Source organism: Phacochoerus africanus, chromosome 12, assembly GCF_016906955.1.
Source record: "Phacochoerus africanus isolate WHEZ1 chromosome 12, ROS_Pafr_v1, whole genome shotgun sequence".
Taxonomy (NCBI): Eukaryota; Metazoa; Chordata; class Mammalia; order Artiodactyla; family Suidae; genus Phacochoerus; species Phacochoerus africanus.
In genome coordinates, this window is record NC_062555.1 from 73,761,960 (window position 1) to 74,039,830 (window position 277,871).

Sequence of the window (277,871 nt, forward strand, 5' to 3'; positions counted from 1 at the left end):
TGCAGGGACACGCACGTCACTGCTGCTGGGCGTGTCTCAGAAACCTCAGCCCTTCATTCCCACACACAAACACTTCTCGGTGCTCATAACGGAGCCGTTTACGGAGCGCTCATGCTGTTCCAGAGCCCGGGCTTTGCGCGCCAGCGAACCCCTACCTTTCCCAGAAGCTGCAGGCAGGGCCCGTCCCCAGCTCTGCCTGGGACCGGCCGCGGGCGCCTGGCCCTGGGCGCAGACCCGGGTTTACAGGCGAAGGCTTCTCATAGGAGCTGCCCTCGCGTGGAGCCGGCTGGTTCCGGCCAACGCAGTAGTACTGAGTTAGAAGCCACCAGCAAAGACCCCCGGCTCTGGGGCTCTCTCCCTCCTCCATCGCACAGCAAATTCCCTTCCAGCCCGTGTTTCATGACTCGGGGGAGCGTAGTAAACCGACAGATAGTCCGAAATCTCATTTCACAGAGAAGGAACTGAGGCCCGGGGCATAACTTGCTCCAACTAGACAACTGGGTCCCATCTGGAGAGAAGAGAGACCCCAGGCAGGCCCCAGCCCTGCTCCTCCCAGAGGCCGCCGGGGAACCAGGCACCCGCTTCCCAGAGGCGGCGGCGGCGGCGGCGGCGGCGGCGGAAACGCCCCGACGGGCGCCTGCGGCCGGGCCTCGCCACCCCCGCCTGCGCACAGCAGCCTGCCGCGCCCGGGCACCAAGGGCCCCGGCGTCTGCAACTCCCGCTCGGCCGCCAGCGGGGCCTGAAAACCGCTCTCCTGGAGCCAAGAACGACCTGCAACAAGGACAGTCAAACCGCCGATATGAGCGGTCGGGACAGCGGCGGTCTCGTCGCTGCAACACCACTAAGACCCAACATGACCCGTCGCAGATGTGACACCGTAACGGGAATGAAACACTGCAGGCTGAGCGAAGCGAAAGCTCAGATGACACGACCCCTGAACCAGCAGCTACCAGAGCTGAGCCAAGCAGAGACCGGCCGCCCAACACAACCTCACATCTACCGAATAAACTGGGTTTATGCTTAAAAGCCTTCCCACGGAGAAAACTCCAGGCCCAGGGGACCCCACAGGTGATCGCGGGTGAGCTGTGCCGGACGTGAGGAGAAACGACAGCAATTCTGCACAGAGAAGCGGTGCCCAGGCTCTCCCGCCGGGCCTGCCCTACACACGCCGGCACGAAAAGCAGACAGACAGCACTGGACACCACGGACGACCACGTCCCATACCCACAGACACCAACACCCTTAACGGCAGTAACATCCAGCGAACTAACAAATGGTACCTTGTGACAAACGCGGTTTATTCCCAAATGCATGGCTGGCTTGTCATTCACAAACCCATTAGTGTAAATCATCGTATTACAGGCTGCAGAAGAAAAACTATCTCAATAAATACCAAAAAAAAAAAGCACATGAAAAAATTCCCACAGCCATTCCTGATGAAGACTCTTCAGCGGAGTTCCCACTATGGTGCAGTGGGTTAAGGATCAATTTGGGTCACTGTGGAGGGATGGGTTGGACCCCAGCCCAGCACAGTGGGTTAAAGGAGGTTGCAGCTGTGGCTCAGATTCAATCCCTGGCCCGGGAACTTCCACATGCCGCGCATGTGGCCATTTACAAAAAACAAAAGCCAAAAACAAAAGACTCGTCAGTGTGCAAAGAATAGAGGCCAACTTCCCACGTGGACAAGAGCATCTCTGCACACCTCACCAACGCCACAGTTCACAGAGAAACCCCGACGGCTCGCTCCCCGTCGGGAAGAAGACCGGGCGGGCGGGCCACCGTCATGGCTCCCCTGACAGTGTGCTCCCGCCAGTGCAGTGAGACCAGACCAACAGTAACGGGAAGTGATGGGGCCGCCGACGTGGGAGACGGGACAGAACCTGTGGGCCGCCCCACAGCATACGGACTTCCTGGGCCAGGATCGGATCCCAGCTGCAGCTGCAGCAGATCCTTAACCCACCGTGCGGACCGGGGATCGAACCTGCACCCCAGCAGCGCTCCCAACGTCGCTGATTCCATCGCACCACAGCAGGCACTCCCTGACAGAATCTACTTAAAAAGCTGTTCCAACAGGTGAATTCAGAAAACCTTAAGGATGCAAGATAACAGTACAAATTCCCGCAGTTTCTCTCTCAGAAAGTCTTTCTCCTTCACGTTTGAAGGATAATTTCCCCAGATAACAAATTCTAGAGTGACTGTCCTTTCAACACTAAACACTCCTGAGGCCAAAATGAGATGAGAATTTCGGAGGACTTTGGAAAGAAGTGGGGGGCACATCGCACATCTGGATGGAAAAGACAAACCTTGCTGCAGGAGGGTCGGTCGTGGCCGTTTTCTAAAGCAGGTGCACGTTCTGCGGCGCCCTCTTCCGCGAAGCGGGGTGTCCATCAGATCCCTGGAATCTGACCAGGCGGGGTCTGCTTCCGCCAGTGCAGCACTATTGGCCAGGCTCACAGCCAATTCCTGCTTCTGCCTCATGGGCTGGAATGCTCACTTGGGACACCTAAGGCCGCAGCTTAAGAAATCTGATTTCCCAGAGGCCGTCAGGCTATGAGGAGATCCACTCTGCATGGACAGTAGGTTAGTGAGCTGAGCCACACTTTTTTTTCTTTTTTTGTCTTTTTAGGGCCACACCAGTGGCACATGGAAGTTCCCGGGCTAAGGGTTCAATCAGAGCTGCAGCCGCCAGCCCACACCACAGCCACCGCAATGCGGGATCCCTAACCCACTGAGCAAGGCCAGGGATCGAACCTGCGTCCTCATGGATGCTAGTCAGATTTGTTCATTGTTGAGCCATGATGGGAACGCCTGAGCTGAGCCACACTTTAATGTCAATCCAGCTCAGGGGCCAGACACACTTGAGAAAACACCTGCAGATAATTCCAGAACTCAGGGACTGCTCTGCTCCCCAGTGCTGTGTCTCCCCGATGCCGTGGGGGAGCATCTCGACAGCGTCATCTCTGACAGGCCCTTCCTGAACCCCAGACCACAGAATCAATGAGCATGATCAGATGACTGCTTTCTGCTAAAGAAAAACCCAGCACTAACTATTCCACTCGACTCTCTTCCTGACAGTAAGTCTGGTTCCATTCTTATCACTGTTCTCTGTAGGGACGTGCATACCCTCTGGGGCCTTTCAAGAGCTTCTCTGTCTCTGCTGTTCCGCAGGTTGAATACAATGTACCAGATACATCATCCGCATGTACCTTCAGTTGCTCTGATTTGTGGTTTCATGTCATTAATTTTGGAAAACTCTCAACTATTATTATTTCGAGTCTTTTCCTGCTTTTTTTTTTTTTTTGCTTTTTAGGGCTGCACGCACAGCATATGGAGATTCCCAGACTAGGGGTCGAATCAGAGCTGCAGCTGCTGGCCTACCCCACAGCCACAGCAATGGGGGGATCCAAGCCATGTCTGCAACCTACACCACAGCTCACAGCAAAGCCAGATCCTCAACCCACTGAGCAACGCCAGGGATCGAACCCAGAACCTCATGGTTCCCAGTCGGATTCATTTCCGCTGCCACGATGGGAAGTCCTTTTCTCTTTTTTCCTGGAGTTCCCTCGTGTGGATGTTAGCACTTGCTGTAACTCTCCCACCATCCCTGGATACTCTGCCCTTCCTTTCCCATTTTTCCTCTTGGCCATTCCACTTAAGACATTGCTACGGACGCATCTTGAAGCTTTCTACGCGTCCTGACGTTTTCAGCCCAGTCCACTGAAAGGCTCATCAAAGCCATTCTTCATCTCTGTGCCAGCGTTTTCCAGGGGTTTCCACAGCTCCGCTCACACCCCATCGGCCCTGCACACCGTCCACTATTTCCGCTGGAGCCCTCGGCATGTTCATCCTAGTCGTCTTAAAATCTGGGTGCAGAGGAGTTCCCGTCGTGGCGCAGTGGTTAACGAATCTGACTAGGAACCATGAGGTTGCGGGTTCGGTCCCTGCCCTTGCTCAGTGGGTTAAGGATCCGGCGTTGCCGTGAGCTGTGGTGTAGGTCGTAGACGCGGCTCAGATCCGGCGTTGCTGTGGCTCTGGCGTAGGCCGGTGGCTACAGCTCCGATTCGACCCCTAGCCTGGGAACCTCCATATGCCGCGGGAGCGGCCCAAGAAATAGCAACAACAACAACAACAAAAAGACAAAAAATCTGGGTGCAGAAACTGCAGCGTCTGCGCCAGGTCCGGGTCCACCAGTATTTTGCAGGAGTCCCGGTGGTGTGGTGGTCGGGCGGGGATACAGGAAGCATTCTGAAGGCCTGTGCCTACGTCTGTCTCAGTGCCTAGGGGCCTGGGCTGCGACCTGCACAAGTTATTTCTCTCCCTTATGTGAGACAAGAAGGCTACAGGGAGCTAAGCCACTCCTGCCCAAGTCAGACACGGCTCCGGTGAAGCCTCTCCCTCGGCCAGCAGGTGGACTCTGAGGTGAGGCAGCTCTGGGCCTACCACCAAAGGTGAGATAGCTCTGCTCCTCACGATGGGAACCTGGAGCTTCCGGAGACAAAAGCAGTGACGTGTGCTGGCCCCTGGGGGCCTCTAACTCAGGTCAGCCCACACTCACCTCCAGCAATTCGTCCAGTCACCTTTTAAGTGCCTGACCAGTTCATGCTTCAGCAGCTTCTGCTTCCAGAAAGCTGTGATTTCTCTGGATCGCCCGTCCGTCTCTCCAGTTTTCAGAGCAGGGGTGTGCTCTCTGACCCCAATAGTCTAACAGACCGAAGAAAAAGCACTGATCTATTCACTTTTTTTCTTGCCATGACAGAAGGAGAGAGAATTTCCAAGCACTTTCTACCCATCGGACCAGAAGCAGAGTCTGCAGGACAACCATGTTGGAAAAAGGCATGGCCGTTTCTTTAGAAGTTGCAAACATTCAAACCACACGGTCCAGCCATTCCATTCCTGGGGACGTACCCAAGACAAGTAGAAGCATGTGTGAATGTAAACACTCGTCACAGATGCTCACACCAGCTTTATCTGTAATAGACAAAACCGTCAACAGTCAAAACCTCCAACAACAGGCGAACAGACAAGGCGCTCCATCCGGCCATGAGATACTACTCAGCGGTAAAAAAGGAGCGACTTGCTGAGACAGGCAGTGACACGAACCAAGCTCAAAAAACAGGTTTTCTGACTGAAGGACAAAATAAGCGCATCCTGTGTAACTGCTTTCGTATAAAATTCTAGAAAATGCAACCTGCCCGTTAGTGACAGCAGACCTGCGGCTACAGGGTGTGAGGGCCACGGAAGGGGCGGCAGGGCGGGACCTGAGGACACTTTTTTGGGTGATAAGTGCACTGTCTTGATTGTGGCGGTGATTTTGTGGGAGGATGTCAAAACTTCCAAATTTCACACTTTACGTATGTTCAGTATATTTCACAGGTTCAAGTAGATCACAATAAAATCCTTCCTTTAAAAAAAGAAAACTCAAGTTCCTCTAACACTAGAGAAGGGTTGGTTATAGAAAGGAAACACAATAAATGTTTTCACTGAAAAAGAAAAATACAGTTTACCAGTAGGATATTTTTATATCATCTACTGAGAATCAATTCAGAGCTGGAAGACATCAGCAATGCCTATCATTGTAGAAAACGATTTTACTTCTAGCAAGTGAACCAGAACATATCTCCCTGGCCGAAGAAATGCTTCTTTCCCCAAAGCAGGCCCTGCGGGTAAAAAGTCTGGCTCTGATACGCGCCGCGGCTCATCACAAGGTCTGGACTGCCGCCTGCATCTGAGATCCTCTTCGGATCCCATTTCCGAGCAACGTAAGAAAACGCCTTGTATTGTTTTACGATCACACCTGGTAAATGAAATCCGCATTACGTTTCCCACTTTAAAGCCAGGATTTCCAAAACGTGCTTGACAACAAGCCAATCTCGACACTGCCCGTCGACACGTTCCTCGGCGACTACTTTGTTCACGAACGTTATCTTGGAGCAAAACTGGCTTTGCATTTCCTCCCATGGACCCAAGACACTGACTGAAAACCAGACGTCTGGCAGTAACTTGCAGGTTTGCGGTGGAGTAAGAACGAGACGCCGAAGAGAATAAAACTCGCCCGCGCGGTGATTCACCTGGAACCGCACTGTCAGCAACGCCACTGCAAACGCCTCCTCGAGCCGCCTCTGGACCAGCACGTGCTTTCTTTTTGGAATTTATATTACTCTTTTGATTGCATGATACTAGGCACGTGAAAGGAATACCGGTCGATGCTTAAGGGACAGCGTGGGAACACCGCAGCTCGCACTTGCTGTCGGCCACTCAGAGCAGGGCCTGCGCTCTGCCGGCGCTGGGCTCTTCCACCCCACCCCACCCCGGGCCCGGGGACAACCGGGCCACGAACGCGTGGCCGTGGTCGCAGGCACACCGCTGAGCTGGCTCCTGTCTTAGAAGGGTTCCTGCTGTGCGCTCACCGTGGCTCAGGTTTCCGCTCAACCCTAAGCTCAAGAGCTGCACGTAGCTGCCTGTGGTTCCCTCATTTTCTGTAAGATACCTCACTGTGTAGACAGGCCAGGATTGGTTTGCCGGTCCCTGTTGGTGTGTGGGGGTTGTCCCGTTTGGTGCTACGACCCTGCACGCATCCCCTGGTGCACACGCGCAAAAGGCTCTCCAGGACGGCAGCTCTCAAAACGGCACTGGAGCTCAAACTTTTTTCTTTTTCTTTTTTGTCTCTATAGGAGGTTCGCAGGCCAGGGGTCAAATCGGAGCTGTAGCCACCAACCTAGCCAGGGCTGCAGCAACAAGGGATCCAAGCCGCGTCCGTGACCTACACCACAGCTCACAGCATTGCCAGATGCCCAACCCACTGAGTGAGGCCAGGGATCGAACCTGCGTCCCCATGGATGCTAGCCGGGTTCGTTAAGCGCTGAGCCACGACAGGAACACCGCAAGTGCAGATTCTTGAATCCTATCCCGAAACTGAGTTAGAGCTCTGGGGTTGGACCCAGGGGTCTTCATTTCCACAGACGTGCGAGGTCTCCAGACGTCCCACTTTAATAAACCACGTTCCTACCACACCCCAGTGACGGCAGGAGCAGGGAGGCAGGCACACAGCCAGATGACAAGGCAAGGCTGTGTTTTCCAATGTGCAGCATCATGTCACATCCAAACCAACTGGATTTACGCCTTCCCTTGCCACAAGCCTATTCACGTCTGCGGCCCAGTCTGCAACACCCCCACCACATGTAGGACCTTGTCCTGCGCGGTCCTGGAGGTGACTCTTGTGAACTGTGTGTTGCCACCACCTCCTGGTCTACGGTGCCGCCCTCGTAAGGAGCCCTTTGGGCTCCCGTCCCGTCCTCTCCGTGGGGTTTTTCATAACCGTCTTCTCTCGTGTGGTTAATACATTTTGGGGTAGTTGTGATTATTCAAACGCAAAGTCATAAAACTGTTCTTATTTTTAAATGTCCATGTTTTCCCTTTAACATGTCGTGCTGGAATTGATTTTCCTCTGGCGTGAGGCTGGGATCCAAACGCACTATCTTTTTCCACATGAATCACCAGCAGTCCTGAACGACACAGCCACCTTCTCCCGCGCATCTGGGACTGCGTGCGCTGCGGGGCTTCAAGCCTTCCCATGCACATGAATGGACCTGGATCTCTCCCGAGGGTCAATTCCCACCCGTGCGAACCCCACGCTGTTCACCCAGCCCGTCTCCCTCCTTCTCCTCTCTTCCTGGGCATCTTACGAAGCCCGGCCTTTGCACTGACAAGCTGAGCAAACAGATGGTCCAACTCCTTAAACACTCTAAGGTGACCTGGACTGAAACTGCCGACTCCACTTGCCAATGTGGGGGTCACCGACGTTTCAACAGTACTGACTCCTCCTACGCATGAACACGATGCTGGCGTCGTGTTTCTTTTTAACGTCTGTGCTGATGGTTTTAAACACTCCCATGCAGGACCGCAAGCCTCTCTTCATCACACGCGTCCCATTAGGAACCTCATGTTTTGCTGCATAAACCAGGAAACTCTCAGACACGGGGCAATACATCTCAATGGCTCTCAAGCTTACCAACTACAGGAGTGCCCTAAACGTCCCTTCTGCTCGGTTATTCGCCACATTTCCCACACCCTCACAGTAACCACCTCTAACCACTTATTTTTTTATCTTTCAGAGGGTTTTTTTTTTTTCCTTTGTGGTTATCCTTGAAATTTCTCTATAAACATTGAATAACTTAAAGACTTAATATTTCAAACATGCAGCCAAACAAAAGTAGCCATTTAAACCCCCAGCTCCACGCGCACGCGCGCACACACACACACACACACACACACACAGAGCCACCCCAATCGGACCTAAGCTGGCACAGATGTCTGCTCTGTACGGTCCACTTGGAGAGAACGCCCGCGTGGCTCCTTTTTCTTGCCGTGCCTGCTCCAGAAGCCCCTCGGGAGGGAGCACTGGCAAAAACTGCTTTTGTTTCTCCCCAAGCCACCATTCCTTCACACTCATGCATAGAATTCTAGTTATTTTCTCTTCACACCCCAAGCACTTGGCATTAATTTCACCTACAGGAACTACAGGAGAGAGAGAGATTTTCTGAGTTCTGGTTCCAGAATTTTCCAGGCAGGCTCTGAGGCCATTTGGGTGAGTGGAGCACAGAACGATGGCCCTCGAGCCCTCAGGTGGAAGCACACACGAGCTCCAGGGGCAGTGGTGACGGTGACAGGAGGCCCAGCAGCACAGGGAGCAGATAAACTTGGCCCAGGCAGCCAGGCGCACCGCGACCCTGGGGCTGGGGGCCTTCCCACTCTGCTCAGGTCGTGTTCGCAGCGTCTTCAGAGGAGCCAGGTGGCGCTGAGCCCTTGCCCCAACCTCCACCCGCTCTCCACGCCGCGTCTCCCCACCCGCCACCCTGCTCTCGTCCCCCTTCGTTTCCCGACACCTGTCAACCTTCCAGCTGCAGTTTGAATCTCATCTCTCAGACCAGCTGCCTATGGCAGCCCCTGTGCCTCTGTCCCCACCCCGCCCCTACCCCGGGCCCCTCACAGCAGCCAAAGAGCCCTAACACTTTCGTTGTTCTGTAACAAGTGCTGTGTATTGTATTTTATTTTACATATGTTTATTTGACTTTTATCAGAGTTCTGGTGATTTACAGTTGTGCCTGTTTCTGCCGCACAGCAAAGTGACCCAGTCGGACACAGGCATACGTCTGTTCTCAGGGGATCTTCCACCACGTTCTACCCACAACACTGGCTCGAGTTCCCTGCGCCGCAGAGCGGACCTCACTGCTCCTCCAGGCTACGCGCCAGTCGGCAACACCTTCATTCTGACCAGAGGCTGCTTAACGGCGTTTCAGGAAACTGAAACTCACGGCACCTTTACGACTCCATTTTCAGCTTCTTGGAACAATAGGAGCTGCACATGAAAACTGAGGGGGGAGTTCCCGTTGTGGCGCAGAGGAAACACATCCAACTAGGAGCGACGAGGACGCGGGTTCGGTCCCTGGCCTTGCTCAGTGGGTTGAGGATCCGGCGTTGCCGTGAGCTGTGGTGCAGGTCACAGACGCGGCTTGGATCTGGCGTGGCTGTGGCTGGCAGCTGTAGCTCTGATTCAACCCCAAGCCTGGGAACCTCCACCTGCTATGGGTACAGCCCTAAAATACAAAAAAAAAAAAAAGCTTGTAAAAACTGAGGGATTCCCAGTTTTTGAAATGATTTCCCTGACTTTGACTCTGTTAAGGGAAGAAGGCAGAAAACCTACAGACAGCAAGGGAGCCAGATCTTCACAGCACATCGATGGAACGAATCGAAGCAACCCAGTCTCACCTTCTGCACTCTCTATGCTAACAGGTCAACTTTTTTTTTTTTTGTCTTTTCTACCCGCAGCATACGGAGGTTCCCAGGCTAGGGGTCCAACTGGAGCTGTTGGACCACAGCCACAGCCGCGCCAGATCCGAGCCGCGTCTGCGACCGACACCACAGCTCACGGCAACGCCAGCTCCTTAACCCACTGAGCAAGGCCAGGGATTGAACCCTCAACCTCATGATTCCCAGTCAGATTCGTTAACCACTGCACCACGACAGGCACTCCTGTCAACTTTTAAATGTAACTGCAGACGTCACAACGGAACGCGGCCGAGAATCCAGAGAATCCTGCCTGCGAAGAACGAGGGAGGGAGCAAGTCCCTGGGGGGGTCCCCGCCCTCAGGGACCACCCCCCCCCCCGAGGCTGGCGCACAGGCAGGAGGCCGGGCTGCAGCCACATGGTGAGAACGAACCAGCCGTAGGCCGCAACCGACCCCAGTCCGCACTGGCCCACTTTCTGAAACTGCAGCATCTTCCACTTCCAAACAGGCCTGACTGCAGTGAGAAGAGGCCAAGCGTCTTCAGCTCGGAGGAACTTCAACAGACGCCTGTATTTTGTCAGCCTGTTAACTCCCTTCAGAAACGGTGGGGTGGTGATGCAGGAATGGAGAGGTGTAACGTGGATCATTTAATTTTAGCATAACAGAGAGAAAATACAACACAACTGACCTTTTAAGTCTAAAATTAAATTTTTTCAAGTGAGCAAAGCTGTAATTTACCTGTTCAATGTCCATATCATTGGGCTGTTTCATAGCCATTAACATGCTTCACCAGCGCAAAAACATGAAAGAAAGCGAAACAATAAAATAGAGACACTCCTTAAACACAACACTTTTACAACAGTTATTACAGAACACGGATTTTTAATGAACTTCATATTGCAACAAAGACACCAAACACTTAAAAACAATTACATCAATACAATAAAAACACCGCTTCTACACACTTATAAATGCATACTTTCCCCCCAAAGAAACTTGTTTTTCCCAGATTTAAGCAACAGATGACTGACACAGGATTCTTCAGATTCCAAAAGAGGCACAGAACTTTTGACTCCACAGAAACAGATGTGCAGTGGCTGAGAAAGAGGGTTGCTTTGTCCAACAACGTACCTCTCCCGAAATCATCAATACACAGTTCTCAGTAAGCACACGAAATTCTGGACACGTCGTCGGCATAGAGGACAAACCATTCCCACTTCCAAACACGACTGCAGGTGAGATCAAGGCGGCTGGTCACACCACCTAATTTTAACCGCACGCACGCACGCACACGCGCGCACACACATACATACACACACACACACACACACACACCTCCTACGGCAGCTGGGTGGGGGTCCTGCTCCTGCTCCTGGGAGGGGCTGGCACCGGGAGGGAGGGAGGGAGGGAGGAGGCCCAGTGGCCGCGAGAGACAAGTCAGAACTCTCGGCAGCACAAATGCCTATTTCAAAGCTTCCAATGTTTGAACCAGGGGAGATGTGGCTCCTAGGTCTCCACTTAGAACTCAGGCCGGAGCACTGGCCTCTCCTGCCATGGAGGCCAAACGCCCGTCCCCAAAACCCCCCCCCCCGCCCCCGACACCGTTGCCAGGAGACGGCAGACTCGAACCCATGGTGCTGCCCGGAACGCCAGCCGGCCACCCGCCCTTCGCCCCTTCCTGCCTCTCCTTCCCTGCCAGGCCAGGTCATCTCAGAGCCACTCTCTGAGCCTCGGGCCGTGTCACCAGAACAGGCCACCCAGTATCACTTCCCAGGTCACCTCCCTGCCCCTCCCAGGCCAGCCTCCAGGGCCAAGAGCGGGAGGGGCAGGACACTGAGATGCCTCGTCATCAGACTGTAACTCAAGAGGAGACACGAACATCAGGTAGAGAAAAAGCCCTAAGGAGGGAGGGACAGGCTGCCGGGGGAGGTGGAGGACCCACCCCCACCCCGGGCGCTGCCGTCCAGGGCCGCCCCGCAGCCACCGGGACCTCGGCCTTGACCGCTGCTCCTGCCTCCAATGACTCTGCATTCCAGCTCCAATCAGGTGCGTCTACCAGGAAACGGGCCCCCAAGACTTCCAAACGCTTTGTTTTGAGGTAGTGCTCATTTGCCTGCATTGTTGGCTCTCAAATACCACTGAGGAAGCGAACCCACCTGAAACGTGCAAACCCAAGGTGTCAGAAAATAAATAAGGTTTGTTTTCAGGCAGCTAGGCCTTCCAGAAAGGCCAAGTCACATTCAATGGATAAGTCATTGGAAACGTCTAAAAACTGTTTATAACCACAGCTATAAACTAAAGTGCTTTAACTCTTGCTTGATATCTGAAATCAGTGATTAGAATCATCGCATTTTAGAATTTGCCAGCATGAGACCTCAGGAGATGGAAATGATTTTCTATAAAAAGAGCAGAAACTTTTTCTCTGCAAAAGGAACTGTCCCAGTGTTGCAAGTTCAACGTTCTATGCTTTTTGAAAACTTCTAAAATCCAGGTTGCTGTCACAGGCCCGTCACAGCACACGAGGCGCAGCCGAGTCACAGACGCAACGCGCTCAACTGTGGACGCAGGCATGAGGCCTCTGCTGGCTCCCGCCCTCGTCAGCCACCTTCCAGGACAAGGCAGGCGGTCGTGCGTCCCGGTTCCAGGAGCGCAGAGAACACGCACGCCCCGCGAAGACACGGTCACATTTCACTCACGCAGATGCAACGCCCTCCTGACACACCCAGGGACTCACAACGCGCGCAGAGCTCCGGAGCGGCCCCGCCTCTGCCCACCAGTGATGCCAACACACACAGACGAAAATAAAACACGGGAGCACACGTTCTGGACATTTCATGCAAGCCGGGCGCACAGCGTGGGGACAGCATGTACATCACCCGCCCCGGGGCCGCCTCCCACGGACACGCTCCTCACACGGGACGGGCGGGCGCCGCGCGGTCCTGGGCCCCGTCGGGGCCCTCACTTCTCCTGCAGCAGCGCCGGGATGTTGATGCTCCAGCCAATGGCCTGGCGGTCGAAGCCGCAGGTGAACAGGTTGCACACGGGGTGGTCCTCGCTCCAGGCCGAGCCGCACACCATCCGCCGGTGGCCCTGTCGCCGAGCGCACACCAGTGAGTGCAGGAGCCCAGCACGGACCCCCACGGAAACAAGCAGAGGCCGAGCGCACACCAGTGAGTGCAGGAGCCCGGCACGGACCCCCCACGGAAACAAGCAGAGGCCGCGGGGTCGGCCTCAGCGAGACAGGCCCCGGTGCCGCGGGGGGAGGGCAGGAGGCCAGGGTCAGACCCAGACGGGCCCCGAGAGGCTCAGGCCAAGCGCCTCAGGAGTCCTGCTTTGGGACAGAAAGATCACTTTGGACTCCATTAAGGAATTCACGAGGATGGCTGACCTTTGGGGAAAAATTAAATGAAATTCGCTCCAAGACTTCGAAGACCACTTTAACAGAGAATTGGCTCAGGTAATAAAGGAGCAAGAAAAAGACTTTTGGTGCCCAACAAAACTAGGATAAAATTAAGAGCCTTCCAAGTCAATTCCTGCCATCTTCAAGAATTCCAATGAAACATCAGAATGTTGGGGAAAATACTGCAGGGTATTTGCAAAGTTTGCAGTTACTGTAATTAATAGGTGCAAGAAGTAGGAATCAGGAAAGCTGACAGAAATTTAACAAAAGAAACCCTCAGAAAAAGAGCCTAGAGCTCCCTCTGCAGAACCTTCCCACAGGAGGAGCGCTATCAGCAGACCCGAGAGCCCCACAGGACACAAACCAAGTGCCACAAAAGCAAATCCGGCCGCCGAAGGGCACTGGGGCGGGATAACGAGGGACTTCCAGCTGCGCTTCTGTGACACTGGAAACCACGCACTCGGAGTTTTTTTGGGGTTTGTTTGTTTGTTTGTTTTCTTTTTGGCTGTGCCAGCAGCATACACAAGCTCCCAGGCCAGGGATCAAACCTCTGCCACAGCAGTGACAATGCTGGATCCTTAACCCACTCGGCCACCAGGGAACTCCTCAAAACTCACTGTAAACACAGATCAAGCACTTCCAGTGACAAGCCAGGAGCCAAAGACTCAGTGAGGAAACAAGCGTGAAACCTCTATCCCTTCCCCGTGACAGGTGCTGAGACCACGAGCTCGACCCCCCTGGCTGAATACAGCAGTGACCTTGGTCAAGGGTGACCCTCTCCTCCCAGAATGGCTCCTGGGGCAGGGCCCACGCCCAGCGCTGGCAGCAGCTGCTGCCTTCAGTGCAGACATGCCCCCCAGCCCCGAAGACACCCCCACCAGCACGTACCTGCCGGCTGCTGCGAGGGAGCCTCGCCAGCCGCACGCCCGACATGTCAAACAACCTCACCTGGCGGTTGTCGTGCGGGAGAGCAATGATTCTCTGGCCAACACACACAGTGATCCTGCAAAGCAGAGGAAAGCAGGTGCTGAAGGGGACAGAGACAGCACAGCTGTCACCCTAGTCATGTGTCAGGCAAGACACAGCAGCAGCCGCAGGTGTTACCTGCCCGCGGCATCAGAAAACAGAGGCCGGGAGTTCCCGTCGCAGCACGGCAAAAAAGAACCCGACTAGGAACCATGAGGCTGCGGGTTTGATCCCTGCCTCTCTCAGAGGGTCGAGAACCGGCGTTGCCGTGAACTGTGGTGTGGTCGCAGATGCGGCTCAGATCGGACGTTGCTGTGGCTGTGGTGCAGGCCGGCAGCTGCCTCTCCAATTCAACCCCTAGCCTGGGAACCTCCAAATGGCACGGGAGCAGCTCTAAAAAAGCAAAAACAAATAGACAAACGAATAACAAGAAAACAGAGACCGAATTACCTAGGGTACCACACAGCCCCCCTCGGCCATAAATGGCCCTTCTCTCTCTTACACAGCTCACCACGCCACCCTGATCCTCCAGCTCGGATTCAGCATTTACAGAACACGACGTGCCAGAGCATCAGTGAAAGCCACTCCCCAGGCGCCTGAACCGCCGCAGCCCAGGCTCTACCCCGTCCAGGCTGACGCGAGCCGGTGAGGGCAGCGGCCTTCACCTGTTGATGGCGGAGTCCGTGCGAATGGTGGCGATGGGGGACCTCATGTTCTTCAGGTCCCAGACCTTCACGGTGCGGTCGTCACTGCCGGAGACGACGTTGTCGCCCACGGTGAACACGGCCGAGGTCACGGTGCTGCGGGCAAAGGGCACAGGGTCAGACCCTCCCCGGCAGGCCCCGTCCACACTGCAGAACAAGCACGTGGTCTTGCTGCCACAGGCCCTGGCGGGCGGGTGGAGACAGCATGTCGTCAGCTCTGCCCCCGTCCTCCTGCCCAAACCTCTGCCGGGGGTGGCAACGAGCACACCTGCACCCCCCGCCCCCCCGCCCCGAGGCAACTGGCCCAAGAGGAGTCAGCGGAAGAGGTGGCCTAGAGGTCACAGCCGCAGCCAAAACCAGCTGCTGTGCCCACAGAAGGCAATTAAACCCCCAGCCCAACCGCAACTTCCAGTCGGCTTCATAAAGATCGGAGCAAATTTCATCCCAACAACAGCAGCCGTTTTTTAAAGGCCTGGAACAGACTCTCCTCCAAGGATGACTGACGAATGCCCAGGAAATCGTGCTCCACGCCACGGATGACCAGGGAGGCGCACACCCCGCGCCTGTCGAGCGGCCGTCCTCAGACAGACAAGACGCAACAGGCGCCGGGCAGGACGCGGGACAGGGAGCCCTCGGGCACGGCCGCTGTGGAGAGCAGCGTGCAGGTGCCCCCGCAATAAAAACAGAACCACCGACAGCCCAGCAACTCTGCTCCTGGTGTTGATCTGAAGAAAAAAACGCCAACTTGGAAAGCCACAGGCGCCTCAAAGCTCATGAGCACAAGCGTGGGCGTGCCCGTGCCACCGACGGGGACAGATGAAGGTGTGGGACCTACACAGCAGACCCCGACCGAGCTGTAAAAAAGGAAGCCCTCCCGTAGTGACAGTATGGACGAACCTGGGGACGCTACGCGAGAACCAAAGGCCACGTGCGCCGCAGGGCGAAAAGCAGAGATGGGGGTGAAGCTGACCCCCCGACCCCAGGACCCTTGAAGCCCTGCCCCGAGGGCTCAAAGGAGGCGCTGTGCCCCCAGCACGGGGCCCTGGGGGTGCAGGGGACTGGGAGGGGGCTTCCCTGTGGACTCCAGGTGGCAGGAAGTCTGGCCAAGTTCGATTCCAACTAACGGTCCGCTAAGTCACAAAGGCAACGTCTCCACGAGAGCCCGTCTCCACGAGAGCCCGTCTAAGCCTGTGTGAGTCACACGCTGAGACACCGGCTGCCAATACAACACCGCCTGACGGGCCTCATGGGGCCAGAGAGAGGCGCCCGCGGCCTCGCCAGGCTCCCGCCTCATCTGTCCTGTCGCCGCCGAGGGGCCCCGCTGTCCCCACAGCCGTGAGACAGGCTGCTCCACATAAGGCCCTGCCAGCCCCACTGTCCCCTAGCCGTGAGACGCCTTGCCCACGTTTCTCGGCTGAGGGAAAGCAGGGCTGCCAGGTGCCCGTGGTGTCACTTCGAGAGCCAGCACCTGGCAGCTTGAGTCGGTTGCCCGACGGCTGACGCTCTGGGCCCAGGGCTGCCCTCAGGCCCCTGGTGTTGTGCACAGGGTGTGGGTTCGATCCCTGGCCATGGAACTTCTGCATGCCATGGGCCCAGACAAAAAATAAAATAAAATAAAATAAAATAAAATAAAATTAAATTAAATTAAATTAAATTAAATTAAAAAATAAAATAAAATAAAATATAAAATAAAATAAAATAAAAATCCAGCATAAAGAAAACTGTCAACAGCACAACAAATTTCAAGCTACTTTCACTTGAGTGCGTCCCTACAAGATCTAGAATTTAATCCTGGGTATCTGGCAATAAAAGCAAAGGAAAATGTCCTAACTTTAAAGCAATCCATTATCATCTCTCAACTCTGCTGCTGCTGTTGGATGTGGTGTCTTGTTTTCTTAAGAAAGCGCCTAAGTTTGCCCTTGGAGAAGAGAGTTACAATTATATGAAAAGACTTAAGGCAAAAAAGAAAGAAAACCTTTGCCTTCTCAGATATTTTCTTTTTTTTTGGTCTTTTTGCTATTTCTTGGGCCGCTCCCGAGGCATATGGAGGTTCCCAGGCTAGGGGTCGAATCGGAGCTGTAGCCACCGGCCTACACCACAGCCACAGCAACGCAGGATCCGAGCCACGTCTGCAACCTACACCACAGCTCACGGCAACGCCAGATCGTTCACCCACTGAGCAAGGGCAGGGACCGAACCCGCAACCTCATGGTTCCTAGTCGGATTCGTTAAGCACTGCGCCACGACGGGAACTCCTCAGATATTTTCTACGTGTTGAGCTGATTTCAGAGGTTTCCAATGCCAGCGTTTGTCTGCACCGTCACTACTCTTGCCTGGCACAGGGTACAGACGGGCGTGTCGGCCACCCACAGGCACTTAATGCCCAGGTGCTCTGCCTCGACTGCCAGGCCCTTTGCAGAGCAGCTGAAACGAAATAAGGGGGACTAAAACCAAGGGGTGACTGTACAGAGCTCCCCGGGAGGGGGCGCTGGGCGGGGTCTTCATGGACACCTCAAAGGGCAGTGGCGGCGTGGGGTCTTTCTTGGGGGGTGGGGGTGGGGTCTCAGTTTGCAGACCAGGGACTGAACCCGGGCTGCGACAGTGACAGCGCCAAATCCTAGCATCAGACCACAGGGAACTCAGGGCAGCAGCAGGTTTAACCTAGGAGTAAACTCGATTATAATGAGGGCCGCTGGCCCCCAGCCCACGGCCAGGGCACAGCCCCCGCCCCCCGCCCCCCGCGTGAGCACAGGGGAGAGGAAGATGGAGCCACTGTCCCATCAGGATGCCCTGAAGCCCCACTCCCTGGCGTCCACTGTCAGGTGGAAAACACTCGAATCCGCACGGATTTAGCTCATTTCCGATTTCAGCTCCAGCTCCTGGTGAGGACAGAAGTGTGTGAGAAATAAACTGGCAAATCCCTGTGACTTTCCAAATCTTCCCAATTAAACAGTCCTCTTATTTCCGAGAACAGGACCCACACAACCCCCACTATGAGGAAACCAGTCTGTCACACGAGACGTCGAAGACGACTTCCCGTGAACACCGGTTCTCCTTGGGCCACTAAACAGCTGGTCAAGTAAGACAGCCCCCAGTTCACTAAACTCTGCTACCGTTAAAATTCCTAACAGGAGCAAGGAATTTCATAATACAGCACGAAAGTAAACACAACACACCACAAAAGAAAAGGGCTGTCTGGCGTCCCGTCATGGTGCAGCACACACGATTCCGATTAGGAACCAGAGGCTGCAGGTTTGACCCCTGGTCTCACTCAGTGAGGGGGGCATGCGGTGTTGTCACGAGCTGTGGTGTAGGTCGCAGATGCAGCCCAGATCCTGCGTTGCTGTGGCTGCGGTGTAGGCCGGCACCGACAGCTCTGACTGGACCCCCAGCCAGGGAACCTCCATGTGCCGTGGGTGCGACCCTTAAAAAAAAAAAAAAAGAAGAGAAAAGAAAAAGAAAGTGTTATTTGTCTCTTCTCAAAATCGATGACGACAACCTTAAACAATTTCCCTCAAGGAGAGCTCTCTCCAGCCAGCAGAAATAAACCAGCACAGGGAGTCCCACCATGGCTCAGAGGTTAAACAACCTGACTAGTATCCATGAGGTTGGATCCCTGGCCCCACTCAGTGGGTGAAGGATCTGGCGTTGCCATGAGCTTGGTGTAGGTGGCAGATGCAGCTCAGATCCCTCGTTGCTGTAGCTGTGGTGTAAGCTGCAGCTGCAACTCCAACCCCCAGCCTGGGAACTTCCATATGCTGCACCTGCAGCCCTAAAAGGCAGGAAATAATAACAATGATAATGATAAAATAAAGCAGCACAGTCTCAAAAGGACTCACCGGGCTGCAGATTTTTATCTGATAGAGAAGTGTTATATCTCGAACTTTACTTTTCCAAAAAGTCACAGAATCCATGTAAAAATACAGGGGTAACAGGAAGAAAAAATGAAATGAGAAAAATAATCCCCCAGCTCCTGAGACACTGGACTCTAGAACTGAGCCGATACCGAAACCTACACTCACCCTAAGAACACCAGCACGCAGAAGCCTCAGACTGCCTGGACAGTGCAGTGACTCCCTCCCACTGGAAGACTCTGGAGTCAGGCAGACATTTCTGCGGAGCTGGTGCTGAGCTCCTACAGACGAAAACAGGCCCCAGACAAGCTTTTCCAAAGTGTTCTGCGCCACACGGTGCCAACACGAAACACGTGGTCACACACGTCTAAGAAGTTCCGCCTGTTTAAGCAACGGTCCGGGTGGACTTTTCAGGCGACACAGTAAGGACGGGCCAGCAAATGCACTGAACAGAATGTCTGAGGGCTGCTTTTCATGTTCAGGGAAGAATCGGGTTAAAAGAATCAAGAAAACGACCCTGGGCCTCCCAGCCAGTCAGCTCCCCGCCCAGATCGAGGGCTGCAGGCACGGAAGGGAGCTCCCAGAGGCTGTCTGACCCTGCGTCCTGGGGCACCAGAAAGGACGGGGCCAGGGGCTGGAGGACTGAGCACAGGGCCCAGGGGCGCCCCTCGGTCTAAGGGGAAGCCAGCCATGGGGCCCTTCTGAGCAGCCACACAGGGCGTGGTAGGCGAGCGACCATGTGAGCAGCCCTCCTGGCTCTCCGCCGATGGGGAGAGAGGCTGCAGTGGTGTCTTGATGGGGTGTCTTCGTGGGCAAAGGTTGGGTGCCACGTGCCTGTGGGCGACCCCAGGGCCCAGGTGGGCAGTGGCCAGCAAGGGTCCTCCACTGACGTCTGTGAACCATCTCACCCCCTGCTTTTCCGAACTGTAGCCCTTCCCACAGGCTGATGCAGACGGCAGGCGGGAAGTTGGGTCAGGAAGGGGGGCTTGGCCTGCAGCCCTGACTGTGAGGCAGACAGCACACGGAAGCAGCCGGCCCCTCCCCCCCCTCCCCACCCCGGCCATTCCCAAAGGCTTAAAAAAAAGAGCTAGCTTCCTCTTTTCCTGCCCTCAGTGCAGGAAATCAGCAAAGTGACTTGTGGAGTTCCCGTCGTGGTGCAGTGGAAACAAATCCGACTAGGAACCACGAGGTTGCAGGCTTGATCCTTGGCCTTGCTCAGTGGGTTAAGGATCCGGCGTTGCCATGAGCTGTGGTGTAGCTCACAAATGAGGCTCAGATCCCACGTTGCTCTGTTGCCGTGGCTGTGGTGTATGCCAGTAGCTGCGGCTCCGATTGGGCCCCTAGCCTGGGAACCACCACATGCCACGAGTGTGGCCCTAAAAAGCAAAAAAAAAAAGTGACTTGTGTCATCAGTGAGATACACTAGTTTATCCTAACAAAACTAAGAGAAAATGTATAGAGTTCCCATGATGGTTCCGGGGGTTAAGAACCCAACTAGTATCCATGAGGACGAAGGATCCATCCCTGGCCTTGCTCAGTGGGTTAAGGATCCGGCGATGCAGTCAGCTGTGGCATAGGTCACGACGCGGCTCGGATCCTGCATGGCTGTGGCTGTGGTGTAGGCCGGCGGCTGTAGCTCAGATTCGACCTCTAGCCTGGGAACTTCCACACGCCACAGGTGCGGCCCTGAAAAACAAAATAAAATTTAAAAAGAGAAAACGTAAATCCTGAGTGAGAGCGTTACTTCGCTCACGTACTATTTCACCTGCGCGTCGTGTCCTCCCGAGCATGCCGTGGCCGTGGGGGGAGCGGCCCCAGGGACAGACCCAGTGCCCCATCCACACTGAAACACGCCCAATCCCAGCACACAACGCACACCTAAGGAACTGGGCCACGGCTGGGAAGAGCCACTTGGTACCAAGCCGCGCTCCTGCTGCCAATCTCTGTCCGCAGCCACCAGTTCTTAGGTCCACCAGCCGCAAAAATACGCCGCACATTAAACAGGGATTTGAAGCGTGGCCCAGGCTTCCCACCCTCCAGTCAGAGACGGCGACAGCGAGACGAGCCCACAGTTAAGGTGCTCGCTCTCAAAGCCACGAACCGAGGTTCTTCCACTGACTCCCCGCAAGCAAATTAAGCTCCTGGCTCTTGGACAAAAACAAGAACAAAAACTTTCAGACAATCCAATACAGCAACTGAAAACAGAATGTGACCAAAAGGCGCTAAATAAGGCGGAGAGACGTCTCCGGAACCACACTCGGAGCCCAGCAGCCTTCGGGAAAGCTCGGTTCACCTGACACACCGGGAGGCCCGTCCAAGCCTGACCACACCTCGGGGACAGCAGCTCCGGGACCCGAGCGTGCTGCGGGGAAGGCTCCAGGGGGCCCAGCAGAGCCCCCCTTGTCACCCACAGGCACAACGCGGAACCCGCAACGGCCACAGTGGCTCATGAGCAGCGGCGTGTCCACGCCGATCCCCAGCCACGCGCGAAGCGCCAGCGGACGAGGCAGACGGGACGGGAGCCCCATGCGGTGGAGGAACTCCTCCGGCAGAGACCCCTGACGACATGAGGCCCTTCCTGGGAAGGAAGGTCACTGGGGACCACGGACGGCCCCACCTCAACATGTCACCTCCCTGCTACGCAGTGGGGACACCTGCAGACACTGCCGGTGGCCCAACCGTGCAGTGACGGCGGGACGCAGCGCATGCGGCTCTGAGACACGCGGCCCAAAGGAAGCTGTGCGCGAAATGCCGTGTCCACACCACAAGCCCGTGTCCCGGGCCCTTCGTGCTCCGCCCGCCCATCTGGCCTCCAGAGAGAAAGTCAAGAACTCCTCTTAGTCCCTAAAATCTCTGCGATCTTCTAAACGCAGCGAAACGTTTCAGAAAAGAGCAGCCACTCGGAAAGACAGAGGAGTCGAAATTCAACACTGAACAATTACAGCAGGAACTAAGTTTTAACACCATCTGCAAAACTTTCGCACAGGGGGTCATTAGCAAGAGGCATGTGAGCAACCGCGACTCACTCCGTGTGGCCCTGGAAGACATTCACGGAGTGGATGGACGGGTCCCTGAAGTCCCACAGGCGGAAGGTCGTGTCGCGGGAGGAGGTCACCACCAGCCGCTGGGTAGGGTGCGTGCAGCAGTGCGTCAGCTCCTGGTCGTGGCCTGCGACGAGACGAAGGGCAGAGGGCACGGTGAGCCTCTTGCCCGGTGAGAGCAGCCCCGCGGGGCCACAAGAAAGGTGTGGGGTTGAGGTGGGTCCTTCCCCTGGGGCCTCTGCAAGGGCAGGCCAACTATGGGGACCCTCAGAGGGGGAGGGCCTCGCCGAGCCCTACAGGCCAGAGGGAGCCGGGCCCTCCTGAACCTACACTGCCACCAGGACCGCCTGTGGCCCACATGCAGCGCAGGGAACAGCGTCGCTCAGGGAGGAAGCACTCCTATGGACAAACCCGCTCTGACGCCTGTGGGGGCAGAACTCTGCCCACCCGGAGATGTCCGGCCCTGGCACACGCGGGCCCTGGCACACACGGGCCCTGGCACACGCCCTGTATGACACCATCCTTGTGCCTGGGCAGATCCTGCGAACGTGCTGAGAGAGCATGCTCGGTACCATAAGGTTCCCCAAAGCCCAAGGCTATGAACTCATCAGAAGGGTCATCTTGGGTGGCCTGTGAAAGGGTCAAGGTGGGCCTGGGAGAGGGTCCAGGCAGAGGCTCTCCTGCTGAAGGAGGCCACACGTGTGGTCAGTCAAACGCCTCCAGAGGGGCTGCCCCTCAGTCAGGGGCCACAGGAAAGGATGTCACACAGCAGAGCCCCAGGCCCCGGGTGGGGGCAGCCCTGCCAACCCCTCATCCCCCGCGAGACCCAGGAAGAGCCCGCGCACACGAGCCGAGGATGCCCGACCCAGGGAGGCCGTGACCCATCAGTCGCGGTTACTGGAGGACTTGAAGTCACCACACACCAACCACGTTGCAAACTTCTAGATGCCACACGTGTCCGGATGCAACACCACCCCCTAAACAGGATCTCTGAGAGTCATGGCTGCACCGAGAACTAACCCTAATCCTAGAAGTGGGGACGTCTGCACGGTGAGACACACACGCACACCCGCGCTCACGCTCGCTCTCTCTCACGCACGCACGCACGCGCACGCCCCAAACGCCGCCGCCGCCGCCTGGGCACCTGTCAAGCAGTGGACGAGCTCCGAAGTCTCCACGTCGTACAGGTTCGCCGTCCTGTCCCAGGAGGCCGTCACCGCCTGCTTCCCCCCGACCAGCCAGTCGGCTGCGATGACCACGCCCTGGTGGCTCTTAAGAGACGTCAGCGGCGCCCGGATGGTGGGACAGTCGCTGGGCGCATCCGCGTCTGCGTCGGGCTCGTCCTTATCGGAGCACTCCACCTCGTCCTCGCCACACAGCTGCTGCTGAGGGGAGAGCAGAGAAGCGGCTCCTGGAACCCGTGTCTGCAGCTCCCAGACCCGGCCGCACGCTTGGGCGGCATCGATCGCCGGTCAACTGGCGCTCGGTGAGCGCGCGTCAGCTCCCCGCCACCGCCGCCGGCTCGGCCAGAACCCAGGGCCAAGTGAAAGGAGGAGAAATGAAGGTGGCTGTGACATCTCACGAGCCACGGTTCAGTTCCACGAACCAACGGCGCGGGAAAGTAAAGTGAAGTTCAACATTTTAGGTTTTGACCACAGATGTGAGCAAAACCAAATGAGCACCACTGAGAATCAGTCTCTCATCACAGCATAAAAAGGAGTGTTTCACTCCTCAGGAGCCAGTCAAAAACACATTTAGAATCCTCACTAAAAAAAAAAAGAATATGAAGGAGTTCCCGTTGTGGTGCAGCGGAAACGAATCCGACTAGGAACCATGAGGTTGTGGGTTCGATCCCTGGCCTCGCTCAGTAGGTTAAGGACCCTGCATTGCCGTGAGCCTTGGTGTAGGTCACAGGTGCGTTGCTGTGGCTGTGGTGGAGGCCTGAGGCTACAGCTCTGATTCGACCCCTAGCCTGGGAACCTCCATGTGCCACGGGTGCAGCCCTAAAAAGACAAAAAAAAAAGGATGGAAATGTAGGAAGTCACATTAAAAAAACAATGATGAGATCTCTTAAGCCCAATCTGACAGACGCAGGGGAGGGACGGGTAAGAACTGTTTGTCTTTTTCCCCAGTCTCAGAGAAAATCTATTTAACTTCAGTCACTTTTATTGCCACCAGCAACATCTGAATAGAAAGCCTAAGAATTGCCCGTTACACCCAAGGTCTGTGTGCAAAGCTGCTCACAGAGGCAGTCACTGAAGCCCAGCGTCTTGTGCAGAAGGGGCCTCTGTAGCACAGGTGAGTGGTTCAGAGTTTCCCGTTCAGCGGGAAAAATGAGCCCCCTCCCCACGTCGAATGAGCTACTCAGCGCCACACGGTTAGTGCGACCCACTGATTCAGCAGGTGATCTGAGACCACTCACACCACAGCCTCGAATACCGAACTGCCAACACGGTGGACACCCAGGGACTCGTGCTCACCCAAGCATAAGAAAACGTCTGTCTGGGAGTTCCCCTCGGGGCTCATCGGAAACAAATCTGACTGGGAACCATGAGCTTGCGGGTTCAATCCCTGGCCTCGCTCAGTGGGTTAAGGACCAGGTGTTGCCTTGAGCTGCGGTGTAGGTCGCAGACGTGGCTCGGATCCTGCGTTGCTGCGGCTGTGGTGCAGGCTGGCAGCTGTCGCTCCAATTCGACCCCTAGCCTGGGAACTTTCCATATGCTGCAGGTGCAGCCCTAAAAAAAGAAAGAGAGAGAGAGAGAGTAGAGGAAAAGGCAAACGCAGGAACGTCAGACCTGCAGGATGACCATCACCCGCTACCAACTGTGGCGGCAACTGAACCCTAACCTTTGCTTGACCCAGAGAACGCTCTGGGCCTCCGCCCGGCAACCACTCCTAACTCTGAAGCGGCACAGGGAGGGCTGACCGCAAGTCCAGACCCCACCACAGATACCCGGCAGATGGAGTCACTCAAAAGGGTAATTAAGGCCCTGTGTTATCACCGACAGATGCTGGGCGGACACAGCGCAGCTGAAGCCAGGAGGCACGTTCGGCTCTGAAGGACACGTGGATTCAACGCGTGAATTCACTCTTCTTCTCAACACGCAACCTCTTCTGTGACCCACATGAAAACTTTACCCACATAAGTCATGTGGCGGGAGCCGCGGGCTTACGGGGCGCTCTCACACGAAGTCAAGCTGTCTAAGATCGGGTATGAGAGAGTAAGCAAGGTAATCGGAGCACACAGAGAGGAGAAGCGATGCCCGCGCCTGCCTGCCGTCTGCGGAGAGGGAGGTGCAGGCGGGCCCTGCAGCTGCACAGACACGGCCCCGCCCTCTGGCCGGGGGAGGCCTCCAACCAGCCTCTGGGCCCGGGCCGGGCCCAGGCGGCCTCGCCCAGATGCGCAAGGGAGACGGCGCCACTTCTGCTCCAGACACTAAGCCCCACCCTGTGACCTCACGTGACCCAAGGATTTCGCGTCCACCTTCAAAGACAGCCACCCTGGGGGTCAGGACGCCAACCTACGAATTCTGGGGACACGCAGTCAGTCCACGAGAGGCGCACGCATCCAAGGACCCACCCACACGCCCCATGTTGCGCTTTCAGGGTAGGTAGGGATGCTGCTTACACTCGTGTCGGCCACGGGCTGAGGCGTGGGCAGCTGGACCGCGTACCTCCAGACGTGAGCAGTCTGATCCCCAGACGCTGAAGAGAGAAAGCGGGGGTTACTCGACGTGCACGCGCGAGGCTTTGGCTAGGCCTGCCCCTCAGTGATGAACTTCACCGCGGCCGCTGCAGGGAGCGCAGTGCAGAACGCCGACTCCCAGCCCACAGCGGGTCAAAGCTCCCTCAGTGCCGCTTCCACCACGCTCCTCACGAGCTGCGGAGGCGTCTAAGGACTGGCTGGCATGAAAGGGGAGGAAGATCCTGACGCTACTGACGACCAGGACATTTGTTCTCAAGTCAGCAATGACCGTGCAACGAAGAAAAGAAATCAACATACCAGTGAGAGCCAGCTGCTCAGATGGATGAAATTTTACGGAATTCACTGCAAAATAAAAATGTTACAAAAATAGTTTAAAATAAGAACACAGTACTTTTTATTGCGATAGCATGTACTGCAGAGTTAAACTTAAAGACTAAAAACCATGACTAGTTCAGTGTGAAATCTTCTCATTCAGCTGAACTATGAATAAGTGTCTAGAGAACAGAGGTACAATATGAAGTAACTAAATCTGAACCGTCAAAGAGCTCAAGAAAAGGACACACAGAAAAAGAGCATTAATAATTTACTTCTGGGAGTTCCCATCATGGCATAGCGGAAATGAATCCGACTAGGAACCATGACATTTCAGGTTCGATCCCTGGCCTTGCTCAGTGGGTAAAGGATCTGGCGTTGCCGTGAGCTGTGGTGTAGGTTGCAGACACGGCTCAGATCCCACCTTGCTGTGGCTCTGGCGTAGGCCGGTGGCTGCAGCTCTGATTAGACCCCTAGCCTTGGAACCTCCATATGAAACAGGCGCAGCCCTAAAAGACAAAAAAAAAATCTACTTCTGTAGTTCTCGTCGTGGCTCAGCAGTTAACGAATCCTACTAACATCCATGAGGACATGGGTTCGATCCCTGGCCTTGCTCAGTGGATTAAGGATCCGACGTTGCCATGAGCTGTGGTGTAGGTACAGACTCGGCTCGGATCCAGCACTGCTGTGGCTCTGGCGTAGGCCAGTGGCGACAGCTCTGAAGGGACCCCTAGCCTGGGAACGTCCATATGCCGCGGGTGTGGCCCTAAAAAAGACAAAAAAAAAAACCTTCTTTTTACATAGGGAGGTCCCCCAGGGTTAAGAATAAACCAGGATAAAAAGACAACTACATGGAGTTCCCGTCGTGGCGCTGTGGTTAACGAATCTGACTAGGAACCATGAGGTTGCGGGTTCGGTCCCTGCCCTTGCTCAGTGGGTTAAGGATCCGGTGTTGCCGTGAGCTGTGGTGCAGGTTGCAGACGCGGCTCGGATCCCGCGTTGCTGTGGCTCTGGCGTAGGCCGGTGGCTACAGCTCCGACTCGACCCCTAGCCTGGGAACCTCCATATGCCGCGGGAGCGGCCCAAAGAAATAGCAAAAAATAAATAAATAAATAAATAAAGCTTAATGAGTTTTTTAAAAAAAGAAGACAACTACAACAAGCAGAGGCAGACTACAACGGGAACACTGCCCAGGCACCTCCTTTGCAGCTTCCAGGAGCCCAGGCTGACCCAGGAGACCTGGGAACATACAGAAGGCAGGCCCCAGCCAGCCTAGGGACAGAGGCCTGGGGGTGGGTCAGCCATGACCCCCACCTCCCCGCAGACGCAGGAATCCGTGCAAGGCCTCGGGGAGTCTCTGCTTCTTGGGATAAACCAGAAGCAACAAGAAAGACAGCGCAAGCTCCCCCCGTGCCCCCGGAGGATGGGGAGATGAGTCTAAGGACTGGGACCCTGGCCCCCAGAGGGTGCTGTCCGGGGACTGGCCAGTCCTGTGCCCTCCTGCCTGTGCAGCTCTCTGCAGGAGACCACAGGGAGGAGCCGCCACAGCCCAGGCACAGCTCCCGGACACCCGACTCAGGGCTGACCCGGCACAGGGGAAGCCCGCCCCCAGCCACCACGCCCAGATCCCGAACACACAGGAAGCTTCAGCAAACCTCGCCGACCCCTCTCTCGTGAACATCCGTCATCTACGCCATTCAACCAACACTCTCCCAGGAAACCGACAAACGCCAGAAGATGTTCTCTTACTACTAACACAACAGGTAACTGTGGGGAGAGCTGGGAGAGCTGTGATGGCCTTAAAAAGCTAAACAATACGGGCGTCCCCCCCAAAAAAAAATCCATTTTGGAGCTCCCATCGTGGCGCAGCGGAAACGAATCCGACTAGGAACCATGAGGTTGTGGGTTCCATGCCTGGCCTCGATCAGTGGCTTAAGGATCCCACATTGCCGTGAGCTGTGGTGTAGGTCACAGACACGGCTCGGATTTGGCATTGCTGTGGCCATGGCGCAGGCTGGCGGCTGTAGCTCCGATTCAACCCCTAGCCATATGCCATGGGTGTGGCCCTAAAAAGCAAAAAATAAAGAAGCTAAACAATAAAAAAAATGCTCCAAGTGAACACTACTAGAAAACAGTACCGATGCTTATCAACCTTTACTTTCTGGTGTCTCTACTCTGGCAAATCAGCAACAGAAGTGGAAGCGTTAGCTGCACTCACTCATCAGCGGGTGCTTGCTTAGCCACAAGTCTGGCAAACAGTGGGCGCATACGGACTGCTAGTTTTCGGGCCAGTCAATGCCTAGTACAGTTGACACAGAGGGAACAGCGCAAACCGATGCCCGGCCTCGCCCAACAGGCACCATCCCTACAGGTGGGAGCCCAGGAGGCGGGGCTGCAAGGCCTGAGAGTCGGCGCCAAAGACCCCAACACCAGTGGCACCCACTTATAGACACAGCGGCCCCCCGAGAAGAGGGGCCAGGGACCACAGCTCTTCACGGGCAGCTCAGAGGTGGGGGTGTCCAGCCACAAAGGTGCGAAGTGATCTGACCAGAAGACAAACAGGAGACACGCCTGCGCGCATCCGGAAGGGGAGCTGCGCCCCGCGCTCCTCGACGGCCTCGAGACCAGCCCACAGGGGGGCACTCTGTTCTCAGGACCCAAGAGGCACAAGGCAGGCAGCAGCCAAGTCACGCCGTGTGCAGGGAGCTACCCTGGTTAAAGCTCCCCTTCTCCAGGGCAGCCTCCATCCCAGAGGCAGACGGCAGATGCCACTCGGGGAAGGGCAGCAGCAGGCCGTCAAACGGTGAACGCCGAGTCCAAGAAGCATGCACTCACTCCGAGCTCCAACACCCTCCACCACAGGCCAAGGCCAAAGAGAAGGAGGGGCCCAGCCCAGTGAGACAGACAGGGCAGTGAGGGGGCCGCCGGGAACCAGAGGAGCGGGAGGCCCCAGGCTCACCTGACCCCACGTGGCCCGTGTACCTGGCGAGGCTCCGCCCGGTCTCGATGCTCCACAGCAGAGCCGTGTGATCTGCAAAATCGAAACAAATGTGCTTGGTGGCTGCCGCTTTTGTGGTGCTTTTAACAAAAGGACAAGATAAAAATTCTAAAGCTGAAAAGTTACACTCCACCACTAATACCCTGTGCACGTCTGCTCCTATCATTGTGTAACTCCGCGGATGGAAGGAAACGTTTCCAGGGTGATGGGAGAGCGGGGGCCTCCGGCGGGCACGTAACCAGCAAGCGGCCATCTGGGGACCTGAACGCCCAGGCTCTGCGGCACCAACTGCACCAGGCTTTGGACTCAGATGCAGGAGTCATCATTTTGTTGAAATATTAAGACTTTTCAGAACATCAAGCAATATTCAGATGCAAGTAGCATCCAAATCCAGCTATGAATTATTTGAGGTACTGTAGTTCCTGTGGCCCTTTCCTCTCAGAACACTGTATTAAAAAGTTGAGGAGGAGGCCTAACAAGGAAACCTGGAAAAAAAGCCAATTATCCAAATGAGATTTCAAAAATATCGGAAACGGGTCTTTGTGGGTTTTTTAACTGCAGTAACCCAAACAATGGGCTGCTCACATAAGAACATGGTTTTAAACAAGAACCGGAGGTCCCGTCGCAGCTCAGTGGTTAACGAATCCAACTAGGAACCAGGAGGTTGCAGATTCGATCCCTGGCCAAGGATCCGGCATTGCCGTGAGCTGCGGTGTGGGTCACAGACATGGCTCGGATCTGGCATTGCTGTGGCTCTGGCGTAGGCCGGGCAGCTGTAGCTCCGATTAGACCCCCAGCTTGGGAACCTCCATATGCCGCGGGAACGACCCTAGAAAAGACAAAAAGACAAATAAATAAATAAACGAACAAGAACTTTCCACATCACGCTAACTACTTCAACATTTCTCGTTCCCGTTGTAAAAGGCAGACTCCAGTAACGTCTCACAAGCTGGCAAAGTTATTTCCAACAGGTAAGCACCATTTTCCATTTTAGAATTTTTTTTCCGAAAGACTATCAGATTATGCACCTGCAGTCGCTTTCAACAAGAAGAGAGCTGGCTCTCTCCCACGGCCCAGGGTCTCCTGACAGTGAACTCGGGTGGCCTGCTGCCCGCGTCCCCTAATCCTGGGCCTGAGTGCCCCTTCCAGACCACCCAGCACACCCCGTGGCGGGACCTCCCCAGCAGGAAAACACATGCCATGTGCTTTCAGAGCACAGACGCACCTGACTACAAGCAACAAGAAAGCCAATCAAGAAACACCCAGAACGTTTCAGAGGTGCTGCATCTGCTGCTGCATCGGTGAGTGGCTCCAAGCCCAGGGCACGCGCTCAGGCAACACGCGATGGCCAGGCTGCACCAGGCCGGAAAGGGAAGCAGGCAAGGGCCCCAGGGCAGGCGGAGGCAGCCGCTGGGCCCGCTCCCACACACTCCCTTGCAGCGGGCCGGGACAGGTCGTGCGCTCACCAGCAGATGCGGTCCCCAGCACCACGGGCGGTGTCCTTGCCACGCTGACGTCCCAGATGCCATCCCTGTGGCCAATGTACTCCTTCACGAGCTGGCACACGGCCCGTGATGTGGTGGTCTTAAAGCTGGAGACGATCTGAAATTGGGGCAGGAAGAAGTTCTGCAGGTAATTTACTGAGCAAATGTTTTTAAGTTTAAAAAAAAACAGACAAGCTGTCTTGAAAATGCATAAATCATTGAATAGGATATTTAAAATGTTAAAGCAGGAGCTCCTGTCACAGGCAGCAGAAAAGAATCCAACTAGGAACAGTGAGGTTGGCCTTGGTTCGATCCCTGGCCTTACTCGGGGGTTAAGGATCCGGCGGTGCCGTGAGCTGTGGTGTAGGCTGCGTCTAGACTCGGCTCGGATCCAGCGTTGCTGTGGCTGTGGTGTAGGCCGGCCACCCCTGTGATTTGACCACTAGCCTGGGAACCTCCATATGCCGCAGGCGTGGCCCTAAAAAGGACAAAAGACAAAGTCAAAACTAAAACTAAATAAAATGTGAAAGCAACCAAACAAGTGCAGCTGGATCCCAAAAAGCAGAAATGAAGTCTTTACAAAGGCCTCGGGAGAGCCCACAGGCCCAGCTCCATGCAGAAACTGCTGCGCACCTGCAAGTCTTCTTCCCCGAAACCCAGCCATCAGGCAAAACGTCCACATTCTTTACAAAAAAAAGGTTCCCAGAGTTCCCGTCGTGGCTCAGTGGTTAACCAATCCGACTAGGAACCATGAGGTTGCGGGTTCCATCCCTGGCCTTGCTCAGTGGGTTAAGGAGCTGGCGTTGCCATGAGCTGTGGTGTAGGTCGTAGACGCGGCTCAGATCCGGCGCTGCTGTGGCTCTGGTGTAGGCCGGTGGCAACAGCTCCGATTCGACCCCTAGCCTGGGAACCTCCATGTGCCACGGGAAGCAGCCCTAGAAAAGGCAAGAAGACAAAGTAAATAAGCAAATAAAGTCCCCACAGTTGTACAGTGGGATCGGCAGCGTCGTGGGAGTGCAGGGACACAGGTTCGATCCCCGGCCTGGCACAGTGGGTTAGAAACCAGCATTGCCGCAATTGCATCTTAGGTGGCAACTGCAACTTGGATCTGATCCCTGGCCCGGGATCTCCATGTGCTGCAGGGTGGCCAAAAATAAAAGAGCCAGAAGGATGCAAGAAAACAGGAAGGCACACATAGATTAGTAATTCACACCAACCACCACTACCATCAGGAGGAGAGGCGTCCAAGGTGGGAAGCCAAGGTCACACATGGACAGACGAGGCTAACGAGCACGGGCTCGGCCCGGCCCACCCCGGACGGCAGCCCTGGCCTCCAACCGCCCAGCCCAGGCAGACCCGGAGGCACACGCCGCCCCGGGTGTCACACACAGCAAATCATCCTCACAACACAAAGCAGTCTCCCGAGCTTGGATTCTGAAGCTGTCGTGAGCTAAAAGATGGCTCTTCTGCCTTTAAGTAAATCAGAGTAATGTTCCTTGGCACACGGAAGTTCACAGGCCAGGATCGAACCCGAGGCACAGCAGTGACAATGCTTAACCACTAGGCCACCAGGGAACTCGGACAGCTACTTTAAACACTGATGTAGCAAAACCCTAAAAATGTAGCCAAATTTTAGTATAAACACTTAAAACACAATCATTGTTCCCACTCAAGATGAGCACTCAAATTATTCATGATACAGTAAAAGACTAAAACAAACGCACAAAGGAGACCAATTCTTCCACCATTAAAGAAACAGGCCCCACTGACTCAGTTTAAATTTAAAACGAGGACAGGAATTCCCATCATGGCTTAGCAGGTTCAATCCCTGGTCTTGCTCAGTGGGTTAAGGATCCGGTGTTGCCAGGAGCTGTGGCGTAGGTTGCAGATGCGCCTCGGATCCCGTGTTGCTGCGACTGTGGTGCGGGCCAGCGGCTGTAGTTCCAATTCCATCCCTAGCCTGGGAACTTCCATGTGTTGCATGTATGGCCCTAAAAAGACCAAAAAAAAAAAAAAAAGGGTGCCCAGTGCTCCAAGATCGTTAATCATGTTCTCATAAATGCAGAGGAATTTTTAGTATGACTGGGGCTTTAAATATCACTAAACTTTTTTTTTTTTTTTGGCCACACCTGTGGCACATGGAAATTCCTAGGCCAGGGACTGAATCTGAGCTGTAGCTTCGACCTATGCCACAGCAGGGGAAATGCCAGATCCTTAACCCACTGTGCTGGGCTAGAGATCAAACCTGCACCTCAGCGGTGACCAAAGCCACTGCCAACAACACCAGATCCTTAAGCCACTGTGCCACAGCAGGAACTCCTCTAAGACATTTTTTTTTTTAAAGCAATTATTGTACATAGCCTTACCTTTGCCCAAATCTTAATTTTCAGTACCCATGGCAAGGGGGACTCTATATAATCCTCTCTTCCCCTACTTCAGAAATGATCAGAAAGCTTTGGAATTCTAAGACTATACACTATATATATATATATATATATATATATATATATATAAACTGAATAAAATTAAAAATAATATAACAAGGGAGTTCCTGCCGTGGCTCAGTGGTTAACAAGTCCGACTAAGAACCATGAGGTTGCAGGTCCGATCCCTGGCCTTGCTCAGTGGGTTAAGGACCCGGCATTGCCGGGAGCTGTGGTGTAGGCCGCAGACAAGGCTCGGATCCTGCAGCTCCAACTGGAACCCTGGCCTAGGAACCTCCAAATGCCGTGGAAGCGGCCCTAGAAAAGGCAAAAAGACAAGAAAAATAATAATAATAATAATATAACAAGAAGTTAGATGAGGAAGAACATGATCTCACACCATTTTAAAGAAGTTTAACGTTAACTTATTAAAAACTTCAACTATGAAGTGTAAGCTAGATGATACAGAACAAAAAAATTTTCAATTACCCATCACTTACATTCTAGAGTTATCAAAGGACATACAAGAAAATGTCAGCCGCATTCAGATTTTTTTTAAACAAAAAGTTAAACAAAAATTTTCAAATAAGCAGAAAGATCAGAAGACTGAAGCTGCTCCATTAACTGCAGTTAATCTCACTTTGGGTGTCACCATAAATAATAAGCTTAAGTTTAAGGGTGTTTAAAGGTGTTTTAAGTTTAAGGATCTGGTGTTGCGGTGGGCTGTGGCCTAGGTCACAGGCTCGGCTCAGATCCTGCACTGCTGTGACTGTGGTGTAGGCCAGCAGCTACACTCTTATTCAACCCCTAGCCTGGGAACCTCCACATGCCATGGGTGCGGCACTAAAAAGCAAAAAAAAAAAAAAAAGCTTAAGGGAATAAATTGGAACAATAAAAAAGCTAACATAACTATGCCTTTATAGCAGACTCACCACAAATTCCAACTTTTTCCTATGGTTTACCAAAGTGACGTATCCTCATTAAGGTTAGGTAATTAATTTATCTTTTCTTTGAAATACTCCAAAGTGGAGATGCATACAAAATTACCTCAAAATACTACTTCATGGTATTACTCCCGTGGAAAACCTGATTATCAGGTTCAATACTTGCCACTTAAAGAAGGTGAGAACAATATAACCTAAGAAAAAGCAAAATATTACACATGTCCCTGCTGCCTTGGAGACGGGCCTCGCTTCTTGATCATACTTAGGAAATTAAGATGTCACTGTGGCTCAGAAGCCACGTTCTATCGCTTTGCACCCATTTATCGGCTGTCTCCAAACTCGGAAGCTCCGTACCAAGCCACAGAGCAAACACACAGCGCCCTCCCCGGAAACCCACCACGCTCTTTCACACATAACGTCCCAACCTCCGTCAGCAGCACAGGTAACGTCTGGCTGGCCCCGCACTGTGGCCTCTGAGTACTGACGATACCCCCGTTTTGGCTGCAACCGCAGCCTGCGGAAATTCCTGGGCCAGGGACAGAACCCGTGCCACATCCATAGCCAGAGCCACAGGAGTGACAACAGCTGATCCTTAACCCTCTGAGCCACCAGGGACCTCCTTGGCAACCCTCCCCTTTTTTCTGTCCTTTTAGAGCCGCACCCACGGCACATGGGGGTTCCCAGGCCAAGGGTCTCATCGGAGCTACAGCTGCAGGCCTCCACCACAGTCACAGCGACGTCAGAACCGAGCTGCGTCCTTGACCTACACCACAGCCACGCCAGATCCTTAACCCACTGAGCGAGGCAAGGGATCGAACCTGCGTTCTCACAGATGCCAGTCAGATTCGTTTCTCCTGAGCCCCGACAGGAACTCCCACAACCCTCCTTTTAGGCATGACATTCATCTCGCCTACTGCACGTGTGTGCACACCCCTCACAGCCCCCAGCGGCCCGAGAGCCGCACGCACCTTGCTGGTGGAGGCCTTGTAGGTGGTCTTCAGCTTCTGCGAGAGCTGGCTGGTGCTGTGGCCGGCTGCAGAGACAGAGCAGCGCTGAAAACAGCCCCACAACCAAAGGGACGCACACCCCACCTTCCACTCCACACGGGAGGGCAGTGGAGCTGAGGGCGCATCCACACCGGCAGGGTCCCCGGGCAGGGCTGGAGCCTCCTCTTTCCTGCACCCCGACCCCAGTCACGTTTCTGCCCTGGGAGGGCAGGGAGGACCCAGGCCGGTCGTCTGTTCAATCCCAAACCTCCCCCAGAGGCGAGCTGCAGGGCGAGCCCTGCGGGAGGCCAGCCTTACCTTTCGTCTTGAGCTGCCCCTTACTCAGCTCCGCCCCGTCAACCGCCTGTCCTTCAGCAGCCAAACGCTCATTAAGAGTCTCGATTTCTCTGCGCACTGCGAAGGGAAACAGGGGCTTTGCACATGTGCCCACCAATCCCAAAACTCAGCACCCAGAAGTGTTAAACGTTAGTACTGTCTAAACAAAGACAAGAAATGGTCACGTTCACAGAGTTCCAAACAACTCAGGACAGCACCTCAGAGACCAAAGGCCACCCGTCTCCCCACCCCAGGAAGACGCCACACTACCGGGTCTTCAAGGACTCTTGGACTTCAACACAGTTCATGCCTTTGTACTTTATTTCTTACATTTAAAAACACCGTTCAGGGGAGTTCCCATCGTAGCACAGCGGAAACGAATCCAACTAGGAACCATGCGGTTGCAGGTTCGATCCCTGGCCCCACTCAGTGGAGCAAGGATCTGGTATTGCTGTGGCTGTGGTGTAGGCAGGCAGCTTCAGCTCCAATTGGACCCCTAGCCTGGGAACCTCCATATGCCTCGAGTGTGGCCATAAAACAAACAAAAAAATGCTATTCTGACACCAAAAGTCAACGAAATATTAGTCTAGCTGAGGACACTAAAGTTGGAGTGAAATACACTGTCATCAAACCTATCACTGCCTCTGGCACCGCAGCGGTGAGGGCGGCATCCCTCCAAGGCTGAAGATTCCGGGCAAGTTAAGCCAAGTGATGGCAGCACAGCATTGCCAGGAGGGGGCAGAGGCAGACACTGAGGACCAGGGAGGGACTCGTCTGCGGACACGAGTGGGCACTGACGCAGCAAGGCCTGGGCTGCCACTCACCCCCAGGACCTCCCAGGGTCCACTCGGCACAGAGAGACAGGCAGGTCAGCCTGCAAGGCAGGCGGAGGGCAAAAGGCTCAGATGGATCCAGTCTGAGCATCTGGACATATTCCTGCAGCAGGAAGCCACGGACAGTGTCAACTCAAAGCACCTCCCGCATCAGTCACTTGTAACCCTACAGGGTTTGGGGGTTTTTTTTTTTTTTTGGTTTTTGAACAAACTGCATCAATTCACAAAACACAAGGCCTAAGACCACAACAGAAATTCAATAATACTTAGGTTGCTACCGTTCATACTAACCCATAAAAGCAGTACACAGTACCGAATTTTTATTTTATAAAAAGCTGAAATAATTTCTCACTCAGTTTTCAAGGTGGACTTAAAAGGAACATCTAGGCATTCCCGTTGTGGCTCAGCGGTTAACGACTCCAACTAGGAACCAGGAGGTTGCGGGTTCAATCTCTGGCTTCGCTCAGTGGGTTAAGGATCCGGTGTTGCTGTGAGCTGTGGCATAGCTCGCAGACGTGGCTCGGATTCCGAGTTGCTGTAGCTCTGGTGTAGGCCTGTGGCTACAGCTCCAATTGGACCCCTGTCCTGGGAACCTCCATATGCCGTGGGAAGCGGCTCTAGAAAAAAAGGCAAAAAGACCAGGAAAAAATTAAAAATAAAATAAATAAATAAAAATAAAAGGAACATCTAATATGAAACATTAAATCTTCCAACAGCAAAGTGGGTTAAGGATCCAGCGTTGCCTCAAGCTGCAGATGCAGCTTGGATCCAGGGTTGCTGTGGCTGAGGTGGAGGCTAGCAGCAGCAGGTTCGATTCGACCCCTAGCCCAGGAACTTCCAAATGCCTTGGGTGCGGCCACTGAAAGAACAAAAACAAACCCCCAAAGCTGGACATAACAAGCAGGGAGGCCGAAGGTCAGGAAGGGCACAGGTCACCTTCTAACACCTGACAGGGACGTGTGAGTGCGCACGGCCTGAGCGGACAAGGCTAAAAGAGAAGGTGATTCCAATTTACAAAACATCCTTGAGAAGAACAAAAACCAAAAACGCAGAGGATGTTTCCCTGCAGAGGTCGGGCTGCCCGGCAGGTGAAGGCGCATCTTTTCTCCTCATGTGCCTTGACTCTTGAAACAAGTGAACACACTGCTTCTACAATTAAGAAAATGAAAAAACTACAACCAAGCTCGTTTAAAATTCTTTTGATTTACCTTTAAGCAGTAAGTCAAACAGATAACACACATTTTAGGAAATTCTCTAAACACGGCATATTTTATTTTATTTTTTTGTTTGTTTTTTGTCTTTTTGCCTTTTCTAGGGCCGCTTCTGCGGCACATGGAGGTTCCCAGGCTAGGGGTCCAATCGGAGCTGTAGCCGCCAACCTACACCACTGCCACAGCAACGCAGGATCCGAGCCGCATCTGCGACCTACACCACAGCTCACGGCAATGCTGGATCCTTAACCCACTGAGCAAGGCCAGGGATCGAACCCGCAACCTCATGGTTCCTAGTCAGATTCATTAACCACTGGGCCACGACGGGAACTCCTAAACACGGTATATTTTAAAGAAACAAATCAGAGTTCCCTCAATTTACAGTATACTTTGTGTGGAGAAAGTTATAAAATGCATTTGTTCTCCATAAAATCACAGCTCAGATGGCAGATGTGGCGAATAGAACACTGGCTGCCCCAAAACAACCAGTCACCATGGGAGCTGGTGCAAAGGCGCCCTGCAGGTGTGACAAGGAGGACCTCTGACCATGATGATGCCACGCGACCCAGAAGGCCGCCTTCCCCCGTGTCCCCAGGAGTGGGTCAGATGCACGAGGAGGACCCCGCCCGCCCCTCTGGAGGGGAAGACGGAGGAAGGTCTGTGAGCTGAGGAGGTGGGAAAGCCAGCAAGAGGGTGGGGCCTCTGTCTTCACAAGGCGGGTCACTGAACCCGCCACCCCCGGGACAAGCAGGACACAGACCCCCTCAGGCCTCCAGAAGGACACAGCCCTGCCAGCACCTGACTCAGTGCAGAGCTGGAAGATGCTAAGAGTCTGTGGCTGAAGCCCCGAAGGCTCAGCCAGAGAACAGAAAAGGGACACAGCGGGGAGTGTCCACCCACAAATCCCACTCTCGAGTATTTGTCTGGATAAATGAAGAGTGACAAAAGTACATGAAAATAAGAGAGATACTCACATTCTAAGTTTTCAATATAAAGGTTTTCAAATTCTCTTTCTATTTGACCAAACAATTCCAGAAGCGTACTGCGAACCGAGGAAGGCAGTTTAGAATCCTGCAGAGAAGGAAGATTGTGCTTAAATTGAATGGACACGACGAATGAGAAACTCTGACACCAGCACCAACATACATTTCCCAAAGTGAATTATCACTTAAACTCTTATTTTTCATCTTTACATATTTTCTTTCTTTATATACAAACTCGAGGAACTTCAAGTTTCCAAAAATTTCTACAGATGAAGCTAAAGTCAAATTGTCTTAAAAGGTTACCCAGGACAGTACAAGATTCACAAACACTTCTTCAAAACATACAATTCTTCTCACAAAGAAAACAAGCCAGCCTTATGCAAAAACTCCCTGGTTTGTAAAGACGGAAAGAAGTTGGAATTCTCATCGTGGCAGAGTGGAAAGCAATCTGACTAGGAACCATGAGGTTACAGGTTCGGTCCCTGGCCTCAATCTGTGGGTTAAGGATCCGGCATTGCTGTGAGCTGTGGTGTAGATGGCAGACGTGGCTCGGATCTGGCATTGCTGTGGCTGTGGCTGTGGCTGGCAGCTACAGCTCCAATTAGACCCCTAGCCTGGGAACCTCCACATGCTGCGGGTGCAGCCCTAAAAAAAGACCAAAAAAAAAAACAAGAAGGAAAAAGTTTCCAGAAGTGAAACGAGAACCACCCTTTATGCTCTAGCAAATGGTATCATAAATTAATTTTAATAAGCTATTCACTAATAACTGTGCTTCAAGCAGAGTAAACTAAGTGATTTCCTGTAACTCTAATACCGTAAAGGAGCAAAAAACTCTCAGCTTTAAGAGCGAAACGTGTATCAGCTACATGAAAACACTTAAGTGCAAGTTCCCAGGAGTGCTTGCTCCCTGGGGCCTCGGGCCTTGACAGGGGCTCCGCACACCTCACTGGGAGAGTCAGAGGACAGCAGCAGTGGCCTGGCCCAACGTGCACATCTGGTTCCAGCCTTCCAGCACTGCCGCCAAGAGGCCGGCAGAGGCCATGCTCTACTCGCGCCTCTGCAGGGCACGGCCTGTACGATATTGTGCATGCGCCCCTCCCAGCCCTTGGCGTATTTTCAAACAAAATTCTTAACTATTTTTTTTACTATTTTTTTGGCCAAGCCTGAGACATGCGGAAGTTCCAAGGCGAGGGTTCGAACCCACGCCACAGCAGCGACCTGAGCCATAGCAATGACACTGTGGGATTCTTAACCTCCTGAGCCACTGGGGAACTCCTTGCCAGGTATTTCTAAAATAATGTTTCAATAGTTTACTGTTGTCGGTGTAATTTTCTAAGTGACTTTGCAAATTTATAAGCAGCATAACCTTTTTGATGTTTAATGCGTTGCAAATACAAAAAAGATATACAATGTTTAGTAAATTCCTTCTCAGATTAACTTCTTAGGAAGTGAGAAATTTTAGGGAAAATGATCTGTAATGATGGCAACATTTTAGCAACGTGTTTTGAAATAACAGCAGAAAGGGAAAGCAAACTTTACAAGCTATATGTGAAGCCATTTGTTTAAAAACTGAATCTAGGAGTTCTCCTGTGGCACAGTGAGTTAAGGACCTGGTGGTGGTTTGGACGGGTTCAGTTCCCAGCTTGGGAACATCTGCCTGCCATGGGCATGGCCAAAAACAAATCAATTTATTAATAATAAATAAATAGGGAGTTCCGGTCGTGGCGCAGTGGTTAATGAATCCGACTAGGAACCATGAGGTTGCGGGTTCGAGCCCTGCACTTGCTCAGTGGGTTAAGGATCCGGCATTACCGTGAGCTGTGGTGTAGGTTGCAGACGCAGCTCGGATCCCGCATTGCTGTGGCTCTGGAGTAGGCTGGCAGCTACAGCTCCGATCGGACTCCTAACCTGGGAACCTCCATATGCCGCGGGAGTGGCCCAAGAAATGGCAAAAAGACAAAAATAAATAAATAAATAAATAAATAAATAAAAATTGTATCTAGTAGAACTGGTAATAAGCGTCTCAAGAAAATGATGAAAAAAAAAGAAATCTGGAGTTCCCGTCGTGGCGCAGTGGTTAACGAATCCGACTAGGAACCATGAGGTTGCGGGTTCAGTCCCTGCCCTTGCTCAGTGGGTTAACGATCCGGTGTTGCCGTGAGCTGGGGTGTAGGTTGCAGACGTGGCTCGGATCCCGCGTTGCTGTGGCTCTGGCGTAGGCTGGTGGCTACAACTCCGATTAGACCCCTAGCCTGGGAACCTCCATATGCCACGGGAGCGGCCCAAGAAATAGCAACAACAACAACAAAACAATAACAAAAAAAGACAAAAAGACAAAAAAAAAGAAATCTTAAAATAACAACAAACATAAAACAAACCATCACAGTTAGCATCCGGCGCCCCATCCACCTGCCTTGGCTCTGGGCCGCCTCCCCACAGCCCTCAGCGCAGTCCCCCTTCCCTCCCAAGGCAAGCGCCCCTCCCCGGGTCCCACCCACCTGCACCCATGACGTTTAATGTGTTTAAAGTGCCTGACTACTCAGCAAGCGCCATGGTACATTTACCTCAACAGCACAGGCACTTGCACGTAACACGTAATCGTGACAGGAGACAAAACTGAGACACCCGTGCTACCGTCCCCTGCAGAATGCAGACACTGCGGAGGGGAACATGCGCCCCGAGGCCGCTGGAGCCCAGTGAGAGCTCTGCTCCGCTCAAGTCTCCTGTGCCGTCAGAGGCCTGGACCTGAGGTGAGAGGTGCCCCACTTCTGGTATCACTCAAGGAAACTCCTGTCCGAACAGCTACGACGGATTCCTCCGGCTTCTCAGAGAATCAACACTGGATCACAGCGGCAAGAGGATGCAGGAGGCGCCCGCTCCGGCCACGGTCAGAGGCAGCATCCTCTGCACCTGCACCACTTCCTAAAGCATCCCCGGAAGCCTGTCCAGCAAGAAACACCCTCCGCTCAGATCCCCGGCAGGGCGTCTGCACCCGAGGCCCGCACCTACCATGCCTGGTGCCCGTGCCCAACGCCATCATCACTGTCCTGCTGTCCAGGACCAGCCAGCCCAGAGCACTTCATCCACCAGCAGGCATGTGCACCAGCGCCGGGGCGGCGCAGCAGCCAGGCTGCCCAGGCCTCGGGGCTCCAAGTGACCCTACACAGGGTTACCTGCTGTCCCTACATCACAATGCAGGATGCTGGCAAAAGGCTACTGGGCACCCCACTTCAGGAGTAACTGAGAGGAGACGGCTCTGCAATGTTCACTGTTGGAAATTTAAGTCAATCCAACAATTTTTGAGAGTATTTTAGACTATTTACACTGTCCAAGTGTGTATATATATATATACATATATATATATATATTTCTTTTTTTTTTATAATCAGGAATTCCTTTTTTTTTTTTTTGTCTTTTTGGGGCCACCCCCTCGGCACATGGAGGTTCCCAGGCTAGGGGTCAAAGCAGATCTAAAGCCACCAGTTTACACCACAGCCACAGCAATGCCAGATCCGAACCCCATCTGCAACTTCTACCACAGCTCACAGCAACACTGGATTCTTAACCCACTGAGTGAGGACAGGGACCGAACGTGCATCCTCATGGATGCCAGTCGGGTTCATTACTGCTGAGCCATAACGGGAACTCCCGACATTTGACTAAATTTCATTGTGAGTTAATTACGATTTTTAAAACTTCTCAGTCCCACTCAACACACCCGGCTCCTGTCTCCACATTTGACTGCATGGATCTAGAACGTTCCATCACGTAAGCTGCACTGCACAGCTCTCATTCAAACCCTCACTTTCCTAAGTGCTGTGAGCTGACTCTTGTCCCCTCAAACTCCTATGCTAACATCCTAATCCCCGGCACTCAGCATGCGACTGTCTCTGGAGACAAGGTTTTAATGAGGTGCTTAGGGAAAAAGACTTCTGTGGGAGTTCCCATCGTAGCTCAGTGGGTTAAGAACCCGACATAGCATTGATGATGTGGGTTCCATCCTGGGCCTCGCTCACTGGGCTAAGGATCCAGCGTTGCTGTGACCGTGATGTGGGCTGGCAGCTACAGCTTGGATTCAACTCCTAGTCTGGGAACCTCCACATGCTGCATGTGTGGCCGTTAAAAAAAAAAAAAAAAAAAAGACGTCTGTGGCTGACCCTGAATCCAGTCTACCTGGTGTCCTCATAGGCACCCAGCAAGACAGCCCTGCGAGGACACAGGGAGAAGGCAGCGTCTACACCAGGAGAGACAACCTGCCCCTCTCCTGCTCCCCAAGCTCTGCCTCCAGGACCCGGAGAAACGAACGCCTGCTGTTTACACTTCCAGGCTGCGGTGCCCAGACGTGGTGCCTCCGAGCTCACTAAGAACATCCAAGCCATTCTGGAGGCTGCTTAAATCTAAGACTTTATTTCCAAAGGGAACTTAAAACGTAACCATGTTCCCCACTCATCCATTCCATACCTAAGGGGGTTCCAAGCCAAGGCCCACCCCAAACCAGCGACCCCAGGCCTGAGCACAGCTGCCTCCCGCACCCACATGGCCCCGTTCCAGCTGGAGGACGATGAGCTGGTCGAGGTGCAGATTCAAGCCGCATTTCTTGTCACCTCATGGCTGATGGACCAGCTCTAGCCGTGCAGGAATGGTTATAAATTTACATGTGTGTTTTTATCCATATACACTCATGCCCATAGGAACACGCCCCAAGTATGTCTCTAATTTTACGATGACGTGTGCTTTTATTTGGGCTGCACAACAATGTTCTTTTAAAAATGGAACACGTTTTTTTCATCACAAAGGAACTAGAGAAAGTGTAAGCAAACCTATCTTTATCAATAAAACAGTAGATCGGGAGTTCCCGCCGTGGCTCAGCAGAAATGAATCTGACTAGGAACCATGAGGTTGCGGGTTCGATCCCTGGCCTCACTCAGTGAGTTAAGGATCCAGCTTTGCCTTGAGCTGTGGTGTAGGTTGCAAACGTGGCTCAGATCCTTTGCTGCTGTGGCTGTGGTGGAGGCCGGCAGCTACAGCTCCACTTAGACCCCCAGCCTGGGAACCTCCATATGCCGTGGGTGTGACCTTAAAAAGACCAAAAAAAAAACCTGTACATCATTTAATCCCAGGGACACCAAATTATCAGAAAGACATATAATGTAACAAACAGCAGATAACACACTCACTAAGGCAGGACGCAGGTAAAGTCAAGAACAGTTCCTGAAAGATGAGCTTCCAGAAACTCTCCAGAGCACAGGAGGCGATCATCATCCCTGACTCTCTTCTCCTGAGTCTGAGACAGAAAGCCCACAACTGCGCTGTCAACCCACCTGCACAAAGAACGGAAACTAACGCAAACTGGGACGCCCCTGCTGCATTAAGCGCTGTCAACACATTAACCTGCGGCGAGTCCTGCCCACGCAGGCTGCGGCACTCGACGCTGGTTTCAGCCGGGCTGGGCAGCGGGCTGTCTGTCTGGTAGCCCGCTCTCCTCTCCTTTGGAGCCCTGAACATATCTGGCTGTTTCTGAGGCGTGACAAACAAGATCAGCGTCCTCACAGGACAGTGATGGGCACCGACTTACCTGTCCCTCTAACATTTCCCTCGGCAGGCCCGTCCGCTCCTGCTCCGAGCTGTTAGTTCTTCGGATGGAAAGGCTATGAGATTTGCGTTTCTGTTTTGCTTGGCGAGCAGCTGAACAGCTCCCGCTTTCTGTGGGCATTACTTCTGAAAGAGGATGTCCTGGCCACTCCTGCAATAAGCTAAAAAGCAGGGAAAGCAAGGACTTTACTCTGATACAGCAAACTAAAGTGAAGAAGAAATAGTGGCGCTCCCGTCGTGGCGCAGCAGAAACGAATCCAACTAGGAACCATGAGGTTGCGGGTTTGATCCCTGGCCTCACTCAGTGGGTTAAGGATCTGGCCTTGCCGTGAGCCTGGTGTAAGCCGGTGGCTATATCTCTGATTAGACCCCGAGCCTGGGAACTTCCATATGTCGCAGGTGTGGCCCTAAAAATGACAAAAAAAGAAAAAATAGTGACCAAGACAAGGGTTACTTTTCATTCCAAACTTCCTCACTATGCTCACGTTCACTATGTAAATCTGAATGGGCTGCGTAACAGGTTCCAAGGTAGAGACCACGGCTGTGTTAGAGGTCAATGTTTGTCTCGTTTCATCAACTCCCTCTAAAACCAAACAGCAAAGAAGGGCTTAACAACAAGAACTCACCCTTAGCCCTCTTCCTCCAGACCCAGCCCAGTCCCCAGAGGGAGCCAACTCTAACTGCGGATTCCCGACGCTAGAGACTCCACAGCAACGTGGTCCAAGTGAAAGCCAACGCCAGCCACACACGAAACTGTCCATTCTCTAGCAACCACATTTAACGAAGGAAAAACAAGTGGAATTTTAATGATTTATTTCACCCCACAGGTCGAAAGGGCCAGGGGGGTCCTTCCGGGCCAGGCTTCCTTCCTGCACACGGACCTCTCGCGTGGCGCTCGCCTCGCTGGAACCAGCCGCCCTCCACGGGGGTTAGCGCTGCAGGTGCACAGCTCACCCAGACGTAATCACACATCTTCCCCGAACCACGCTGGACAGCACCTGCCCAGTCCTGCTCTCACCGATGCCCCTTCTCCCGGTGAATCTCCGCTAGTGCGTGTAACTTTGGGAAGACGTACTCACGCTCCAACAGCCAACAGTATCTTCAGGCCCTCCACCCACCTCACTCTGCATCAGCTCCAAGTGTCCCACCTTTTCTGGAGCCTCCCCCACAGCCGTCCATCCTCCAGTCCCATCCTCCAGTCCCGCTGCCTAGAATGCCTCGCAGACACGCGCAAAGAGCACATGCCCCCAGAAGGCGCTGAGCCTGATGCCCAAGACCCATCCCGGCTGCCAGGTGCTGCCAGGTACCAATGGCTTTTGACCGCTCGCTGCTCCAGGGAGAATGCAGCACGTCTGTTTAACCCTTCACCTACCTCAACAAATTCTGCCGCTTCCCCGTTTCTTACTAATACAAATAAAGCCACTGGGACAATGTATAGGTTTCTGTGTGAACATGAGTTTCCACTTCTTTTGGATAAAGCCCATGAATGAGACTGCTGTATGTTTGTTTAAAAAAAAAAAAAAAAAGCCTAAAAAGACTTTTTAAATCTCTACTGAGATATAATTCACACACCATGTAAGCCACTCTCACAGCTGCCCCTCGGGCAACCACTAATCCACTTTTTCTACAATAAACTTGCCTCTTCTGGCCCCTTCATACGCGGCCTGGGCTACTGCCACTAGCTTTTCTCACTTAGCAGTTTCCACGCTCGTCCGTGTCTCGGCGTCAGCACTGCTCCTTTCTACTGCCAAGTACCCCTCTATGCGGGGATAGCAGAGGGCGCTCAGCCATCAGCTGGTGGCCGTGCTTGTTTCCATCTTTAGCGCCTTATGAACAAGGCCACTTTCAGCAGGGGTGCCGTTTCTGCATCTGTGACTCACTTCCTTGCACACACACCTAGGCATGGACTTGCTGGGTCATACGGTAACTGCTTGGCCACGCTCAGTTTCTAAGAAACCGTCCGACCACTTTCCAAAGTGGCCGTAACCCCTTGCATTCCCATCGGCAGTAGATGAGACTCTGTTCTCGGCATCCTCACCAACACTCCGTCCCATCCCAAGGTCTAACAGTTCTGGCAGATGTGCGACATCTGACAGATGTGTATACAATATTTGCATTTCCCTGGTGGCTAGTGACACTGGACATCTCTCCACGTCGTCTGTCATCTGACCTTCCTCTTCAGTGAAAGGTCTCTTCAGGTCCTTTGCCATTTTCTAACAGACCGGTTCAGACTGTTGAGACATTAAGAGTTTTTACGCATCCTTCGTGAGTTATCTGGCAAATGGGGTTACAAATAGTTTCTTCCAGTCTCTAACCTGCTTTTTCATCCTGTCAGGGCTTTTCACGAAGCAAAGCTTGACAACATTTTTCCACGGCTAACGGTGCTGTCACATTGTCAGCGGGCCGCTCCAAGCCTGCTCAAACCCTCCCGGGGTCCTGGCTCCATCGGGAACCACCACACGCCGCCGCTGCTGCTGCTGCTGCTGCTGCTGCCGCCACTGCCGCTGCCGCTGCCGCTGCCGCTGCCGCCACGGCAGGGAGGCTCCTGAGGCTGTGCTGCGTGGCTGGACGTCCTGCTCTGGGGCAAGGCTCCCCCTGCTCCATCGTGCCACGGGCCACTCCTCAGAACGGAATGGCAGGCCCCCCCGGCGGCCACTCCGCCCTGCCGCAACTTTTACATTCACATGAAGTCAAACTGATCAATTATTTTTCTTCTAAGGATCATGCTCTGAAGTCATGACGAAGAACTTTTCACCAATCCTAAATCCCAAAATGTTTGTTTTCGTCTTAAAATTTTAGTTTTACAGGTTACATTTAAATTGATGAGCTATTTTGGGCTGATATTTTTATAAGGTGTGAAGTTTAGATCAAGGGTTTTGAGTTTTTGGTTTCTTCTGGGGGCATCCAATTATTCTAGTACCATAAGCGAAGACTATCCATCTACACTAAATTGAGAAAGTCTGCCATTATGGTCAAAAGTCAACCAGCTACAGTTCTGTGGGATTATTTGTTGGTTCTCTATTCTGTTCTGCTCACACAGGTATCTATCTCAGTAACGCCTTCTCAATGACTGCGCCATCTTGAAATCAGTGATTCCTATCACACACCTTTTTCAAGATGTCTTAGCTTTTCTGATTCCTTTGTCTTTCCAAATTAATTTAGAATAATCTTTCCTTTATCTATAAAAATCCTGATGGGATTTTGATAAGAAATGTATTTGTTCAGGAGTTCCCATCAGTGAATGGATCTGACAAGCACCCATGGGGACGCAGGTTCAATCCCTGGCCTTGCTCAGTGGGTTAAGGATCTGGCGTTGCCGTGAGCTGTGGTGTAGGTTGTAGACTCGGCTTGGATTCCGCATTGCTGTGGGTATAGGCCAGTGGCTACAGCTTGGATTCGACCCCTAGCTTGGGAACCTCCATGTGCTGTGGGTGAGGCCCTAAAAGGACAAAAGACAAAAAAAAGAAAGAAATGTGTGTAATCTGTTCACCAGCGGGGCGAGGAAATGGCAGCATTTTCACTAGGCTGAGCCCTCTGGTCTGTGAACCGCATATCGGTTTAGACCGCTTTTGATTTCTTTCCTCAGTTTTTCAGTTGTCACATAAAAGTTCTACCTATGTTCTCAAACTACACCAAAGGTTTTTTTTTTTAAGAAATTTTAAATACTGTATTTTTATTTGTTTCTGAATGTTAATCGCTAGTATATAAGAAAGTAATTGAGTCAAAAAAAAAAAAATACAATTGAGGAATTCCCTGAAGGCACAGTGGGTGAAGGATCCAGCGCTGTCACTGCTGTGGCTCTGGTTGCTGCTGTGGCGCAGGTTTGATCCCTGGCCTGGGAACGTCTGAATGCCCAAAACAACAAAAATGCAATTGATTTTTGTGTATGAAGCTTGTATCCTACATTCTTGTTGAACCTATTTATTAATATTGGGAGTTTTTGGTAGATCCTTTGTATTTCCTTTGTAGACTACTGTCATCTAAAAAAAGGTCAGTTTCTTCTTTCTGACCTTTATGCCTTTCTTTCCTTTTCTATCTTACTAATTTGGAAGTACTATGCTGAATCAGAAGTATCAGCAAATTGCTTTATTCTGGTCTCAAAGTGAAAATACTCAGTCTTTACCACTGAGTATGATGCTAGCTGTCAGTTCTGATGTAAATACTGTTTTATCGCTTGAGAAAGTCTCCCTCCATGTTCATGTTCTAAGAGTTTCCCGAGTGCTCAAGTCAGTCATACTTTTTTGTCTGCGTCACTTAATACGATCACACAGCTTTTCCTTCCCAGCTTCCTAACAGGACAATTACCCTGATGATTCTCAAATGGTGATCTAACCGTGCATCTACAGACTAAACCCCACTTGGGCGTAGTGCATAATTCATTCAGTTTGTTCCCATTTTCTTTTTGTTCCTTTTGGCCATGCCTAGAGCATGTGGCTGTTCTCAGGCCAGGGATCAAACCCTCACCACAGCAGTGACAACACCGAATCCTGAGCCACAGCAGATTAAGGGAACCCCCTGTGCTTCTTTCTTCTGCCTTCTAAGTTATTTGAACATTCTTTTTAATTTCATTTTGACTTATGTCAGGTTTTTAAGCTTCTCTCTTCTGCATAAGCTTCCTAGTGGCTACGCTAGGTTATCGTTATCCTTTCACAACGGAGTCCACGCCCCCCGCCACTCTACTAGTTCGCGGGAAGGTGTGCGACCCACCCTTTCCCCCTCCGCCCTCCCACCCTCCCACGTTCTCCTCTGCGAGCCCCCGCTGCGGGCCGCACCTCGACGGTTACGCTTCAACCTGCAGACACACTTCAGAGGAACAGGGACTGCACTCACAATGCATTTGTTCTCTCCACTGTATGTTCCTCCTTCCTGGCGTTCCCACATTCCTCGCACCATTTCCTTTCTGTTTACAGAACTTCCTCTATTACTTTAGGGACGTTCTGCTATTGCCAAACCACGCGCAGGATGTTTCCCACTCGACAGAGAATTCTGAGTTGATGCTGTTTCCTTCCGCAGTGGCAAAGTGTGTTACCTCCTTCTGACCTCTGCAGTTTGTGATGAGAAATCCACTCCGTTAAAGGGACATTTCCTGGACTCCCACTATGGCTCAGCAGCAGTGAACCTGACCAGTATCCATGAGGACTCAGGTTTGATCCCTGGCCTCACTCAGTGGGTTAGGACCCGGTGTTGCTGGGAGCTGTGGTGCAGGGCAGCCACTACAGCTCGGATCCAACTCCCTAGCCTGGGAACTTCCACGTGCCGCAGTGCAGCCCTAAACAAAGCAAAGGGGACATTTCTCTCTCGCTGCTTTTTCATCTTTAGTTCTCGGAAGCCTGACCGTGACTACGATGTGGAGCGTGGCTTTCTTTGAGTTTATCTTGCTTAGGTCTCACTTAGCTTTTTGATTCTGTAGGTTTATGGCTTGCCGAATTTGGGAAATATTCAGCTAGTTATTTGTTCAAACATATTTTCAGCCCTACTGTTTTTCTCCTCTCTTTGGGGCTCTGATGACGAGAATGATGTCTGTTTTGCTTTGTTCTGTTTTCTTGGCCACACCCACTGCATGTGGAAGTCCCTGGGCCAGGAATTGAACCCAAGCCGAAACAGAGACTGGAGGCACAGCCAGGAAGGAGCCAGATCCTCAGCCTGCTGGGCCACCAGAGAACGCCAAAGAAGGACGTCTCTTGTTAAACTCTCACAGATCCCGGAAGTTCCGTTTCCTCTTTTCCAGTCTACTTTCTCCGGGATTCGGACGGGGTAATTTCTACTGCTTCATCCTCAAGTTCACCGCCTCCTGCCTTCTGTCCTCTCCATTCAGATACTGAGCCAACCCTAAGCTCACTTACAGTACTTCTCCGTTCTAAAATTTCCATTTGTTTCTTCTTCATATCCTGTATTTCCTCCTGAGAGTTTCTGTTTTTCATTTGCTGCAAGTGTTAGCACCTGCTCACTGAAGAAATCTTTGCCCGCTTTAAAATCCTTGTCAAGTAATTCCAACGTCGCCATCATTCTGGTGTGTCCGCCAAGCGCCTATTCTGAGTCCAGGGGCGATCTGCCCGTCAGCCTGGGAGACGCAAGCTCTGGGTGTGTCGTCAGACCTGGACCTGATGCAAGTCTTCTTTACAGCAGGCTGCTCTGACACTGCCTGGCAGGCCAAGAAGGGTGCTGCCTTCTCTCTGCGCGGGAGGCGTACAAGGTGCAGATGGAAGCTGGGGCTCCCCACTCAGCCTCCGCTGACCCTGGGGGGAAGTACTCCTTGGCACGACCCAGTGAGGTTAGAGTTCAGCCTCTCCCTCAGCCTCTACTCAAACCACCAGACTGACCCGGGGGCCTTGTGACTGCACCTACAAGACCTCGTTGCAACCAGGGGTGGGCAGATCCTGACTCTCTCCTAAGTTTCTTCAGAAGCCACCCCAACAGGAAGAGGGGCTATTCTCTATCACCCCCCCAGCAGAGATGACAACCCCAGGTCCTCACCAGGCCTCTCTGATACCACCCGGCACAGTTCATCTGAACACAGCTGGTCAAGGTCAAAGTCTATTCCCCACCCTGCCTTTGGTGGTCAGGGCGAGACGGGGGCTGCCATGTTTTCTAAACACGTCCTGTCTGGCAGGCAGTCCCTTTCTTGGCCTTTTGGTTAGAGATCAGGCTTCTCTTGCGGCTTTTCTGAACCATCTGGTGTTGCTGGCTTCTCTAAACCCGATACTGGGATGTGTGCGGCAAAAAGAAAACCCAGGGAACTCAGATGTGTCACTTCTCAGGTCCTCATACACCCAACCTGTCTACTCTTCCACCCGCTTTCAGTCTCATGTTTGTTTGATATTTAATGTCCAGTGTTTTTAGCTATACCAGAGGCAGAATAGGAAAAGTGAATCTACTCCAAAGCCAGAGATCTTTTGAGTCTCAAATTACTCATGTGTAGACCTTGTTATAAAACGGCAGTAAAAGGAGTTCCTGTTGTGGTGTGGAGGAAACGAATCTGACTAGGAACCATGAGGTTGCCATTTCAATCCGTGAACTTGATCAGTGGGTTATGGGTCTGGCACTGCCGTGACTTGTGGCTTGAATCCTGCTGTGGCTGTGGTGTAGGCCAGCAGCTGTAGCTCTGATTCTACCCCTAGCCTGGGAACCTCCATATGTCTCCGGTGCAGCCCCTAAAAAGCCAAAATAAATAAATAAATAAATAAAGTTCCCTCTAAGGAACAGCAGGTTAAGGGCCTGGCCTTGCCACACAGCTCAGGTCACAGCTGCGGCTTGGATTTGATTCATGGCTCAGGAATTTCCATATGCTGCAGGTGTGGCCAAAAAAAAAAGTAAATCTTGTTTTACAACACACTAAAAACATTCAAATTGGTCAATTAGTTTTGTGTGTTTAGATTAAAAAAAAAATTTTTTTCTTGGACACCCCACAGCATATGGAATTCTTGGGCCAGGGATCGAATCCAAACTGGAGCTGTGACTTACGTCACAGCTGTGGCAACACCGGATCTTTAACCTACTGTGCCAGGCCGGGACTGAACCAGCAACTGCCACACAGACAAGCCAGCTGATTAACCCACTGCCCATAGCAGAACTCCACTACTTTCATATTTACAGACAAAAATAAGAAATCTCAAATGTCAAACGAAAGTCATAACTGATACCAAAACAATCTTCCATGAGGAGTTATTTGGAAAAATTATTTTTGACTGAAAAATGACAGAACAAATCTTGAAATTTAGATCTGAAAAATCTGAGCTATAGAAATTAGAGATACCTGGAGTTCCTGTCGTGGCTCAGTGGTTAACGAATCCGACTAGGAACCATGAGGTTGCAGGTTCAATCTCTGGCCTTGCTCAGTGGGTTAAGGATCCGGCGTTGCCGTGAGCTGTGGTGTAGGTTGTAGACGCGGCTCGGATCCCGCGTTGCTGTGGCTCTGGTATAGGCCAGTGGCTACAGCTCCGATTCGACCCCTAGCCTGGGAACCTCCATATGCCGTGGGAGGGGCCCAAGAAATAGCAAAAAGACAAAAAAAAAAAAGAAAGAAATTAGAGATACTTGTAACAAAGGTGTAAAAACACAACTGCAGATTCTGTGGTTGGGAGAATTTTATATACATACAAAAAAGATTATACTGATATTTAATTTGAAGTATTTGAATATAAGGAATCTATATTGTTAAACAATTCATAGAACAGCAATGAACAGTATTTCAGTAACTTTTTAACGGAAACATTTAGAAACTATGTAACTGTGCCATAAATTAAAGTTGACCAAGAAATCAAACTGACTTAATGGAATCTTAACCAGAAAGTATATTCTTCATAAAAATCAAGGAACGTGGATACAATTATCTTTTTCAGTAATTACACATACTAAATTATCAACTTCATAAAGCAACTTAGTTGTCAAGAATTTCAACACATAGATTTATCAGTTACCTCACAGTTTATAAGTTATGCTTTGTAAAGGAACAGATATGTCAAAACCCTGTCAAAGCTCAAAAAAAAAGGTTTTTTTTTTTTTTTTTGGTCTTTTTGCCTTTTCGAGGGCCACTCCCATGGCATATGGAGGTTCCCAGACTAGGGGTTTAATCGGAGCTGTAGCTGCAGGCCTACTCCACAGTCACAGCAATGCTGGATCCTTAACCCACTGGTTAAGGCCAGGGATCAAACCCAAAACCTCACGGTTCCTAGTCGGATTCATTAACCACTGTGCCACGACGGGAACTCCTTTATTTATTTATTTATTATTTTTTTAATTTTTATTTTTAAAAGGAGACATTTTAATCAAGCAAATAGCACAGCAGAGAGCTCCTCCTTCTGCTAAGTACAAACTGGAAAGTGAAAGCACTCCAGAGAGTCTACACAGTGGTCACATAAAGCGCAACAACTGCAGTGATCAACCCTTCTTCCACCTCAACAACGGTCGCTCTTCAAAAGTCTCACGTCACTGCTTCTTCCCATCTCTGTATCTTCATAGCTAATCCAAATCCTCACCATCAGCCTTTCTCTAAGCTTTGAATCCCTCCCTCATCCCCATGAACCACAGGTGTGGTTCTGTGGTTTGGGGGCTTTTTTTTTTTGGTTTTTTTTTTTTTTGCTTTTTAGAACCACACCCATGGCATGTGGAAATTCCCAGACTAGGGGTCGAATCTGAGCTGCAGCTGCTGGCCACAGCCACAGCCTCGCCAGACCAGAGCCGCCTGTGCAACCTGCACTGCAGCTCACAGAGCAAGGCCAGAGATCAAACCCGAGACCTCATGGATACTAGTTGGATTCATTACTGCTGAGCCACAGCAGGAACTCCTTAAACACATTCTTTAAGAAAGCATATAGTCCCCTCCAAAAATCAACCTCCCTAATCTACTGCTCAAATAAATGAATTTAATATAAACTCTCCTTCTGCCCAACCCATGTTACATGCTGCCACATGCACTACCCCCTGCATTCAAAACATTACAGTTCCACATCCAGTGGGATTTATAAACATTTTCCTTTTAGCAAGAGAAAAACACTTGGCTAAATAACAAATGTTATGAACGTTAAACACATGCAAAAAAAAAAAAAAGGATATAATTTGCATGTGGCCCTTAAAAATACAAAACGTGACTGAATTTCCACAAGAAGGTAGAGTTTTTCACAGCACTTCACTGTGAAAACACCATTACCAAATTCCTGGCGGCCAACACCAACTGCTGAGGGTCAGCAACGAGAGGCGGCCTCGGCGGTCTCCCCTAGGTCACCCTGCCGAAAGTGCCCAACTGGGGACCTAGGCCAACGCTCGGAACACAAGCTCACCGATTCTGGGGGCATCTCTAACAGGAAAACAACCAAGACTGTTTACAGATCTCAACAGTGGAAAGAATGGGATAGAATCGAGGATGAAGTTAACAAGTGTAGAGTTTCCTTCTTAGGAAAACCAGGACTGGAGAATTCAGACAGCTTATCTGTACCCCTCGGGGAAAGGAAGTGAGGGTGTTAGCTCCAAGTCAGGGCACAGCAGGTGCGCACGGCTGCCCAGAGCCCTAAGAAGAAGGGCACTCGCTGAGACCTCAAAGCGGGCACTTTGCAAGGACGCGAGGCTGGACGTGGACCCGCAGGCAGCTCCTGCCCAAGGTCGCGGCGACCCTGCCGACCGCCGCAGGCCCGCCCCGGGGGCGGGGAGCACAGAGGCACGGCTGCCAGGGCGCGGGGCGCGCGGCCCCAAGGCGCCCGGAAGGACCCTCCTCGCAGGCCGCCCGGGGCGCGCGCACCAACCACATCTACGACCCGGGGGGTGTCGGGGTAGAAGTCTGGGGCGCGGGGTCAAGAGGCCGGGATCGGGCTCGGAGGGGTCGGCGGTCGCGGTCCAGACTGGGGACGCGGGGTCCCGCGGCGCGCAGGTCGGGGGTCGGAGGGCGTGGGGTCAGGGGCACAGGGCCACCCCGCAACACACAGACAAGCCCCGCCCGGCGCGAGGCTGCTGCCGCACACACCAGGACTGACGGTCCCGGGCGGAAGACAGCGGGCCTGCACTCACCTGTCACGCCGCCGCCGAGCAATGCCAGCCGGGCCGTGCGCTGCCGCCCGTGGGTTCCCAGCCAGGGGGCGCCGGGACCTATGCGGACGTGCAGGACACCAAGTCTCCCCGGCCCTGACGCGGCCCCAAGACCCGGCAGCCTGACGCCCCACGCTTCCGGCGCCGGAAGTCCCGGCCCCACCTCCTCCCCGCGCCGGAAATCCCGCCCGGCATCCTCCACACGCAGGCGCCGCAGGAAATCCCGCCTCTGGCTAAGCAGGCATGGCCGGAAGTCCAGCCCCCTGCAGAAAGTCCCGCGCGTCACCTGAGCCGGCCTGGGTCCCCAAGTGGACAGCGGCTGTGGCAAAGTCGTCGAGGCGTTGCGCGAACTCGTGACCACCGGGCCCTTGCCCGAGGGATAAGCGCCCCTCTGAAGACCCCTTGGACGGCCAGGCGGCGCCGGGAGACCCAGGGCGCTGAAGACCCGCGGGTACTCACCGCGGCGAAGGCGCGCGGGCGCCCCGAGCAGGCGCCAGTCCGCGTCCATGGGAACCAAGATCGGGCCGGTGGGAACGGCCGTCCCCACTCCTCGCTACCGTGTGTGCCGCAGCCGCTTCCCGGGCGGCGCGGGCGAGGCGGCTGCGCACGGAGCCCGACGGAGTCTGCGGAGGGTGACTCACCCGCTGCCGCCTCGGGTGTGAAATGTGTGCTCGCCATTGGCTACAGAGACGAACAAAGGCAGCCGCGCGCTGCGAAAGGTGGGACTTGAAGGCCTGCTGCCCTTGGTCTAGTTTGGAAAAATCGCAGAGGGCGCAGTAGTCCTCGGCTCTGCGAACAGCCACTTGGACGTGTAAAGACCAAGTGTGGCGCAGGGAGCATTTTCCTTCTTTTAAAAAATAAAGCGCATTCAGATTCAAGAAGCACCTATGATTTTGCGCAGGAAAACAAATTTGGCGTATTTTGGTATCCAAATAGCCGAACGGCTTGTAGAACAAAACCTCAAGTAACTTAGTCATTGAGCATAACAATAAAAACTTATTACTAGAATCATTTATAAATGTTCAGCTAAGGATTGCAAAGGTTGTGGCTAACAAGTAACAATTTTATTTCGGACCTAGGGTGCACATGGCATTCTGTTGGGCATGGGAGCCTATATATAGACTGCTCCATCATCTCCACCTAATTCACGTGCTAATACATGGTTTGGTTTCGCAGCCACAAAAGTTACTAAATGAAATGACTGCATAAAGAAGTGTCACAAAACTAAGAAGGGAAAGGAATCAATATTTTGAGGGCCTGCTGTCTGCCAGTCACTTCACCTATTTGGTAACTTGTTTAATCCAATAAAGTAAAAATTATTTCATTATTAGAGAAATGCAAATCAAAACTATAATGAGGTATCACCTCACACTGGTGAGAATGGTCATTATCAAAAAGTCAACAAAGAGTAAATGCTGAAGAGTGTGTGGAGAATAGAGAGCCCTCCTACCCTGTTGGTAGGAATGTAAGTTGGTGCACCCACTATGGAAAACATAGGGAGTTTCCTTAAAAAAACTGAAAATAGGGAGTTGCCCTCTGGCTCAATGGTTAACGAATCCAACTAGGAACCATGAGATTTCGGGTTCAATCCCTGGCCTCGCCCAGTGGGTAAAGGATCCCAGGTTGCTGTGAGCTGTGGTGTAGGTCGCAGATGCAGCTTCGATCCCCCCCATACACCCCCCGCCACCACCCCATTGCTGTGGCTCTGGCATAGGCCCGTGGCTACAGCTCCATTAGGCCCCTAGCCTGGTAACTTCCACATGCTGTGGGTACAGCCCTAAAAAAAGAAAAAAAAAATCTAAAAATACTGATACCGTATGATCCTGCAATCCCACTCCTGGAAAAACAAGAAAACTCTAATTCAGTAAGGTATATAGACCCCAGTGTTCATAGCAGCAACAACCAGGCCACAGAAGCAACTTAAGTGCTTAAGTGTCAACAAATGAATGGATAAAGATGTGGTATATACATATATAGAGAGAGTAGTAATAATGAAATAATGCCATTTGAAGCAACGTGGATAGACATTATCATACTAAGTGAATTCCTAAGTTAGACAAAGACAAATATAACACATGTGGGATCTAAAATATGACACAAATGAACTTATTTACAAAAGAGACTCAAATAGAAAAACTTACATGACTTACCCTGTGGCTCTGTTGGTCAAGGATCCAGCATTGCCCTGAACTGTGTTATAGGTCGCAGATGCCACTCCGATTTGGTGTTGCTGTGGCCATGGTGTATCTTTAAATTTTGATCGTGGTCAGAAAAATCATAATGGAAGCTGTATGCATATCCACTTCAAAACAGTTCAAGTTAACTTTCCATATTAAGAGGTGAATGCTCATACAGCAGAGCAGGTTCAGAGGCATGGAATGCTATACATCCCGACTTCTGCCATTGTAGGTGAATTCTGTGGTTTAATCATTCTGGACGCATTGATGGCTTCCGGTAAACACGGGTTAGGTTAAGTCATTAGAACAGCCTTTGCCCATTGGGATTGGCAAAGCCTGTGTTCAGGATTCCTGTGGGCAGACAGGCTGTGTGGAAAATGGAGCCTGGGGAGTTCCCGTCGTGGCGCAGTGGTTAGCGAATCCGACTAGGAAGCCTGAGGTTGCGGATTCCAGCCCTGGCCTTGCTCAGCGGGTTAAGCATCTGGCGTTGCCGTGAGCTGTGGTGTAGGTCGCAGACACGGCTTGGATCCCTGGATCTCAAATTGCTGTGGCTCTGGCGTAGGCCAGAGGCTACAGCTCCGATTAGACCCCTAGCCTGGGAACCTCCATATGCCGCGTTAGCGACCCTAGAAAAGGCAAATAGACAAAAAAAAAAAAAAAAAAAAAAAAAAAAAGGAAAATAAATAAAATAAAATGGAGCTTGGGCCGTGTGGGGGCTGCACTTGGGCTGGAGAAAGCCTGGCAGTGGGGATGCTGGGCCTGGGAGAGCTTTGTCGGGCTCCATGCTGTGCACTGTAGGACAGCAGCCTCCCTCAGATGTACCCCTAACGCCACTGGCCCCCCTCCCCACGCGGCCGTGACACCGGATGCCAAGTGTGTCCTGGAGGACAGTGTCACCGACAGTTACAACCACAGTCCAACAGTCAGGCCGCACTGCACGGGGAAATTAACCAAAAAAAAGGACTAACGTTCACGGTAAATAGATCTGGATTCTGGAACGTGTGTACCTTCATACTGAAGCTGCACCTTGACGAGTGCACTTTTAAACCCCCTGCCATACATTTCTCAGATTTGAAATCTTAAAACAGCTTTACTATCCCTGAATGCTATGTAATAAGTAACGCAAACGATAAAACTTTTCTTACAAAGCTAAATGTTTTATAAATTCAATAGAAAAATCCCTTTCTTTTGAGCCCTGAACAGTTAATCTCAGGCAAGATCGTGTAGCAAATAATTAACTTTATTGAAAAATAAAAATAAACTACCACGTTTCCTTGTCTAGTTTGTTAAAATCTTGATACAGTAACAGCTTAACCTGCCTGTGGTAGCTTAAACATGGTAAAGAACACACAGCTGCAGAATACATTTTTAAACATTTCTAGTTCTTTCCTGGGAACGTCAAAGCTGAAAGACACTTCTAACCAATGTTGCTGTGACTCTGGCAGAGGCCTGAGTCCTGACTAGGACGTGAGGATAGGAGCAAGCGGGTTCCATCCTTGGTTGGCCTCACTCAGTGGGTGAAGGATCCAGCGTTGCTGTGTCTGTGGTGTAGGCTGGCAGCTGCAGCTCCAACGGACACCTAGCCCGTGAACTACCAAATGCCGTGGGTGCAGCCTTAAAAAGAAAAAAAAAATAAACAAAAAAATTCGGTGTATCAATAATTTGATAAGAACGAGACTGACTTGTCTCAAAAGAAGTGATAGGGCCAAAAGGAAAAGCATTTTTTAAGTGCCAGGAAAAATGTTTTTTTCAACCTAGGATACTGTGTCCACCAAAAACATACTGCTAGCATGTTGTGTAATTTTTACTATATTACGTAATGTTAGTTAAGTAGTAACGTAATAAGTCAACATTGTTCTGGCATCGAGACTGGAGACTCTCCTCCGATCTGTGCTGACATGAAGACTCAGTATTGGAGGGTAGGGTCAGGCCACCAGGGCCCACGTGGGTGACTCACAAACTGGCAGAGCGGCCGCACCTCACCCACAGCCACGTGGTCAGCACCCAGCACAGGGACTGAGGAGGCAGGACGTCCATGTCTGGCTGGGTCAGGTCCCTGCCATGGAGCCCCCACAAGCCTATGGGGACAGAGGGATATTCAGGCCCAAGGCTACAAAATTTAGCTAAACCCAAGGTCTGGGCAGTTAGCCTCTTCGAGGAAAACGAAGGTGTTCTCAGAGTCTGTGGGTCTGGTTCTGTTTTCTAAGTTCATTTGCGTCGTCTCACAAGTTCCACACGTACACAATATCATGTCCCTGTTTGTCTTTCTGTGTCTGACTTCACTCAGTGATCTCTGGGTTCATCCATGTCGCTGCAAGGCGACGCCGCACAGGTCATGGCAGCGCCGTGTTCCACCGCGTGTTTGTACCACACCCTCGACATCCATTCATTTGCCCGTGGGCGCTTGTTTCCGGGTCTCGGCTGTTGGGAACGGCGCTGCAGTGGACGCTGGTGTGCGCCTATCTCTTCAAATCACGGTTCCGTCTGGAGAGAGGCCCAGGAGTGGGAGTGCAGGGGCGTGTGCGGTTCTATCTTTAGTTTTCTGAGAAACCCCCTCCTGCTCTTCACAGCGCCCACGCCACTCACACCCTGGGTGGGGGTTCTCAGCGGACTAGGCCAGTGGTGTCAGAAGCAGGACTCCACCCAAACCGCCAGAGTCCGAACGGGCTCCTACACCTACCTCGTCCTTCTTCTCTACGTCATTACTGCGGAGTGCAGCACGAGGGCGTCATTTTAGCAAGCGTACATTCAATCTTGGGTCTCAGGACTCAGCTCTGTGCATTCCAGTTCATCTTTAAATTGGATCTGAGTCGGAGTTCCCGTCGTGGCTCAGTGGTGAACGAATCCAACTTGGAACCACGAGGTTGCGGGTTTGATCCCTGGTCTTGCTCAGCGAGTTAAGGATCTGGCGTTGCCGTGAGCTGTGGTGTAGGTCGCAGACACGGCTTGGATCCCTGGATCTCAAATTGCTGTGGCTCTGGCGTAGGCCAGAGGCTACAGCTCCGATTAGACCCCTAGCCTGGGAACCTCCATATGCCGCGTTAGCGACCCTAGAAAAGGCAAATAGACAAAAAAAAAAAAAAAAAAAAAAAAAAGGAAAATAAATAAAATAAAATGGAGCTTGGGCCGTGTGGGGGCTGCACTTGGGCTGGAGAAAGCCTGGCAGTGGGGATGCTGGGCCTGGGAGAGCTTTGTCGGGCTCCATGCTGTGCACTGTAGGACAGCAGCCTCCCTCAGATGTACCCCTAACGCCACTGGCCCCCCTCCCCACGCGGCCGTGACACCGGATGCCAAGTGTGTCCTGGAGGACAGTGTCACCGACAGTTACAACCACAGTCCAACAGTCAGGCCGCACTGCACGGGGAAATTAACCAAAAAAAAGGACTAACGTTCACGGTAAATAGATCTGGATTCTGGAACGTGTGTACCTTCATACTGAAGCTGCACCTTGACGAGTGCACTTTTTAAACCCCTGCCATACATTTCTCAGATTTGAAATCTTAAAACAGCTTTACTATCCCTGAATGCTATGTAATAAGTAACGCAAACGATAAAACTTTTCTTACAAAGCTAAATGTTTTATAAATTCAATAGAAAAATCCCTTTCTTTTGAGCCCTGAACAGTTAATCTCAGGCAAGATCGTGTAGCAAATAATTAACTTTATTGAAAAATAAAAATAAACTACCACGTTTCCTTGTCTAGTTTGTTAAAATCTTGATACAGTAACAGCTTAACCTGCCTGTGGTAGCTTAAACATGGTAAAGAACACACAGCTGCAGAATACATTTTTAAACATTTCTAGTTCTTTCCCGGGAACGTCAAAGCTGAAAGACACTTCTAACTAGTCACTGGGTGGCTCGAGTAGAGTCTTACGCCTGTGCTTGTATGTGCTATTGACAGCTCTTACGAGAATGCCCCCCTCCCCCGAGACCTGGTGACCCCCTTAGGACACCTTCTTCTTTTTTTTTTTTTTTTTGGCTATTTCTTGGGCCGCTCCCACGGCACAGGGAGGTTCCCAGGCTAGGGGTCGAATCGGAGCTGTAGCCACCGGCCTACGCCAGGGCCACAGCAAGGTGGGATCCGAGCCGCGCCTGCCACCCACACTGCAGCTCACAGCGATGCTGGATCGCTAACCCACTGAGCAGGGGCAGAGACCGAACCCGCAACCTCACGGTTCCTAGTCGGATTCGTTAACCACTGCGCCACGACGGGAACTCCCCGCCTTCATCTTTTTAAAGCCAACTGGCTTTCAAATCCAGTCTCCACAACATAAAACCGGTAGCTGGTGCACAAGCCACCGACAACAGGCACAGAGCAGAGAGCTGGCCACCTAGGAACCTTTTCGCTGCCATACCCCATACCCTATCGCCCGGGAAACAGAAAGGAGGGCTCTGGGAGGGCCTGTCCTTCTCTCGGCCCCGGCAAATGGGCACAGGCACCCGGGGCAGGACAAGTGGCCTCTTCACTCCCCACTTCCTGCTTCTTCAATCCTAGACCTGTGTTCCTTGTTTGTGCACGTTTCCATAACCTGCCAGGATCGACTATGATGGGAGAAATAAAAATCACGAGAAAGACAGTAAATGAATAACCTGCCAGACACCTTCCTTGTCTACAATTAGACCCACTCATCACCTACGTGCTTTAGACCCCAGCTTGACTCTCCACGGGACTGTCTCACATTCGTAAAGCCAGCTGTGCGCATGACCGCCGTGTGTGAGACGAGGACACCGTTCTGGGGCCCAGAGCAAATCCTGACACGCACGCCACCCTGGCCTGTCCAGTCTTCCCAGTGCTCAGTCCTCCCTTCTTGCACCACGTCCACTAGTAAATCCCCTAGATAAGCCCAAGTGTCCCTGTCCTCCACCGTTCCTTAACCCAGGCTGCCCCCGGATCACCTGCCTGGTCACCCGTTCCCACGAGGGCCTCAGCGTCTGGCAGCAGCGGCTAGTCAGGCTTCATCGTTGCCCTCTGCTCAGAATGCACGGAAGAAACACCCCTGCTCTGGGCACTCGCTCTGCAGCCTGAGGCTCCTCGCCGTTGCTGAGGGGAACTGGCTGGGCAGGCTCGTCACACGCCTCCTCCTTCTCAACCACTTTTCCAGATAGAGCCCCTTTTCTCACTTTTCTCAGGACTGCTCGGTATCGCCTGCTCGGTATGGTGCGGCCTGGCTGGTCGGCCCCGCAACGCCTCTGCCCTGTACCCTCTGCCCCCCTTCCTGCTGCTTCCACTGCTCAGTGGCTCCTGGGAGGCAGGCCCTCCACCCAATGCCTGCCCCACCGGGTGTGAGCCCCGAGAGGGTGGCGGTTTGTTACTCTCTGCTAACTTTTTAGTTTGAACAGCCAGTCTCACACCTAAAGAAAAAAACCAAAGGACAGGATCTCGGCACCGGCATATCTGAAGGTCGGCGGCCAACCTCTGGCAGAAGTCATGACCCCTCACCCCCTGCGCCGCAGCGTGCACTTCCTAGCAGAGCCTGCGGCAGATGAGCACAGAGGGGACAGGACGCACACTTCTCTCCAAATCCCAGGTCCTGCTCAAACGTCCCCAGTTCTCAAACCCGACTGTGAACTTTCCCTCCCTGCCTCCCGCTCAGGGCGCCTGATCCAGGATCGTACCTGCGGTGGGACTAGTCCCTGAACCCGGAGCAGTTCCCTGGCCTCTGCTGAGGGTCCACACCAATGGACGTCACAAAACGTTCCCTGTCGTATTGGTTCCCTTGACTGGATTCGAATTAAACATTTTGGGGAAGAGCACTCCATCCCTAACAGCGTTCTTGGGGAGTTCCCACTGTGGCTCAGTGGGTTAACAACCCGACTAGTACCCATGAGGATGGGGCTTGGATCCCTGGCCTCACTCAGCGGGTTTAGGACCCGGGGTTGCGGTGACCCGCGGTGTAGGTTGCAGACTCGGGTGGGACCCAATGTTGCTGTGGCTGTGGTGTAGGCCGGCTTGCTGCTCTTCCAATTCCACCCCTAGCTGGGACTTCCACATGCCACTAGTCCCGCCCTAAAAAGCAAAAATAAAAAGAAAGAAAGAAACAAAACAAAACAAAACAAAACACGTATAGTTATCAGAGGGGGAAGAAGTGAGGGGAGGACTACCTTAGGATTTTGGGATTGATAGACACAGAAACCTTTGCAAAATGGATGACAAAGTTCTCTACTTGGCACAGGGAACTGTTCAACACCTTGTGATGACGATAACGAAAAAGTATGTACATTTACGTGTATGTCCCACTGAATCACTTTGCTGTACACCAGAACCTCAGCACTGTAGATCAACCATCCTTCAATTTCTTAAAAAGCACTGAATTTTCGAGGTTGAATTCCCACACCTGGCGGGAGGGGGCCTGCTCACGTGCAGAGTCCATCGCAATTCAGAGAACCCAAAGCCCCGCGCAGGCGCCCCCGACACCGCAGAGCGCCGGCGTCCAGGGACTTCTGACGTCAGCACGTCTCGGGCGCGCAGATTGGCTGGCTGGCGCGGCCAAGGCCGAGGGCCCAATGAGCGAGCGGCCGCTCGCCCCGCCCCTTCTCTCCTCGGGCCCTGGGTCGCTCCGCCAACGAGCGGCCGCCGCTTAGTCGCCCAGGGAGTGCGCCGAGAGGAACTGTGCCTTGGCCTGGTGGCCGCTCTGCGACCCACGGTCCGGCGAGAGGCACCTAGAGTGCCGTGCGTGGCGCCACCGCGCGACCGTGACGTCAGGCGCGGGCCGGCGCGCCATTGGCCGGCGGGCATGTGGCGCGCTCTGGCGCGAGCAGGGGCGATTGGGAGGGCGGTGTTGGGGGGCGCGGCTCGCGCGGGGGGCGGGCCCTGCACTTGGGGGCGGGGCCTGCGAGAGAAAAGCGCTGCTGAGCGGAGTCCCTGCGACGGCGGGCCGCTGAGGTTCGGAGGCTGGGGTCTTGCTGGGGAGACCGCGTCCGGGGCTCGGCGTCGGGCCTCTGCGCGCCGAGGGGGCGGCTCTCCCCCTTACCTGTTCGGGGAAGAAGCCGGAGGGTCGGAGCCTCGCGTTGGGGCGGGGGCGGGGGGCTGGTGGGGGCCTGGTGGGTGGGGTGGCGCTCCGCCGCAGGGGAAGCGTGGCGCCAGCCTCTCCGTGCCGCCTCTGGACCCAGGTCTCCAGGAGCGCGCGCGCGTTCGCCCACGATGCCCGAGATAAACACGGACCATCTGGACGCGCAGCAGGTGCAGCTGCTGGCGGAGATGTGCATTCTCATCGACGAGAACGACCGCAGGATCGGGGCGGAGACCAAGAAGAACTGTCACCTGAACGAGAACATCGAGAAAGGTGCCTGCGCGGCCGGGGCTGTGCTCCTGACCTCCCGCCGTCTCCCCTCTGATGGGCGCCCTGGAGGAGCACAGGGCCCGGGAGGGGACCCCGTTTGTCCCCCTCCCCTTACCCCGCCCCGGGGCTCGCGCTCCTCGGTCCGAGCCTTGCAGGGGAGGGAGCAAAAATGGCAGCAGGCTATTGGTATTCTGAAGCCAAGTGGAGAAAAACGAATGATTTTTAACCAAGAGGTATCTCTTTTGCTTTCAGGATTATTGCACCGGGCTTTTAGTGTCTTCCTGTTCAACACTGAAAATAAACTTCTGCTCCAACAACGATCAGATGCCAAAATTACTTTTCCAGGTTAGTGTGCTCAATACACAGTGTTTTGTTGGGAGCTGTATTTAGTTCGGCTTTGTCAGGTGGAACTTACTGGTACCTGGATCAAAAAAGAAATTTTGTGAATGACTTAGTTTTATATGGGTGCAGTCTGAGAATACAGTACTTAAGGATAAAAACTGCTAGGCATGTGTAGACACATAAGTAGTTTGGAAAGTTGTGTTTTATATTTCTATAGTTCTGGTTAAGAGCTTAATAAAAACATATCTACACATGTCTTTCACAGAATGTTTGCTGATGCCCATTATAACAGATTAAGAAGTCCTCAGGAATCATTTCCGTTTTCTTTTCTTCTTCTTCTTTTTTTTTTTTTTTGTAAAGGCCGCACCTGCAGCACATGGACGTTCCCAGGCCAGGGATGCAACTTGAGCCTCTGTAGAGACACCACCAGTTCTGGACCTTTTGTTAGTTTTAAAACTCAAAGTTGTCTTAATCTTCCTGATCTCCCTTGAACACAAGTTAACATCCCCTGTGTCAACGTGTTCCAGGTTGTTTCAGTAATGCTTGTTGCAGCCATCCACTAAGCACTCCAGGAGAGCTTGAAGAAAATGACGCGATTGGAGTGAGAAGAGCAGCCCAGAGGCGTTTAAAGGCTGAACTGGGCGTTCCTATGGAAGAGGTAAGCACCTGTACCAGCTGCGATCGACAACACCTGAGAACAGTGCTGAGGGAGTTCCAGCAGGTTAAGGATCCAGCCTTGCGGCTGCTGTGGCACAGGTTCAGTCCCAGCCCAGGAATTTGTTTCTACATGCTATGAGGGCAGCAAAAAAAAAAAAAAAAGTCTTTATTACAATTTTAAATTCAGGTTTCTCTCTCTACTTTATAGAGTCTTTAGCCCAAGAAAGACTGTTGAGTAAAGGTTAAATTTTGATGTCATAATACTTGTATTTAACTTAGTAACGAAAAGCACCGATCTCTCTTTTCTTTTTTTTGCCTTTTCTTGGGCCGCTCGCGCGGCATATGGAGGTTCCCAGGTTAGGGGTCTAATTGGAGCTGTACCCGCCGGCCTACGCCAGCCACAGCAACACGGGATCCGAGCCGCGTCTGCAACCTACACCCCAGCTCATGGCCACGCCGGATCCTTAACCCACTGAGCGAGGCCAGGGATCACCACCTCATGGTTCCTAGTGGGATTCGTGAACCACTGCGCCATGACGGGAACTCCATGTTCCCTTTTAGTAAGACCTAAATGAATAAAGTATCTTTTATCTAGTTAAACTGGCTAATTTCTTCTACCATAAAGTAATAATAATATATGAGGGAGAAGGTCACACTTCTAGTTTTAAATACAGTTTTTTCAGTAAATCAACGTCTGTTGTTGGCCCTGTGGAAAAAAGTTCAACACCTAAAACTTTAATACTGTTTCCATATATTCGTAGAAGATGGATGTTTCAAAGTCATCATTCCTAAACCAGTTCTGTTGCTCAAGGTCTTCCCTGGAATGTGGGTTGATTTAGATTACTTTTCTATTGTTGAGATTTTGAAGGTGTTTGAGTCTTTCTGTCCTAGGTTCCTCCAGAAGAAATCAATTACCTGACACGAATTCACTATAAGGCTCAGTCGGATGGTATCTGGGGAGAACATGAAATTGATTACATCTTGTTGGTGAAGAAGAATGTAACCCTGAATCCAGATCCCAATGAAATTAAAAGCCACTGCTACGTTTCACAGGAAGAACTAAAGGAACTTCTGAGAAAGGCAGCCAGGGGTGAAGTTAAGGTGACTCCGTGGTTTCAGATGATTGCAGACAGGTTTCTGTTTCACTGGTGGGATAACTTAAATCATTGGAATCAGTTTGTTGATCACGAGAAAATACATAGAATGTAAACGCGGAGATGAACGCGTGTAAAGTACCGACGATTCCTCTACTGAAAGCTGAAGATTAATTTCTTAAAAATTTCGTTCCCCATTGGAACTCTCATTGGAAACAATGATATTTCACAACCAGAATTTGTGTGGAAAAGAATTCTTAATTCTGTATCCTACACCCCATGTATGTGTACTGCTTTTTGCCAAAAACATTTCTGAGAGATGTTTGTAAAAAAGAGAGCAAATAAACTTAATTGAGCCTATCTAAATAACAGGGTCATGACAAATTTGAATAAGTGAAGCTCTTCATTTTTGAGATGTTGTTATAAACATTTTCAGAAGACTGGTAGAGCCTTTAGCCATTTGCCAGCTACTTGACATAGCTTTAAATTTTTTTATGGCCCAAAATCTGTATAATGGAACCTTTTTGCTTCACCGCTTCGAAGTGGTTCACAGTAACTTTCCATATTAAGAGGTGAATGCTCATACAGCAGAGCAGGTTCAGAGGCATGGAATGCTATACATCCCGACTTCTGCCATTGTAGGTGAATTCTGTGGTTTAATCATTCTGGACGCATTGATGGCTTCCGGTAAACACGGGTTAGGTTAAGTCATTAGAACAGCCTTTGCCCATTGGGATTGGCAAAGCCTGTGTTCAGGATTCCTGTGGGCAGACAGGCTGTGTGGAAAATGGAGCCTGGGGAGTTCCCGTCGTGGCGCAGTGGTTAGCGAATCCGACTAGGAAGCCTGAGGTTGCGGATTCCAGCCCTGGCCTTGCTCAGCGGGTTAAGCATCTGGCGTTGCCGTGAGCTGTGGTGTAGGTCGCAGACACGGCTTGGATCCCTGGATCTCAAATTGCTGTGGCTCTGGCGTAGGCCAGAGGCTACAGCTCCGATTAGACCCCTAGCCTGGGAACCTCCATATGCCGCGTTAGCGACCCTAGAAAAGGCAAATAGACAAAAAAAAAAAAAAAAAAAAAAAAAAAGGAAAATAAATAAAATAAAATGGAGCTTGGGCCGTGTGGGGGCTGCACTTGGGCTGGAGAAAGCCTGGCAGTGGGGATGCTGGGCCTGGGAGAGCTTTGTCGGGCTCCATGCTGTGCACTGTAGGACAGCAGCCTCCCTCAGATGTACCCCTAACGCCACTGGCCCCCCTCCCCACGCGGCCGTGACACCGGATGCCAAGTGTGTCCTGGAGGACAGTGTCACCGACAGTTACAACCACAGTCCAACAGTCAGGCCGCACTGCACGGGGAAATTAACCAAAAAAAAGGACTAACGTTCACGGTAAATAGATCTGGATTCTGGAACGTGTGTACCTTCATACTGAAGCTGCACCTTGACGAGTGCACTTTTTAAACCCCTGCCATACATTTCTCAGATTTGAAATCTTAAAACAGCTTTACTATCCCTGAATGCTATGTAATAAGTAACGCAAACGATAAAACTTTTCTTACAAAGCTAAATGTTTTATAAATTCAATAGAAAAATCCCTTTCTTTTGAGCCCTGAACAGTTAATCTCAGGCAAGATCGTGTAGCAAATAATTAACTTTATTGAAAAATAAAAATAAACTACCACGTTTCCTTGTCTAGTTTGTTAAAATCTTGATACAGTAACAGCTTAACCTGCCTGTGGTAGCTTAAACATGGTAAAGAACACACAGCTGCAGAATACATTTTTAAACATTTCTAGTTCTTTCCTGGGAACGTCAAAGCTGAAAGACACTTCTAACCAATGTTGCTGTGACTCTGGCAGAGGCCTGAGTCCTGACTAGGACGTGAGGATAGGAGCAAGCGGGTTCCATCCTTGGTTGGCCTCACTCAGTGGGTGAAGGATCAAGGTTGCTGTGTCTGTGGTGTAGGCTGGCAGCTGCAGCTCCAACGGACACCTAGCCCGTGAACTACCAAATGCCGTGGGTGCAGCCTTAAAAAGAAAAAAAAATAAACAAAAAAATTCGGTGTATCAATAATTTGATAAGAACGAGACTGACTTGTCTCAAAAGAAGTGATAGGGCCAAAAGGAAAAGCATTTTTTAAGTGCCAGGAAAAATGTTTTTTTCAACCTAGGATACTGTGTCCACCAAAACATACTGCTAGCATGTTGTGTAATTTTTACTATATTACGTAATGTTAGTTAAGTAGTAACGTAATAAGTCAACATTGTTCTGGCATCGAGACTGGAGACTCTCCTCCGATCTGTGCTGACATGAAGACTCAGTATTGGAGGGTAGGGTCAGGCCACCAGGGCCCACGTGGGTGACTCACAAACTGGCAGAGCGGCCGCACCTCACCCACAGCCACGTGGTCAGCACCCAGCACAGGGACTGAGGAGGCAGGACGTCCATGTCTGGCTGGGTCAGGTCCCTGCCATGGAGCCCCCACAAGCCTATGGGGACAGAGGGATATTCAGGCCCAAGGCTACAAAATTTAGCTAAACCCAAGGTCTGGGCAGTTAGCCTCTTCGAGGAAAACGAAGGTGTTCTCAGAGTCTGTGGGTCTGGTTCTGTTTTCTAAGTTCATTTGCGTCGTCTCACAAGTTCCACACGTACACAATATCATGTCCCTGTTTGTCTTTCTGTGTCTGACTTCACTCAGTGATCTCTGGGTTCATCCATGTCGCTGCAAGGCGACGCCGCACAGGTCATGGCAGCGCCGTGTTCCACCGCGTGTTTGTACCACACCCTCGACATCCATTCATTTGCCCGTGGGCGCTTGTTTCCGGGTCTCGGCTGTTGGGAACGGCGCTGCAGTGGACGCTGGTGTGCGCCTATCTCTTCAAATCACGGTTCCGTCTGGAGAGAGGCCCAGGAGTGGGAGTGCAGGGGCGTGTGCGGTTCTATCTTTAGTTTTCTGAGAAACCCCCTCCTGCTCTTCACAGCGCCCACGCCACTCACACCCTGGGTGGGGGTTCTCAGCGGACTAGGCCAGTGGTGTCAGAAGCAGGACTCCACCCAAACCGCCAGAGTCCGAACGGGCTCCTACACCTACCTCGTCCTTCTTCTCTACGTCATTACTGCGGAGTGCAGCACGAGGGCGTCATTTTAGCAAGCGTACATTCAATCTTGGGTCTCAGGACTCAGCTCTGTGCATTCCAGTTCATCTTTAAATTGGATCTGAGTCGGAGTTCCCGTCGTGGCTCAGTGGTGAACGAATCCAACTTGGAACCACGAGGTTGCGGGTTTGATCCCTGGTCTTGCTCAGCGAGTTAAGGATCCGGTGTTGCCGTGAGCTGTGGTGTAGGTCGCAGACCGGCTCGGATCCCGTGTTGCTGGGGCTGTGGTGTAGGCCGGCGGCCACAGCTCCGATTGGAGCCCTAGCTTGGGAGCCTCCATGTGCCGCGGGAGTGGCCCAAGAAACGGCTAAAAGACAAAATAAATAAGTAAAAAATAAAAATAAAATAAAATAAAATGAATTTGGGTTTACAAATATGGCTTTGGTAGAAATATATAAAAAAGGTGATACCGTCACAAACAAGTCTGGTTACTCCAGGAGAGACTTCGACACCAGAAAGCCTGACTATTCGACTCACCACATCAGAAAGGAAGCTTTTGATAACTTTACTATGTGCGCAAAAACAGCTTGACATTCACCACCTACTCACCTGAAGCAAAAACCCAACCAAACCCGAACGCCTGGATCAGACTGAGCACCTCGAAGAGACGTCCTTAACGGCGCAACTTGAGCTCGTCCTTGAGGGTGAGTGGTGCCAGCCGCGCCGGAGGGTCCAGGGCTGGCTGGTGCCCGTGACCCACACGCCTGGCCCCACGCGTGGCAGCGCGGACCCACCATGTTTCTGGGGGCCAAGGAGCTGAGGGAGGACCTCTGTGCCCCCACCACGCTCCCGAGCGGGGGCATCCGTGAAGCTGCTCCACGAGGGTCAGGTTACAAAGCACCGGAGTCTCGCCATCTGTGCTGCGGCTGCATCTCACGCCTCCGCAGGAGGCCTTCCCAGGAAGACGGAAGGGACGTCTCTACCCACCGGGAAGAGGTACAACTGCACTTATTGTCAGAGGACACGGCTACGTGCACAACAACCCTAACGATCTTGGAGTTCCCACTGAGGCTCGGCAGTAACAAACCCAACTAGTATCCATGAGGACATAGGTTTGATCCCTGGCCCCGCTCCGTGGGTTAACGATCTGGTGTTACCGCGAGCTGTGGTGTAGGTCACAGACGTGGCTTGGATCCTGCATTGCTGTGGCTGTGCTGTAGGCCAGTGGCTACAGCTCTGATTTGACCCCTATCCTGGGAACTTCCATATGCCACAGGTGCGGCCATAAGAAGACCAAAAAAACCCACAACAATCTAGAGAAACAAGTGAATTAAGGAAAGTTGCTGAACACACACAGAAAAATCATACACATCTAACAACGCAGATGGAATGGACCGGTTCCGCAAAAAGCATGAGTGATCACACCTCAGTCAAGTGAAAGACTGAAGAGCCTCTGGCCTTTAGGGAAACTGAGCCCCTGATCTCAGGGGTCCCCCAGTAAGTGTCCTGAAGGTTGCCCGGAGGATATTCTGCACAACCCCCTTGAGGAAACGGGGGGAACGTCCAATTCACTCACACACCCACTCATTATGACCGTGACGCCAAAACTAAGCAGTGAAAAAAGAAGTTAGAGTAACACTCCTCATGAGCAGAGACGCAGAACGGCCTTGACAAACACGAGCCAACCGAGGGTACGTGCCCTACACGCTATCCTACCCGTCACCGGGCGGATCAGCGAAGTGGTGTCACCTCACCCGGGCAACAGCGTTCACATGGACACTGCACGGTAACGCCGCGTACAGTAACATCCTACACACGCGTGGCCAAGCAGGGCTTGTTTACTCTCAACGTACAGTAACTGAGACAAAGGGAGTACGACGGACAGACTGACCCTGTGTGCGCACAGATTCTGGGTTCAGACAGGTGTCCCATGTGGGGGCGGCAGGTCTCGACCCTCCCCCCGACACACCTGAGTCTGTATCATTCAAACCGGCCCCTTCCCCTCTCTGCCCCGGCCACCAACTCCCAAGGGCTGTAAGTACTTCGAGGGAACAGACAGGACCTGGGGGCTCTTACGTCACTCAGCATAAAGCCACGAGCCATCTAAGCTACACTAGGGGCCAGGATCTCTCTTTTTTAAGGCTGTGTAGTCACCGTCGCGTGCCACGTTCCCTTTTCTCTATTCGTTCTTTGACCCGTGGACGCTGCATTGCTCCCACCTCGTGGCTGTGAAGAACGCGGCCCTGCACACGCGTGCAGGCATTTCTTTGAGATCCTGCGTCAGTTCCCAGAGGGTGTGTACCTGCAAGTGGAACTGGATTTCCTGAGGAACCTCCCCGCTGGCTGCAGTGGACCAATTTACAGTCCCGCCAGTGTAGACTGTAGACTGAAGACAGCCATTCCGACAGGTGTGAGGTGGCATCTCCCTTGTGGCTACGATCTGCCTGCTGTGTGCCCGTCAGCATCTTTTCACGTGCCCGCTGGCCTCTGCCCTCTGCCGTGGTGTAGCTGAGCTGCAGCAGGTCCCCCGTCAACCCTGCAGGTTAACCTCGTCACCGGGGATACCCCCTCCCACGCGCAGCTGTCCCTTCGCCCTTTCCCTTGCTGTGGGGACGAGACGTTCGTCTGAGACTCTCCGTGCTTCTGTCGCCCGCACTCACCAGCTGCAGGATGTGGGGCTGCCTCGTGCGTCCTCTATGGAGGTTTCTGCCTTTTCAGATCCTGTCCCCACCTTCCTTTGGCTCCTCGAGTCTTTGTCTAGTGAGTCTGCCGCCTGTCTTCCTGGGGCAATTTCTTGGCTCCATTTTTCCTTCCAGTGGACCACACTTCCCACTCCTGTTGTGCCTCGTGACTGCTCAGTTGCCGTCAGGCTTCTGTGCCAAGTCAGGTCTGCAGGTGACTCACTTCTTTTCTGAAGGTCTTTCCCTGGATGTAGCCATGCCAACTTTCTAAATTCTCCGGAGCACGCGGTGCTTTGTGAAGTTCTAATCCTTCAATCTACAGCTCTCAAAAGAGGTAAACCGGGAAAATGAGAGGGAGAAAGAAACTGGCACAGGCCCTTCAAATGCCCTGCAGATGGGGATCCATCCGCGTCTGCACCACTGCCATTAGAAGCAGCAACCGTGGATTCAACAGTCCTGCTATTTGGAGGACAAAGCCTTCAGCACCCAACCTGACCCCCACGAGCAGCTCCAGAAATGCAGGCAGTGACCAGCACACGGCTGGGGGTGGAAGAAACAGGCAGATACTACTAAGCCGCAAGAACTAAACTGACTGAAACTGTGATTTACTGCCAGGAATTTCCTTTTTTTTTTCCTTTTCACAGCCACACCCACAGTACATGGAAGTGCCCAGGCTAGGGATTGAATCAGAGTGGCCGCTGCCAGCCTATCCCACAGTCACAGCCACATGGGATCTGACTCACACCTGCAACCTACACCACAGCTCACAGCAGCACTAGATCCTTGACCCACTGAGCGAGGCCAGGGATCAAATCTGCATCCTCACGGATACTAGTTGGGTTCTTAACCTGCTGAGCCAAAACAGCAACTCAGGGCCAGGAGTTTACAGAGAGATAGGCCTTTAAAGCCTCCAGAGCTGCGAACAGTTGCATCAGAGGTCCTGCCAGGGCAGCTGTGCTCCAGGTGCAGCCAGGGACCAGGAGCCGCCTCCTCGCCTTCCTGACATCACTCAACAGGTGTCTCTAACATGGCCTTCCCAAGAGCTCCCGTTGTGGCACAGCGGAAACGAATCCGACGAGGAACTCTGAGGTTGTGGGTTCGATCCCTGGCCTCGCTCAGTGGGTTAAGGATCTGGTGCTGCCATGAGCTGTGGTGTAGGTCACAGATGCGGCTCAGATCTGGCGTGGCTGTGGCTGTGGTGTAGGCCGGCAGCTGTAGCTCTGATTGGACCCCTAGCCTGGGACCCTTCATATGCCCCAGGCGCGGCTCTGAAAAGACAATAAATAAACAAATAAATAGACAAAACAGTCTTTCCCAGCATGTACGTAGCACATTTTACTTTTTATCCCCGAATGCAACTCTAAACGCACAGACGCGCAGCAAAGCCTCGACTTACACCGCACACCAGACTCCCAGAGGTGTACCCGGTGCCGAGTCGGCAGAGGGGAAGGGCCGCAAGTGCCCAGAGTGGTCGCCACGGCACCTCTGTGGTCATGACGTGATGGTTTAAGCACTTAACAGTCTAGCCTGCTGCTTTCCGCCACGTTGACTCTAAGTGTCCCTCACCATGACTTCCGTTTAACGTAAAGGAACACAGATCCCAGAAGGTGCTTCTGGGCGAGGGCGGGGGTGTCTGGGTTTTAACTAAACGCAGTCTCTCTCGACAACGGACCTGAGAGAGGAGACGCCCACATTTAATTGGTGCAGTAATTTAGGCAACATTATAGTCCACAAGAAAGTACTTTTTGCTTTGGGAAGAGGAAAAAAAAAGGAACTTCTATTTACTTGTTTTCCCTTTTCATGTGCCCAAACTGACAATGACATAACTAAAAAACCAAAACCAAAACCAACCACATGAATCAGAATGGCTTTCTTCTGGAAGTTTATTTGGGGAAAAATAGCTGCTGACAGACTACACGGGAGCATCGCACAAGACCAGAGAACGACTCCGTGCTGCCCTCTGACGCAGAAGCGCCCCCAGCTCTTGTGTCTGCAGGCCTGGCTGGAAGCCTTTTGCCCACACCCACAGGCACAGAGGTTTTCTCTGCAAAAAAGGACTCACAAGCCGTGAACCCACGTCCGCTCCTCCAGAGGAAGACCCTTCTCCGTCGGAGACACGCCACACCCACTCCCCTCCCAGCCCTGTGCTTCTGAAGCAACCAGCACCCCCCCCAATGAGAAGCCACCGCCTACTCAAAGGACCCGCCGCATCACGCAGTGACAAACCCCCCCCCAACGCCTGTGCAGCCGGGGGGTGAGCACAGCCTTCCGCAAGGCGACGCGTGCTTTGGCTGTTTCACTGTTACACTCGGTTTACAGACCCGGACTCCAGTTTTTCAAATCCAAACCAGGAAGCGGTTTCGCCACAGCGCTCCAGCTGCGGGCCCACTACCTCCTGTCCTTCTTGCCTGCTTTCCTCTTGCCCGAGAGCAAGTGCTTGGGCTTTGTGTCAAACACGTGTCTGTCCGCCTCCCCCCTCCGCCCCGAGCGGTTCATCGTCTTCTGCGCCTTCTTCATCATGCTCTTGGCTTTCTTCACCATCTAAGGGGGAGAGGAACACGTCAGCCGCTGCGAACCAAACCCCCGTGCGAGCCAGCATCACCGGCTGGTCCAGGTCTGCTGTGAAGAGCCGGCCAGGGAGCCTCCGCTGCTCTCCCAGACCCCCGCGGCCCCGCCCGCAGGACAGACGCTGTACCCACACGAGCCTTGTAACTACAAGGCCAGGGTACACTGCTGTAGCTCCTCCTCAGACCCACGAGGAAACGGGGTTCCAGCCGGGAAGCTATCCTCAGGCCTGCGTGACAAGTGGCAAGGCCAGCACGGACACCCAGGCCACCAGAGAGCCACAGCGCGGTGGGACGGAGACCTGGGGTTCCTGTGCGGTCTGCTGGCTCACAAAGGCTCGCTCCACCTGGATGCTCCAAACGCCGAAGCCGACCGTCCTCGCACGGTCCTTTCAGGCGAGGGCTGCAGGCTCTGGGCAGGGACAGTCCCACCCGGCCCCGAGTGCCTGGGACCTAGGCGCCATCACACATCCCGCTTTGGTCCCCTCCGAGAAAGAGCACGAGGTGCTCCAGGGCCAAGGCCGCCTCGGGGTGCAGCGCATGGCGAACCCCCACCCTGCAGGTGCTCAGCCCCGGGGTCTGCTCTGAACCCTGACGCTGTCAGCAACTGAGGAACTGACCTTGACATCCCGGAGCCCAGAGACGTCTCGGGGAGTCCGAGAGCAGCTGCGGCTCCGGGCCGCAGCGGGGGGCGGGACAGAGTCTTCCCGCTTTCTCTTCCTAGTGACACTGCGAGACCGTCTGGCCTGGACTGCATAATGCGCCTGAAACACACGGAGAGCAAAGGTCACGCCACAGGGTCCCAGCCTCAGTGACAAACATGAAATTACCCCGGGAGTTCCCGTCGTGGCACAGTGGTTAACGAATCCGACTAGGAACCATGAGGTTGCGGGTTCGGTCCCTGCCCTTGCTCAGTGGGTTAAGGATCCGGCGTTGCCGTGAGCTGTGGTGTAGGTTGCAGACGCGGCTCGGATCCCGCGTTGCTGTGGCTCTGGCGTAGGCCGGGGGCTACAGCTCCGATTGGACCCCTAGCCTGGGAACCTCCATATGCCGAGGGAGCGACCCAAGAAACAGCAAAAAGACAAAAAAAAAAAAAAAAAGAAAAGAAAAAAAAAAGAAATTACCCCGACAAGGGGGGAGGCACATGGGGTTTTAGAACCGTCATCCGCGAAGCCGAACACCTTCACACCCCAGAGCTGATTTCACGTGACTCAGCGGCCAGTCTCTCACCAACACACCTGCCGGACGAGTGTCCCCGAGCCCGTTTCAACTCTACCTGGATCTACTGGGCACTGCCTGCTCAGCCCTGTCAGGGGAAGGACCACGGGGGCACAGAGGCAGAAAGCCCAGCACACGGCCAACACCCCAGGGTCAGAAGCCACAGGCGAGCATGAAAGTAACGCCCTGTGCAAAGCAGGACACCCTCCCCACGCCGGTCAACACGCAGATGAGCCTGAAACACGGCACCTTTGATTCCTCCGGTTCCCTTCTGGGAAGCCGTTTGAGAAAACGACCCAGAATACGAAGACGCTCTTCACACAAAGACGTTCATGCCCTGGCATAATCTCTCAAGCAAGGAAAGCCGGACTCCAAGGTAACGGAAAAGCTTTCTAACTTCTGGGCTCTAAGGAACACGGCTCTAAACTATTTATGGCCCGTGTCCTCTCGCACCCGGAGACTCAACACCAACGGTGTTTACCCTGTAACTCAGACCGAAGCTAATTAAAGCTCTACGCAGGCAGGTCAGTCGCCGAAGCCAAAGTCGCAGTTTAAGTAAAAAACTGCGATGCGACACCCACGGCACACACCTGTCCTGTGCTCCTGGAGAGTCTGTCCCCACTGCATTTCTCCCCTGATGCAAAGTCTTCTGCTCTGGGTTTCTTACCCGTCATCTTATACTCTTCGGCGTAAAATAAATTATTTTATTCAATTAAAAACACAAGAGAGTTCCCCAACGGTTCAGCAGGTTAAGGATCTAGTGCTGGAGTTCCGGTTGTGGCTCAGCGGTTAATGAACCCAACCAGTATCCTAGTATCCACGAGAACTCGGGTTCGAACCCTGGCCCTGCTCAGTGGCATGAGGATCCAGCATTGCCGTGAGCTGTGGTGCAGGTCACAGACGTGGCTCAGATTCCCCCACTGCTGTGGCTGTGGTGTAGCCAGCGGCTGCAGCTTCGATTCGACCCCTAGCCTGGGCACTTCCACGTGCCATGGGTGCGGCCCCAAAAAGACCAAAAAGAAAATCTAGTGCAGTCACTGTAGCAGCTTGGGCCACTACTGTGGCGTGGGTTCGATCCCTGGCCTGGAAACTTCCCCATGCCTCAGGCGCAGCCCAAAAAGACAAAAATCACCCAGAGTCCCCGCTGTGGCACAACGCAGCGTCTTGGGAGCACTGGGATGCAGGTCGATCCAGGGTTAAGGATCCAGCACTGGTGCAGCTGTGGCTTAGGTTGAAACTACAGCTCGGATCTGACCCCTGAACTGGGCACTCCACATGCTGCAGGGTGGCTAAAGAAAAAAAATTACCCTAAGATGAAAACCACTCACACCACAATGACAAGTAAACACTACACATGGAATGTGGTTATATAAACACTTCAGAAAGAAAGATAAAACAGGAAAGCCCTCCACATTAAAAAACTGGACTGGAAGGCACCTACCACACTGAATTCATTTCTGAGCTGTCAGCACAAGTGACACTCCCTTAGCCTGGGTGGAGAACCACGACCACACACCACGGCGGGCAGGGCACCACGCAGGGCAGGGGTCGCCTGGGGACGGGCTGGGCCCTCCGACCCCTCCCCTCCTGCAGGGGGAGCGAGCACGGCCTGCAGCCCCGGACGCGGTCACTGCCTCACCTTCGTCTCCCGAGGAAAACCCACAGGCCCCCATCCCTGGTTTCCCAAGACGAAGCCTCAGGCCCTCGGGTCTGAGGCCTCTGCCCACTCACGTCGTCCTTGTGGTCCATGTCCACGCCGAGCGCGCGCATCTCGTCCTCCAATACCTTCCGCTGCACCTGCAGGGGAGGTGGCGGTGGACTTGAGCAAGTTTAGTTGGATGAAGCGCTACAGCAGAGGCAGGGAAAATGCCTCTCGCATGACAGTCTGCGAGGCTGAGCTCAGACAGTGTCTCTGCCAGCTCCTGCTCACACGCTTGCACAGCTCACCAGCCCCTGAGCGGTAACACTCCCCCCGGGGGTGCCTGCTGCGGGCAGGACGGCACGGGCGCTGCGCTCCTGGATGCCCTCAGCTCCCGGGGGTTCCCACGAGGACCCAGAGGCCAGGGCCTCCCACCTCGAGGGCGCGGGGTGGCCGATGTGCCTCGTCCTTTCCCTCCCGCCCCGTCACTCTCACTGCCCGCACCAGCACCCTCTCCCAAGGCCCTGCGTCTTCCTGGGAGGCCTGGGGCTGGAAGGTGCTGCAGACCCGCTAGGAAGGGGCGGTCCTTGCTGGGGCACAGGCCACTCGAGCCCCCGTCGGCTCTTAGCCAGCCTGGGTCAGGTTCGTGTAAATTGCAAAAGCTGAGTCCTGACTAAGGAAGAACAGAGACGGCAGCTTTACTTCCACAAGCTGCTACCATGACCGTAACTGGTACAGCTGCAGAGCGGCTGAGCCCAACCATGAAAGTCAGTAAGAAAGAGGGTAACACTCAGAACACACAAGGCCAAAATCCACCTCGAAACTCAGCAGGCCCCACAAAACCCAGGGAGCCGCAGGCCCAGCAAGGACAAGGCGCGGGCCCCGAGGAGTGACGCTTCCGAGGGACACCTGCCTTCTTGGCCGTGCGGGGCATCCTGGGGCCCCCGGCATCCTTCTCTCTGGACTGGAGAATCTTCAACTTCTTTTTTTCCCTGATCTGCTTCGCCAGCTGGCGGATCTCCGCCATTTCCTCGTCCTCACTGTCAGACTCGCTGTCATACTCCCCAGCAGCGGCTCGTAACTCCTCTTCTTTCTCCAACTCTTCCAGTTTCTTTAATAAAGAAAAGCCATAATTAAGTCAACAATGACAAACTCACAAGCAGCACAACCACCTCCCTAGAGACCAGGGGTCGGCGAGCCTTTCAGGGTGCGAGGAACGCCCGGATCAGGCTCACCCGGGCCTTGCCTGACGCGCTGGGGCCCAGCTTCTGCAAACAGGCTCCAGGCAGAAAAGAGCAGAGACTAAGCCGCCAGCTGCAGGCTGTCCGGGGCTGTTTCTTTCCCTTCTCTAGAAACCTCGCCCCCAACTCCATGGTGAGCCCCGGGCGGGGGGTCACGGCCTCACTGCCCAGCTCCCGGCAGGCACCTCCAAGAACTCTGTTCTCGGGGAAGTGAGACCGTCCGTCGGGACTGGTCCTGAACCCGCTCCTCCCCAAACCCAAGCTCCTTGGCGGTACAGTTGAGAAGAGCGAAAAACAGGCCCTGTGTGAGGAGCCCGACAGAGGGTCCTCGCCACCGATGCGGAAAGCGGGGCTGGGCCCGGAGCACGGGGGCTGGCGCTGCTCCGAGAGACGAGTCAGGTCACCCAGCCCAAGTCCAGGCGGCACCTTTCCAAAGCCCGACTCTTGAGAGAAAGGACAGCGAGCACAGGAGAACTTGGGCCCGAGAAAGTCTGTTTTTAGGAAAAGATGAGAGAAACTTGTGGGGACTCATAGGTCACAAAACAGCGAAGGGGAGCAGCAGAGACAGGAGGCAGAGCCGCCTGGGGAAGCCGAGGGCCGGGCGGATGGGCGTCCACAGCCCAGGGGCTCCTTCCTGAGCGGAGGCCGCCGAGGACCAGCGGGAAGAGTCCGGGGGTCTCGGGGGCTGGATCTCCTGCTCAGCAGAGGGCAGAGGACTGGGAATGCCGAATTGCTCAGTGACGCGTGCCACAAACCTGCATGATGTCGGGGTCGACGTAGTCGGCTATGTTGTGGCCTTCCCAGATCTCAGGAATCTTATCGTGTTTTTCCGATGAGTTCATTATGTCCCAGTACTCTGCAGGTTCAACACAGAACACCTGCCACGTTGTGTCTCCACCTTCAACTACCACGTGCCCCAAGCGAGCCACAGCCCACACAATCCCACACCAAGCATGTGGTCCAAGACCCGGGGAGGAGAGCACACACGTGACCAAAGGACTGCCCAGGCTCGTCCCCAGGCCACCAGGGCCCAAAGGCGTCAAAAGCCGGGCTGGCCCAGCACTTACAGGCGGGAGAGCTACAGGAGGGACCGCCCCCAGAGGGACAGAAGACAGTCAGCAAGGAGCATCTCAGCCCTGGCGGGCAGAGCCGTGGCCACCCGCGAGACGCTCAACTCGGGGCACGCGGGGAGAGCCTGTGCGCCTTGAAGCACTCAAGCGCGGAGGGCTTCCCACGGCAGCGGCGGCCTAACCAACCAGCCTGGGAGCCTTACTCTGAAGGTCCAAGACGTAATCATCTCCCATCTCCAGCTCCACGTCCCGTTCCTGCAACGAGAACACACGTTTCACCCGCGCCGCCTGGCCCGTGGCGCCACCCGACCCCCACTGTCATCTGACCCATGGCACCACATGACCCGCAGCGCCAGAACTGCCCCAGCCTGTCCCCGTGAAAGCACCCCTTCGGCAGCCGAGGTGGCGCCTGCTTCTGGTCAGAGCTGTTCTGGCCCCGGCAAACCAGCCATCTCCCCCCCGGAGGGTCTCCAGGGCCCAGGGATTGTGAGCAGGCCCCCAGGGCTCCCCACCTACCCGCTTCCTCTTCTGCTCCCCGAGCTCCATTCTCCTTCTTCGCGCCACCACTCCTTCTGGAATGAACGGGGGCCGCTCCTGAGAAGACATTATGGGAAAGGCCTACGTGAGATGCCTGAAGAACCACACACACACGCTCCATCTGCAAGGGAAACAAAACCACACCCAGCCCAACCCCAAACCAACAGATGATCTGGGGGGGAGGGCAGCAGCAGGGCCAGTGTGGCCAAGTGAGCCAGGAGGTCTCCGCAGTCGGCTGTAAAATCTACTCAGAAAAGAACAAAGAGTAAGACGAGGGAGAAAAATTATGAAGGCAGCAGCAGAGGAGAAACAAAGCAGGTCAAAGAATAGGAGAAATTCAGACAAAAGCCCGAGTATGTACCAGGGTACAAGGGACAGCCCCCAACCAGTGCTGGGGCGATGACAGCTGGACTCCCTCCACCGCCTCCTGAGAACAAGGTAGGCCCACAACTGAAAGAAGGTTCTATTCAAGAAAGGTGAAATTTAAAACTCGACCATCAAACACGGACGGACTCCTTTTAAAGAATGTTTTTGGAATGAATGGTAGGTCTTTCTATACACAACACAAAATTCAGTAGCTGTAAAGAAAATATCAATATATATACCTATAACTTAAAAACATGTAATTTCTTTGAGGTTAAAAAAATAATAATCTCCCATCTCAAAAAGCAAATGACAAAAAAAATTCAATTTCCCTTAATACAAAAATTACAAATCGATGCGTAAAACTAAAAAAGTGTAAAGGCAAACGAGCACGTTAAAAATGCTCAACTGCACAATTATCAAGATACACATCCAAATAAAATCCAGAAAAATAAAAAACCCAGCTGCACATGATGTGCACTAACTGGAAACGATCAGGCTGAATAAGCCAGTGAGTGTGCCTGTCTGAAACTATGACGCAGAAATACCGCTTCTCATAACGTAACTTTCATTTTATTTGTGGGAAAAAAATGTGTGGTACTGAATAAAAAATCACACTGACAAAATCCTAAAGAACAAGGCCCTGCCACACAGCACAAGGACTGCATTCCGTATCTTGTAATAAACGACACAGCAAATTCGAAAAAGAATATACATAGGTCCGTGCATAACGGAATCGCTCTGCTGTTCATCAGAAACTATCACAACTCTGTCAATCACTGCACCTCAATAAAAAATGACCGTGAACACTGGCGTGACTTCTTTGGAACAGATACGGTAAAGTCATTAACAGCAATGTCACTGACAGTGACTCCATCCGCCCAGACTGGGCGACAAAACTTACTGTCACATGAACAGATACACAGGAAACAGGGAACGCTAAGGAAAGGGCCATCGCAACAGCGGCACGGTCTTCAGCCTCAGCCGGTTAGACTGGCAGGACCGGGGTGCACGCGCCGTCTTGGCGTACCCGCCAGAAGGGTGCCTTTCTGGAGGACAAGGGCCTTACACTTCACCCTACAGACAAGGCTGCAATTAAAAGCAGAGACCCAGGTATAAAAACAGACCTCTGAGCCCTGGTATTAATGGCAAGAGTGAAGAATATGAAAAAATACAACTTATTTACACATTTAAAACTTTGTTAAAAAGCTTATAAAAGCCAAGACGTGTCTGGAAGGGAAACAGGTGAGACAGAGAGAGGGTGGTGGGAGAAGCAGGATGTGACCGGGCTCTTCACACTCCTTTGGCTCCTTCCCGACGGGACACGCCCAGTGTGACCAGACACGCCCAGTGTGACCTACCCCAGGAAGACAGAGAGGACAGGGCGGCGCAGGCCCCGCCCTGCCCCCCGGCCAGGAGGGCGGACCCACCTTGTCATCTCTTCTGCTGGGAACCGCCAGGTGCAGTCTGTTCAGCACCTCGTTCACTTTATTTCCTTTCATCTTGGTTTCAACACGATGAGCCAAAAGCCGGTCACAAGCCTAAGGTGAAAAAACCCAGCACGGGTCACAGGGCATCCACTCAGTGTCCTGCCGCCTCTCGGAAGGAACCAGGAACCAGGGCCCGGAACCAGGGCCCCGGCGGAGGTCTGGGAGCTGCTCTGCACCTCCTCTCAGTGGTGGCATCAGAGGCCACCTGACGGCCGGCAGGGGCAGGACCCCAGCAGGCAGAAGTGAGCGGAAACGACCTGTGGAGGGAGCGTGGGCACCCCTGGATTCCCCACCCGCCACCCCTGGTATCTCTGGGCAGGGGGGGACCAGGGTCACCCCTCCTGCCCCGCTACGAGCACGTCCAGGGCCCGTGACACCAAAATGAACATTCTCCCAGCTCGTGGGGGGCACTGACCTCAGTTTTCACCTGCATGACCCCTTCCTCCGTCAGGGTGCTGGTCTCCACCACAGGAAACCCCGCGGCCTGCAGGTCTACAAATATTTTCTGGAAACACAAGGGAAAAGAGAGGCGTCATCTCCTCCCAGGTCCCCACAGACAGACCTCACTGCTCAAGCGGGTGCTAGAGATGCTGACGGTGACGCTGGCGACACCGGCACTGGTTTTTAACTCTTTGAAGGACGTGGCCCCGAGTCTCCTTGGCCCTACCTCTTCCCGTGATCAAGAGACCACACCTTACGGGAGAATCAAACCGGAAGACAGCAAGCAAACGGAAGCACCTGTGTGGAACATTCTGCCAGCCTGCCCTCTAAAGAGACTCTTGACAAGATCAAGATGTGGATTTTGACAGAGAAGGTCCTCGAAGCTATTTTTTATAAAACACTCGGCCCCCACAGCCTGAGACGACTCCCTATAAAACGGCACAGCTCCCCCTTCCTCCCATCACGGCTGCCGGCACCTCGTGTCTCCATCGTCCCCAAGCTCGATGGCCCCAAAAAGGGAGGTGATGCAAGTAAACCACCCTCGATCACTGAATGATTCGGCACCTCCTTGAAAACTGGTGGTGCTGGACTGCCAAATGCTGGGAAACCTACCTTTTTCAATGTATTAACTAACTGTCAAACTTCAGCAGAAAACTTTCCCTTCTGCGCGACTGATCCTGACGAGAGCAGAGCTCCTGTGCCGCATGAATGCCCTGACCCTCGCTGCCAGTGCCACACACCAGCGAGGAAACGCCCGCCTGTCTGAATGTCAGTGGGCACCGCGGGCCTTGTGAAAGCAGCTCGCGAGGCGCGAGGCCTGGAAGAGGCCCCGTCATCTCTGAGCGCCTGCGATGGAGTCTCTCATCTAACACGTGCCGTTGAAGACGCTGCCGTCACACGTGTTGACGGACGTGTAGACCCTATTCGAGCTAAAGAAACAGCACGTGACGAGCTTCGGCTTCAAGATGAGGCAACGACTGGGCCCATCACAGACAAACCGGAACAAGCGGCTGTGAGAGGAGGGACAGAAACTAAAACCCGAACACGACGGACGGACGCGCAGAGCCAGGCGCTGGGTTGCCGATCAGAGAAACCCGTCTGCTCCTCTCACGACTGGACTGACAGAGACACCGACGAGCTGAATCAACACTTGTTTCTGACTTCAAGGCCTTCTGAAGAAGACGCCATTAGAAAGAAAAACAAACGCTTGGAAAAAAGTAAGGCGTGGGTGGACGAGCAGCACCCAGGTGCCTTGGCCATGCCTGTCAGAGGGCCTGGGAACTCAAGTTGCAAGAACTGAGTGCTGAGGAGACAGAAGTATCTGGAAGCCGACAGGACACAAAGCGCTCTGCCAGAGATCATTGAGGCTGGGTAGGCAGCACTCCAAGTAGAACCCCTTTTCACTGCAGGCCCAGATGAAGTGCGTGCAAGGACCATCAGGAAAGGGACAAAGGCGCCTCCAGATGCACGAAAAGATTCACACAGATTTTGAGAAAGGATTCACTGTGGCTGAAGTAATGAAATGCACAGATTTTAAAGAGGAAGGTCCTGGAGTTCCCGTCGTGGCGCAGTGGTTAACAAATCCAACTAGGAACCATGAGTTTGTGGGCTCGATCCCTGGCCTCACTCAGTGGGTTAAGGATCCGGCGTTGCTGTGAGCCATGGTGTAGGTCACAGATGTGGCTTGGATCCCAGGTTGCTGCGGCTGTGGTGTAGGCTGGCGCTACAGCTCCAATTCGACCCCTAGCCTAGGAACCTCCATGTGCCACAGGTGGGGCCCTAGAAAAAGAACCAAAAAAAAAAGGGGGGGAGTCCTGAAAATACAGTCAAGGCTGCTAGAAAGTGCAGACAACAAGGCAGAAATTACACTGTTGAAGATGGAGACATTATCTTCTTCAAATTTAATACACCTCAACAACCAAAGAAGAAATAAATTTTAGTAATGGCTCAGATAAATGACAACTTCCAAAAAGTATGTGTTTTAAAAAAAATTAAATTTTCCAAAAAATGGTTGGGATAAAGTTGGGGATAAGAATCTTCTACAAACAAAATTAAATTAAAACACTGCAGTTCCCGTCGTGGCACAGTGGTTAACGAATCTGACTAGGAACCATGAGGTTGCATGTTCAATCCCTGGCCTCACTTAGTGGGTTAAGGATCCGGCACTGCCGTGAACTGTGGTGTAGATCACAGATGCGTTCAGATCCCACGTTGCTGTAGCTGTGGTGCAGGCTGGTGGCTGTGGTGTAGGTCGGCGACTGCCACTCCGATTCGACCTCTAGCCTAGGAACCTCCATATGCCGAGGGAGCAGCCCCAGAAGCGGCAAAAAGATAGAAACAAAACGAAACCAAAAAAACCTGTGTACCTCCAATGAAACGCAAGTTCGCTAAACGTGAACAACTTTGCTTTTCACGTGATTAAGACCCTACTCCAAATGGTAGAAGCTTTTCAGGAACCCGATTACTCTCATGATGCTTCACTGACCTCCACCACGCTTGCCAAGCCCGACACACTTGCCAGTGAGGACAGCGGGGCTCTACTCTTTTTGAACCTACAGATAATGCATGTGTGACAGTACTCCAGAGGTCTACACTCAATAAAACATTTGACAAAACCAAAAAAAAAGAAAAAAAAAGAGAAAACAAAATGAGGCAGCAACATCTATGCATCCAGCCAGGACTGAGGATGTCATTCGCGGCCTCTCCCACCACCGGGCTGCAGGTGCGACAGGCGACCACAACAGGTGAGCTCCTCAGGAACCCCGCCTACCTCCCTCGGCGGATTCCTTGTCCCTGAAAAGAGCGGCCACACCGCTGCAGCACCGGCCACGGCTCCGGGGAGGCCACCAGCAGTCAGCGCTGCTTCTCAAGCCTCATCACTGCAAAAGGGCCCAGAGGCGCCACTCCTCCCAGGGCCCAGCACGGCAGGCGGGCAGGCTGCTGACCTCCAGGGCACGAGGCCCTAACCCGTCTCTACAGCCCAGCGCTTCCAGCCTGGAAAGCCAAGCTCACTCCACAGGCTGCGGTCCCCGGAGGAAGCGTCCACATGGCACAGAAGGGCTTGCCGCCAGGCCCCACACGGAGGTGGCAGCTCCTAAGCAGCCAAGGCCCACACGGCCCCTCGGTCCCGGGTCCCTGAGTCCCGGGCCACATCTGCCTGCACCAAGGGGTTCTCCTGAGCTCAGGGAGACTCGGCCACTGAGGATGCCCTCGCCACCGCGAACCAGAAAACCAGACTAGCGTCGCTAAGGGGCCTCTAGAGAGGCTGCCCGCGAGGAGCGTGGGTGAGCGGTGGCGGAGACTCACCTGGTCGTCCTCCGAAAGCTCGGCGATTCGCCTCACGTCGCATTTGTTCGCTACCACGATGAGAGGCTGGAACAAGGAACGAAGGAAGGGGACGATGACCTTGCCGCCGCAGGTGCCATCCGGAGCCCCGGCAGCGCGACGCTCACCTTGTTGACGAAGAGGGGCCTGATGCTCTGGAAGAGCGCCAGCTGCTCCCCCAGGCCGTGCCCGCACTGCTCCGACAGGTCCATCACGTAGAGGACGGCGGCCCGCAGGTGCGCCAGGGCCGTGATGGCCTGCATCTCGATGGTGTTCCGGTCCTCCAGCGGGTGGTCCAGGATGCCGGGGGTGTCCACCACCTGCGGTCACAAGGGCTCGGCCAGCACGCCCGAGGGCGCCTACACCCAGCCTGGCCCCGCGAGGCTGGGAAATGAGACCTTCTGACCGAGGGAACGCCCCGGGGGCGGCGAGGGCCAGGCGGGCACCCTCTGCCCGGGAGAGGTGGGGGGCCTGCAGAGCCGCTGAGGGGCCAGCCGCTGACCCGGAAGCACTGCTTCCCGACAGCGACACGGGAGCACAGGAAGGACGCCCCCACACGCCAGGAAGCCCATCGCTGACAACGGTCCCTTCAAGGGCCGGCAGCGGTTTTGAAAGCTTCTAAGGGCAGCTGAGGAGCCGGGCGACTCTGAGCGCCTCAGAAGCACCACCGTCAGCAGACTCTGCGCCGGGAGCAGCTGCTGCCCCGAATCCCCGAGGCCCCGCCCGGCTCCTGGGAGGCCCCCGAGGCTCACGTGAGCGGCCCTCGGGGATGGTCCCCGTGACCCGTAGTGCCCTGGACGGGGGCAGCCGCCGAAATCACAGTCCACGCAAAGAGCCCACGCGCACCAGCTCTCACCTGCCAGCGCAGGTACTTGTAATCCATGTGCCCGACAAACAGGGACTTGGTGGTGAAGGCGTAGGGCTGCACGTCCACGTCCGCTCGCGTCACCTAGAGCAGCAGCACAGCCGCGGCTCAGCCCCGCACACCCCAGACCCCCCCTCCGCCGGGCAGCAACGCCCGGCGCCAGGGCCCTCACACGACCCCGCCGCCGGGGACCGAGCCAGCACCCGGGGCGGGGGACGGGCTCCGCTCCCTCCTGCCGAGGCCCGCGGAGGGGGCCCGGGATCTGGGGACCCCGGCAGCCCGCCCTCGCCCCGCGGCCCGGCAGCGGCCGAGACCTTCCTGTGATGACAGACGGACGGACGGACGCGCCACACCTGCACCTGAGATGGCCCGAGAGCCCGGCGCCGACCGTGAACTCCCGAAACGCGGGCGGGAGACTAAGGGCTGGACTTCCCATTGCTCTTTAATGGTAGTTAATTAAATGGCCGCCGTCAACCGGGCGACACTACGCGTCTCAAGCCCCTTACAGATGTGCAGGACACACAGATCTCTGGGACAGAGTTGGTCAGAGGAGAAGGTGCTGGAAGCCCGGGCCGGTGCCGACTGAGGACAAGCAGCCCGCCCCCGCACGCGACCCTGGGTCGCCCCGTCGCCCCTCAGCCAAACCTTGTTGATGAAGCTGGACTTGCCGACGTTCGGGTGCCCACACAGAAGCAGGGTCCTGGTGTTCGGGTCGATAGTTGGCAGTCGGGACAGATGCTGACGCACTGTGACAAGAGAGACGAGCTCAACTTCAGGAGAAACACTAAGGTCACAAAACTGCACGATCTGCTCCACTTGGCTTCCAGGCCTGTGGTCACACCGCCTCGCCCTGGCATCCCGGGGCCGGGATGGCGCCAAAGGAGCAGAGCACCGGCTGCTGCAGCACTGCGCCTTGCGAGCGCGTGCTCCCCGTCTGGCTGCGTCAGGAACCCCACTCCGAGGCCCCCCTGCCTGGTCTCCCTACCCCCTAGGTCCAAGGCAGGGCCCAGACGGAATGAACCCAGCAGCCTATTCACTGAGTGACGTTTGGAAAAGCATTTTTTGAGCACATGTGCTGCCATTTCCTGGCCAGGCAGGGGGCCTCTCCCCATGATGAGCCTCCTCGGGGGGGACCTTGTGTGCACCTCGCACCTGCTCCAGTGACACGACCAGCCACCGCGGTCACTGGAAGCCTAGCTGAGTGCTACTATCTCGTCGCAAATTATCTGCAAAGTGCTGGGGGGGGATTGAAACCAAATCAGATGGAAATCAGGCACATGACATGCAAACATACACGCACACGAGAAGGCGAATCATGGTTTCAGTGAAATCCTACATTAACCTATTTCTATTTTATCTAATTATTTTTAGGGCACCCGCAGCACATGGAAGTTCCCAGCCAGCGGGGGAATCAGAGCTGCAGCTGCTGGCCTACACCACAGTCACAGCAGCGCCAGATCAGAGCTGCATCTCTGACCATCTCTGCTCACAGCAACACCAGATCCTTAACCCACCGAGCAAGGCCAGGGATCAAACCCACAGCCTCACGTATACCAGTCAGGTTCATAACCCGCTGTGCGGCAATGGGGACTCCTGTACATTCATTTAGAAACTGTCCTGTTAAATAAAACTATCAGGTGACAAACCTGGATTAGCAGTCTGACGCTAACACATCTCACAAGAAGATGCATTAAAAGTCAACAATAGGTAAAACTATGCGTCATTTTACATTTTCTTGTATTTCCCTATAATTTATAACATACACGCCTTATCTAGGAAATTTGAAAACCATAAATCTTCCTAATACTACTACTACTTTGTAAGCACTGTATATGCTACCTGCTTTTGCAATAACATCTAGCCTGTTAGAATTTCTTATAAACTAGGCTGAGGGAAATAATTCGATCCTATTGCTAAAACAAAAACAAACATTTTTATTTTTATTTTTTTGGGGGTCTTTTTGCCATTTCTAGGGCCATTCCCGTGGCATAAGGAGATTCCCAGGCTAGGGGTCAAATAAGAGCTATAGCCGCCGGCCTACGCCAGAGCCACAGCAACGCAGGATCCAAGCCGTGTGTGCAACCTGCACCACAGCTCATGGCAACGCCAGGTCCTTAACCAGCTGAGCAAGGCCAGAGATTGAACCCACAACTTCATGGTTCCTAGTTGGATTCATTAACCACTGAGCCACGATGGGAACTCCAAAAATAAACATTTTTAAAATAATTTCTCAGAGTTCCCTGGTGGCCTAATGGTTAAGGATCCAGCATAGTCACTGCTATGGCTGAGGTCATGGCTGTGGCACAGGTTAGGCCCCCAGCCTGGGAATTTCTGTATGCTGTGGGTACAGCAAAAAAAAATAAAAAATAACTTCTTGCCAAGTATCAAATACCCGAAAAGGATGCACTAAAACCCTTTTTGCTGGTGTCCATCAAGTACCTTGTTCCAAATACTCCAAACTCTGCTTCTGTCTTTTGATAATAGTGCACATTCGCCCGAGGGCAGCACGCTTCAGCTGCTTGCAGCGGTACAGAGAATCACCGTACTTCATGAGCCGCACATAATCTTTAGCAACACTGAAAGGAAGAAGAAGAAATACATAAGATTTTTTCATTTTTGACAGTAATTTAAAAGCTACTGTATAAAAAAAAAATCTTACTTGTCCACTAAATTTTTGGCAATGTTTATCTGTCCTAGAGCCAATTTGTAATGATCCTTGTCATATAGAATGTTCATCAGATCAGCATAAAATGGATGAATATCCTACAAAGAAAAACAAAGCGGTCATTCTGGCACAGGAGTGTCTCATTCCCATATGTGAAAAATACTTGAAGGAATTCCCACTGCAGCACCTCACTGCAGGAGTGGCTCAGCGGGCTCGTCCTGACTAGTATCCATGAGGATGGGGATTTGATCCCTGGCCTCGCTCAGTGGGTTAAGGATCCCCCATGGCTGTGAGCTGCGGTGTAGGTCACAGACGCAGTTTCGATCTGGCGTTGCCGTGGCTGTGGCGCAGTCCAGCAGCTGCAGCTCAGATTTGATCTCTCCCCTGGGAACTTCCACATGCCTAAGGAAAAAAAAAAAATCTATCCCCAGCCCAGCACAGTAGGTTAAAGGACCTGGCATGGCTGCAGCTGTGGCACACGTCGCAGCTGTGGTTCAGATTCAATCCTGGCCCAGGAATGTCTACATGCCACGGGTGCAACCATACATTTGTTTTTGAAAAAAGAAAGCACACTGGCTGCCATTAGGTGATGAAGTAACAAGGTCACAAATGCTGGTGAGCCTCAGGCCACTGTCCCAACTTGAGGCCACAGGAAAAGGAGCCTTGGAAAAAGGGGGCAGGGGAAGCAGACAAGCCAGTGAGATCACAGCACAGCAGGCTTTGGGCCCACAGCTTTTAGAGAGCTCAGCTGAACCCCATAAACTCAGAGGTCACAAAGCCTTGAGACCAGGCTCTGGGCCTCAGATGGAGTTAGGCGGGGAACCAAAGAACCTGTGTTCAGTTCCGAGGTCTGCCACTAACTCAGCAGGTGAACACCTCCGACAGAGCCATCATTTCCTCCTTCCTTTGTTATCTGTCAAATGAGCACCCAGCCTGGTTTAATCCTGCCAGTCTGAGGGTTCACATTTACATAATCGCTTATGACCCTCGGTCACGTACATCCAATTTGGGGAAATCCATCAGAATCTGCGAGAGTCTGTCATGGTAATTCTGCTGAGTAAACTTGACTTTCCTCATGTAAAAATGTCTGATGCGATGGATCTGGTAATGTTTATGAATAACCGTTGGAGTCTTTCGTTGAGTCTTCGACAATGTCAGGTCAATAAAGTCCTGCAATTAAATAAAGTAAGACACAGTTACACCAAAAAGTCTACTTTCATCCACTTACGTGAAACTGTCCTAAAAGATTAAAATTTAATGATGCTGTATGTTTTATTTTATTTTTTTATTTTTTGGTTGTTTTTTTTTTGTCTTTTTGCCTTTTCTAGGGCTGCTCCCGCGGCATATGGAGATTCCCAGGCTAGGGGTCGAATCGGAGCCGTAGCTACCGGCCTACACCAGAGCCACAGCAACGCAGGATTCGAGCCGTGTCTTCGACCTACACCGCAGCTCAGGGCAATGATGGATCCTTAACCCACTGAGCAAGGCCAGGGATCTAACCCGCAACCTCATGGTTCCTGGTCGGATTCGTTAACCACTGCGCCACAACAGGAACTCCTATTTTTTGGTCTTTTCGTCTTTTTAGGGCCACACCCGTGGCATATGGAGGTTCCCAGGCTAGGGGTCTAATTGGAGCTGTAGCCACTGGCCTACACCACAGCAATGCCAGATCCGAGCCCCATCTGCAACTTACATCATAGCTCACAGCAACGCTGGATCCTTAACCCACTGAGCGAGGCCAGGAATCAAACCTGCAACCTCATGGTTCCTAGTTGGATTCGTTTCTGCTGCGCCACGATGGGAACTCCATAATAATACTATATATTTTATTTTTATTTTTTTTAATACTATATATTTTAAATCACAAACCATTTTCCCAACTAAATTTTCAACATAAAACCTTGCTGATCTTCATAGTTCCTGGTCTTTAAGAAACAGTCAGCAAACAGCTGCTAAAATAAATTTTATCCCATGCTTATCTGACATTTTCCTAATTTCCAAATACCTAAGAACCCCTGAAACTTTAAGTAGCCAAACTACTCAAGCATAAGTCAGAAAAAATATCTTAAAATACGTGAGATCAATGAGAGAAATAGAGTGACAAATACATAAGATCAATAATATGTGGAATCTAATAAAAATGACACAAGAGAACTTACAAAACAAAAACAGACTCAAAGATGTCAAAGCCAAAGTTATGTTTACCAAAGAGGAAAGGTGAGGGGAAGGGATAAATTGGGGGTTGGGACCGATATATACACATTACTGCGTCCATGGCGTATGGAGGTTCCCAGGTTAGGGGTTGAATCGGAGCTGCAGCTGGACTACACCACAGTCACAGTAGCGCCAGATCCGAGCCCCATCTGCAACCTACACCACAGCTCATGGCAGTGCTGGATCCCTGACCCAGCACTAGGAGTTTATTAGGAGTTCCTGTTGTGGCACAGCGGAAGTGAATCCGACTAGAATCCATGAGGATTCTGGTTCAATCCCTGGCCTTGCTCAGTGGGTTAAGGATCTGGCGTTGCCCCGAGCTGCTGTGTAGGGCAGCAGCTACAGCTCTGATTCATCCCCTTGCCTGAGAACTTCCACTGGCCACAGGTGTGGCCCTAAAAAGCAAAACAAACAAACCAACCAAACAAACAAACAAAAAAAAACAACAACAAAAAACAAACCACAAGGAATATAATAGATGAATAAGACATGATAGTTGGTCTCAAATACTTCATGATCAATGGGGAAAAAATATTTAAGTGAATGGTTAGAATGTAATTTTATAAACACCGAATGAATCTACTAATGAAAGCCAAAAAAAGTGGGTGATGTATAGTGAGCTGGACTTTCGCTCTACAATTGTAAGTATCTCAAGTTTTAGAGGAACTATTTTTTTTTTTGTAATCCTAACCATAAAGAGAACTTTAAAATAAAATTAAAAGGTGAAACTTTCTTTTAAAAAGAGAAACAGTTCTAATATTTCAACTTGCACACCTTTGGCTTTGAAAGTGCATAAGATAAACAGGTAAAACCAAAAGCCACTATTTATTTCCTAAGGGATGTAAGGTGATTACTGACAAACAGACACGAGCGAACAAATTCCTGCAATAATGTCAGGAGCACCGGGAGGGACCTCCACCCCTCCTCCACCTGGCTGTCTACGAATCCATAGGGACCAGTTCAAAAGCTACAGGCTCCATTAACGTTCTCCCAGACTCTCCGTCTTCTCTGGAGGAACCCTAAGGTCTGAGGAAGGACCCTAACCCCCGGGGGGCCCAAACCTCTGGGGAAGGACCCCCACCTCTGGCGGGACCCTAACCTGGGGGCCCTAATTCCGAGAGAACACGGCCTAAGAAGGGGGCCTGGGGGGGAAGTCGACCTCTCTCTGTTCAGCGTTACAGACCGCCCGCTCCACTTTCCCGCGCCCCGGCCAAGAAAGGCGAGGGCAGAAGACCCCAGGGCCGCCTACCTTGGCGGACGGCACCACCGTAATCTTCTTGAAGTTGTAATGCGCCATGCCTGCGACTAGCCACGAGGAACAGCGGCCCGGACTTCCGCCAGGGTGGGCGGCGAGGGCGGGACTTCCGCCTAGGCGGACGGGACTTCCGCCGGCTGCGCGTCACTTCCGGGCTCCCCCTGTGCCAACGGATGGTCTCGCCGTTGCTCGGCGCCCCCTCCCGGCCGGAGGAGGGTCGCGGGGCCGGGGGACTGAGGGAGCGCGGGAGGCGGGGCACGTTCGGTGGGGAGAGGCGGCGCCGAAGCTCCTTCCTTCCGCTAAAGGAGCGGGTCCCGAGAGGCCTCCCTGGAGGCCTGGGCTGCCGCCGGCGGTTGCTGGGCTCAAGGCCCGGCCGCGAGCCCTGATCTGGCCCGGCTCGGGGGTCTCGGGGGTCCCGGGAGCCTGCGAGTGTCGAGGGGGTGGTCAGAGGTGTTTGGAAGGCTCGGGGGACCCCGGGAGCCTTAGGGGGCCCAGAGTCTCGGAACTCAGGGCCCCGGGGGTCTCGGGGTCGGGGAACGGCCGCTGGCGGGGTGAGCGGAAGGCAGGGGGGCGCGCGGGTCTGCACTTTGAGCGCTCCTGCGGCCGGTCCCCTTGTCAGCGCGACTGATGGGCGCGGGGCGGAGTCGGCTGCGGAGAAGGGACGCGTCGCCCCGCGCGTCTGGGTCCGCGCTCGCGACCCCACCCCGGCCGGCGCTACCTGCCAGCCTTCCTTCGCGTGGGCCCCTCGCCTCAGCACCTTTCTCGGCCATCATTTGTCTTCGCGTCTCCTCGGTTCCCTGCGTCGTCTCCGATTCCCTGACCTTGGCTGACTTAGCTTCTTGCTGCCTCCCCTCCCCCCCACCAGAGCGCGACCTGGACACTTGGCCCCGCGGCCCTTTGCTCTGCCTCCCCAGGGCCTCACCGAGTGCCTCGTGTGCGCCCCTCGGATGATGCAGCCTTTTCCAATCAGTTGTGCACTGTCCACCTGCACGATTCCAGATGCGCCAAAAGCAGCATTGCTGAAAATCAAAAGCAATGGTCTTCAGTCGGTCCTCTCTGCCCCTCCCCCTCCCACTGAGCCTCCAGGACGTGGGGACAGGCATCCAGCGCAAGGACAGGGTGTCCAGGGCAAAGGTGGGGGCGAGCCAGCGGAGAAGGCCCCAAGGCCCTGGGAGATGGACTAGGGCAGGGAGGGAGTCGCCCACCTCGGGCAGAGGGCAGCTGCGCGGGTGCAGTCGGCGCGGGGCGGGGGAGGGGGGGCTGTGGACACCCTCCAGTCCATCGAGAAGGCTGAGGCCGGGCATTAGGACCTTCGCCACCATCATCCCTGCTGGCGGTGTGACCACTCCCTCGGGGAGCCCAGGACCACATCCCACAGCGAACTTGAGTTCCTGTGACAGCTGTGGCCCCCTGTTCAAAGCACTGGCCCACGTGTTGGCCACCTAATCCCTACAGCAACGCTGTGAAGTGGATGGGGGGCTGAGGCACAGGGAGGCGGACCGAGCCGGGTCCCACAGCTAACAGGTGGCAGTGGGGTGGGAGCCCAGGGGGCCTGGCCCAGTGTCTGCCCCAGAGTAGTCAGGCTGCTCCTCAAGCATCTCAGCCTCTCGGATCACACGTTCTTTCATTCCTGTGTGAAAACGTCTCTCATAAACTCCCCAAACCCCAACACTGAATATACTCTTGCATCACGATTCTCTCATTTGTTATTAACTGTGCTGCCTGTTCTTGGGTCATCAGAGAAGCATGCCTCCCAGATCTCTGTGGCTCTTCTGAAGGAAGCGGCCAGGGTGGTGAGGATTCGCTGGAATCCCTTGCTGAGCCACCGACGGCGCGGCCACAGCTGTGCCCACATCCCTGCTCTTCCTCAGGTGCCTGTCTGTTCCCTCATCTTCTCAAGGAGAGCCTCCCCTCACTCTTCATGGCCAATTCCTCCTTTTAAAAAACTGGTTTAGGAGTTCCCGTCGTGGCGCAGTGGTTAACGAATCTGACTAGGAACCATGAGGTTGCGGGTTCGGTCCCTGCCCTTGCTCAGTGGGTTAAGGATCTGGTGTTGCCGTGAGCTGTGGTGTAGGTTGCAGACACGGCTCGGATCCCGCGTTGCTGTGGCTCTGGCGTAGGCCGGTGGCTACAGCTCCGATTCGACCCCTAGCCTGGGAACCTCCATATGCCGCGGGAGCGGCCCAAGAAATAGCAAAAAGACAAAAAAAATAAAAATAAAAATAAATAAAAAAATTAAAAACTGATGTTTAGATAAGTTCCACCAATCCTTTGCTGCAGGCGAGCAACTACCCTTACTTAGCTCTCAACCCCGGGCAATAGTTGAACCGTCTCTTGCATGGTTAGGCCTTGACCATTTCCTAAGTGCTTTATGTTTTAGGGTCAGCAATAGCATCGACAACTTTGTGATGTGGCACGAAACACAGATGGGAGGCTTGTTTCTCCCCAAGGGTGCTCGAAGTGGCCAACAGGAGCCCGCGCCCTGCTGGGACCAGCGTCGTTTCAGCTGTCCCACAGGCACAGTCATGGTACAGGCAGTATGTGGAGGGGACAGAATCTTTTTACCTGACAGTAATAATATGCGCTGTCAGGTATGTGGTCTTGGTTTTACAAAGAACAGTTAAGTATACTTCTCATTAGAACAAAAGAGGGACCCTCCGTTAGGGGAAGCAAAACGAGAGGACCCTTGACAAGAGAAAATGCACAGCATTCCTGTCAGGGGATTTCATGGGCCCATCAGTGAAAAAGGAAAGGTCTTGGGTATTTTCACTATTTACCCATGAAGTTGAAATCACATTCGCCTCAAAAACTTGCCCTGGTGAAGCGCTCTGCCCGGTGCAGCGCCCCCACCCCCACAGCCGGCTTTCCAGAACGGGGAGCTGATGCCCCTCTCCAGCGAAGATGTGTGACAGCAGAAGGCCAGGGGCGCTGATGCAGGGACTGTCGTCCCCACAGTGGCATCTGGGAGCTCACTGGGCAGCACCAGGTCACGGCCGAGCACTGCCCTGAGTGCACCGTGGGCCGCAGGGATCTCGGAGCCCCTGGGGGGGCCTGGTCCTGCACAACCTACGTTGTGCGGCAGCCTTCGAGGGGCAGGACTGGCCTGAGGAAAGGAGAGACAGAGACCCTGCCCTCACGGGGTCCCTTGGCCACTTGGCCCCAGGCGGCAAAGGGAGTCCACCTGCCCGCTGCTGTCCCCACTTGGCCCTGTGGCGTGTGGCTCCCTGGGGGCAGGTGTGGCCCGAGCTCCATCCTGGACGCACTGCTGGGCTCTCAGGGACAGCTCCGGAGGACAGCTGGGGTGGCAGGTCACTGTTCTGGGCTGTGGAGCCCAGGGACCAGGACCCTGCAGGGCCCCCGGGCCTTCCCTCCTCGCGGCCAAAGGGCTGATTTCCAGGCCTCCATCTGGGCACCGGGTGGCCTGGATTGCCCTTCCTGCTGCTATAATTCCGACTGATGAGAAGTACGCCTCGCAGCAGCATCCGTGCCCGGACTCCTGCCTACAAGGAGCCTTCGTGCGGCATTGCTTAGCCAGCGTGCTCGCTGTGGGGACCCGTGCGTCTGGCAGCCACTCTCCGGTCCCCAGGGACCGTGTTCGGTGGCTGTCCAGCCTGAATCGGGAGTGGCCTGGGGCTGCGGTCCTCCGACGTGCCTCCCAGCCAGCGGCCCTGAGCTTCCGACGGCAAGCCCCGTGGCTGAAAGCTGGTGCAGCGACATGGGGGCCCGGGCCGCTCACTCCCACAACCCCCCCCACCCCCCACCCCCGCCCCGTGCTGCTCTCGCTCGGCGGGCTGGGGGCTGGGGGCTGGGGCTGCTCTCTGCCGCCACCTAGGTTGGCAGTGCCACCGTGACTGGGGACGCGTGCAGGTCCGCCCGCCGGGGGTCTGCCTGTGTGTGTTTGCTGAAGTGGCTGCTCACGAAGAGCACCCACCGAAGGGCAAAGAGGTGAAAGGTTCGAGGTTTCGGTTCTCCTTCAACGAGACACCGGACACTCGGGAGAAGAGGAATCACCCTAATGCCGTGATGTGGCGTCTGAGCCTGGGCTGCTGGAGCTGAACACCACCGACGGAGCGGCTGAAACCACTGTGGTCGCTCCTCCCAGCTCTGGAGCCTGGAAGTCCAGTTCAGGGTGCCGACAGGGCCACCCTCTGCTGAGGGCCCTTTTCCAGGCTGCAGACAGCGCCTTCTTGCTGTGCGGTGGGAGGGAGCCTCTCCTTCAAAGGTCTGAGGCTCCACCTTCTTCTTCTTCTTTTTTTTTTTTTGTCTTTTTGCTGTTTCTTGGGCCGCTCCCGCAGCATGTGGAGGTTCCCAGGCTAGGGGTCCAATCGGAGCTGCAGCCACCAGCCTACGCCAGAGCCACAGCAACGCGGGATCCGAGCCGTGTCTGCAACCTACACCCCAGCTCACGGCAACGCCGGATCGTTAACCCACTGAGCAAGGGCAGGGACCGAACCCGCAACCTCATGGTTCCCAGTCGGATTCATTAACCACTGCGCCATAACGGGAGCTCCGGTGTTTGTTTGCTTGTCTAGGAACCTGAGGTTTGCTGAAGATCCTCAGGCTCTTTTCTAAGAGCCAACACAAGGCGATAACAAAAGTTTTGGAATCTGTGTACTTACGCTCACATGATTAATTTCCAAATGATTCTAACCATCGACAGGCAGAATCTCTTGAGATGAACATTCTGCGTGACACCCAGAGACTCACAAGCTCCATGTCAAACAGACACCTGAGCTCTCAGGGTTAAAGAAAGCAGGCTGAGCTGCCCACCTTCAGGGTGAAAACGGCAAGAACCTAGGTTCTGAGGACAGGATGTTGTTGGCACAAGTCAATGGCTGGCTGTGACGCTCCACACGAGGAAAGCATGAGGTTCTAGCAAAATCTCAGTTTCCCAAAGAGTGGACGTTTAAAGCGTCTGCGCCAGCCTGACACTGACTCGTGCAGCAAGAGCAAGCTACGTGACCTCACCACTCTTTGCTCCGAGTTACAAACATAATATTTACTTACCAGTCTGTGTGCTGCGGTGACAAACAGTACCCGGGTCTCAGCATCGTGTTGTTCTCTGGTGAGCCGCGCCCGCCCGGAGTCACAGGGCCGCTGTTATGGAGGGAGGGTCGCAGAGGGAGCCAGGCTGCTCCGGTAAATCCCACCAGGCTCCACTGGGGAAAAGAGAGTTTGATGCTGGAGCCTCGATTCATCGGCCAGACATTCTCACAGGACAGGACATGCGAGGAAACAGCAGGAACGGACTCATTTGCCAGCAGTAGCAACGCTCACCACCGGAGCCGCCACGGCAGGTGCGTCCTAGACGGACGCTCAACCAGTAGGGCAAACACTGCGCAACATGGAAGATGCTGTCACAGTTCTCTACTGAACAACAAAACCTGAGCTTCAGCCAAACATCTTGAGGGGCGGGCGTTAAACCCTTTTCTGTTTGCCCCTCTCAGGCTGTGAGGCCCACACCCAGCCTAGAGGACAGGAGGGGACCAGCGCCTGGCAGCCTCTCCTCTGCTCCCCGCGCCTTCCTGTGACCCCAGGGGTGGCTGATGCCACAGAGCCGAGGTGACCCCGTCTGCAGGTCAGCTTCCTGGAGACAGCGGTGGGCAGAGAACGGGCACAGCGTGGATATGGGCAAATGGGAACGAGCGACGCAGAGGCCAGAGCAGCAGGAGGCCGGCGAGGAGGCCAGGGGCTCCAGAAGGAGCTGGGCGGAGACACGGCCACCAGGGCAGGCAGACTGCAGGGGGCAGCAGGCGCCAGGCGCATACCGACGACGTCGGGGCAATGTGCAGGACTCCTGGGCCCCAAACCACCTATAAAACAGCCAGGAGGCAAAACCAGGGGACCCTGAAAAGGCAGCTGCTGGTGAGACGGTAACAGTTTCAAAGGCGGGAGGTGGTGAAACGATACTTTCGCTGCGATGAGGGGAAAAACCAGTGTCACCAAACCAGAATGTGGTGGCCAAAGAAAGGACCAGAAAATGAAAAACCTAGGAAATCTTAGCCCACGTGGCCCACCCTCTCTAAAGGAAAGTACTTGAGGCAAAGTGAGCAGAACGGCTAGCAAAGAAAGTAGATAAACAACAATAACAATATTTTGCAACACATAATAAAGCCTATGAATTAAAAACAAGATGGGGCGGTTTCCTCTGTGCTGCAGTGGATTCAGGATCTGGCATTGTGACAGCTCTGGCGTGGGTCACCGCTGCGGCTTGGCTTGGATCCCTGGCCTGGGGACTTCCAGATGCTGTGGGTGCAGCCAAACAAAAGGGAGAAAAGGGGATGGCGACAGACTCCCAGCCCTGCTTTCAGAATTAGGGTGAAAGATTACTGATGATCACCAGACTTGGATGAAGCAAGTGTTCATGTTGTAATTTCGAGGGTAATGATTAAAACTGCAGAACCAGGGAGTTCCCGTTGTGCCTTAGTGCTAACAAACCCAACTGGCATTCATGAAGATGCGGGTTCGATCCCTGGCCTCGCTCAGTGGGTTAAGCACCCAGTGGTTTTGTGAGCTGTGGTGTAGGTCGCAGTTGAGGCTCGGATCCCACACTGCTGCGGCTGTGGTGCAGGCCCGCAGTTGCAGCTGCAATTCAATCCCTGGCCTGGGGACCTCCATGTGCCAAAGGTGCGGCCCTAAAAAGCCAAAAAAAAAAAAAAAAAAAGGAAAAAGAAAAGAAAAGAAAAAGAGAAAGCAAAACAAATGGAAAGTCACAAGCAATACTGTAGATTTAAATGCAAACATATCAATAATTACAATGTGTTCAGTTCACAAAGAAGGTCATTTCAGAATATGAACCGGTGGCATAACTGGAAATACAGAATGCAGAACTGGCAGAAGTCGAAAGAGAAATTCATCCCCCACTAAGCGGCAGATAAAAAGCACACGTGGGAACACAGGACACAGACAGACGACTGGAACCAACAACAAATCCACTCAGGGGAGACACGCGTGTCACCGCGCCCAGGATCCGGAGAACGTGCTCCTTTCCAGCACACAGGAAACACTAGGGCAGCTCGAGCACGTGAAATCACACCCCCACCCATCTCTATCATAAATCGGATTATTGGAGCACAGGAAAATTAACTAGAAATGATAACAAAATACTCGAAATATGCAAGTGCTAGGAAATTATAAGAACTCGTTTCCAAATACATTATGGATCAAAGAAGAAATTACTGTGAAAACTAGGAAAATCTCTTAACTAAATGATAAAAATTCTACATGAAAGACTGAAATCGATGAGCTAAGCATCCACTGTAACAAATTTTAAAATAACAGCAAAATAAAGTAAAAGAACAAATAAAATGAAGAAGGAGAAATGAATGACTTAGAAGACAAAACACAAGTGGGCAGTGAAAAGACTAAAACGTCAAACCGGGGGCAAGAATGAACAGAACAGTGAGAAGAGGTACAGATTAAACAACGGTTGGCTCAGGATTCAAGGATCCGTGTCGTCTCTGCTGTGGCTCTAGTTACGCGGCTGTGGCAGGGCTTTGATCCCTGACCTGGGAACTTCTGTGTGTCACTGGTAGGGCCGAACAAACCAAACAACCAACCTAAAAAACCCAGTGTTAGGATTAAAGACACAGGACCATTTAATTAGCACCAAACACTGAGATATTTTAGGGATAAATCAACAAGATTCATACAAGCCCTGGGAGCTATTCAGGCACGAGGCTTAGGATGGAGGCCTTCGGTTCTGGAGGCAGATCTGGCCCAGGGCACCCAGGTGGAGACTGGAATTGAATGAGAGGCGGGGGCTGGAGAGACAGCCGGGAGACGGGCAGGGCCGAGGGCCTCTGCAGAACGAGGAAATGGGGTCCCATCGTCCCGGGTGGGGGGCAGAACCCTGCCCTGTGAAGAAGCCGAGTCAGCTTCTGCTGGGGAGGCAGGCGGCCAGCTGGGGGCCAGCCCAGCCGCGACAGCGTCTTAATGGTCTGGGAGCGTCATCCTGCTGGTGGTGACAGTGGCCCTCCCCTCTGTGTCAGGACTGAGGGAGGCAAGTGACGGCAGCCCCAGGGCAGGGAGCGTTCCCGTCACCATTTGGGGCCACGTCCTCACCTCCTGCTCTTGCAAACGGGACCACACCGTGAGCCAGGCCAGCTGGACGTCCTGGTGCCAGCGGTGTACCTGGCAGCCCCGTGGTCAGGAAACGCAGCCGGATGGGTTAACGAGGACTGTTCAAGACAGACTAGTCGAGAAATGTGGGCCCCGCCGTAAAGAGGCAGGACCAGGCAGAGAAGCCACGAGAGGACGAGTTCTGAGTATTCCAGGGACCCGGACCAAGGAGGCTAGTGCTGGTTTCTAGCGCCTCTTCCCTCAGTGCTGCCGCAGCACAGCCGGGGCCGGGCCGGGGGCACTGGAGCGGGTGTAACAGCCTGGCCACCTGCATCTGAATTCAGTGTCCTTCGGCTGTGTGGCCCCGGGTAAATGACTCAGCCTTTCTGAGCATCAGTTTCCTCTTCTCATTACAGTGTGTGCCTGGGTCCCGGCCCACAGGATGCTCTGCAGGCGTGGGCACAGCCCTCAGTCACTGGGTTCTGATGGCTCCCGTCGCAGGTCCCGCAGCGGCCGCGTGCTTTCCTGCACCAGTCTCTGGGGCTGGCGGAGGAAGCCCTGCTCACAGTGCCTGTCAGGTCCAGTCATTACGACACTGTGAGTGAGGAGTGTCGCCTGTCATGTGAGTCAACAAAGGATGCTGCAGCCATCAAGCCACCACAGTGTCCCCACAGCGCTCCCAGGGACTCAGGCAGGGAAGGCACAGGACCCTGGCCCTGGGGGGCGAGGGGTCACGTCCGGGAATGACTTCGGGAGCCAGACCCACAGCTCCCCCCACGCAAAAAAGCGCTACACTCCTTCACTTGAAATGCCTGGTTTTCTCTAACTAATCTTTTGATGTTCCGACTACCTGGTTTTTGTTGCAAAAACTCCTGTGGGTCCGGCTCCTCTCTGACCTCTTTGGAGCCTCCCTAAGGGCCCCTGAGAGGCTGTGTCCTGGGCTTGGCCTCAGTTTTGTCCATCAGCTAAGACTCATTCTCGCCTTTTAGGTAGTGCGTTTACTTTCAGTCTAGACGCTCTTCCTCTCCGCCTTGGGCATGGCGCTCGCCCGCCAGCAACTCCTCACCACCAGCGACACCTTATTTTCCAGTTGCGTATCTTCCAGATCTTTCTCTAACCAAGTACGGGGCGAGGGGCAGGGGGCTTCCCATGCTGCATGGCAGCAGGCGCTTCTGGATGGGGTCTGAGGTCAGAGCGGGCCACCCACCCCCTACCAGCGGCCATGGCACCCAACAGGGTCAGGGTACAGCCACAGGGCCAGGAAGCACCACCCAACCCATGGGCCGGCTGGAGGGGCCCCGGTGGAAGCAGGGCCTCTCCGTTTGCTGAGTCACTAAGCTGACACAGGCGTGTGGTTCCGTGTTTCTGCCAGGCTGCTGCTGAGGACACACAATGATCCCTATTGTACAGGAAGCAGAGTATTTGCAAACGTTAGGAACTAAAATAATGATTTAGCTTAGAGGATGAGGAAAAAATGATGGTTTTAATAGACCAAAAACAAAAAAAAAAGACACAATTGCCAACAAGACAATATGGAAAAAGGTAGTCGGATTGAATGGAGTTTGGATATAAAGGTGTGAGTGTTGGTTTGTTTTAGGTAAGGAATCGGCATTGCATGCCAAGCCTATTGGCAGGTGTGGTGTGCCAGCCCCTGGCCCTGCGCCGACGGCCGGGCATGGGGGCAGCCAGGTGGAAGGAGGAAGGAAGGCAGGAGGCAGAAGGGCCTCCTCAGAGCCTCTTCCTTTGGGGGGGCGGGGGGGCTGGGCTGTGGGTGCCCCAGGAGCGGGTGGCTCCCCCCCCACCACAGCAGGACCCCCTCTACCCACAGCTTCAGATTTCCACCTGGAGATCCGTGAGGCCTGGGCTCCTGCTGTCTTGGCAGAGTTTGCAGGACTTGTCAGAACATTGCCAGCGGCCCCTGCCGGGCCGCACTGAGCTCACTGAAGAGCAACAGTGGCCTGACTCTGGGCCCTGTAGAGACAATCACACTAAGGACCCATCGCAGTGCCGTGGGCAGAAGAGCACAAAAGCCCCCCACGTGCACAGGTCACACGTGTCCCCCGAGCAGAAGGAAGCGTTTCACAAGAGGGGAAAAGGGACTGAGGGGCATTTCTTTTCTCACTGGGAGTCCCGCAGAGACTCGCCAAGCCCTCCGCGGGGAGCGTTTCGGCAGCAGAAGCTGGGCCCCCGGAGTGGGCTGCGGCGCGGTCAGGGAGCCCCCCGAAATCCTCCGCAGGTCTGGCTGTGCTGCTGTCACTGAGAGGCCAGCGCCAGGCTGAAAACACCAACGTGAGCCGTGGAAACTGCCCCGTTACATTTGCCGCTGCGGACAAACCCTGCTTCCTAGTCCGATCTGAGCCCTGGGGGCGGGGGGCGGAGGGCGCTGGGAGGCCCCCGCGGAGGCCGCAGGGTCGGCGGACGCATCTCCCCGGCCCCGACCCCGACCCCAACCTCGCAGCTCCGGCCGCTGGGGCCGCGCGGCACCGAGCCGGGCGGCTGCTCTCCAGCGAGCCTGCGCCTGGGGAGCCCGCCCCTCCGCGGCGCTCGTCCCGGAGGCTCCCGGCCGGCTCCCGACTCGGACTCGGGACCGCCGGCTGCCGACTCGGACTCGGAACCGCCGGCTCCCGGGACGCGGGGGCGGGGCTTCCCTTCCGCCGGCCCCTCCCCCAGCCCGTGGCGGCGCGGGCCCCGCGCCCTGCGGGCAGTTCTGTGCCTGCCCAACCGGTGTCCTGATCTCCTCGCCACCAGCAGAGCAGCCAGAGGGGACACCTGGTGCCAACATCCGGGCCGCGGCTCCAGGTCGGGGCGGCACTGGGCCTTTCCTGGGGTGATGGGTGGAGGCCTCTCCGGGCCCCGGACTTGTCCTGCTTGTTGACTCGGTGCAGAGCCAGCCGGCACCCAGTCCCCGGAAGCACAGGGCTCCCAGCGCCGGCTCACCCCGCCGCCCACGCCCTTTTACGCCCAGGACGAGGACCCTCTGCACCGGACGTCGCACGTCCACGGCTGACGCCTGCTAACAGTCTAGTCTAAAAACAGGAGAGGGTGGATGTGTGTGTCATGGGGTTAGACACACACCTCAGTCCAAGAGCACGAGAAATGATGAACTGAACAAGGAAGTCGCAGGTGCAGCACAGGGTCCCCAGAAGAGGAGGCTCCGCAGGGGTCAGGGGTGCAGGGCTTCAGGAACTCTAGTCCTGGCCCCGGGCCCCAGCAGATCCCGTGGGCGTGTAGTGCTCACAGTGAGGGCAGAGGCTGGGCCTGGACCCCCCCTGCAGGATCTCCCCTGACCCCCACACAGCACCCACCTCAACCACACAGTACACGCCCTGCTCCTTGTGCCCCAGAGGCCTGCGGCACTGGGCGGTGGTGACTGGGCGCCAGGGAGCCGAGTGTGGAAAGGCACCTGGGGTGGAGGATTAGTGTAAAGGGCAGGAGGTCCCATCAGTCCGGTGGGCTGATCACAGGCTAAGACGTCTTAGTCTCTTGGGTCACAAGAATGCATTGAGGGACTTACCTGCTTCTTCCAGTTGTTTAAGAGAGGGCACCAGAGGACTCAGCCTGCACTCCTGGGGTGGCTGGCTGGGCTCCCCAATTCCGCCACCAGGCTCCCGGCCTGGGTCCCTCCTCAGGGCCCAGGTGGCCATCCTCTTGCCTCCTGCCCCGTCCTCCGCTGCCTGCTGCCCTCCCTGCACTGGGGCGCTCGGGACAAGGGGCTTGGGGTCCCCTTCCCCAAGCCCTCCTGCTCGAGGAAGCAGGGGCAGCAGCTGAGTATCAACCAGAGATGCCTGTGGAGGGGGGGCAGTGAGCCGTGACAGACGCCCCCAGGACAGAGTCCCTTGGACAGGGCCCCCAGGGTGGGGGCCCCAGGTCGGGGCCCCAGGTGGGACCTCAGGAAGCCTTACTTGCTCTGCTGTCTGCATTTATTATCCTGCTGGATAACGAGTGGGCCAAGGTGGCCGGCAGTTCCAGAAGGCGTCTTTGACGGCCTAGTCGGAGGCCAGGGCCAGCTGGCCAAACACCCACGGGCGTTGGTTCTGTCTGCTCAGCCACCACATGGCCACTGCTAGGGCTGCGGGAAACAAGTCCAGACCCTTGCAGAAACTGACCCCACTTCCTCGGTCCAGCAAACCCCAAGCACCTGCTCAACAGGCAGAACACACGTCTTAAAGATCCCACATCTGAGATGCTGCTCTTTTTTTGCAGTATTTCCTTCCTCTGAAGAGGAAGCACATGCATTGACTACGGAAAAACAGAAGAGAAGGAGGAAGAAAGCGGAACATCACTCAAGGTCAACCCTGCAGGCAAGCATGGCTGGGCTGTGTCCGTGTCGCCAGCTCCGGACAGATCTGGTCACTTCCTGTCCTCTGGACCAGCCGTTGTTCTGCTCGGCGCTGCCTTATGGTTCCAGCAGAGGAAAGGGACGCGTGGTGCCAGTGGTCCCCAGGGTCAGGGTCGATTCCTGGGAGTCCCCTCTCTCCAGCCAGGTGAAACCGGGCTGCCCCCTCGTCACTCTGCTCAGGACCAGCTCTGCGGTGGACCTTGAGGGCAGAAGTCAGAGAAAGACAAACCCTGCGTGATCTCACGTACTTGTGGGATCTAAAAACAGAACAGAACAAAAAGCCAAGCTCAGAGATACAGAGAACAGAGGGCGGTCAGGAGAAGCAGGCCGCTTCCTGCCCTCCTGCTTGGGAGCCACCAGAAGGTCTCTGTCCAAAGGGGGTTGGTCTGGTACTGCTGCCCTGGGCAGTCACTGTGACTGCCGGCCCAGTTAACCCATGGCCTGGCTTGTCGTCGGCAGCTGGACATCGCTTGTCCGTAATCCAGCTTAATCAGTACCAGTCAAATGAATAAGTGTATTCAACTACATTCAGGCAACAACTGTGTGCCAGGCACTGTATTAACTGCTTTCTAAGTTGGTAGTAACTGGAAAAGGGGAGTCCCCTGGCGGCCTAGCAGTGAAGGATCCGGCATCATCACTGCTGTGGCTCAGGTTTGATGCCTGCCCTGAGATTGCTGCATGTGGTGGGTGTGGCCCAAAGTTTTTTGAAAAGGGAGAATGAGAATAGAGCATTAAATTCAGTTGTGGGCAGTCTCACTTGTCAGACTCAGCTGGAATTCGGACCTGACTGCCCGTCTCCAGAGTCCATCCCTTCATGACTAGGGACGAGCCAGTGGGGGAGGGGAGGTGCTTCCGAGCCCGGCCAAGCCTCCCAAGTGACACAACACCCCTGTGGTTGCCTCTCGGGGTGCCCAGACAGAGGCTTCCTGCCCCAGAACACATCCTCGGTTGCAGAGTGCACCGCAGTCTTGGGCAAGCAGCCACTGCGCCACCGGCTGCCTCCAGGGCACAGGCTTGTGGGGGCACCAGCCCTGTGCACAGTGTGGACTGGGCGGCACTCAGCTTTCCTACTGAGACACACAGGCCACACCCACCACGGGTGTCCCCGGACCCAGGGTCCGCTTGCAGCTTGTTAGAATCAGAACTCAACAGAGACCAGCTCTGCTCTGAAAACTTCCTGAGCAGACGAAACCAGTTTAGCCATACCAGCAGAGCTTAATCGAGCTTGTTTCGTCAGACTAACTAGCCCGGGGTCACTTCTTGCTGACACCCCGGGAAATCATAAGCAAAACTTAAACTGTTTCCTGAGCTTGCGATGAGGTCACCACTGACCAATTCGCTAACATTTAAGAGGCATCTAACGCAGTGACCAGTCACGTGACGGGCGAGCAGCGTGGCTGCTGGCCAGCTGTCCTTCTGGTGTCTGCCCAGTACCCAGCCACTGACGACCGCCTCGGTGCCACACTGGTCTTGTCATCCCCGAGCTTCATCCCCAGCACAGAGGGCCCGCACCTGTTCCTGCTCAGGCCCCCAGCGGAGTGAGGACGCGGGCAACAGGGTGAAGCAGGACGCACCCCAGGGGACATGCGGCCGCCACAGACCCCGTGTGATCCCAGGCAGACTCAGGGACAGGCCAGGGACACATGCAAGGAGAGGACTAGAACTTCTGGGAGGTCACAGGTGATGCCAGAAACCCCGAGAGCAGCCAGGGGCCATGGGGCAGTTGGTGGCCTGGCCTGCTCTGCCTGCAGCCCGACTTCTTCCCCCACCCCCACCCCCACCCAGCTGGCCCCGCCCCCAGAAGTGCCCAGAGCCTGTGGACACAGCAGGGATCTGCCCTCCGCTGCCAAACCTGTGTCCACGTGTGTCTCCGCCAAAGCCGCCACTGTGGTGGCTCCTTAAACATCCTTTTCCAAAACAGAATCAGAACTGAAACACGAGATGGCTTAAAAACAGCAATTTTGACACATGCTTTTAAAGTGTCAGTAGACACATTTTGATATTTTTGACAGATTAATACTTTTTAAAGATACAGGTCATAAATAATTACCTCCAAATCCTGGTGTTCTGGGCTTTCTCCTGGAAGTTTATGTAAGTCTGTTTTTTGAGAGTAAATAGTTCTTTTAAATGACTGTGAAGAAGCCCTTGCTCTTATTCTTAACACTTCACCAAGCTGTTAGCTACCTGCCTGTCCAATACCATCAAAGAGAAGAGTTTAACCCAGGCACTGTCTCCCCTGGAGGGCCTGCACCCCGCACCCAGGCCTGGAACCCCCCGCCTTCCTGCACTTCCCTTCCCCGCAGGACCTGCACCCCCACCCCCCACCTGGTCTCGGGAAGCTCGGGCCTCAGCTCTGCTTTTCTCGCCCAGCACTCTGGCTCCGGCCCAGGACTGGCATTTGGCCTTCACCCCCAGCCTGTTGGGCTGGAGTCCCGAGATCCGCCTGGGCCCGGCCTTTCCCCCAGGGGTCTGGGAGCTGGCTGGCTCCAGGGCCAGGATCTGAGCAGCCCCCGCTGAGGACCCGCTTGGCCAGCCGGAGCCTCCCCTGTGCGGATGTGTCCTTTCCCGCCCTCACTGTGCAGGAGGGTGAGCTGGCAGTCCTTGGACCCAGGACCCACTCACGTCAAGGCGCTGACCACTCTCTGCAGAGTCTCTGGTGTCTGCGGAGTGAGACTTGGGGTGCAGGCGCTGGGGTCCAGGCACGAACCCCGATCCTGCTGCGGAGAAGGAAGGACGGAAGGGGATGCTGGCACCGGGCACTTGGCACTCCTGGCACTTTGCTAAGTGCTTTGCGGATCTTCTCCGACGCAGTCCCCCAAATCCTACGAAATACGGTGTATTCCTCTTGAACAGACTTCACAGAGGCTGTGCGGCTCTTACAGGGGGGCCCACTGGCAAGGGTTGAGCCCAACTCCAATCCACACCTGCTGACCGGGAGCCCTTCACACTGACAATGCCCGTGGCATGCCATCTGCCCTTTACGAAACCTTCTGTCCTGCTGGAGGGGGTACTGCACTTGACCTGCAGGTCAGTCCTATGATTAGTGAGTGTCTCATTTAGTCCTGATGCTAACCCCATAATTATGCCCTCTCGCAAATCAGGGAATTGAGGTGGCTCGCTGGCAGGTGCCAGAACAAGAATGGTAACCCACAGGACCCGACTCAAGAACAACACCTGTTGCACCTGTCAGCATTATTTAATTTTCTTATGTACAGAGGTATGGCCTGAGGACTGGACAAAATATAATCTACTGGAAAAAGAGGAGCATATGAAATATTAAAAAACCAGGACAAAGGCAAGTAAGAAAAGAACAAGAGGCCAGAGAAAAGTTATGGCCAGAAGCAAGTGCTGTAGGGTCTAGGCGCCCGACGGGAGGAGGGTCCCGCAGGCTGAGAGCTCTGCCAGGCGTGTGGGCATAGCGCCAGCCCGCCCGCACCCACCCGGACACAGTGTCATTGCTGGAAACCCTCTCTCCGTCCCACGAGCTTCCAGCCCAAAGCCCAGAGCGCGCCGAAGGGGAGGCTCTGCTTCTCCACATGCCCCGCGCCTCCAGCACCGAGACAAGGAAAGCAGCAGGGGCCTTGTCCCTGGGAGTCAAGCCACTTCCCCAAGTCTGGGAAATGAAGACTCAAGGGCCGCGTCCAGCAAGCTGTCCTTTCTCCAGCAAGAGCTGGGGACAGAATGGCTTCTTGTGCTGCCACCTGGATTGGGTCGAATGTCCAGTTTCCAGAGCGGGCTCAGCGCCTGGCAATGGGACCAAGCCTCGGACCCCCCCCCCCCCGCCCCCGAGAGGCGGGGGCCTCTGGGTCTCCAGGAGGCTGCATCCTTGAGTGAACCATGGGAACGCACCTACCTGGGATATGACCCAAATCAACCAGACACTCGAGCCCCGGCACCACCGCCTCGTCACAGCCCCCCTGCTCACATTCTGAGCCCAAAGCATCTCCAGGGCTGCCCAGGTCAATGGCCTGCTCCAGCCATGGGGGGCTGGAGATGAGGTACTGGGACCTTGACTCTGAGGCGGGGGGCAGGGTCCAGGCACTGACACGTCACAGCATTTCCGCACCCACTCGAGATCCAGACAGCACTTCCATCCCTGGAGACCGCAGCTTTGAACAGAGTCAGGTGGGGGGGATGCATTTCCCTCCCCCTCCCGTCCACCCCCTCGGGGAAGTGGCGCTCAGCCCACAGGTGACCTGCTGTTTCGTCTACAGCCCGTCGTAAAAGCAGACGTAAACTTTCAGAGGTGCCGGTGTGCCCACCGGAGAGACGTACCAGTCCCGAGTCTCGAGTGCAGGTTGTGTGCAGAGCAGGCGCCCTCAGCGCGCCCTCAGCTGTGACCTGGGACCTGAGCAGGCAGTGTTTCTATCATCAAATGGGACCCCACGCTGTCAAAGGTGTTTTTCCGCGTCAACTGAGATGATCCGGCGGGGCTGAACCATTCGTCAGGTTAATGTGTGATACTGCATGGATGAATCTTTGTATGTTGAACCATTCTTGCATTCTAGGAATAAAAGCTACTGGTTAACGGTGTAGGATATTGTAATATGTTGCTGGATACAGTTTGCTAGTATCTTGTGGAGGATTTTTGCATCAATATTCATAAGAGATATTGGTTTATAACTTTTATTTTTTGTAGAGTATGTATCTGACTTTGGTGTCACAGTCATTTTGTAACTAGTGAATGTTTTTAATCCTTGCCTTAAATTCCAAGGATGGGGTGATAGTTCTCTACATAATTAAATCTGGCCTACTCGGAAGCAAATGCATTTGCCTACCTAAATGCATTTATTAAAAAAAAAAAAATTTCTGAAGTTCCCATCATGGCTTAGCAGTAACGAACCTAACTAGTATCCATGAGGACTCGGGTTTGAACCCTGGCCTTTCTCAGAGGATTAAGGATCTGGTGTTGCCACAAGCTGTGGTGTATGTCACAGATGCGGCTCAGATCCCACATTGCTGTGGTTGTGGTGAAGGCTGGCAGCTACAGCTCAATTTGAACCCTAGCCTGGAACTTCCATATGCCGCAGGAGTGGCCCTAAAGAGATTAAAAAAAAAAAATCCCAGAGTCCCCTGGTGACCTAGCAGTTAAGGATCCAGCATTTTCACTGCTGTGGCGCAGGTTTGGTGTCTGGCCGGAACATCCACATGTCCTGAGTGAGTGAGGGCAGGCAAACAAACACGCAACATTTCCCATCCCTGGTTGTGTAACACCTACAAAAAAATCACTCCAATTACTTCCAAAGGTATCAACATATCCTCCAAAAATTTATAAACAAAGTTTAATTCACCTTAATTATAAGAAGTCCTTTGTTGGGGTGTAATATTGCAAAGATTATGCAATAAGGATAAGCATCACAATTTCCTGTTGATAATCATTGCTTTCGCCCAAACATTTTTTTTCATGGTTTTTAAGACCCAAGTCACAATTTTGACACTTAAATCCAAACATGAGTATTTGGTTCACTTCATCAACTGTTACAGTCATTCTAGGGTTACATGCGCAGCATTGGGTTATCATAATCTACCTTCATGTTGTAAACTTGACATTCAGTGTAAAAACTCAAACAGTATCATATCCACTTACCCTGCCTCTGTTATTATTGTTTCAATTTTACATGTGTCATAAATTCCACAATTTATCATCTTAGTATTATGATTGCTTTGAAGAGGTAGAATTTAAAGAAATTAAGACAAAAATCTTTTACATTCATCTGTATGTGAACTTCTAGGCTTCATTCCTTCTTGTAGATCCCGATTTCTGTCTTGGTTAATTTCCCATAAGCTTTAAGAACTTCCTGTAGCATTTCTTTTAGTGCTGGTCCATGGGTTCCCAATTCTCAGAGCTTTCTTTTACTTCTGCAATGAAATAATTTACCATCATTTTGAAGAATGTTTTCACTGGGTATAAAATTTAGGCTGCTTGGTTTGTAAGTACTTCCAGAACTTTTTTTTTTTTTTTTTTGGTCTTTCGTCTTTTGTTGTTGTTGTTGCTATTTCTTGGGCCGCTCCCACGGCATATGGAGGTTCCCAGGCTAGGGGTTGAATCGGAGCCGTAGCCACCGGCCTACGCCAGAGCCACAGCAACGCGGGATCCGAGCCGCGTCTGCAACCTACACCACAGCTCACGGCAACGCCGGATCGTTTACCCACTGAGCAAGGGCAGGGACCGAACCCGCAACCTCATGGTTCCTAGTCGGATTCGTTAACCACTGCGCCACGACGGGAACTCCACTTCCAGAACTTTAAAGACGCCATTCCATTGTCTTCTGGCTTTCATTGTTTCTGATGAGAAGTCGGATGTCATCCCACCATATTACCTTGAATGTGATGTGCACTTTTTCTTTAGCTATATTTAAGATTTACTCTTATCTCTGGTTTTTAATCATCTAATTATCATATGTGGGGAAGTGGTTTCTTTGTGTTTATTTTGGCTGGGATAATTGAGTTTCTTGGATCTGTGAGTTTGTGTCTTCCATCAGTTATAGAAAATTGTGGCCACGAATTCTTCAAATTTATTTATTCCAGTTTTATTGAGATATAATTGGCATATAGGACTGTATAAGTTTAAGGTGTATAGAAAAGTTATTTGATTTATATCTTCAAATTTATTTACTTATTGCCTTTTTTTTTTTAGAGCTGGACCCATGGCATATGGAGGTTCCCAGGCTAGGGGTCTAATCAGAGCTACGGCTGCCAGCCTATACCACATCCATGGCAATGCCAGATCCAAGCCACGTCTGCTCTCTACATCACAGCTCACGGCAACACTGGACCCTTAGCCCACTGAGTGAGGGCAGGGATTGAACCTGCAACCTCATGGTTCCTAGTTGGATTTGTTTGTGCTGTGCCATGACAGGAACTCCCTTGATTCCCTTCTTGATTATGGCTCATGTTTCCTGGCACACGCAGTGGGTTTTCACTGTATACTTGACATCGTGACATACTGTAGAGACTGGCTCACATTATCTGTCTCTACAAAGAACTGACGTCTACTCGTTCATTTTTCTGGCAGGAAGTTAAGCTATTGGCAGATCTCCTTGATCCTGTGGAGGTAGTTTTATCTCTGTTAGGGCAGGTCTGCTTTAGTTTTCTTCTCTGCTCTAGAGAATACCATCTTCTATTGCTTGTATTTAAAAATTTTTTTGGCCTCTGGTCATGGCTCAGTGGTTAATGAACCTGACTAGTATCCATGAGGATGCAGGTTTGATCCCTGGCTTTGCTCAGTGGGTTAAGAATCTGGTGTTACCATGAGCTGTGGTGTACGTTGCAGATGCAGCTGGGATCCCTCGTTGTTGTGGCTGTGGTGCGGGCCGGCAGCTATAGCTCCAATTAGACCCCTAGCCTGGGAACCTCCATATGCCGCAGGAGCGGCCCTAAAAAGCAAAAAAACAAAACAAACAAACAAACAAAAAACCCAGAAAATAATCTGCTAGCCCAGGGATCATATCCAAGCTGTAGTTGCAGCTTTTGCTGCAGCTGCAACAACACCAGATCATTTAACCCACCGTGCCAGGCTGGGGATTGAATCTGTGACCTGATGTGGCAGAGACACTGCTGATCCCACTGTGCTACAGCGGGAACTCCAAGCTAATTCTTCACAATGCCAAAAGGCTCAGCTGGAAGCTTGTCTTTGATCTGTAAACTAACCAGTCCAGAGCCAGCCCTCTGACATGACCACTCACCCCAGGTGGCAGGGTTTCTCTGCCTTCACCATGATCAGAGCCAGGGCCACCCCCTACGGCTTGGAGCCTGCTGGAAGTATTCAAACCAGCCAGTCCTGAGTGTGTGCCCCGCTCTGCCTTGCCTTTCCCTCTCACAGAAACCCCAATAAAGGTCCTGGCCTCGGCCTTCCCCTCACTCCTGACCACCCCGGCGTCTTCCCACACGGCCCGGGTGGCGTGCCATGCCTCCCCCTTCAGTGGGAATAATTAATGTTGTTCTTTCCTGAGCTTCTCCTGCATCGTCTCTTGTGACCACAGCTGGCCGACCGCTGTCCTGGAATGTGACCTGGTTCCCGCTGTGTCCCTTCTGGGGAAGCCAGGGTGTTGACTGGGCCCTGCCAATGTGATGGCACTGGACCCACACCGTCCCTTGCGCTGAGCAGCCCCGTGCCCTTAGCCCTCTAACCCTCTAGCTGTGGATTCCTGGACACAGTCAGGAGCCAGCCCAGCCTGTGAAAGCTTCTCACACAAATTGGGAAGATGCCCTCTCTTTGCATCCCTCCTTGTGTGACTTCCTCCCCGTCCCCAGATGCTCTGGCAGCCTCAACCCCCAACTTCTCCCTTCATCTCGTAACACTGCACCTTTTTGCTGGAACTCCATTGTCACATGTGCCAGGAGAAGCGGCAACTGGCCAAGGGAGAGAAGCAGGGGAACGTGGCTACACCCCGCTCCCTGGTTGCTTCCCTTGTTTCCAGGACTGTGTCCTTCCAGCTCCTGCCTGATTTTGCTGGAGCGCACGTCTCTTCCAACCTGTTTTTCCTACTTAATGCAGAGTTTATCATTGGTATTCTCAGGAGTGTCAGTCCCCCAGAAAGCAGCCCTGCCATGGCCTAGAGCACATCTTCAAAACTATCCTCCTAGAGGGCCTGTGTGTTCAGACCATCAGACGGTGGGGAGTAAAGGTCAGACATTGTTACAAACTGAGAATCGATCGTTTCCCGACTGTTCTACAGTAAAATCCCGGTCACCTCTGCATTCCAGCAGTTGTTTGTGGTACACATGGTGGGGCACATTCTGTACTTACAGAGCCAAACATCGCAGGAATTTCTTCCCCTTTACGTCTCCTTCCCTGGGTTTACCGGCTGTGGCATCACACACACAACTTGCCAAGAGTTCACTACAAGTGACAAAAGGAATTTTTATAGGCCTGTTAAGAATAGAAAGGAAAGGTTATTTTTCTACTTTGATATTTGAACCAATATTTGAACTGATGGAATTCTTGAAGTTCTCAATAAAATAAAAGTAATTTAAAAATATTTTTTGGCTGTGCCTGTAGCATGTAGAAGTTCCCAGGCCAGGGACTGAACCCATGCCACAGCAGTGACCCCACCCGCATTAGTGACAATGCTGAGTCCCTAACCACTAGGCCAGCAGGGAACTCCAAAATAATTAAAATTAAAAAACAAATTCCTGTTTGAAAAGTTCACCCAGATAACCGTTTGGGCTTGAACGACCGCCACAGGACAGGGCACAAACACCGAGTGGGCAGCCTGGCATGCCCACCTGTGTGTGAGAGAGTGTGTGTGTGTGTGCGCGCGTGTGCACACGTGCGTGGACATGCCAATGCCACTTTGATTGGTTTTGTAAACACTGGAGACTTCATCCGACACAGCAGAGCGGTCGCCGGAGCACAGTCACGCCCACCGCACACCTGGAACGCAGACGGCCTGCAATAAAACTGCCGGCCTGGCTTGGAGAGGGCACTGCCAAGTTTCCGTTCTTTCTTCTCAAATCTCTGGTTTTCATTTCCTTTGCCCTCCTTCTTCCCGTTGAGCTTCCGGGTTTCACTTCAAAGTTCTTCTCTTGATGCTCAGTCTGGTCTTAGAGTTACAATAAAAAAGGAAGGAAAACACACGCCTTAGACCTGCAGGAAGAAGACACACCCGCCTCGAGAAGGGTCAAGGCTGACACGCGGTCTTCTTCCCTGGAAAAGCGGCGCGGTGCCCGCTCTGGGGCCAGACTCGAGTACCCAGTCAGTGTTATCGGGGCGAGTGCTGTGACACAGGGTCCCAAGCCCAGCTCTCGAAGGGCTCCTGGCAGACACATAGAAGCTACCTAGAACCTCGCTCACACTCCCACGTCTGAGCCAGAGAGCACACCGACTCACAGACTCACAGATCTCCAGATGGGCGAGGAGGCAGAGAACACCCAGTCCAACTTGCACCCCCGTCACGAGATGACCCTTTAAGACACCTGCGGAGGGCAGCATCGAGACCGTGTGCATGCGTGAGTGGGGCTCGTGGTTCTCCAACCGGTCCACCCTCTTGCTAGGCATCAACGGGTATAAATGTCTTTCTTTTTTTAAATGTTTAACATTTTTAATTTTTTTGTCTTTTTAGGGCTGCACCCGCAGCATATGGAGGTTCCCAGGCTAGGGGTCGAATCGGAGCTGTAGCCACCGGCCTACACCACAGCCACAGCAACGTGGGATCCAAGCTGCATCTGCAACCTACACCACAGCTCACGACAACGTTGGATCCTTAACCCACTGAGTGAGGCCAGGGTTCGAACCCTCATCCTCGTGGATACTAGTTGGGTTCTTAACCACTGATCCACAGCAGCAAGTCCTTGCCTGAGTTCTGAGTTCACGGGGTCCCTGAGCTTTGCTGGCTGTTGGCCAGGGGAACACTCTGAGCTCTTGGAAGCCACCCCTTGCCACAGGCAGGCACCCCAACACGGGTTTTTGCTTTCTTTCTCTGAGGCCAGCCAGGAATAAAACCTCTGCTTTAAAAGAGCTTTGCCCTGGGAGTTCCCAATGTGGCGCAGCAGAACGAACCTGACTAGTATCCATGAGGATGCGGGTTCAACCCCTGGCTTTGCTCAGTGGGTCGGGGATCTGGAATCGCTGTGGCTGTGGTGTAGGCTGGCAGTTGCAGCTCTGATTCGACCCCTAGCCTGGGAACTTCCTTGTGCCATGGGTGTGGTCCTGAAAGCAAAAACAAATAAATAAAAGAGCTTGCCTGATTAGGCCAGGCCCACCCAAGGCAATCTTCCTTGTGAATAACTCGAAGTCAACTGATTCGGTAGCCTGACCACACCTATAAACCCCCTTCACCACACGGCTGGCCTAGCATAAGAGTTCCGCCGTTGGTGCTTCCCAAGGCACAGAGGTTCCCAACCACACCAAACCAACCCAATCAGCCCTTCTCCCCAGGGGGCCGGAAGGAAGCTCAGGCAGAGCTCTGGTGGATCCATCAAGAGAGCGGCCTGCAGAGGCCCGGCCTGGCTCAAGCTCCCATCATCTCACCAGGGGCATAGAAAGAAGAGCCAAGCCTCCCTTGGAAAGACAAAGGGAGGTTCCTGAGCCCTCTTGAGAGACAAGGCCCAGAGCCTGGCACGGCTGCTCTCCCAATTCGCGCAGGCCCAGAGCCCAGCCCCACTCAACGGGAAGGGATTACACTGGGAGGAGGGGTGACAGGGCAAAAGCATCCACGTGGGGAAGAAGCCCAGACTTGTACCTCAAACCCTCGTGTCTCCCCAGATTCACAGGTTGAAGCCCCGACCCCCAATACGACTGTATTTGGACATGGGGCCTCTAGGGAGGTAACAGGGTTAAAAGAGGGCCTGAGGATGGGGCTCCGACCGACAGCACTGGCCTTCTTCCGCAAAGAGGAGGGGACCCGCGAGGCCTCCCCCTCCACACGGAGGAAGCACCGCGAGAAGACACCGTCTGTAACGGGGGTGGGGGGCGGGCGGCTCTCTGGAACCCACCAGGCCTCGATCTCGGACGCCCAGCTGTGGTGGGGTCTGGCGACGGTGGCCAGAGCAGACGTGCCCAGGCCCCGACCTCAGCTAGACGCCGCTTGCACAAGCCCGCGCGACGTCCAAAGGGCTCAGGTCAGCAACAAAAGGGCTTCTTTCTTGATGGTGAGACACAGAAGTTAACGATTTCCTGCTTTGGAATTTTCTCCGTTTTCCATATGAATGGCAGTAAATATGGACTGCTTTTGTCCTTGGAAAATTCCAATAAAAGGGGTTTCGGGAAGGGAGGAAATGTCACCCTCGAGAGGCTGAAGTGGTGATTTCTGCAGGAAATCATAAATAAAGAGGGTCGACCTGCGGCTGGGAGAGAGGGGACATTTCCAGACCCACTAAAAGGAGCAACTTTTATGCTCCAATCGTCCGACGTGTTTACCAGTCCGAAGGGCTGCTGGCCTGGGATCCCAGGCTTAGCTTGAGCCTGCGACTGTCCCCAAGGGACGGGCTGAGAAGGAGCAACCCCGCCCACAGCCGAAGCCACAGACGGACTGGGAGAGGAGGCCACAGGGCCATGTGGCAGGCTCGGCGCCTCGCCTCTCCACCGGCCCCCCAGGAACCACGCCCAGCTCTCCAGCTCCAGGCCACACTTCCTGGCCCAGAAGTCCCACCAGAAGCCTGCAGCCCACAGCCCACCATCAACAGGGACCTGTTGGGACCTGCCTGGCTCTTGTCATTTTAGGTTGAGCAAAATTATAAGTTAAAGACTTTCTGCATTAGACCAAGCACCTGAGTAGCTCTTAGACGGAGGGGCAGCCCTGGGTAGTAGACAGGAGCCTGTAGGTGCTCAGGTAACATAACCACATAGCTGCGGTGCAGACCGAGCTCCAAGCTGCTATTCCACTCGGCTGTGGCGTCAGCACAGGTATAATTTGACTCCGTCTCAGGGTTCACTGGGTCAGCAGTTTGAGAGCAGAAAGCGGGTCTGAGGCGGCTCCCATGGCAGCTGGACAGGAAGCCTCCGGTTGGATGTGCAGACCAGGGAATCGGCCCGGGGCTGCTCCTCCTGCAGAGTGTGTGTGTGGGACCCCTTCTCTGCAGGCCTGCTGGGCACACGAAGTGGGGGGCATATTGTGAGAACACACCGGGGAGATCCCGCAGCCAGCCAGGAACAGTCTCCATCAGACGGGATTCAAAGGAGAAATGAAGACCTGAGGCTCCAAACGCCCCACACACTCTCCTTCTTGCCAGGGTTTTCAAAGGACGACACGTATTACAGGTTATTTATTAGACACACACACACACACACACACGCATGAATTAACAGTGCGGTTTCAAGTTGTTCCAGTTAGGAGAACCGTGTTTACTTTGCTTATTTCCTGTTAAGACTTAAAGCAGAAAGATAGTGAGCGCTTCAGATTTCACACTACGTCTTGCAGGCTGGAAAAACTCTTTTACATCCAGGGAGTTGAGAGAACATAAACTACACATCCCAGGCAGCAGGTGGAGACACGCGTTGTCTAGGCGACACAGTGTTTCATTGAGAAGACAATAACCCAAGTCCTCTGTCGCACAGGGACTTTAAGGGTTATCAGTTATTGGTTTTGTTTAGTCCGCATCCAAATCACTGAAAGGGGAGTCATCTTAGGACAGACAGAAGCGCCAGAAACACACCTCTAATTTCAAGAGGGTCGGGGGCGCAGGGCACGAAAATCTGGCCGTGTACTCAGGGACTGCCCGGCCGGCATCCAGAGCACGCCTGGCACCATGGTGTGGGACACCCACTGGCCGAGTCCCGGCAGGGAGAAGCAAGAGGACAGGTGCAGGTGACGCCAGCAGGGACCCGGAGGCCTCAGACCCTGTCCCGGCACAGAAGCCACAATCTACCAACTCGGCACAGAGGACGAGCCCCGAGGAGGGCCCCGGAGCGCACTGGAGAATGGCAGCCGCGGCGGGGGCCCAGAACCCAGGAAAGGCATCTGTCACCCCATCCCTGACCGGCACATCTCAGTGCCAGAAGGAATCCCCAGCTGCGAGGTCCCTCGCAGGGCAAAAACCAGCAGGGGGCCGAGCAGCTTCTCCACTGAGGGCCCTGGGGCCCCTGCCAGAGACAACCAGAGCCCTCACCACTCTGCCTTCCGAGCTGGGCCACTGTTCATCCTCCAGAGACAGTTGTGTATCCCAAATTCAACAGCTCCTGAAAGGGCTGTAGACCATGACCGAGGGGGATCGACCCCTGGGATGCGAGGGCGGTTTCAACCTGCACAAATCCATCAACCAGGACAAAGGATAAACACCATGTGATCATCCCAGGAGAAGCAGAAAAGGCACTGACGAAACTCAACTTCCATTCATAAAACCTGAAGGATCTCAACACAATAAAACATAAATGCAAAGTCCACATAATTAATACAATTAATAATAATTAACAGGGAAAATTAAAAGCTTTCCCTCTAAGAGCTGGTACAAGGCAGGATGCCCATTCTTGCTACGTCTGTTCAGCATATAACTGAAAGTTTGAGCCAGAGCAATTAGACAAGAAAAAGAGACAAAAGGCATCCAAACTGGAAGGAAGAAGTAAAATTTCTGTTTGTAGATGACATGATCATATAGGTAAGTAACTCTTAAGACTCCACAAAAAAAATAGTTAGAAATGATAAATTCAGTAAAGGAGCAGGGTGTAAGATTGAAGTACAAAAATCAGTGCTGTATCTATACACAAAAAAGAGCTATCTGAAAAGGAAGTTAAGAAAACAAAATCTTTTTCTTTTTTCTTTTTTTTTTTTTTTTTGCTTTGTAGAGCCACACTCAAGGCATATGGAAGTTCCCAGGCTCGGGGTCGAATTGGAGCTACGGTTGTCGGCCACAGCCATAGCCATGCGGGCTCGGAGCCATGTCTGCAACCTATACCACACATCATACAACAATGGATCCCCAACCCACTGAGTGAGGCCAGGGATTGAAACCACATCCTTGTGACACTAGTCGGATTCATTTCCACTGTGCCACAACAGGAACTCCCAGGAAAACAATACCATTTACAATGGCATTGAAAGGCATAAATACTAAGGAACAAACTTAACCAAAGACTGGCACACTGAAAGTTATGAAACACTGATGAAGGAAATTAAAGAAGACAAAGATAAATGAAAAGACAATTTCACTTATACATTGGAGAATTAATATTGTTAAAATATCCACACTACCCAAAGTGATCCATAGATTCAACGTAATCCCTATCAAAATCCAAATGTCATTCTTCACAGAAATAGAAACTGCAGAAGACCTTAAATAGCCAAAGCAATCTTGAACAAGAAGAATAAAGCTGGAAGCACCACATTTCTTTTTGTTGTTGTTGTCATCTTTTTTTGCCTTTTCTAGGTCTGCACCCGAGGCATATGGAGGTTCCCAGGCTAGGGGTCCAATCGGAGCTGTAGCTGCCAAGCCTACCCAAGAGCCACAGCAACGTGGGATCCGAGCCGTGTCTGCAACCTATACCACAGCTCACGGCAATGCTGGATCCTCAACCCACTGAGCAAGGCCAGGGATCAAAGCCACAACCTCATGGTTCTTAGTCGGATTCGTTAACCACTGAGTGATGATAGGAACTCCAGCATCACATTTCTTGACTTCAAAATATATTACAGTGCTACAACAATCCAAACAGTATGGTACCAGCATTTTGATCAAATGATCTCCAACAAGGGTGCCAACAAAAGGGAAATGAGAAAAGGATGGTGTCTTTAACAAGTGGTGTTGGAGAAATGAATATGTTGAAGAATGAAACTGGACGCTTATCTCATAGCATATACAAAAAATCAACTCCAAATAGATTCAAGATTTAAACATAAGACCTGGAACCACAAAAATATTAAAAGAAAACATAGGGCATAGCTTCTTGACATCAGTCTGAGAAATAATTTTTTAGTTATGAGAACAAAAACACATATAATCAAAGAAAAAACAGGACTTCCTGTCGTGGCTCAGTGGAAATGAATCTGACTAGCATCCATGAGGATGCAGGTTCAATCCCTGGCCTTGCTCAGTGGGTTAAGGATCCGGTGTTGCCGTGAGCTGTGGTGCAGGTTACAGATGAGGCTCGGATCTGGCGTTGCCGTGGCTGTGGTGTAGGCCAGTGACTATAGCTCCAATTCAACCCCTAGCCTGCGAACCTCCATATGCTGAGGTGCGGCCCTAAAGACAACCCCCCCCCAAAAAAAACCCAGAAAAGAAAAAACAGACACATGGAATTGCATCAAACAAAAACTTCTGCACACAAAAAAGGAAACAATCAACAGAGTGACAAGGCAAATCTACAGGATGGGAGAAAGCATTTGCAAACCACACCTGATAAGGGGTTAGCATCCTGCTCCTTAGCAAAACAAAAAAACTCATGCAACCCAACAGCACAAAACAAACAAAACCCCAGGTAACCTGATTTCAAAATGGGCAAAGGAGCTGCAAACACATTTCTCAAGACCTACAAGTGGCCGAAGGTGCATGAAAAGGTGCACATCATGAATCATCACGGAAACGAAAACCGCCACCACAGTGAGATCCACCTCGAGCCGGCTGCGAAGGTTGTTACCGAAAAGACAAAGAAGGACGTGGAGGAGACGAAACTTCGTACATTGCTGGCAGGACCACAGATTCACGCAGCTGTCTCGGAACTGGTATGGAGGCTCCTCAACGAATTAAGCACAGAACGGCCCAAGACCCAACAACCTCATTTCTGGGCATATCTTCAATGCACATGAAGAGAGTGTCACAGAGATCTCCGCACGCCTGCGTTCACCACAGCACTAACTATAGCGGCCAGACATGAGGGTACCCTGTGTCACTGCCCGATGAATGGAGAAAGGAAATGCAGTATATCCACACAATGGAATAGTATCCAGCCTTAAAAAAGGAATTCGTAGCATTCGCAGCAACAATAGATAGATGCTCAGTGAACTAAGCCAGACACAGAAAGACAGACGCGCATGCTCTCTCTCACAAACAGAATCTAAAAAAGCTGCACCTGTAAGATGAGAGAGTAGAATGGTGGTTATAGTGACTGGGGCTTGGGGCAGATGGGAAGACGCTGGTCAAAGAGCAGAAAGTTTCAGGTTTTTCTTTTTTTCCTTGTACAGTTGCACCTGCGGTACATGGAAGTTCCTGGGCTAGGGGCTGAGCTGGAGCTGGAGCTGCTGGCCTACACCACAGCCACAGCAATGTGGAATCTGAGCCACATCTGTAACCTACTCACCACTGTTTGTGGCAATGCCAGATCCTTCACCCACTAAGCGAGGCCAGGGATCAAACCTGCGTCCTTGTGGATTCTAATCAGGTTCTTACCTTCGGAGCCACAATGGGAACTCCAAAGTTTTAGTTTTAGGATGAGTATATCCTAGAGATCTAATGGCACTGCAATGCAATTATGATCAATGGTGCTGTACTGCACACTTGAAATTTGTTAAAAGGCAGATCTTATGTTCTCACCACAAAAAAAGAAAAAGAGGCGATTGTGGGTGTGAGATGATGTGGGGTCAGTCAGCTTGAGTGTGGTGCCTGCCTCGCCATGAGTGCGTACATCAAACCGTCCCATCCTGAGCCTTAAACATAAGTAATTTTTATCTGAAAAAGAAGGAGAGGGATGCAGGACAAGGGCAGGGCCAGCTGGGGGGTGCTTTGCTGGATTCAAGTGGAATGTTCTCCAGGGTCTGAGGTGCAGACGGGGTCTGAAACACCACCTTTTTTTTCCGGGGCGGCGGGGGGTGGGGGGGGCACGCCTGCGGCATATGGAGGTTCGCAAGCTAGGGGCTGAATCAGAGCTGCAGCTGCCGCCCTACGCCACAGCCACAGCAACGCCAGATCTGAGCTGTGTCTGCGACCTACACCACAGCTCACGGCAACGCTGGATCCTTAACCAACTGAGCAAGGCCAGGGATCGAATCCGCCACCTCATGGTTCCTAGTCGGATTTGTTAATCACTGAGCCACAACGGGAACTCCTTTTTCTTTTTTTCAGGAATAAAGTTTTTATTTTTATTTTTTATTACTCAATGAATTTATTACATTTATAGTTGTACAATAATCAGCACAATCCAGTTTATAGGCTTTCCATCCCACAACCCCAGCATGTCCTCCCAACCCCCAAACTGTCTCCTTGGGAAAACAAACGTTTTTCAAAGTCTATGAGTCAGCATCTGTTCTGCAAATAAGTTCAATCTGTCCTTTTTTCAGATTCCACATGTCAGTGAAAGCATTTGATGTTGGTGTCTCATTGTATGGCTGACTTCACTCAGCATGATAGTTTCTAGGTCCATCCATGTTGCTGAAAATGCCAGTACTTCTTCCTTTTAATGGCTGAGTAATATTCCATTATGTATATGGACCACATCTTCTTGATCTGCTCCTCTGTCGATGAACATTAGGTTGTTTCCATGTCTTGGCCATTGAAAATAGTGCTGCCATGAACATCGGAGTACAGGTGTCTCTGCGAGTCATGGTTTTCTCTGGGTAGATGCCCAGGAGTGGGATTGCTGGATCAAATGGTCGTTCTATGTTTAGTTTTCTGAGGAATCTCCATACTGCTTTCCACAGTGGTTGCACCACTTTACAATCCCACCAACAGTGTCATAGGGTTCCTTTTTTCCCACATCCTCGCCAGCACTGATTGTTTGTAGACTTTTGGATGATGGCCATTCTGGCGGGTGTCAGGTGGTACCTCCGAGTGGTTTTGATTTGCATTTCTCTGGTAATGACCGATGTTGAACATCTTTTCATGTGTTTCTTGGCCATGTGTGTGTCTTCTTTGGAGAACTGTCTGTTTAGATCTTCTGCCCGTTTATCGATGAGGCTGTTTGTTTTTTTGGTATGGAGCTGCCGAAGGTGTTGATACATTTTGGAGATGAATCCCTTGTCAGTCGATTCACTTGCAAAGATGTTCTCCCATTCTGTGGGTTGTCTTTTCATTTTGTTTAGGGTTTCCTTGTCTGTGCAGAAACTTTTTTTTTTTTTGTCTTTTTGCCATTTCTTGGGCCGCTCCCACGGCATATGGAGGTTCCCAGGCTAGTGGTCGAATTGGAGCTGTAGCTGCCAACCTACACCACTGCCACAGCAACACGGGATCCGAGCCACGTCTTGCAACCTACACCCCAGCTCATGGCAATGCCGGATCGTTAACCCAGTGAGTAAGGCCAGGGATCGAACCTGCAACCTCATGGTTCCTGGTCGGATTCATTAACCACTGCGCCACGATGGGAACTCCAGTGCGGAAACTTTTAACTTTAACTAGGTCCCACTTGCTAATTTTTGTTTTCACTGTCATGACTCTAAGAGGTGGATCTATGAAGATGTTGCTGTGGTTTATGTCAGAGAGTGTTTGGCCTATGTTTTCCTCTAGGAGTTTTATAGTGTCTGGTCTTATATCTAGGTCTTTAATCCCTTTTGAGTTTCTTTTTGTGTATGGTGTTAGGGAGTGTTCTAATTTCCTTCTTTTCCATGTGGCTGTCCAGTTTTCCCAGCATGACTTGTTGAACAAGCTGTCTTTCCTCCATTGTATATTCTTGCCTCCTTTGTCATAGATGAGTTGGCTGTAGGTGCGTGGGTTGAATTCTGGGCTTTCTATCCTGTTCCACTGATCTATATGTCTGTCTTTGTGCCAGTACCATATGGTTTTGATGATTGTTGCTTTGCGGTATAGTCTGAAGTCCGGGAGCCCGATTCCTCCAGCTCCATTTTTCATTTTCAGGATGTCTTTGGCTATTCTGGGTCTTTTGGGCTTCCAAACAAACTTTAAAATATTTTGTTTGAGTTCTGTGAAAAATGTCCTTGGTAATTTGATAGGGATTGCATTGAATCTGCAGATTGCCTTAGGTGGTATAGTCATTTTGATAATATTAACTCTTCAAATCCATGAGCATGGCCTACCTTTCCATCTATTTATAACTTCTTTCAGCTTTTCACCATTTGAGAATGATGTTCGCTGAGGGTTTGTCACATGTGGCCTTTCTGATGTTGAGGTAGGTTCCCGTTACGCCCACTTTCTGAAGGGTTTTTATCAGAAATGGGTGTTGGATTTTGTCAAAGGCTTTTTCCGCGTCTGTGGAGAGGATCACGTGGTTTTTCTTCTTCCGCTTGTTAATGTGGTGTATCACACTGATGGATTTGTGGATACTGAAGACCCCTTGCATCCCTGGGATAAGTCGCACTTGATCATGATGTACACTCCTTTTAATGTCGTGTTGGATGCGGTTTGCTAGTATTTTGTTGAGATTTTTTGCATCTGTGTTCATCAGTGAAACTGGCCTGTGGTTTTCTTTTTTTGTGGTACCTTTGTCTGGTTTTGGTGTCGGGTGATGGTGGCCTCATAGAATGAGTTTGGGAGAAATAAGTTATACAATTCAGAGGACCAAATGAATAGCAGAATGGGCTCAAGCATATAACCTACAGGTACAGGTGTGTTTGAGGAGAAAACGGCGACAGGATGAGAAGGTTTCCACTTCCATTGACGGTGAAATGGGTAAATCTGACCCGTCCCCCCGAAAACACCTGAGAGGCAGCACATTACAGATCTTCTGGAAAACACGTAAGGATTGACAAGCTCATGTGTACATGGCTGCGAGGCTGTGACCGGGGGGTGGGGGTCGCATTAACCTAGAGGGGAGGCTGCAGAGGAGAGGGGCGGCCGGAAGCCCAGCCCTTGAAGCCACAAGAAGACAGGACACGCTCATCCAGAATGTTGCTCAAACACGCTTCCCGTGGCAGGTCTTTCCTCCAAGGAATCTGTGCAACAGCAACCCCAGGTGTGCCCTCGGGACACTGTGGGCTCAGCCTTCCCACCCTCTTGACCCTGGTGGGACCCGAGGCTGGGGGTCACACTGCCATGGTGACGGGCAGCTGGCTGTGGGAGGGGGCATGGCTCCGTGACACCCTTTCTCGGGCCGGACAGTGCTGGGTGAGCTCGAGGCCGGGCCAGCAGGAGCCCCTGGGCGGAGGGACAGGGTGCGCTGAGCACCCCGGCCAAACAGCAGATCCCCAAGCTGCAGGTGTGGTGCTGAAACAAAAACCCAAAACACACGTATTTGCTTCAAATATTATGGAGTTCCCATCGTGGCGCAGTGGTTAACGAATCCGACTAGGAACCATGAGGTTGCGGGTTCGGTCCCTGCCCTTGCTCAGTGGGTTAATGATCCGGCGTTGCCGTGAGCTGTGGTGTAGGTTGCAGACGCGGCTCGGATCCCGAGTTGCTGTGGCTCTGGTGTAGACCAGTGGCTACAGCTCCGATTGGACCCCTAGCCTGGGAACCTCCATATGCCGAGGGAGCGGCCCAAGAAATAGCAACAACAACAACAACAAAAAAGACAAAAGACAAAAGACAAAAAAAAAATTAAACAAAATTTATCATAAGAAATTGACAAATGTAAGCACACTAGCAATGCTATGTAAATGTCCTGCCACCCTGCTTGCACTGGGCCCTCCAGGCCATCCAGCTTTTGTGGGAGCAGGTTGCCCTGATCGCCTGGGAAGGTCCCGGCAGTTCCCTAAGTGCATCCCTGCTTCTGACTGCAGCACCTCTGCGTGTGGCCCGACTGCTGCACGCTGCCAGGGGCCCTTCTGTCCTCACAGGTCCGAGGCCCCCGAGGTCTGCCCAAGCTCACCGACGAAGAGCGAGGCCTTCGGGAAGGCAGCCCTGTCTTCACTGGTCCTCCTCCAGTCTCAAGGGGAGTGTTATCGGCAGATCTGAGGTCACCCCCCGCTGGTCCTGCAAGTCAGCCACAGGCAAAGATGAAACTATAAATAGATGGAAAAACCCAGAGATGAGACGAGAGCTCCGTGTATTAACGAGGGTTTCTGGATCAGAAGGAGTCCGTGTTTATGTTTCCACTCTGCAGCTGGCTCTCTCGCTGGGCGCGCTCCTTCCGTCGCAGGTGGGATTCTGGAAAAAACAGTCACGGCTGGCAGGTCCTTGCCTTGACCTCCCAGGTGCGGCTGCAGGAGCCCGCAGCTCTCTCGGGACGCGTCCTGGGCTGAGGGCCGGGGCCGGCCGTGGAGTAACCTCAGCCCATCCACGGCGGGGCTGCGGGGCTGCAGCGCAGGCTCTGCGGGCAAACACCACACGGTTTCTTCAAGCCGTTCCCACTGACAATGACGCAGCCCATCTACTCAGGGCGATTCGGCCACAAGGCTGCTTTACTGTAATTAAATGCGATGGCGCTACAGGCAGGGCACTGGGGGGCAGCTCCCCCAAACCCCGAAGAGCACTCTTGCAGCAGCTGGTGAGTCACAGGCCCCAGGAGGGAGCCCAGCCGCGGGCAGAGGCCCCTCGGCCCCTGGGTGGTGCTGGCTGGGCTCTGTCGGAAACAGGAGGGAGCTGGCTCTCTGGGAGGCTTTCCAGGCCTGAGGGTGGCGTTTCCGGACACACCGCCCGGGGGTCCTCAAGTTACAAATAAGTCAGAGGCCCAAGGTCATAAATAAGTCATGGTGCCAAAGCTAATCCACGCCCAATGCTGGAAGAGCGTCACCGCTGGTCTTTTGATCCTCAGCTGACTCACCAAACACACCTGGGGGCAAACCCCATCTTTCCAAAGCCACACCAAGTGTCTACGCGGCAGCCCTGCGTTCGCGCGGCCGGGGCGTCAGGCCGAAGGGTGGCCGCTACATCCCCACAGTTTCCTGGCCCTCCGTCTGAGTGACACTACGGTCCGTTTGCAGCTCAGGAACCTGGGAGTCCTGCTCGATCTCGGCCTCCCTTCCCACTGTAAACCGTCAGCTCCGCGGCGCGATCCGCGCCGCGTCCTCCCAGATGGCTGTGCTGGGTGGCACTGCCACCCTCCCTCGGTTCCAGCAGCGGCACCGCTGACATTTGAAGGGCAGAAGACGCTCTGTCCCGGGGCCGCAGGGACGGTGTGAGCAGCCACGCTGGCCCCCACCCCCTGCAGCCTGCAGCGCGCTCTCCACCCACCTCGAAGGGTGAGAGCCAAAGCCGCCTCGGACGGGCCGAGACCCCGGCGACAAAAGTCTCCGGGGACTGAGGAGCACGGCTTGCTTTGCTCTTCCTCTTTTCTTTCCACCTCTGCGCGCGCGGCGGCTGCATGTGGGACCTTGGTTCCCAGACCAGGGTCTGAACTCAGCAGTGAGGGTGCCGCATCCCGGCCACTAGAGCACAGCCAACTCGCGTGCTCTAATCCCTTTTCTGCCCAGAAGGAATACGAAGCGACGATGTTCCTGAATCCTAAACAGGTCATTTTCCTCTCGACTTAAAACACTCCGTGACTCCATACTGACGCAGGATAAATGCCAAACTCTTCACGTGAGATGTTTAAGGCCGATGCAGCCGTGAACCAGGAGGTGGTTCTCACCAGACACGAAACCTGCCGGTGGCAAAACCCTGTCCCCGTGAGCAAAAGTCAAAATAAGACAGACAAATGGGAAGAAAAGGAAAACAGTCCTGGCTTCGGGTGCCCGTCGGACAAGGATGACGAAGACATCCCTTGCTTCGCTCTCTCGTTGTGGGTGGGTGCCGCGTGTCCACTTTGTCACTGGCCCCTTGGGGTGTGGATAAGGAGAGGCCACGGGCCGAGCTCTAAGCCGGGAATTCACAGCACGGTTCCGCAGAAGGGCCTCCGGTCTGCTGTGCCGAATGAGAAAAAATCATGGGTTTTCTAGGGAAAGCGTCCATCACGTCCCACAGATTCTGAAAGAGCCTGGGACCTCATCCATGCGCTCAGGGAGCAAGAAACACACTTTGCTGAACCTGAATGTCACTGATGGAGCCAGGAGGATGTGGCTCATCCGAGTCAGAATATTTCCTCAGGAGTTCCCGTTGCGGCTCAGTGGGTTAAGAACCTGACTAGTACCCATGAGGTTGCGGGTTCGATCCCTGGCCTCACTCAATGGGTTAAGGATCCGGCGTTGCCGTGAGCTGGGGTGTAGGTCGCAGACACGGCTCAGACCCTGTGTTGCTGTGGCTGTGGTGTAGGTGGCAGCTGCAGCTCAGATTCAACCCCTGGCCTGGGAACCTCCCTAAGCCACAGGTTGGGCCCTAGAAAGACAAAGGGAATGTGTTCTTCAGACTCACACTCGTTAGAGCCGCAGGCAGACCCCAGAGCCCCCCGAGGCAGCAGAGCTGCGGTCATGGGGTCTGGAGCCCAGGCCTCTCTCGCCTGCAGGGCTCTGAGGTCACCTCACAGTCCATGCCCTGTCGTTTCTGATGTCCTGGGTGCTGACGTCAGAAGGACGGAGTCCGAGCGTTTGTTTTGGCCACGCCTGCGACACGTGGCAGGGACTGAACTTGCCACAGCAGTGACAACACTGCTGACTGCTAGGCCACCAGGGACTCCGAGAATCCGAGTATTGAACGGAAAGCTTGGAGAGGGATGGGAGAAAACGTATGCAAGATGACTCCAGACGCTGGGCCGGCGCGTAGGAGAGGGGGTGTTTTTGAGTCGAGACATATGAAGGCTTTTACTGTTTTTTGGGTTTTTTTGTTTTGTTTTGGTTTTGGTTTTGTTTTTTTGGTCTTTTTGCCATTTCTTGGGCCGCTCTAATGGCATATGGAGGTTCCCAGGCTAGGGGTCGAATCAGAGCCGTAGCCACTGGCCTACTCCAGGGCCACAGCCACGCGGGATCTGAGCTGCGTCTGCGACCTACACCACAGTCATGGCAATGCCGGATCCTTAACCCAGTGAGTAAGGCCAGGGATCGAACCTGCAACCTCATGGTTCCTAGCCGAACTCATTAACCACTGCGCCACGACGGGAACTCCAAAGGCTTTTACCGCTTTTAAGAAAAGCATGACAGGGAGTTCCCGTCGTGGCGCAGTGGTTAACGAATCCGACTAGGAACCATGAGGTTGCGGGTTCGATCCCTGGCCTTGCTCAGTGGGTAAAGGAGGTTCGCGGAGGTATTTACTACATGTCTTACTTAAAAAGCTGGCTTCTCCCTGCACAAATGTGAAGCTGAAGTTTCCCGTCTTCCAAGCCAGAGCGAGGAGCGGGTGCCCCCTTGCGCCCAGAAGGAACCAAAAGATGAGATGTGGAGCAAAGGGAACGCGTCCAAACGAGATGCTGTCACTTGCCCGTCTCCTCGCCCGTCAGACTTCTGGTGTGTTGCCATCAAGAAAAGCAGTCATCGTGCCGCGTGCCACCCTCGGCCACTGCCCAAAGCCCTCCCCTAAAGGCCCCTGGCTCCATCATGCAGCCGACACGTCCTCTCACCTTCCCCAGCTGACCCTCCACCTCACCAGCCACACCTCCCGGTGCCCACCCAACACCTCTGCGCTCACGCGCGTGCAGAGGCGCACGCTCCTCTGGGTGTGGGCAGCTTCGCTCTCGTCCTCCTGCTCTCAGAGGCCTCTGCCCTCCTCTCAATACGGCCACCACCTCAGGGCATCAAAACACCCCAGTCTGGTCCACAACAAGTATTCTTTCCTTTAGTCGCACCCGTGAATTCACTCAATAAATTCAGGGAGTTCCCATGTGGCTCAGCAGTAACAAACCCAACTAGGATCCATGACGATGTGGGTTTGATCCCTGGCCTTGCTCAGTGGGTTAAGGATCTGGCATAGCTGTGAACGGTGGTGTGGGTTGCAGATGCGGCTTGGATCCCACCTCGCTGTGACTGTGGTGTAGGCCCAGCAGGTACAGCTTCAATTCAACCCCTAGCCTGGGAACTTCTTGAAAAGACAAAAAAAAAAAAAAAAATCAGGAAATACATGACTACTCTTTCAATTGTGGGACATTATGAGTAATATAAAACACATAAGACATTGTCCATGTCATTTAGAGATTAAAATCTGGTTAAGAAAAATAAGACGTTTTTAGAGAATTGCAGTTCAAAGATAGAGTAAGCGCCATATCACGATGTTGAAGGAAGGAGACGCTTCCGAGCAAAACCCATGTTACCTTAGCTTCCACACTGTTGGGACCACAGAGCCACTGGCCTCAGGGAGGTGAGAAAGGGGAGGAGGTGTTGACCCAGAGGACAGAGGTGCCGTCCTCAGATTTAACTTAGGCACAAACTCACTTCCTGGAAGAGTCCAAAAAGAGATGCATCATGACAGCAAAAATAAACAGCGGATGATGCACCCAACTGCGGGGTGGCAATAGCACAGCTCCAGGAACCAGAGGAAGCAGAGGAGGGACCAGGAATGGGGAGGAAAACTGGCACAGGTGTCACGTCTTTGGCCAAATGGGCCAGGTTTCTGGGCAAGACTGATTTCAGCAGGAAGCTCAGACAGGGGCCAGCCTAAAGGTGAGCCAGCCAGCATGGAGCAGCCAAGGCTCTGTCCAGCCACCCGGAGGGGCCAGGCCTGGACCTGGACCTTGGGCCAAATGACTTTTTACACAAGTACTTTCATTTGCGCTACTTTATTAATGGAAAAAGAATTGTGCATAGAAGGTAAACACAAGCCGTTCAGGATAGTACCTGACGTAAACAGCCGCACGTGGGTGACGGCGCAAGGACGCCACAGACACCATTCTGCTAACATTTCGGTATATTTGCAAGTGTTCACATCAAGTGGTGGAAGGGGAATAAATACATCAAGCTCCCCTTCCAGGCCCACTGCCACCTCCTCTCCTCCCCGCTTGCATGCCCGTGTCAGTCACTTCTCAGGCACAACCGATCCTGCATCCCTAGCAGCTTCACCCTCATTAGAATGACGTGGGGACAACGTGGGACGGACCGGAGAGAGGACTTTCCAGGCAGAGGCAAGAGCGGGCTGGGGATGGAGGGAGCGCTAGGCCCGCACAGGGCACAGCGAGGAGAGCAGTCGGCCCAGCTCTGCCTGCGCCTCTCCACATCCAGCAACAGGAGCGGGCAGTGAATCGGCTCCCAGAGGATGGGGTCCCAGCAGCCCACTGGGACCCAGAGGCAACACGCGCACCGCCACCAAGTCGTGCGGGCACGATGCCAACCGCAGCGCTTGGGGCGGGAAGAATCCACGGGCACAGAGAAGATGCCATACTTTGAGGGATGGGCAAGATCCGAATAATCTGAAAGAAGCAGAGCTTTCTTGGTGTGTGTGTGCAGTTAGGGTGTGTGTATTGTGTGCAGTGTGTGTAGTGTGTGTGTGTAGTATGTGTGTGGGGTGTGTGTGTGTTGTAGTGTGAGTGTGTGTGGGGGGGTGTGTGTGTAGTATGTGTGTGGGGTGTGTGTGTGTGTGTTGTAGTGTGAGTGTGTGTGGGGGTGTGTGTGTGTAGTATGTGTGTGGGGTGTGTGTTGTAGTGTGAGTGTGGGTGTGTGTAGTGTGTGTGGGGGGTGTGGGGGTGTGTGTGTGAGTGTGGTGTAGTGTGAGTGTGTTAGTGTGTGTGTTGTAGTGTGACTGTGTTGTAGTGTGACTGCATGCGTGTGCATGTGTGGGGGGAGTATGTGTGTAGTGTGTGTAGTATGTGTGTGTAGTATGTGGGGGGGGTGTGAGTGTGTGTAGTGTGTGTGTGTTGTAGTGTGAGTGTGTGAGCGTGTTGTAGTGTGAGTGTGTGTGTGTAGGGGGGTGAGCAGGGAGAGCAGGATGTGTCTGGCAGTGTCTCCTGGCTCTTGCTCTCGGTGGGTTGAGCATAAGCAGCACCACTGACTCCTGGCTGATCTTCTTCGCTCTCTGTCTCTGGGAAGAAGGCAGATGTTGGGGGGAGGAGAGGCTGGGTGGGGGGAGTCAATCAACCCTGCTGCTCGCCCTCTTACCTCCGGCCCAGCTCCGCTCATGAGGCAGTAGGAGCCAAGGTTACAGGGGAGCGAGCCTTCGGGGGGGCCTGGTCTGGAAACTTCGCCTCAAAAAAGTGATAGTGAACAGAACACTAAGACGCAGTACATACCAGTGTCTTTAGGAGGGTTTCTCTTAGGGGTTTTATTCATTAAACTTTTTTTTTTTTGCTTTTTAGAGCCGCACCTGCGGCCTATGGAAGTTCCCAGGCTAGAGGTCAAATCAGAGCTGCAACTGCCGGCCTAGGCCATAGCCACAGCAACACAGAATCCGAGCCATGTCTGCCACCTACACCACAGCTCACGGCAATGCCAGATCCTTAACCCCCTGAGCGAGGCCGGGCATCGAATCTGCATCCTCACGGATACTAGTCGGATTTGTTACTGCTGAGCCACAAGGGGAACTCCTGTTAGTGGTTTTAAAAACCTCCCGGAACTCCTTTCACTATATATATATATTTTAAAACCTGCCTGTTGAAGCATTAAGTGCCTTGAGAACCTCACCCTTGTTGGAATGGCTGTCCTTAAAAAGACAAGATGTAACGAGTGCTGGAGGGGGTGTGACACAAAGGGAACCCTCCTGCACTGTTGGTGGGAATGTAAATTGGTGCAGCCACTGTGGAAAATGGTGTGGAGGTTCCTTAAAAACTTAAAAAGAGAACTATCATATTATCCAGCAATTCCGCTCCTGGTGATTTATCTAATGACAAAAACAGCAATTCAAAAAGATGCATGCACCTCCGTGTTCTCAGCAGCAATCTTCACAATTGCCAAGACAAGGAAGCAACCTAAGTGCCCATCAGCAGAGGAATGGACAGAGAAGATGTGGTCCATACGCACGATGGAGAGTTACTCGGCCACACAAAGAATGAAATAATGCCACTTGAGACATCACGGATGGATGGGTTTGGACGGCACTGTGCTCAGTGAGATAAGGCAATGAAAGACAAGTGCTATATGTTATCACAGATACCGAATCTAAAAAAATAAAATGGACAAATATAACAAAACAAACGGACTAACAGAAATAGACCAGCAATGGTTACCAGAGGGGAGGGCGATGGGAGGGCACAGCAGGCAGAGAGGACTAAGAGGCGCGCACTGCCAGGCGAAAAAGAAACAGGTGAGCCGCTGCGGTGTGCAGCCAGAGAACAGTCAGCATTTTATAAGAACTTGTATGACATGTACTTTATAAAAACATAAAATCGCTATGTTGCACACCTGAAACTAAAGTAATATCATGAGTCATCTACAGCTCAGTTTTCTAAAAAGTGCCTTGAGAAGTTCCCGCTGTGGTAGGGCGGGATGGGCGGTGTCGCGGGAGCACTGGGACACAGGTGCACTCCCCCGCCCAGCACAGCGGGTCAAGGAACTGCTTAGGTCGCAACTGTGGCTCAGACCTGATCCCTGGCCTGGGAACTTCCATATGCCAGAGGGTGGCCAAAAAAGAAAAAAAAAAGTCACTTTAGAACTTGCTATAAAGTAACAACTAGGAACATCTGGCTTTCCTTTTTCTTTTTTTTCTTTTTTGCTTTTTTTAGGGCTGCACTCGCAGCATATGGAAGTTCCCAGGCTAGGGGTCGAATCAGAGCTGCAGCTGCTGGCCTACACCACAGCCACAGCAATGCAGGATCTGAGCTGTTTCTGTGGCCTACACCACAACCCACTGAGTAGGGCCAGGGATCAAACCCACATCCTCATGGATACTAGCCGGGCTCATTACCCCTTAGCCGCTATGGGAACTCCAGAAAAATTAGCTTTCACAAATTAGCCTTTTCACAAATTAGCCTTTTCTAGGCTAGCTGAGGGTTTTTTTTTTTTTTTTTTAATTCTAATCTAATCTAATCTCGTATATCTCATCTCACATCATGAAAGAAATCTGAGTGCCAAGCCGGCCTCTGCGCTTTCCTAGCTTATTAAGTGTACTTGGATCCAAACTTTGAGCCCATTTATTTAACTGAAATAAAATAAAAAGGTGAGAATAATCCTGCCCCACCGAATTCACAGCGCAGATATGATGATCAAAGGGAACACGTACACACACACGCTAACTCACTGTATAAGATGTTAAGAATTATTAAACATGCGCCAACTTCATATGACTCTTTTTCATGAGTGTTTTTCACTGACACACAAGCAAATCATACATCGAAAGCAAGTACTTTGCCCAAAATATTGAAATCTCCAGGCCCAGATAGTTTCACTGCAGCATCCTACCAAACATTTAAAAATTAACTCCAATTCTAAATAATTTCTTCCTGGAAACAGAGGAGGAGGGAACACCTCTCAGTTCATGAAGCTGATACCAAAACCAGAGGTGGTACAAAAAAAGATACCTATAGACCAATATTCTTCAAAATATAATGCAGAAGGTTGTAACAAAATAGCCAAAAGAATTCAGGATACAAAGGAATTCTATACCATGACGGAATTTACTGTAGCGATAAACAAGGCTCAACCTGCAAACATCAATCAGTGTAACCCACCACATTAATCTGCCACAAGTCAGAGAAGAAAAGTCACATGGTCGTAGCAGTTGATGCAGAAAAGGCATCCGACGAAATGAACACCTCAGAAGAAAGAGGACTAAAGGGGACCTTCTCCAGTTTAATAAAACACATCTACCAAACATACACTAACACTGTATTTACCGGCAAACGACAGTATTTTCTTCCTGAGACCAGGACCAAGGCAAAGGGTTCTGTTCTCACCATTCTTTTTTTTTTTTTTGTCTTTTTGTCTTTTCAGGGCCGCACCTATGGCATATGGAGGTTCCCAGGCTAGGGGTTCAATTGGAGCTGTAGCCACTGGCCTGCAGCACAGCCACAGCAATGCCGGATTCGCGCTACATCCGAGAACTACACTGCCGCTCAGGGCAACGCCAGATCCTTAACCCACTGAGCGGGGCCAGGAATTGAACCCTCATGCTCACTGACACTAGTCAGGTTCATTACCACTGAGACACAGCAGGAATTCCCTAAACCGTTTTTAAAAACAATGAAATGATGGAATCAGACTTCTTTCTTTCAAGATGGACCACAGACTGAAACGTGAAACACAAAACTATAACACTTTTAGAAAAAAAAAAGAAAATCTTTGGGATCTAGGGCTAGGCAAAGACATCTTAGACTTCAGACCATCAGTATGATACACAAAAGGGAAAAAATGGGATTTCATCAAAAATTAAAACTTTTGCATGGTTTTGCAAAAACCACGTCAAGGAGATAGAAAGACAGACTACAGACTGGGGAAAATGTATACGAACGACACATGCGACAAAGGACCAGTATTTCAACCACACAGAGAACATTCAAAATTCAGCAGACAAAAAACCCAAGTAATCCCATTAGAAAATGGGCAAACGAGGTGAAAAGACATTTCACCGGCGAGGACACGCAGGTGGCAGAGAAGCGCAAGGAAAGATGCTCGGCAGCACAAACCCTCAGGGGAGATGTGCGTTCAAACCACAGTGGATTCTCTCTGCAGCCAAACAGAAGGGCTAAAATAAGCCCCGGTGGCCACAGCTCCCGCTGGGCCGATGCGGAGACACCCGATCCCGATCCCTCAGGCCCTGCTGGCCGGAGTGTAAAACGGTCTGAACCCCGTTTAGCCGCTTCTCAAACCACACATGCAGTAACCACACAACCCGGCACTGCACCTGTAGGCTCGGGTGTTTACCCAAGAGAAACGAAGCCTTAGGTTCACACAAAGACCTGTTCACAACTGTGCACAGCAGCCTCGCCTGTAAGAGCCCCGAGGGGACACAACCCAGATGGCGTCGGTGCAGGACAGGTTCACCTGGGGTCCACGCTGACCCCGGACTGGGCGCCGTGAGGAAAAGGAACGTCTCTCACACAGACACACACACAGACACACTCTCTGTCTCTCTCTCTCTCTCTGACTCTCCAGAGACCTGCATGAATGAAGGAAGCCAGGGGCCAAAGGCCACACACGGACACACGGCGGGGTTCGCTTCACAGCCCAGCCTGGACGATGGGGGAGCAGCCCCCTCCCCGCGCCTCCTCACGAGGGCACGGGACGCTGTCATCACCTGGGCAGGACCCGTTTAGGGCAGACAGTGCGGCGGCGGCAGCGGCCTCCGGATTTGGAGGCGTCCCTCCACCCCCGCCGGGCCGAGGAGGCCGCCCGCTGGACCGGGCAACACGCCGCCTCGCCTCCTGCCCTTCGCGAGGCCGCTCTCACACCCCCAGCCACGGGACCGGTCAAGATTTAAGACACTTTTCCTTTTCTTTTTCGGGCTGCAGCTGCGGCATACGGAGCTTCCCAGGCTGGGAGTGGCATCGGCGCTGCAGGTGCCGGCTACACCCCAGCCACCGCAGAGCCTTAACCCGCTGAGCAAGGCCAGGGATCAGACCCACGTCCTCATGCAGACGAGTCGGGTTCGTCACCCGCTGAGCCACGATGGGAACCCCTGGGACACTTTTGTTTTATCCACTAATTGAAAAAAATCGTATAACTACTGCATGATTTGGGAGCTTCTTGCATTTAAAGAAGAAACCACTACAAATCAGTCCATCGAGAACATTTGAGACAGCTTAGCCTCCCCTTCCAGGCCCGGGTGGCCCCCTTCTCGGGTCTAACCGGGCTGGGCCTTGCTCCCCCGCCCACGTGTCAAGGGTGCACACCCGCCGATGGCCTGACAACCTCTGGGTTGGAACGCGTGGGTCACTCGGTGACCATCTGGGCCTCTGCCACTTGTACTGCGGGAGAGAATTGAGTCATATTTTTTCCATGCCTGAAAGCAGCAGAACAAAATGGTTTTTGTTTGCTTGTTGGCAGGAACTGGCAAGAGATACTGGGTTTGGCGGTGAGATGCTGGCCCTTGCTTCCTTTCACCCTAGCGGAGGTTTACTGCGGGAGCTCAGCAGACAAAAGTGTTTCCGGGAAGAAATTATGGCAGTTTTCATTTCCAGTTAGCTTTTTTTTTTGGCTGCACCCAGGGCAGCCGACAGAAGTTCCTGGGCCAGGGACTGAACCTGCAGCACAGCAGCGACCTGAGCCACAGCAGCAACCTCCCAGATCCTTAACCCGACGCACCCCCAGGGAACTCCTGGGTGTTTGCTTGTTTGTTTTTTCATTTCCAGTTAGCTTTGCCTGAAATCCTTATCCCTAAATATGTTTTTTAAGACTATTTTTTGGTTTTTGTGTGTGTGTCTCATGTAGCTGCTCTGTTTAATCACAGCATAGTTTCCACTTCGGTCCTCTGACCCTGCAAACCAAGAGCTGAAATAACCTGTGGCCGTTATTTAGAAGCGGGGTCCACAGTCCCAGGCCCTCGGCGGCAGCCTGCCTTCCATCAGGGTACCCCACTGGGTCAGAGGACAAGGCTCCGAGGTCACGGTCGCCTCCCTCGCCTTTTAGCACGCTGGTAATACCCAGAGAAACCGTCATTCTAACCGCCCTCAGTGTTGCCCGAAACATAATTTCAACAGAAAATAATTTTGGACATAAAAGTAATAATTACTCTCTAATTTGACAACTTAAAGTATTTATAAATCAGCCTATGTAATTATGGGCTGAGATAAACACACAATCCAGGAGGAAGGGATGTACAGACCTTTCCAGAAGTCTTCATACACAATGCGGAAATAAAAGGTTCCTCTCGTTTTTGGAGGTTGATTTTCAACACTTTAAAATGTAGTGTTAACTGAGAACAGATACGTTTGGAGAAGTACCAAGAAGCGAGTGATATTTCTAGAGACTTCCCCCCCAGGGATCAGCTCTTTCATTACTGAGTTTTTCCTGGCCGCCAATACCCTAGTCTGGGCGGCATCAGTGGGAGAACTGCCTCTCCTCACAGGCCTGGAGGCTAAAAGCCCAACGTCCAGGGGCTCTGCCGGTTCAGCCTCTGGGAAGGGCCGGGTCCTCGCCAGCCTCTCCTGTCACCTCTGGGGAGTGAGGGCGCCCAGAGCTCTCCGACGGCTCCTTTTACAAGGACCCCAATCTTACTGACTCAGCAACCCCCACGGCTGCTCCTGAGCCTTAGGTTTCCTTAGATGCCTCATTTCCAAACACAGCCACACTGCGGGTTAGGGCTTCAGCATATAAGTTCCGGGTGAACACGTTCAATCCATAACAGTAATGCTAATATGGCTTCATGTTCAAGATACAATCATACGAAATATAAATTATAACAGTTTAATATAGGCTTACTTTTATTTTTATAATACATGAAAAATTGGAAACATTTAAGAATACTTAAACATAAGAATCAGCCTTATTTATTGAATTTCAAATTTTGTTACATAATATCAGCAACTTACTATCCACCAGTCATGCATACAGCTTAGATTATTATGTACCTGAGGCTGAAAGCCTCAGAAAATCCACCTTCAGATACTAACTTTTAGAAAACGGTTTACAGGCTGATTTTTGTTAGAAATCAAAGAATAGCTCCAGAAACAGAATCTGGAACAGAACAAAGCACTTCAGGATCAGACACAAGGGCTCAAGACCGGATGTCCAGCTGTGGCCAGCATGGCCAAGCGGGCAGGCAGTCCAGGGGCAGGGTGGCACCACCAGGGGCTGGGGCGGGGGTAGGAGGGCGAGAAAAAAAGCCCAAAGCACAAGAGTTGGCAGGAAGGGAAATTCATTCTTCCCCCAAATTGACTTCACGACAGGTTCTTGTCCACTGAACTGTTTTGGGATTAGGGGTTTGGGGGCAGGGGCTGGCGTGGAAGCTGAGATTCAAGTTCAAATCCACTCATTCCAAGTCCTACCCCCTCCCCACTTTTCTAAGGGCTATAACCTCAGGTCAATGATGCTGAACAAGACTTCCAAGTTCATCTTGTAGTGAAAACTAACCAACTACCTACCCAAGAAATGGGTCCGACTCTGACACGCTTGGTTAGATTTCCCTGCTTCCAACGAGGCGAGCACGGCAGTCCTCTTGAATGGGGAGCAGGAGAATTCCAAAGCTTTGCTTTAGGGACATAACGGTAAGTGTGTAAGCAATGAGTGTGTCGACAATTCTAAAGACATGCAACCGTGTTGGTGGGAAAGGTGGACTTCAGTACTCAGTGTCCTTCTGGTCATCTTCTCCTGAGCCATACCCGTCACATACCAGCTGCACAGGGGGGGTCGTGCTGTGAAGACTCCTTGTGAAACCCCTGAGTCGGTCACACACGCCGTCCTTGCTGTCACCCCTGCTGTGCTCTCTCCGTGCCCTACTTCCCACTCAGGACACACTCCTCCTCTGCCAGGAGGTCAAGAGCCAAGTTTCACTCGTACCCCAGGCCCCCACTGCCCTCAGGCGTGTCCACAGTCCCACTGCACCAGGAGCCAGGCCCTTGCCAGGTGTCCCTATCCCGGGGCTCGTGGGCAGGCCAAAAAGAAGATGCCCATCGGCTCTCCCGCAGGTGCCCTGATCTCCTGCGGCTTCTCCCGCACCAGCCCTCGAGGCTCCACCACCCTCGCTGCCCACTGTCTCCTACACGACTTCCATAATAAAGGAAAACACAGACGTTCTCACGTCGACCGTAGCTCAACCAGTCAGTGAGCACTTAAAACAATCCGACAGAAATCACTGCCATTCAGAACACTGAAAACCGGCTGCTGATCCGTATTCTTCCATGTGTTCAAAACATTCTTATGGAACAAGGTACCAACGTGCACCTCACAACTAGAAAGACGCTGAAGAAGGAGGGAGCGGATTGAGTCTAAGGCTCAGAATAACGCAGAACAAGCAAAGTTTACCATTTCAAAAGGAGCCAGACTCGGGAGAGGCTTTGCTGGGTGGGTCTCACGCAGAGCGCCTCGCAAGTCGTGGTCAAGAGGTGAGCTTGGGCTGCGATTCACCTGAAGGCTCTGTTGGGGGTGGAGCACCCGCTTCCCAAGGGGCCTCCGTGGCTGTGGGAAAGCCCTTGTGGGAACCCCTCCCGGAGGCTGCTGGCATGACCTTGTGCCAGGTCAGCTGGCGTCCCTCAAAGTGAGTGACCCAAGAGAGGGGACCATGGTTCTGAAAATATCACAGGTTCGTGAAACTATCAGAAGTTCTCATGTTTACGATGCTCTTCTTGTAGGGGTTCCCCGTTCATTCCAAGCTGAATATTAATAACACTCCTGCTATGAGAGTGGTATTTCAGCATTTTCTTTTTAAAAGTGAGATACGAGGAGTTCCCACTGTGGTGCAGTGGGTTAAGGATCTGGTGTTGTCTCTGCAGGGGCTCGAGTCCGATCCCCAGCTGGCACAGTGGGTTAAAGACTCGGTATAGGTTGCAGCTGTGGCTGGGATAAGATCCCTGGCCTGGGGAACTTCCATATGCTGTGGGTGCAGCCAAAAAATATATAAAATAAAATAGAAAATAATAAAAACTAAGAGTGAGATATGCCAATCCACTGTTTGCTATGCTTTGCAGAAGCTGTTCCACCTGAAAGAGAACCAACTGCCAGGACCAAGGCTCTTTTGACTTTGGGGCTTATGTGTGTGCACACAGCGTGCTTGGAAAGAAGATTCATGTAAAAACAGATTATTGGGAGGGCTGGGGAGCTGGTCCTGGAGGAAAGGAGGGGTTTGGGAGTTTCTCTGGGAAGCTCCCTCCCCTTCTCCATCTTTTATCTTCTGATTTCCCAACCACACCCTCTTGTGTTGTTTTTTTTCTGTCTTTTGTCTTTTTAGGGCCTCACCCTTGGCATATGGAGGTTCCCAGCTTAGGGGTCTAATCGGAGCTGTAGCTGCCAGCCTACACCACAGCCACAGCAACATAGGATCCAAGCCACATCTGTGACCTACACCACAGTTCATAGCAATGCTGCCGGACCCTTAACCCACCGAGCGAGACCAGGATCAAACCTGCATCTTCATGGACACTAGTTGGAGTCTTAACCCACTAAGCCATACCAGGAACTCTCCAAAATTGGAACTTCATAGCTGCTCACTGAATAGTGTTTTCTTTTTTTTTTCTTTTTGCGGAGAGGTAAGCACATCAAGAAGAGCCGGGATTTCCCATCATGGCTCAGCGGTAACGAACCTGACTAGTATCTGTGAGGACATGGGTTCGATCCCTGGCCTTGCTCAGTGGGTTAAGGATCCGGCATTGCTGAGAGCTGTGGTATAGGTTGAGGACTTGGCTTGGATCCTGTGTTGCTGTGGCTGTGGTGTAGGCCGGCAGCTGGAGCTCTGATTCAACCCCTAGCCTGGGAACTTCCATAGGCCACAGATGTGGCCTGAAAAAAAAAAAAAAAAAAGAAGAGCCACATTAGGAAGTTCGGTGTGGCCTGAGCAGGCTAGTCACCCAGTGTTGCCGCAGTTGTGGCCCGGGTTGCAACTGCAGCATGGGTTTGATCCCTGGACTGGAAACTTCCACATGCCACAGGAGTGGCCAGAAAAAAAAAAAAAAAGAGGAGCCACATTCACCTGCAAACACACTAGGATCTGATGACAGGACCAAGATCTCAAGACTGAAAGAATTCTAATTTTAGACAAATGTAGAATAACGCATATCTTCATTCAGCAAAGGTCATAACCAGAGCAGGACCCGAAGGACACGCTAATGTTTTCCAGGGGAAATGAAGCTATTCTCCAAGCAAAGACGTCACCGTCTGAAATTTAACAGAGAGCAATATATGACGCCTGGTTAATTCTTTCCATGGAAAGTTACTTGCCGTCCACTTTGTCATGTTAAGCAAGTCGCAGCAAAAACACCTTCCACTGGCTGAAATGGGAGACTGCAGTGACGGGACCTCCCTTCTCCATGGGACGGTGGAAACGCCCCAGATCTGGAGCTCTGGTCTGGCTATTCTCGAGAGCAGATTCTTTTCTTTTCTTTTTTTTCCTTTTTCGGGCCGCTCCCGCGGCACATGGAGGTTCCCAGGCCAGGGGTCTAATCGGAGCTACAGCTGCCGGCCTACACCACAGCCACAGCAACTGGGGATCCGAGCCGCGTCTGCGACCGACACCACGGCTGACAGCAACGCTGGGTCCTTAACCCACTGAACGAGGCCAGGGGTGGAACCTGCAACCTCATGGTTCCCAGTCGCATTCGTCCTGATGCGCCACGACTGGAGCTCCAAGAGCAGATTCTTTCACAGCTCCCAGTTCACCTCGCTCGCCTCGAAAGAGGAAACGGTGATAATTTACATCCGGATCATTTGAGGGTTAGGAGGGAGACTGCACACCTGAAAAGCCTCTTATCCCTTCAGAGTGGTAAAGAAATGGTAGTCAGGGTGTTCATATCACCATACAAAGCACTCCGGGTTGCAGGATAAACTTCTGTGACACTGACGGAAGCCACAGACCACAGCTCCAGCACTATCGGTGTCCCGCCCGCCGACCCACCCGTCTGGCTCCCCCGGGGGCGCCCTCGTGCCCTTGCTCTGCACTCACCAGTCCTTCCCATCCTAAAATCCCTCCTGTCACTCCCCGTGCTCCCCAAGCCTACTGCTTCCTCTCCTGTCAGGGCCTTTAAAACGGGCAAACTTCTCGAAACAACTTTAACCGAGACCTCCAACCCACCGCTGGATCACTAATCCCTTTGTGGACACAGCAGTTTCACTGCTTGTTTTTAATGCAGTGGGTGCCTCCAGGCTGGGCTGTCTGGCTTTCACCATTCCAGCCAAGTCAGCGTTTAGGTCCACTGTCTGGTCCCTAAAGGCATTTGCATCTGTAACCTCATAATTGACAGAATCCCATCCTTACAAGTGTCAAATTAAGGAAAGAAAGAATCGAAAACTAAGACATCATTTACAGTTACGCATTTAAGGCAGATTTTCTAAACACGCCTTCACAAAGACTGAATTATACACACAGCCATAGGGAATTATTAGCTTGCTTTTACTCTTTCTATTTTTGGCAGTACCTGCGGCAAGTCGAAGCTCCCAGGCCAGGGATCAAACCGGAGCCACCGCAGTGAGAATGCCGGGTCCTTAACCCACTGAGCTATAAGAGAACTCCCACTCAATCTTTTTTTTTTTTTTGCTTTTTACGGCCACACCTGTGGCAAATGGAAGTTCCCAAGCCAGGAGTTGAATAGGAGCTGCAGCTGCCAGCCTATGCCACAGCCACAGCAACGCAGGATCGGAGCCGAGTCTGTGACCTACACCATAGCTCATGACAATGCTGGATCCTTAACCCATTTAGTGAATCCAGGGATTGAACCTGGATGATCCCGGACACTAGCTGCGTTTGTAACCCTCTGAGTCACACTGGGAACGCTCCACTCACTCTTTTTAATGTTGTTGTCTTAAATGCTTTATAAAAGCAAAGGGCCCAGTCAAAGCTGTGTGCAAGTGGCGTGAACGTGGTTCAGATCCCTCACCCTCAGGTCAGCGCTTCACCAGTCGCACGCTGTGTCCTCAATGGGCCATAAATCAATTTAAATGGCCACAACTAGAATTAACAAAACGGAAGTCAGAGAAAAAGACAGGGTAAGGGCAAATATTAATTCACGACACTTTAAAAACCACACTAAAACATGCATAATATAAAAATTTACCATTTTAGGAGTTCCCGTCGTGGCGCAGTGGTTAACGAATCCGACTAGGAACCATGAGGTGGCGGGTTCGGTCCTTGCCCTTGCTCAGTGGGTTGGTGATCCGGCATTGCCGTGAGCTGTGGTGTAGGTTGCAGACGCGGCTCGGATCCCGCGTTGCTGTGGCTCTGGCGTAGGCCGGTGGCTACGGCTCCAATTCAACCCCTAGCCTGGGAACCTCCATATGCCGAGGGAGCGGCCCAAGAAATAGCAACAACAACAACAACAAAAAGACAAAAGACAAAAAAAAATTTACCATTTTAATCACCTTTAAGCATAAATCTGCAGCATTGCATACAGTCACGAAATTGTGCCATCATCAACAATATTTTATGACACTTTTGCTTTGTGTGTGTGTGTATGTGTGTGTGAGGTGGGCTGTAGTATAAAATGTATTTCTTACAATGAGTCCTGGTTTTTTAAAAGTCTGAAAACCCTGCATTAGCTCACTTTCCCCATAAGTAAGACGTTGGGTGTTTCACTAACTGTGACTTTCATGGAGCATGAGCATCACAGAAATACTCTGAACCTAAATATGAAGAGACACGTCTAAAGAAAGACAAACTGAAACATTTGACAGAACGGAGTTAGAAAATGCCACCCGTGCCCCTGAAAGGTACAAAGAATGAACATCAGCCAGTTTAGATGGACTTTCCAGAAAGGTAACTACAACTGTGGTGACTGGTGCGTTTCCGATGAGACGTCAGTGTTTCACTAACGGGGTCAAGGAAACAGTGTTTCCTCCGTCGAGTCAAAGGGTCTACAAGACATCCCAAGGAAACATGACTGTAAAGATGCTGATTCAGGACACTCTTCATTCGTTGGTGGTATCTAAGGTTACGATGTGAAAACAAAGCAGGAAACAAAAATGGCTGTATCACCATGGACTCCAGAAGGAAAAAACCAAGCACAAATGAGAAGAATTCTAAGTCTACTGGATCCGCTATGGTAAATGGTGTTAAAAATAAAAGCAGCTTGGGAATTCCTGTTGCGGTTCAGCAGTAGCAAACCTGACTGTTATCTATGAGGATGAGGGTTCCATCCCTGGCCTCGCTCAGTGGGTTAAGGATCTGGCTTGCTCTGAGCTGTGGTGTAGGCTGCAGATGAGGCTCGGACCCTGAGTGGCTGTAGCTACGGTGAAGGCAGCAGCTGCAGCTCTGATTCGACACCTAGCCTGGGAACTTTCGTATGCTGCACCTGCAGCCCTAAAAGGCTAACTAAATGAGTAAATAAAATAAATCTTACTAAGAATTGACCGAAATCTATCAGAGGTTGTCACTGTGAAAAGTGAAGAAGGGAGATAGAGTTCCTGCCTTTGTGAAGCTCAGAATGAGCAGATGAACAACACACAAGCTGGCGCTCTATGCAACACAGCAGGGCTGTGAGAAAGGTACACCCTGGAAGCGCCCGGATCCCTGCAGGCCTAGGCTAGGGGAAGGTATTCAGAGAAGGCTTCCTGGAGGAGGCCAAAGTGTTACGTTGGGAAAATCGTGGAAGACTTGACTAGCCAGAGGGAAGAGGGGACGATACAGGAGAGCCCGGGCTGAGGGGCTCCTGCGAGCTGGTGCCTGGGACCCCCAGGGCTGGGGCGGGCACTTCGAGGCCCTGCAGGTTAGAGCCCGTTGCTGTCCAGGGCCTCCCTTCTTGGATCTCTACGGCCCATCACCACTAGGCAGCCACAGGTGCGGCCCATCTTGGGTTACTGGGTGGGTGTCCCTTTCTTAAAGGACTGAGGTGGCAGGTCCTCACTAAAGGAGCATGGAGCAGAGACGCACAGGTCTCAGGAGCCCACCACCGGGGCATGAGCCCACCCCAGGGCACCTGGCACTAGTGCGCCCCCTGAGAGTGTCTGGGGCTGGGCGCCAACTGGGGGCAGAGGAGCAGGAGAGCAGGCAAGTGACTGCACGGGGTGGGGTGGGGAACAGGAGGGTGTCCTGCTCGCCCTGCACAGGAGGGAGCTCTGGAGAAAGGCAGTGATGTCCAGACACGGCCCTTCCCTCCGGTCAAATGAGTGCCTCTGAGGGCGCATGGACGTCGGGCACTTTGCCAGCTCTCCAGGAAGTTAACTTTTTCTCAATCTAACACAAACACATGCTTATGAAGTCTGGTTCTCTGCCTGAAACAGCCAGACTGGGATGGCTCTCCGAAATGTCTCTGACTCATGACCTCATCCTTGTCTCTAGGAGAGCCACGAGCAGGCAGCAACCAGGCAAAATGCAACTTTTTCTCAGGCCCAGGGTAACCCCTTTGCCTAGGTGCACAGAGAGAGGTGCCACGTGGGTCAACTATCGCAGCAGGTACCCGCCAGAAGTCGGATGGAGTTGAGCTGCCACTCCAGGCAGCACATGGGCCCTGAATGGACTCCCTTTCAGAAGAAACACAATCCAAACACAGCAGCCTGGAAGGATGGGTCCAGGGCTTTACCAGCAACTGGCGCTAGGGTGTTACAAAGCAGAGTATACATTTCTCAGAAACGCCCTCTAGATACAGTTCCTCTTTCCGAAACTCCATATTCATGCAACCCTGCATCTCCCCGGGGCTGGCACCTGCCAGCACAGCTCTCCCCACCCTCCCAGGCCTTCCACTTTGAGATCTACAGGTTCTGCCCAGGCCTCTTTGCTCCTCCAGCAGGAAGGTTGTGGGGTATCCTGGGAAATGGAGTCCTTTTCTGTGACTGTTGGTTTTTGCTTTTTTTTAAGGGCTGCCCCTGCGGCATATGGAGGTTGAATAGGGGGTTCCAGCTGCCGGTCTACCCCACAACTGCAGCAAGACGGGATCCGAGCTGCGTCTGTGACCTACACCACAGCTCCACAGCAATGCCAGATGCTTAACCCGGTGAGTGAGGCCGGGCCTGAACCCCGTCTCATGGATGCTAGGTGGGTTCACTACTGCTGAGTTACAATGGGAACTCCCTGTGAGTGCTTTTTGAGTAATACCCATTCATGGACTATCTGGGATGAACTGAAACTCTCCATTTCATTGCTATATTTTTATCATCACGAGGAATTTAAAGCATATGCCAAAGCAGAGAGAAGAGTTTCATGAACCCCCAGGTATCACACCATCCCCCAACTTCAACAACTTTCAACACACCCGCTTGTCCCATCATTTCTGACGTATTCCTACCGACCGCCCCGCTTCAGACGGTTTTGAATCCAACGCGAGATGCAGCATCGCACTGTTCATCGTACGATCCCTAGAAGACAACGCTCCACTCCAAGCCTGCACGTTCACAGGCAGGTTGCAAACGCCCCGCCTCTCGATTTTCAACTAAGGTTCTGCCATATTCTCTTCCTGCACGAACATGTGTCTGTGGATTTCGTCATCTATCTGAGAAACTTGCACATCTCCTGATGCTTCACCTCTAAACACTTCGGTTTTTCTCTTTTTAAAAAAATTTTTGGAGTTCCCGTCGTGGCGCAGTGGTTAACGAATCCGACTAGGAACCATGAGGTTGCGGGTTTGGTCCCTGCCCCTGCTCAGTGGGTTAACGATCCGGTGTTGCCGTGAGCTGTGGTGTAGGTCGCAGACGCGGCTCAGATCCTGCGTTGCTGTGGCTCTGGCGTAGGCCAGTGGCTACAGCTCTGATTCAACCCCTAGCCTGGGAACCTCCATATGCCGCAGGAGCGGCCCAAAGAAATAGCAAAAAAAAAAAGACAAAAAAAAAATTTTGTCTTTTTAGGGTGGTACCGTGGCATATATGGAGGTTCCCAGGCTAGGAAGCTGTAGCTGCTGGCCTACACCACTGCCACAGCAACATCAGATCCTTAACCCCCTGAGCGAGGCCAGGGATCAAACCTGCATCCTCATGGATACTAGTCAGATTTGTTTCCGCTGAGCCATAATGGGACTGCCCCAGTTTTTATCTTTTAAGGTCAAAGACATTCTCTTCCAGAGCCATAGAACAATTTAAAACTAATCCAACTAGGGGAACTTAATCTTGATTATAAGACTGGAAAAGACTCCATACTGAAATTTTAATCACATCCCTTACAGAAAAATTTACTTTGGTCAAGGATCTACTCTTGGATCACACATTGCCCTTAGCGGTCACAGCTCCTGCGCGGCCTTAAATCAGGAAAAGTTCCTCGGTCTTTTACTGCCTTCTATGGCCTCGATCTTTTTGGAGAGTGAGGGCCCGGCGTTTTGTAAAACGTCTCCATCTGAGTGTGTGATGACGCCTCGCGGATGGTTTGCGGACTTTGGGCCGAAAAATGACATAGCTGACATCACGTGACGTCAGCAGGCCACCATTACTGCGGAGGCCTGCTCTCAGCCCTCGGTTAGGACGGGGTCCCCCATATCTATCCACTGTTAGAACACCCTTTCCCTCTTTGAAATTATAATAAAATGTTGGGCAGTCCCATGGTGGCTCAGCAGATTACGAGCCCGCTAGCATCCACGAGGATGGGGGCTTGATCCCTGGCCTCGCACAGGGGGTTAAGGATCTGGCGCTGCTGTGGCTGCGGTGTAGGCCGGCAGCTTTAGCTCTGATTCCACCCCTAGCCTAGGAACTTCCATATGCTGAGGGTGTAGCCCTAGAAAGACAAAAAACAAAAGCAAGAACAAAACAAAACAAAAACCCCCAAACCTGTGAAATGGCTTCCACAACCTGTTACTCAATAAATTTTACCAAAAGGCTTTTTGGCACTCATTGATGATTCTTGCTGGAACAAATGCTGATAGTTGCAGCATGGTAATTTTAAAATGAGTTCCTTCTCCATTGATTAGTCAGTGTTGTCCTGTAAAGAAAGGTTTCCCTTTTCCTTCCTCATCTTTCGTATTTTTTTACTTACCCGTTTACTTATATTTTAAAATAAGAACTCAGGCAGTCTTTGTCTTTTTCAGCATTTTCTAGTGTATTACTATCATTTTCACTTTGACGTCCCCATCTCATTTGACTAACTTCGTTCCTTACTGCACTTCTGTTTAGATGGTTCATGGGGCCAGGCGTCCCTTATGAACGTAAAACCTGTTATGAGCACCCTCTTGCCTCCAAACAAAAGTCTTGACCACCAGACCCAAACACCTGAAGCGCTTACAGGGCCCTGGGCCCTCCTACCCACCCACTCGCCTTACCAGCTTGCTGCTGGGCTCTGCCATGTCTGAGCTCTTCTCCTCTCTGACCAGACTGGCCTCCCCCGCCCCACGCAGGTGTGCTGGCCGCCCCTCCGCTCTCCTCTCTGGCTCGGCTTAATTATCTCCTTTGATTCCTTCCCAAGCTGGTGTCAGCCCCTCCCTGTGCTTGCTGCCTGGGCGCCCCGTGCACACCCCGCGGTGATCCCCCACCCCTCTTGACGCTTGACGGTCTGTTCACCTGTCTTATGTATGTGCTGCTTCATGCCACCGCTCCAGCACTGAACACACTGCCTGCGGCAGAGCAGGGGCTGGTGTTTGTTTAATTAACGGGTCAATGAATCATTCTAAATCTTTAGGAATCAAGGTTGAGCCAGGGGGTTAAGCCACAAATGAGCTTGCTGACACACAGGTAAGGTCGTTTTCAGTGATGACATACACAGCGGAGAAAAAGTGTTTATTTTTCAAAGAAATGCTGGGAGGATAAAAGAAAATAATGTTCTCAGATACTAGATGAAATTCAGGTCTTTAAGTGAAAAATGTCTTGCTTTTTTCATTGGTTAATCCAACAGATTTTTTTTTTGTCTTTTCTGTATTTACTAGGGCCACACCCGCGGCAGGTGGGGGTTCCCAGGCTAGGGGTCTAATCCGACCTGTACCCACCGGCCTACGCCACAGCCACGCCAGATCCGAGCCATGTCTGTGACCTACACCACAGGTCACCGCAACGCGGATCCTTAACCCGGGGAGCAAGGCCTGGGATTGAAGCCGCAATCTCTCGGCTCCCAGTCGGATGCGTTACCCGCGGCGCCACGACGGGAACTCGCTAACAGACATTTTTGCGCAGGTTCTTCGCATCTGGACCCCGCCCCCATGCGCGTGTGCGCACACGGAGCTGGCTGTGCGTCCTCGTCTTGCCCAGGGCCAGGCTGGCAGCTCTGCGAGGGAAGCAGATCTGTGCACACAGCGCTACGAGGCCGCGGAGGGAAACACGGTCTGAAGGGAAAAGGTAGGAATGGCTGACACTGAGCCGGAACTCGAAAAACAGGCCGGACTGCAGCGAAGGGGAAGCGGAGGAAGGACACTGGCAGAAGGAAGGACCCCCGTGCTCAGGCACCAGAGGACGCTCCACCCGCAACTTCCTGCCCAGCAAACATCTGGGAGCAGCGCGCCTCACCGCACTGTTTAGCAACAGGGCCTCCTCGCAGGCTCCAGCGACTGCCAGCTCGAGGGCCTTTCAGCACAGCAGAGGGGTGGAGAGTTATTCACCTCTACACCCAGTGGCCACCCCAGGTCTTCAAAGATGCTTGGTACGGGAGTTCCCACTGGGGCTCAGTGGTAACGAACTCAACCAGTATCCATGAGGACTTAGGTTGGATCCCCAGCCCCGCTCAGCGGGTTAAGGATCTGGCGTTGCCATGAGCTTTGGTGTAGGTTGCAGATGCAGCTCGGATCTGGTGTTTCTGTGGCTGTGGTGGAGGCCAGCAGCTGTGGCTTCGATGTGACCCCTAGCCTGGGCACCTCCACATGCCGCAAGTGCAGCACTAAAAAGCAAAAACAAAAACAAAACACACCCCAAAGACACTTATTACAAGAATGTGATGGGGAGACTAGGGTGGCCAGCCTGAGGCCAGGAAGATGTGAAAGGCCTTCTAGGCCATGAAAGACAACTTGGACTTCACCTGCTGGGGCAACCCACAAGTCTTGACTAAGAGTAGGATGGTGAGGAGGCTTTTAAATGAAATGTCTGCCAGCCAGGTGAGTGGTGGGGAGGCAGAGACCAGCTGTGATGCTACTAAAACAAACTGGGAGAGGAGTAACAGGGGGCAAAACCAAGGCCAGCGGGAGAAGGAAAGCGCTTTTAGATAGGACAGGTTCCATGCGTAATGGCTTGACCTAGGAAGTGGTTTTTGTTGTCTTTTGTCTTTTTAGGGCTGCACCCGTGGCATGAGAATGTTCCAGGCTAGGGGTCGAATCAGAGCTGCAGCTGCCTGCCTATATCACAGCCACAGCAATGTGGGATCTGAGCCGAGTCTGTGACCTGCATCCCAGCTCATGGCAACGCTGGATCCTTAACCGACTGAGTGAGGCCAGGGATCGAACCCACAACATCATGGCTACTAGCTGGGTCGTTAACCACTGAGCCATGATGGGAACACCGGAAATGGTTTTTTAAAAATCGATCTTCTCTAAGTACAAATGTCATGGAAGTTCATTTTATTATAACCTCACATCTCAAAGTGAAAATGGTGTTTCTTTTGAAATACAGGTTAAAAAAAAAAATCACAGGGGAACAAAAAGCCAGTTTTGATTGTTTAGGAAGAATCCAAGCAAAAACAGAAAGTAGAAACGCCACTTCAATATTAAGTATTCTCATAGCATTTAGTCCCTTTTGTAATACAGGCACTTATCTGTGTATCAAAATGTCTGCGTGGATGCAGACAGCAAAAAAGACAGGAGTCTAACTTACCAGCTTTGGAGACTTCACGGTCTTTCAAAGGTGGACCACATCGCTGGGCCTCTGGACTATTCTCTGGGCCAAGGGTAGACACCTCAGGCCGAGAGGTTCAAACTGGAGGCAGCTGAGAAGGGTCGCATTACACCCAAGAGGTTTTCTGGGAAAGCGAACTCTACAACGTGACTTTCCCCCTGAAACGTGTATGTGCTTTCAACATCAGAGGAAACCTCAGTCTTACGTGATTATCTTCAAAGACATTGCTGTGAATAGCATTTTGAACGTGCAAGTTTCTCAGAGCGAGTATGTGACAACGTAGGCCAAAGCAGAAGGCGCCGAACACAGATGGCAATATGTGATCTTCCCAGTCAAGACGTCTAAGTCCGAAGCGCAGTCCTGTCGGCATTTGGATACCTCAAAAGGAACAGGTAAGAAGCACAGGTGCACGCAGAAGACTGGACAGTGTCCCAGAGAGAGAAGCCTTTCCAGTTCGTACGTATGTCTATAATCAACAACCAACCGGAGCAGGGATACAGGAAGTCAGGCAGCAAGCTTACAGGAGGTGAGCTTACAGGAGGTGACCGTAATTTACTCTTATCTCCCCCCGCCCCCGCCAAGAATGGGTTGGGATGGGTGGCACATGCTCGTGTTTGGGAAGACGTCCTGAGTCTTCAGCATTTCCCCTCAAATCCAGAGACTGTTGCTGGTCGACAGCAACCCAGGGCATCCGCTCCACTGACAGGCGACACCGCCTTCTCCCTTCTTGCGAGCGCGCTCGAGCGGCTCTCCCGACCCCACCATGCGGACCGCCAGACAGGGCGGGGACCCGGGGCGAGGGGGGCGGGGCCGGGGTCCCGGGCAAAGACGGAGTGGGGGTGGAAGTCCAGGGCGAAGGGGTAGGGGTCGCGGCCCCCAGACGAAGGGGAAGAAAGTTGTGGTCCCAGGTGAGGGTGGCAGGAGTCGCAGCCCTCAGCGACCGCGCAGCCTCCTCCGGTCGCGCCGGGGTGGGGCGCGGACAGCGTGCGAGGGGTGGTGCGGGGGCTGCGTGCGCAGGGCGGGGCGTGGCGGCGTGCGCGCCCGCACCAATCACAGGCACCTCCGGGAGGGGCACTCGCGCGGAGAGTCCAGGAGCAGGGGGCGGGGCCGGAGAAGCGCTAGGCCAATCGAGGCGCCCCGTTGCCATGACGTAGCGCTCTCCCCGGCTCAGAGAGCCAGTCGGCGGGCTGGGCGGTGAGTGCGCGAGCGCGCGGGCGCGCGAGCGCGCCGGGCGGGACTTCCGCCGAGTCCCGGAAGCGGGAGCTGTGTGTTCTCATGCGAACGGGAAGGAGCGTTGGGGCGCTGGAGTCGCGAGGTTGAGACATTTTCGGCCCGAAACGGGAAGGAGCCGCCGCTGCCCCGCCGCCAGCCCGCGCCGCGCCGCCCCCCGCCGCTCGTCCGGGCCGGCCGCGCCCCTGCTTCCGCCCCTCCCTCACGGCCCGTCCGCGTGTGGCGCGGTCGCTGGGCACCGGGGCTGCGGCGGTCGGCGGCCGGGCGGCGGCGGCGCTGACAGGTGAGCGCGGCGGCGGGCGGGCCTCTCCGCTCCTCTCCCGCCGCGCCCGGCCGCCGTCTCGGACCCGCGCCGCGCCCGCCTGTCACGGGCCGCCATCTTCCCGGAGGACGCGGCCGGGCAGGGCCGGGCTGACGCGGCCGGGCCGGGGCGCGGGCAGGGGGGCCTGCGTGCGGGCCGGGGCCGGGGCGACGGGTAGGGCCGGGGCAGGCCGGGCCGAAGTCTGGGAGGCCGGGCCCGGGCCGGGTCCGGGCAGCGCCGCCGTCCGGCCCGCACTGCGGCGGCCTCGCCCTGCCCTCCGCCCGGGCCCGGGACCGCGGCCGGCCGGGCGGGGAGGGCCCGGGCTGCTCGGACCAGGAAGTGCGATCCTGTTGCTCCGGTTGTGCTTGGGAAGCTCGCGCTCTCCTCTGCGAGGTTTGAGCAGAGGCAGATTCTGAGACAATTAGGGAAAAATGCTAAAGGGGCCCTGGGCTCGAGAAAGAGGCAGGTCAGGAATTTCTTACCACCTGCTTCTCAGTCGTGTCCAATCAGAACGAAAAAACTGAGACTTGTTCAGACTTCACTGTAATTTTGTATTGCAACTTTCCCTTCAGGTCATCTTGCTTTCCCCCTCATTTCTACGTAAAACGGTCTTTAATTTGGGCTTAGATGAAACTTGAGAAGATTATCTGTTGGGTAGCTATCCTATGCGTTGAGCCCCCCTCTCCTTGGCTGCACTGTAACTTGCCCTAAATGTTAAGTGGAAATTTGAAGTTTTGGGTAACTGAAGGAACGGGAAAATTTCCCTGACTGCAGGGAAATTAGTTTGTGTGAGGGTTTCTCAAAAAGGTAGTGTCAACTTGAAGACCGGTGTTGTAAGCATACAGGTTATTCTTCTCTTGAAAGTTTTTCTTTTATGGTATTTAGTATATTGTTTGTTACGTATTTCTTGTTTCGTGTTAAGTGTTTAAAATGCTTTTGAAATAGGTGCTCAGTTGTAGTCTGCAAAGACCGCTTTGGGGGGTGGGGGGAGAGCGATGTCCTCTTCTGCGGTGACTAGATAATATGTGCCCTGTGCGATTTTCCTACTTCCCCACCTGCCCGGCTCCTTCTAATGTATCGTCAGGGTAATTTACAGAAGCTGAAGTCGTTGTGCCTTGTCAGCTTTTCTCTGTACTTAACATTCGGAAAGGCAGTCTTATAATCACGGTATGGGAAATCTCTTGACAGGAGTTTGCTTGAGTTGCTAAGGTGGAATATTTTCTGAAAGGCATCAGATTAGCAAGTTTATTATTCAGCTATAAGTTTGATTTGTGTACTTCCCTTTGAAACTTGCATTTAGTGAGAAATAAATTTCATCAGCTTTTGAAAAGCTGATGGGAGTTGAGTTTTTATGATGAAAGAATGGCCAGGCTTCTTATTGATTAGAAATTCCCCTCTTGGTGCTTCACTTTTTTCATCTCTAAGGGGGGTGGGTACATTGCCTCCTTAGCAAGGTAGGTAGCATGTCAGTCCCATAAAAGGGGGTAATAGCCTCATGGGGCTGTTGTAACTTGTTATGTTGGTTGTTTTTACTTTTTTTTTTTTGTTACTAAGTTTCTTATTCAGAATTTTGAAAAATTTTTACCTTATTAACTTTTCAGTATTCTTTTGGTTACTGTCAATTTTACTAACAAAAATTTTTTTTTTTTTCCTCTCACATGTATCTGGGTAGAGAAAGCAGGTTCTGAGGACAGACTATATGTTTGGAGAAAGCAGTTATACTATGTTTGAGTAGGAGCCAAAGAGAAAATAGATGAGTATACACGAATACATAAGTTTTCTGGCATTCATTTTATTGTGCTTTGTGGAAAAGTAACTGAAATGGCAGCATATTTAGGGAAAATTTGGATTTTGTTTAATGTTCCTAGGGATCGCACTTTAAAGAAATTGAGATTTGGTGACTATATTGCTATTAATATGGTTTTCACAGATAAGCATAGATTTTGACAAATGATATTTTTTTTTCTTTTTCGGCCACACCCACGGCATGAGGAAGTTCCCAGGCCTAGGATTGAACCCCCACTGCAGCGGTGACCTTTAACCCACTGATCCACAAGAGAACTCTGACAAATACATATTTAAGTTATGTGGAAAGAAATAATTGACTTAGTCACTCATTTTTATGAAGTAGTCTTCACATGTAATAAAATAATTCTAAAATACTTAAGTGCAAGGTGGGAGCATCAGGTTTTTAATGATAATAACAATAAACAGTGCCTTCAAGTAGCCCCACTTACTCTACATAGATTTGCAATAGTGTTACAAGTTTTTGTAGTGATAGAGCTGTGGTTTATGTAACCAACCAAGAAGTGGCTGACAAGCTGCTTTCAGTGTTGTTTCAGAGTGTCCTAGTGGAGTTCATACTTTTCATGGTGATAACTAGGATTATAGTTTGTCTTCTAATTTCAGTAATGGTGTTATCTTAATGATGGTACCTTGAGATTGCAAAAAGCTCTGCAGATATGTTGCTTTAAATTCCATTTGTTATTGTCCTGGTGTTAAAGGCACAAGTTTCACATATGCTTTCATAAAACATGCTTGTTTTGCAGAGTTCTCTCATATTTAAGGATTTTCTTGTCAAATTGGTAAATGCAAGAAGTCACATATATTCTTATAATTCTTCCCAGGAGACCTTTGACTGAGCCTGTTCCTAAAGGAGACAAGAAAAACACCAAAGTTATGTTTATGACACTGCTGCAGTTTTGTTGCTTATGCTCTTTTGTGAAACTTTATTCCTGTGAAGAGTTCTACTTTTTCTATAAGGGCTAATTTTTAGAGTACATGGTAAATGAGGCACTACCTTCTGAGAGGATTAAACTCAACAGACCTGATTTTAATTTAGTTTAGTTCAGTTTGAAATTTTTGCTCCTAATTGTTGCACTTGTTGATTGATATCTTTGGAGCTACTCTGCTCCTGGAGTTATCTTGAATAGAAAATGAATTTCTTTATTAGAATAGGAAGTTGTAAGTTAGATAACCATTAGGTTCTCTTACTAAAAGGAGGATAATAATTCCAGCACGGAAATGTTTTTGTCCTGATGTTTTAATGCTTTGTTTTATTTTTATTAAAAAAAAATTTTTTTTTGTCACCCTGTGGCATATGGAGATCCCAGGCCAGGGGTCAGATCCTAGCCCAGGGATCAGATCCAAGCCCCAGTTGCAGCAATGCCAAATCCTTAACCCACTTTGTTGGGCCAGGGATCAAACCATCCCAGTGCTCCTAAGACATTGCCGACCCAGTGCACCACAGTGGAAACTCCTGTATAACATTTTGTATTTCCCATGTGTCAGTGGCTTTCATATGATTGGGCAAAATTCTTAACTCTGCTTATGTTTCCTTCCCTTCTGGTCCCCAAATCCCCATACCTTTTGTCCCTTCAGGGCCTTTGTTAACTTTCTCATCGTTTTTCTGTCTGGTGAAGCTGTCCTGATTCCTCTGTAATCATGAAGGGCTGCAGTGAGGGATGCCGCATCAGCCATGGTCAAGTTCCCTCTTCAGTGTCAACCCTTCTTCCCTACTGGTGAGACCTGGGCCATGGAGTGCATTCTGTGATGTGGAGAACATTTCATACTCAACTTGAATTTGATAATCACTGAGACAAGACAGCCCCCACTGAAAATATTCTTTATGAAATCTGATATGCGAAGGGTCTGGCTTAAAAATGATAAATTAGGTGGTATTTGTGTGATAAAAATATTATTTACACCATTTTTGTCATTCTACAACCAGAACTTGCTATAAAGGTATATATATCCTGATTGTTAGGCCCCTTTTAAAAACTCCTCAGTGACTGTCCCCTGCCTAAGAAGTGTCCAGGGACTTTGCCATCTCTGCCTTCTCCTTTGCTGGGGTGGGGTGGGGGCAGGGGGGGCTGGAGCACTATTGGTTGGCCTGTGCTGACCACAGCTTGTCCCCTAAACCTGTGGTGTTGCCTTTGCCCTCTAGTTTCTTTGCCTAAAATCGAAGGTCCTCTTTTTTTTCCCCCCAGGCTTTGCTGCTTAACCAATCCCCATAAAGGTATTTCAGGAAGTCCTGCGGAATGCTCCTCTGTTTCCGAAGCATCCTGGACTTTGCACTGAGTAATTAACAAAAGCTCCTTGTGGGCAAGACCCTTTTATGTCCTTAAACTCTGTGCCCCACCCAGGGCCAGAGGGATAAGACACCTCCCACCTCAGTTTTAGAGAAATTATTTCCTTGCTTTCATAAACAGACGTGAAAATCTTTACTCAGAAAGAATGCCGTAGAAAATGCATGTAATTATATTTACAAAATGTTAACTGAGTTGATAGCTACGCCTAGTGCACGCAGTGTTTTAGATGAAGTTACTTAACTGTATGACCTCTAGCTGACAGAGATTCTTTTTCAGGTTTTTAAAATGTGTCCCCTTTGTAACAATAAATATTTCTTTATTTTGCTTTAAGATTAAGACAAATTTGGAATTTCCTGGTGGCTCAGTGGGTTAAAGACCCAGCATTTGTCACTGCTGTGGCTCGGTTTCAATCCCTGGCCTCTGAATTGCTGCATGCTGCAAGTGCAGCCAAAAAACCAGGAAGAGACAAATTCTATTAGCCAAAACCAAAGCAATTATAATAGCAAAAATGTATTTTCAAAATTCAGTGTATTTTTCATTTTTTTTTAAATTCCCTATTAAATATCATTGCCGTGTGACCTGGTATGGATCAGGGCCGCTGGGAGGAAAGAGACCCTCATTGATGCCTTCTCTGAGCAGGTGTTTTTGGTCAGTCAGGCACACTCAATACAAAGATGAGTGATACCAGAATTTTTCTCTAGAAAAATTGTGATCTAGAAGGAATTAAGAAAGTGAGTTGTTTTGGGGTTTCTGTTGTGGCTCAGCATTAACAACCTAACTAGTATGCATGAGGATGCGGCTTTGACCCCTGGCCTCACTCAGTGGGTTAAGGATCCGATGTTGCCGGGAGCTCTGGTGTAGGTCGCAGACGCGGCTTGGATCCCGAGTTGCCATGGTTGTGGTGTAGGCCCACAGCTGGAGCTCTGATTTGACCTCTAGCCTGGGAACTTCCATATGCCGCCGGTGCGGCCCTAAAAAGCAAAAACCAAAAAAAAAGAGTTTTATTTAAAGTAGACTGGCGTTTGGCTTCTTGAAGCCTCTGTGCATGCAACTTGCTGAGAGCTCTCCACCCGGCACAGTCAAGCAGTCCCATTAGGACAGCCACACTTAGTGTAGTGTGTAGTATGGCAGACACCCCTATCTTCTTGCTATGTTTTTGTTGTAGTTCTTATTACTACATTATAACATGCCATGCGGTATCCATATTGTATGTGTCTTGTGTCATCTCAGACGTGAATGTAACTCTTTGAAATTGAAGGTTTCTGACTCTTTTGTTCATTGATATGAACCCAGATCGAAGAACACAGTATGCACTAAATAATTGATGAGTAATTCCCAGGGTTATTTGGTGAACAAAAGGAATAACTTGCCCTCCTCTTTGGAGCTTTCGGTCCACTGAGGCAGGGAGACCAGGTCAGGAGGGCTCAGGAGGTGTCCCTAAGAAGGGCGGGACGGGGAGAGAGCCTTCTGGGCACAGGGTAAGGTGCAGAGACCAGGGCTCATTTGGCCTCGCTGAGTAAGGGGAGGGGCTGCTGGGTGAGGCGGCAGCTGGGTCCTGCAGGATCTGGACCTCCGGGCCCGGGCCAGAAGGGTGCTCTGTACCCTGAGAGCGGTGGGAGTCAGTCAGAGGGTTTTAAGCAGGGGAAGCACATGCCCAGAATTGCCTTTTTCAGCAGTCCTGCTGCTGTGTGGACAGTCGAGTGGAAGGGGAAGAATGGATGCACGGTCGGGTGTGACTGGGCCCCGGGCAGCAGCCCTCTGGCTCACGCTTGTGTTTGTCCCCGTGCAGCCGTCCAAGCCCTGGTCCAGAGGAATAATCGCTTGCTTGAACCCCTTTCATCTGTGCTACGCATAACCAAGTGCTTTTAAAAAATACTTTAAAAACATGCCTTAAATCTGCTAGCACTTGTCACTTGTTTAAAGTATATTTATTTCAGCTTTTATTAAGGCAAACTAATTAACAGATTCCTTTTTTAGAAACATCCCTGAAAAATGAGAACATTTTGTTTTCACATTTCAAAAAGCTTTGTTTTATTTTCAGAGCTCAAAAACATGGGAATAAAAACATAGTGACCGAATGGACAGATTTACAGCTCTCCTCCACGAATGTTGTCTCTGAACATGTTAAACATTCTCTTTTCTGATTGTTTTGCTGGAAATAAATCAAGTCCTTGAAAACCTGTTCTTCAAAGACTATGCTTTCTGAACATTACTTCTCTTTTTTTTTTGTTGTTGTTGTTGTTGTTGTTGCTATTTCTTGGGCCGCTCCCGCGGCATATGGAGGTTCCCAGGCTAGGGCTTGAATCAGAGCTGTAGCCACCGGCCTACACCAGAGCCACAGCAACGCGGGATCCGAGCCATGTCTGCAACCTACACCACAGCTCACGGCAACGCCGGATCGCCAACCCACTGAGCAAGGGCAGGGACCAAACCCGCAACCTCATGGTTCCTAGTCGGATTCGTTAACCACTGCGCCACGACGGGAACTCCACTTCTCTTTTTTGATTACATACTTCTCTGTATTTCATTGTTGGGAGTTTAGCGTCTGTTCTGCCTTGCCATATACAGTTGACCCTTGAACAGCACAGTATTTGGGGCACCAGTCCTGTGTGCCGTTGAAAATCAGAGTTTAACTCATAGCTGGTCCTCTGTGTCTGTGGCTCTATGTCCGTGGACTCGGCCAGCCTCGGATCGTGTGGTGCCGTAGCGCGGATGTGTTGGAAAGTACGTGTGTAAGTGGACACATGCAGTTCGAGCCTGTGTTGTTAAGGGTTAACTGTGTGTCTGTACCTAGCCATGCTGCTTTTAGTCTGTCCCGTAATCCCTTGTGCCTGGCCTGTCACCCCTCCCATGGTCAGGGACTGCCAGGAGCCTTTAAAAGCAGACTTGACGTCCCTGTGGAGACAGTTGCCTCTTAAAAATCTGGGCATTTAGAAGAAAAGCATTTTCTCTTGACTTGTATTTTTAGGAGGGAAGAAAATTTCCAACAATAGGAGGTCGTCATTTAGTGCAGAAGCTCAGTGTGAAAATCCTCTTGGATAAAACTTTCCCTGGCATCGCTGTAAGGTCCTGGCTGTCAGACAGGTGCTGTTTGCAGTGTCCCTTTAGCGGGTCACTTGGACGACAGACCGTTGCACACGTGAGTGACTATGAATCAGCATATCTGCTTCTTCACACCTCAAGTGTGTGTGTGGGGGATGGGCGGTCAGTGAGGACCTGAGGGCATAGTCAGTGAAGCAGCTGCTGTCCCTTGGTTTTTCATAGCTCTCCCCATTTCTTTGTGTGCGTTAATGAGTCTTCCTTTCTTGTGCTGAAATCGTTATTTTCCAGGGTTCAGTGCAGGAGAGTTAAACTGATCATGAGAGGGCCGGAAGCAGAAAACAGGACCACAGAGTAAAACTGCAGAAGCCTCTCCAGCCTCAGGCACCTTGAAACTCTTGTGACCTGGCGGGGCTGCAGTTAGGAATGAGATGTTTTCCTACAGAAGAGTGTCTTGGGATTCTAAGTGACCAGAAGTTTCATAATTTTCAGGCATGGACACTCTTGGCTTACTGCCCTTTTCAAGTTTAGCATGTTGAATGTGTTTGATTATCATTTTGGAGGTTTTTAATCTGTTAACTCCGTTTTTGTTCTTTGAAATCATGAGATTACAGCTCAAGATAAAAAGCTATAGATGAGACATTTTCCCAAAGTCGCTATATTGCCACAAGTCATATTACAGTGGTCCCTCCTTTTCTGCAGGGGATCCATTCCAGCACCCGAAGTGGGTGGCTTCAACTGTGGATAATATCGAATCCCTATGTGTACTTTTATTTTTCCTGTACATACATACCTAGGATAAAGTTTAACTTATACATTGGGAACAGTAACTAATAATACAATGTAACGGTTATAGGAGTCTCCTTGTGGCATGGTGGATTAAGAATCCAGCATCACTGCAGTGGCTTGGGTCACTGCAGTGGCTTGGGTTCCATCCCTGGCTTGGAGCCTCCACTAGCCACAGACTTAGCCAAGCCCCCCCCCCAAAACAAAAATAACCCCACCCCCAATTATAACAGTATACTGTGATAAAAGTTATATGAATGTGGTCTCTCGAAATACCTTATTTCACAGAATTGCCTTTTCCATCTTAATTAATCACTTACTAAGCACTGTGGCTGTAACCCTTGCAGTTTGAGGTGCCACAGAAAAACTAGTATGGGGCGTTCTGTCGTGGCTCAGAGGAAACTAACCTGACTAGTATCTGTGAGGATGTGCGTTTGATCCTTGGCCCTGCTCAGTGGGTGGGGGATGCGGCGTTGCCGTGAGCTGTGGTGTAGGTTACAGATGTGGCCTGGATCCCGAGTTGCTGTGGCTGTGGTATAGTCTGGAAGCTGTGGCTCCGATTGGACCCCTAACCGGGGAGCCTCCATATGCTGCGAGTGCAGCCCTAAAAAGCAAAAAAAGAAAAAAATTATCATGAATTTCTTTTTCCTTCAGTGTTTCACAGATAGAAGATTCATTCGTATTGTAGTTCTTAGCAACTTCAGCATACAGCTTTTTCCCATATTAAATCAAGAACTTTTTTTATCTTTTCACCTAAAGGAAGCACCTTATAAGGCTTCCCTTTGGCATATCTGAATTGCCAGCATCACTGCTCTTGTGCTTTGGGACCATTAGTGAGTAAAATGAGGGTCACTTGAACACAAGCACTGCCAGACTGACAGTTGATCTGATAACCAGCCGGCCACTAAGTGACTAACCAAGGGATACATGGGACAAAGGGATGATTCACGTCCTGGGCGGGACCTCGCGAGATGGAGTCATGCTGCTCAGAATGGTGCGCTGTTGAAAACTTGTGAGTTGCTTATGTCTGGGATTTTCCATTTGGTATTTTCGGACCATAGTTGACCATCGTAAGCAAAAGCATGGAAAGCAAACCCCAGATAAGGAAAGGCTACTGTACTCGGCAGTACTGTGTTGGGCAAGGGACAGCTAGATCATGAACTTCAGGTCACAGTTTGGTGCGGGGGTGTGGTTAGGTGGGTTTATGGATAATCGGTGAAGAATGAGTGTGTCATGTGTTTAATAATTAACTACACGTATAATCAGCTTAGTCCAGCCACATGGGTATTTTGTTTTTATTAGTGCCATTGTTACCTGTCTGCCCTTATAAGAATGAGAGGGAAGCCTTTGATCCTTTCTGAGTATTCATGTAATGTTTGGTGTGAATGAAGTGACACTCTGAAGTCAGTTTCTGAGATTTTGAGTTTTGATCCACACTGTGTTATTAATAGAGATTTGATAGCTAGTTTGTGAAAGTAACTGCCAGAAAAATAAAAGTAAAATTAATTAGAAATACAACTAGTTGGCTGTTGGCAGAATGAGGACAGTAACTTTGGTCCCCTCTTTAAGCTACGTTTTCTTTTTCTTTTTTTGTCTTTTTAAGGCCACATCTATGGCATATGGAAGTTCCCAGGCTAACGGTCAAATCGGAGCTGTAGCTGCCAGCCCACACCACAGCCACAGCAACGCCGGATCTTTAACCCATTGAGCGAGGCCCAGGGGTTAAACCTGCGTCCTCCTGCATGCTAGTCAGATTGGTTTTGCCTGAGCCTCTCCCCCAAGCTAAGTTCTCCACGGCACTGTTTGAACTCAGTAGGCTGCTTTTCAGTTGATGTCTTTAACAATGGCGTCTCAAAAGAAAAATCGAAATTGTGAAAGTGTTAACTTTATGTACGCTATGGAACTTTAAGCCAGTGTTTTATTGTTGTTGTTGTTGTTGTTTTAAGGAGATTCCTAAAGCAGTCATTAATTTTTTTTTTTTTTGGCCACCCTATGGCATATGGAGTTCCCCAGCCAGGGATCAGATCCAAGCTGCAGTTATGACCTAAGCTGCAGCTGCAGGAACATCGGACCCTTAACCCATTGTGTCTGGCAGGGAATCACACCTGCGTCCCAGGGCTCCCAAGATGCCACCGATGCCATTGTATCACAGTGGGAACTTCTAAACTGCTTTTTAAAACATTGAATTAATGTATTTATTCTGGAAAAATTAAGGGCTCTTTTTTTTTTTTTGTAAATTTTGGATAATTTTAACTTACTAGTTTCAATCCATTTAGGAAGGCATTAACAGATCTTCCAGTTTGTATCATATATTCAGACTCATCTTTGAGCAATGGTCTAAGCGAAATTCTTTTAAATTCAGTGGTTTCCTTCCCAAAGCATTCAGACTTCAATATCCACACTGTTGGCGCAGGGCTCTGCCTTCAGGCTTTGGAAGCATCAGTACCTCTGTTCACACCCATCACCTTTTCGTGACGAGGAGCTCGTGACTCGCCGTGAGCACCAGGCCCCCTCTTGGCCTTTGGTTTAGCCTTCTCAGCACCATTTTTGCTTGCTCCTGCTGTGAGTCTAATGATTGAGATCTCAGCAGCCTACAGCTTTCCCGCAAAACGTGAGAAATGAGTGTGGGTCCCAGCAGCTCCCATCTTCAGCACTGTATTTGGCTTATAAGTCAGATGACCCAAAGTCCTTGCCCCCCCACATTTGTTCTTTGGAACTCCTGTTTTACTGTTTGGGAGGGAACCCCTGTTTACTGGGGCCTGGAGACAGTTGCCTGACATCACACAATGAGAGAAGAGCAGATAATGAGATCTATCTAGCTTCTTGCTTCCAAGACCGTTGCAGATAGTGCCCGATTCTTGGAAAGCATAGGTGTCTTGGATAAAGTTGTCTTAGGTCCAGGAACCTGACAGGTTTGAGGGCTCCACACACAGCACAGCTGAACATCAGAAACACTGGCTGTGGGAGTTCCCATCGTGGCTGGCAGTAGTGAACCTGACTAGTCTCCATGAGGGTGTGGTTTGATCCCTGGCCTCGCTCAGTGGGTCAGAGGATCCAATGGTGCTGTGAGCCGTGGTGTGGGTTGCAGATGTAGATGTGGGTTGGATCTGGTGTTGCTGTGCCTTTGTCGTAGACCAGCAGCTACAGCTTGGATTTAGCCCCTAGCCTGGGAACTTTCATAGGCCTCCGGCGTGGTCCTAAAAAGACCAAAAAAGGGGTGGGGGGGGGGAAGAAATGCTGGCTTGAACAAGAAAGTTTTCATCGTAGTTTTATAGTGATGATTGTTGCGGTCAGGGTAGCCCACGGACCAAGACTGAGAGAAGTTCATTTACTGCCCTGAGCAGTAGTTCACAATTACTGGAGCTGACTCTGATAGTTTGCTTGGAACTTGTATGGCTTCATTGCCTGTTGAACTGTAATCCTAACGGGCCTCGGAGTTGTGGTCCAGTTACTTACACAAAGGTATTATGTTGCAATATCACACTCAAAGATTATCCAAATATATGTGTTTTTAATTCATAGCTGTGGAACAAATTCTCTTTTCAAACAGTGGTATCATTTTGTAAGGAATAATTCATGCTAGAGGGTATTAGGTTTTTTTTTTTTTTCACTTTTTTGTCCTTTTAGGGCCACACCCGCACATATGGAAGTTCCCAGACTAGGGGTTGAATGGAAGCTGCAGCCGCTGGCCTACACCACAGCCACAGCAACGCCAGATCTGAGCCTCATTTGCAACGTACACCACAGCTCACAGCAATGTTGGATCCTTAACCCACTGATCAGGGCCAGGGATCCGAACCTGCATCCTCAATGGATATTAGTCGGATTCATTACTGCTGAGCCACAGTGGGAACTGTGTATTTTAATGTTAATAATTTGCACTGTCGTTTTGGAAAACGTGGAAGCATGTTAGGTTGTCACATGTAGTGCTTGAGGACTGTGGTTAGCTTCTGTGCTTGGCCTCAGTAGCTGTTACTTTCAGAGAGAGTACAGTGTGGTTGGCACAGGTCCCCCCCATTCTCTCCAGAAGTAGAGCACTCCTCTGGAACCTTCCATAAGCCAAAACAATGTTAAGGAAAGAAGCAGTTATGTCAGGAAAAGTCTTGTTTTGGGAGGCCAGGTAGAATGGCGAAGCACAGGCCTCGGTCCCCAGCCACAGTGGCTGGATGTGGGGCTGGCTGCTGAGGCCCCTAGTGTCCTTGGGGGCGGAGCGCTCTGCCACCACAGGGAGGGCCAGCGCCACCTCTCTAGTTTCACAGCAGAACAAACGCTGAAAGCTGTTTGGGATTTTTGCAAGAGGAGAAATTCTCTCCAGGTCCCTTGATGCGCGAAAATGGGAGCTAATGCAGCCTTTCACACAAGCGGGCAGCATCAGTCAGGCCCCCTTGGGAGAAGCGGGCGAGCTCCGCATTCTTCCCTCCAGGCCTGGCGTCTGGCTCGCTGCTCACAGCAGCGCCCGCACTTGTCTGCACACGAGCCCGTTGCGGGCTCAGCGCAGGTGAACGTGGCCGCCCCCAGCCCCTCACCTCAGGCCCCTGCTCTTAGCCTTCTCCGTCACCCAGCCCGGCCTCATCAGTGGACTTGGGGAGCAGGAGGGGGTGTCCTTGAGCACCTGAGTTGTCTTTAGCATTTCTAGTACATGTCCGTTTTTCTAGTGAAAGGACTTACAACTTTTCAGCGTATTTTCAAAAGGATCTTTGAGCTCTTCTTTGAATATAAGTAATAGTTTTCTGTGTGTTTGCCACTTAGGAATGTCTTCTGTGTATTATTTTGATAATTAAATGTAGTTTTTCCCGTCAGCACCACGTTGTATTTCACTCTTCTGTATGTTCAGACCCCATCTGCACACTTAACTGTGCATACACATGTGTACACATACAAAATCTAGAGGATATCTAAAATAAAATGAAAATGACCTCAAAGTACTTATATCCTAACCTAAAAATACTGCCTTTTCCGGCATTAACACATCATTTGGAATCAGCAGCAATGGAAGCTTTCCCTTGAATCATCTCATTTTTCTGAGCTTTGTATTTTTAAATACTAGGAATTTCTTCCCATGTGTCTATTGCATGAGAGATGAAGTGATCAAACACATATTTCCCGAGATTCTGCTCTGTTGGGCACTGCCTCTCAGGGGTGCGGTGGTCAGGAGACGGCTGGATGTTTTCCTGCCCTCCCGGTATTTGACTCATGTGACACAGCTCTCACCGCGTGGGAAGGGTGTGCGACTCAGGCTTTGTGGAGAGGATGACGAGTGACATTTCAGTGGCCTTGCTGGTTAGAGTCCCAGGTGCCTGCTGTTGTTGGCTTGAGCTGAGGGCTAGGAGACAGGGCTCCTTGTTCAGGAAGGTCCTTCTACAGAAGGATGGGTGGGTTTGGGGAGACTTAAGAGGTTGGGATGGTAATTGAGTTCAGGGCTGATGGTTATTGGGACAGTTGAGTGACAAGAGGTGAGGAGCTATAGGCTTTTTGGAGAGGAAGAGGTTTCTGGTTTGTGAGGCTGGTAGATGACCTGCCAGGTGGTGTCTTTCCTTGAGATTCAGGGATTGTCAGTTTGTGTTTGTTTTGGGTGGGGGAAGGTGATGGATTCAAACAAACAAACAAACAAAAAACCAGTTGATCTTGAGGAATCCATAGGTCAAAAAAAACGTTCAACCAGGTATTTGCTTAGATGCGGTGAAATTCAGCATATGGTGTTCACTGAGACCAGGAATAGCTGAGAGCAGAAGAGCTTGAGGCCCATTGAGGCAGCAGCTCTGGGTGATGCTCTCCCAGTGAGGCCAGCCGCCCTCGGGCAGCAGCATGCTGGGGCGGGTGGGCTGCTCTTTGCTTTCTTTGTCTCTGTCTCTCTTCCCACCAGTTGAGCTGTTGGCTTACGAAAGCCAGTTCAACTTGTGCCTGAGTTTGTTCGGGGCACTTGTACTCATGAGTGCAGTTACATGATGTAACTCATATAAACTGATAAAAAAAAAGTACTAAAACATTTACTCATAGGAAAACTAATTTGAAAACTTTGGAGTGTCTCAATAAAACAAATCGCCAAGAGACGTTAAATTAGGCAGATAAGACAACTATAAAAAATTGGGGAATAACGTTTCGAGAAGTATTGTGCCATTCAGACTATTTTTTAAGTGTCTGAGTTGTACTTTAAAGACACAAAGTGAAGTCTTAGGTGATTGACTAGGATGTGGGTTAGGTGAGCAAGAAATCGAAGAACATCTAGCAGACCGACCGAGGCTAAGAAAAAGCCCAGGTGAGGAGCGTGTACAGGTTCAGGGCTCTGGTGTCAGGCTTTAGAATTGCTTCCGTTTACAGCTCCTTCCGTCACGGTCACTGTCACAGTCACGCAGGAGAAGCTTTACTGTGCAGAGGAGGAGGCGGAGGAGCAGCGTCCAGGGAGGGTCAGAGAGGAGCAGAAGCGCGGAAGGGAGCGCTTGCAGAGGCTGCTGCTGGGACCACCCAGCATCAGGCAGGCAAGTGGCTGTCTTGGAAGGACCGGCATCCTTGGGGGGGCTGCAAGGAGCCCCCGGCCCTTTGGTTTGTCCTTCTCTGTTCCTGCTTCTCTCGCCTTCACTCTCCCTGTGCTCTGTCTTCGGAGGCTGCACGGGCTGGGCATGTTTACACAGTGACGGGCGGAAGAGGCGGAGGGAAGAGGAGAGGAGGAGGGAATGGGATCCGGACCACAGCAAAAGGACCAGGGCTCCTGTAGTTAACAGGCAGTGTTTTTCTCCAGACCTTTGATGTGGAAACTGCTGAGAAAAACTCATTCACTTCCATGAAGTTTTCTAAAGTTGCCTTAGGTGCGGGCTTTGCGAGGTCCAGTTTTCAGGAGCTATGTAAGATTATAATTGTTGTGGAATATTTCCCTTTTACAAAAGTGCTGAGAAATACAGATCTATTAGGAATGCTAAGTTCAGGAAAGAAAAGATATACATTAATGTAGATCTTGAAATAAGGCATATTTTATTGAGTGGCTTTAGTTTTTAAGGAAGATGATTTGCGTGTTCACGTGAGATTTTAGAGAAGACCTGAAGGCCGTAGTAAGGGTTTCAGGAAGATAGGTGGCCCTGCCTATTGCCACCGTCTGTTGCATCCAACAGCTGCTTACTGCTTTGGAGCTCGGCAGACCCTGTGGGATTTCCTTGTGACTTGCTGAATCTCATCGTGCTTCATTTGGAGAAGTGTTACGCATTCAAGATGTTCTTGCTTTGTCTTGATTTATTGGTCGATTAATGCAGACCAGAAGTACCTTTTCCCCACAGCAAAGCTTTTTTTTTTACTTTTTGAAAACTACGGACTTGTAGTACAAGAAATTGGTCTGGGAGTTCCCATTGTGGCTCGGGGTAATGAGTCCAACTCGTGTCCGTATGCCGTGGGTGTGGCTCTCAAAAGGAAAAAAAAGAAAGCAATTGGTGGAAAACCTTTTAAATGTGATTTTTAGGGTCTGTTTGGCATGTAGCTACTTTCCCATTCCTCTTTGGCTGAGAAATACGTTTTTGCATGTTGTGTCTGATTTTACACCCTCTCTAGGAGCAGAGCTAGATCAGACTATGAAAAAGACTTACCTTTTCCTCCTCCTGCCTTTTTCAGTAGAAGCACAGGTGCACATGTATAAAAGGAAACGTAGATATTAATCTGGGTTTACTGGCAGCATCTGCTTAGGAATACCTGTTCCCATACTGGGTGCTAGTTTAAAAGTGATTGAACAACTACCCCACTGAGGTTGGATTGCTTTCTTTCATTCCTTGGGGTCTTTGAGAGACATGACTGTTGGAAGCCTCAGTGGAAAGAATGGACTGTCCTAGAGAAACTGAATCATAACAGACGAAGAGCCAGAGGAACAGCGCTCCTGGAAACAGCTGCCTGTCGCTCTGGAAATAAATGGGCCCACTCTTCAGGCCTGCAAATTGACATGAGTATACAGTGTGCACACGGGGCTGTGGAGGGACGTACACTAGTCTGCCCCAGACACAAGTTGCTCTGCCGCGAGACACGAATGTGCGTGGATCCTACCGAGTGACGCTGACGGCTGTGAGGTGAACATAACCCAGCCAGCACCACAAGGCCTAGAATTTCCCAATGGTGTTTCCTTTTCTGACACCTCTCTGTTTAGAGGTGGCAGGTGGCTGGAGCTCATAGGAGAAAGTTGCTGTTGTGAACACGTGTCCTTTCAGTCCCTGAGTGTTCTGATTGTGCTTTAGTGATCTGAGTTAGTTTTTGGACCATTGCTGTCTTTTCTGGTGCGTTCGTTGAGTTTCAGAAGTCTGGGAGGTAAACTATCCTTTCTGCAAAGTATGTCTAGACATTGAAAAGTTACTTTTAAATTGATTTTCAAAGGGGGTCACACACGACACTCTCTGAAGTTATTAATAGCCCATTGCCTTATTTAGGGAAAACACTATTTACTCATCTAGTTGAATATTTATGTACTTTTTTGTGTGTGAAGTGATCACTCACAGTTGTTATGCTGGAGGTTTTTTTTTTTTTTTGTCTTTTTGTCTTTTCTTGGGCTGCTCCTGCGGCACATGGAGGTTCCCAGGTTAGGGGTCGAATTGGAGCTGTAGCCGCCACCTACACCACAGCCACAGCAACGTGGGATCCAAGCCGTGTCTGCAACCTACACAGCTCACAGCAACGCCAGATCCTTAACCCACTGAGCAAGGCCAGGGATCGAACCTGCAACCTCATGGTTCCTAGTCGGATTCATTAACCACTGCGCCACAACGGGAACTCCTACGCTGGAGTTCTTAAAGCTCATGTCTGTGTGACAGCATCTTACATTGTCCACCATCTCCTTTGCTTCTGCTGTTCCGTACTCTTGGCTCCTGGTCACACACATTTACTGTCAGAAGAGACCTTAACATGTGTGGATGCAAATGCAGAAAGAGTATGTAGACAGTAAGATTGTAAAACCGTATGTATTTGAGTGTTACTGACAAAACAAAGCTCTTTAGGGTGAATTTTAGCATAGCATTGGTGGGATATATTTTTCTCTTCTGTCCTATACATGAGGAGAAAAAACACATGGAACCTTTGAGAAACTCAGGACAGCAGGAGAGACACACAGGTATGGTTGTTGCTGTAAAGAGCAGAGGCCGTGGTACCTGAAGAAGGAAAGAGAAAGGGAGTCAAGCCTGTCTTGCTGGGGAGCAGCCCAGGTCAGGAGACGAGAGTGCCAAGAAGGGCCTGGAAGAAAGGCCCAGGTGAATCTGGAGCAAGGGGTAGCCTGTCCAGACTTCCTGACTTGGGAATCCCGTTTTTAGGTTCAGAAAAGAGCTTTGTGTTTGGCACCCATATAGTGGAATCTTACCTTACGTGAAGTATGTACATTTTAAGGTCAACTCCTAAGCAGAAACATATCTACATCCTTCAAGATTCCCCAGTAAGGTGCAGCACATCGTCTCTCCATCACCTGCTTTTTAGTCTGACATGGAATCAGATCACTGTTTTTGCTTTAAAGAAAGATAAAGTATTTGGCTTATATTTAGGTACCCTTTTTTTTAAACACTTATTTTATATGCCAAAATCATAATCTGCACGTTGGTACAAAATGAACATTACCATAAAGGGGAAGCAGGAACAGAGGCGAGCTCAGGAAACCTTAGGTACTTTTGAGGTCCTGCCCCGGGGAGCCATGCCCGTGGGCATGGCTGTGGACGTTTTCTCCAAGCACCTGTGTGTGGGCCTCGGCTCAGCAGACTTACAGCTTTGAGACCCTGCTGGTGGCGTTCCTCTGAACTCGGGTTCCCAGGCTGCTGGACGGGCGCGAGGCCTCGCAGAAATTGGGTGACGCTAGTGCCATGCGTAGCGCTTAGAATAGCCCTTGCACAGCAGAAGCCCAAGTGCTGACCCTTTCCCTTCCTAGGTGTCTGATCCGGAGACAGGGCAGATCTCCATGCCACCTCTTTGTACCACAAAGAGGAACCTCATGCTGTTTAGGAGAACGATAGCTTTATTTTGGCTGTTTTAGAAGTTATCAAGTTCTTTTTTTTTTTTTTTGTCTTTTTGCTATTTCTTTGGGCCGCTCCTGCGGCATATGGAGGTTCCCAGGTTAGGGGTCGAATCGGAGCTGTAGCCACCGGCCTACGCCAGAGCCACAGCCACGCGGGATCCGAGCCGCGTCTGCAACCTACACCACAGCTCACGGCAACGCCGGATCGTTCACCCACTGAGCAAGGGCAGGGACCGAACCCGAAACCTCATGGTTCCTAGTCGGATTCGTTAACCACTGCGCCACGACGGGAACTCCTGAAATTATCAAATTCTTAAAGTAGGATTCTGTCATTATTTGAAAATCCACTGAAGTGTGCTAGGTACATGTTTGAAAATAAGGCGCTTAACCTCTAGTAGTTTACTGATGGGGTTGTTTCCACTTTGGGGCTGTTGTAAATGATTTTGCTGTGAATATGAACAAAGCTTGGTGGGGTAATATGTTTTCAGCTCTCTGGGTACATATCCAGGAATGCAGTTGCCGGGTCCTAATGGTAACTCTTTTTAACATTTTGCTAAAGTGCGTATGGTCTTTTCAGTTTTCACCAGCAATGTACGGAGGTTCCCATTCTCCCTAACCTTGTCAGCACTTGATATTATTTGTCTTTTTTTTTTTTAGTGCTGCACTTGTGACATATGGAAGTTCCTGGGCTAGGGGTCAAATTGGAGCTGTAGCTGCGGCCGGCCTACAGCACAGCCACAGCCATGCCAGATCCTTAACCCACTGAGCAAGGCCAGGGATTGAACCTGCGTCCTCATGGATACTTGTTACCTTTACCACTGAGCCACGACAGGAACTCCACTCTTTGATTTTATTCAGTAACGCGAATCCAAGTCATTCAATCATCGGTTTTATTCTGGGAGTTTAAGAAAAAGAATGATCGGAAACTAGGTTTTTGTCTTCGAGTACTTGGAGTCTAGTTGAGGAGGAAGGAGAACTCTAGTTTTGTCTTTTATCAGTGGTTCTCCAACAAGGCCTCAGGACCTTGTTACACTTTTAAACATTCAAGATCTCTAAGAGCTTTTGTTTATATGGCTTAATTTCTGTCTATATTTATATTAAAAATTAAGACAGTTTTTATTATTTTATTTTATTTTTTGTCTTTTTGCCATTTCTAGGGCCGCTCCTGTGGCATATGGAGACTCCCAGGCTAGGGGTCGAATCGGAGCTGTAGCCGCTGGCCTACGCCAGAGCCACAGCAACGCGGGATCCGAGCCGCGTCTGCGACCTACACCACAGCTCAGGTAACGCCGGATCCTTAACCCACTGAGCGAGGCCAGGGATCAAACCCGCAACCTCATGGTTCCTGGTCGGATTCTTTAACCACTGAGCCACGACAGGAACTCCTCCATGAATATTTTTAATAGTTGTAACTTACTACATTATTTTTTGCTTTTCTGTAAAAAAGTAAATGTTTTTATTTCCCCTTTTTTGAAGTTTTATTGAGGTATAGTTGATTTACAGTGTTGTGATAAGTTTTGCTGGAGTATGGCTTTTAAATAGAAGCAAACATGGGAAGTTTGGGATGTATGTTGATACTATATCCTAGTTAGATTTTTCTTTGTAGTTTTTATTCTGGAAAATTTAACCATAAAAGTAGAGAGGATAGTATGTACCCATCATCAAGTTCTTGTGCCGTCAACTTACTACGTCTTGTATTTTTGTTTCTTCTCCTTCCTTCAACTTACCGGGAAGTTCTTAGCATATTTTAAAGCAGACCCCATATTGTAGTTTCGTCTGTAGTCTTTTAGTTTATGTCTTTTCCAAATAAGACACTTCACAGCAAACAGCCACAGCACCTTGATTGCTGTCAACAAAGTTGATAATCATTTTGTGATACCTTTTATCACCTAGGCAGCATTCAGTTTGTCCTGTCAGAAACGATATTAAACTTATTCGGATCTGGATCCAGATACAATTCTCAGATTATATAAAGTTATTTTGGTTAAAGCTTTTGTATTTTATAGCAGTAACAGCCTCCCATTTTTTCATGTCTTAGGTTTGCTATAGAAGTGAGAGCATCTGTCTGTAGGATGCCCCGCATTTTGGGGTCAGCCAGTGGCTTTGTGTTGCTATTATTTAATGCATATTGTTTCCAGAATTTCCTTTAAGTTAGGAGTTGGATCTAGAGGTTTGATTAAATACAGATTCCTTTTTTGGTAAGAATACTTCACAAATGGTGCTCTTTGTCCCATAGAGAAAAATGCGATACCTCCTTGTTGCCCTCGAGTGATGAGACTGAACAGGAGCTTCGGCACGTCTGAGCCCGTCCTTATCAAGTCCCCATCAGACGCCAGTGATCATTGCCTTTGTCATTTCATTAGACGTGACAACATTTTGATTTTCTAATTCCAAGTCATTCTCAGTTTTTAATTGTGCTTCCTGTAGAGTGGACAGTGTGCCCTGATCATTGATTGTGCTGAAATAGTCTTCCAGGAAAGGCAAGGCAGGCGAGGCTTGTCTCCCTGTAGTAATCTTCTGAGAGGGGAGTCGGTACCCTAACAGCCTCCAAAGGCGACCCGTGTGGTGGCGGCGTTTGAACTGTCTGTCCAGCCATCCTGTGTGCCCCCACCTTGTCCGTCTTTGGCCCTTGGGAGCCCCTCCCTCCCTCCCTTTCCTGTTGCTCCTGTGATGTGACCACAGGGTCTCCCCATAGCTCCCTTGCTTTCATGGTGAGATGTTCCAGGCTCACCTCAAGCTGAGCGACGTTCTGCAGGATGACTGCTCTCGGAAAGTGTGGGTGAAAGATGAGGAAAGACTGAGGGGCTGTCCCGGTTCGAGGGAGACTAGGAAGAAGCGACAGCTCAATGCAGTGTGGGGCCCTCGATTGGATCCTGGTATAGAAGGAAGGCATTAATGGAAAAACTAGCGAAAGCCAAAGGAGGTCTGTAGAGTCGACCCTCGAACAGTGCAGGGCTTGGGGCTGGAAATCCACGTCTGACTTTACACGCAGGCCTCCGCATCCACAGTTCTGTCCTGGTTTCAGCCGGGATATCGTCTGCCGTTGGCGCCAGCCACGGGTCCTGTGGTCCTGCAGTGCTTTTTCACTGAAACAAATCTGCCTTGCCCGTCAGTGGCCCCAGTGCAGGCCAGACCTCTGTTGCTTACAATAAAAAAGAAAGAGTTTAGGGATTTTACTTAGCTTACTTGATTTTATGTTTGTATTTCCTTTGATGCTGAAAATCGGAGTATTTAATGGAATTATTACTTTATCCTATCAGTGTGTATAATATGTAAAATAGTTTCAAAATAATACCAACATTGACCCCACAGAACTAGCCTACTGAATGTATTTAAAGATTTCTTGTGAATTTTTAGGTTTTTACGTGCAAAGATTGTCTTTTAAAATCACTTAGGCTAATTCTTCTCTGGATATTTATGCCACTAACTTGATATACAATTAAGTTTATTTGAGATTGATTTTTTTTTTTTTTTTTTGTCTGTTGTTGTTGTTGTTGTTGCTATTTCTTGGGCCGCTCCCGCGGCATATCGAGGTTCCCAGGCTAGGGGTTGAATCGGAGCTGTAGCCCACCGGCCTACGCCAGAGCCACAGCAACGCGGGATTCGAGCCATGTCTGCAACCTACACCACAGCTCACGGCAACGCTGGATCGTCAACCCACTGAGCAAGGATAGGGACCGAACCCGCAACCTCGTGGTTCCTAGTCGGATTCGCTAACCACTGCGCCACGACAGGAACTCCTGATTTGTATTTTTAAGGATTGTTTTGAGTGTCCAGAAAGACCTAAACAAAATCATGACGTAAACATTTCTGGTATATATGAAAACAACTCTTTAGAAACAGAAGACAACTACACTCCCTCAAGTATTTAGTAAGCTCAATAAAACTTTTTCCGTGTAGCTTTGACAGATGAGATTAAGAAGGCACTGCTAGTGCAGAGACCTCTAGGTAGGAAGGAGGGCCCTTTCATGTCAGCTCTCTTTGCTTTTCCGTGTGTAGAGAGCTGAAATCAGATCAGGAAAATGACTCCTTTTACTCAGCTCATTAAGGCTTAGTGAAGGCTGCCTCTGAACACTATCAGGTTGTCAAATTATCAGGTCTGAGACCAGGAAATGTTTTGCTTTGATGTAGATCCGTTTTCCCTTCACAACCGAGACCTACTTTTTGGCCAAGAAGCAAGGGTTGGAAGTCTTAAAACAATTTTGGTTTCTTGAACAAGTAATGAAACATTATTTTGTTATTTATTAGAACCATTGTCCATATTTGCATTGTCATACTCTACAACCTTTTTTTAGATTCAGATATTTGATAGTAAAGTATAATTTTAATGTTCTGTATCTTTGTACTGCTTGCGTCATGAGATGAACATTAGTAACCCCTTCTGCTTAGGCCTTTCCACTCGTAGGACTTAAAGAACAAACCGTCTGTATGTCCGGTCGTAATTAAGAGATACCGTGGTGTGATGTGAAGATTACTTGTTTGTGGATATGGGCTGCGTGGGGGCAGGTCAGGAGCCCTGTTCTGTTGTCCTAACTACTGCCATGGTTAACTTTCCAACCTGTATTATACAGCATTTCAGATCCACAGAGGTTGGCAGGCTTGTGTCAGAACATCATGTTACTTCCTTGTGAATATTTCAATATGTAGCTCTAAAAGGAAGCGTCCTTTTTTTTTTTTTTACTCGAACATAACCACGACATCATCATCACATCTAAGAAATAGAGGAATTCGTTAACACATCACATATCCCATCACTATTACTTCCCTGATTTTTTCAGTTTATTTGAATCAGATGAAGACATAGAAACAAAATAAAGCCCTAGTTTTGCCCATATGTGTCTCGTCTCCTTTTGTGTTGAAGAAGCCAGTTTCACAGAACCCCTTGGCATTCCTCTGTGCTTGCGTTGCTGCAAGTTTGAAATAAGATCACATCCTGGGTTTGTTGTCTGTTTTGCAAGACTACTTCCTGTCTGGTGGTGGTGCTGTTTCCATTACAAGGCACATAATTTCCGACTGAAAAAATACAGGTAGTATATGTTGTAAAGGACTCTTGGGGTTGATTTGTTTCTCTTTCGGCTGTCATATCTCGTTTTGAACCAAACATTTTTTTTCCTGTTGAGAATCTTAAAAATCAGAATAGTGGTAAAAGCATCTGCAGCCCCTTCTGTTAGTTGTCTGGGTACCAATCTACATCGCCATTTTCCGGATTTTACACTTTAACACTTTACAAACTATTACAGTTAAACATGTTTGTCGTTCAGCCTATATTGTGGAAAACATTGATGTCCGTGAAACTGATTTGTTTCAAGCACTTGTCCTCTGCCAGTGGTTTACAGTTCCAGACCTGTCTTAAAGCATTTAAGTGCCTTTATGCTTTTGTGGTTGATGACGCACTTGACAGTTAGGGTGAGGTCATCTTTGATCCTCAGGTCATTTCATTATCAGGGGTTTGGAGAATTTATCCTAAGCAGATTATTAAGAATAGGGAGTGCCAACAGAGAAACGGAACCCTTACCTGGTTACCTAGTGGGACAGAGACAGATAGCTTTTAAATGTCTTCACCTGGCGCTTGGATGGTGCGTGTTTTCAGAAGCCCCTGAAGAGTCGCTGGGTTGACTTTTGCCGTCTTGATTGTGTGATGCCCTTGCTTGCCGTTGAGAAGAGGGCACGCCTGGTCTGATGCTCATCGTGCGAAATCATGACAACTCTCATCCCTTCTGAGGCGGTTACCTTCTTGGGAAGAGCACATGAGTCCTGTGTGTGGAGTGCGGCGTCTGGCCGTTGAGCTGAGCGTGTGCTTCAGCGGCTGCCTCGCCGACGAATGCCCTGTAGCCGCATTGCTTTTGGTTTCTTTGACTCACGGTGGTGAAGGGATTCCTTTTAAACTAATTATTGTTTATTTCTCCTGACAGCTGTTTTCCTGGGAAGAAATGAAATTCATGAGACTGGCCGAAAACTCTCTCTGTGTATTAAATTTGGGATTCATTCATCCCACATTGGAGTTACTAATTTTCTTTCTGGTTTTAAAAAGTGGGTTTCTGAGCACGGGTGCATTTGTGTATGTTAGCATTTGGTTTCTAAATCTTGGCATATTATTGTGGTTACCAAATTAGTGTGAAGAGGAAACTTCTTATTCAGAAAAACAGATACTCTTTCTTGGGTGCGTGGAAATTATGGGCAGATTTCTTTAAACTTCTCATACTCCAGAGGGAGAAACGCGTCCTGGAAACCCGCATGGTAATTTCATTTGAGGATCTGTGACACTCTGTACTTCCAGTTACCGCCTCACTGTCTCTGCTTCACAGTATCGAGCCCTTACCGTTCAGCTTCTCCCGGTGGAGCCTCCACTGCAGCAGCCCATGACTTCTGATCAGGACGCTAAGGTCGTGGCTGAACCGCAGGGCCAGCGAGTCCAGGAAGGAAAAGACTGCGCTCATCTGGTGCGTGTGGGTCCTCCCGCCCCTGACGGCAGAGCCTGCTCTCTGCGGGGCGCCTGACAGGGCTTATGGCCCAAGTGTAGATGTTATGCTCTGCATGGACTTAGGGGTGTCTCAGTGCAGGGAGTTACACGTGTCTTAGAGCTGGAGAAAGCAAGCACCGCTTATAGCTCTCAGTACCAACATCAGCAAGAAAAGTGCAGTGGTTTATAAATAGCATTATAGCCATTGTAGTGGTGTTTATTTAAAGAGCTGCATTAGAATTAGACATTTTTAGTCTTAACTGCCTTTGTTTATTGTAATATTTTATCCTGTCAAGCAGTAATCTGTAAAGTTTCCAAATGGCATTGGGAAAAGTAGATTTTCTTAATTTTCACCATTGAATTTTACTTACGGTGTTCAGTCAGAATTTCAAAATATTTTAAATATCAAGACTCCTACATTTTGAATATCTCACTGAATTTCTTTTTCATGTGAAAGTGTGCTTTTTTCAGTGGGTTTTGCTTTGCCAAATTACTGTGGTTTGAAAATAGTTTCTTCACATTGTAGTGATGGTATGTTTGGTGTTTTCAATTTTGCAGATGAATGGTCCCATATCTCAAGCCACTTCTCAGACCAGCTCCATCCCAGCTTTGAGTCAGGTAATTCATTTCAGGGATTCGTCACAACTGAGGTTCACAGGTGTTACGTGTAATAAAAAAAAAAAAGAAAGAAAGAAAGAAATGTCAGCGTTCCCTAAAAGGGGGTGAGTGGCCCCCTGGGGTGCAGAAACTGTCGGTGCAGTGCACCCTGGAAGACCTCTGTGGGTGTTCTGTGTGTAGTTCTGCAGACAACACTGAGCCATGTGTCTTAATTCATTTCATGTATTCTTCACAGTGTCTTTAATGCTTCACTGATCATCTGTTGTATGTATATGATTAGCTTTACACGTTAATAGCCCGTGTTCCTTAAAGCACAGAGGTCACAGTAAACTTTTACTAAGAAAATTGGTTTCGGAGTTGCCGTTGTGGCTTAGTGGTAACGAGCCCAACTAGCATTCAAGAGGATGTGGGTTCGATCCCTGGCCTCACTCAGTGGGTTAAGGATCCAGTGTTGCCTTGAGCTGTGGTGTAGGTCGCAGATATGGCTCGGATCTGAAGTTGCTCTGGCTGTGGTGTAGACCAGCAGCTGCAGTTCTGATTTGACCCCTAGCTTGGGAACTTCCTTATGCTGCAGGTACGCCCCTAAAAAGCAAAAAGCAAAAAAAAAAATTGGTTTCACGTTTTATCTGTGGTTAGTGAAAGAATAAGGAAATGGAGATCCGCTGGTTTTAAATCCTGCGTTACACCATCTGCGTTTTCACGTGTCAGGCGCGTTTTAGAGTCAGGTGCTTTTTTGGAGTTCCCGTCGTGGCGCAGTGGTTACCGAATCCGACTAGGAACCATGAGGTTGCGGGTTCGGTCCCTGCCCTTGCTCAGTGGGTTGGCGATCCGGCGTTGCCGTGAGCTGTGGTGTAGGTTGCAGACGCGGCTCGGATCCCGCGTGGCTGTGGCTCTGGCGTAGGCCGGTGGCTACAGCTCCGATTCAGCCCCTAGCCTGGGAACCTCCATATGCCGTGGGAGCAGCCCAAGAAAATGGCAAAAAGACCAAAAAAAAAAAAGTAGAGTCAGGTGCTTTTAGTTTGGCAGTTTTTTAAGTTATAAATCCTACAGAAGTTTAGAAGTAAGTCAGTCTTTTTTTTTTTAAGTAAAAATTTTAAAGTAATCGTCTAAAATTTATAGTCAACCATATCAATCCCCCCAAATTATCAGCAGCTTGTGTAGCAATTAAAGGCTAAGATTGATTGTTGATCTGTTTCTAATAAGGTAGAATTAAAAAAATTAAAAGACCCTATCCAGACTATTATTTCATTGTTGTTATTCTCTTATATATGTAGGATTTTTGACATACTGTATTTTACATTTTTTAAAAATCCATTTTATAATGTTTTAAGTAATTTAAAATCTAAATATAAGACTTCTAGCAGTCTAAGAGAGAAATTATACAAAAATCATTATGGAGTTTAAAAAAAACTTTTAGACCAAATCTCCCTCTTCCTCTTGGTTGATTTGCAGTCCAGTATAAACCTATTGCTGGGCATAAAACTAGATTCTGGATTCTATGGGTGGGTTTTTTATTTTTTTGGCTTGTTTTTAAAAATTGCTTTGTGGAGTTCCCGTTCTGGCTCAGTGGGTTAAGAACCCTACTAGTGTCCATGAGGATGCAGGTTCAGTCTCTGGCTGTGCTCAGTGAGTTAAGGATCCAGTGTTGCCATAAGCTGTGGCGTAGGTCGCAGATAAATCTTGGATCTGGCATTGCTGTGGCCGTGTCCTAGGCCAGCAACTGCAGATCCCTTTTCAACCCTAGCCCGGAAACTTCCACATGCTGCACGTGTGGCCTTAAAAAAACAAAAAAAAACCAAATAATTACTTCGTGGGTAAGAAGTGAGATAAGAGCTATGTAGAAAAGAAGTGTAGCAGTTGAGCCAGAATTCAGTGTTTTATTTCTGTGGAGAAATAGTTTTGCGACTAGTCCTGCATACATGCTTGCTTTGTCGTTTTTAAAAGTTGATGTCCTAAGCAGAATATCCCATAGCTAGTTCTTGGTCCAGCCCTGCTGCTCAGTAGCCCTGGGGTCCCTTGGTCAGATCACACCTCTGACACCTGGTTTTGTAAACTGTGGATATACTATTTACCAGTTTTTCAGGGTATTGCACACTTTAGGTTTTCATAGGATCATCAGATACTAGAGCTGGAAGGGACTGTGAGAGACAGTCTGGGCTCACAGCATATGTATTCTTTGACGCTTTGTAGCAGACGAGCTTCTCTGGACGGTGAGTCATGTTGGGTGGTACATGCGCTTTTGTGCGGCTGTGATCAGTATATACACAGCTCCCCTCGTGTTTGCACACATGGCAGGGTTCATCTGCGTGTCATCTTGGACTTGCCCTGTCGCAGTTTCTTCATGTCGATTTGCCATCTTTTCTTTAGCCTGTTTGGGTTTTGGTTGCATTTGACTTGTTTATTTTTTTCCTCTCCTATTATAAATGGCATTACCTTGAGCATTTTCCTAACCGGCATTATCCATGGCGCACCTGAGTGTGCCATCATAATTGGCGTTGTGGCTCTAAGTGTCAAAGCTCAGCTTACAGTTAGGATTGGTGAGTGAGTGTGCTTAGCAGTCTGATTCAGAAACCATTCTCCGTAAGGTTTGTCTCTGCCTCAGCTGAATGCAGTGTAAGGAGGAGACTTGCTATAGTGATGCTCAAATAAATGAGTAATTCAGGAGCCGGTTTACATTTATCCAGTGCCAACAGCACTCATTTACCATACACCTCCTGCCCTCCCACCCAAAACCCAGCATTTACAAGTCTAGCCAATCAGCACCAAACAAAGTGATCTTTTTTTGCCTTGTTTTAGTATTTTAATTTTTTTCCGCTGTACTTTTTTTTTTTTTTTTGCTTTTTAGGGTCGCAGGTGTGACATATGGAAGTTCCTGGGCTACAGTCGAATAGGGGCTACAGCTGCCGGCCACAGTCACAGCAATGTCAGATTTGAGCCGCATCTGCTACCTACACTGCAGCTCATGGCAACACTGGCTCCTTTGACCCACTGAGCAAGGCCAGGGATCGAACCTGCGTCCTCCTGGATAGTGGTCGGGTTCGTTTCCGCTGAGCCACAATGGGAATTCCCACCAAAAAGTGATCTTAACTAGAGAAAGCTGAGTCCCAGAGAGTCGTAAGTAATTTCTCCAAGATGGCTCAGCTAGGAAGTGGTAGGTCTAGGATTTGAACCTAGGCAACCTGGCTTCAGAGCCAACACAAGAAGAGACACGTCTTTGGCATTTGTTGTTTCCTTTAGAGAGAGAAACAAGTAGAAAGTAATACCAGAAACAAAACCTAGCTCTTGTCAGCTGTTTGGGAGCTCCTTGTGTTGTCCCTGAGCAGTTGAACTTAATTTGGGATAAATCTAGAGGATTTTAGGTGGGAAATAGCATGACTTGTATTTTAGGATTATTTTGACCTCATTGTATTAATATAATAATATCATAGGGAGCTGAGAACAGAAGCAAAGAAACCAAATAAAGAGAGACTATTAAGGGAGTTCCTGTCGTGGCGTGGCAGAAACGAATCTGACTGATAACCATAAGGTTTCGGCTTTGATCCCTGGCCTCGCTCAGTGGGTTTGGGCTCCGACGTTGCCATGAGCTGTGGTGTAGGTCCCAGACGCAGCTCAGACCCCACGTTCCTGTGGCTGTGGTGTAGGCTGGCTGCTACAGCTCCAATTCGACCCTTAGCCTGGGAACCTCCATGTGCCGTGGGTGTGGCCCTAAAAGGCAACAAACAATTTATTAAGTAGTGAAGGTGAAAATGATGATGGCTTAGACTGGGAGCTCTGGAGGCGCATATTCAGCGGCACCGGTCGGCTGTAGTGGTCGGGGGAGGGAAAGGTGAGTGAAGCAGAGTTGAGCCGCTTAACTTGATGGGTGGTGAGAAGTAAAGGTTTGTGGAGGGAAAAATCCACCTGGTAGAAATTTAACTGAGCAGCGCAGTGGGTCACTGGGACCAGGTAGGTGTACCTCATTAGAGAGGTTAGGGCCTGAGATGTAAATTTGGAATAAACGAATAGATTTTTTCACCACGTTTATTTTATAGAAAAGAACATTAAAGCCACTGCTGTATATGTGAGTTAGGTAACTGAGTTACCTAAAATTTTTAAAAATTACAATTAAAAGTAATTGAGTTGCCATTTATTTTATTTTTTGTCTTTTTAGGGCCGCACCCAAGGCATATAGAGGTTCCCAGGCCAGGGGTCAGATCAGAGCTGAGCTGCTGGTCTGTGCCCCAGCCACAGCAACACCAGATCTTTGACCCGCTGAGCAAGGCCAGGGATTGAACCTGCATCCTCACAGATGCTAGTCAGATTCGTTTCCTCTGAGCCACAGTGGGAACTCCTGAGTTGCCATTCAGAATAAAATAATGTTTCCCCTCTATAATTTTCTTGAAAGTTTTTACATCTTAGAAGGGTCTTCTCAGCTGTAATTGTTTATCTTCATTGGTTCATCTTTTTCACAGTTACCTGTATCGCTTCTTATGTGTATATTTGATTAAAATTTATTTAAGAAATTATGTTCTGTGTTATTTTTCTTTAAATGTTTCAGATGTGCCTGCTTTGTCTGGAGTGTTCTAAGACCCATTCAAGCAGGAACTGTGTAGTGTCGCTCATTGCTCTTTCTCTCAAGGCGTACTTAAATTGAGAAGAAATTCTGTTAACATCAACATGGCAAAATTGTTACTTTAGCCATTCATTCTCAAGACATCTTTGTGTATGTCATATATATATTTATGATATACATACACAAAGAAATGCATCTGTATCTTTGTGGTGCCATGGGGATTACATATAACGTCCCAGAGTTACAACAGTTTAAACCGATGCCTGCTTAACCTCAGTAGCACCCAAAGCTCTTGTCTTATGCAAGTCCCCCCTTCTCCCTATCCCTGGTGTCACAGATGCCATCCTCAGTGCCCTGTGGCTGTACCATAGATGTATACTTGTTTTTGTGCATTTGCCTTCTAAATCCTTCGGCTTTGGTTATCCGCTAATGTCCTTTCCCGGGGAATGTTCTTCCTCTGGCATCCCAGGGAATGTCAGAAAAGAAGTGAATGTCCATTTTTGAAGGATGGTTTTGCTGGATAAAGAATTCTTGGAGTTCCCTTGTAGCACAGTGAGTTAAAGACCTGGTGTTGTCCCTGCAGCGGCTTGGTTTGCCACTGTGGTGTGGGTTCAATCTCTGCCCAGGAACTTATACATGCCACAAGTGTGGCGAAAAAAAAAAAAAAAAAAAGACTTCTCAGTTGACATTTTTTCGTTCAGCACTTTAAATATATCATCTTGCTGCCTTTTAGCCTATAAGGCTTATAATGATAAATTGGCTAATAATCTTATTGAGGATCTCTTGAGCTCTTTTTCTCTTTCTCTTTTGCTTTCAGGCTTCTTTCTTTGTCTTTGGGAAATTTATTTTTAATGTGTCTTGGTGTAGGTCTCTTTGCATTTAGCCTATGTAGAGTTTGTTGAGATTTATAAATTAATGGATTTCATCAAATATGGGAAGTTTCGGGCCCATTATTTGTTCAGATGGTCTCTCCTCCCCTCCTGGGACTCCCACGAGGTGTAGGTCGGGCCCTGTGATGAAGCCCCGAAAGTCCTTTCGGCTCCGTATGCTTTGCTTTATTCTTTTCCCTTCTGCTCCTCTGCCCTGATGGTGTCAGTTGTCCCTACTCCACATTGGCTGAGTCTTCTGTCCTGGTCTGCTTTTGAACCTCTCTAGTGAATTTTTCAATTCACTTATTGTACTTTTCAGCTCTGGAATACTTGTTTTTTTGTTTTGCATTGTTTTTTAAGTGTAATTGATTTACAGTGTTGTGCCAATTTCTGTTGTACAGCTAAGTGACCCAGTCATGCAAACACATACATCATGTTTCTCGTGTCAACCTCATCACGTGTGGTTCTTTTTCTACAACTCCCGTCTCTTTGTCCATATTCTCGTTTTGTGCATATATTGCTTTCACGATTAACTTTAGTTCTGTGTTCATGTTTTTCCTTAACTCTTTGAGCATATTTAATATTTAAGATGATTGTTTTAAAGTCTTTGTCTAGTAAGTCTCGTGTCTTATCTTTCTCGGGAATGGTTCATGTTGTTCCTTTGAATAAGCCATGTTTTCCTGCTTCTTTGTATGCTTTGTGATTTTGTTATTGTTGAAAATTAGGCATTTGATTACATTTATAATACTGTAACTTTTCACATCAGATTCCTTTTTTGCCCAGGGTTTGCTGTTTGTTGTCGTTTTTGTCAAAGGCTATAGTAGTCTCATGCTTTTGAGACTTTTCCAGACTTTTTTGTTTAGTCATTTTTGGCTGCGCTGTGGCATATGGAGCTCCTGGGCCAGGGATCAGATCAGAGCCACAGTTGTGACCTAAGCTGCAGTTGTGGCAATGCCAGACCCCTAATCCACTGTGCCGTGGTGAGGATCTAACCCACGTCCCGGTGGCTCCCAAGATACCACCGATCCCATTGTGCCACAGCAGGAGCTCCTCCAAACTATTCTTGTAATGGCTATTCTTTGTCATGTGTATCAGTGAAGTTTCTTTCCTTTAACTTGTGTTCAGCTAATATTTTGACAGAGATTTCCTTTTTTAAAAAATTTTTGATAGAGTTCCCATCTTGGCTCAGCTGAAACAAATCTGACTAGTATCCATGAGGATGCAGGTTTGATCCCTGTCCTTGCTCAGTGGGTTAAGGATCTGGCATTGCCCTGAGCTGTGGGGTAGGGCGCAGACGTGGCTCAAATCTGGCATTGCTATGACTGTAGCATAGGCCAGTTGCACTCTGATTCGACCCCTAGCCTGGGAACCTCCATATGCCACATGTGCAGCCCTAAAAATACAAAAACAAACAAAACACAAACAAAACAATTTTATCGAAGTTGATTTACAATATAGTGTTAGTTTCTGCTGTCAGAGTGACGCAGATACACACATACGTGTTCTTTTTCATACTCTCTTCCATGATGGTTTATCCCAGGATATTGGTTTTAGTTCCCTTTGCTATAAATTAGGACCTTGTTTGTCTATCTGGTATATAATAGTTTGCCTCTGCTAAGCCCAAACTCCCAACCCTTCACTTCCTTACCCACTTCCCATTGGCAGCCACCGGTCTATTCTCTACGTCTATTTTTGTGTCATAGATATGTTGATTCATGCTCTATTCCACATGTAAGTGATAGCATATGGTATTTGTCTTTCTGACTGACTTGGCTTGGTACGATAATCTCTAGGTCCATCTCTGTTGCTCCAAATGGCATTATTTATTTCATTCCTTTTTATGGCTGGGTAGTATTCCAGGGGGTGGGGGTGTGTGTGTGTGTGTCCCCACATCCTCTTTATCCATTCACCTGTTGATGGACATTTAGGTTCCTCAGTGGCTTGGCTATTGGGAATAGTGCTGCTTTGAACATTGGGATGCGTGTGTCTTTTAGAATTAGAGCTTTCTTTTTTCCACATACATGCCCAGGAGTGGGGTTGCTGGATCATGTGACAGCTCTGGTTTTAGTTGTCTGAGGAACTGTTCTCCGTAGTGGCTGCATCAATTTACATTCACACTAACGTTGCAGGAGGTTCCCTCTCCTCCACATCCGCTCCAGCATTTATTATTTTTAGAGTTTTTGATGATGGCCATTCTGACTGGTGTGAGATGATACCTCATTGTAGTTTTGATTTGCATTTCTCTAGTAATTAGCGATGTTCAGCATCTTTTCACATGCTTCTTGGAGAAATGTCTCTTTAGGTCTTCTGCCCACTTTTTGATTGGGTTGTTTGGGGGTTTTTTATTATTAAGTTGTATGAGCTGTTTGTATATTTTGAAGCTTAAGCCCTTGTTGGTTGCATTATTGCATGTTTTCTCCCAGTCCGTAGTTTGTCTTTTCATCTTGTTTATGGTTTCCTTTGCTGCGCAAAAGCTGATAAGTTTGATTAGGCTCCCCCCCCTTTTTTTTTTGGTCTTTTTGCCATTTCTTCAGCCACTCCCGTGGCACATGGAGGTTCCCAGGCTTGGGGTCTAATCAGAGCTGTAGCTGCCGGCCTACCAGATCCGAGCCGTGTCTGTGACCTACACCACAGCTCTCGGCAATGCCAGATCCTTAACTCACTGAGCAAGGCCAGGGATCGAACCCACAACCTCATGGTTCCTAGTCGGATTCGTTAACCACTGAGCCATGACAGGAACTCCAGGTCCCATTTTTTTTTTTTTAATTTTGCTTTTATTGCTATTGCTTTGGGGGACTGACCTAAAAAAATAATCGGTGTGATTTATGTGAGAGAATGTTTTGCCTGCGTTCTCTTTTAGGAGTTTTAGGGTGTCACGTCTTCTATTTAAGTCTTTGAGGCATTTTGAGTTTTTTTGGTGTATGATGTGAGGGAGTGCTCTGCCCTCATTGATTTAGATGTGACTGTCCAGCTTTCCCAAGACCATTTGCCAAAGAGACTGTCTTTTCTCCCTTGTATATTCTTGTCTCCTCTGTTGAAGATTAATTGACCGTAGGTGTGTGTTTATTTCTGGACTCTCCATTCTGTTCCATTGATCCATCTGTGTCTTTTTGTCCCAGTACTATGCTGTTTTGATTACTGTCGTTTTGTAATATTGTCTGAAGTCTGAATGTTAATGACTCCTGCTTTGTTCTTTTTGCTCAGGATTGCTTTGGCAGTTCTGGGTCTTTTGTAGTTCCATATGAATTTTAGGATTATTTATTTTAGTTTGGTGAAGTCATGGGTAATTTGACAGGGATTGCATTAAATCTGTAATTGCTTTGGTTAGTATGGCATTTTTTTTGTCTTTTGTCTTTTTTTTTGTTGTTGTTGTTGTTTTTGTTGCTATTTCTTGGGCCGCTCCCGTGGCATATGGAGGTTCCCAGGCTAGGGGTTGAATCGGAGCTGTAGCCACCGGCCTACGCCAGAGCCACAGCAACGCAGGATCCGAGCCGTGTCTGCAACCTACACCACAGCTCACGGCAACGCCAGATCCTTAACCCACTGAGCAAGGGCAGGGACCGAACCCGCAACCTCATGGTTCCTAGTCGGATTCGTTAACCACTGCGCCACAACGGGAACTCCAGTATGGCATTTTAACTATATCAGTTATTCCAATCCATGAGCATAGGATATATCTTTGCATTTCTTTGCATCATTTTTTATTTTATCAATGGTTTATAGTTCTCAGTGTATAAGTCTTTCACCTCCTTGGTTAGGTTTAATCCTAGGTATTTTATTTTTTATGCGATTTTAAATGAGATTTTTTTTTAACTTCCTCTTTCTGATATTTCATTGCTAAAGAAATGCGACAGATTTCTGTATCCTGCTCTCTTGCTGAATTCATTGATCAGTTCTCATTGTTTTTGTGTGGAGTCTTTGTGGTTTTCTTTTTCTTTCTTTTTCTTTTTCCCCCCTCTTTTGGCCACCCTGTGCAGCTTATGGCATTCCCAGGTCAGGGATCAGATCTGAGCCACAGCTGTGGCTGGATCCTTAACCCACTGTGCTAGGCCAGGGATCAAGCCTGCAAACCAGCTCTCCAGAGGTGCTGCCAATCCCATTGCACTACAGTAGGAACTCCTTTATGGTTTTCTATATAGAGTATCATGTTATCTGCATAATATAACAATTTTACCTCTTTCCTTCCAATTTGGATACCTTTTCTTCCTTCCTCCCCACCCCGCCAATACCATGTTGAATAGAAGTGGCGAGAGTGGGTAGGTATCCTTGCCTTGTTTCCAGAAGGCTTTCAGCTTTTCACCATTTAGTATTATTTGGCTGTGGGTTTGTCATAATTTCTTTTTTTTTTTTTTTAGGGCCACACCCGTGGCATATGGAGGTTCCCAGGCTAGGAGTCTAATCTGAGCTTCAGCCACCTGACTATGCCACAGCCATAGCAACTCAGGATCTGAGCCTCATCTGCGACCTATACCACAGCTCACAGCAATGCTGGATCCTTAACCCACTGAGTAAAGCCAGGTGTCGAACCTGCAACTTCATGGTTACTAGTCGGAATCACTTCTACTGGCTACAATGGGAACTCCAAGAGTTTTTATCATGAATGGATGTTGAATTTTATCAAATGCTTTTCTTCCATCTACTAAGTTAGTCATGTGGGTTTTGTTGACTTGGTATATCTCATTGATTTGTGTATGTGCCTTGGAATAAATCCATCTTGTTCATGGTGTATGATCCTTTTTAATGTGTTGTTGGATTTGGTTTCTTAATATTTCGTTGAGAATTTTGCATCTATATTTATCAAAGAAATTGGCCTGTGATTTCCTTTTTTGCTTGTGTCTATGTCTGGTTTGGGTATCAGGGTGATGGTGACTTCACAGAGTGATTTTGGGATTGTTCCTTTCTCTTCAGTCTTTTGGAAGAGTTTGAGAAGGATAGGTATAAGTTCCTTTTTGAATGTTTATTAGAATTCCCCAGTGAAGCCATCTAGTCCTGAACTTTTGTTTTCAGAGAGTTTTTTCTGTATGTTGCAGATTCTCTTTCACTTCTTGTGATTGGCCTGTTCAGATTATTTGCTTCTTCTTGATTCAGGTTTGGCAGGCTGTATGTTTCTAGAAACAAGCTCATTTCTTCTAGGTTATGTATTTTGTTGGCAAATAACTGTTCATAGGATTCTCTTATGGTTTTATGTATTTCTATGGTATTGGTTGTTATTTCTCCTCTTTCGTTTTTTATTTTGTTTATTTGGGTCCTTTCTCTCTTCTTGGTGGGCCTGGCCAGAGGTTTATTGACCCTTTCAAAAAAACAGCTCTTGGTTTTACTGATTTTTAAAATTTTATTTTTTTATTTTATTTATTTATTTATTTTTTTTTCATTTTATGGCTGCACCTGGGTCATGTGGAAGTTCCTGGGCCAGGCATTGAATCTGAGCCACAGCTGCAGCCAACACTGGATCCTTTAACCCTTTGCACCTGGCCAAGGATCGAACCTGCACCTCCATAGCACCCTGAGCTGCTGCAGTCAGATTTGTAACCTACTGCACCATGGCAGGAATTTTAAAAAAATTTTAATCTCTATTTATTTTCTTTCTGATCTTTATTATTTCCTTCCTTCTGCCAACTTGAGGTTCTCTTTGTTCTTTTTCTAATTTTATGGGTGGGTAAGTTTGGTTGTTTATTTTTTGTTTTTCTTGTTTTTTGAGGAAGGCCAGTATTGCTATGAACTCTTAGAATTACGTTTGCTGTATCCCATAGATGTTGAGTAGTTGTATTTTCATTGTCTTTTGTCTTGAGGTATTTTTACAAGTTTCCTCTTTGATTTCATTATTGACCTTGGTTTTTTAGTAGCTCAATCGTTTAATTTCCATGTAATTTTTTTTTTTTTCACATTCCTCTTTCTTCTCTGGAGTTCTAGTATCATGCCATTCTGGTCAGAGAAGATGCATGAAATAATTTCTCTCCTAAAATTTGTCGAGGCCTGTTTTTTGTGTCCCGTTTGTGGTCTTTCCTAGATAATGTTAGTTGTGCCCTTGAAAAGAAGGTGTGGTCTGGGTTTTTGTGGTGTCAACTCTGAAGATGTCAGGTGTAACTGTGCTCTTACTTCCTGCAGGATCTCCATCCTGCTTACTGATCTTCTGCCTGGAAGGTCTGTCCGTTGATGTCAGTGGGATGTTGGCGAGTCCCACTGGTGCTGTGCTCCCGTCAGTTTCCCCCTCACGTCTGTTAGGGTTTGTTTACGTACTGGCTACTCCTGTGGCGGGTGCACATGTGTTCATGAGTGTGATATCCTCTTCTTATAGGGATCCCTTTATCCTTGTATCATGATGCAGTGTCCTTCTTTGTCTGTCTTTCCTTCCTTACTTTTTTTTTTTTTCTTTTCCATTTTTGGCCATCCTGCAGCATATGGAGTTCTCAGGCCAGGGATCATATCCCAGGCCACACTTGTGACGTGTGCTGCAGCTACAGCAATGCCAGATCCTTTAACCCACTGTGCTACGTACGCCAGGAATCAAACCTGTGTCCTGGTGCTTCAGAGACACGGTGGAGCCCATTGAGCCAGAGTGGGAATTCCTTCTTTGTCTTTCTTCATAGTCTTTGTTTTAAAGTCTGTTTTGTCGGGAGTTCCCGTCGTGGCACAGCAGAAATGACTCTGACTAGGATCCATGAGGACGCAGGTTCAATCCCTGGCCTCACTCAGTGGATTAAGGATCTGGCGTTGCCGTGAGCTGTGGTGTAGGCCAGCAGCTCCAGCTCCGGTTTGACTCCTAGGCTGGGAACTTCCACTTCCATATGCCATGGGTGTGGCCTTAAAAAAAAAAAGTCTGTTTTGTCTGATAAGAGCGTCGCTGCCCATGCTTTCTGGTCATTTCCACTTGCATGAAATAGTCTTTTTCTGTCCCCTTACTTTGCATCTGTATGTGTCTCGCACCCTAAACTGATCTTCTGTAGGCAGCACGTGTAGGTTCTTGTTTTATTACCCAGTCTCCAGTCTGTCTTTCGATCAGAGCATTTAGTCCACTGACGTCTCACGTAATTGTTGGTAAGTATGTATTTACCGCCATTTTAAACCTTGTTTTCCAGTTGATTTTGTGTTTCTTCTTTGTTCCTTTCTTTTTGTAGTTTGATGGTTTCCTTTCGTATTATGCTTGAGTTTTTGCGAATCTAATATATTTTTGATTGTGGTTACCCTGATTTTCAAATATGTTCACCCATTGTTATATCTACTTGCTTTAAACTGGTAGTCATAAGCTCAGACGCATTCTTACACCCCGCCTTTTTCTTTTCTTTGTTTTTTGTCGTGTGAGGGCTGAACCCGCAGCATGTGGAGGTTCCTAGACTAGGGGTTGCATCGGAGCTGCAGCTGCTGGCCTGCACCACAGCCAAAGCAACACTGGATCTGAGTAGTGTCTGTGACCTACACCATAGCTCATGGCAGTGTCGGATCCTTAACCCACCAAGCGAGGCCAGGAATTGAACCTGTGTCCTCATGGATACTAGTCGGATTTCATTAACCACTGCGCCATGATGGGAACTCCCCCCCACATTTTCTTACCACCTTTTAAGTGAGAAGTTTTTCCAGAGTGTCATTGATTTTAATTGTTTTTCTAATAAGCTAGAACACTAGATAAACTCTCACGGCACGTAATTTTTATACAAACATAAAACTTGATTGCCCAAACCTATAAAGTGGCAGGTGATGTTTTGCTGAAGCTACAGCTTCTTCGCAAGTGCTTGTGGTACTAGTTACCCAGAGTTTCTTTGAGTTGACCACAACCTGAACTGCTGAATGTTGAGAGAACAGCTTCCTACTACTTTTGCCAATTGGTTTCTCTGGTACACCTGGTGTCACCTGTCATTCAGTGGGCACATATGAGTTTAGGACTGTTTGTGATTAAAAAAAACTGTGTTTGCGTCTTTTAATTCTTGCAGAGGCCTGCAGATTCCTGCAGAGCGAGAGCGTCGAAGGTACAGGCGCCGCCTCAGAACGCCCTCCTGGGGAGAGGCCTGAAGGGCAGGTGCCCTGTGGGGCGGGAGAGAGGGTGGCCTCCTGAAGAATGGCGAGGTTGGAGATGGGGAAGGAAGCCTGCTGAGTGGTGTGGGCAAAGACAGGATGTGCCGGGTTGGTCCCTGGGCTTTCAAAGAGGAGTAGAGGAGGCGAGGGGGATGGCAGATGAGAACGAGAGACCGTTGGGGAGGTGGGCCGGGCCCGGCTGTGAGGCCTTGGAAGTGCTCTGGGGTTTCTTCTCGGGCTCTCCTCAGCGGCATCACAGTTCTCGCAAGCAGGAACTGGTATTGGCCTCGCTTTTACAAATGAGAAAACCGAGACAAGGAGATTCAGTAATTTGCCATAGCTTACACACGACATACACCTAGGCAGGTAAGCTCATGAATTTGTCCCCCCACCTGCTGTTCCCTCTAATTCGGCATTTAACGCCATGTGGCAGATGGGAGGTGTTTGTGTCATCCTGGGTGAAGAATCCTTTTTCGTGTGGATGTTTAGCTCTCTGGTGATGGAGCCGTGTAACACCGTGTATCCCCCTTATCTGTAGGGTGGGCTGGAGGTGTCAGCCCAGATGTGTAAGGTAATGGAGGTGTGTGTGTGTTACACCTGCTGCTGTCATCGTCACCCTCTGCTGTGGTTTCAGCACACAAGCTCAGGCACATTCAGAAGTGTTCCTGTCGGAGTTCCCCTCACGGCTCAGTGGTAATGAACCCAACCAGTATCCAAGAGGATGCGGGTTCGATCCCTGGCCTCGCTCAGTGGGTTAAGGATCCTGTGTTGCCCTGAGCGGTGATGTAGGTCACAGATGCGGCTTGCATCTGGCATTGCTGTGGCTCTGGCGTAGACTGGCAGCTGCAGCTCTGATTCAACCCCTAGCTTGGGAACCTCCATTTGCCTTGGGTGTGGCCCTAAAAAGACAAAAAAAAAAAAGTATTCCTCCTAGCTTCATGTTTAATTAAGTAGAATTCTTAAACTTTTTTCATCCAAAACTATCGCTGTCTTATAAAATGTTAGTAATAGACCAGCCATGACTTAGAGATTCAAGTAGAAGAATCCCTCTCAGAGGAGCTAATAGAATTTTGTTGTTTTCGAAGTGTCGTGTCTGAAGCATAATAAGAAGAAGCATCAGTTGCACTGAGAGGAAAGTCAGCCCTGTTGTGTGGGTCTGCAGTCCCGGACCCCGGGATGCGGGCGACTGTGCTCCCACTGACCAAAGCAGGGCCTCGTCCAGGGGCTTGCGAAGGACTTCCTGCTTCGGACTGGCAGGTGTAGATTTTCTTTCCTTCTCTTTTTGTCCTGTTCTTTCCACTTTCTTTACTAGAATTTTCAGACCTCTCTGGACATACAGCAATACAGCAAAGCTCAGTATATGTCCATTTTGAGCTGGAACAGTTGCCACCCTCCCATTTTGCTTTTATTTTGTCTCTTCCTCCCTCCACACACACAGTTTTTGCAAAGGGTTACGTCTGTGTATATTTACTTCACTTACAGGCGAGGCGCGCTCTAAAGCAAACCCAGACAGTGTGCCGTGTGCATGAGCAGTTCAGCGTGCGTCTCGAATGGACACCAGCTGCTCTCATGCCTCGCACGGTTGTTCCTGAAGGCCCACAGGTGCCATTTCTCAAAGGCAGAAAATCGGGTGCAACCCTAAGCCCCTGAGAGTCTAACGAACGCTTTTTGACTGTTGTTTCCCTTTGGGGGATGTGCATGCTGACTCTCGAGGTTGCCACCGTTCCATGGGGTGTAACCCAGAGGCTGCGGAAACACCGCTGAAAAGGCCGAGGTCTGGAATTCCTTCTTCTGGCTGGGATGACACCTGTAGTTACCCTTTTATTGAGTTTATGAGAATAAGAAAAATCGTAGGAAAACTTTGTGTTGTTTTGTGTCTTTGGATGCAGCGTGCTGTTTGGGTTGTAATGCGTGGGGTGGAACGGCTCTCAGGCAGGGTCTGTTGGAATTAGGATTTGGACTTGAGTGGCAGGGACATGTGACTGCTGTGCAAGGGGTTATTTTTGGTAACTGGCTGTCGGCTTCTCCCCAGAAACCGCAGAAAGGGAGTGGGAGATGCACTCGTGGAGGCTCAGAAAGCCGCTGGCATTGTTATGTGAGTTCTTGAACTTTTGACCATGGGTTGTTGCTTCAGCAAAGAACTAAGTAGTGACGATGACAGTGAAAAAACTGGCCTGTTACAAGAACCTGTGGAGGAGAAGGAACCAGAGACCGAGATAAGTAACAGTCTGTCTTCCTTCTCGGATGCCTTTGGAGGGGAGGCGCGGCGCCGCGGTGGGGCCCGTGCGGAGGCCGGGGCCCGGAGGCCGCCGGTCAGCTCGCTGTCTGCGGTCGGCTCGCTCTCCGCTGTGGCGCTCGCGGTCCCGGGCCGGCACCGGCATTTAGGAGAGGCCGCCAGCCCGGAGCGTGGGGAGGCGGCCCGGCAGAGCTCTGGAACCGAGATCGAGGCGGCAGACGTGCCAAGCAGCAGCAGCCGAGGGAGCACGTCGCCTGTGTCTGGCGGTGGGGAGAGGAAGGCTGACGGCCCTGCTCGTGTGGCCCTCGGAAGACGGGGGCCTCCAGGAGAGAGCAGGCCTGCAGGCCTCGCTGTCACAGACCCCGATGGCCCAGCCCCTGCAGGCGAGCCGTGTGCTCCTGGGTGTGGAACAGCTGCAGCTCCGGAGGGCTGGCCGGCTTGTCGCTCCCAGGGGCTCCGCCGAGGGGCCCAGGGCCCGGGGCGGCCAGAACCGCCCCTGCGGGGCCCGCTGCTGCCAGGTGGCCTGGAGGGGGTATTGACTGGGAAAACTGGATGCCGTTCCGAGCTTTTGAGTGACAGTGACCCACCCTGTAAAGGAAACTTCGATGGCCTTCAGGCAGCCACTTGCCCCAGGCTTCCTAAAACTGTCATGGAAAGGAGCGCATTACGTCGTGTGGGCGCACTCCCCACATTAAACAGTAACACAGACATGAACTCACAAGTGTGTGTGCACCCCAGCCCCGAAGTAGGAGGGGGCTGCAGTTCAGGACCGGGGGGCCTGGGGCCCGATTCTCATGTTCATGTCGTTAACGACGCTCCAGATGTTGAAAGAAATGGGGATTCTGGGCCTGGAACAGCCTGCGTGGGTCAGAGTGTAGACTCTGAAAGGGAAGGTGGCCCCTGCGTAGAACCACTGAGAGACAGCAGGTGGGACAGCGGTCTCCTTTCCCTGCGTCGGCGTAGAATTAATGCCAGTTCAAAAAGATGTGCCGCTGCAGTGGGCTTTGCGAACAGGTGTCTTCCTGTTTGTGCAGATTTCCAGGCATCAGCCCCTAGCAGACGTGATGGTCCGGGGCCGGAGATGCTCGAGGAGCAGCGGGGCCATGGCAGCTTGGGAACTGGAGGCAGCCGGCTTGCACACAAAGCAGAATTGTCGTTGTGGTCTCAGAACAGTTGGTCTTATCCAGAGGAGGATGAAGGTTGCATCTTTGAGGGGGAGGGTTGTGCTACGAGGGCTTTCCGAGGCGCCTCTGCGTGTCGGGGAGGTCTGTGTGCAGACACTCGGGCCGGCGAGGCCCAGGCCCACACCTGCGATTTGATGACGTGCGCCGTGCAGGCAGCAACCGTGGAGGCTGTGCCCCCAAACAGCAAGTCTCCTGACGGCTTCAAGTGGCCCGGGAGTGCCGTCGTTTCCTCCGCGTGCGTGCTCACCCGGGCTGAAGAGGACAGTGGAGCAGAGGATGCAGCGTGTGCAGACAGCTCGGGGAGCGACCCCTGCAGGCCAGAAAGCGCGGAACGAGGGTCGCCCGGAGCCAGTCAGAGAGAGACCAGGAAAATGGACATCGTGGGTGTCCAGGCTGACCCGGAAACAGCCCTTGACTGGGAAACAAATGTACGAAAGTGCAAGGCGGAGTCCAGTTGGGATGTACTGGCTCGTGTTAGTTCTGGCGTAACAAGGAAACCTAATTTTGAAACCAATCAAATAGAAGAAAATGTAACTCAGGGAGTGAGTGACTGCAGATATGAAGGGCCCAGCCTTGTGTCCCCCTTAAGCCGAAGTCAGAGACCAGGTACACAGAGGTCGGGAGTAGAGGGGGCGAACCCTGTAGACGGCGGGCGGCGTCCGCAACCAAAGCAGGTCTTCTCGCAATCCGCTGGAGAAGCTTCTCGTGCCTCTGGTGGAGGTGCGTCGGGGAGTGAGCCGGAGCCTGTCAGTGGAGTCCAGGAGGAGACACTCGGTCAGGAGCAAGGCAGTGGCGATGGCGGCCTTGCAGGCCACGTGGGGCCGCGCAGGGTGGGCAGACAGAGGGCTGCCGGGCCCATGGAGCAGGGGCCTGCCTTGAACAGGACCCTGGGTTTTGTGGGAAGTTCGCAGTTGGGGTTTGGAAGAATGGAGGTCAGTGACACTTGTGCGGGGTGTCCCTGCTTGGCGGGTGTCGGCCTTGCCCAAGGGGATGGGCACTCAGCTGTTCCCCCTGGTGGCCCAGGTGACAGCAAGGAAGTTGTAGTCCGAGACCCTGAGGGCCTTGTCCCATCACTCCTATCTGAAAGCCCCTCAGAGGGGGGTGGGCAGAACTGCCCGGAGGACTTGTACTCCCAGTTTGTGAATGAACTTGGCTGGTACCCAGTGGGAGAGCTGGTAGGTCATGTGCTCTCTGAGGGACTGGCAGACGGTGCTGGATGTCAGGAGGGCTGCCCCTGGACGAAGGCAGTTGCAGAAGACGCGGGTGAAGAGGGACAGATACTTAGCGGGCACCTGCGCGTTAAGCCACGGGACCTGGAGATGGCTTTGGTTTGGATGGAGAAGCCCCCTTACCCGCCACCAGAGGCAGAAGCCGGAGTTACCTGGGGATGGCAGGATCGAGGTGGACAGTTAGTAAGTATGCCTCCTCGGTGCTTCGTGCTGCGCGTGCTGTGCTGATCTTTCACTCCGATTGCTTTTACCTCAGAATTAACCAAGATTGATCCGCAACAGCTGGCCGTCGTGTGAGTGTGGCTGTGAAGCCGTAAGTTAGCAGAGCATCAGCTTAAGCCTTTCCAAACTGCGACTGTGAATTCAGTTCATTGCTGAGGGGGTTTAAGCCAGAACCTGTGTGTCAACTCACGGTAGCACCCAGCCCTGCACACCGGCCATCAGACGCAGCAGCGGCGTGCACGCCCCCCCCCCCCCCCAAGGCCCAAGGCAGCTCCGCCCAGTCCCGGTCTGTCCTGTCCTCGCCCCCAGCCCCTCGTCGGAGGGAGCAAGCATTTACCGGTGGTTGTCTGAAGTCGCTTCTAGGAGGTCACACCTGCGCAGCAGAGAGGGAGCAAGTCCTGTGCTTTCCGTGCTGTCGGCAGGTAACTGTCTAGGGCGGGTCTGACCTGACGCCAGTACTGGCTCCAGGGCCTTGGTTCTGTGTCCTTTCAGTCAGGAGTACCCGTGCAGCTCTCGGGCCACAGTGCTCAGCCGTGCTGGCTTGGAGGAGCCTTTGCACCTGATCCTGCAGTGGGCAGCGAGTTCGAACCTCTGCCTCGCTCTTTTGGACGTGTATGCTTGTAATAGCAAAATCTCGTTTATTCAGTCAGTCGTTTGTTTTTAGTGATTTTTGTTGCATTAGGCAAGAAAAATGTAATAGTAAGGAGATTTCATGGAAATAAACAAGTAGAAATTAAATCCTATAATTTAGAAAATTATCCGTTAACCTTTTTTTTCCTTTCCATGCCCACATTTGGGAGTTTTACCAGAAACAGTTTTGTTCAAGTTGATGAGTTTTGCTCCTTAGATGGTTGGGGAGTTGTGTAGTCGTTTCCGTAAGTGGCCTGGTTACCAGTTGGCTGCGCCTCCGTGTTGAGCGCACATGGGTCCCACTCTTAACACACGTCTGTGAGGTGCGTGTGCACTGTTCTGAATTAGCCTTTCACTTATGAGATGTGTCCAGCAGTGTTCTGATTTGACAGGCCACATTTAATGACCATGCTTTTTGTTCAGAATTCCAGTTTTGAAAGTGCTCGTCCAGATTCATTTTTGTGTTTTTAATTTTTAAAGTTTTATTGGAATATAGTTGACATACAAAGTTGTGTTTATTTCAGGCACACAGCAAAGTGAATCAGTTGTACAGGTACACACATCCATCCCTTTCAGAATCTTTTCTCCTGTAGGTTACCACACATCACTGAATACATTTCCCTGTGCTGCAGGGTAGGTCCCTGTTACCTGTCTGTTCTGCATCTAGCAGTGTGTTTAGATAAATCCCAACCCCAGAATTTACTCCCCACCCCACGTTCCCCCATGGGTGAACATAAATTTGGCTTCAAAATCTGTGTTTCTGGTCTGTAAGTTCTGTTATTACATCATTTCTATCAGATTCCACTTATCAGTGATCCCATGTGATGCTTCTCTCTCTCTGTGCACAGACAGACTCTTTCGAGCTGGTCTTAAGCAGCTGCCGTTGTGCCCTTTCCAGATCAAGGGCCATAGGTGTAGCTGTCAGGTCTCTAAAGCCTCTGGATTGCTCTGAATTCCTAAACTTAGTGGCTAATCCAGGAAAAGTGCATGGTTACTTCACATTTTAAAATGAGTGTTTCTTTTCTGTTGTTTTCCTACGAATTTTGCACCCTGTGTCTCCGTTCCCCTTGCTCGGGTGTTCGTTACTCTGGTTCCTGCTCAGCCAGTTACTTGTTGGTAGGACCCTTCTGTCTCGTGTCCAGAAAATGCAGATGTATGATTTGGTGGGTTGTTTTTTTGTTTTTGGCTTGGCTTGTTTTTTTAATACTTGACTTACTTTATGGATTATTAAATATATAAAACTGTGCACTGGAGGCAGCCTGGCCTGGGCAGGGGGGCTCTCCGAAGCCTGGGTCCTTTGTGCCTGAGCCCCCGACCCCCAACAGGTCCTCTTCCTCCCCTTCTGCCTTGGGAGGGCAGGGCCACCCACCCAGGCAGGGTTCTGTCCTTCAGCTCCACCCCGAGGCCCGAGAGGAGTGGGCAGGAGTAGGGGGGCCGACGCCACCAGGTGCAGCCCCTCTGGTTTTCAGGCATGAGATGGTGGCCCAGCCTCCAGCAACCCTAAACAGCCTGGCTGCTGCCGTCCTGCTCTTCCTCCTCCTCCTCCTCCACCCACAGGGTCTCCCAGGACCCCGAGGGCCATCCACAGAAGAAGTGGGCCAGGTTGCGGGCCAGGCCGCAGTCGAAGGGGTTGCCGGGGCGCTGGCGGAGATAGGTGATGTGGTGGGAAGAGATGAACGCCCAGGTGGTGGTGTTACTGGCCACCAGGTAGAGGTGTGAGGCCAAGAGCAGGCCGGCCACGAGGGGGAAGAGGAACAGCAGCAGGAAGGTGGCCAACAGGAGCCAGCTGAACTGCAGCCAGAGCCCCCAGGGCTGGAAGAAGTGGAGGCCAGACCATGCCAGGTACAAGCCCCACAGAAGCACCACCAGCTGCAGTGCCAGGTGGACCACAAAGAGAGGGTGGTTGCGCTCCCCCATGCAGTTCTCCATCCAGGGGCAGTGGTGGTCATAGTGGTGGACACAACGCTGGCACTCACGGCAGTGCCAGGCCCGCAAGGGTTGCAGCACCATGCAGAATCTGCAGCGCCGAAGGGGGATGGCCTGAGGAGCCATGGCTGTCTGCTCTTCCTTGGCCTCCTCCAGTATCAGGCAGGAAGACCAGCGTGATCCCCTAGGTCAGCACGGTGTGCCTGGTCCGCTCCAGGACCCCAGGGCTGAGAAGCGCCCAGGGCGCCGTGGCCTCAGCTCGGGGCCCCACCCGGAAGAAGCGCTGGTGGGTTGTTTTTAATGGAGCAAAGCATGGGGTGGGGTGGGGTTGGAAGAGTCTCTAGCGTGTCAGAATCCGGGGCTCCTGGACTCTGCTGGGAGTGGCAGGGTCATCAGTAGAGAATTGCTTCAGATCAAGGCCATTGAGGTGAGCCCGCTGCTGTCCTGAGCAGCACTGCTTAGCCATGGTTTTCAGTGGAACAGTTGGACTTGGGCAGCCGCTCGGATGAAACTCGAGTTGCTGATGATTGGTTGGCGGTCCATGGGACTGCAAGAGGTAACTACGTTTTCAAAGAAGTATGTTTGGTGCAAGTTATTTCTCACGTGACTCACAAGAAGTTAATGAACTCCTGATAAACGTTTTGTTTTTCCTGCTATTAGAACAGTTTTGTAGTCACCGTCATTTCATGGACAGGTTACTTAGCTTTTTTTGCCTTGGTTTTCTTACTTGTGCAATGGGGAGTGATGACCACTGCCCTGGGGGTGTCGGAATGGAACAGCTATGTGTGTGGAGTGCCTGGCTGCCAGCAGGGTCTTGCGTCACTTGTTGTGTCATTAACTTGTAGGCCTCTGTTCCTGTGTCACTTGTCACACTCAGTGTATCTCTTCACTGTTGGTTAACTACTTAAAGTGGTGCTTAATGCCTAATACCTGGTTTGGATTTGAGTGTTAACTGCTTCAGAAGTAGTAAATTATGTGAGGATAGGTTCTGTTCACCTGTGGCATGGACCCTTGCACAAGTTGTCAAAGAATGGAAACTATACAGAGTTCCCTTGTGGTGCAGCGCGTCAGGGATCTGGCATTGTCACCACAGCAGCTCAGGTCCCTCCTGTGGCATGGGTTCCATCCCTGGCCCCAGGAACTTCTGCATGCTGCAGGTGCAGCCAAAAAAGGGAGGGGAATGTAATTTTCTGTTTTGGTTATTAAACCTTCCTTCCTGCTCAGGCACCTGCACACTGAGCTCAGGACGGCTAGGTGTTAGGACACCCGGGCGTCTGGGGGGGCCCTGGGAGGACAAGACTCGGGCTCGCAGTGGGGGCGGGGCACGTGCCTCACGTGGCTCCTAGGACGGCTCTGTGTGTTGGTGAGCTATCAGATGCATGTTGGTGGTGGTGTACAGCCAGCTGCAGAAGGTGCTAAAAATGGAAGAGCCCAGTGTGTGCCGGTGTTAGGAATTTAGAGAATGTGTAGCATGTACATGAGGTCAGGGGATTCGGTTCCATGGGAGGAATGCTTGATGCGTGTTACGTGGTGGAACGAGACCGGGTCTAAGCAGAAAAGGTGGTTTACATGAGTGTTAGAGGAGGAAAGAGGGCAGACGCCCGTGGGCAGCGTGTCAGTGCTGCTGGGGGAGGCAGTGCTGGCTGTGACTGGAGCTGGGCGTGAGGCAGCAGTCGAGCCTGCCCTGTTTGCCTTGTATCCCACCGCTCGGGGCCACGCCTGGCACTTGGGGAGGGTTTCAGAGATGTTGGCCAGATGGGTGAATGTGCAGAAGCAGAGGCCAGAAATGGGCTGGACGTTTCCATGTCTCATTAGAAGGGAGGGGGAAGGGGCGAGTTTCTCGGGGATGACGTTCTCGGAGAAGAGGGGGACCCTGTTCTTTGCCCTGTCCAGGGCTTCAGGCACTAAAAAGGATTCCGGGAGTTCCCCTCGTGGCGCAGTGGAAACGAATGTGACTAGGAGCCATGAGGTTGCGGGTTCCAGCCCTGGCTTCACTCAGGGGCTTAAGGATCCCGCGTGGCTGTGGCTGTGGTGGAGGCCGGCACCTTCAGCTCTGATTGGACCCCTAGCCTGGGAACCTCCATATGCTGTGGGTGCGGCCCTACAAAGTCAGAAAATGAAAAGGGTTCTGGAGAGGTCTTCGCCGAGGCACCGCGTTTTGTGGGCATGATGTCTGTTCTTAAGCTTGTCCGTCCACACGTTGTGTCCTTGGCGGCTCAGCGTGGGGCACGTGACCGTGGAGGCGTGGAGCAGCACCTGCTCTTCTCTGGGTCCGGCTCGGAGGCAGCTCCCAGGTTGGACTTCCTGCCTGGCGCTGCCTAGGGGCTCCTGGGGCCTGGACCCTCGTGCTTCCCCTGCACAGTGGTGTAAAGCCTTGGTGCCTGGGAAGAGGCAGATCACTTGGCTAGGTCTGCTCGGGAATCGTGGCAGCAAAGTGAGTTTGTCTGGGGCCCCCCAGGGCATCAGCTTTTCTTTGAGCTGAGGAGGCCACTCAAGGACTGTACGCAGGAGAAGGAAAATCCAGGGGTCTTGTGGGTCCAATAAGGTGTGCCAGATCCAGTCCCCAGAGAAAGCGGCGGCAGGGGCCAGCGGGCGAGTGTCTGGGAGCGTTCCGGAAAGGGAGCCGTGAGAGCAGAAGTGCCTCGTGTGGCTGTTAGCACTCAGGTTTGTAAATCTGTGGGTTGTGTTGGATGGAGCCCCAACAGAGACGGGGATTGGACCACCCTTGTTAACAGCTACACTGCTGGCGAGTTACTGAACTCTCCGTGGAGGCAGGAGCTCTGTCTTTCATTCCGTTTTCTAGAGTGCCTTGAACGTAGTAAGAACTTAAAATCTAGTGGTGGATTAGATGGAGTTCTGAGTGTATCAATTTTGATTACTTCTGCACTTGAGTTCATCATAAAAGTACGTGTAAATGAATAGGTTCCACCTTTTTATCATAAATTCTCTAACATAGATGTGTTTTAAATGAATTAAGAAGTAAAATTGCCTTTGATTGGAATTTGGATGCACATGACTACATCGCCTATTTCCTTAGGTACCAACGGCCAAGGTTTCAGAGCTAAACCCCAACGCAAAGGTATGGGGGACTCACATGTTACACTTGGAAGCCGGTAGTACAGCGGATGGCGGAGTGCGCGCAGCCTGGGAGGAGACGCCCCGCCGCGGCCAGGAGGGTGAGTGCTCTTGGCTCTGCCCTCGAGTCTGTGGTGAGCGCGTTCATTAAGGTCTGTGTCACCGTTAGTGATGGCGTCTAAGGGCCACAAGGGCTCTCACAGCCAAGGTAAAAAGGTCAGGTCATTGCAGGTATAACCCTTTGTTCTGTTTTGTTTTTATTTTTTGTTCTTTTGTCTTTTTAGGGCCGCACCCGTGGCCTGTGGAGCTTCCCAGGCTAGGGATTGAATTGGAGCTACAGCTGCTCGCCTACACCACAGCCACAGCAACGTGAGATCTGAGCCTCGTTTCGACTACACCACAGCTCACGGCAACGCCGGATCCTTAACCCGCTGGTCGAGGCCAGGGATCGAACCTGTGTCCTCATGGATCCTAGTCAGATTCGTTTCCGCTGAGCCGCGACGGGAACTCCTGTTTTATTTTGTCTTATGTCTTCAGAGAAAGCTCTTCTGACCCTGCCTTTGGCGTGAAATCTTGCTTGCAGGATTGGACACCCATGGCAGTGGCGACAGAAGTCCCGAGAATGCAGCACTGTCAGATTTGCAGGAGTCAGACCGGACAGCCATGAGCACTTTGGGTCTGGACCACTCCGAGTATGAGTCACCGCCGGAAAATAGCGAGACAGGTACAGTGCTTCCATGAGTTCATTTTCACAAGGACTGTGGGCATTTTCACGTTGCCATGTCGGTTCTTCATTCGTGTCTTCTTTTGTTGCTTCCCTTGGGGTCTGATGGTTTTCTTTAGCGGTGTGCTTGCCACCCTTTCTCTCTGGCTCTTGTGTAGCTAGTGCAGGTTTTTGATTCGGGGTTGCAGTGGGGATCTTCATGTACGTGGACCTGTAACTGTATCTACTTGTTTAAAAACTGATGGTCACTTAAGTTTGAACACGTTCTAAAAGGTCTGCATGTTTACTCCCCTCCTCCACATGTTGTTCTTGATGTCATCTTGCATCTTCGGGTTTCTCCTTTAGTTTGTTGTAGTTACAGTGTTTTACTCTACATGCTGACTCATTGCAGTAATCCGCAGCCCTTGCTGCAAGTCTGTCTTTCCTGCGGGATTCTTCCTTCCCGCTTTGAGAAGACCCCTTAACACTTTGCTTAGTGTGGGTTTGGTATCGCTGAGTTCTTTTAGGTCTTGCTTGTCTGAGAAGTTCTTTCTCTCTCCTCCAGTTCTGAATGATAACGCTGCTGGGTGGGAGTCCAGGGTTGCAGGTTTCTCCCTTCCGGCACGTTGAACATATCACGTCACTGCCTTCTGGCCTGCAGGGTTTCTGCAGGAACATCAGCTCGTGGCCTTGCGGGGGATCCCTTGCGTGTGACTCCTAGAATCCCCTCTTTGACTTCTCCCGTTTTACTTACGATATGTCTTGGTGGGGGTCTCTTTGGGTTCATCTTGTTTGGGACCCCTTGTGCTTCCTGACCTGATGTCTGCTTCTTATTTCAGCTTTGGAAGCTTTCAGCCATAATTTCATCAGATATGCTTTCTACCCGCTTCTCTCTCTGTCCTCCTCTGGAGCCCCTATAATGAATGTTGGTGCACTTGACCCAGAGGTTCCTTAAACTACCCTCCTTTTTTTTTTTTTTTTTAATATTATGACTGCACCCACAACATATGGAAGTTCTCAGGCCAGAGATTGAATCCGAGCCACAGATGTGACCTACGCCACAGCTATGGCAACGCCAGATCCTTTAACCCACTGTGCTGGGCTGGGGGTTGAACCCGCATCTCTGCGGTGACCCGAGCCTCTGCAGTTGGATTCTTAACTCATTGTGCCATGGTGGGAACTCCCTTGTTTTTTAAAATTTGTTTGTCTCTTTGCTGTTCTTGGTGGGTGCTTTCCAGTATTCTCTCTCTCAGGTCACTTATGTGTTTTTCTGTGTCACCTCATCTGCATTTCATTCCTCACACTGTGCTCACTGTTCCCGTTACTGTCCTCTTCAGCTCTCACCCATTCCTTTTTTCTATTTTGTTTTCTTATTAAAATTTACTGTGTTCATCTCTCTCTCTCTCTTTTTTTTTTATTTTAGGGCTGCATGTTCAGCATATGGAAATTCTCAGGCTAGGGGTCGAATGGGAGCTGCGGCTGCAGGCCTCCACCCCAGCCACAGCAACACAGGATCCAGGCTGCATCTGTGACGAATGCCACAGCTTGCGGGGACACCGGATCCTTAACCCACTGAGCGAGGCCAGGGGTGGACCCCGAATCCTCATGGATACTAATTGGGCTCATGACCGTTGAGCCACAGCGGGAACTCCTTTGTTCATCTTTTCTTTTCTCAAGCTCTATGCGTTCATGAAACTAATGTTTTGAATTCTTTATCTGGGAACTTATTTATCTCTGTTTCCTTAGGGTTTTTTCCTTTCTTTCTTTTTTTCTTTTTTCTTTTTTTTTTTTTTGTCTTTTTGCCTTTTCTAGGGCTGCTCCCGCAGCACATGGAGGTTCCCAGGCTAGGGGTCGAATCGGAGCTGTAGCCACCGGCCTACGCCAGAGCCACAGCCACGCGGGATCTGAGCCGTGTCTGCGACCTACACCACAGCTCACGGCAACGCCGGATCCTTCACCCACTGAGCCAGGACAGGGATCAAACCCGCAACCTCATGGTTTCTAGTCGGATTCATCAACCACTGCGCCACGACGGGACCTCCAGGGTTTTTTCTTTTTCTTTCATTTGAAGCATATTCCTCTGTCTTCTCATTTTGTTTGCCTTCCCCTGTCTCTATGACGTTAGGAGAGACAGTGCTGGGGCGGGGCAGGGCCTATGGTGCTGGAGAGAAGCCCTCAAGGTTGGGTTTGAGCTGGCGCCACGCCCTCTAAACGTTCACGTCACCCCCCCGCCCCCAGTAAAGTGCTTCCTCCAGCCTCGTGGTGGGCAGCACCAGGGCCAGCAGGGCGGCCCCAGCAAGCCATCCAGAGCCCCGGGCAGCGCGTGGCCCGTCCTTCTGTGCGCGCAGGTGCTGGTCGTGGCCACCCCGCCCTGACCAGAGGCTTATGCGCGTTGTCAGCTCAGCCTGTTGAACCGTCCCCCAAACAGCCTGCGCCTCACCGCTGCCTTTGATTCTCCTTCAGACCGACCCTTGAGTTGATGCAGAGGTGCTGGGTTCCAGTCAGAATGCCTCACGGGGCACGTAAGGCTCAAGCTGCCCCAAAGAGGCAAGTCCGGTTTTAGCAGGAGAAGCAGAAGCCGACCCTGGGGCGAAGTGTCACCGTAGGAGCAGAGGGAGCAGTAGTGTTGAAATCGAGAGTCAGACCCAGAGTTGCTGGTTCTCTTTCTTTCTTTTTTAGCCACGACATGTGGACGTTCCTGGGCCAGGGATCAAACCCGAGCTTGGCTGTGACCTACACCACAGCTGCAGCAATGCCAGATCCTTAGCCCACGACACCACAGTGGGAACTCCGAGTTGGTTCTTTGTGAAAGGGATGTTTAAAGCTTTTCAGAAGAAGGAAAAGAACGAGCAGAGAGCAGATTTGGGGGGAGGGTTGGGTCTAGGACGTGGGCCAACATAGAAATGCCTGTGGATAACGGGGCAGCAGTTGCTCACCTCTGGCTTTGTCTCTGCCTCTTAGTCTGAAAGACCAGACCGTTTTTAGAGCCCCAGCAGAACTGGGGGGAGGCTACACTCCTTAGCCGTCGCGTGGGCAGCTTGGGTGGAAGCAGTAAGGCCCCAGGTGAGCTGCCAGCTGCAGAGCGGAGCGCAGGCACAGGGAGGGGGTTCAGGCCGCCACATGACTGGCTGGAGACCATCGTGGTTAGAGGATGTTACAGGCCTGAGAAAGCGTGTCCTCCTCGTCTCAGCAGCAGACGTGCTACACGCGAGAGGTCCGTGGTGAGCCCCACGTGGGCCCGTGTTTATTCCTCCTGGAAGGGGCTGCATGGCTGCTGCTCTGGCCGACACTGGCCTTGGTGAGCCCCGCCTGGGCCCGTCCCAGCCCCCGCCTCCCCCCTCCCTCTGCCTCCGTTGCTCCTCGCATCTTGCTTCGTAGTTGCTTGGGAAATCCCTCAAACTCGTTGAAATGTAATTCTCTGCCTCCCACGTGCCTGTTCCTGAGCAGATGGGAATGTGGCTGAAGACAAAACGTATGGCAGTGCGGCCTGGTCTCCTTTTCAGAGCTTGGTCACAGACCTGCAGGGCCCTCGGCGTAGGCCTCTGCGTGCTGCTGTGTAGTGCGGTGCAGTCCAGCTGCTGGGCTGCTGTGTCACAGCTTCCCTTCTCTTCTTGGACCCTGGCACTTTTCTGCATTTGGGGAGGCATGGAGCGTTGGTGAAGCAGAATTGGTGTAAACATCACATATTTGGTATATCCTAACCTTCCTGTTTTTGTTTTTGTTTTTGGCTGCACCCATGGCATATGGAATCAGCCCCGAGCCACAGCCACCCTGGCAATGTCAGATCTTTAACCCACTGTGCCCGGCCGGGGATCAAACCGGCCCCTCCACAGAGACAGGCCAGATCATGAACCCAGTGCGCCGATGGGAACTCCTATCGTTGCCCTTCTGTAAGTTTCCTCGTCCTTATCTTGAAGCACAGCCTTCAGTGATTGTAGAATTGATTTGTTGATTCTGCCTTTCCTCGTTGATTTCTCGACCGAATTTGACCAGATGTGCATAGACCCCCCCCAAACATCACCTGTGCCACGGAGCGCTTCCTGTGCCCTCCTTCCTGCCTGCTCCCAGCCCCAGGCAACCGCTCCTCTGCTTTCTGTCCCTGTAGGTTAGTTTGGGTTTTCTAGAATTTTATTTAAATGAAATGTTACAGTTTGTACACTTTTTGTCAGGTTTTTACGTGGCTTACTGATTTTGAGACACATTCATGTCGCATTTAAGGGCCGTTTCCTTTTTATTGCTGAGAGTATTCCAGCCTCTCAGCTACCGCGGTTCGTTTTTCTGTTCACCTGCTGATGAGTGTGTGGATGGGCTCCAGATTGGGCTCTTAGAACTGGAGCTCCTGTGCACACTCACAGACAGAGGCGCGCGTGTCCCGGTGTTTTCCCTTCTCCTGGGTGAACACCCGGGGTGGAGCCAGGCGGTCGCCTGCTGGCCGTGGCTTCGTCTCCTTAAGACGAGCCGAGGCTGTGCTCCGCCACCACTCCCTTTGTGTTCCCGCCGGCAGCGCCGGGCTCCGCTGCTCCATGCCCTCACCAGCTCAGGAGGTCAGGCTTTCTAATGTCAGCCGTTCCGACAGGGAGGTCATGGACTCCTAGTGTGGTTCTGAGGTGTATTTCCCTAATGACCAGTGGTGTCGAACGCTTTTCATGTGCACATGGTAAGGGTCTGTTCAAGTCTTTTGCCCATTTTCTTATTGGGCTGCTTTATCCTTGAGAGTTCCTTATTTTATTTTATTTTTTTGTCTTTTTAGGGCCACGCCCACGGCATATAGAGGTTCCCAGGCTAGGGGTCTAATCAGAGCTACAGCCGCTGGCCTACGCCACAGCCACGGCAACGCCGGATCCTTAAGCCCCTGAGCGAGGCCAGGGATCGAACCCACAACCTCATGGTTCCTGGGCGGATTCATTTCCACTGTGCCACAACGGGAACTCCATATCCTTGAGAGTTCTTTATATGTTTTGGACATAAGTCTTTACCAGCTCTATAATTTGCAAATACGCTCTTCCAGTCTGTGACTTGTTTTCTTTTCTAACAGTATCTTTTGAAAAGCAAAAGTTTAAAATTTTTCCTATTGTCCAATTTATTTATTTTTTTCTTTCACGAATCTTGCTTTCGGTGTTGTACCTAAGAAATTTTTATTTAACCTGAGGTTATAAAAGTTTTCTACCATAAGTTGCGTGGTTTTAAATTTTACATTTTTTAGGTCTAAGGTGGTCTGTTTTAAGTTAATTTTAAAGCAGAGTTCTTTTTTTTCTCACATGTAGATATGCAGCTGTTCCAGTGCTATTTGTCAGAAGACTTTCCCTTCTCTGCTGCACTGCCTTTGTCCCTTTGTCACAGTCATTTGTCCCTAAGTATGTGGGTTTGTCTCTGGACTCTCCTCCATCCGTTTATTTTGACAACAAAACCACACTGCTTTGAATTTTACTATAAATAATTCTTAAAAAGTTAGCCTCCCAATTTTGTTCTTCTTCAGAGTGATTTGGCTCTTCTAGTTGCTTTCCATTTCCATGCAGATTAGAATGGGCTGGTCAGTGGCTGCCCAGTGCTGAGATCTGGGGGATCTCATTGACTGGAGGTGTGTGGGAGAAGATTGATGCCTTGGCTGGATGTTAGTAACACGTGTGTCTCCACTTGTTCAGATCTTCTTTAATCTCTTCTTGATTCTTTTTCAGTTTTTTTGTTTGTTTTTCTGGTCTTTTTTTTTTTTTTGGTCTTTTCTAGGGCCACACCCATGGCATGGGGTGGTTCCCAGGCTAGGGGTCTAATTTTTTTTTCCCACCAGCCTACGCCAGAGCCATAGCAACGTGGGATCCGAGCCATATCTGTGACCCACACCACAGCCCACGGCAGCGCCGGATCCCCAACCCACTGAGCAAGGCCAGGGATCGAACCCGCCACCCCATGGTTCCTAGCCGGATTTGTTAACCACTGAGCCAGGACAGAAACTCCAATCATTTTCAGTTTTCAGCCTATTGGTCTTTCATGTCTTTTGCTCAGTGTATCCTTAAGTATCTTATATTTTGGGGTTATAAGTGGTTTTTAAAATTTTAATTTGCATCTGTTTGTTACTAGGAAATTGAAATACAAGTAATTTTTGTAAACCAGTGTCATACCCTGAAAACGTAGTCTCACTTACTAGTTTTAGCAACTATTTCGTAGATTCCACTGGGTGTTCTACATAGACTGTCATGTTATCTGCGAAGAAATCAGTTTTGTCTCCTGTCCAGTCGAGTGCCTTTTCTTTCTTGATCGTGACTGGTTGCACCGGTAGATCCTTCGTCATAAAGGTGACCAGATGTTGAGAGGGCAAACACCTGACTGAGCTTCCGGGAGGAAAAGGCTGTCCTGGAGCAGGCAGTGTAATGTGGTGGTCGTTGGCGTCTATGACCTTTATCGGGTTGACCAGATACCATTCTGTTAGGATTTGCTGAGCGGTTTAATGAGAAATGGTTAGTGGAATTTGTCGTGCTTTTTCTCCACCTGTGGGGACGATCACATATATATTTTTCTTTTTTAGAGTGTTAAAATGATTTATACTGATTGATTTTTCAAATGTTTAACCAACCTTAAATTCCTGGGGTAAGCCTCACTGGGTCAGGATGTAATACGCTTCTGATATGTTGTTGGGACTGTTGGATCAGATTGGCCTTTGTTTTTTTGTTTGTTTGTGTGCTTTTGCCTTTTTTTTAGGGCCGCACCCATGGCACATGGAAGTTCCCAGGCTAGGGGTTGAATTGGAGCTGTAGCTGCTGGCCTACGCCACAGCACACAGCAACGTGGGATCCAAGCCAAGTCTGGGACCTACACCACACAGCTCATGGCAGCGCCGGATCCTTAACCCACTGAGTGAGGCCAGGGATCAAACCTGTGGCCTTGTGGATGCTCATTGGGCTCGTTAACCACTGAGCCATTATGGGAACTCCCAGACTGGCCATAATTTTGCTTAGAATTTGTACACCTGTGTTCATGAGGAACCTTGGGCTGTAGTTTTTGATGTTTTCCTTCCTACTAAACTCTTGGGAAGAGTGTTATTTCTCTCTTAAACGAGAAGTGAAACCACCTGAGCTCGGGCCTGGAGTATTGTTAGTAGGAACGTTTTCAGCTACAGTTTCATGGGTTTGTTTTTTGTTTTTTTTTTTTTAAAATACGGCTACTCAGATTGATTTCTTCTCTCTCTCTCTCTTTTTTTTTTTTTTTTGCTTTTTAGGGCTGCACCTTCGGCATATGGAAGTTCCCAGGCTAGAGGTTGAATCAGCTGCAGCTGCCAGCCTACACCACAGCCAGAGCAATGCGGGATCCAAGCTGTGTCTGCGACCTACACCACAGATCACAGCAACACCGAATCGCTGACCCATTGAGCAAGGCCAGGGATCAAACCCACATTCTTGTGGATACTTGTTAGATTCATTTCTGCTAGACCACAGTGGGAACTCCTGATTTTTTTTGAGAGCGCTTTGGTTACTTATGTCTATATTTATGTTCCATTTCATCTCAGTTGTCAAAGTTATTAGATGGAGTTGGTCATAATATTCTATTTATCCTTTTAATATCTGTAGAGTCTGTAGTCTCGCTACATCATACATTCCTGTTTTTGGTAATTTGTGTCTTTTCCCTTCCTCCCCTTTGTCAATTTTTTTTTCTTTTTCTTTTCTTCTTCTTTTTTGTTTTCTTTTTTTTTCTTTTCTTTTTTTTTTTTTTTGTCTTTTTAGGGCCACACCCGTGGGGGCATATGGAGGTTCCCAGGCTAGGGGTCTAATTGGAGCTACAGCTCTGGGCCTATGCCGCAGCCACAGCAACATCAGATCCAAGCTGTGGCTGTGCCCTACCCCACAGCTCATGGCAACGCTGGATCCTTAACCCCCGAGCGAGGCCAGGTGTCGAGCCCGCAACCTCATGGTTCCTAGCTGGATTTGTTCCTGCTGTGCCACAACAGGAACTCCAGGTTTGTCGGTTTTATTCATCTTCTGAAGCTAGTATTTGGTCTCTACCTTTAGTTCAGGTGTTTCACACACTCCCGTTGACCGTGGTCATTGGGGCGGTCAGGGTTGAGCCTTTCACCTTTGCTCGTTGGTTTAGAATAGCTGTGGACTCAGAGGAAGATGGGGAAGCTTCAGTTCGAGGGTCCGTGCGACACATTTGCCGCAGTTACTGAACCGGAATCGAGTGATACCCTTGACCTGCTGTTCTTTCTCTGCCCTAGGACCCCGCCTTATCTTCAGTTGCTGTGTCTTCTTGGGCCCCGTCCGGCTCCAGCAGCGTCTCAGGCCTCACTTGTTTTGATGACCTCGGTGGCTTTGAGGCGTGCTGGTTGGTCATGGGTCGGGTGCTCTCCTGCTGTTCTCATCATGATGCTGGTGTTCCCGGCTTGCGGGAGGGCGGCCCTAGAAAGGGCCTGTTTTCTTGCCGTCGCATTAAGGGTACACGCTGTCGGCGTGATCGTTACTGTTGGTGTTCCCCTTGACCACCTGGCTGTGAGTTGCACCGTTTCCTCCCTCTTTGCATGTTGTGCGCTTGGGAAGGACGTCTGCCTTCAGGAGGGCAGGGAACCTGTGTAAACACAGGAACTCGAGGGCCTTGGGATTTGTCTTCTTGCCCACGTCTGTTGATCTCTTTGACCACTGATTGTATCGGGGTGGACTCGTGGGTGTTGATTGTGTCTCTGGGCTAGAACCCAGGTCTTGGTGCCCGACCTGGGGCCGTTGGAAGCTCTTCCAGTTGGCTTCTGCATTTGACAGAAAGACTTCCTCCGTGAAGGGTGTTTTGTTGTTGTCGCTTTGTTTTTATTCTCCCTGCTCTGGCCCTGGACTCAGCCGTGGTTCTTCGTATAGGAAAACGGTGTTGTCCAGAGAGCAGGCTTCCATCCTGCTCCATGGAGCCAGCGTTGGCGGGCTCTTGATCTCTGGGTGCAAATCCAGATCCCCCGTCGTGTCCTTGAGGATACTGCGGCGCTGCCTTCTCACTTGCACTGTTTCTGATAAGAACTGTCATCCTTAACTTCGTTCCTCTTTTTAGATTCCCACTCTGTTAAGCTTTTCTCATTACAGTGCTGTTGAGTATTTTGATGATGACGTATCAAAGGTAATCTTTGTGTTTCTTGTGGTTGGTGTTTATTGAGCTTCTTGGATCTGTGATTTATAAATATTTTCATCAAACTTAGAAACTCTTGGCTGTGATTTTTCCAAACGCTCTTCCTCCTCCCTCGCCACCTCTTCTTCTGTATGATCTCCGATTATACCTAAGTTAAGCCCCTTGAAGTGATCTTCTCTCTTTTTTTGTAATCTTACTTCTCGTTTCATTTTGGAAAGTTTCTCTTCAAACTTCTCTTCAAGTCCACTAGTCGTCTCTACTTTCTAATCTGTTGTCATTTCCAACCAACTGTATTTTTGATATCAGATCTTGTAGTTTTCCTTCTCTGTTTGGGCCTTTTTACGTTTTTCATGTTTCCCGTTAGGGTGGGGTGGGGTGGCCGTTGCAGCCGCTCTCCTGCTGGATGGGGGCTGCTTATCAGTGAGTCCTCTTTTCCTGCCTCTGCACACTCACCGTGAGGTTTGGTTGACTTGGGTTTGACTTTGTTGGGGGCTTACTACTTTTATGTTTCTAGAAAAACGTTGATGATTGTTCTAGGATGCAGGGAGTTCCTTGGACACAGATCAGTCCTTTCGGGTCTTATTCCATGTTTGTTTTCGTGAGAGGAGCTGTGCTCAGCCTGGGGCCCATCATGGCCCACCTCGGAGGTCAGCCCCTTCCTCCTGCTGCCTCTGTGGCCAGGGCTCGGGGCTGTGAGGTCCCGCCGGCCGGCCGGTGGAGCGGGAGGCAGAGCCTTTCCCCCTGTGCGTGGCAGGGACCCAGCCGCCTCCCCCGGTTCTCCCGTGACTCTCTGGTTCCTTGAACCCTCTGGCTTCCCCAGGCCCAGGTCCATGTGTGTCTCTCGCTCTTAGAAACCGATGTGCTGGAAAACTTGTTTCACTTCTTCTCCTTTTTTTTTTTTAATCAAAAAATATTTATTCAAAACCTGTCGTGTGCCGCAAGGACTCGGGACACATCAGTGAGTATAAATGATGAAAGCCCCTGCCCTGCTGGAGCTTCCAGCCCACTGGCGGGGACAGACTATAAATAACACTCACAATAAATAAGTTCATGTTACGTAAGGTTAGAGAAGGAGAAACACAGTGGAGAAGGCAGATCTTGGGAAGGAAGATGGTGAGGGAGGTTACAGCTTTCTCTGGCTTTCCTGAGGTTTGGTCTCCAAGTAATGCAGTTCGCCCTAAGGTCCCTGCCACGCGGTGTGCGATACCCCTTCCCTCGCGCAGTCCCCCGTTGGTGTGCTGAGAACACTTCAGACCTGCCGTCTGGCAGATCTCAGGTGTGCAGCATGGTGTGTAGACTGTAGGCAGCAAGCTGTGCGGGTCCCCAGAGCCTGCTCCCCTCCTCGGTGGACGTTTGTGCCCTGGGACCAGCATCTTCCCACCGTCCCACCTCGAGCCCCTGGCAGCCATGGTTCTGCCCTCTGGTTCTGTGTATTCAGTTATTTTTTTATTATTATTATCTTTTTAAAAATGTTATCTCACATTTGAATTGCTTTTGGCTTTTTATTAGTGAGTGAGTCAGTCTTTTTAGGGCTACACCTGCGGCGTGTGGAGGTTCCCAGGCTAGGGATCAAATCAGAGCTATAGCCACTGGCCTACACCACAGTCACAGCAACGCCGGATCCTTAACCCACTGAGCAAGGCCAGGGATCAAACCTGAGTCCTTATGGACGCCAGTCAGATTCGCTTCTGCTGGGCCACGACAGGAAGTCCTCAGGGTATTTTTTTCAGTTCTACATATAAGCGACAGCGTGTGGGGATTTTTTGTTCTGTCTGACTTCACATAATATTGTCCAGCCACCCATGTCATTGCAGATGGCAGAATTCCCTTCTTTCTTGTGGAAGAGTATTCTCTACACACACACCCACCCACCCCATCTTCTTGATCCAGTCATCCATCGATCGACACTTTTGTTTCCTTTCGGCTGCACTGGGTGTATGGAAGTTCCCAGGCCAGGGACCATGTCCGAGCCACAGCTGTGATTTACACTGTAGCTGCGGCAATGCTAGATCCTTAACCGACCCCCCCACTGCAGGAACTCCTCATTGAGTTTCTTTGAGGTGATGATTCTGAATTCTTTGCCAGGCTCTTTGTAAATCTCCATGTCTTTGGGATTGCTTCCTGGAGCCTTATTCTTTCCTTTGGCAGCATCATATTTGCCTGATTCTTGTAGCCTTGTTTTGATGTCTGTACATTTGAAGGAACATAGATCTTCTCCTGTAGGTCTGGGCTGATCGGGGTGCTCCTGGAATCACAGGCAGTGGGTTGGGGCCGGTCCTGGGGTGGCTGCTGGGCCTGCACGGGAGGGCACAGGCGGCTGCTGGCGACTAATGTCTGCTTCCTGGGCTCTCTGGTCTCCGGATGGGTCTCTGGGTGGGCAGGACTGCTCGTGGACCAGCAGCCTGGAGGGAGGAGGTCCCGAGGCTGCTTCAGTATTGGCTGGCCTGTCTGCAGGAGCACTGACGGGGGCCTTTCCCAGAGGGACCCCCCCAGAGCTGCTCGTGGTCCGTGGCTGGGAGATGGCTGGAGTCCCCCTTCCAGAGCCTGTTCACATCTACAGTATGACTGAGTTTGGCAGGTTTGCTTCCAGGGGCTCCAAGATCATAGCTGAAGGGCCAGAATGGGGGTGGGGGTGCAGAGCTGGGCCCAGGGTCCGCGTGCTTATCCCCAGGGTGCAGACCCCTTGGCGGGTGGTGCCGGGGCCATCAGGCTGTCATTTTGGTGTTGCGGTGGTTTTATGAGGGAAGGTAACACCCCCATCTGGCCTGTGTCTTCCTGACCGAGAAGACCGGAGCTGTGGGAAGAGCACGTCGGTACCCTGACACCCCCGCATCCCAGTCTCCTGCCCTGAACTCTTGGTCCGCTGAGTCGGCCCCTTCCCTGTCGCCGTTCCCCGCCCTTGACGCGACGCCTTCCCCGAAGCCTCGGGGATGTCTGGATGGGCTCCCTCCCCACGCTCCTGCCCCGCCCTCTCCGGTCGGGGGGGCTGCCTCTCTTCTTCATGTCAGTCTCCCTGACCTTGTGTTTACCGCCTCCGTGACTGTCGGTTGACCTCTCCTGAGAGCATGCCCGAAGGAGGTGGTGCACCTGTTAAGTGTGAGCTCAAATGGATGCCTAGGAGGGGCCTTGCTGGATGAAGGAATGAAATGAGATTGTGCTTTCAAGGGCCATTTCCAGTTTCAGTCTCATGAAGTCCATTGGTTTGGGTTTTGTTTGTTTTGTTTTTTGCTAGTAGAGGACAGGTTTTGTTCAAGATCTTTATATAAAACAGACGCAAGCTCTCTGTCCTTACTTGTTGAAATGATCCCGCCTTGTCTTTGCTTTTTGATGATCTTTGACTTTTAGAATCTAAGTGTCTCTTGTTGAAGAATGCGGCATGTGTTATTATGCCACGGAAATTTATATAGAAGTGTGTGAAAGTTTCTTTTTTTCCCATTTTCAGCCACACCTGAAGCATGTGCAAGTTCCTGGGCCAGGGATTGAATCTAAGCTGGAGCTGGGGCTTATACCACAGTTGCAGCAGTGCTGTATCCTTAACCTGCTGCGCTGGGCTGGGGATTGACCTGGCACCTCCACAGAGACGGGCCAGATCCTTGACCCACGGTGCCACAGCAGGAACTCTTAAAAAATTATTATTTTTATTTCTTGCTCTTTTTTCTTTTTTATCTTTTTTATGGCCTCACCTGTGGCATACAAAAGTTCCCAGGCCAGGGATCTAATCAGAGTTGCAGCTGCATCTGTGACCTGTGCTGCAGCTTGTGGCAACACCTTAACCCACTGCGCGAGGCCAGGGGTCGAACCTGCATTCTCACGGAGACAGTGTCAGGTTCTTAACCCACTGAGCCACAATGGGAGCTCCCTGAGAAATTCATATTTTGATTCTTTGCTTCATATTTTATTATTGCTTTAGTACCTGTGTGCTTCTAGGTACCTGAAAATCCTTTTTGAATTGAGACAAAGCATTAAATAAGTTCCTACTTATTTTGTGATTAAAAAGCACTTGCTAAACTTTGCTAATAAATCTCCTCAGGTTACTTATTTGAAACTGTGTTTTTGTTTGGGGGAGGGGGTTTGTTTTGTTTTTACCTAGATTTCCTTTTAAAACAGCATGTTTCTTATATTTGCTATCCGTAATATAGGTGGATCAGTGTGTGTATTGAAAACATTAGAATTGCTGTCCAGAGTCATCTGCTTGGTAGATTTTAAGCCACCTTTCCATTGCTTCTGTGTATGTAGGAGGAAATGAATCCCAGCCGGAAGGCCAGGAAGACCCTCGAGAAGTTCTTAAGAAAACATTGGAATTCTGCTTGTCTAGGTAAGGAGGGGCCTGGCTTTCTAGCGCCTAAGATCTCAGGTGCTTTACGCGAAGGCGCGTCTCAACACCGTCAGGAGGAGGGGGGCCTCTGGCGGTCCCCCCATGTGTCCCCAGGTCTGTCCTGATCGCTTCTGCTGCTCTTGGAAGGTTGGATCCCTGCCTCCCCGTCCCCCTGCCGGAGAACCAGCCTCTGCGGGGTGCCCTAGTTGGCCAGCCTCACACTCTCCTCGCAGGCTAGAGCCTGAGGACAAATTTCCTCTTCTCAAAATACGCCAAACGCTGTTGTAGAAAATTGTTTTATTTGTATATTTAGGGTGGTTTTTTTCCCCTGCATACTCCCTTTTCTATTAAAAACTAGAGTAGAACATCTACGGTTCACGTGGCAGAACTGGATCTAGAAGGTGGGGTTTAGTTCCGGTTACTTCTGAGTATGACCGCAGCAGGCCCTGTGGAAAGTTCCTACCGGCTTTCCCTGGGCTGCCCCAAGACCTCACACAGGTGTCTTGGCCGAGGCCGCCTGAGGGACAGGAGGGCTGCGAGCAGGTGCGGCGAGGGGCCGCGCCCTGGGACTGCTCCCAGTCCGCGTGTCACAAGCCAGGAGACCTGTGCGCTGCTGGACGACCTCCTTTCCGGAGACCATGTGCTGCCTGCTCCCTGACGGCGCCTGTTCTGCGCTCCGGCGCCTGCGGGGCCCACCGAGAGCGGCAGGCGGCACTGCCTCCGCCCCACGGCAGGGCTTGGTGGAGCCTTCTTTCTGGGACCTGGGCGACCCGTAGTTCTGCCGTGTCTGGTGCTAAGATTTTGGGGGCACATTGTCCGCTTCCGTGTTCACCATCGTCGCTGGCGCGGCTGGTCTGGGGTCTGCCTGACAGCCGGCCTGCGGGTGTCGTCTTGGTTGCTTTGACTGCCTTTCGTCCTGGCTGCTGGAAGGGGCTGGGAGGCCGAGAGTCGGCGTCCCAGCCCCTGTGACAAGTGTTCCACCCTGAACCGCAGGCACCCCAACACTGGGCACTGGCCTTTCTTGGCCTTTTCACATTTTTCTTGCTTTCTCACTCTCTCAGCCACGTTTCCTTATTTTAAAAAGTCGTGTTTGTGATGATTTAATAGGCCACTCCAGCACTCTTTAGAGCAAAGATAAACTATAATTACACTTTCCAGAAGATCTGCCTGGTGGTTAATTGGATTGTATGAAGTGCAGCGTACCTTTGCTCTCTCTGCCTCCTCAAATGTCTTAAAAAAAAATTTCCCTGAAGTCAGAGAGCCAGCACATAGCAGGTGGGGTTTGAACTCCTCGTCGAAAGCATTACCACACCACGCTCGCACCTCGTGGGTCGCCTCCTGTGAGAGAAGTTACTGAGAGAGGTTGTCTTCTTTCTGCAGGGAGAACCTTGCTAGTGACATGTACCTTATATCGCAGATGGACAGTGATCAGTACGTGCCAATCACCACGGTGGCCAACCTGGACCACATCAAGAAGCTCAGCACCGACATGGACCTGATTGTCGAAGTGCTGAGATGTAAGTGACCGCAGCCACAGTCTCGACGGCGTTTTCCTTGCCCGCGTGGCGGTGACACGCAGAGCCGCTCACGCCAAGGTCCTGGGTGGCAGCTGGAGCCTTCCTCACCTCCCGGGCCTTTCTGACCAGTCCCGGTGTCTGGGGAGGCGCTGTGGTGTTGATGGGGCTCCGTGACTGAACCCCTTTTGAGCCATGGTCGGAATCGTGGCTCCCTCCTGTGTGGGTTTCTCGTTGGGGCGTGTGGACACCAGCGCCGCCCTGTCTAGACAGTATTGGCCTTATAGGAAGTCGTAGAGTAAAACACCTCCAGCTTTGTTTTGGCTCTGCTAACTGCTTTGCATTTGCATGCATGTTTCAGAGTCAACATTCTGGTTTTTCAAATGGTATTTTTATTGGGCTTGCATTGAATCTTTAAATTTGTTTGGAGAGTATAGACATTGTATCAAACAGTATTGAGTTTTCTGGTCCATGTATACAGAATATCTCTATTCATTTAGAAAAATCTTAAAAATTTTTCTCTTGGAAATGGTTTGCAGTTTTCAGTGTACTGGTCTTTCATATCTTAGCAGATTTATAACTAAAAGTTTCATATTTGGACACTTTCTTAAATTTCATTTCAGTTTCTAGGTTGGTGTAGTATATAGAAATATAATTTACTTTTGAATATTGACCTTGTGTATTTGCAGCCTTTTAAACTCACAATTCTTGTTTTTTACAAAAATTGGAGCCCATTTTCTACGTAAGGCTCAGCTTGTCTGCTCATGTAAAGCTTCCCTTCCTGCACCTGGTCTGGGCACATGTGGTTTCCGTTTCTTGCCTCACTGCCCTGGCTTCAGTCTCCAGTGCTGTGCTGAATGGAAGTGAGAGAGTCCGCATCCTTGCCTGTCCCATCTCCCGGTGAGAACAATGCTGGACGGTGGGTTTTTGTAGGGAGGTTTCCCTTCCATTCCTAGTTTGCTGAGAATTTTCATCAGGAATGAATGTTGGCTTCTGCATCTGGGAGCTCGTTGTGTGGCTTTTTGTTTTTCAGTCTGTTAACATGGTGAATTACATTGTTTAATTTTCCGCTGGTAAACCAACCTTGCATTCCTGAGAAAAATCCACTTGCATCATATATTCTTATTTTTATATATTATTAGATTCATTTTGGCAAGTTTTGATAGGAATTTTTTATCAATGTTCACAAAGAATATTGGTCTGTAGTTTCTTGTGTTATAGTGTCTTTCGTTTTGGTATCAAAGAACCGCTGGCTTCATAGCTTGAATTGGAAGGACTCTTAAGTGTGCAGAGGAGTCTGTGCTAGAGAATCGTGTTGTTTTTTCTTTGGAACTTTGAAAGGGTTCTCCAGAAACCCTGTGGGCCCTGAGTGTCCTCCTAGATTGCACCTGCCGGCAGAGCTTTGGTGCCGTGTGTGGCGTGTAAGGGGTGTTTCTGTTTTGGGTCAGTTGTCTGGTTTATTAGCATGACCGTTTTCGTAGGAGTCTTTTCTTACCTTCTGAGGATTAGTGGGACCCCTAGTAAAGTTAGGGCTTCCCTTCCTGAGGTTGGTAAAGTTTGTCTCCGCGGTGGCGGACGTCTCAGCCCTGATTGGGATCCTGCTGTGCAATGAGCTGAGGCTGCATGCGAGAGAATTTCAGAGAGTGACGCCAGAAAGGAGATAAGGTAAAAAGCCGGCCTGTCCCCGTGCTGGCAGCACGGGCCCTTGTTTGGATGGTGGCCCGGGGTTGGGTAAGATCCGTCATTAGAGAAGGCGGAGGGAAGGGTTCCTGGCAACTTGTCGTGAGTTCAGAAACGACAAAAGGAGACGGGACTTGTAGAAGGGAGAAAGTCACCGACGGCGTTGTAATCCCCTCTGAGTTGCTTGAGCTGCGGGGAGCCTCTTGCATGGCCTTACGTCTGTTGTTGTTCTTATAGGACTTCCCCAATCCCCCTCTTCCTCAGTCTGCAAATGGAATGTGCAGGAGTGGCTCGGTGGTTTTAGGGGCTCACCCACTGCATACAGCTTTCTTGAACACGTCCGGCGAGACATTCTGACAGGTCCCGCCGGTGTAGCTGCGTGAGGTCGTGGTGGAGTGCAAATGCTTGCTTAGTTTACTGTTTGTGTGTCACCCATTTCTCTTCTCGTTGCAGCCTTACCTTTGGTCCAGGTGGATGAGAAGGGAGAAAAAGTCAGGCCAAATCAGAATCGTTGCATAGTGATACTACGTGAAATATCTGAATCCACCCCTGTAGAAGTAAGTCGTGGCTTCTCTGAAGAATACGTATGCTTTTTCTGTCAGCTTTTTGCTTGCTTCTGAGTTTTTGGGGAAAATGTATTTTAAAGGTTAAATATGCACAGTCACACTGTCTTCCCAAGATTTACTCACTCTGATAATTAGAGTGTGATTCATTTGTAAAGAGTGGTTCTCAAACTTTTTGATCTCAAGATTCCATTACACATTTTATGCTAAAAAAAAAAAAAAGAGGGTTTATGGTAACTTCAATATTCAGACATTTAAAAACAGTTTAACTATTTGTTCACTTTAAAATGAGAGTAATAGGAGTTCCCTTCATGGTGCAGCAGGTAATGAACCAGACTAGTATCCATGAGGATGCGGGTTTGATCCCTGGCTTCACCTAGTGGGTTAAGGATCCAGCGTTGCCATGAGCTGGGGTGGAGGGCACAGACGCAGCTCGGATCCTGCATTGCTGTGGCTGTGGTGGAGGCCGGCGGCTACAGCTCTGATTCGACCCCTAGCCTGGGAACCTCCATATGCCGCGGGAGCGGCCCTAAACTGCAAAAGAAAAAAAAAAATAAGAAAAATAATAAACCCACAAGTTGAGACAACATATTTTCATGCTAAATAACTTTTCCAAACAGGTATTTTCATGGTGGGCGGGGCACCGAGAGCAGCCTTGTGGCCTGTGCTGGATTCGAGCCCACGTGCTTGCTTCGTTGTGTCTGGGTCTCATTTGACTAGTGCATGTTTCTCATTAGAAGTCATCCTTTGCTCTGTGCACCTGTCAGAATTTGAATGGATGCCAGGCATTTTGGATTTTACTCTGTCGGTCCTGAGTGTTTTTGTACTTCTTCCTGTTTTGAGGTTCAGTTACGTGACTCGGAAGCCACTCGATCCGTGGGGACCATTTGTCGGGGGAGCAGAGCAGCCTCCCTCTAGGGCTATCCCCTGCTGTGGCCGTGCCCTCTGAGTGCTCGGCCGCTGGCCTGAGAGTTGGGGGCATTTTCCCCACTCAGGCTGCGCCCCCAGGGCCCAGAAGGGCACCAGATGGGTGCTGCATGCTCGGCTGTCCCTGTGCCTCCAGGATGTGGTCCTCACGGCCGGAGGCCTACTGTCTGAACATCCTTGTTGCACGTATTTCTTTTATTATTATTATTTCGTATGGGAGGATAACTCTAGTCCGTCTTGGCTGGAGGCCAAATCCAGCTGATTTCTAGATGTCTTAAATGACCTTTCTCTCCCCAAATGCTGTCGTTACTAGCCTGCTGGTACAATTAAACATTTTCATGTTAATGTGGTTCGTGGTTTATTGGGGTCAGGAAAGCTGTCAGTGGGTTGTGGAGGTATTTCCTGGGGCAAAAAGACCCTAATTCTGGAGGCCACGCCGACCTTCTGGCCACTTTGAGAGCGGGCTGCTGGACCCAGTCTGCGGGTTGCTCGCTCGGCCTCTGCGCTTTGGAGTGGTGTCGTTTGTACTTGCTGAGGGCAAAGGGTAGCATGATGGAGACTTAATTTCTAACTTCTGTTTCCTGTAGGAAGTAGAAGCACTATTTAAAGGAGATAACTTACCGAAATTTATAAACTGTGAATTTGCCTATAATGATAATTGGTTTATTACGTTTGAAACAGAAGCTGACGCACAACAGGTACGCTCTGTTTACACCAGCCCACCCTCTCGCTCCCCTGGGCAGGCAGGGCTCACCAGTGCTTGCGCTGAGTCCGTCATTGGACTACACGTGGGCGTGGAGAGTGCTGTCCCTTTGCAGTGCTGGGTTTGAACGTTTCTATAGCGCAGGGGAGTCGGGTCGCAGAAGCCTAAATAGGTGTGTGCAGACAGTCTTGAAGCAGTGTGAAAGCACAGGCCGTGTTTTCAAAGGAGCCCCGAGACGGGCAGCCTAGGAAAGCTGGGTCTGTCCTTCCGTCTGTACAGAGAAAGGTTGTAATATTTGGCAAAGTCTTAGGGAGATTTGAACACCACTGTAACGTTCCGTGGGCAACCTTCTGTCCCGAGTTGCTGGAAAAGGCGTTGAGGAGCCCCGTGAGAGTCAGGCAGCTCCGTGGGTCCCCGCCCTTACTCGGGGAGAGGTGAGCCTGCGTGAGGGAACAGGGGAGGGGTTACAGGGCAAGGCGGCTGTGGGGTTCAGAAGAGAGAAGCAGGAGTCTGAAAGATGGGCTTTACTTGGACAGAAAGGGAAAGACGGCCTCGGAGGAGCAAGGTGGTGGGAGGAGAGCAAAAGCCTCTTCCTGGACAGGTGCGAGCCCCCTCCCCTATGAGGGGGGGTGGGGGGCCGAGGTTGGGTCAGAGGGTCCAGAGCCTTCAGAGTAACATAGGAGAATTGGGAGAATAGGCAGCGTCATAAACGATGACTTTGGAATATTGCAGTCCTGGTCCTTCTCTCTGCCACACTGCTCAATTCCAAGTTCACACTGGGGTTGTTTTCCCAGGTAAAGATTCTTAACCGTCGCTCTGTGGGGCGCTTTTCTGGTTTCTACTAGTCCTTACAAAATCGTATACAAGTATCGTTCATGAGAATGTTTGCCTTTTCTTCCCCCTTTTTACTGAGGTAGCGTCAATTTATAACATGAATGAGAATTTTGGATAGGGGCTCCATAGCTCTGATCAGGATCTTTTAGGGAATCTGGGACCCAAAAAAAGTGGAGAATCGTTGTTCCTAGGTACTGTCCGCCACACTTGAAGGATGTAATTCCTTAGTCAGGTCCCGTGAATCAACTGTCCGTTCATCTTTTTCTAAGATTAACACTGTGGTCTTATGGATGCTTTTGCCCGCAGGCTTACAGGTATCTGCGAGAAGAAGTCAAAACCTTTCAAGGAAAACCAATTAAGGTAACGCAAGACCCCCGGTTTTACTTTGCTTGCCAGTGAGTATTCGTAAGTGTTCTAACAGCCGCTGTCGTGCTTTCCTGCAGGCGCGGATAAAGGCAAAGGCAATCGCTATAAACACATTTTTGCCAAAGAATGGCTTTAGACCTCTGGACATGAGCCTCTATGCGCAGCAGCGTTACACGGCCTCCTTTTACTTCCCTCCCGTCTACAGCCCCCAGCAGCCGTTTCCTCTGTACAGCCTGATCGCCCCCCAGACGTGGTCAGCAACGCACAGCTATCTGGACCCGCCCTTGGTGAGTCCCGTCTACACCAGGGCCCTGTGGCGAGAGCCCCGGGGGAGACACCGGCGACTTGGGAGGAGGGGTCTGCCTCTGACGGGTCCTGGTCTGCACGCCGTCCGCCTGCTTCACGGCTTTGCTCTGTGGTTCTGTGGGAGATGAACACGAGCTGTGCCGTGGAAACAGCTTTTAAATAACCTGGTCCCAAGCTTTTGCCCAGTGTGCCTCCCCTCCTGCCTGGCATTTCCTTTCCTGAGTTGTGGCGCCCTAGTGAACTCAGTGTGAGGCCGAGCGCTGGCAGAGCCGGGGCCTCTGAGCGCAGAGGACATGGCACGGGAGACGCTTCCAAGAGAAGAGGGTGCTCTCATAGCGTCTCGCAGTGGGGGACAGTGAGAGGACACACGGGCATGCCTCATCTCATTGAGCTTTGCAGATGCTCGTTTTTCCGCTTGTTTGTTTGTTTGTTTTAAAACAAATCGAAGGCTTTTGGCAGCCCTGCATTGAGCAAGTCTGTTGGTGCCGTTTTTCCAGCAGTATTTGCTCACGTTGTGTCTCTGTGTCAGTTTGGTTAATCTCACATATTTCAGGCTTTTTCTTTTTTCTTGTCTTTTTTTTCCTTTTCACGGCTGTCCCTGCGGCATATGGCAGTTCCCAGGCTGGGGTTGAGTTGGAGCTGCAGCTGCCAGCCTGCACCATAGGCACAGCAAGGCTAGATCTGAGCTTGTCTGCCACCTGCGATACAGCTTGTGGTGATGCCACATCCTCACCCCACTGAGCAAGGCCAGGGGTCAAACCTGTATCCTCACGGACACTTAGCCTGGTGAGCCACAGCGGGCTCCTCAGGCTCAGCCCCTCTGGCTTCTCGGTACCGGCCGTTGGCTGCGGAGCTCTGTCGCCAGCGGTCTCTGGCGCCACTGCTGGGACTCACTGAAGATCCGGAGGGTGGTGAACACGTTTAGCAATACAAGATTTTCTAATGCAGGCGTGCACGTCATTTTTAAAAGATAGGCTACTACCGCACACCTGCTAGAGTAGAAGAGCGGAAACCGTTTTTATGTGCACTGGGAAACCAAAAAGTTCACGTGACTCCCTTTTTTGTGACGTTTGCCTTGTTGCCGTGGTCTGGAACGGGGCCCGCGGTGTCTCTGAGGCCTGCCTGGACTGTCTTAGAAGCTTCGTTTCTCACTCCAGCCCCAGAGTTGGGTGGCATGATTACTTTCTATGGATTCTGGCTTGTGTTAAGGCCAGGGTTGGAACTCCTAGCTATGTAAGGAGTCCGGGCACTGTTCTCCAGCCGAGCTGCTGTGGGTGTTAGGGTGACCGACAGGCCGTGTCTGGGAACCGGCCTGCGTTTGATGCTTGGGGTGCGAGGCCCAGGGCTGCTCTGTGGAGTGCAGAGCGGGTGAAGGTTGTGGTTGGAGGGCAGGAGCTGAGCGAGTGACTCGGAAGGGGCATCTGGGGACCCTGTGCATGAGACGGGCGGGGTGGGGGTCCCATTGGCTGGGAGGCACTCAGGTCCTGGGGCAGTGAGCCAGGCCCCCGCCTGTGGAGCGTCACCACTTGCACTAGGAAGAGGGTGATGACTGAAGAAGGAGAGCGAGGGGACAGGGCGCTGGGGCCCCTGGGGGCCTGGTGCCGCTCAGGCCCAGAGAGCACAGCCCGGGGGTGACACTGCTCAAGCAGGCGACGTCACATGAAGCTCTGAGCATGTCTGCGGCAGCGGCTGGGAGGCGAGGTGGGCGAGCCGTCAGGCCCCGCTGTACAGGCCCTTGAACGTGTCCTGAGGCGTGAGGACGGGGGGGGGGGGGGGGGGGGACAGGGCAGAGGGACAGAAGCCCAGAGCCATCGCGCGCGGTGGGGCGGGGGGAGACGGTGAGCACGCGGGCCTGTGGCCGTCGCCTCTGAGCGAATCCTCACGGAGGGGAGACGCGCTGCCTCTTTGAAGCGCTGCGTCTGGGAAGCCTGCCGCCAGCCACGTTCCTGTCTTGTGAGGGAGGAGGTCTCCAAGGGGAGCGGGGTCCCCAGGGCTCGCGCCACGCTTGCTCTCCAGACGGCCGTCGTCTTCCTTGTCCTTTGTCCTCTGCGCTAAACCCCCTGCAGCCTTTCGTGCAGGAGGGAAAGAAGGCCCCATGGGTTCTCGGCAGGTTGTGTGAAATGACTGTGATCGCAATCATTTGTTTTTAAACTCCTGAGCGAAATTAAATTCCAGGGTTTTACCTGTGAAATTGCGGAGATGAAATGATTAGTCCAGCTCCTCTCACCGTGGTGCACAGTCTTCAGACTCTAGTTCTGGTTCAGCTGCAGTGTTTCTCAGGATGTGACCGTTTCTCCGAAGAGCTTTGGGGGTCCTGACACGGCCGTACCTGCGTCCTGCCCCCCAGCACTTCCCTTTTGTGAATCTACTTCTCCTTTTGGTTTGGTCCTAAGCTGTCGAGTCGTCCTGTTACAGCTTTCGGTCAGCTCTGGCTAAGAGGCCTTGCCGGGCTTTGTGTCTTTGCCCCCCACGCCCACCCCCCACCCTCCCAAACAGGCTGGGGCGGGAGGGCTTGGTGGAGCCGAACCTCCAGTGGCGTCTACACGGAAAATATTTGAAGCCATGTGTTTAGAATCCGGAACACGGGAGTGATCACTCTTTTCATCTTTTTAGAAACAGAACTGGTTCATTACTAAGTTTTATTTTATTTTTGTCTACATTTATGTTTTTTAAATAGCTGATATTTAAAATTCTGTACTTAATCTTTTTAATATTTTAAGGTTATATTTAGGAATGTGTCTTTTAAGGGAACTGTAGGCCCCGTTTAATCTTCTTCTTATGTGTGTGTCAGTCTGTTTGTGTGAAGTCTGTCACCTTAAATGGTGACTTGGAAGTAGTTATTAAATGCTCTGGGTAAAAACGGCATGCTCAAGGCTGTGCTTATGAAACAGAACCCTAACTGTCCCTGAGATGGAGAACTGGATGGGTTTCATTCACGTCATCAGCAATGAAGAGGGGTCGCTGACTTGCTGCCAGTCGCAGGGGGTGGGACTCAGGACAGTGTGTGGGAACATGCCCAGCCTGTGCCCAGAGCAGCTGGGGTCATGGGCACACGCTTCCCTCCCACGGACGGCGGCTTCCGTGGGGCTCCTGTGAGGTCTTGGCCGTAGGCAGTGACCCCCCCGAGTGCCCCTGACCCTAACCCTCCCCAGGGCTCCCCGCCACGGGGACCATCCCAGGTGGAACCTAAGTGACCAGCCGTAACCGACCTGAGGTCTGTCTGTTTTTAACGAGTCTAGGTAACGCCTTTCCCCAATACTGGATTTATAAACGGGTTCACGTCTCCAACCTTCAAACCTGCGGCGTCTCCTCTGGCTTCGCTCAGACAGTACCCGCCGAGAAGCAGGCAAGTTCCAGGGTTTGGAATAAGAGGTCGCTGCCACATTGTTTGCTTTCAGATGTTAAACCTCAGTAATTCTCAGCGCGCGTGTGGGTCACGGGGCCGCGTGCAGCGCTGTGCCTGTGCTCACGAGGGCAGGTGGACCCTCAGTGATGTCCCTTGCAGGTGTCCCTGGAAGCATGGAGTCAGCCTCCGGGCGGCGCCTGCTGTGGGGCCTCCCTGGAGTGAACCCCTTGAAACAAAGGCTTCAGGGCCTGCTTGTACCTGGGGCCTGGGTCACACAGCCAAGCCCAGCACTGACACTTTGTTTAGGTTATCAGACACATTATATGGGTCAGCAGTTTTAAATAACATTTTATGTTTTTCCTAAGTAGAAAGCACTGGTTTTGTAATGCTGTGATGGTTTCAGACCTGAACACATCCAAACATTCTAACTGCAGGAACCCCAGTAAATCTCACCTGCGCCAGGCCATCCCCAGTGCGGAGAGAGGCCCGGGGCTCCTAGAGAGCCCCTCCATATTTAACTTCACCGCCGAGCGGCTGATCAACGGAGTGCGGAGCCCGCAGACGCGGCAGGCGAGCCAGCCCAGAGCGCGGATCCAGACCCCTGCAGCCTTCGCCAAGAGAGAGGTGGGGCCGGGGCGAGTGGAGCAGAGCAGCCTCGAGTCCCCTCCCGGCTTAGGGAGAGGAAGGTGAGTGTCGCAGTGCCGGCTGGACAGGTGCTGTGTACTTCCAGAGTGTTGGCAGTGTCGAATCCCACTGCTCCGGGTGTGTTTTTGCAACTGTTACTGTCAAGTCCATCGCGGAAAATCAAGTGGGAGGCTATAACCCTCAAAGGTTTTACGTAATTACTCAGGTTATTTTTCGAGCAAACCCCTGCCAGGTCCCAAGTTTGGGTGAAATGACACTGTTTGGTGAGCACTAAGGCTGTCCAGAGCCGCGTCAGGTCACAGTCGTGGCGTGCACACGTGACCAGACCCCCTTTCCGTGAGCCTGTAGTCCTCTGGCCACGTGTCACACGGTGGACAGAGAGTGAGTTGAGTAGCCAGCAGACCAGAGTAAGTTCCATTCACACTGAATTTATTTATAAACGAGAGCCGTTCTGTGTAAGTGATGCCCACGGGCCCCGCCCAGGGAGGTTCCGTGCCTGCCGTCCTCGGCACCGCAGGGTCCCAGGTCCTGCTGACCAGCACAGCGCCTCTGTCCCCGCAGTCCCACGGCCCTCCCACAGCAGTCCAGCTTCTGACAGTGGCAGGAACGTCCACCCCCATGTGTGACACGTGCAGACCTCCATGCCCCCAGCAGGGAGCCATGCTCCCCCCAAAGGACTGACCTGCCCTGGGGACATGTCAGGAGAGGGAAGGGCTCAGCCGAGGCGCATCAGGACCAGGGCCAGCTGCAGAAGCTGGCCAGGGAGTCCTTGTGGTCTTTGGCCTCCAGAGAGGGTTCAGAGCTGAGGGGTCAGGGCCCAGGAAGCAGAGCCGGGCTGGCAGCAGGTCAGGTGGTCCCTGGTGGCCCTCGCTGGGTCACAGACCCAGCACCTGCTGGTCTCCTGAGTTAGGACCGTGCTTTGGGGCGTTGTGGCCTCTGTAGCCTCGCAGCTGAGGCTGTGGGCTGCCCGTCTGCTCCCCGGACTGGGCACCCACCCCTTGTGCGATGCCGGCACCAGCACCACGGGGTGGAGGCTTCATCTCCTTAGGCCTCCCGGGTGGGACCAAGACCCCTCAAGAGCCCCTCCGGGGCGGGAGAGGGCCGGCCCGCCTGCCAAGCAGCACTGTAGGTGCCACACGTCCCTGCCGTGAGCCTGGGCGGATGGGGCTGGATGCCGCCTCTTCACTCAGCTTCAGCACAGGCATCTCACAGCGTCCCTTCCACCAGCCTCCTCCAGGGTCTCCTTGTCACCACCACACTGAGTCCTGGTGTCTCTAGGTTTCTCATCCAGGCAGAGCCCTGGCTTCCTCCTCAGGAGCTGCTAACTCCATCCTTCCAGTCCTTTCTGCCTCCAGATGCAATTTATAGCAAATAGGTCACTTGGAGTTCTGCTCCCAGGGGGCTAGCCTGCACCTGGCTTTCAGGAATACCCTGATTGCCATGTGACGCGGAGGTGGTCGGCATGCTGCCTGGCCCTCTGCAGTCCCGATGCAGAGCACCCCCGAGTCCAGGGACCCCCCACAGGCCAGGGTTACGTACCGAGGGCAAGGAGGCACTACAGCAGACCGGAGCCCTCTGTGGGGGCAGGTTGCTAGTGGCCTTGCCGTCTCTGTGGCTCAGGGCCCCGTTCACGTGGGGCTCGCATCCCTAGGCTCTTGCCGTCTACCTAGCGGGAGCCAAAGGCAGGACCGTTTCTGTGGGAGGGTGCGGCTTGGCTCCAGAATCCACAGGGTCCCTGCCTGGCCCGGGAGTCAGTGCGCTGGGCTGGTCACTCCGATTCCTTAGGCATCGTGGCCAAGACTGTGGAAGAAAGGAGAGAGTCAGGGTTATTTCTCAGTCCTTTTCTAGCTTGTATAGTACAGCTCTCAGGCTGTCTTTGCATTCAGCTGAAATGACAGAGGATACCTACATAAACATTGTGTCTTGGAACTCATGCTGAATCTAGGCCAGAAACCCACGCAGGGCAGCGGGGGTGTCCTAGTGCCCACCCCCCCGTAGGTGCCGTGTTTCTGCGGCGAGAGCTGTGGCGTGTGGGACGTGCCAATGCCTGCAGCTCTGACGCTGGGCCCTGGGGGCCTTGGAGCCTGAGCTGACAGCGGTGTGGAAAGCGCTGGGGCTCCAGGCTGTGGAGGCCCCTGGGTGCAGCGGCCTGACGCTGAGGGCAAGAGCATCTTCCCCTTCTGGTGGCACATCGATGGAGTTCCCTTCTCAGACAGTTTTCAGACAGTTGGCCCGGTATCAGATTTTGCACACCTCACCACGCTACCGGAACGGATACTCAGGTGTCCGTATTGCAGCAGAGCTTCTAAGTGGAAAACCCTTTCCAGTGGTGTTTTCTTTTCTTGGCCTCCCGAGACTCTGCCGCAGTCCCACCAGAGTGGTTTCGCTTGTTTTGCGCCTTAGGGTTGGTGTTTAGGACCACAAGGCGTCCGTGAAGGTGGCAGTCCTAGAGGCGCTCTGCGCTCAGCGGCGTGTCTCAGGTGGGAAGGCTGACCGCCCTTTGCTTCCTCTCCTCTAGGAAGAACTCCTTCGGTTATCGGAAGAAGCGGGAGGAGAAGTTCACAGTGAGTAGGCCCTCGGGCCGGGGCCCCTTTCACAAGCCTTTCCAGCCTCACTGACGCTAAACAAGCAGAGGGGGTTCCTGTTGTGGCTCGGCCGGTCACAAACGCTACTAGTATCCGTGAGGATGTGGGTTCGAACCCTGGCCTCACTTAGTGGGTTAAGGATCCTGTGTTGCTGTGGCTGGGGTGGAGGCCGGCAGCTGCGGCTCTGATTCAGCCCCTCGCCTGGAAACCTCCATATGCCGAGGGGGACGGACCTAAAAAGCCTAGAAATAAAGAGGAGGAAGGAGTGGCCTTCCTGAGGAACTGCCAGGACCGCATCCTGTGCTCTGTCCGCACGTGGCCCGGCGAGTCCCTTCTGTGTGGGGAACCCGTGGGGTACTTTGAAATCACTGGAGTCATGAGTCTGGGCGAGCAGAATCGACTTCTCCCACGCGGGCTTAGCTCGTTGGTGTTTCTCCCTTGAGAGCCGACTCTGTAGGACGCGTCGTTGCCTTGTGCTGGGTGTGACGTCGGGCCAGGGCCCCCCCAGGTGTGGGGTGGTGGTGTTCCCGGGTGGCGGGTACCTGAGACGTGGCCCGCGCTGTGCGGGGCTGGGGGGGGGGGCGCCCCTGGGAGCGTGGCAGTGCGCCTGGAGACCTGGGCTTGGCGGGGGGGGCTCCGCACTTGGGGGCTGGTACCGACCCTGAGAAGTTCTTGGTCTGGACCCCGAGTCCTTGAGTATGTGTGTCCTTCCGAGTTTACTTGCCTAGAACTCAGAGAGTGCAGATTGCTGGTGAGGGAACACCCTTGTTTTCACCATATTGGTGAGTTGGGTGTAGTTTTCGGTAAACCCTTTGGTGAGGCGGTTTATATCGTTTGGTTCCCGTTGGACTGAGTGAATTTCTGTAACATCGGGATGAACAAGACGGGCATCTGACTATCTCTTGAGATACGAGTTACCTTACAGGCGTCACTCCCCCGGCCACTGCCTCACCACAAAGGTGAACCTGACCCACTGCCATTTCCGCGCCGCCCTGCGTCCTTGTCTGCGAGCTCACACCGGGGGACACTCAGCTGCCCGCCGCGGGGGCCGGTGTGTGCACCGGGGAGGCCTGTTGCTGCCCTGGGCCTCCTGAGGGCCTGAGAAACGTGGAGGCGGGTCGTGGAATGTGAGCAGGTGGCCCGACCAGGCCCACGGGACCAGGGGTGGCCTTTGTGCCTCGCCTGAGGCTGTTCCGACCCTGACATGTTAAACTCTGCCTTTTCTGTCCCTCCAAGTTGAGACTTAGTTTTGGTCAGCCCTTTCTTCCTAGTGATGCTTCTCTCCTGCAAAGCTGGCTTCACCTCAGAAACATGCAGATGTTTAAAGCCTCTCAGAGCTGCTCTGAGGAGTTCCCTTGTGGCACAGTGGGTTAAGGATCCAGTGTTGTCACTGCAGCGGCTCAAGTCGCTGCTGTGGTGCAGGTTTGATCCCTGGCCTGGAAAAAACTGCCTTATGTTTGAGATGGTAGCGTGTGAATCGCGGTGCTTGCTGCAGCCGCGCAGCTCCCCATGCAGCCTGGTCCCCTGAGCCCGCAGGCTGCCCTTCAGGAGACACCCAGGCGGGAGGCCCAGAGAGACGTGGCGGGCTTGTGGGCAGCTTGGATCCCTTTTCACCCTTAACCCGCCCTCACTTGGGTTCCAGCAGATTTTCTCTAGATTTTACCTCCATAGGGATAATCTTTCCGCTGGTGTAAGTTTCTGGGAACCGTCGGCTGTTTCAAGTCATGTGAGCCCCACGAGGGCATTGTTGCCAGTCCAGGTAGCGCATGTTCAAGTTAAATACCTATGTTCTACCCACATGTAAACTCTCTCTGGTCTCTTTCAACCAGGGAGCTGGAAACTCCGCAGGGGCTTCTAGCGGGTTGACTACGAGTGGCCGAATACCGCACACCACTGCCTTTCTCTTGAGGTCCTGGGCTTATAAATTAGACTTAGCTATGGTTATGCTGAGTCTACTCTTGAAGTCAGGGAATGCGATAGGAATCTCTTACCAAATACCATGCTTTTACCTCCTGAGGAAAAACACGAGGGCTTTCACTACGTTGGTTTTTAGGTAAGGGAAGCCCCTCCCCCTTTTGGTTCCGCTGCTTCTCTTTTTAGTGGAAATCTCTGTAAGGTTTCTTCCCTGAGTTGTGCGGAAGTGCGAGAGTGGCTTCCGTTTCCACGTTGTCCTTGACCACACAGAGCACACAGCACTGTGACAGCCCCAAGCTTTTGGCGGTGAGGCTCGGCGCCCTGCCCCGCGCCTGTCCCTGGGCTGGGCCTCCTGGGTCCCCATTGCTGCCTGAGGCTCTCGACGGTGTGTTTGGTAGTGGCCAGCAGCCGCCGTGAAGTTTTTGTCTTTGCAGCTCTGCTCTTGTGGTCGAAGTTGCTGGCAGGGACCTTGGAGAGGTGGCAGGCGTCACGCGGTTGTATTGGTTGTCCATCTTTCCGGCCAGGGGCGGGCGTGAGGAGATGCGGGCCGAGGCTGGGCCTCCCTTGGCCGCTGTGTTTCTGAGCACGGCCCTGCCCCTCCGCCAGGCGCCCTCACAGTGTCCTTCTCTTTCAGAGGAGTCAGACTCAGTCTCCAACGCCGCCCAGGCCTCCGTCCCCGAGCTTTGAACTCGGGCTGTCCAGCTTCCCCCCGCTGCCCGGGGCGGCGGGGCACTTGAAGACGGAGGACTCGTTTGAAAACCGGCTGCCCGGCTTGCTCGCAGGGCCAGCCAAAGAAAGGGTAAGGGTCACATCCCCAGCCTGGCACCCGCCACGCACGTGCTTCTCGCGGGTGGAAGAGGCTCTCGGAGGGGGAGGGTTGCAGAGACCACCTGGTGGGGTCAGCGGGAAGCCCGTGCTGCTGTGCTCGCCCGAGACCCGAGACCGGCTGCCAGCTCGTCAGGAGTCGTATTTTACAGGGCAGCAGAAAGAAAAAGCAAAATCCTCCTACCAGAAACACCACCTTTCTAGTAACCTACCTGAGTCACCACTTAGCTGTGACGCTGGTGGCTGTGTGACCTCCAGGCTGCCAGGCGGGTGGTGTCCGCCCCACCACGGAGCTCACACAGGAGCAGGTGTCGGTTTCAAGCTCTCCTGCTGCTTCTGCCGCAGTTGACAAGTGCAGGGGGCTTCGCCCACTGCAGACCAGCGTTCCTGGCTCCTGGAGCCCCCAGGCACCTGGGCAGAGGTGGCCGGAGGGCTTCGTCCAGGTGCCCTGCCGAGCTCTCAGCCTGGCTGTGTCTTTCCCCTGTTGGAACCCTGCCCCACCGCCCCCTCCAGCACCCGACATCCTACCCCCAGATCTGAGGAGCCAGAACCCCCGGCTCCTGGACCGGAAGGGCACTACCCTGCGGCGCCTCCCCGAAGCCCCTCAGTGCCAGGCCAGCTCTCAGTGGGATTCGCAGGCCAGGCGTGTAGTTGTCTTCCAGTGGCCTGTGGTTACTGCTCCCGTTTTAACCTTCGTGGTTGCAAGGTTTCCAAGATTCTGTGTGGGAGAGTAACCAGCACATGGTAAACTTGGTGTGGCTGGTGCATTTCTCTAAGTCTTAAACTCCTGCCAGGGCTTTCTGTGTTACCAGTGCCCGCGGGGCGACAGTGGAGGGTTGGTGCTGCCAGAGGAGCCCGGGTCTAGTCCTCCCCGAGCCTGCCGGCTGCCACACCATTTCTCAGCCAGCTTTTTTTTTTTTTTTTTTTTTTTTTTGGTCTTTTTGCCATTTCTTGGGCCGCTCCCGCGGCATATGGAGGTTCCCAGGCTAGGGGTCGAATCGGAGCTGTAGCTGCCAACCTAGGCCAGAGTCACAGCAACGCGGGATCTGAGCTGCATCTGCAACCTACACCACAGCTCACGGCAACGCTAGATCGTTCACCCACTGAGCAAGGGCAGGGATCGAACCCGCAACCTCATGGTTCCTAGTTGGATTCGTTAACCACTGCACCACGACGGGAGCTCTTCAGCCAGCTTTTAAAAAAATTGTTTTATTCTTTCTCACGTCGTGAGTTTGTGTAAAATTTATCTGGAAGAAAGAATTGCTCCTGTAAAAGCCAGCCTGGTTCCAGGTGGAGGTCCGTGTCCCCACTTCTTGGGGGCCCCGGGCAACCGTGTGGGGCTGCAGGCCTGGCTGGGGGTGGGGTGGGGTGGGGGTGGGGCCCCACAGCTCTGGACCCGAGCTTTGATGGAGAGGAGAGCAGCCCCGAGCAAAGGGGGCATGCAGGTCTTCGGGCGGCGGTATTGTCACCCCCAGGGCTGGGACGCTGTTCTCTCCTCCTCTGTCCCTCCAGAAGCTCTTCTCAACTGTTCCTTTGCTTTGAAAAGGGAGGTTTTGAGAAGCCAGCCATCCCTTCGCCCTCCGTCTCACATCCGGTTCCTTACTTGCCCGCTGCCTGCTGAGCGGTCACGGCTGGGGCCGCGTCTTCCAGGGCTCGGCCTCGGCCGTTCGGCAGAGCAGCCTCCTCTGCGGCCTCAGCCCGTCTCCTCCCGGTCCCCTGGTCCCCCGGCCACGGTGGGTGGGGCGGGGGCTGGGAAGCAGCCTGGCCGCCGGCCCAGGGCGCGCCCTGGGGCTGCAGCTCCCGCTCCTCCCTCCGAGGAGGCTGTGCCAGGCCCAGGCGCTGGCGGCTTGCAGCCGCTTGGGTGGCTGGGTCTTGTCCGGCGTGGAAGGATGCCTGGTAGCCGCCCAGCGCGGAAAGGGCTCGAGACGCCTGTGCTGGGCGCAGAAGGAAGAAGGCGCCAGACCGCGGTCTGACCTCCGCCCGAGGCCGGGAGGCCCGGCGCTGAGCGCCGCTCTGGGTCCCCCGCTGTAGGGCCGCCCCGTGGGTGGTGTGTTTCCTTCAGAGCCTGTGGCAGATCCGAGAGCGCCCTCCCTGCTGATCCCCTCTGATGCTTTGCAGAGCCTGAATGCCGATGCGAGCACGAACACTCAGCCCGCGGCGCCCTCCCGAGAGCCCCCGGCGCCCTGCGCCCTGACCACCGCCTGCGAGCGCGCCCCCTCGCCCGCCCGGCCGCCCGAGTGAGTGCCCAGCGCCCGGGTCCTGGTCTGCGCTCCGGGGCTGCCCGCGGGCCGGGACGTTCACGTGCCGCGTCTTTGCAGGGACCCCGAGGTGGTGGAGAGACAGCGGGAAACCCCAAATGTGGACAGACCTCCTCCTGCGCTGAGCACAACCGCCAGTAAATCTGTGCAGGTGAACGGCGGCGCCACGGTACGTGCCCGGGCAGCTCGGGGGCCTCGGCCCGCGGCCATGCAGTTGGCTCCTGCCCTCGAAGGGTTCACTTCGGCGGAGCGCACCCCAGAGCCAGGCGCCGCCGCATCCCCTTGCTTTCTGCGCCGCTCGGGGCGAATCCAGATCTTTCTGTTAGGATTTGTGGTGTTCTCTGTTTGGTCTTGGGTGGGTTTGATGGTTTCCATCTGGGAGTTAAACCCTTCCTGTCGGCTAGGTTGAATCTTTAAAGAGAACTTTTTTGTAGGTTAAATTACTTTGAAGTGTCAGATGGTTGATGGAGGTGAGTTGGAGTAAATGGCCCTTCTGTCACTTACTCTTCCTGCTGGCACTTCCTGAAAACCCTGCTGACTCTGTACGGTCCTCAGGTCTGCCTCCCTGAACCCACACCCCAGCTCTGCCTGGTTCGCAGTGTGCACACGCTGGCTGTAGAGACGGCTCTCGTCTCCCGCAGGAGAGCACACGCCGCTGGCGTCTCTGCCTCCTTTCGGGCCGTTTGTGGCTCCGTAGCGCCTGAAGGCCAAGGCCATTGGCACTCGGCATCTCCATGCCTTTCGGGTTTCATCTGTGTGTGCAAGGTGGAAAGCCGTGTTGCGGGGCCAGCTCAGCTGTTGACGGGTCGGGGCCTTTTCTTTTCACGTCCCCCTGCTTCTGAAAGTGCTTGAGAAGGTGTCTGACCTCCCCCCACCGCGGGAACTTTCCTCCCGCCGTTGTCACATAATCCAGAGCTGTGTCTGTTCCCCAGGAGCTGCGGAAACCCAGCTACGCCGAGATCTGCCAGAGGACGAGTAGAGAGCCCCCGTCTTCCGTGCTGCAGCCCCAGAAAGAACAGAAGCCCCACGCCGTCGCTTGCGGGAAGGACGAGAGGAAGCTCGCCGAGAGAGAGCCCCCCGCCCCCAGGTCCAGCCCGGGACCAGCCAAAGACCAGAGGAGGCCGCTGGGCCGCCGGCCCTCGCCCCCCGCCCCAGGGCGGCGGCCACACAGAGACCAGAGCCCCCCGCCCAGGTCCCCTCAGTGAGCGCCGAGGTCTGGGCGGGCTGCAAGGAGCTGAGGTGGCCCCAGGGAACGCTGTCTGCTCGGGACGGAGTGAGCTGCGGGTTAGGAGCTGGCAGTGCAGACGAGGCCCACGAGGTGCCTGCGCGTTACTTTTCTTCTCTGAGTCGGATTTCCCCCTCTTGAAAAAAATCTATTTTTCAGGATTTAATTAATATAAACCTTATTTTAGGTTGGTGCTTAACTGGAGGTGATGCATAAGTCTGATTTTTTTCAGGATAGAAAATGCATTTATCCTAACAAATTGATATTTTTTATTAAGCCTCCATGTGGCTATGAATGCAAGCTATATATATAGTGAGTTTTTCTAAATTAAGCGGAACTGTGCTACTTGATTTTTTAAAACTAACTGGTTAGCAAGTGCGTATCTCTAAGGCGTCCAGGCTGCCGGGTGAGGCCGAGGACGGGGCGGGGTGGGGGCACGACGGGGCTGTAAGTGCAGCCCGGGGAGGGCCGCGGGGCGAGGCCGGCCGTGCCACCCGCTGGCCTGCCAGGTGGTTCTGGCGTCCTCTGGGGACAGCCGGGTTTGGGTCTCCTGGGCAGAGTGACCCTGCAGAGAGCACTGAGAGCCCCGGTGGCCTGCCAGCAAGTGACCAGCTTCTCACTCCAGTCTCAAGTGGCTGTAGGTAGGATAGACTCAAAGCACATTGTGAATAGAACTCAAACGAAAACATCAACTTTGTTCCCTCCGACATGTTACTGCAAAGTTGTCCCCTGATGCTTTGCTCCCAAGAGCTGGCGGGAGGACGCGGAGCCCAGCCCCTGGGAGCCGCCTGCCCTTGACCCTCGGCGCACGCGGTCCAGCCGCTCCGTAACGGAGAGCAGGTGTGTGTGGCCTCTGGTGGCGGAGGAGCGAGGGCGCTGTCGTCACCCTGACACAGACAGGGTCTCCAGCCCCCTCGGGACGTGCCGCTCTCCAGGACACCGCGCTCAAGCTCGCAGTTGATACTAAAGTCAGACATCAGTTCTTTCTTTTAAGATGCCTCAGTTGTTTCTTTAGTTATTCCAAGCAGCAGACATTAAAATGAGAATATTTCCTGCTACATGTAACCATGCAGTTTATTCCACAAAATGTTATTTAACAAGACTGAGGTTTTTTTTTTTTTTTTTTAAGATTATTTCCATCCAATATTTAAAGACTTGAATTTTATTTAAACTTGAAAATGACTTTGCCTTAACTTTTGTATAAGACAGCTTAGAGTTCGTGAGCCCGGCCCCGGTTGTCGGGAGTGATTTCAGTTCCTCGGCTCCGTGGGGCCTGCTGTCGCTGGTGTCACTGAGCACGTGCACGTGGTGCAGGAACGCGCAGTCGGGTTTGTAATATACCTGCAAGATCGCACCCAGCTGATCCTTTTTCAGATTGTTGAAAAATTCTGTAAATGCCGATAGTCGATACTGTATTAAATGGGTGCCCTTGGGAGTGTGTGCTCTGCTTGTACAGTTGTAAATAGTCAGAACATATTAAAAAGGTACCCTAAAGAGGAAAGTCTGATAAAAATCGATATATTGTAAATGTTGCTGTTGAGCGGGATGTAGATACACTCAATGTTGTGGTTTGAGTATTATTTTAATTTGTTGGGGTTTTTTCCTTTTTTCTTGTACTGGTGTGTTCAACTGATTCTGCCTCTTTGCTGCTGCGAAAGGGAGATGGAAAGTCATTAAAACCTTTGAATGTTTTCATGCTCTTCTTAAAAGGATGTAAATATGTACTAATCACAGCTAATGTGAAAGGGTTTTCGAGGTATGATCTAGAAAGTGGAAGCTGGCGGGGTCCTCAAGTGAAAGTAAATAATAATCTCCTTAAAATCACAAATAGCTAAGCGTGATTTGCCTGCCGAGGTGAACGGGCCCATCTCCTTCAGAGCAGCATCTTTATTCAAATACCCAGACACCCACACAGTGCTCATACTTGCAGATGCCCATACAAGGATCAGAGGGGTTTATTTCTTTGTGGTGGTGAGATTGCTGCCTAAAAAATCAGAAATAATGGACTGTTCCCACCCAAACGAAAGAGCACTGTACAGAGTTGGGAAGGCCAGCTCTGAGCCCTAGGAGATCCCTGGGTGTGGCAGTCTTTGCCAGAGGAGGAGCGAATGTTGTCACCCATCGTCACCCCCAAGTCCCAAACCCCTTGCAGCCCAGACACTGGCTTTTCATAAGGACAGAGCCCTTCCCTGGAGGTGGGTGTGCAGAGCTGTGTGTGCAGACGGGATGGATGTGGTCCCTGTGACAGCAGCACGTGGCGGGCCAGGCGTGCAAGGGTCACGGCTCCCCAGCAGCAGGGGTCGAGATTTCACTCTGATGGGGTCTCTGTGGCATCCTTTCTAATTTTTAAGTAAGCGGAGTTACCGATGCCGAGTAGCTGTGTGCCCTTCCCCCATGATGTCCCGTGCACAGGAGGTGCACGGCGAGAAGCGTGGCCCGCGCCCGCGCCTCGTGTGTGGCCTTCCTTCCCCCAGCCTCCCCTCGAGGTGCAGAGTCGGAGAGAGGGCAGTGACAGCGGCATTTTAACTTGTACAATCGTGTGATGATCCTTAGGGTTTGGAGATAAAGGATGAGAACCCAGCCTGTTCCAGCAGACATGAATTTCAAGCAGCGTAGTTGCTGTTCAGGAGTTGGCCTTGGGGTGACCGATCCGGCCTCCTGTAACCGCGTTGCCACTCGACGCTGGCCGGGCAGGAAGCCTGACACGCCGCCGTGTGGGTCGGGTCCGGCCGCACAGGTGGGGACTGGCTTGGGGCCTCGGGTCTGTATCGGCCACGGCCACCGCTGGGCTGTCCCAGGGCCTGGACCTCGCGGCCTGTCACCTGTGCCCGAGGCAGCAGACAATCAGCCCAGAGGAGAGCCTGCAGCCGCAGCCCCTTGGGGGGGGGGGGCTTCTGTTTTTGTTCTTCTTTCATTAAGACTGGAATCAAGCTTATGTGTAAACTTATTGGTAATTTAAGTTTCCTTTGTGTCATTCAGTGTAAAAATGTCTAATTTGAAAAAATGTAGGTTATGAAAAATAAAGATTTAGGCACTGTTCAGGTTTTCTTTTGATTTTTTAAATTAAAGTTTTCTTTAAGGATGCATCTCTTCCAAAAATAATACTCCGTCTGTTCCCGTCTGTGTCATCAGGCCGAGACCCGGGCTCCCGCCTCCTCCTCCGCGGCGGGGGGGCCTTTCCCCAGGCCTGATTTTAAGCCTCCTGGGCAGGCGCTGGGGAGACAGGCCTCCCTGAGCAAACAGTTCATTGCATCCAAGGTTTACCAGCAGACTAAGTACCCGTGTGTCAGGCTCCCCTGTTTCTCGTGTTAAGTGCCCATGTCTCGGGAGACGTCCCGTGAAGTCACCTGCGGTGGCGGTGGCTGTGGCGTCCAGACCGGGCGCAGCTCCCTCCCAGGGCTCTAACCCCCGCACGCGTCTGGCCCTCCCTCCGCCCTGTCCAGCCCCTCTGGCCCCTCTCACCGCCGCAGGAGGCAGCCCCTCCGGGTTCCTGGCTTCCAGCCCTGCGGTCGCTGCCCGAGAGACCCGGCGAAGCCCAAGCCGGTGCCGCGTCCACTCTGCGCGGCCAGCGGGCCCCTCTTGACCCTCCTTTCCTCTGCTGTTCGGTCTCAGTCCAGACGTGGAGCCCTGGCCCGGCACCTCTGGCTCGGGGTGGCCCTGTGCCCTGCCGCCCCCCGTCCGTCCGCCTCTCCTAGCGGCACCCTCCCTGCTCCGCGTGGACCCGCCCGCCGCCGGCGCCGGCAGGAGTTGCTGCCCTTCCTGCTCGACCCTCTGGCTGCCGGCGGGTCTGGTAGCTCAGGGCAGGGCCTCGTTCCCCGTCTGCCGGCCTCACGCCAGCGCGCCCTCGTTTCTGAGTAAACATTGAGCGAAGCGTTGGAGCCGTGGGTCTCAATGGTGTCGCATTTCCAAGTCTTCCCAGCTTCCTCAGGGATGCCGTGTGGCTTGGGTGCGTGTCTGTTGTTAAGTCTCTGTGTACTTCGTATCTCCATGCGATTCTAGATGGAACTTTCCCTGTTCGTTGTTGTGCGTTGCCAGCACACAGAACGACTTCTGCGTGGCGGAAGTATTTTCCTTCAAACCCCAGCCCCACGACGTCCCGTGGCCCAGATGGGGATACTGGGGCCAAACGTAATCTCACTGAACCCTGCGAGTTTGTCTTTGAACCGAGTACACGTGGCCATTCCTGCCCATTTTGCAGGATCCAATAAGCCCCCCCAAGAGTGGAAGTGTCCCCAGAGACTGATGGGCATGCCCTGCTGTGAGCAGCAGCCCGGTTCTGCCCTGTGCCCCTCGGAGCCCCCCCGCCCCCCCGGCCAAGCTCGGGGAGGTGAACATGAAGAATCCCAGCAACATGGTTTCAAGTCTGAGGAGGCCACCCGGCCAGTTTTCCCTCAGACTCGTCCGCCCGGAGAGAGTGACGCAGCGGAGAGCAGGGGCCAAGCGGAAAGGCCCGAGGGCAACCATGAGTTTAGCCTGCTTTCCGCACATGTGTCACCCCATTTGTGCCTGTCTCTAGACTTTGTGACCCCCCCCCCGGGAAATCTGCGAAAACACAGCCTGTTTCTGGGCAGAGACCCCACACAACAGAGTAGCCTGGAGTCCGGGCTCTGTTGCTCCCTCAACAGCAAGCACGGAAACAGGCTTTTGTGCGTTTGTTTATTTATTTGGGCTGCACACCCGGCATATGGGCGTTCCCAGGCTGGGGGTCCAACTGGAGCTATGGCGGGGTGGCCGGCCTACACCACAGCCACAGCAACGCCAGATCAAGCCGCATCCATGACCTACACCCAGCTCACAGCGACGCCAGATGCCACTGTCTCCAGGACACATGGGTTCTAGTGTCCTCATGGGTTCTAGTCCAGTTTCGTTACCTCTGAGCCACAACAGGAACTCCGACAGAGAGGCTTTTAGACATTTAAATATTTAAAGCAAACGTCTACTTTTTCATACATGTTCCGGACGTGGGTGGGCCACACCCCTCCTTCCCAGAACCGCAGGGCCCCCAGGATCCTGCCCTGAGCACCGAAGGGGCTTCCACTTCCGGAAGAGGGTCGCGGAGCGCCGAGGCTCCGCGCAGGCCTGCCAGCCTCCTCAGGGTCACCCCAGCGCTCGCTGGAGCTCGGCTGCCAGGCGCACCCCGAGGTTTGGTGCAGAGACCGCGGCCCCACCAAGGAGCGGAGCACGGGCTGTCGGCTGTCGGCTGTTGGGCGCCGCAGGTGCGGCCCGCGGTCGGTGGACCCGACCCGCGGGGGACGCCGGTGGAGCCTGCGCGGGCCCTGGGTACGCGGGAGCCCGGCGCCGTCCTCAGAAGCACCTGCGACCACGCCGACGCTCCGCCCCCCGTGGGGAGCCCGCCTGCAGCGGTTTGGTGGCGCCAGGGGGACGAGGCTGCTTCCGCACCCCTGCGGTCTGCGGCGCTGCGTGCGGGCTGGTGGCCGTGCCGGCCCAAGCCGCCTCCGCTCGCTGCTGTGAAACGCTCATGCCCTTCGGGTGGGGCCCCCGCCAGCTCCCCCGGAAGCGGCTGCTCGGCCCCGCCCCGCCTGCCGAGCGGGACCCGTCGGGCGTCCCGGCCTCGGGGAAGGTCCGCAGGACAAACAGGGAACCAGGCCTGAACTGGGCGAGGAGGGGCCTCCGGCAGCGATGGCCCCGGCGCCCAGGCCTGTAAGGTCGGTGCTGGCAGGGGAGGAGCCACCTTTGGGCAAGTGGCACTCGTGAGGGACACCTCAGATGCACCCGGGGGGCGCCTGGGGACAGGGTGCGCCGGGCCAGGAAGCCCTGGGGTAGTGGCGGCAGCAGGAGGGCAGAAGTGGGCAGAGGTGCCCAGAGTCAGCAAAGGGAACACGGAAGACGGGGGTAAGGAGGGCTGCGTCGGGCTCTGTGCCCGCGGCGAGACCCACGCGCGGCTCTGGTCTCCGGCGCCCTGGGTGGACTCACCTGCTAGTTCCCCGGAGGCTCACGTTGCCTACGAGGTGGAACGAAACGACCCTCTCAGTTGCTGAGATGGGGCTGACCGGCGGTGTGGGAGTGGTGTCAGGTGTATAACAACCATTCGGTCCGTGCAGCTGTTGTCCAGTGATCACACCAAGTCCGGTGAAGGTCCGTCACCTCACACGGGTACAAATGGTGTGAGTGTGACAGGAACATGTCATGTTTATTCTCCTAACAGCGTTCAAAGACCCACAGAACAGCACTCGACTTGCTGTATGTTACATCCCCAGGTCTTAGGCATTTTGTTTTAACCACCTTCACCCATTTCACCCACTCCTGACCCCTGCCTCTAACAACCCCAGCCTGTTCACTGTGTCTGTGACCTGGGTGTTTTGCTTTGTTTTTAGATTCCTACGATGAGGGAGATCCCGTGGTATTTGTCTTTTCGGTCTGACTTATCTCACTTGACATGTCTCGGCTGTCAGGACAGCCTTCTTTTTAGGGCTGAATATTTACATTGCCTGTATCCATTTACCCACTGTCTTCATCCGTTCATCCATCGAAGGACTCTCACTTGGCTCCCCGTCTTCGCTGCTGTAGGTCATGCTGCCTGAACGGGGCTGCGTAGCGTTTGCTTTTTCTTTGGAGTGGGTGTTTTCGGTTTCTTAAGCAGATGCCCAGAAGGGGCACTCCCCGGTCATGTGGTGGTTCTGCCATATTTTTTGAGGACGCTCTGTGCTGTTTCCCGTAGTGATTGGAGCGCATCACCTTCCCGCCACTGGTGAAGGAGGCACCCTTTTTCTCCGCATCCCCTCCCACTCTTGCTATTTGTTGTCTGTTTGATAACAGCCACCCTAACAGGTGGGAGGGATGGCTCACTGTGGTTTGATTTGCATTCCCTGTCGATTAGTGATGTTGATGAGCATGTTTTCATGTGCCTGTTGGCCATCTGTAGGTCTGTGTGTCTTCTTTGGAAAAATGTCTGTTCACATCCTTTACTCAATTTTATGTATTTTTACCTTTTTTTTTTCTTTTGGCCACACGCATGGCATATGGAAGTTCCCCGGGCTAGGGATTGAATTTGAGATGAAAGTGTGACCTTCGCCACAGCTGTAGCAATACTGGATCCTTAACCCATTGTGCCAGGCTGGGGATTGAACCCGTGCCTCAGCAGTGACCCAAGCCACCACAGAGACACGTCAGATCCTTAACCCGCTGGGCCACAGCAGGAACTCCCCTTTGCTCAATTTTAAATTGGGTTTTTTGCTGTTGAGTCGGATGAGTTACATATTTTGGATATCAACATCTATCAGGTACATGATTTGCAGGTATTTTCTCCCATTCTGTAGGTTGCCTTTTCATTTTATTGGTGGCTTACTTTTCTGTGCAGAAGCATTTTACTTTGATTTAATCCCATTTGTTTATTTTCGCTTTTGTTGCCTTTGCTTTTGATGTCAGATCCCTGAACGCATCATCAAGACTGATGCCAGGGAGCTTTGCCACCCGTGTTTTCCTCTAGTTTTATGTCGTCTTCAATCCACTTTTAGCTGATTTGTGTGTGTGGTGTAAGAAAGGACCAGTTTCATTCTGTTGCATGTGGCCGTCCAGTTTTCCCAAACTGTTTATTAAAGAGACCGTCCTGGAGTTCCCGTCGTGGCGCAGTGGTTAACGAATCCAACTAGGAACCATGAGGTTGCGGGTTCGGTCCCTGCCCTTGCTCAGTGGGTTGACGATCCAGCGTTGCCGTGAGCTGTGGTGTAGGTCGCAGACGCGGCTCGGATCCCGAGTTGCTGTGGCTCTGGCATAGGCCAGTGGCTGCAGCTTCGATTGGACCCCTAGCCTGGGAACCTCCCTATGCCACGGAAGCAGCCCAAGAAGTGGCAAAAAGACAAAACAAAGCAAACAAAAAACAAAAAAAAGAGACCGTCCTTTCCCCATTGTATTTTCTTGGCTTCTTTGTCATAGATTAATTGATTACATTTGCATGGGTTTATTTCTGTTTCAGTGCTCTATGTCTGTTTTTATGCCAATACTATACTGTTTTGATTACTGCAGCTTCATAGCATTAAGAAGCTTTATGCCCCCAGCTTTGTTTTTCTCAAGATGGCTTTGGCTATTTGGGGTCTTTTGTGGGTCCATAAAAATTTTAGGATTTGTTCTATTTCTGTAAAAAAAAAAAATGCTCTTTGTATTTTGATAGGAATTGCATTGAATCCATAGATTTCTTCAGGTAGTATGGACATTTTAACAATATTAATTCTGCCATTCATGAACACAGCATCTTTGTATTCATTTGTGTCATCTTTGATTTCTTTCATCATTGTTTTATAGTTTTCAGTATGCAAGTATTTCACCTCCATTAAATTAATTCCTAGGTAATTTTTTATGCAATTGTAAATGGATCATTTTCTTAATTTGTCTTTCTGTTACTAGTATATAGAATATAGAAACACTACTGATTTTATATATTGGTTTTGTATGAACTTTACAGAATTCAGTTAAGATTTTCTATATAAAAATCATGTAATTTGCAAATAGAGATCGTTTACTTCTTTTCCAATTTAGATGGCATTTCTATTTTTTTCCTTGCCCAGTTACACTGGCTGGGACTTCCCATACTGTGGTGAACAGGAGTGATGAGAGCAGGCACCCTTGCTTGCTCCTGATCTTAGCGAGCTCTCAGCTTTTCACCACTGAGCATGTGAGCTACAGGCTTGTTGTTAACAACCTTTATGATATGGAGGTATGTTTCTTCTGAACCCACTTTGTTGGAAGCTTTATTGCAAATGAATATTGAACTTGGTCAGATGCTTTTTTCTGCATCTGTAGAGGTGATCGTGTGAGTTTATCTTTCATTTTTCACATTCGTTTTGTGTCACTGATTGATTTGTCAGTGTTGAGCCCTGCACCCCTGGAATAGATCTCACTTGATCATGGTATGTGATCCTTTAAAATTATTGTTGGATGTGGTTTGCTAATATTTTATTGAGGATTTTTGCATCTATATTCATCTGGGATATTGGCCTATAATTTTCTTTTACCTTGTTGTCTGGTTTTGGCGTCAGGGTAATTGTAAAGTTCGTGAAATAAGCTTGGAAATGTTCTGTCCTCTTCTGTTTGGGGCGATAGCTTGATAAAGGCTGGCATTAGGCCTTAAAATGTTTGGTAAAATTCACCCGTGAAGCCATCTATCTGGTCCTGGACTTTTTTTTTTAACTGAGAGTTTTTTGATTACTAGTTCAATCTCTTCACTGGTCATTGGTGTGTTGAGAATTTCTGTTTCTTCATAATTCTGTCTTCTAAATGATTTTTAAGGTATTCACTCTGACAGATGATCTTGACAGATGTCCGGATATCTAAAACCCTGTGGCGTTTTCAAGCCAGTGGTTTCGACTGCTGCACAGCTTCTGGGTCTGGACTCAGCTATTGGAAGGAGGTCTGGAGGCCGTATCTGTGTCCACCTGGGAACTGAGTGGTCTGCTGGGGACAGTGATCCAGGAGCCAGGTGGGCAGGCTCCCTGCAGAGGGAGGAGGCGCATCGTGGGCAGGAAAGTTCCATGGACAAAGGCCAGCAAGACTCACGGCCCCACAGCCGTTTTCCCTACACGGGAGCCTCCCAGTCCCAAACAGTTCATGACTTCAGCCTCAGTCCCCGGCACAGGGGCAGTTCAAGGGTCAACATTGCTCCTGCAGGCCCCTGAAGGGCAGGATCACCCTGGCTTCTCCTCCCGGGGCTGTGCCCAGCATACACTCGCCTCTCCGTGACGCCCCCGCCGCTGGGCCCCGCCGCACTGGTGAGCCTTCACCCCATGAAAGGGGAAGTGTCTGACCCCAAGGCCACACCCTCGTCCCGACACCAGAAGGTGGAGGAAGACTCCCAAGCCTGCGGCCTCTGTCCTCAGCTTTGTCCTCACAGGTGGGCCTGCTCCGCGGACTGGGCTGTGGCACTTTTGTGCCCTTGACCAGGGGCCGGGTGGGCAGCTCTGAGAGAGCATACGGCCTCTGGGACGTATGTGGGTCAGGCTACCTAGGACCCGAGATGGCGCCTGAGGACGCAGCTGAGGGCTTGCTGGGCTAGGGGCATCCAGGGGCACCAGGAGGGTCATTCTTAGGCTCCTTCTGTCCCCTCTGCTTGCTAAGCCTGCAGAGTTTGCCTGGAAATGTGGGCAGCAGGCTTTATCTAAACTTTCCTCTCCAAGAGCAGAGGCCTCTTCCTTGTGACACAGCGTCTGGCCTCCAGGGGGCTTCCCCGTCCCTTCCCAGGCCCACGGCTTAGCCTCTGGATCCATGGCACAGCGGGAAGCATGTGGGCTGGCCCTGGGCTGGCACAAGGAGGGGGTAGGCCCCGCGTGGGGGGTGCCCCCGGTGGGCCTCACACACTGGGGCCCATCCTTCTCTGTGGGGCCCCCTCTGCTCTCACAGCCCCGTGGAGGAGCCGGGTTCAGAGGGTAACAGTGCCCAGGGCTCCAGCCCAGCGAGCTTTCCTAAAGTTTAATTTAGCAGCATCTTGGCTGATCAAAGCCCTAACTTCTTGCTCGGAGGCAGAAGATTCTAGAGGCAAGATTAATTTATTATGTGGAATTTAAAAGGCATTGGGAGTTCCCGTCATGGCTCAGTGGAAATGAATCTGACTGGCCTCCATGAGGATGCAGGTTCGATCCCTGGCCTTGCTTCAGTGGTTTAAGGATCTGGTGTTGCTGTAGCTGTGGCGTAGGCCTGCAGCTGTAGCTCCGATTTGACCCATAGCCTGGGAGCCTCCATACACATTGGGTGCAGCCCCTTCCTGGCTGTGGATGGCCCCTTCTGGCCGTGGCCTCACCCGGCCTCTCCTCTGGCGTCTCGTCTGCGTCCTGGCCTCAGGAACCAGGGAGGAGGCTGCCCTGCTCCAGGCTGCGCCCTGGCCTGAGGTGCTGGTCCCTGAGCTGCCTCGGGGCCTCGCTCCCTTGAAGGATGGAGCATGTTTACAGCCATCTGCCCTGCAGTCTAAGGAGTCTGACAGCCTGCCCGATCTTGGCCTGTCTCTGTCTCCCGGAGCCAAAAGTGTCATCAGGGTCCCTGCTGGGAAAGCTGGGCCTGGCTGAGCACATCGTTCACACCAGAGTATCGCCATGAGCCGATGGTCCGGCCACACCCCAGCCTCTCCCCACAGCACAGTGTTTTCATTCTCACAGTGTGGACGGGCTGAGAATTTTCCAGATCTCCGAGGTTTGGTTCCTTTGGCTTCGTCCTGCTCCGCTCTCACATCTTAGCTAAGGTAAAGGGTCTGCCCCTCCCACCTGGCTTAGCAACCTGGTCAGGAGATGCCGGGTGTCACCACCTCCCCCAACCCCCTGGAGCCCCGCAAGCTCTCTGCCACTTTGTCACAGGGGTCACCATGCTGCCAGCCTTCCCCTTGTGGGGACACCTGCTCCCGGTGACAGACACTCCCTCTCCCCCCTCTGCTCTTTCCAGGCTCCCACCAGAGTCACCACTGGTGTCCACATTTCCACCAACTGTCGCTTCTCACCGTCTGGGCTGCTGGTTTTTTAAAAGACGGAAGTATGGCTGATTTCCAATGTTGTGTTAGTTTCAGGTGTGCAGCAGAGTGATTCCCATACTCTTACACATAAACACTTACTCTTTTTCGGGTTCCCTCCCATGATAGGTTATCACAGGATGTCGGGGTACATTTCCTGTGCTGTACAGCTCGGCCCTGTTTATCTGTTTTATATGCGGGGTTGTGTATCTGTTAATCCTCTAGTCCTAATTTATCCCTTCCCACTTTCCCCTTTGATAATACAAGTTTGTTTTCTATGTCTGTGAGTCTATTTCTGCTTTGTAAATCAGTTCATTTGCATCATTTTTTTAGAGTCTACATAGGATATATGACATTTGTCTTTCTCTGACTGACTTCACTTAGTGTGATCATCTCTAGGTCCAGCCATGTTGCTGCCAATGGCATTATTTCATTGTTTATGGCTGAGTAGTATTCCATTACATATGTACCCATACCGCATCATTATCCGTTCATCCATCGATGGACGTTTAGGTTGATTCCATGTCTGGGCTATTGTAAACAGTGCTGCAATGAGAGTTGGGGTGCATGTGTCTTTTGAAATTATAGTTTTCTCCTGATATATGCCCAGTAGAGTAATTGCTGGGCCATATGGTCGTTTTATTTTTAGTTTTCTGAGGACCCTCCATTGCCATCGGTGTCGGAGGGGTCCTTGTTCTCCACACCCCCTCCAGCGTTTACTGTTTGTAGGCTCTTTAATGATGGCTCTTCTGACCCGTGTGAGGCGATTCCTCATTGCAGTGTTGATCTGCGTTTCTCTAGTGATTAGTGACGTTGAATATGTTTTCCTGTGCCTGTCACTCATCTGTGTCTTCTTTGGAGAAACGTCTATGTGGGTCTTCTGCCCATTTTTCGATTGGGTTGTTTGGTTTAAAACTGAGTTGTACGAGCTGTGTATGTTCTGGAGGTTAAATCCCCGTTGGTCGCCTGTACCTTCTCCCAGTCCGTAGGTTGTCTTTGCATTTTGTTTATGGTTTCCTTTGCTGTGCAGACGCTTTTAAGTTTAAATAGGTCCCATTTCATCCAGGCTTCTTCCAACACGCCCCCCAAACTTCCAGCCTCTACCCTCACCTGTGCCAGAGCCCCTTCCTCAGGCTGAGGTATTTGTCACACAGCACCCACCTCACGGCACCAACCTTTGTCTCAGCTCGGATGCCGTAACAAAACGCCACAGATGGCAGCTGCAAAAGCAGACCTTTGGGAAGTTCCTGTGTGCCGCGGAGGGCTAAGGGCTGTCGCTGCAGGAACAGTGAGCTGAGCTGGATTCCTGGCCCAGGAGCATCTCCATGCCGAGAGTGGGGCCGAAGCAAGCAAACAAAACAGACCTTTTTGCTTCTCCTGGTTCTGGAGGCTGGAGGGCTGAGACGAGGCTGCTTCCTGGTGATTCCACCATCCTCCTGGCCTGGAGGCGGTGCCTTTGCTCCACATCCTCTGCTGTAGGCAGAGAGCAGCATGTAGGGCCTTCCCCGCACACGCCCCGGGGTGGGGCCACCATCCAGCAGGTCAGCACAGGTGCCCACCCGGTCCTGGTCCAGGCACCCGGGGAGATGGGCACTGACGTAAGACCGGCCCAGGCGGGTGCAGGTGGATGGCCTGCAGGTGTGGCGTGAACACTAACAGCTGCTCCCGGCAAGGGTCGCCGGGCTGGCTGGGAGGAGAGGAAGTCTCTTTCTGTCCACACTCCTCACTGCAGCGGCAGGAGATGAAGCCAGACTCTCGGGAAACTGGCCTGTGGTTGCCTTTGGGGAAGAGGCTGGAGGGCAGGGAGGGAGGGAGAGGCGATTTCACAGAGCACCCGTCCACCTGGGGGCCTTGGCGTCCTGCACGACTTGTTCTGTCTCTTTTTTTAAAGGGAGGCGCCTGAGAAGGGTTTTCCGACGGCAAGGAGTGAGTGTTCACTTTAAGGAATGCTAATGGCTATGCCCTTAGCTGTCGGCCGGTGGGCTCTCGGCCGGTGGGCTCTCCCAGCTGCCCGGTCGGTCGCGCTCCTCGCAGCCCTGACCTCACCCACCAGGTGCCCGCGGCCCTGGGGGAGCAGGAGCGCTGTCCCGGGCATTAGCTCTCTTCCCACGTTGGGACCCATTGCCAGCCCTAAACGTCACCACAGTGTCCCTTGACCACTCACGACGGATCCCACGTTGGGAACGGACTCCGTTGCGGGGGATGGGGGGGCCCCCTCTGTCTCTCTCCCCTTATCCTGCTTCCGCTCTGGGTGGAGAGCAAGCTGGGCTGCGCGGTCCCTGCTCCCGACGTGACCTGCGTGTGGCGCAGCTCCTGCCCCCTCTCTCCAGCTCAGCCACGCCCCCAGCGGCCCCCCCGCCCCGCCTCGCAGGAGACCCGGGTCCCAGCGCCCTTGGAAGCAGGGGGGGCCTTGGGTGTTGCTTTGACCAACAAAGCGCGCGGGGCGGGGCGGGGGGGGGGGCCGAGGGGAGGACACGTGTCACCGAAGGGGTGTCTGAGGGCTGCCTGCCGTGCTGCAAGTCGTCCCGGGGGCACACGCTGTTTTCCCCCGCCCCCAGCGGCTCTCAGATGGGGGTCCCCTCTTGCCTCCCCGCGGAGAGCCTTGCTCAGAAGTGACGCCTCGCCTGCGCAGGGGCCGGGCGGGGATGGGGACACACGCCCTTCCTCTCCACCTGAAACCGCTCTCGGGAGCCCCTGCCGGCCACGCTGACGGCAGAAATGACGGCCCGAGCAGGTGCCACGCGGAGGGCAGCCGCGTGCCTCCTGGGCAGCAGCAGGTCCTTGGGGAGCAGGGAGGGGCTCTGGTTCTATAACGGGAAGCAAGCAGGAGTGACGGGAAGCACGCGGCTCTCAGGAGGAGCCTGCTCCTTCCATCCACGTTCATCCGGGCTCTGTGTGCTCGGAAGCGTCAGGTGCGGTTCCTGGACATGCGCCACCGGAACGCAGCCGCGTTCAAGCGCGAATGGCATCTCTCCCCCAATTATGGGCGATGAATTCCCTTCATGTTTTGCCAGTTACGCTCTGGTGCCCATTGGAGCTAATCAGCTGAGTACATAATACAGAATGAGGAGGAAAGAGACCAGCTACGAAACACCAAAAATAACTGCTTGGTGCACTGATAATTGCGTTATTCTCTGCTTTTCCACCACTCGCATTAGCTCCGGGGGAAGGAAACATCCTGCTTCCCTAAATCGAACACTTTACTGCCAACCTGAAACGATTTCAGGATTGGCTTCCAGAGGTGGAAAGCAGCACAGCCGCGTGCACAGCGTTGCAAGGTGCGTGGGGCTGCAAGAGCAGTGAGGATGCAGGTGCTGTGATTTCAGACCCGGTCCGCAGCAGAAACTGACACAGGAAAATGCAGGAGCAGGGATTCCGGAAGCTCAGGGGAACGGGAGGGGGGAGGGGGGAGGGGCGGGCTGGGGGGGGGAGGGGGAGGGGGTGGGGACGGCACAAGGGGTCGGGGAGCCGCCCCGGCGGAGGTCACGTGGGGCGGGAGCGGGGCGGGCCCCTCGCTCGCTGCGGGAGGCTCAGCCCGAGGGCTGCTTCCGCGGTCCCTGTACCTCATCCCTTCGCGCTGCGCCCAGGGCGGGGGGCGACGCGGGACTCAGCGGGGGCGGGATGGTTCAGCCGCTTCCCTTGTGCCTCCTGCGAGGGGCGGGTTCCTCCCAGACCCCCCTGTGCCCCCTGTGTGCGCTGGGCTCTGCGGGGCGCCTGGTGATGGAGGAGGCCCATGCGCTGGGGTTCGGGGCCGGGAGGGCAGCCGCGGCCGCCTCCCCTCTCCGCTCCTGGGCCAGGCTGTTCTGCTTCTGCGTCGCGGAGGGTGGGCCCGGCTCCAGCTTCTCGGTGCTTCTAAGGTTCCTTTCAGCCACAGGATCGGTTCTGATTCTAGTCTGAGTCAGGGCCAGGCTGACGCCCGCTGCGGACCCGGGCAGGAAGAGCAAGAGGGCGTCCCATGCCCCTTCCCGGAGCCCCGCTTCCTGCACGAACGCACCCAGAGCGGCTAGGTCCTGCCGCCAACAGCGTGGTGGGGGAGCCGGGCCCTGGGGGGAGCGAAGCAGGCCTGCGTCCCCAACCTGGGCCCGCTGTCCAGTAGGACTGTGACGCAGGCACTGGTGTGACTCTGAATTGCCCGGATGCCAGGCTACCTTGAATTAAGGTGTTTCTTCACTCAGTACTCCAGCCCTTCGACAGGTCCTGAGCGAGTATCCAAAGGGATCCGTGCAGCCCAGGGGCCATGCCGGCCCTGAGCACATCTCAAACCATCCCTGGGCGGCTCTCGGAGGTGCTCCCTCCGCCCCGCCGCACCCCGCTTGGCCTCTGCCCCCGGGTGCGGCTCGTCGCAGGGCGGGGCTGCGGTACTGGGGGCAACTGAGGGGCCCTGCCCAGCCGGTGTAGCCACCTCTGCTTTCGAGGGGAAGAGCAGGGCCCGCCTGCGAGAAAGTGCCCAAGTAGGAACCAAAGAGACGCGGGCAGGTTCCAGGCAGAAGGGTTTTCTCTGTAGGTGAGGCTGTGTGTGTGCACGAGCGGTGTCTGTGTGTGCGCGCGCGCGTGTGCGGGAGAGAGGACAGGAGGCGCAGTGGGAAGGGCCTGTGTGGACCACACCGTCTGCTGATGTCCCCATGAGCTGCTCTGGAGGCGGCGCTGGAGAGGGACAGGTAACTGCCTGGGAGCCTGGCTCTCCCTGGAGGGCCTCTGGGTAGCGAGCCCACTTTGTCTCTGCGGTTTCAGGCACCCACCCCCAGCGAGGCACCCGCCGGGGCTCTGATGGTCCAGGCAGCCTGAGGCCGCCGTTCTTGGCCAAGGCAGAGATAGCAAAGCTGAGGAGAAGCCTGGACAGCGCGGGTTCTGGGGCGCAGGCATCCTGCCAGCTCCTGAGTGGCCTGAGGAGGCCAAGGGGATGTACTGGGGGTTTGAGTTCGACTCTGTCATTTAACAGCTGTGTGACCTTGGGCGTGTCACCTAACCTCTCTGAGCCCCAGTTTACTCACCTGACCTGTGGGGTCTTTGGAGAGAAAGGAAGGGGACCACATGAAAACGCGGGGGCCAGGACCATGGAGGACTCCATCAATTTGCCTCCACCCTGCTTGGGGGGCAGCAAGGCCCTCTCCCTTCCCTGATTCTCCGAGAGAGGCAGGGGGAGACAGAGAGGCTCCGGAACGTGCGGGCAGGGAGTCTGGCCTGGGTCTAGCCCCTTCCTGAGGCCGTGGTACTTCCTTCACCTGCATGAATGAGATGCTCCTGACTGAGAAGGTGTCCTCAGACCCCTGAGACTGTAGAGCAGGTGGGACAGGGCAGTGGTCCAAGGAGCCTCCACCACAGAAGGGGCCCAGTGGAGGCTTGTGCTCTGCGGGCCTCGGTGCTCAGGGCTGGCCCAGGGACCCATGGCTGTCCCTGCTCCACCCAGCACTCTGGGCCCCTGCCTGCCCCACAGAGGCCCCAGTGGGTACTGCCCACCAGGCCTGCTCCACCGACTGGTCAGCTGGTCCCCGGTCCAGGCTCAGCGAGTCCCCATGTCCTGCTGTGGGAAGGCTGCTGCTGGCCCTCCATCCGGTGCTTCCCAGCAAGCAGGATGGGAAAGTGAGCCCCCCCCCCCCCCAGCCTCATGGTGAGCCTGGGCTGGAGCCAGGGGAAGGTACCCAGCGATTCTTCCACATCCCGAGTGGAAAGCAAATGTGGGAAATAAGCTGGAACGTCACTTCCAAATCAGGTCACAGAGGGATGGTGTCCCTTGGCCTTGCAGCCCCAGCTGACACCTGGCTAAGCTGAGTCAGGATTCCTGGGCCAGAAGCTGAGACAATAACTGTCTGTGCTCTTGAGCTGCTAAGCAAGGCCACTTGTTATGCAGCCATGGATTGCTGCTGCAGCCATTACTATCTCTGTTCCTTGTCTGAGTGTGACCTCCGAGTGCAGCTGTTCCGCTGGACTCTGACCCTGGACTTGACTCTTGGCATTACTCCCAGGACGATGGTAAACCCCTGCCCAGCCATGGCCGTAGTCCTGCAAAGCAGTGGTCAGAGAACAAAGAAGGCAGTACGTGCGCCACTAGCAGGAGGGACCAGGGCCAGGGCAGGGGGATGCTGGCGGTCACACTGGGGTGTTTGGAGTCGGGGCACAGGACAGTGGCTGCCTGTGGCCAGCCTGCTCCCCTCAGCAGGCTGGCAGGCCTGGATTGCGGCCTCCTGCAGAGAGTCACTAAAGGCCTGCAGGGTAGGTTGGAGGACTTCACTTCTCTGGGCTCTTCTGGGCCACAGACGGGGTGGTCCAGGGGGCTGAGCCCCCCTCGAGGCGTGTGTGTCTCAGTCCCCATAGGGCCCTACTCTGATCAATCAGCTCCAGGGGTGGCCTTGGCACAAGGATCAGGAGGACGGTCCCCTGCGTGATAGGGTTTCCCGGGTAAGCTGGGGCGTCACTCTGTGGAGGGCACCCTGTAAGCCCAGACGCCATGCTGCACGCTGTGTTGAGGGCCGGGTGCGCCCCAGACCTGCCCCTCCAGCCGCTGACCCGGCAGAGGGCCTGGCTCCAGCTCTCACGTGGCCTCACCCAGGAGTCTGGCTGGTGGGGTCCACCCCCACCCCACCGGTTTGCACAACGACAGTGCCACCCAGGCTCTGCAGACCTGGGCCCTTCCCCACGTGGACCCTCCTTCAATGTCCTGGGTGCAGGGCCACAGGGCCTGGCCCCGTGGAAGAGGCCGGGTCCCGTCACACGGCTCCTTCTCTTCCTGCTCTGCCGCTGGGAAACAATGCTTCTGCAAATCTACTTCAACAGGGCAAATTCTGATTCACTGGCCCCGAGCAACAGAGAAGCTCTAAAAATGGCATTTCTGAGCACTGCCTCAGTGGCTAGGGGACCTCGAGGGCTCAAGCTGGCCCTGGAGAGGGCATGACTCATCCTTCGTGTGCGGGGTCGGGAGGCCCTGACCCAGCTGAGGGGGCCGATGCCAGGTCTGGGTTGGTCCCCACCTGGGGGTGCAGAGGAGACCCCACTGCAGACCCAAATGCAGGATGGGTCCCTGTCCCAGAAGGAATGGGATCCTGTCACCTCTCCCAAGCGGGAGGGGGCCTTCCTCAGTGAAGGCGACAACATCGGCTGTGCAGGAGAAGCTCCCAGCCGTCGGGGGCTGGGGTGCAGGGAGGGGTACTGCCTTCCACCAAATGGTTGGGGCCAGTCCTGGGCCCAGAACAAAGCGTGCCCACGTTTCTGGGTGCCAGCCCCACTCTCATTTGCTCCCTTGTCTTTTTCCCCACAGTGTGCAGACAGCGGGCTCTCAGCATCCTGCAGTTCTCCTCAAGGTGAGACCTTCCCAGCCCCCGGCCCCAGCCCACGTGTGGATCCCTGGTTACCCCCATGCTCCGGTGTTGCCCGGCGCAGGCCTGGAGCAGCCAGGGAGCCACAGGGACCTGAAACAACACGCTTCTGTGTGTGACTCGGCCGGGGCTTCCCCGCAGCGTCTGGGCGCAGGAAGTTTACCTGGGAGGGGAGGCTGGAGAGGAGCCGGGGGGGGGAGAGGCAGGGGGCCGCAGACCCCGGGAGACCTGTCCAGCTGCTGGACAGTACGGGCAGCTCTGGGGCCAGGACGAGGAGTCTGAGTGCAGGCAGGAGCTCCTTCTGCAGCCCAGCAAATCCTCCGCTGGTCCAGGTGATCAGAGGGGGGTGCCTGCCCGCGGGGGCTCGCGGTGGCGTCTGTCCAGACTGTGCCTACCAGCCACCTCAACAGCCTTCAGGTCAGATGGGCCACCTCTTCTGATTGAGGCAACAAGAGGGTGAGCTGATAGGTCCTCACCCCACGCTTGGCAAATGCCAAGGGCCCGTCCCTGCAAACAAAGAACCAAGGTCAGTGGGTCAGGGAGGGAGGAAGAGCTTCCCTGAAACTGCCCCAGCTCCACCCCTGGATACTGGGGGGCCAGGTCCACAAAGCTCCTGCCTCCGAAAAGACAGAGGGTTCCCGGCTCCCGGGAAGCAAGCGGCTGCCTGCCTGCTGGGGGCACAGAGGAGCTGCTGCCGGCTTGGCCTGGCGGGTCTGCACCTGATGGATCAGTAATCTGGAGGGTGAGCCCCCTTTGTCTGTTCCTCAGAGAACAGGGCCACCCTTTCTGGCTTCACGGTAGCAGGAAGGAGCTCTGGGCCAGGTCTGGATTGACAGCAGCTGCCTGGGGATTAGGTTGAAGGCAGAACGCTGATTTCAGGCCAGGTCCTCTCTGCTGAGGAGGCGGTAGAATTTTCTGGAAGCTTCTGGATGCCTTAGAATCTCCTGAATGCGGGTCCCAGGCCGGCTCTGCAGGCCGAAGAGTGCTGGGCACCCGGAGCTGGGACACAGGCGGGCTGCTGTGGGGCACAGCTGTTAGGGGGAAGCCGAACCAAAGGGCCTGGGCCCTGCTCCTGGGTCTTCCCCAGGTGGGCTCTGGGGCCTCCGCTGAGCCCCCAGGTCAGGGTCAGGGCGTGGCATCCTGTGCAAAGAGCTGGGGGGTCCTAACTGCGAGGAGGCCCTCGCCCCCGCCCCCGCGTGGGCCCAGCCAGCTGGACACCATCAGGCTCCCTGCCCGCGTCTCCCGAGCCTGGCTGCAGGTGTGCACGAGCAGACGCAGGTGGGCGAGAAGCCCAGCCTCGCTTGCTGCCTCTGAACCACCAGCCCTCACGTGGTGACGTGGCCCCGGGCGAAGCGTGGGAGGCGCCACGGGAAGCTGCCGGGAGAGGGGTCTTGCGGACTCCCGGCTGCCCGCAGCGCACAGGATGCCCTCCGAGGGGACCGTGGGGCACTAGTGGGAACAGGCCCTGGGGTGAGGCACCTGCTCGTTGCTCTGGAGACCGTCCCCTGGCTGCCTTGCAGGTAGGGGTGATGGGCGGGGGTCCCGAAGCTGCCACAGCACTGGGGAGGGGGGTGGCTGAGACAACAGCCTCTGGGGCATGGGGCCCAGGGCACCCGGCTGCAGCTGACAGGGTGACAGGGAGGGGGTGTCCCCTGATTCTTAATGCCTCGGTCACCCGTGTTGCCTTCCCTTTCAGCCAAGTGACCGCTGGCCCAGGGACATGCCTTGGCCCTGGGGGAGAGTGCTTGTGGCCCAGGAGCTGCTGCGTGTGGGTGTCATTTCAGCAGCTCTTGTCCCAGGAGGCTCCTCCAGAGGCCAGTATTGCGCCCCTGCTTCTGCGCCAGACCTGATGTGTACAACCTCCCTGCCTATAGCCCCGAGGGTCTCCCCAGGCCCTCCTGGGGCTGCACTCAGACCACAGCCTTCCGTCTTCTGCGTCTAGGCTGACTGAGCTCCCTGACCTCAGGGCCTTTGCACTTGCTGTTTTATCCGCTTGCAACCCTCTTGGCTGGTTTGGGAATTCATCTCGCGTGTTGCCTCTTTCAGGAAGCCTTCTCTGACCAGGACTATCTGCCTTCTGTGCTGAGCTGTCTCCTCTTTCATGTCACTAGTGTGCTCACCTCTTGCCTTTGTTTGTGTGACTAGTTACTGTTTATTTACCACCATCAGCCTTGCTTCGGTTACGTGCCGGCGCATAACATCCACCTCCCAAACTGCGTGGCCTAAGCTGCTGCTTCTGTCTGTGCTGCTGGGCAGAGGGAGGGCTCGGCTGGGGCAGCTTGGAGCCTTAGGCTGGCTGTGGGCTATGTCAGCTCAGCTGGGGCCGGAGCATGGCTGGCCGGGATCCTCTGTGTCCACACCGTCCCCACACAGCCAGTCTGGGCTTCCTGCAGTGTGGCGCAGGCAGACGCCATGCATGGCGGATTTAAGGCCCCCAACCCTTCTGGAAGTTTCCATTGTATTCCGCGGTCCTCAGGGGGCCGGCCCAGGGTCAAGGGGAGAGACCACTCAGGGGCAAGTCCATCGGGACACATTTGCATGGACGGCCAGCTGCCGCAGGGCTGAAGGCCAGGCACGAGAAGCGGGCCGTGCGTACCCCCCGCCCAGAGCCTGTGCGGCTTGGCCTGCAAGGAGGCGCGGGTTCTCTCTGGGCGGTGAGGGGACCCGGGCCGCTGGGGACCGGGGCCGCTGGGACCCGAAGCTCCTGGGGAGGCGGCCAGACGCATGCGCACTCTCCCCGCAGCCGCCAAGGCGCAGCCTTCTCTCGCTCGCGGAGTCGGTTCAGCGGCGGCCCTAGTTAGACTCCTTCCCCGTCCTGCTTTGGTACCAAGCCTCGGCATCGACTGGCCCGCGGCCCGAGGACACCCAGGGCCAGGGCTTAGAGAAGGACAGTGGAAACGGGGAGCTCGCTGCCATCGCATGCTCCGTGATGGGGCGGCCAGGGCGCGAGGCCCGGCGGTGGAGGCACCAGAGACCGGATCGCTTCCTTGCTGGCAAAGCTTCAGCCTGCAGACTTGAGATGGAAGTCAGCTGCGATTTGCACAGGATTTTAAAGTCATGCGCTCATTTGAAAGCAAACGCTCTCACGGAAGCTAGAATTACGGCCAGCAGAGTGGACAAGGGGGCTGTGGCTCTGCCCCCACCCCTGCCCCCACTGCTGTTTTGGGGCGCCTCCGACTCAGGGGCCGCCTCCGACTCAGGGGCCGCCGCCGCTCTTCCCTCCGGGTGAAGCTCAGGACATGGCTCTGTCCCCCGCTCTGGGTGGGCCCTGCCCTTCTTGCCGTTGACTGACTGTCCTCGCTGCCTGCACATCCGTGTCGGCCACGCGGGAAAGCACACGGGCCGAGATGCAAGTCCGTCCTCCAAGCCCTTGGCCGTCCAGACTGGAGGAGGCAGAGTCTGGGTTACACTGGTCTGCGCAGTTTGAGTTGCTCTGCAGCTCGGGGATCACCTGAGGGAGGTCGGAAATGCAGGCTCCCAGGCCCCACACGGCTGCGGGATAGGAGTCCGAGGTTTGGTCAGCCTCCCAGGGGTTCAGCTTCCCTCCCCCTTCTCCTGCCCTCCCCCTTTCTCCTCCCCTCCCCCATTTCTGCCTGAGTAGGGCAGCCTGGGGCTCCACCTTGTGATTTAGGCCAAGAACCCCCTTCCTTGTCACCGGCCCTGCTTTCTGCCCCAGGGAGACGGGGTAGCACAGACTGTTCTGCTTCTAAGTGGCGCCTCCATCCTCCGGGCTTGGGTATCTCACACCCCTGTGGTCAGGCGATCCTACTGCTGCTTCCAAAAAATGAATAATTGGGCCCCAGAGGAAAAGCCATCTCTGAAATGAAGGGGTGGCAGATGGGTTTTTGTCCACGGGACGAACCACCCCAAATCACACGCACACGCCTCCAGCCACCCCAGTGCCCACGGCCTCTGCCTCCATGGCCACAGCGCAGGGTGTGAGGTCCAGCGTACTTCTGTTGCTTTTCCTGCAGCCACCCCTCCTCCTCAAAGCACTCGGGCTTCCGACCCGGCTGGGCCACACTCGGGCACCACTGCCCCCGCTGAGCCAGCCTCTGGCTCGGCCTCTGATGTAAGCCACTCTGTGGTCTCTTGGGAGGAGCCCGGGCAGGATCCAGCCCTAGGCTGTCAGAGTCCCCAAGACCCCTGCCACCCAGAGCAGCCCCCCAGGGCTCCTCCAGGACACCCCTGGCCTGCCCGTTGGGCCCGAGTGTGGGCCGGGCTGTGGCTGGGATGGACTCACTCAGCACGCGGGGGTCATCGGGGCGGCCAGGCCTGCCCAGGCGCTTGGACAGGGACCAGTGCTCTGGGGTCAGAGGCTGACGTGCCAGGGGCCAACTGACCTGCCCTCCGGGCCTCTCAGTGCCACCTGGCAGGCCTTGTGGGGCTCCGGCTCCCTGCCTCCGGCCACGTCTAAAACGCTGACTCTCGGGGCGGAGGGTCACTCCAGGCTGCCCTGACCCCCCTGCTCAGCTTCTTCACACAGAACCAGGGCGCCCCTCGCCTGGAGTTCACCTCCCTCTGCCTCCTGCCCTTGAAGATGGTCTGTGCCCCTCGTCCTGCAGGGCACACCCTGCTGTGGTGTCCTGACCTGGTCTGACTCGTGCTGGTCTCCTCCCCTGGCTTTGCCCAAATCCAGCCCCTGCTCAACCCCCTCATTGCCAAGGCCGCCAGCGAGTGTGATTCAACCACCTCGCCTGCAACACTTGGACCAAACCCAAAGTCCCATCACAGTCTAGAAGGTTCCCGATGGCCCCTACCCGGCCCCTCCTCCTCCCTCAGCCCCATGCACAGCCCAGACCCCAGCTGGTCCCACAGTCCCTCCCAACTTCAGACACAACCCAACCCCTTGCCCCTCTCTGTCCCCTCCAGCCTCACTCTCCTTGCCTCCGTCATGCGTCCTTGCCCCTGTGCCAGGCCTGACCTCCGGGTGCAGGCAGGGGCTCAGCCGCAGGTGGTGGAACGAGTGAGAGAGCAGCCAGTGTGTTTCTGCTACGGCCAAGGAAACAGGACTGCCCCGCACAATAAGACCGCAGGTTCTTACCTGTCGCCAGGAGCCACACCTTCCTCACCTGCCTTGTGTCATCAGACTTAGCTCAGCGCAGAAACTGGCCTGTGTCTCTTTAAATTAAATCTCTCCAGGTTCCGGAGAGATTGTGTCACCTGAGCAGGCTGCTTCCTCTCCGACAGGTCCCAGGGGATGTTCTCCCGTCGCCTGGCTCAGACACAGTCACCTGAGCACACCTGGCAGGGGGCCCAGGGCCACCCAAGACGACTGCAGCCTTTAATCAATGGCCAGCCTGCTGGGCAGCCGCGTCCTCTCGTCCAGCCCTCAGGTCATGTAAACTTCCCGGTGGCCACACTTAAGAAGTGAAAAGAACCAGGGGAAGTGAGCCCTAAGCAGATATGTAAACATCATATCCATTGTATTGTTTCAACATGGAACCGATATAAACATTCTCACCGAGGCAGCAATGCTCTTCCTCATGTCCCCGGCGTGTTTTACACGAACAAGGGCCCGTCTCAGCTGGACGTAACCTCGCCTCAGCCCCGACTGTCACCCCACCCACTCCCTCCTGTCTCGGACCGGCCATGGCCTGGGGGCGCCTCCCCTGCCGCCCCCACACCAGTAGCCTCCCGGCATGTGTCTCTCCCCTCCCCCCCGCATGTGGGCAGGTGCCAGGTGAGCACCTCCAGAGCGGGCAGGCCCTGAGAGCTGGGCTCTGCTGGGGCCTGGCTCTGCAGGCGGTGGGTACCTAAGGGACAGGGGGCTTTGTTGGTGCTCCTGTGTGCAGCAGAGCCACGGGGCTTTTGGTCACCTGGTACCCGGGCAGAACATGCCCTGCCTAGACGAGGCCCCAAGGAGCTGCCGGGTGCCTGTGAGCCGTGGCGACCAGGGGCAGCCCTGCCTCCTCTTCCTCTGCAGTCCCCACCGCCAGGCAGCCGGTCAGAACGCGCATCACAGAGGACGGCTTCCTCTCTCTCTCTCTCTTTTTTATTACTCAATGAATTGATTACATTTATAGCTGTACAATGATCATCACAATCCAGTTTTATAGGATTTCCATCCCACAACCCAAGCGCATCCTCCCACCCCCCAAACTGTCTCCTTGGGAAAACAAACGTTTTTCAAAGTCTGTGAGTCAGCATCTGTTCCGCAAATAAGTTCAGTCTGTCCTTTTTTCAGATTCCACATGTCAGTGAAAGCATTTGATGTTGGTGTCTCATTGTATGGCTGACTTCACTCAGCATGATAGTTTGTAGGTCCATCCATGTTGCTGAAAATGCCGGTATTTCGTTCCTTTTAATGGCTGAGTAATATTCCATTGTGTATATGGACCACCTCTTCTTGATCCACTCCTCTGTCGATGGACATTGAGGTTGTTTCCATGTCTTGGCTATTGCAAATAGTGCTGCAACGAACATCAGAGTACACGTGTCTTTGTGAGTCATGGTTTTCTCTGGGTAGATGCCCAGGAGTGGGATTGCTGGATCAAATGGTCGTTCTATGTTTAGTTTTCTGAGGAATCTCCATACTGCTTTCCACAGTGGTTGCACCACTTTGCAACCCCACCAGCAGTGTCACAGGGTTCCTTTTTCTCCACAGCCTCTGCAGCACTGATTGTTTGTAGACTTTTGGATGATGGCCATTCTGGCTGGTGTCAGGTGGTACCTCCGAGTGGTTTTGATTTGCATTTCTCTGGTAATGAGTGATGTTGAACATCTTTTCATGTGTTTCTTGGCCATGTGTGTGTCTTCTTTGGAGAACTGTCTGTTTAGATCTTCTGCCCGTTTATCGATGGGGTTGTTTGTTTTTTTGGTATGGAGCTGCCGAAGGTGTTGATACATTTTGGAGATGAATCCCTTGTCAGTCGATTCACTTGCAAAGATGTTCACCCATTCTGTGGGTTGTCTTTTTTTTTTTTTTGTCTTTTGTCTTTTTTGTTGTTGTTGTTGTTGTTGCTATTTCTTGGGCCGCTCCTACGGCATATGGAGGTTCCCCCGGCTAGGGGTTGAATCAGAGCTGTAGCCACCGGCCTACGCCAGAGCCACAGCAACTCGGGATCCGAGCCACGTCTGCAACCTACACCACAGCTCACGGCAATGCCGGATCGTTAACCCACTGAGCAAGGGCAGGGACCGAACCCGAGACCTCATGGTTCCTAGTCGGATTCATTAACCACTGCACCACGACGGGAACTCCTGTGGGTTGTCTTTTCATTTTGTTTAGGGTTTCCTTGTCTGTGCAGAAACCTTTCAGTTTGATTAGGTCCCATTTGTTAATTTTTGTTTTTACTGTCATGACTCTGAGAGATGGATCTGAGAAGATGTTGCTGTCGTTTATGGGAGAGTGTTTGGCTTATGTTTTCCTCTAAGAGTTTTATAGTGTCTGGTCTTATATCTAGGTCTTTAATCCCTTTTGAGTTTCTTTTTGTGTATGGTGTTAGGGAGTGTTCTGATTTCCTTCTTTTCCATGTGGCTGTCCAGTTTTCCCAGCATGACTTGTTGAACAAGCTGTCTTTCCTCCATTGTATATTCTTGCCTCCTTTGTGATAGATGAGTTGGCTGTAGGTGCGTGGGTTGAATTCTGGGCTTTCTATCCCGTTCCACTGATCTATATGTCTGTCTTTGTGCCAGTACCATACAGGTTTGATGATTGTTGCTTTGCGGTATAGTCTGAAGTCTGGGAGCCCGATTCCTCCAGCTCCATTTTTCTTTTTCAGGATGTCTTTGGCTATTCTGGGTCTTTTGCGTTTCCAAACAAACTTTAAAATATTTTGTTTGAGTTCTGTGAAAAATGTCCTTGGTACTTTGATAGGGATTGCATTGAATCTGTAGACTGCCTTGGGTAGTGTAGTCATTTTGATAATATTGACTCTTCCCATCCAAGAGCATGGGATGTCTTTCCATCTATTTGTGTCATCTTTGATTGCTTTCTTTCATCAGTGTCATAGTTTTCAGAGTACAGGTCTTTTGTCTCTTTAGGTAGGCTTACTCCTAGGTATTTTACTCTTTTGAATGCGATGGTCAACGGGATTGCTTCCCTAATTCTCTTTCTGCTCTCTCATTGTTAGTGTGTAGAAATGCCGTCGATTCTGTGTATTAATTTTGTATCCTGCAGCTTGGCCAAATCATGGGTGAGCTCTAACAGTTTTCTGGTAGAGTCTTTAGGATTCTCTAGGTATAGTATCATGTCAACTGCAAACAGTGATAGCTTTCCGTCTTCCTTTCCACTTTGGATTCCTTTGATCTTTTACTTCTCTAATTGCCGTGGCTAGGACTTCCAGAACTATGTTGAAGAGCAGTGGCGAGAGCGGACATCCTTGTTCCTGATCTCAGCAGGAATTCTGTCAGCTTTTCACCATTTGAGAATGATGTTCGCTGAGGGTTTGTCACATGTGGCCTTTCTGATGTTGAGGTAGGTTCCCGTTACGCCCACTTTCTGAAGGGTTTTTATCAGAAATGGGTGTTGGATTTTGTCAAAGGCTTTTTCCGCGTCTGTGGAGAGGATCACGTGGTTTTTCTTCTTCCGCTTGTTAATGTGGTGTATCACACTGATGGATTTGTGGATACTGAAGACCCCTTGCATCCCTGGGATAAGTCGCACTTGATCATGATGTACACTCCTTTTAATGTCGTGTTGGATGCGGTTTGCTAGTATTTTGTTGAGATTTTTGCATCGATGTTCATCAGTGAAACTGGCCTGTGGTTTTCTTTTTTTTGAGGTATCTTTGTCTGGTTTTGGTGTCGGGTGATGGTGGCCTCATAGAATGAGTCTGGGAGTGTCCCTTCCTCTGCAGTTTTTTGGAATAGTTTCAGAAGGAGAGGTGTTAGCTCTTCTCTAGAACTTTGGTGGGATTCTCCTGTGAAGCCATCTGGTCCTGGACTTTTGTTTGTTGGAAGTTTTTAAATCAGTTTCAGTTTCGGTTCTTGTGATTGGTCTGTTCATCTTTTCTATTTCGTCTTGGTTTTTAGTCTTGGAAGATTGTGCCTTTCTAAGAATTTGTCCATTTCTTCTGGGTTTTCTGTTTTATTGGCGTGTAGTTGCATATATAGCAGTCTCTTAGGCTCCTTTGTGTTTCTGTGGTGTCAGTTGTTACTGCTCCTTCTTCATTTCTACTTTTATTGATTTGAGTGCTCGCTCTCGTTTTCTGGATAAGTCTGGCTAAGGGTTTATCGATTTTGTTGATCTTTTCCAAGAACCAGCTTTTCGTTTCTCTTGATCTTTTCTGTGGTTTTCTTTGTTCCTAGTTCATTGATTTCTGCTCTGAGCTTTATGATCTCTTTCCTTCTGCTGACTTTAGGTCTTGTCTGTTCTTCTCTCTCTAGGTGCTTTAGATGTAAAGTTAGTTTGTTTATTTGAGCTTTTTCCTCTCTGTTAGAGTTTGATTGGTTTCCAAACCCTTCAAATGATAAGAAATGCCAAGTTTTTGCATAGCCAGGACCATGTTCACAGCTGCAGGCCCCAGGTGCTCTGTAGCGTGCAGACCATATGCTTAAAGTCTACGAGGGCGGGAGTCCCCTGGTGGCTCAGTGGGAACGAGCCCAACTAGCATCCTTGTGGAGGTGGTTTGATCCCTGGCCTCGCTCAGTGGGTTAAGGATCCTGAGTTGCTGTGGCTGTGGCGTAGGCTGGCAGCTGCAGCTTGGATTCAACCCCTAGCCTGGGAACTTCCATATGCTGCAGGTATGGCCCTAAAAAGATTAAAAAAAAGAAAATCCAAGAGGGCGGATCTTTCATTATGTGGTCTTTCCACAACATTTTTGAAAATTAGAAAACAAGAAATGTCCATGTTACAGAGAAAAGGGGGCCCGGAAATCGTCTATGAAATTCCAACTTCTGCCTTAGAGGTGGTTGCAAAAGGGGCTCTGAGCTGCCCTGCCCTGCTCTGCGTCTCTCAGGCCAGTAGGCTTTCCGACTAGGAAGAGCGCTTCCTAGAAAGTCTTGGTGAGGACTCTGTGCAGCTGTTGCGAGGATAAATCCTGATGTACTGAGGTATGTTTTCCAAAGCAAGTTTCACGAGAGTTTTTGAAAAGATTTCATTTGGAAGTTTTGTGCAAAGTCAGTGTTTTTCTTATTCTGACTACATAATTGCAAAGAAAATGCAGTTTATTTATTTTTTTCCAAGCTCCACATCATGCCACCAAGTCTCCAGTTCACCCCGGTTTGCCCCAGGTCACCTCACCGGTGATGCCACGGTCTCTGCGCCTACAGATTGAGGGCAGCCCGGTGCTGGCCCCAGGCCTCCCTGTCCCCCAGGGTGGCTCCTGCGCCTCTGACCTTGATGCTGCCTTTTCACTGCTTCCATCATGAATGTTTTTCAAACAAACTTTCCACCCTGCCTCCCAGGCGGTGGTCTCTCCTCTGTTTCCCCAAGCAGCCGGGACAGTGGGGACCCTCCCCCGCAGCCCCCTGGGCCTGGCCACAGCTGGTCACACGGATCCCCGGGTCGCTATCTGCCTTGGTGGGTGGAGGCCTGGTCCAGGGTCAAGCCAGAAAACAATTCATCATTCAGTGATTCTGCATATAAGTTAAATGCTCTGATGTTTGCATTTAAAACTGTAGTGCCCGATATGGAGATGAATAGCAAAATTCATGCTAATAACGGCAATTCTTAGATTTTCATACAACAAGAATGAACAGCAAATGAAAAATATGATGCAAGTCGAGCAAGAACAACCTTGGAAGAGAGAAGAGGCTTTCAATGTAGCTCTCACAGCCCCTTTCTCCCGCCTTTCGGACGAGGGTCTGGATTTTCACGCTGGTGAGGAAGTTGCAGCACCGGCTCCCGGCCTGGGTCCGTGATGGAGACGCCCCCACAGCACCGCTGGTGACCTCGGGAGAGAGTGGAGCCCTGGGTCCGGAGCCGCACGTTCGGAAGGAAGCGGGTGTCACGTGGGGCCTCAGGGCACCGAGTAAGCACCGGGTGTTTCAGAGCTCAGTGCTCAGCACAGGCACAGCTAAAGGAGCTTCTGAGACGTGAGCTTTACCTAATGTTTTCAACCTGGAAGCAGGTTTTCTTGATTCAAAAAGGAACACATCCCAAGTATCCACGGATGGTGAATGAATAGACAAAATGTGGTCCATCCATGAAGAATGTGTTGGGCCTTAAAAGGCTGCACTATGGATGACTCTCAAGCCTTTACACTCAGTGAAATAAGCCGGTCACAGAAAGATAGGTATTCATAATTCCACCTCTCTGAGATACCTGGCTTGTCAGATTCACAGGGACAGGAAGTAGGACGGGGGTGGCAGGGGCCGAGGGAAGGGGGGGTGGGAGTTAGCGCTCAGCGTGGGCGGGGTTTGTCTGGGAAGGTGAGCGGGTCCTGTGGATGGAAGGCAGTGCTGTGTTTAATGCCACTGAACTGCACTGTACTCTTCAAAGGGGCAGGGTGGCAAATGTCATGTATGCGTGTTACCGTGTAAGAGACGGTCGCAGCTAGTCCGTGGAGGCATCAAGCAGACGGTGCAGGAGGAGCTGCAGGTGAAGTGGGAAGCACGGCGGGCAGGCTGTCTTTGCTGCAGGGCCGGTTCAGCATCACTACTAAGGCAGTGGTTCATTGGTTCATCCAGGTCTGGCTGTAGAAGTATGAACAATTCCTAGCTCTTTGTAAGTTTGGAAATTGCTCTGCTTACAGCTCCCCAGAACCTCGTCTTTCCCTGGTATTTGCTCTTTGCAAACTCAGGAGTTTCACCTTGATCATGAGCAAATGATTTCCAGCTGAAGACCCAAGAGAACTCCTACGCAGATTCCCGAGCCCTTTGCTTGAGAGACCTCCTCCTCCACGCTCTGCCTCACAAATGCAGCTGCCTCGGCCTCCTGGGCTCCTCAGCCTCCTGGGCCCCTCGGCCTCCTGGGCTCCTGGCCCCATTCTCCCTACCCGCGCCAAGACCAAACTTGCCTTCAGGAAGAAATCTAGGCCGCTCATCCCTGTTGTTCCCCTTTCTAAAGGATCGCAGTCCTGCATGGTCTATAGTTTAACATCTAAAAGGAATTTTACGGACCCCGGCTATTTTGCAGATGGCTTGTTTAACATACTATGTCTAATATTCTAGCTGTTTCGGTGGAAAGACAAGTCTGAACTCTGTTATTCTCTCAAAGCCAGAGGTGGAAAACTTGGTTTTATACTTAAACATGATTTTTACTTAGTTATGAGATAACACATATTCATTTTAGAAAAGTTGAAGCGACTCGTCGACACACAAATGGAGGTGGAAATCACACACCACAACAAATCGCCGCCAATGTGGTGCCCGCCTTTCTGATGGAGTCTTGTGCGGATGTGCGTACGCGTGTGAGTGCGTACGTGTAGAAATGCCATTTGTTTCTCACAAAACACAGGATGATATTGCACATGTTTTACGATCTGATTTTGCATTTAATATCGTAAGTATTCTCCGCTGCGTTACGGTCTTGAGACCGTCTGTGTCACCACTCACACGAGCCCTCGTCACCCGCCCTCCTCCCCGACTTCTGTCCCTTCTCCAATCCTCATTCTTCCTCAAACCTCCGCAGAGTCTATTCCCGGGCCGATAGCATCCTAGACGCTGCGGGGTCCTCGAAGGAAACGGAGGCCGTGGACTCCGAGCTTGAGGAACTGAGCTTCGCGCTGGGAGCAGAGGTGCAGGTGGGGCCTGTCGGGGGGGCGACGGCAAGGCGAGGTGTAGAAGGGACCTTCCAGGCTGGGTGGCTGGGTCACTGCGCAGGGAAACGGTTGCTCTCAAAACAGCAGAATCCCAGGCCACCAGGAGATTAACTCTGAGCGCTCAGAACACGTACCTCCTGAGAGGGTTTGTAGCGTTGATGCACACGGATGAAAAGAGTGATCCGTTTTGTGGGGTTTCTAACGCACTGGCTGATTTGCTGGATAGTTTTTCTCTCTTTGTAGAAAAGCTTGTTTTGCCTAGCTTGAGCATCAGAATCTGGAATAATGCCGCTGCTAAAGCCAGCCAAAACAAACCCATAATCCCACTAATAACACATGCACGCAGCATCCAAGGCAGAAGAGAGTCTGTCCTATTTGTTAGAGTATTTTGATAACATGGTTACAAGTGTGCATGTGGGAATTTTACTATGGGGCGGGGTAAATTAATTGGAATAAAAAGAATCCCCCAATTGTGTGGGAGGTAAGGTAAGGAAAATCTAACATTGGGAGGTCTGCTGGAGTTCCTGCTGTGGCGCAGCGGGCTCAGCCCCGTCTCTGCTGCGCCAGGACGCACGTTCAATCCCTGGCCCGGCACGGTGGGCTGAAGGAGTCGCTGGTGCTTCAGCCGTGGTGTCGGTCGCAACCGCAGCTTGGTTCTGATCGCTGGCCCGGGAACTCCATGTGCTGCGGGTGCCTAAGAAAGAAAAAAGTCTTCTTTCCTTGGAGTACATTCTTTAACGTGCCAGTTAAATTTGTTTTTTTACAAATCAGGTAATTTCATATTTTTATCCTACTCATAAAAGTTACTCATACTTACAAATTATAAAAATCGAATTTCCAAACATGTACAGGTCTGTTTCTGAACTTTGGGTTGATAACTATAATTTCATCAGTCTTGCTATTGGGCAGGTCCCCATGTATTCTCTTCAGTGATGTCTTGGCTGTTCTTGGCTTCCTGCCCTTCCACAGAAATTTTATGATTTTATTCATTTTATTTTATTTATTTTATTTTTGCTTTTAGGTCCACACCCACGGCATACGGAAGTTCCCAGGCTAGGGGTTGAATCAGAGCTTCAGCTGCCGGCCTGCGCCACAGCCACAGCCACACAGGATCTGAGCTGCGTCTGCGACCTGCACTGCAGCTCACGGCAACGCCGGATCCTTAACCCACTGAACGAGGCCAGGGATCCAACTGGCAACCTCATGTTTCCTAGTTGGATTCGTTTCCCCTGTGCCACAACGGGAACTCCCAGAAATTTTATATCTAACTCAAAAAGTTCCACAAAAATCTGTCTTTGGGCTTTTTGTTAAAATCACATTGGATCTGTATATCCCTTTGGTGAAAAATAAAATCTTTCTAAACTTGGGTCTTTCTATCTATACATATATTTCTTTAAGGTATTCTATAATAGTTTTCAGATAAGTTTCAACATTTTCTCCATAATGGTCTTGCAGATAATTTTTTAGATATATTTGGAGTCACTAGAGGGGTATCAAATACATTTTCACCAAATACCAAATAGCCAAATGTCAAAACATATTTGGCCAAAGCCATGGAAAAAACGGATTTTAGGAAACTAAATAAGTGTCTGAAACACATGCATAAGTATAAAAATGTATCAGGAAATTTAAGATACGAGAAAATATTTCAATTTTTACAGTAACACTTTAGTATGGAAAATTAGTTGGCTATTGCAAGGCAGGCGCGCTCGGTTCTCCGAGCCGACAGGTGGCTCCCTCAGCGCAGCCGCCGCGTGCCGGATGCCGTCTTGCTCACAGAGGACCTGCAGCGAAAGGCAGGCACTTCTTGAAGAACATCGCTTTCCTCTGCAGGTTTTCACCTGCATGTTTTTTATGTTTTATTGGCTGGATCTTTTCTTTCTCGAGGAAAGTTGAAGTGGCAAGCATAACAATCCCCCCCCCCTTTTGGTCTTTTCTAGGGCCGCTCCCATGGCATATGGAGGTTCCCAGGCCAGGGGTTGAATCGGACCTGTAGCCACTGGCCTATGCCAGAGCCACAGCAACGCGGGATCCGAGCCGCGTCTGCGACCAACACCACAGCTCACGGCAATGCCGGGTCCTTAACCCACTGAGCAAGGGCAGGGACCGAACCCGCGACCTCATGGTTCCTCGTCGGATTCGTTAACCACTGCGCCACGACGGGAACTCCAGCAATACACTTTTAATTTATCTTTATGAGATCTGAAGGAGTCCCAAACAATACTTTTCCCCCAAGAGCTCATGGTTTAAATGAAACTAAATAACTGAAAATTAAATGCAGATTTTAAAGATGATTCTGTTTAATGTAATGAGTGCTAGTATGCCAAGCAACCCTACGATGACTAGAATAATCACGTAATCTAATTCTTAGTACTGTGCTTATATAATTGCATAAAGTTTAGAGCATTTCCTAGTTCAGAAATGATTTTGTGTTCATCTTAAATGTATCTAGCTAATGCATCCTTACTATTCCTATTAACCTGCAGTCTTTTCCCTTAACTATTTAGCTATTTGCAAACTCTTTTTTTTTTTCGGTCTTTTTTGCCATTTTCTTGGGCTGCTACGCAGCATATGGAGGTTCCCAGGCTAGGGGTCTAATCAGAGCTGTAGCCGCCCTCTTACACCATAGCCACAGCAACGCAGGATCCGAGCCGCATCTGCAACCTACACCACAGCTCATGGCAACGCCGGATCCTTAACCCACTGAGCAAGGCCAGGGATCGAACCCGAAACCTCATGGTTCCTCATCAGATTCGTTAACCACTGAGCCACGACGGGAACTCCTATTTGCAAACTCTTGATCACTGCTTTTCTGCATAAAATTAACCATCATTAATTATTGTGGAATTTTACTTCTACAATAATAAATACATAGTTATACCACAACCAACGTTTCAACATGGAAAGAACCTAAGATTTTTCCCTCCAAGTTACACACAGAATGTTTACCTATATTTGTAAAGATTTATATGTCAGCAATAAAATATGATGACATACTTTGTATTTCACTCATACGCAGTCTTATGATCACACAGGTTCAGGGATACAGGCAAGGACATGAAACAGTTGACGTCTCATCCAAAGCTAGCACCAAATAGCAGATCTGGGCCAGAACAGAGGCTGAAGATCAGTTTCAATGACAGTAGTACTGGATAACTTTCTTTTTCTTTTTTCTTTTAAGGGCCGCCCCCGCAGCATGTGGAAGTTCCCAGGCTAGCGATCGGATTGGAGCTGCAGCTGCAGGCCTATGCCACAACCACAGCAACTTGGGATCCGAGCCGCATCTGTGACCTTCGCAACAGCTCGCAGCAGCGCGGGATCCTTAACCCACTGACCGAGGTCAGGGTCCAAACCTGCATCTTCGAGGATGCTAGTTGGGTTCTTACTACTGAGCCATGATGGGAACTCCCTAGATAACTTTCTCTTAATTGCCATTATAAATGGCATTTTAATGTTTTCTGTATATTGATAGTATATTGAAATGCAATTGAGTTTTGCCTGTTGATTTTCTATTTGGCAACTTCGCCAAATTTTCTCCTTAATTTTTATACTTTGTCTCTGTATTTTGGGGGTCATTTTGAAGACCACCCATAACGGCTATAAAGGGTTACAACTGGTCTTTTCTGTTACAACAGTACTCCTTGTATTGCGGCTTCTTTTGTGCAGAGGCCTCAACCTTATTCAATAGAAGCAGAGGTAACAGGTCATGTCTTGCCTCTGATTTTTAGAGAGAGTGCTTTTCAACACCACTTACAAAGAAGTTTGCAGAGTTTTTCAGAGATGCTATGGAAACAAAATCATAAGCCCTTCATTCTTTGATTCAAGTCACATGTTCAACAAGTTTTGTAAACTTAGATTCAATTTTTCTCAAAAAAATCAAGCATATACCAGAGATTAGGAGCCTCTTATTAGCATTTATTACCAAGAACCCTGGGAAGATGAGAACTATTGACTCAGAAAAGAGAAGAATTAAAGATAATTTTGCAAATGTTTGTAAGACATTAAAAATGCCAGGAATGTAAATCTTTCTTTTTAAAAAACTGTGGTGAAATATACATAGCAGAGAATTTACCGCCCTAGCTACTTTTCACTGAACAGTTCGTTCACATTAAATACATTCGCGTGGCTGTCCAGCCAGCACCAGCGTCAACATCTCGAACTCCTTCCCTCTGCAGAACTGAGCTCGGCTGTCGGTAAACAAGCTCTCCACCCTCCCTCCCTCCCGGCCCTGCAGCGGCCACGCTCCTGTCTCCGTGCATCTGACTCTCAGAGCTACCTGTGTAAGTGCAGTCATGCAGTGTTTATTCTTTTGTGACTGACTTATTTCACTGGGCATAAGGTCATCAAGGGTCTTCCATGTCGTGGCATGTGTCAGCATTTCATCCCTTTCAAAGGCTGAATAATTTTCCATTTTATATATCATACCTCCTTTGGTTTATCCATTTATCCATTAATGGGCACTTGGGTGGCTTTCAACTTCCGGCCGTTGTGAATAACATTGTTATGAAAATCCACGCACAGATCCCTGCCGGAATCCCTGCTTTCCATCCTTCTGGGCGCGTATCCCAAAATGGTACTGCTAGATCAGATGCTAATTCGAATTTTTTTAATTTTTTGAGGAATCGTCACACTGTTTCCCCCAGCAGCCGTGTGATTTTATGTTCCCATTAACAGCGGACAAGGGTTCCAGTTTCTCTGCATCCTTGCCAGCAGCATTTATTTATTTAGTCTTTTTAGGCTGCACCTGCGGCATATGGAGGTTCTCAGGCTAGGGCTCCAATCTGAGTTACAGCTGCCGGCCTGCACCACAGCCACAGCCACACCAGACCAGAGCCGCATCTGCGACCTACACCACAGCTCACAGCAATGCCAGAGGTTTTAAATTGTGATGTCATTTGGCTTATCTATTTTTTCCTTTTGCTGCCTGAGCTTTTGGTGTCACATCCAGAAATCATTGCCAAATTCAAAATCATGAAAATTTCCTCTATATTTTATTCTAAGAGCTTTATGCTTTTAACTCTTCCATTTAGGTTTTTAATGCATTTTGAGGTACTTTTTGCATATAATATATGTTAGGGTCCAATGTCATTTTTTCATTTGTGGATACGTAGTTTTCCCAACACCATTTGTTGAAAGGACTGTTCCTTCCCTTATTAATGTTCCTGACGCCTTTGTTGCCTATCGTTCGATTTTACATGTGAGGTTTATTTCTGGGCTGCACATTACAGTCCATTGTTGTTTTGGTCTTTTGGCCAGGACCACATTGGCTTGATTCCTATAGCTTTGTAGTGAGTAAGTTTTTAAAATCAGAAAGTTTGAGACTGTCAGCTTTGTTATTTTTTAAGATTGTTTTGGCTTTCTGGGGTCCCTTGACACTTCATATAAATTTTAGGATGGATTTTCTACTTCTGCAAATAATAATAATAATAATAATAAAATAAAATTAATGGGATTTTGACAGAGATTGCACTGAATCTGTGAGAATAAATTTTAACCCAATTTGGGTCAAAGCCTTCTGTGTCAGCATTTATACCTGTTTTGATCTTAATCCTAATGACTTGGATAATTTATTTCCTAAAAGTTCCTTTTTGTGTCATTTAGACTGTAAATACTTAATTTCAAATGAATAATATGCTGTGGAGTATAATGATTTTGAGGCTGTGCACAATAATAGCGTCTCTTGAGAAAGTGTTTTCTGTAACTCATGTGCCTATAGGGAGATTCGCAGTCTTTTGGTTAATGAGAAAGCTTTAAGGCTTTTGTCTTTCTCACTTCAGTCTTGACTGCACTGAGTTGATAATTCTTACAGATTCAGTGTATAAGAGCACAGGAAGCACAGACCCTTCATTTAGGCCGCTCCTCGGCCCTTCGGGGCCATCGCAGGCCACGTTACTTTGAGGGTCATCTTTTTCTGCAAAGAATGTGGCTTGAATTTGATAGGGATTGTATTCAATCTTTATCACTTCAGGTAATGTGGACACCTTAACAATATTATCTTCCTACATGTGAGCAAGTGATGTCTTTCCATTTATTTAGGTTTTCTTAAATTTTTTTCAGCAGTGCTTTGTCTCTTTATCATTGTATAGATCTTTTACCACCTTGGTTAAGTTTATTGCTATGTATTTTGTTCTTTTAGATGCTATTGCACATTGAAGTACGTTCTTACCTTCCTTTTCAGGTTGTACATTGCATGTGTATAGAAATAAAACTGATCTTTGTGCATTGATCTTATACCCTGCAGCTTTGCTGAATTCCCTTAGTAGCTGTAGTAGCTACATTGTGGATTCTTTGGGGTTTTCTATATATAGGACTGTGTGGTCTGCAAATTGAGATAGTTTAACTTCTCCCTTTCCACTTGGGATATTTTTTATTTTTCTTTTCTAATTGCTCTGGCTAGAATTACTAGTACAATGCTGAACTGAAAGATTGAAAGTGAGTGTCTTTACATTGCTATTAATCTTATGGGGAAATATTTCACTATCTTTCAGTATTTTTTAAAAAATGTATGGTCACATCCATGGCATATGGAAATTCCCAGGCCAGGGAAAGAATCTGAATCAAAGCTGCAACCTACGCCACAGCTGTGGCAATGCTGTATCCTCAACCCAGGCCAGGGATCAAACCTGTGCCACCACAGAGACAACACCACATCACGAACGGGAACTCCTGTAGTTTTCTCTTTTTATGATGTCATCATCTGGCTTTGGTATCAGGGTAGTGCTAGGTTCATTGAATGAAATAGGAAGTATTCTCTCTTTTTTTATTTTCTGGGAGATTTTGTGAAGGATTGGTGCCAGTTTTTCTTTGAATGTTTGGTAGAATTTACAGTGAAGCCATCTGGTCCTGGACTTTTCTTTGTTGGGAGATATTTGATGATGATTCAACTTCTGCTTGTTATAGGTCTGTTGAGATTTTCCATTTCATGTTGAGTCTTTTTTTTTTTTAATTGTGCAATTCTTTTTTTAAAAAATTACTCAATGAATTGTATTACATTTATAGTTGTACAAGTCATCACAACTAAATTTTATAGCATTTCCATCCCAAACTTTCAGTGCATCTCCCCACACCCCTCATGTTGAGTCTGTTTAGGTAATTTGTGTTTTTCTAGGAATTTGTCCATTTCTTTTAGATAATTCAATTTGTTGGTATATAATTACTCACAGTGTTCTCTTATAATCCTTTCTATTTCTTGAGGTCGTTAGTAATGCCCCACTTTCATTTTTGACTTTAGTTATTTGCATTTTTACTTTTTTTTCTTTGTCAATCTAGGTTTGCTAACTTTGTTGATCTTTCCAAAGAACCGTCTTTGGTTTGATTGATTCTATTGTTTTATTATTGTCTAGTTTATTTATATTCTCTCTAATCTTTATTATTTCTCTTCTTCTGCTAGCTCTGGGTTTAGTTTTCTCTTGCAGTATAAAGTTAGGTTATTGATTTGATATTCTTTTTATGTTTAGGCATTGATAGCTGTAAATTTCCCTTTGAGCACCGGCTTTGCTGCAGCCCATAAGTTTTGGTGTGTTGGCGGTAGTTTTTCATTTATCCCTGAGTATTTTCCCATTTCCCTTGTGATTTCTCTTTTGATGCACTGGTTGTTAAGATTGTGTTGGTTATCACATATTTGTGAATTTTCCAGTTTTCTCTTTGTTATTGATTTCTGGCTTTTTTTCACTGTGATCAGACAAGATACTTTGTATGATTTGAGTTCTCCTCAATTTATTGAGACTTGTTTTGTGACTTACAATATGCTCCATCTTTGAGAATGTTATAGTCCACTCGGGAAAATGTGTATTCTTTCGCTGCGTAGGTGTTGTGCAAGTTCTCCATTTCCTTATTGATCTTCTGTATAATTGGTTTATGCATCATTGCATTTGATGTATTGAAGTCTCCAGCTCTTACTTGTAACTTTATTTCTCTCTTCAATTCTATCAGGTTCTCACCTCATATATTTTGGGGCTCTGTCTTTTTGCTGCATGCATACCTACATAACGTCTTTGTCTCTTTTAACAGTTTTTTCTTTAAAGATTATTTTGTCTGGTATTAGTTTAGCCGTCTCAGCTCCCTTTTGGTTACTTTGTATGAAATAGCTTTTCAGTCTTTTCATTTTCAACCCTATTTGTGTTTGTGAGTCTAAAGTGAGTCTCTTGTTGACCACATATGGTTGGATTATGTTTTTTTTTAATTCATTCGATGATCTCTACCTTTTGATGGAAGAGTTTAAAGTAGTTACTGATAAGAAAGAACCTACTGCTGCCGTCTTGCTATTTGACCTCCGTACCCTTATACCTATTTTGTCCTTATACCTCATTTCCTCCACTACTACCTTCTTTTGCGCTTCATTGATTTTTTTAATAGTAAACCATTTAATCCTCTTTTCATTTCTTTTTTGTGTCTACATTTTTAAAGAGATTTTCTTTGTGGTTACCATGGAGATTATATTTAACATCTTAAATTTAAAATATTCTATTTTGAGTTGCAACCAATTTATATTTAAAAGCATACAAAACTGTTCCTATACAATTCTGTCCTCTCTGTTCTTTTTATACTGTTGTTGTCACAAATTGCACCTTTATACAGTTGTGCCCAGAGATATAGATTCATAAATATATTTTTAAATTTTATAGCAAAAAGTAGAACTATAAGCCAAAGTACAATAAGACTTGCTTTTATATTTGTACAGGTATTTACCTTCACTGGACGTCTTTGTTACTTCATATAGCTTTGATTGCTTTCTAGTTTTATTTCGTTTCTAGCTGAGGGACTACCTTTAACACTTTTTGTAGGGCAAGCCTAGAGGTAATGAACTCCTCCAGATTTTGTTTTTCTGGGAATGTCTAATTTCGACCACATTTGAAATGGCTGTCTTCCTGGATGTAGAATTCTCTGTTTAACAGGTTTTTTTTTTTCTTTCAGCACTTTAAACATGGCAGTGCTCTGTCTTTTGGCTTCCAAGAGTTCTGATGAGAAATTGGCTATTTATCTTATTGAGGCTTCTGTGGATTTGATGAGTTTGTGGATTTTTTTGTTGCTTTCAATATTCTCTTTTTGTCTTTGTCTTTTAATAGTTTAATTATAATGTAGCTCACACATATTTCTTTGAGTTTAACCTATTTGGAGTTCTTTGAACATCCTAGATTTGTAGGTTCATGTCTTTCATCAAATTTGGACCATTTTTTACTATTATTTTTTCAAATGTTCTTTCTGCCCTTTCTCTCCTTCTGGGACTTCAATATGCATATGCTGGCTCACTTGATGGTGCTCCATCAGGCCCCTTGGGCTCCATTCACTTTTCTTTTTTCTTTCTACTTGTTCAGACTGAATAATTTTCATTATCCTGTCTTAAGTTTGCTGATCTGTCTGCTTTGCTCAGACCTGCTGTTGAATCTCTCTAGTGAATTTCCATTTTAATTATTACATGTTGCTCCAGAATTTATTTTTGGTGTCTTTTATGTTTTTAAAATCATTTTATGGATATTCTCATTTTGTTTACACATCATTTTTTGGGGATTTGCTTTAGTTCTTTGTCTATGTTTTTCTTTAGGTCATTGAGAATATTCAAAACAATTTTTTAAAATCTTTGATAAATCTCTGATTTCTAAACCTCCACAGAGATGATTTCTGTCAATTATTTTGTTCTTTTGAATGGGCCATGCTTTCCTGTTTCTTTGCATGCGTTTTTTTGTTGTTGCCACTGCTGCTGCTAAAAATGACATTTGAATATTACAAAATGCTAACACTGGAAATCAGACTCTACTTTCCCCACAGCCTGATAGGTTTTTTTTTTTTTAATTGTTGAAAATTGTCCATTTGTTTTGAGACGTCTCACACTGTTATTTCAAAGACTGTATTCTCCGATGATGTGTTCACTGAAGCCTCTGGTCAGCTTGTGTTCAGCTAGTGTTTTGACAGAGATTTCCTGGGACACAAGGTACTGAGAAAACAAACAAACAAACACACACACACAGATGCAGAAAGAGTGGCAGAGACATACAGACAGATATAGAGAAAGGGAGACAGAGACAGAGAGATCGAGTCACAGAGACAGAGAAAGAGAGAAAGATAGACCTCTCACAATCTTTGAAAATTGGTGCTGTGCCAGGACTCGCCTTTAGCTACTAGCTAGTCTTGCACTGAATAAACCCAAGGTGAAGGTTTAGGGCCTTCTAAGGTCTTCTCTGAGCATGCATTTTGGCTGGGCATATGTGTTGCATTCTAAATTCTTTAGCATACACAGTTGCTTTTGAATGTTCTAGTTTCCCTAAGAAACTCCTCAGCTTATGCTATAAGCAAGTTATTGTGTGGTTACTAAAATATTTTGCCTCAAATGATTTATCTAGTGTAGTTTTATCTCTTTGTATGGTTTTTTTTTTTTAAAAGGAATGCTCTAGGGACCAGAATACACATATTTTACTTTTCACAGTCAAGTTATAACCACCATTTTACCACTTCCAATGGGATGTAGGAACCTCCTCACCTCACCACATAGGGTTCTTTACCCACCTGCCCTCATCTTTATGTTGCTGTTGTCTTATATATTACATCTACACACTGAGAACCCAATTGGACAACGTTTTAATTCTTGCCTTCAACTGCCATACTTCTAAAGAACTCGAGAGGAGAGGAAGAGCCTATTACATTTACCCAGATGTTCCAGGGTTCTTTCTTGTATCATTTCCCTCTGTCTAAAGAACCCCGTTTAGAATTTCTTTTATAACAGACCTGTTGCCAGTGAATTCTAATTTTTCTTCAGCTGGGAATGTCTTTATTTCATCTTAATTCTTGAAAGATATTTTTCACTGGATGTAGAATTCTGAGTTGACATTCCTTTTCTTTCAGCACTTAAAAAATGCTTCTCTTTCTTTGGCCTCCATGATGAGAAATCTGCATTCATTTGAATCCCTTATTCTCCTAGAAGTAGTGTGTCATTTTACTCTGGTTGCTTTCAAAGTTTTTTCTTTGTTTTTAGTTTCCATTTGTGTAATTATGATATGGCTGAGTGTGCATTTCTTCAGGTTTGTCATATTTGGCATTCACTGAGTTTCTTAAAACTCAAAAGACATGGAAGTTTCTGTCTTTTGTTACAGTCCTGGTTCTTTTTTTTTTTTTTTTTGCTTTTTAGGGCTGCACCCGTGGCACATGGAGGTTCCCAGGCTAGGAGTCCAGTTGGAGCTACACCTTGCCAGCCTACACCACAGCCTCAGCAACTTGGGATCTGAGCTGCATCTGTGACCTACACCACAGCTCACGGCAACGCTGGATCCTTAACCCACTGAGCGAGGCCAGGGATCAAACCCGCAACCTCCTGGCTCCTAGTCGGGTTTATTTCTGTTGTGCCATGATGGGAACTCCATTTTTTCAGAATGATTGCTCTTGATCCTTCTTTGACTTCATTGTCTCTGTCATCTTCATTTGGCTCTTGAGCC

General features: G+C 51.6%; 4 protein-coding genes, 1 long non-coding RNA gene and 2 pseudogenes across 16 annotated transcripts; 3 read left to right on the forward strand and 4 right to left on the reverse strand.

The window, feature by feature from the left end:
- Positions 1–12,602: 12,602 nt before the first annotated feature.
- Positions 12,603–54,712, reverse strand: WDR37 (WD repeat domain 37). 6 transcript variants are annotated; one of them, XM_047755256.1, is made up of 14 exons: positions 54,533–54,712; positions 43,542–43,719; positions 37,958–38,054; positions 34,922–35,017; positions 34,586–34,650; positions 30,233–30,368; positions 28,728–28,799; positions 25,754–25,798; positions 25,379–25,455; positions 22,895–23,135; positions 21,736–21,877; positions 14,817–14,951; positions 14,074–14,188; positions 12,603–12,875 (listed from the first exon to the last, which is right to left on the reverse strand). In XM_047755256.1, exons 2-14 carry the CDS (start codon positions 43,677–43,679, stop codon positions 12,744–12,746), a joined length of 1,491 nt encoding a protein of 496 aa, XP_047611212.1. In that variant the 5' UTR covers positions 43,680–43,719; positions 54,533–54,712; the 3' UTR covers positions 12,603–12,743. The 6 variants fall into 6 exon arrangements, with proteins under 6 accessions (XP_047611212.1, XP_047611213.1, XP_047611211.1 ...); XM_047755257.1 differs by lacking the exon at positions 54,533–54,712 and adding an exon at positions 54,056–54,233 and having other exon boundaries at positions 22,895–23,132; XM_047755255.1 differs by lacking the exon at positions 54,533–54,712 and adding an exon at positions 54,056–54,233.
- Positions 54,713–62,783: 8,071 nt separating this feature from the next.
- IDI1 (isopentenyl-diphosphate delta isomerase 1) lies at positions 62,784–65,989 on the forward strand. Its single transcript, XM_047755295.1, has 5 exons — positions 62,784–63,133; positions 63,361–63,533; positions 63,783–63,875; positions 64,400–64,530; positions 65,421–65,989. Exons 1-5 carry the CDS (start codon positions 62,985–62,987, stop codon positions 65,736–65,738), a joined length of 864 nt encoding a protein of 287 aa, XP_047611251.1. The 5' UTR covers positions 62,784–62,984; the 3' UTR covers positions 65,739–65,989.
- Positions 65,990–73,258: 7,269 nt separating this feature from the next.
- Positions 73,259–92,416, reverse strand: GTPBP4 (GTP binding protein 4). The gene is made up of 17 exons (XM_047754923.1): positions 92,274–92,416; positions 89,810–89,980; positions 88,805–88,908; positions 88,585–88,721; positions 86,791–86,891; positions 86,137–86,229; positions 85,409–85,600; positions 85,263–85,328; positions 81,931–82,020; positions 81,456–81,566; positions 79,642–79,719; positions 79,329–79,380; positions 78,811–78,911; positions 77,728–77,925; positions 76,907–76,972; positions 74,578–74,721; positions 73,259–73,934 (listed from the first exon to the last, which is right to left on the reverse strand). The coding sequence occupies exons 1-17, from the start codon at positions 92,319–92,321 to the stop codon at positions 73,782–73,784; spliced, it is 1,905 nt and encodes a 634-aa protein (XP_047610879.1). The 5' UTR covers positions 92,322–92,416; the 3' UTR covers positions 73,259–73,781.
- Positions 82,103–83,889, forward strand: LOC125112932 (obg-like ATPase 1; annotated as a pseudogene).
- A 15,106-nt stretch (positions 92,417–107,522) lies between the features above and the next one.
- Positions 107,523–151,824, reverse strand: LOC125112616 (uncharacterized). The gene is made up of 5 exons (XR_007131200.1): positions 150,819–151,824; positions 113,908–114,224; positions 113,429–113,551; positions 110,388–110,538; positions 107,523–109,183 (listed from the first exon to the last, which is right to left on the reverse strand). It is a non-coding gene; the product is annotated as an uncharacterized LOC125112616 (long non-coding RNA).
- Positions 151,825–152,083: 259 nt separating this feature from the next.
- Positions 152,084–238,087, forward strand: LARP4B (La ribonucleoprotein 4B). 7 transcript variants are annotated; one of them, XM_047755308.1, is made up of 18 exons: positions 152,084–152,352; positions 176,547–176,681; positions 177,260–177,319; positions 201,212–201,350; positions 201,833–201,973; positions 215,279–215,357; positions 216,738–216,874; positions 219,005–219,108; positions 220,629–220,739; positions 221,885–221,938; positions 222,022–222,231; positions 225,490–225,596; positions 226,031–226,282; positions 228,760–228,805; positions 231,375–231,539; positions 233,684–233,802; positions 233,884–233,992; positions 234,756–238,087. In XM_047755308.1, the coding sequence occupies exons 2-18, from the start codon at positions 176,601–176,603 to the stop codon at positions 235,026–235,028; spliced, it is 2,187 nt and encodes a 728-aa protein (XP_047611264.1). In that variant the 5' UTR covers positions 152,084–152,352; positions 176,547–176,600; the 3' UTR covers positions 235,029–238,087. The 7 variants fall into 7 exon arrangements, 6 of the variants coding, with proteins under 6 accessions (XP_047611264.1, XP_047611263.1, XP_047611262.1 ...); XM_047755307.1 differs by lacking the exon at positions 152,084–152,352 and having other exon boundaries at positions 173,957–176,681; XM_047755303.1 differs by lacking the exons at positions 152,084–152,352; positions 176,547–176,681; positions 177,260–177,319 and adding an exon at positions 191,715–195,579.
- On the reverse strand, positions 197,749–198,717 carry LOC125112933 (palmitoyltransferase ZDHHC12-like; annotated as a pseudogene).
- Positions 238,088–277,871: the final 39,784 nt, after the last annotated feature.

Excerpts from the sequence above, each read along its gene's own strand:
- WDR37 (XM_047755256.1), bottom strand. The coding sequence starts at position 43,679 with ATGCCCACAGAAAGCGGGAGCTGTTCAGCTGCTCGCCAAGCAAAACAG. Across the intron at positions 35,018-37,957 it reads TTATATTGAAAACTTAGAAT|TGCGCAGAGAAATCGAGACT; the intron begins GTGAGTATCTCT and ends TTCCCTTCGCAG. Across the intron at positions 25,799-28,727 it reads CACGGGCCACGTGGGGTCAG|TGAATTCCGTAAAATTTCAT; the intron begins GTGAGCCTGGGG and ends TTTATTTTGCAG.
- IDI1 (XM_047755295.1), top strand. The coding sequence starts at position 62,985 with ATGTGGCGCGCTCTGGCGCGAGCAGGGGCGATTGGGAGGGCGGTGTTG. Across the intron at positions 63,134-63,360 it reads TGCGACGGCGGGCCGCTGAG|GTCTCCAGGAGCGCGCGCGC; the intron begins GTTCGGAGGCTG and ends CTCTGGACCCAG. Across the intron at positions 64,531-65,420 it reads TGGGCGTTCCTATGGAAGAG|GTTCCTCCAGAAGAAATCAA; the intron begins GTAAGCACCTGT and ends TTTCTGTCCTAG.
- GTPBP4 (XM_047754923.1), bottom strand. The coding sequence starts at position 92,321 with ATGGCGCATTACAACTTCAAGAAGATTACGGTGGTGCCGTCCGCCAAG. Across the intron at positions 85,329-85,408 it reads GGCCCCTCTTCGTCAACAAG|CCTCTCATCGTGGTAGCGAA; the intron begins GTGAGCGTCGCG and ends TCCTTGTTCCAG. Across the intron at positions 73,935-74,577 it reads CTGGGCTCCGGGATGTCAAG|ATGGTGAAGAAAGCCAAGAG; the intron begins GTCAGTTCCTCA and ends TCTCCCCCTTAG.
- LARP4B (XM_047755303.1), top strand. The coding sequence starts at position 192,865 with ATGGGTTGTTGCTTCAGCAAAGAACTAAGTAGTGACGATGACAGTGAA. Across the intron at positions 226,283-228,759 it reads CCCGGCTTAGGGAGAGGAAG|GAAGAACTCCTTCGGTTATC; the intron begins GTGAGTGTCGCA and ends CCTCTCCTCTAG. Across the intron at positions 233,993-234,755 it reads AGGTGAACGGCGGCGCCACG|GAGCTGCGGAAACCCAGCTA; the intron begins GTACGTGCCCGG and ends TCTGTTCCCCAG.